Source organism: Nelumbo lutea, chromosome 7 (genome assembly GCF_056320005.1).
Source record: "Nelumbo lutea isolate HS-2025 chromosome 7, American lotus-T2T, whole genome shotgun sequence".
In the NCBI taxonomy this organism is placed as follows: Eukaryota; Viridiplantae; Streptophyta; class Magnoliopsida; order Proteales; family Nelumbonaceae; genus Nelumbo; species Nelumbo lutea.
The window spans coordinates 55934427-56178331 of NC_142690.1; the positions used below are offsets into that span (position 1 = coordinate 55934427).

The 243905-nt window shown below is 38.9% G+C and overlaps 4 protein-coding genes across 7 annotated transcripts; all 4 read left to right on the forward strand.

The window, feature by feature from the left end:
• The first annotated feature begins 2993 nt into the window (after positions 1 to 2993).
• On the forward strand, positions 2994 to 4638 carry LOC148846488 (scopoletin glucosyltransferase-like). Its single transcript, XM_088956197.1, has one exon. It carries the CDS (start codon positions 3047 to 3049, stop codon positions 4493 to 4495), a length of 1449 nt encoding a protein of 482 aa, XP_088812323.1. The 5' UTR covers positions 2994 to 3046; the 3' UTR covers positions 4496 to 4638.
• Positions 4639 to 5721: 1083 nt separating this feature from the next.
• On the forward strand, positions 5722 to 19486 carry LOC148846489 (chaperonin 60 subunit alpha 2, chloroplastic-like). 4 transcript variants are annotated; one of them, XM_088952851.1, is made up of 10 exons: positions 5759 to 5911; positions 6019 to 6193; positions 7631 to 7752; positions 8263 to 8470; positions 8563 to 8708; positions 9113 to 9419; positions 9909 to 10159; positions 11348 to 11548; positions 18338 to 18864; positions 19028 to 19486. In XM_088952851.1, exons 1-9 carry the CDS (start codon positions 5858 to 5860, stop codon positions 18623 to 18625), a joined length of 1752 nt encoding a protein of 583 aa, XP_088808977.1. In that variant the 5' UTR covers positions 5759 to 5857; the 3' UTR covers positions 18626 to 18864; positions 19028 to 19486. The 4 variants fall into 4 exon arrangements, with proteins under 4 accessions (XP_088808979.1, XP_088808977.1, XP_088808976.1 ...); XM_088952850.1 differs by having other exon boundaries at positions 19049 to 19486; XM_088952852.1 differs by having other exon boundaries at positions 6022 to 6193; positions 19049 to 19486.
• A 16442-nt stretch (positions 19487 to 35928) lies between these two features.
• GRL (transcription activator) lies at positions 35929 to 197468 on the forward strand. Its single transcript, XM_088954124.1, has 24 exons — positions 35929 to 36135; positions 36521 to 36948; positions 37038 to 37112; positions 41979 to 42059; positions 42147 to 42227; positions 42383 to 42465; positions 45283 to 45367; positions 48869 to 48994; positions 49152 to 49259; positions 56267 to 56311; positions 90498 to 90640; positions 112492 to 112624; positions 130131 to 130241; positions 130486 to 130564; positions 162439 to 162632; positions 167483 to 167628; positions 182074 to 182155; positions 182306 to 182416; positions 185188 to 185313; positions 185405 to 185544; positions 185637 to 185733; positions 192493 to 193484; positions 193868 to 194080; positions 196789 to 197468. The coding sequence occupies exons 2-24, from the start codon at positions 36541 to 36543 to the stop codon at positions 197279 to 197281; spliced, it is 4152 nt and encodes a 1383-aa protein (XP_088810250.1). The 5' UTR covers positions 35929 to 36135; positions 36521 to 36540; the 3' UTR covers positions 197282 to 197468.
• A 28929-nt stretch (positions 197469 to 226397) lies between these two features.
• On the forward strand, positions 226398 to 231790 carry SRX (sulfiredoxin). Its single transcript, XM_088954126.1, has 5 exons — positions 226398 to 226809; positions 227294 to 227448; positions 231194 to 231227; positions 231342 to 231435; positions 231528 to 231790. The coding sequence occupies exons 1-5, from the start codon at positions 226743 to 226745 to the stop codon at positions 231541 to 231543; spliced, it is 366 nt and encodes a 121-aa protein (XP_088810252.1). The 5' UTR covers positions 226398 to 226742; the 3' UTR covers positions 231544 to 231790.
• Positions 231791 to 243905: the final 12115 nt, after the last annotated feature.

The following is a 243905-nucleotide window of genomic DNA, read 5'->3' on the forward strand; positions in this document are numbered from 1 at the left end:
TCTCTTTTCCAGTCAATTCTTGTGTTCTCTTTCTCCCCAACCCTTTCTCCTTTATCCCCCTCCCTCTCTTCTTTTTCTTCTTGTTGCCTTACATTTTTGTTCTACTGTGATTGCCTTATTTACCATCATGAAATACATTCATCTCCCTATTGTTCCTAATTAGAGCTCACTCCTATATATGGCCAATTAAGCTTTGCCAAATAGGTGAATGATTCTCAGTAACATGAGCACTCTAATAGTTATTAACACCATTGTGAAGGTATTTGCTAGAAAGTAGTCTACACCAATGTTTACTTACTCAGCTCAAGTAGGAAGCCCCTAGATTCATGACATGAGCTTTGCTTTTAAGAGCCATATCTTGAAGCCCAAACCTCCCCAGTTTTTAGGAATCAAGAAAGAAGACCATGGCTTTATGTAAATATGTCGTCCTTCAGAGGTGAATCCCCACCAAAAGTCATGAACTTTAGTAGGTAGCTTTTTACACACTCCCATAAGAGAAGGTCATGTGTTAATTCCCCCATTAAATAAGCAGGTATTAATGCAATAGTGGACTTTGCACTTCGACTGCATGAGAAAGGCAAGCATGCTTCATCCCTTTCATTTGGATTGGATCTTCTCAAGCAAAAAACTCCACCCCTTACTGCTTTGGTAATCGACCAAAATGAATTTGCATCAATGCCCCACAGCATATCCCAATCATGTATTGGGAACATCTGTCAATGACAAGTACGGGAGATATTCCCAATGCATGCTGAGATGTGTATGTGGGGCACTTGTGGGCAGGCTGCGTTCTGTGGGGCGCCAATGTGAACTCGATTAAAATAGGGCTTCTATGATAGCATCCGACCTTGGTCATGACATATTCTCCTATTTGATGAGTTAAGAGATTTGGATGCATTCCATGATGAACATTCTTACTGAAGAAGATCAAAGACTAATCAGAATTGATTTTCTGTCCAAAGAGCATTCCAATAATGAGCAAGAGAGTCTTTAACTTGTTGTAGCTCGAAAGGATTGCATTTACCAAATAAGAGCATGTCATCAGTGAGCAATAAACGATTCAGTTTTGGTCCATGTCTTCCTAGCTGCACTCCTTTCAAAATTACATTTTGAAGCTTCTACTACAACAATTTAGCCAATATATCAGTACACAAAATAAAGAATTATGGAGAGAGGAGACATCCTGATCAGAACTCCCTCTTTGGCATGAACCTCTCTCCAAGGGGACCAGATCTATTAGGCACAACAAAATAAGCATGTTAAATGAGCACTTGATAAACATTTTGACAACTCAAAAGTGGGTATTAGTCTTTTTCAAGGCTAGGTTGGGGTTATTTTAAGGGACAGGTGTCAAAAAAAAAAAATCTAAGTGTCATTTAACATGCTTACTTTGTTGTGCCTATTAGATCTGGTCTGCTCTCCAAGATGGCTATTAATTAAGCAAAATGCGAAGTGAAGAGACATACAACTAAGAATCAAACTTACAAAACTAAGTAGAGAAATCCCTTTGGAAGACAGCCCATTAATGCACCCACTTCAACTTTAAATTAAACCTCCCTAAAAGCTTGTAAGTGAATAAATTATGGACACCCACTCTATACTTAGGGAGTCATGACACTTAGGTTATGTTTGGTTTGAAGGAAAAAGGTAAGAAAAGGAAGGGAAATGTAGGAAAACCAATACAAGGTTTGTAAAGGTTTTCTTACATTTCCCTTCCTTTTCCTACCTTTTTCCTTTAAACCAAACACAGCTTAGTACCCCCAAACTTTGTTTTGCAACAAATATCCTCTTGTTTTAAAACTTCAAACTGCCCCCTTCCATTTGACTGTCATGCATATGTATGGGTTTATGCATGTTTAAAACTTCAAACTATTTTTATCTTATTTTCTAAAACCATTTTGCCCCTCTGTCTTACGTTTTTTTTTTTTAATTAAAACCCTATCTTTTACATGTTTGTCTCAAGTTTCTGTCAATAAAGGCCACTAGCAATTCATGCCCTCCATGGAAATGTTGCTGAAGAAGCAGTTCATCCTCAACACCTTGAATGAGTGCTTGATCTTCCTATTTGAATTTACCCATAGGTAGTTCGACAACTTCTTTGGTGAGAGTTTTGTCTAAACCATTTGGAAAGACACCTAGGGGGTGTTGCATTTGCATTGTAGTTTTGGGTTGATCAATAAAAAGTTGTAAGAAATATGTGTTGCCACGCATCATATATAATTGTCATTTCAACTAGAAAAATGCATGTGAGAAACATCACAAATTTGACATTTTAAGTAGAAAGAGCAATTTGTATTGACCAACTCAAATCTTTCACACAAATTTGTATAAATCAATTCAAAACTCAATGACAACACAACACCACTGTACCAAACACCCCCTAGTTTGTTAAAGATATTGTTCTTTGAAATGGGCTTTTTTTTTTGTCATTGTTATTAACTTAGAGATCTCAAATGGAAATTTTTCTAATTTCACTTTTGCCATTAACCCCATTGATCAAGGACAAATTACTGGAATTCAGTAGTACTGCAGGGGGTATTTGTCACAAAACAAAGTTTGAAAGGTTAATTGTCATTACCCCAACTCAATCGCAGTTCATCACTCTCTCTCTCTCTCTGTTCAATCATGTCGACATTCAGTAAACGCGGATGTCGACATGGATCATGGAAGCTTGACCAACATAGGAAAGAATTAAGAAAGCGTACTTCCATTCTGAACATCTCTATATTATGGCAGCTCTCTCAGTCTGAGGAGTGACAAGTAATCTGTTTTGTAAATCTCTCTCCCTCCTTCAAAGAAGGAAGGTATAGGAGTGTAGAACCTTCGGCCTACGTTATCCATGACATAAGCTTCTGAAGGAGAAGGAACCAGGAAAGAAAATGATTTTTTTTTTCTAACACGAAGCAGAGAAAAGTCTGTTGAATGCGAAGTTAGCTAGATCTATAAAAGCCACCAGTCGACAAAGCTAATTAATCAATTTCGATCTAGTCCCAATTAAGCCTGGAAATCGTTGCTTCGTCGTCTCACTTTCTCTCTGTCACGCAGCATGGGCACAGATGATAAGCAACTTCATGTGTTCTTCTTTCCATTCATGGCACCAGGCCGCTTGCTTCCCATGGTGGACATGGCCAGACTCTTCGCTGCTCGTGGCGTGAAGGCAACCATAATCACAACTGCTCTTAACCTCTCCCGCTTCCAAGCCATCATCGACCGAGACATTCAATCCGGCCTCCAAATCCAAGTACACACAGTCAAACTTCCCTTCTCCGACGCCGGCATACCTGAAGGATGCGAGAACATCGACACCCTCCCTTCTCGGGATCTGCTCAACTTCAGCAAAGCAGCCGCGTTGCTTCAACCACAGTGTGAGAAGCTCGTCGAGCACCACCTTCCTGATGCCATCATCTCCGACATGAACTTCACATGGACAGCCAACATTGCCCACAAGCACCACATCCCACGTCTAGAGTTCAATGGCTTCTCTTGCTTCTCCCTCTGCGTAACAGATTCCATCAACCGCTATACGCCCCATATACATGCAGCTTCTGAGTCGGAACCCTTCCTGGTTCCTAGCCTGCCCGACCCTCTTTACCTGACCCAAGCACAGCTCGTGGAGCGATTTGTACCGGGTGCACGAGATTTCCTTCAGAAAATGCAAGCAGAAATCGATCGATACACCTCCGACGTTGTAATCAACAGCTTTTACGAGCTGGAGCCCGATTATGTCGAACACTATCAGAAGACAAGCGGGAAGAAGACATGGATGCTAGGGCCTGTCTCACTATGTAACAAAGATTCATTAAGCAAAGTCGAGAGAGGAAAGAAAGCTTCAATCAATCAGGAGTGGTGTCTCTCATGGCTCGACTCCAGAAAACCCAACTCAGTTCTCTATGTTAGCTTTGGTAGTGTATGTAAGTTCCCAAAGTCACAGCTGAAGGAGATCGGGTTGGGTCTCGAAGCTTCAAACCAGAATTTCATTTGGGTTATCAGAGATGTGGACGCAGGAGGATTGCCGGAGGGATTCGAAGAGAGGATACAGCGGAGAGGACTAATCATCAGGGGGTGGGCTCCGCAGGTTCTCATCCTAGAACACCCGGCAATCGTAGGGTTCATGACACACTGTGGATGGAACTCGACTCTGGAAGCGGTTAGCGCAGGTCAGCCATTGATAACGTGGCCGCTCTTTGCTGAGCAGTTTTACAACGAGAAGTTTGTGTTGCAGCGGTTGAAGATCGGGATCAGCATCGGCGTTGAAACTGGGCTCGTGTGGGGTGAAGAGGAGAGGACCGGCGCTTTGGTGAAGAGAGAGAAGGTGGAGGAGGTGGTGACCCGGCTGATGGGTGGTGGTGGGGAGGTGGAAGGGATGAGGAAACAAGCAAAGAAACTTGGGGAGATGGCCAAGCTGGCCGCCGGAGAGGGCGGGTCGTCCAATACCAACATAAGCCTTCTGATCGAGCATCTCAAGAACCAAAAACGTCTGAGAAAGATTGGCTAGAGCTTGGACACATGGAAATCATGGATTGTCTTGTGACCATATATAATAGTATTTGATTGATATGATGTATTGCTAATATATATCTTTGGATGCATTTTTTGTTTTTTGTTTTTTTGCTTTTTTGGTATTATATATACCACTACTTGATGGAGCGTAATTTGTTCCCCTTTCTCATTTTGCTTTGATTATGACAATTAATAAGGCATTTTGTTAATGGTGATATAGCTAGGGACTTCACATGTCTCAGTCAGTCTAGGTTTTGTTTGGAAGCTGAGGGCCCATGCTTTATTTTTGTCCAGGCTTGCACAAGAAATAAAATCCATTTCTTGCCCAAGTGCAACATGTCCAAAAGATCCCTTTGCACTTGGGCAACAAAGAATTTAATTCAACGTAGAAATAAGTGGAAAAAATACGTATAATAAAGGCAAATTTAAATAATGTATTGGCATATGCTTTGGATACATATAGATATGATGGAAATTTTATGATATATATCAATATGATAGGAAATTCAAATGAATAGCAAAGTATATATTAATCTCCCCTAAAGTTTTTGGTAGTTGTTGAAACCTCCTTTGGTAGTGGCAAATCATTTTCCTTAAACTTTATGATATACTTGTATGTAGATCAATCTTTTAAAAGGAGGCAAAATTGGACTTTGGATTTATGTTATCGGATTGGATTTTGATATACCCTGATTTTAATTCATTCCGATCCATTTTATCCCTAGTTATTAATTAGGAATGGCAATAATTAGGCTAGGTTTTTTTTTTACCCTAAATGATGATAGGGGGAATATTTTTTTTTCTCAAATTGGGGACGCGTTTTATATATAATTCCTTGAACCCACCCCAAACATGATCGTAATTTAGTAAAACATTCCTACGTTTAATATTAACTTTTAAAATATCTCTAAAATTTTCTTAAATTTTTAAAATCCTAAGATCCTATTATTTCATTTTTAAATTACCCCAAAAATATTATAATTCAATTACTAAAATATTTCTAAATTTTCATAATCTTATCTATAAATTATTCATAAAATAGATAATTTTTAGATAATTACCGTATAGGAAGGAAAATTGGAGATTCCCCATCCCCGATGGGGAATGGATGCGCCGCCCCGAACCCGCCCCGTTGCCATTTCTTTATTAATTCCCCGCCTCATAACCCACCCGCGGACCGATCATGAAAAACCGGGGTCGAACCAATCTAACTCGTACAGCCCTACGGCAGCTCGACGGGCAATGGGAGTATGGGACTCTGATATGTAGTAGTACTCTGCAGCTTCGACGCTCAGAAACGAGAAACAACCGAAACGTTTGAAAGCCGCAAGGAGAAAGCTCCCTGCAACCATCAGGAATGTCTTTGGTCTTCTTTTCTCCAGTTTTCTCCAATAGAAGAGTTTTCTTTCCAGTAAGTTAAGCCTTTCCTTTTCTTCACTTAATGGGGTTCTATTTTCGTCAAAGGCGTAATTTTGTTTTCTTGGATTGTACGCTTGTAAACGATACTCACTGCTGCAGCAGTTCAGTCGAACGAAGAGGGTTGCTAGGTTATCGAGAAATCTACAGTTGGGTAGAACTTTTACTGTAAGAGCTGGGCCAAAGAGGATATCTTTTGGTAAAGATTGCAGAGAAGCTCTACAAGCTGGGATTGATAAGCTAGCTGATGCTGTTTCTGTTACCTTAGGACCGAAAGGTATGCGAATTTTTTGTTGTGGACAAGTTATCTGGTACTAAACATCCCCTGTATACTAAGGAATATGTTTCTGGGTAAGCCTAAATGTTTCTAAACATCCACTGTCATTCGGCTAGCCTATCTCCCGCATTTGCATTGTATCAATGCTTGGTATGATGTGAGGTTCTTTCATCTTCCATCATTTGGACCTCCAAGATGAAGTAATCTGGAATGTTACAAAAGATGGCCTTCCTTACTAAATTCGACCGTGTATGTATCTTTTTCCTGGGCATAAGACATCAAAGAATCTAAAAATGGTGCTCTTTCTAGAGAAAACGCGTACATCTTCCTTTAAGATTTCCTTTGTCTGGAACTGTCTTGGCAGTTGGCACCTTTGGTTACTCGTCTTTCTGAGTGGAGGGCTGGGTTGGGATGGGAATGTCCACCAGATCTTCTTGATATTCATAGAATGAATTAGAAAGTATATTCTAACGAGCGTTTTTTTGTTTTTGTTTTTTTTTTTTGTTTTTTTTTTGTTTTTTTTTTTTTTTTGTGGTGATGCTTGTGCTGAATGTACTGATTGAGAAAAAAAATGTTTATTCTGCTTGTAGTTATACAATATGCAATTTTGAAGGCTATTGCTTGGTTCCGTTGATGGGTTTAGCCAAAGCAATGACTCTTTGTTTTCCTTGGTAATGTCAAGTTTTATTGAAAAATGAAAATGAATACCATGGGAGGTGAGACAGCAAAGAGAGGGAAAAGTGTCATTCATTGTGTTGTAGTATTAAACTAAAAATTAAATGTTATAGCTATACAAAATGTTTGCCCTGCTTGTAGTTATACAAAATGCAATTTTGAAGGCTATTGCCAGGTATGCTGGATGGTTTTAGCCAAAGCAATGAATCTTTTTTCCTTGGGAGGTGGAGCAGTTCATTGGGTTGGAGTATTAAACTACAAATTAAATGTTTTTAGTTTAATACAAATTATATCAAGTGTTGAAAATAAAAAAACCTACAAATTAAATGTATAGCCATACAAAATGTTTGTTCTGGTTCTAGTTATACAAAATGCAATTTTGAAGGCTATTGCCAGGTACTGTGGGTCGTTCTCACCAAAGCAATGAATCTTTCTTTTCCATGGTAATGTCAAATTTTGTTGAAAAATGAAAATGAATACCATGGAAGGTGAGGCAGAAAAGAGAGGGAAAATGTCATTTCATTGGGTTGTAGTATTAAACTACAAACCAAATGTATCTTTTCCTTGGCAATGAACATTTCTTTGCATGGTACTCCGCCTTATCATTTGCTGATCTTCAGAGCATGGTAAAAGAGATGCTCATTAAAGAGTTCATCTCAAAGGATATTTGTAAATGTATGATAATCATCAATGCCATTTCTCTGAGTGTTTGGCAGATAACCAGGGGCAATGAATAAATTGGTCTTTCATTGAACTGTGCAGGACTGAATGTTGTTCTTGATGAACCTGGAATGTTAAAAGTTGTTAATGATGGGGTGACAGTTGCTCAGGCCATTGAGCTTTCAGATCCGATCGAAAATGCAGGAGCTATGCTCATTCAAGAGGTTGTTTTTTCTTACCGTATTTCTTTTCTCTCTGCTTATACTACTTCAATTGGGATAGAAATAATTCCAGTTTTTGTAAATTTTAAAGAAAGAAGTTTTTCTAATCAGACCAAGTAGGAAGCTTCCCTACACAGCTTTTTCTATTTCTGCCATGTAGTTGGATGATGTGGTCAATCGCAACCATCCACCAAGTAGGGAACCTTCTGGATTGGCTACATATCTTATCTTCTAGTCCACATTGGCCCTATACCCCACCTTGTGTAGGTGGTTTTCCTAACTTGTCTTAGCTGTTCAAGATTTTAAATTTTCATAAAACTTTCCGAAAAAAAAGGGTTTATTTTGAGCATATGCTAAGGTCTTTTGGGCTGAAGTTCATCCCATGATTATAGAATGGGGATCAGTTGGACTTCAAACTCATTTTCCAGATGCATGATTCCCAGGCCATTTCGCAAACTTTCCTAAACGATTCAACTAGAAAAAATGTTCCCAATTTAAATGGCAGAATTACAGGTTGCATGTAAGACAAATGATTCAGCTGGTGATGGTACTACAACTGCAATAATTTTAGCTCGAGAAATGATCAAATCTGGATTGTTGGCTGTTGCTTCTGGGGCTAACCCGGTTTCTTTGAAGAGAGGAATGGACAAAACTGTGAAAGAACTAGTGAAGATCTTGAAGAATAAATGCATTCCAGTAAAGAAGAGGGAGGATATAAAAGGTTACCACTTCTAAATTGCTTCTTCTTCTTCTTCTCAGAGGAGCACCATTTGGATTATGGATATTCTGATCCTTATTTTTTTCTTTTACCAGCTGTGGCTTCAATTTCTTCTGGAAATGATGATTTCATTGGGAATTTAATTGCCGATGCTATAGACAAGATTGGACCTGATGGAGTGATATCCGTTGAATCATCTTCGTCATGTGAAACTACTCTTATAGTTGAAGAAGGAATGAAGGTAATCTAAAGGATTTTTGATGAGGTACTGCCTATACAGTTACTCCAAGAAACCATCTGATAAAAGCATTGCAATAGATATGGAAAACATGTATAGTTGTATGATAGATATGTCTGTAGGGATCAAGCTTGCCTCAACTGGTTGATCTTGACACTAACTTCTTTTGATTTCATTCAATATAGTTTTGGAACATCCAGAAGAATAGATTGAATAACATTACTACATATTCTCTTGGGATGAGGGGATATTGAATATTTGAACTGAGTCCCAGTGTTTGCATGTTGGGTATATATAACACAGCAATAAACCATCCTTAAGCTCTGCATGGCATACTCGGTTACCATAAATTAAGAATACTCTTTCTATTGATTCTTATACATTTTTTTAATGTCCTTTCTCTACAGATTGACAAGGGTTACATGTCACCCCTATTTATTACAAACCAAGATAAATCAATTGTGGAGTTTGAGAATGCTAAAGTCCTAGTAACTGATCAAAAGATCTCAACCATCAAAGAGCTTGTTCCTTTACTAGAAAAGATAACCCAGCTCAGTGTTCCACTATTAATTATTGCTGAGGATATCTCAAGGCAAGTTCTGGAAACACTAATTTTGAACAAGACACGAGGTATAATCAATGTCTCTGTCATCAAATGTCCTGGATTTGGAGAAGGAAAGAAAGCTCTTTTGCAAGATATTGCACTTTTGACAGGTGAATAAGCTTGCTGCACTTGGTAACCTGCTTCCAGAAATTCAGTTTTCCATAAAAAGCTCGATTTCAAGCATTGCATTAGATGTCCTTACTTTTGTATATCCACTTGCCTATTTGTGGATGGTTATACTAGTCTTGTGGTGCGTGCTCATGGGCTGAGATGCCCCCTGAATGAATTCCATCTGGTAGAAAACCATAACCTGAAATTCAACTTGATTGAGTGATCTCGGTTATCCATTTTTTTTCAGTTTTTCTTTAGAATAGTATTATTAATGCTTTAAAAAAATAAAAAACCCCAAAAATTTTATGACTTGAGCTATTCAATTGGGCCATAGGCATGAGAGGTTTTCCAGGTGAAGCCATAGGCATAACTATTGGTCAAATCCTCTTTGTGTACATTTGCATGTACTATCAAACTGAACATTGAGTTTGTTGGTACTGAGTATAACTTCTGGTCTTGTTTTCTGACATCAGTGGTAACAATTTCAGGGGCTGATTTTCTTGCTGGGGACTTGGGCCTGACACTTGAAGGTGCAACTTCTGATCAGCTTGGTATTGCACAAAAGGTTACTATAACTAGTAATTCAACAACTATTGTTGCCGATCCTACCACTAGAGCTGAAATTCAAGCAAGGATTGCACAGATGAAGAAAGATCTTGCTGAAACAGATAGCACGTATCAATCAAGGAAGCTCTCTGAAAGAATTGCAAAGCTCTCCAGTGGTGTGGCTGTAATCAAGGTGTGCAATGCAAGAGGTGCCATTAATAAATAATAATTAATTGATTATGGATAAGATTGCGGTTCCTTCCACTAGTATGCCATGATACATTTTGGTGGTTCTTGTGCAGATCTCTTATCTTTATCTTTTTTTTTTTTTGTACTTTAGATGTTTGTATATTAACAAAATCACTTGTAAACTATCTAATCATAAAAGAAGATTATAGTTCAATCTATACCAAGCAGGTCACATAATAGATTCAGATTGCGGATCACCAATACCTCAATCATGGAAAGAAGACCATGCACTGCAACAAACTGCAGAAACCACCTTCGAAGAGGACTGTCAATAGCTCACCCTTAGTTAATTGAGGGGTCAGTTGTCAGAGACTCAGAATAAAGTCCCAAAAACTGAGATAAAGATCATTTATCAAAAAAAAAAACTGAGATAAAGATGGGTGGTAAATATTAATGAGAAAAAATCCACTGAAAATCCAAACCTGCTCTAAAAAATATGGGGATTTGGCTGTCAACCCATAAACTTCATACAAACTGAAATCTGCTGATCCTATTCTCTATATCCTTATTATGAAAACGTACAAGTTACAAAACAGATAACCCAAACTTAAAATGAGTTCACATTTATCCCTAGATAAACCCTATAAATTATTCTTAACCTGAAGCCAAGGTTCTTACGATCAACATGTCAGCCAGTTATGTCAGCAGGGCTTTCTCAAGGTTGAGCTCCACAGAAGAAAAGTCAGGAGGGGAGTTGGAGCAAATGAAAGACCAGGGTCAATTGACCCTGTCCATATACAAAAAATCCAATCTTTTGCATCTCTCTTTTCTTTTTTATGATTTAATGTTTGTTTTCTGATAAAAAAACAAAAATTACAAAAATTATCCCATGTAATTCCTCCTTTATATTATTGAAGTTTAAACATTCCAATCGATGATACCCATCATCTTGTATTTCTGGACACCAGAACCATTAGATGATACCCTTCCTCCCAAACAGTGAGGGAGTGGGACAGTATTTTGCCTATACAACAAGATTTAAGTTATTTGAAGCCTAGCTTATACAAGGTATAATGAAATTCCTAGTTGTTATTTCCCCTTAAATCCAAAAATTTGGGACTGTATCTCACACCAGGTCATTTTACCCTGTTAAGCTGTTAATATGATTCTGAATAATTGCGCTGAAATTTAGGTAGGGGCACACACTGAGACAGAGCTTGAAGATCGGAAGCTTAGAATTGAGGATGCAAAGCATGCTACATTTGCTGCCATGGACGAAGGTATAGCACCTGGTGGTGGAGCTACTTATGTGCACCTCTCAAAGCAGATTCCCATCATTAAGGATTTGATGGAAGATCCAGAAGAGCAGATTGGTGCTGATATTATAGGAAAGGTACTCTGAGCTATTGTTCCTTTTTTTTTCCCCAAATACTAGATCCATGAATGCTACATCTGAATTTGGAAGATTTTGTTTTGGTTAATTCAAATTTAAGGTGCTATCCTAACTTCTAGCAGGTTGTACATGAAATGGCTTTCCCCTAGTTAGATACACCATACATACTAGACAGGAATGCTTATATTGGTATACGCACACACACACACACACACACATATATATATATATTTGAGTTATTTATTTTTTCCTTCTTAAGAGTGAGGGTACAAAAGATCCAATCAAATTCATAGGTTTAGGGGTGAATTTCACTTCTTGTTTAGTCAATACAAATCTAACATGGTTGCCTCATCACAGTTATATGATCTAATCCTAACTCATTGAGCATAACCCGGAAATATGGTTAGATGTGTACACAATGATACTATGCATCTCATTCATTTTATTACAATGCATAATATAAACTCCCCCACACTTCCTGCTCAAATATTTCTTATAATATGAAAGCCTACTTAAACATGATGCATGGCACTTCTTTAAGATCGATACTGGTGCCTATATTTATTTTTAATCCAAAACAACATTTTTACTTGGAAAGGCCTGTTTACCTTTCTGAATTTTAGAAATAGTTAATGGCCTTTCATTGTTTTTTTAGTTAGAAATCTGACTTCACTTCTTCTTCTGGGCACTCATTTATTTATTTATATTTTTAAACTTTTCTTGGGGTTGGGGGTAGATTGATTCACTGGTACGTATGTGGAAAGAGGTCCTGACACAATATGTGTTGTTAACAAGGTTCAAAGTATCGACACGTATCGACCCATATTGGCTAATATGTATCGTTCCGGCACCCCACCGGTACGCCCCTACAGTGGTTGTATCGGTAGTCTGACCTGCTCAAGGTGTGGCGAAGACCTAAACCGGCTCCCTTGAACCAGTTGGCAAAAAAAAAACCACCAAAAGAAGTATCGATTTGCCCGATACACCCATACCGGTGTATCGGGCGTATCGATATTTTGAACCTTGGTTGTTAATGACTGCAATAGTGATAAGGGCTGATACATTTTCCATTTGAAGACTCTAAGAAACAAAGACATGTTTTGGGGTAGATCTGCAGCAAAAGAAACACGTGCGACGTTCGAGCCATGTGTGGCCAGGACAAGCCTGATGTGTGTGTAAGGGCCATGTGCAGCCCAATGAATTGCTCCACCAAGGTCAGTGGCATTGGATCATAACCTCATTGTGCATGGCTGGGGCTATTTGTGGCTCTTGCTGCTCCATGGAAGGTGCCTCTTACATGCCAATGGGGGAAGGCCATGATGAGAGGCGACTGTGGTGCTGATGATGCGAGGCACATGTTGTGCCGATGATGTAAGTCAACCGCTGGGCTTGAGAACACATTCATGCGTTGTGGGAAACGGGGCAGCTCAATTAGCTTAGACGCGGGGCTGGTGTGGTGAAGGGTCATGCTTGGGCCAGATCCACATGCAAAGCCTCCCCTCAATATGCATGGTGCAGTATCGGTCCATGCATTGTCCCCATGAGTGTGTGTGTGTGTGCCCATGAGGAACCTCGGTAGCCATGCTAGCCATTAACCAGGGCCACCCCACAAGGGATGTTGGTCTAAGAGTGCCAAGGTTAGTCACCCAAGTAGGTCGACCACCCCTCCTCAAAAAGTATGTTAAGCTTTTGGAGGTCTACTAGTAAGAAACATCACTTTTCCGAAAAATCATACTAGCATATTTACAATATTGCCGCTCAATGTATTCCTGCCAAGCGTAGGCAAGGCTAAGCCTGTGTCAGGCCGTGACATAATGGCAGGAGGTAGAAAGTGTAGCTACCCCCAAATAGTGTTTTTTTTTTTTTTTTTTGTTTCCCCTTGAGGAAAAAGGTAATGTGTTGTATTAAGGGTGAGCATTGTTCAGTTAAAACCGAAAAACTGAGCCTACAGTTTCGGTTTTTCTGGTTCAGTTATTTTGGTTTTGGGCATTTCAATGATTGGTCTTGGTTTTTAGATTTGAAAATTCGGCTAACTGAATAATGAAATTTGGTTTTAATTGAAATAATTGAATAGGAATTTTGGTTCGGTTGTTTCAGTATTCCTTAATTTGGTTTTCATTTTGGTTTTCCCTTTTAAGAATTTGGCTAATTTGGCTCGTTTTTAGCCAAATAAACTGAATGGGCACCCCTAATTAAGATAATCCATGTATAAAAAGGCATGTATACTGAATTGCTATACAATTGATTCACTTAGACATATGAAGAAAGAGGTCCTGACACAGTATGTGTTGTTAACCAGTGAAGTGATAAGGGCTGATGCATTTGCAATTAGAAGACACTAAGAAACATCCATGTTTTGAGGTACTGAGCTGTCTGATGACTTTTATTTAAAGAGGAATGGCACGAGGGAAGAAGTGCAGCTGTCCCCAAATAGTTGTTTATTTTTTAATTTTAAGATAATTAAGATAATTCATGTGCAGTGAATTGCTACTTGATATACAATATATGCCTAATACATAAAATCATTAGGCTCAGTTATCTTTCTTATCAAAAACATTGTCACCAAATAAAAAAAAGCTTCATGGGGAATGTCTTTGAAGATCTCCAGCACTGATAACCAAGAGTATAGTTGCACCCTTTACTCTTCTGGTCAGCTCATCCATGGAGCTGGATTTGTTCTCAAAGATTCTGCAGTTTCTCTCTCCAAATACATAAGTTACTGCTACTGGTATTGTGATTTGTGACCCATAGTGTTCTGCCCCTTCTGCCCTTTATTTATTTATTTATTGATCAGCAAAGGTTACCTTTATTAATCATTATGAGAAAGATGAGCTTACAAATTTGTGGGTGGTTTACCCACACCCATAATGTAAATAGATACAACTAGAGATGTAATCCCCAAAATTCAGCCTTACAATATAGCCCAAAATAAGTATTGCCTGTTTGCCCCCTGTTTAGCTAATGCATCTGCCATACCATTTGCAGTACTTCTCTAATCCTTTGGCTGTATACCCAAGGGGTTTGGCAATGAAAATTTGTCCAGGAAATTACCACCTGAGAGTCCCCTTCCACTTAGTGAGCATGGTCAAGATTGAAGCCGATCTCTAATTTTCCTTTGAATTTCGTGAACCATAGGATACCTTTGTAGTCGTTAAAAAAATTCTGAAAAGTTTTCCAAAAATCTTCTTAAGAGGTTTTGTGAACCATGGATAGGAAGAGGTTTAAGCAAAAGAGGGAAAATTTTATGCCAATTTTCTGCTCATGCTATATTTTGGAGCATTTGGGAAGAGATAAATAATTAGGCGTTTAATAACAGAACAAAAAACTGTGAGGAGCTTATTTCTCTAATCTGTTATAGATGCTTCCTGTGGACTTCCAGCTCAAATTATTTCAGAGGTGTCACATTTGCTGACCTCCAAAGAAATGCCATAAATTTTCTTCACTCTAATCACATACACCTCAACACTTCTTGCAATTTTAGATTTGCTGAGGAAGGGGATGTTAGATAGTTATGCCCTTAGCTCCAATCAAATTGATGTATCTTTTGATATTTATTGTAAATGAATAAATTACATAATTGATTCATGTCATTGTGGTGCGTTTCTGTGTAATACCCTTAAATTGGACACTTATGAGACTCATGTTAGTTTAGAATTTTTACAGCCGTTGGATAGATCCGGGGAGATTTATCCTGGCAAGGTTGACACTGATGTACCGCCAAGTTGGTTGGGGTGGCTTGTTTCAACTGCCAGGGTGAAACCTGAGGTACATGTAGTGTTAGCTTTCTTAAAACCCTGAACGGACCAAAATTCCAGTATTGCCCTGGACCTTGGAAATAGATGGGAAAAACTGGAATGTTACACCTGATCCCTATACTCGATTATGATACTGCACTAGGTGTTGGATTGGACTGTCTTTGACACGCCAATCAGTGAGATCCTTGGAGAGGGTCAAAACCTAGGTATGTTGGGACAATCCGAAAATTCATCTGAGTGAGTGATCATAGTGACTTGATCAACCCCTTTGTCGGACAAAGTGAATGATCGGGGGTGCACTCTCTCTGATGGAAACCTAAACTGCCGGCAGTTGATTTCAACCGTTGAAATTTGTTTTTGCAAAATATATTTATATAGAGATATACATATATATTATTGTTTCAAAATGTTTGCAAAATGTTTTAATTCCCGGGATTCATGTGAGTAAAGAGTGCAACACTGTTCCTTGTAGCCGAGGGAGATGTCATCTCTTATCAGGCAATGTTTGATCATTATGGGTTGAGAGGTTAAATGTAAGACCATTGAGGGTAACACCTTATGGGCTAATCTTGCATCTGCCCGCGTCCTTGGGTTTTATAAGGTGGTTGGAGTCAATGACCATTTAGTGTAAATGTTGGGCCCATTAAGAGTCCATAGTGATGGACTCAGGGGTTCACTGTCTCCTACAGTGAATTCGGCAATGCCTTGTAACAAAGGTTGGGCTGAACTCATGTGGCTGATGTGTAGATCAATGTTTGGGTCCCACGCTATACAAAGAGAGCCAACTGGGCAGTAGATTAAGAGGTTAAGTGAGCACATAAGCTTAATGGGCCTAAAGTCCAATTTCAAACTTGGTTAATTAGATTAATTAAATAGGGGTGGATCTGGGTTTGGATCAGCAGATAAGGATAAGAGGATAAGTTTTATCCACTTAAAGAGTCCAGATTCAAATAAAGATTTGGATAAGGAAACTCTTAATTTGATTAGGATTAAGCTGATCTTGAACTGCAGATAAGATAAGGGATTATCCTTATCACTTAAAGAGTCCAGATCCAAATAAAGATTTGGATCAGGAAACTCCTAATCAAATTAGGATGTTGTCTTTTTAAGGCTATAAATAAAAGAGTAGGACGGACATAAAAAGACACCCGATACAAGACAACAATATGCGGAGTTCTTTCCTGTTCTTGCCGCCCTTACCCAGTTCGATCTCCACTTGTGGGAGTGATCAAGAATTATTCTTGATATTGCTTCTTGGTAGAGGAAGCAATCTGAAGTTGTACTCACCAGCCCTCTACTCCATTCTTGTTGAAGAATTCGGTTCTTGTTGAAGAGCCGTCCTGCTGATCCTGTTTCATTACACACTGTATCATCTTCAGTGGAAGTGGGTTTTGGTTATATCCTTGGGCGTGAACACCTTCATTGGGAGTTACTATTACTTCGTATCAAATGTATCCCTCTCCTCCCTTTTGGTTTCAGATCTGGTCCGGTTTGGTTCAAGATTGATCATTGAAAATGCAATTTTCCAAAATAGGAAATGCGATTCCTAGATGAGAGAGAGAAATTTTTGAATTTTCACCCAACCTTCCTGCAGGGTTCGGCCATCCATATGATAGATCTTTCATCCCTTAAGGGGAGACAACTTTGTACTTTGATGGGAGCGCTTTCGGAAACCCAGGTGCAATTGGTATTGGAGGTGTAATTCAAAGAAGAGATGGTACTATCAGTTGGGCTTTTAGTGGGCCGATTGGGATAGCTCCCTCAACAAAGGCTGAAGTCATGGCAGCATTAACCAGCAACTGGATTGCAAGAGACCTGGGCTTATTAAATATTACCATTAAAGGAGATTTAGCCAACACCATTAATTGGCTCACTAATCCTGACAGTGGGTCTTGGGCCTTAGCTCATTAGTTAGCTGAAACGAGAGACATCCTCTCCTCATTGAATGCTCACGTGGGCTGGGTTCCAAGGGAGCTAAATTCTGAAGCTGACAGTCTAGCTAAATCTGGCGTGTCCAGGGATTACTTATTTAGTGATAGCTTTCTGCCTGTGTAACTCTTTTGAGTGTCTGATTTCTGTGTACATCTCCTCATGTACCTTTCTATCTCGAATAAAGTTAACCTTTTCTTGAAAAAAAAAATCTTCCGAAGATTTGTTAATTAAAAAATGATACATCCAATAGCACAGAATTACTATTTTAAATTTTTTGTAAAACAAAGTTACTATGGTAAAGTTCAGTCTTACTATAAGTAGTAAAAACTCATAATGACTATGCATAATAAAAATAGACCTGATAACAGGAGCTCCAAGAAAAAGTAGATATTTAGAACAGGAAGATCAAACTATCAAGATGATAGAAATCTTGAAATGCCAAAAAATGGAAAAACTAAATGAAAGATTACTAGAACAGTAAACAAGAACTGTAGCAGGAAGGGAAAGGATGATCTAGACATAGAAAAAAGAATTCAGTTTACCGATTTGAAGATATCATCATCATCCTTGTAGTCTTCTTGCTCTGTTACCATCTTGTCGTGAATGATGAAAAGGAAAAGGGAGAAGACTTGATAGAAAGGGGGATAACATTTACAAGGATAAGGGTGATGTTGGGCCTAACAATAATGAATGCCAAATATGTTCCTCTCTAATGAGGGACTCTTTATGTAATATGAAAACTATCAAAAATCATAGAAAGCTTCTAATAGGTCTGATATTACATTTTTTTGTTATGTATATCTGATATTACATTAACATTCTCAATCATATATTTTCTTTTTAAAATAATCCTATCCCTTTATAAATGAGCCTGGGCTAGCTGAATGTGATGGCTGTGCTAGATGATTTGTAACCAATAATTGCATCCCATGTTAGCCATGCATGTGAAGTAAGCAATTGGGTGGTTATGAGGCATATACACTATTGGCTGAAGTGGGGAATCATTATGGATTACAAGCCCCTAAAACAGCCATCACATTCAACTAATCTGGACTCCATACAAACTGAGTATTTCAACAATAATTGATGATTTTTTTTTCAGGCACTTCTTGTTCCAGCATTTGCAATTGCAAATAATGCTGGAGTTGAGGGGTCGGTTGTTATTGAGAAGCTTCAGTTATGTGGTTGGCGAATTGGGTATAATGCTATGACAGACAAATACGAAGATCTTATTGATGCAGGTGTGGTTGATCCTTGTCGAGTTCATAGGTGTGCACTTCAAAATGCAGCCTCTGTTGCTGGGGTGGTCCTCCTGACCCAAGCTGTCCTGGTTGAGAAAATAAAGAAGCCTGAGCCACCTGTTCCTCTTGTTCCAGGAATAACTCCATAGCAATGACATTGAAATTGAATGAAAGCTGAGTATATATTTACTGATTCAGCTAGCTTCAACTAGTTGTTCCTTGTGATTTCCATTGGCCTAGCCTGGGAGACAAACAGATTAGATGGTTTAGACAATAGAGGACCATGAATAGTGAACACAAATGAAAACACAAGCTTGGGCAGTCTACAACAAATTGGGCATTGTAGCCGAGTCTTCAACGCATGATCATGAAATCTCATGTTTGAGTAGTAAGTAGTTCATTAATCTTGAACTAAAATTCTACTCATTACTCTATTCAATAATTAGCTGTATTTATAGATTGAATTTGTTTAGATTTTTTTTTATAATTAACTGAACTTTTTTTAAAACTTAAAAAGAGCATCAAGTACAATAGAGATTGAATTTGTTTAGATGTTTCTTTATTTTATGCAGAATCGGTGAAAATGTTCTATTCAAAAGGGGAAACCGTATTTATGATCTGTACCACCTAAAGATGAAGTGTGTTTCAACTTTCAACAAGAGCACACCATCTCATTTGCCATCTCAGGCTTAAAAGTTGTGTGGAACATGCTTCGGGCTGCATGCCTTTGCCTCTTTGGTCTTACAATGCTGTGAAACGTTACTGCATGTTTTGATCAAACCCATCCAAGCTCCATTGTCGAACAGAAGACCCTCAGCTCAGCGATACCTTTGAAGGCTACATCAAGAATTTCCATGTAGCATGCAAGAATTGACACATTTGAATTTATTTGAAGACTATTAATAGTTCTTTACCATGTAGGCCATTGAATTTTGCATCACCATAAGACTATTCATAGTTCTATATCATAGTATGGTCGAGGCATTTTATTGACCAGTTTAGTTATCAAATGCTCTATTAACTGAGTTTCCACTCTGTTGAATTAACCCAATTGTACTTAACGGTGTAAAAGTCCCAATGACCATTCAAACTAACTGGTTTACTGGGCTGAGTCAATTAACCCGATTGTACTTACATTGTAAAAGTCCCAAAAAGGCTTAAACCATTTGGAACTAACCGTTTTACTGCCTGAGTCACTTTGCTTGGCAAAATTAAGGCAAGAGTCTTATTACATTCTTAATTGGGTAAGACAAACTGTACCCACTGACCCAATTTAAAATAACAATTACCATCATACTCTACTATTGGAGATTTTTTATTATGGAATAACATTTTTATTTAATAAATTTATTGACTACTAATCCTGTGCACCGCACATGTCCGAACTCCGAACTGGTATTTTTTAAACATGATAAATGCAAAATTGAATTAACTTTAACCCTTGAGCCTATGAAATAATAACATTGGCAAAATAAGTAGTGAAGTCCTGTCAACCTGAGCCCAACTCGATCTTGACCTCAACCCAAGTACAACCTAACCTGGCCTGACTTTGCACACGTGTATAGCATGTGACCTTGTTGTTACAGTGTTGTTAGTTTAGGGTGCTGTGAGCATGTTCTTAGTAGGGTGTGCCACTTGGAGCAAAGATGTATTTTTTAATTTATTTCATGTTATTATAAATAAGAGGTTGGGCGCCGTCAGCAAGGACTTTTGGCTCTCAAAGATCTTTCTTCCCCTCTCTTTTCTAAAAGGAAAACATGGTATCATAGCAAGATTCCGGGCAATAGGAATTCTTTTTTCTCTCTGAATCACATTCACTTCACCCAGATTTCTAATTTCTTGGACAATGAAGACAAGAAACCCTAACCAGACTAGTCAAAACACTCTCTTACTATTTTTTTCTAGGTTCTTCCTTGGTCGTAACACCAAGGAAACCCTAGTTAGAGGTGACCGATGCAATGAAGGCTCTTTTTCTTGGGTTTGTACCTTCGTACAGGTACTGTATAGGGGTGTGTGATCCCCTTTGTTACAGGTATGTGCTGTGATTGTTTGGCATCTATAGTGTGTGGTCCATTGGTGATTAGAACTTAAGTTCCTAGATTGTTTAATTTCTGCAAGTGGACTTTCAGCAATGTTTTCCTCATTTCACAAGCATAATTGTTTGGTGTTTAGTGCCGTAATTGTGACTGAGTGGTAGTAGTTGAGTGGGGACAAGTCTTGTACACTTGTGGTTCCTGTTTTGTCCTATAGAACTTTTTCTTATTGGCAAATGATGATTTTGCTTCATCTGAGGTTTCATCAACATGTAGTACAGCTAGTATGGGAGTTGAAAATATGATGTTTCCTATGCTAATTACCCCTCTAGATGGCCTGAATTACCTGGAGTGAGATAAAGGTGTAAAACTTTATGTTACAACTAAGGGAAAATCCAGTAATATAAACTGAAGAGTAAAAGAACCTAAGAATATGATAGCTTAACATGATAGGTGGGACCAAGAAAACAATATGGTGATGTCCTAGCTTCTTACAGCCATGGAACCTGATGGGCAGAAAATGTTAGGACTTGTTCATTTGCTCTGAAGTTTGATATCTGAAAGTGCAATAATATTAAGAGGTATATTGGTATTGGTAAACTTTTATTTCCCCTGAACTCTAAATGTGGAGACTATTGTTTTAAATTTTGAATTCTAAAAATTATCAAATATCCATTTTGACCCTATATATGAGAGTTTTTATTTGTCTTTTTAGGAGCATCGTTGAAAAACAAAAAGTTGTATGATTGCACTTTAAGAAATAAGAGATAAGAGGAAACATACACCCATTTTTCTCTTAAAGTTAAAAGATTCATCTTAAGATATAAGAGTTAAGAGGAAATGAACATGCCCTTAGCGAAATGTGGGAACAAACCAAAACCACTTACTCTAAGCAAAGGCACTACACCAAGATTTACTAATTACAAGTTGAATCCCCAACTTGTAAATAGGGTAACCATAGTTTGTCGGCCTATTATTCAACCCTTACTTCAGTATAGAAGGCGTTGGACCACTATCAGGCTATAGAGTGGAAATATGATGATGATGCCAAAGCTTATAAGAGGTTGGTTTCTCAACAACGGTTTTTGATTTCTTGTTGGGACTAAACCCTATATATGAACCTCTTAGAGTTCATATTTTGGGAAGTAAAGAGTTGCCTTCAGTTTAATAAGTGTATGCTCTTGTCCAACTTGAAGAAGGTAGAAGAAGTATGATGGTTACAACTGAGGGAGAGCAATAGGTGGCATTAGCTGCAATGGATGGTAACAATATGGGAAAGAAGAGTAATTCCATGATGACAAGGACAAGTTGTTCTATACCCACTATTGGTGTTCAAGACATACACGTGACACATGTTGGGAGTTCTATGGGAGCCCAAAGTGTGTTGTAGATAACTAAGAACATGGTAAGGTGTAGGGTCAGAAGAAGTCTAATACATCAAATCATGTAACAAATATGGCAACTCAAGATACTTAGTCTGCTGGGGTGTCAATTGGTGCTAATTGGGAGCAATTCACTAGTTTTGACCTCAATGAGGATATCATTAAATCTTTTCATAGTCATTTGGAATCATATGATAGGGCCTTTCATCAGATGAAAGTTTAACTACTGGCACTCCTACTTCAGTTGCTTCTACATCAGAAAATGCAATCCCTACCTTCCATATCTCCACTGCCACTAAATCTCTGTAGATCATTGACTCAGGGGCCTCTAACTACATGACTGGTAAGCCAAATCTTTTTCAACATTTTGTTAGGGAGGGATAAGGTGAGGCGTTCAAATGGATCATTTTCTCCATTGTAGGCCAGGGATCAATATCCCTTTCCCATGGGTTTAACCTGAATAATGTGTTGCATGTACCTCAACTTCCCATCTATTTGCTTTCCATTGGTAGTATCACAAACTCTTTAAATTGTAGTGTAACCTTTTTTTCTTGGTTTATGTGTTTTTCAGGATCTAACTTTTGAGAGGAAGATTGGTAGAAAAAGCTTAGTAGATGGTCTCTACACTCTTGACAATAAGGCTAGTTGCTCGATGTCATTCTAAGAGTCGCAAAGTCAATCAAATTGTTTGTGGCAAAATCATTTAGGTCAAGTGTCTTTTGAAATAATAAAGTCTTTGTTTCCTATTTTTATTTAAGTCATGTTCAATTTTAAATTTCCAGTGCCAAAACACTGTCAATTGAGCAAGCAATGTAAAACAATATTTTATTCAAGTAATAAAATATCAAGTTTCCCCTTCCATATTATGTATTCTGATGTTTAGGGGCCTACTACTATAACTTCAAAGGGTGGGTATAAATATTTTAACACATTGATTGATGATTTTTCCCACTATACATATATATTTCCCATGCGTAGTAGAGACAAAGTTTCAAAGATTGTGATAGATTTCCAGAGGATGGTGTTTACATAATTATGTTGAAATCTAGATTTTTCAATCAAATAATGCAAAAAAACATCACAATAAAATGGTATTGTAAAAAGAAAGAGTAGTTGTACAAGACTACAGATTTGAACAAAAAATAAAGGAAAATTAGAAGAGAAGAAGAGGAGAGAAGAGAGATGGAGAAGAAGAACTCGTAGAAGGGTTTTAGGAGAAGAGAGTAGTTGGTTGTCTGAAACAACCGCCCCACCCTTTGAATTTATATGCATGCTTTCATAATTGTAATAGGACTTAATGTTTACATGGCAAGATAAGATAAGATAAGATTAAAAACTAATCTTACTAGGAAAGCTAATCCTAGTCAAGACTTAATTAAATCTATGCTATCCCACGAGTACATTAATGTGGAGTCCACAGTTTCCTATACTCCCCCTCAAGTTGAGATGTTTGTCATTCCCAACTTGTGCATAGATCTTCTTCTAACTTCTTCCTTGAAACAACCTTGGTGAGAAGGTTTGTAAGCTGCATGTTGGAAGTGATGTAGGGAATGCATACTTCTTGAGATGTAATCCTTTCTCTAATAAAGTGTCAGCCCACTTCAATATGCTTAGTTCTGTCATGTTGTACTAGATTATGAGCTATATTAATGGCAACCTGATTATCATAGTACAACATTAGGGGTTTCTCATAAACAATACCCAATTCCTCAAGTAATGATCTTAACCATAAAATCTCAGCCACACCATTTTCCATGGACCTATTTTCAGCTTCAGCACTGGAGCAAGAAACAACACTATGTTTTTTACTCTTCCAAGATACCAGATTACCTCCTACAAAGGCACAATATCTAAAGGTAGATCTTCGTTCATCAACACACCCAAACCAATCAGCATTTGTATAGACTTCTATCTTCATATGGTCATTATTCTTGAACAAAATACCTCTGCCTAGGGACCTCTTTAGATATGCTAATATCCTCTCAACTGCAAAGAGATGAATAGTTCTATGAGAGTGCATATACTGACTAACTACACTGACTGCATAACTGATATTGGGTCGTGTGAGGCAAAGGTAGAGAAATTTTCCAACTAACAGTTGGAACATAGCTTTATTTTCAAGAGGCTCTCCTCCTTCTGCACAGATCCTGTGGTTCTGTTTAATAGGTGTGTTTGTAGGCTTAACTCCCAACTATCCTATTTCTTCTAGCAGATCAATCATATATTTTTGTTGAGAGATAGAAATCCCATGCTTGGATCTAGCTACCTCAATGCCCAAGAAGTATCATAGTTCCCCCAAATCTTTTACCTCAAACTCTTGATGAAGGAGTTACTTAAGAGACTCAATTTCACTAGCATCACTTCTTGTTACTAAATATCGTCCACATAATACCAAGCAAAGTTACGAAAAAATCCACTCTTAAGAACTCAATTTCACTAGCATCACTTCCTATTACTAAAATACCATCCACACACACAATAAGCAAAGTTACGAAAGAAACCACTCTCTGAATAAACAAAGTGTAGTCTGATTGGGCCTGCACATATTCGAACCTTTCAAGGGCTCATCTAAATCTATCAAACCAAGCTCTAGGGGACTGTTTTAGTCCATACAAGGTTTTGTTCAATCGACAAACATTTTTTCCTATTTCCATACCATAAAATCCAAGAGGCAACTACATGTAAACTTCCTCCTGCAAGTCTTCATTGAGAAAGACATTTTTAACATCCATCTAATACAATGGCCAAGAGTAACTAGCTGCAAGAGGTAATAAGATTGATAGTGGTCATCTTTGCTATTAGTGCAAAAGTTTTTAAGTAGTCAATACCATATGTCTGAGTAAATCATTTTGTAACTAATTGGACCTTATACCTTTCAACAGAACCATCAACATTATATTTCACAATGAATACCCATCGACATCCAACCGGTTTCTTTCCTTTGGGCTGATCAACTATTTCGCAGGTATTGCTTCTGATGAGAGCATCCATTTATACTTTTATTGCATTTTTCCATTATGGTATTGCCAATGCTTCTTGTATTGTTCTGGGAATGGGAATATCCGCAATGGATGCAAGAAAAGACTTGTAGGAGGAAGACAAATGATCATATGACAAGAACTGAGAAATGCAGTGAGTTGTTGATGTGGTGCAACGACGCTTACCATTACGAATTGCTATGGGAAGGTCAAGATCATCTAATGAAGGTGAAGGCTCCATGGCGGCATGTCTCTCATTTGTAGTATTTGTGGTACCTGGATCTAGATCTGTAGAAGGAACTGGAACTACTATGGTACCGAGATCTAGATCTACAAAGGGGGTTTGAATTGGCCTGGACTGTTGATGTCCGAAATCAACCTGTCTCCATCATCTGTGATAAACTCTCACATCCCTGCACCTTTGACAACCTTCCCCACTGCACCCTTCTTCACTTAATGGGATTGGTAAAGGAACTTCTGATGTGCTAATCCCAGCCTCACTATTCTCCCCCTCAGGAGAAACCCGTGGATAATAGGGTTTATCCTCAAAAAAGGTGATATCAATTGAGACAAATCTTTTTCTAGAAATGGGTTCATAACAACAATATCTTTTTTGAGTTTGTGCAGAACTAAGGAAAATACATTTGGAAGCTTTATGATCAAATTTGGAATGATGAGGACTAAGGATTTGAACGAAGCAAGTGCAACTAAAGGTTTTAAGTGGAATGGTAAACAATTCTTTATCAGGGTATAGAAGGGTAAATGGAGATTTCATGTCAAGAACCCGCGAGAGAATCCGATTGATGAGATATACTGTTGTAAGAACAACATCCCTCCAGAAATGTATAGGCACATTTGAGGTAAATATAATGCCTCTGGCTACCTCTAATATGTGTCTATTCTTTTTTTCAACAACCCCATTTTGTTGTAGTGTATGTAGGCAAGTACTTTGATGGATAATCCCATGGTCAAGCAGGTAGGAGGTTAATGGGTTTGCAAAATATTCTTTTGCATTATCAGATCTAAAAATTTTAATTTTGACCCCAAAGTGGGTTAAAATCGTTTGATGAAAGATCCAGGTTAATGTTGGGACCTCATCTCGAGAACGCATAAGGTAAACCTAGAAAAACCGAGTATAATCATCAACAAATAACAGGAAATATTTGTACCCTCCATGGTAGTGGTATGATAGGGTCCCCAAACATCAGTATGCACAATTCCAAAAGGAATATTGCTCCTATTATTACTTAATGAATAAGTTGTCCTACAATGTTTTGCAAGATCACAACTCTCATATGTCAAACTAGACATCTGGACATATTCAAATAAACTAGAAAGCATACTTTTCAAGGCCTAAAAGGATAAATGACCCATCCATTTATGCCAAAGCATCACCTGATCAACAGATTGAGATATGAAGGATTTCTTACCTTCACTATCTTCCTGATGAGCACTTCCTCCAAGTAGGTAGATTCCATTCGTCTCACGGCCAATCCCAATCACCTTCATTGTCCCAAGATCCTAAAAAATACATCGATCAGGAAAAAATGTTATTGAGTAGTTTTGTTTTTCCGTAATGCTGTTAATTGAAAGCAAAATAGTATTAAGCTTAGGAACATGCAAGATGGAGGATAGGGAAATGGCATAAGACAACTTGATGTTTTCTTTGCTAGAAATAGGGACAAGGGATCCACCAGCAATGGACACTTTGTCTTTACCAGAAGATAAATGATAAGTAAAAAAAAAGTGATGGCAAGCCAGCCATATGATCGGATGCTCCTAAATCTGTTATCCTAGAATGTTCTGTATTACCTAGAACTGAAGCATGATAAGTTGAGGCCCGATTACCTGATTGAGCAAAAGATGAGGATGAAGGAGCTGATGGTGGATGAGGAGATGGTACTGAGTTATTAAGTTCACTTTCCAACTGTGTTAGAGCAGCTCGGACAATAGCTAGGATGTCTAGAGGAGTGCCTCTTGAGGTTGTTGAGGCTGCACTATCAGTGTTAATAGCCATATTGACGTTCTCCTTTTTGTTTCTGAGTTTTGCTGGAACTAGATGTGGATGTAACTTCCAACAAATGTCTTTAGTTTGTTTAGGTTTCTTACAATGTTCACACACTAGGTCCTTCTTAGCCTCTTTCTACATATCCCTTTCCTTATCTCCCCTAGACTTGGGTTTAACTACTACTAGGGCAGATTTGAAAGGTTGCTGCTGCAACATAACTTTTCTCCTAATCTCCTCACTATGCACTAGGGAATAGGCTTGAGGCAGAGTCACACCCTCTCTTGTCAACAATTATTATTTTATAATATCATACTCATAATTTAGACCAACTAGAAACTCAAATACTTTGTTAGTTTCAACTTGTCTTCCATAAGTCTATGCATCTCTCAGACTTTCTCATTCTATTGTCCCAAGATGGTTAATTTCATGCCACAGAGATTTTAGGGTTGAAAAATAAATAGAGACCTGTTTCTCTCCTTGTTTGAGATTTCTAACTTTCCATTTCATCTCATAAGCCCTAGCAACGTTAAGGTGCTGAGATTAGGTTTCTTTCACAACATCTCATATTTCTTTACCTAGTTTTGCCTATAAGTAATTTCGGGTGATGTGTAGCTGCATGGAGTTACACAGTCATGTGATCTCCAAATAATTTTCTTGAATCCACCTGGCATAATGGGGATCTTCTTTAGTTAGTTCATTCACATTCGCCAACAAATAGTTCAGCTTTCCTCTTCCCTCAATGGCCATCATGGCTGATCGGGCCCACTCTAAGTTGTTTGAATCATCAAACTTTACAGTTGTTATCTGGAAGGTGTTTTCAGACGTGCTACTTGAACTAGTCCTAAATGCACCCTCTCCTTGGCTTTCAAACTCCATTAATAATCAATAAAAAAGTTTCCTAATTAATGTACCAGTCGGCCTATTGGGTCTGCAAAAGGTAATAGCAGTAAAAAAAAGTAACAGTTATGTTGTAACAGTCCTACTGAAACAGCTCTACTGGATCTTCCCAGAGCAAAGAAATCGGGGGAGACAAGTCCTGAACCAATAAGAGCCCTAAAACTTGAGGGTTTTCTCTTAAACCCTAAAAAGGACTATAGAAATCTTTTGGAGTTTTTTACGTATCTCTTATATCAAGGTATTATTGTTGTCGATTTTAAGAAGGATTGAAAAACTTACCAAAAAATTCAAAACAACTTTGATTTTGATGAAAAACTTCTCAAATTTTGATTGTCTTCCTCAGTCTTGAAGAGAAAAAACTGATTTTAAACCAGAAATCTTCTGAAATTCTAATCACAACCTCTAGTACTGATTGAATAGTAATCTATCAGGAAGTTATAACCTCCCCTAATGCAGTATTTTGGAAAAAAGCCATAAAAAGTAAAATAAATTCTTTCATCACTAATCACACTTGGGAACTTGTAGATTTTCCACCTAGAACTAAGGCACTATGCTATAAGTTGATTTTTACGAAAAAGTTGAAACTAGATGGTACAATAGATAAATCCAAGGCTAGATTAGTTGCTAAAAGTTTCAAACAAAAGAAAGATGTAGATTTCTTTGATACTTATTCCCTGGTTGCAAGGTTAACTACAATTAGAGTCTTGTTTGATATAGCATCCTTTTACAAACCGGTAATTCATCAAATAGCTATAAAAATGGCTTTCTTAGACAAGGAATTAGAGGAAGAAATATATATTAAGCAACCTGAAAGCTTCATAATGACAAAACAAGAAAATAAAGTATGTAAGCTAATTAAGTCTCTATATGGCTTAAAACAAGCTCCCAAACAATGGCATCACAAATTTAATAATGTATTAGTAACAAATGGATATAACAGGAATGATTCTGATAGATGCGTCTATAGCAAATTTGTAAATGATAGGAGTCATGATCTGTTTGTATGTTGATGATATACTAATAATGGGAACAAGTCTAGAGGTAGTAAAATAAACAAAACAAATTCTAATGTTCAAATATGATACCAAAGACATGGGTGAGGTTGATGTAATCTTGAGGATTAAAATCCATAAACAAGAAAATTCTATTTTCTCCCAATCACACTGTAGAAAGTAGTTTTAAAAAGTTTGGACATTATGACTGTAAACCTGTTAAAACACCTTTTGACTTTACTATTCACTTAAGGAAACATGTAGGAGAACATGTTTCACAAAAAGAGTATGCAAGTATAATTGGATATATTTCTTACTCAATAAATTGCATAAGACCAGATATAGAAATAGCTATTGGAAAATTAAGTCATCATACTCAACCCTAGAAATAAACATCGAAAAGCTCTTGTGAGGTTATTAAAATATTTAAAAGGAAATATAAATTTTGGTTTACAACTTTACACTACTCAAGTTTCCTCCTGCTTTAGAGGGCTTTAGTAATGTGAATTGGATTTCATATTCAAATGATAGTACTTCCACCAATGGATATGTTTTTACCCTAGGTGGTGGAGCATTATTGTGAAAACTGGTAAAGCAATCCTATAATAGTAGTTCAACAATGGTGGTCAAATTCATTGCATTAGAATTGATAGGGTCTGAGGTAAAGTGACTATGGAAATTACTGGCAGATGTAATACTTTGGCCACAACCGGTTCAGTCTTTATCTCTCCATTGTGATAGCCAAGCAGTGATATGTAGAGCCAATAACAAAACTTACAACAGTAAAAGGAGGCACATCTGCCTAAGGCATAACCTAGTAAGGTAATACTTCAACGAAGGTACAATTACTTTGGATTTTATAAGATCTGAAAAAAAACCTTTGAGATTTGTTAACCAAACCACAAACTTCTAAGGTAGTTTATGAGGCATCAGTAAGAATGGGTTTGAAATCTATTACATAAGTCATTAGTGATGGACACCTAACCTATGTGAAAGGAGATCCCTCGAATTAAGTTAAATGGGTAAAAATGAATCTCTAGATGACTTGGGAAAGCATCATCAAATTGTGCTCCATTATAGATGCCGAAGTAAGATACTACTCACTACAATTTGAGGAGGTTGAGTGTAAGGCTCTTAATTAATTAAGAATAGTGTGTGTAGTGCACGTTAAAAAACTGGCCTAAGTGAGTGTAAAGTGTGGCCGCTTCTAAGAAAAGATTTAAGGGCTGACTCTCTAAAATACCCATGATTCCAAGAGGGAAAGAAGGTCGAAATGTTCCAAAACAAAAGAACCAATAAAGAACTGGTGAGTTGAGTTGGTCGGTAGGTTAGCTAGTTATGACAAAGATGAAAGGTTGAAGGAGTTTGACTCCACTTGTACTCTATAACATAGCCTGCCATACCTAAGTGTTGAATAAAGTCCAAAAGACATCTCCATGAATACTTTTCTCATCGCAATGCTCAGATTGTTCAATCTTCTTTTAATTTTGAATTTTGGGAGAGGGGTTGTTAGAGGGAAATTTAAAATTTCAAGAATCTCTCCTCCCTCCCTTGTGTTCTTTGTTTTTTGTCTTTTTCTCTTCCCTGCTTTGAATGCATGGGAAGACTCCTTCTCCCACATTGCTTGGGAAGGGAGTTGATATATCTATAGACTTGCTCTCTATATGGGTAGGAACCCATAAGAGGAAAGCACTATAAATGTTCACATGCATGTGAGGGAGTTGGGGGTGCTTTTCACGCGCATGTTGAGCTGAGTCGAGTCGGGATAGGACAGGATGAAGCATGGGAGCGTGTACATGTATGTGTATGCACGCACTACACCGAATTGTTTTGGTTTTAACCGGTTTAAACAATTTCGACTTTTTGAATTTCAAAGTTTATTTTAAATGTTCTTTTCTTCTCTGTCTCTATGAACATGTGCACTGTTCTGAAGAGACATCTCTCAGAAAGACACTTCTGTGTCTTTTCGGGTGACCAAGAGAACTCTATAAAGATAGTGTTGGTCGACCCAGAATCACATACTAGTGCACACAACACAGTTTGCTTTCTTTGTAGAGTATCTTCTTTTTGAGCATTTTGGTGGTTCATGGAGGTTTGGTAAGTGAGTATACGTCTACCAATGCCCTGTGGGCTGTTTTATCTTGGCAACTGATTTGCAATCACTCGATTGCACCGTACGGGGAAAATGTGGTTTTAAGGAGAGTGATCAAGTGGTACGATTCAACCCTCATTCTCTCTTCAATTTATCAGATTCACAATTCTACAACACTATAGTTTTGCAATTTCTCGGTTTGGAAAGCAATTATCAATAAGTTTCATTCTACCTTCTATTATTATTTTCCCACAAAATTGAATTCGACCAAAAGCAAGGATTTATTGGAGCATGGATCTATTGAACCCGACCAAATCATTAATCATTCAAATAAATAAGAAAATGGTAGTTTGGGAATTTTGAAAAATTTTAAATAGTTGAGTGAAACTCTTTTTCGAAGTTGACTAACGAAACTCTAACAAAGGAGGTATTTGTTGCTCACCCTGTAGTACATGGGGTCTTTATAATTTACCCTTTTTTTGTTCTTGCACCAACATAGCACTCAACTCCCATTCTCCTAGTGACCTCCCTCCACATCAAAATATCTCTACGAGAGTTAGAGAGACATTGAAGATATACATTGAGATCTATAGAAAAGGTTAGTCCATTGTGATTTTGTTTTTCCAGTTCTTTGAGAGTTTTATTTTTTAAATGAAAGAACAAACTGAAATTGTGTTTTGTTACCATGTTTTTCAAACCTTGTATAACTCCTCTTATGGGACTCACCAATTGAACTAGAATATCCTATAGATATCTAGAGTGGAATAGAAGGCAAGGAATAGGATTTATAAAAAAAAAAAAAAAATCTCTCAATATGCCCATTTGAATATTGAGGGAATACCATTGAACTTCTAACCTTTTTTTTCTCTTCCACCCTAAGAACTAATAGATCCAAATATATGTTGTGTGTGTATGTTTTCTTTTCCTCTTCAAGAAGTAACAGATCAAGACACAACTTAAAGCTTTTATTTTCTACAATGAGTTAAAGGCTTCTATTTTCTATTTTGGGAAGTATCAGATGGATAAAACAAATCTAGCCCTGGTTTGTGGTATGGTTATCCTTGGGAAGTATCAGTGTATGAGGAAGAATTAGCTAAATGTGATGAGACCAGCTTCAGTTAGTGCAAGTCCATGCTCACACCGTTCGAACAACCTCTTGCAACCTTGCATTAAGAATATCTCTCCATGAAATAAAGCACATAAGTACAGAGATATTCCCAATGCAAGGCTATAAAGTCTATTCGAATGGGCCTTGCACTGAATTGCGATGGTTGTTCATGCTCCACGCAAGTAATAAAATACATGGGACCCACACCTTTTCACAGTGGGGCTCATGAATTTATTACTGGTGTGGAACATTATCATTGGTTCCACAACCTACTAAACAACCATCTCATTTAGCTAATCCGAATTACAAATGAAGTAGAAAGGGAGGAGGAAAAGACTAAAAGAGAGATTGATCATATCAAAATGGATAAACATGAATTTATTACTGGTGTGGAGCATTATCATTATGCAAAATCTTCTTTAGCAGATGCAATTCAATTTTCAAGCAATGTTTGATTCCATATGAGCTAACGAATAGATGAATTGGAGCAGAGCATCCACAAGCTAAGAAATGAGATGGAAACAAAGGGCTCTACTTCCCCCTGGTCCTTTCCAAAACAAAGCCAAAAGAGGGCAAGCCATTAGATGGTTTATCATGATACTAGGATAGAGGTACAACTTAGGCGGGCCCAACCCGAGCCCAAACTGGCTCAATCCAGAATTTTATGCGAGGTGGGCTTGGATTTTCGGTCCTTGGGCCCAAGAAGTCAGTTTTTTATTTTTTGGGTTGGGTTTGGGCCTAGCCCTTAGGTAGCGGGAGTCCGGTCCAATTATATACATTTATACATATATATGTGTATATATGTAAATGTTGCATACGTATTTGTATATATAACATTTGTATAGATATTTTGCATACATATTTACATACATATATAATTATATGTATATATATTTGCATAAATACATTTATATATGTATAATTTTATAGTGGGTTCATTGACCAACCCCAGCCCGGTCTAAGCCCAAACCCAAACCAAGTGCATCAAATTATAGGGCGGGCCGGGCTTGGAAAAATCGAGCTTGACCTCGGGCTCGGGTCTTAAGCCCAAAATTTAGGGCCAGGCTTGGGTTGATCATAAACCCGGCCCAACCTGCTCGACTTGCACCCCTATACTAGGATTGTAGTTGTTGTGTTCCATGGAACGGGTATTTTGTTGATTAACAATAATTATTTTAACACTAATTAATAGTAAATATTCTTTGAATGGTAATTATGTTAATTTGTTATTTATAATTAACAATAATTATATTTTTTTGAAGCCAAAACAATAACTGTAGAAAATCAGCACTTAATAACAATAATATGGCTACTAAAAAATGAATATAAACCATATTATATTTATTTGATTTTACCCCTATTAATGAATAGTAGTTATTTTAACATTGATTAGTAGTAAATATTAATGAACAATAATTATGTTAACTTGTTATTTGTAATTAACAGTAATTACATGAAAACATTACTTAATACTAGTAATTTTTTAATCTGAATCACCAGCCAACAAAACATATTCTGACCCTCTACCAACATAATCTCACACCACACATCTTGTACATGGTGGGTCCTACTTTTATGTGCGGTTAGATCAAGTTGGTAGAGGGTTTGAATATAAACTCAATTGTGCTTACATTGTGTGTAAGGGACCCAAGAACAGTCTGAACCAACCACTTTTTTTGGGTCGAGTCATTTTATTGACCAGTTTAGTTATCTAAATGCTCTATTAAATGAAGTTTCCACTTTGTTCAATTAATCGAATTGTACTTATGGTGTAAAAGTCTCAAAGATCATTTGAACTAAATTGTGTACTGGGCTGAGTCAATTAATTTGGTCGTATTTACATTGTAAAAGTCCCAAAAACCATTTGGCTGTGTTTAGTTGCAATGCAAATAAATTTGCACTGATGCAAAACCATGGCAGTACAAATGATTTGAGTGTAAATCCTGTCCTATTTTTGTTTCAAATTTTAGCTTATTTTGCTTGATTGCAGTACAAATGAAGTAAATTAAGACATGAAGCAGAATAAAGTAAAACCCAAAAAAAATTAAATGAGAATTTGCATTTTTTTTTTCATTTGCACTCTCGTGCATTTACACTAGTGCAAATAAAATTACACTTCAACCAAACGCAGCTTAAGTCTGAGTTTGGAAAGAGCATAAATGCAAATATGTGAAGTGCAAATGCAAAATATAAGGTTTTGCACTCTACATATTTGCATTTGTACTGCTTCCAAACTGAGCCTAACCGTTTTATTGGCTGAGCCATTTTGTTTCGCATAATTAAGGCAAGAGTCTTATGGCGTTCTTAATTGGGCTAAGACAAACCCTATCCATTGATCCAAATTAAACCAACATTTATCATCATACTCTACTATTGGAGATTTGATTACGAAATAACATTTTTATTTAATAAATTTATTGACTACATTAATTCCCTACATCGATGACTAGTATTCTTTTAAACATGATAATGCTAAATTGAATTAACTTTAACCCTTGAGTCTAGGAAATAATAACATTTGGCAAAATAAGTATTGAAGTCTGGAACTAGAGCCCAACCCCATTCTGACCTAATCCAAAGTTTTACGGTTGTGTTAGGGTTAGGGCTGTTCATCACACTGATGAAACCGATCTACTTGACTTAGTACAATTTGAGTTGGTCGGTTTTCTAATTATTTTTGGTCGATTTCAGTTTAGTATTTATGCTAACCTCAGAGGTCAGGTTGATCATTTTGTAATCTGACCTAACCATAATATATATATATATATATTTTTTAAATTATATTTTTTCATATGGAAAAGCGAGAAAGTTCCCACATTTTCTACGTTAAAATATTTTATATTGTATTTATTTTTAAATTTACTTCTTAACAATACCATTACAATTCTTTAAATTTAAATTTACTTTCTAAATTTAATTTATTAAATTTAAAAATTGGAATTAGTCGACCAAATCGAAAATCGATCCAAACAGATACAACCCAAGCTGATCGATTTTCATCACTGGTCAATCGGTTTTGGGTGACTAACTTCCCAACCCAACTAGGTTAGTTGATTGGCCAAATAGCCTAAAAACGGAATAAATCAACCCGTGAACACCCTTAATTAGGGTTAAGGTTTTAACAGCTTGAGTTGAATTAGGATGGAACTCAACTCGACTTAACCTGACCCAACTTGTACATCTACTTATACCATTTTTATCTTTACTTTGCACAGGTGCAAAGCACGTGACCTTACAATAAAATAAAATAAAAAGAAAACTAAAATTTAGTAGTGTTCATACAAGTAATTTTTCCAAATCGTTAAAATATTCTTGCATCCAACCTCGTCTAGCCTGTTCTTGGCGGGATTACCTATGATACTATAAAATCTTCTGATCCTCTTAAAGAACATGGTGGGCAGAAACTTACAAGTTACAACCTTGCTTCCAATCATGCTGGCTTAATGTAGAAGCCAAGCTTGTCCTCCACTACCTCCCACTCTCTCTTTCTAATCTACGCACCTAATATACACTGTAGCCTCCCTACTACCAAAACAAATAAAAACAAAGTCAATGACCTTCCATACAGCTACCTCCCAAATCATATTGCGTATACCTCTCATTTACTTAATGTTTGATAAAAAAATCTACACCATCCAATTAGATGATCTACACCGTCTAATTTTGCCTCATAGAGCCTACTTTCATCTCACCTAGAAGCCTAATCCATGTATCTGATACCAATCCCCTGGTTAAGATTTCAGGGACCCACTATTTGACGATGGCCCAATCAGGTTGTTTCAGATCAGACGGGCAATTCTGGCTTAGGGAGTTGGGGTATTGATCATTAATCAATAACTATTCAGAGATTGATAGGAGTACAATATTATGATGGTGGTTGCTGTACAGTGTATTTTATGTATGTGTCGTTCTTGTGGTGTGGCTCATTGGGATTAAGGCGTAGGCCCTGCTCGCGTGTCAGAACTCATAAACCACGGAAAACGGTTGTGTCTTAAAGAGCCCAAAAATCTGTGTCTTAATACTGAAAAACCAGTTTGTTTACTGAACCAACCAACTCTGCTACCTCGGTCTCTTACTGTTATTGTTGGGGGATCCTCAGATCTGAAATCTGGATTAGGAAGTGTTTCTCTGATTGTAGAAGCTGAAGCTGCTATTAGTGTACGAAACAGGTGTAATTCTTTTTCTCGCTTCTTCATTTAAGTTTCTGTTCTTTTATCTCTCTTCTCCGCAAGAACACCGCCAATGCGCGTCGGAATTGCTCGAATCCAATCGGTTTTCTTCTTAATTATCAAAGCCCACTTCAGGGTTGTAGAGATCCGTTGGAATCATAGGTTGAAACGAGTCTAAAGAGCAAGATTGCGTTATTCTTTTATTTGCATATGGGTTTTTAGTTCTGTAGTGTAAATGTGTGAATTAGAAGGTCTTCAAAGAGAGAAATGCAGGTCGTGTTTTTCAGTTGAGAAGTATAGAATGTATACGAACTAATTTGTTAGAACTATTGTTTGTAAATTCTTAATTTTGGTGTCTTAAACCCTAAACCGAACTCATTTGCAGAGACTTTGACTGATTAATTCATGGAGAGGCCAAGGCATCATTCTTCTGCTCGAGATGCATCACCCACCCCTACAAGATCGAGGGAATGGGGTGGCCCATCTAGATGGTCTGAGTACTTGAGTTCTGAAATGTCTTCTCCAATGTCATCTACCAACTGGAAGCAAATGGGTTCAGAAGGTCCAACGCAGAATGCAGGATTATCTCAGAAGGGTTTGAATATGCAATTGGTTGTTCAGCTCACTGAAGTTGCAGAAGGTTTATCGGCTAAGATGTATAGATTGAATCAAATTCTGGATTATCCAGACTCGGTTTCGCATGTGTTTTCAGATGCTTTTTGGAAGGCAGGTGTATTTCCCAACCACCCCAGAATATGTATGCTGGTTTCAAAGAAATTTCCAGAGCATCCTAGCAAATTACAACTGGAACGAGTAAGATTTTGTTTGTTCATTGTTTGGTGGAATTTCTTTGGTGAAAACAGGAATTGTTCATTTTTATCCCATGGCAAATATACATACAGGTTGATAAGCTTGCTCTGGATGCTTTACAAGATAACGCAGAAGTGTACTTGCAAGGCTTGGAGCCTTGGATCCAGGTATGGAGTTGCACCTTAAAATTTCAATTGCCATTGTGGGGTTTGGCTAGAGATGTTCATCTCATATACCAAACATGATTTATAAGTTTTTTAGATTATTGATGTTGTTTGTCTTGCTATTTTTCTTAAAAAATTAATTATTATTATTACCAGTTTTACATGGAGACCTTAGTTTATGCTGGGATTTGCAAGTTGACAGATGACCATGAATTGACTCATAATGGCTCAGAAAAACCTGAATCTGATTTGGCATCCATATGAATTACGAATTTAGAATTATGCCTACTTGGTTGACACATATGAATGGTGAACACTAGCCTGACCACACTCTTTACATACACAGTAGAGGAGAGAGAGATTACATTTGCAGTTGAATGAATGAACAAATGTTGCCATTACCTTATAGATCACATGAGAGAGATCCTTGGACATTTTTATTTTTTCAATCAGTAACAAAACAAATTTTATTACAATTATTGAAAGTGCTTTTAAGTTACATAAGTGGATAGCTTCAGTTAGCCACATCATCAATGTGATACTTAGTGAGACCCATTACAAAAGCATACCCCAAAACAGATTTTCTCTTGTTGCCCCTTCTGTTGCCAACCCATCAGCTATTCTGTTTGCTGCTCGAGGAACCCAACTAAAGTTAGTATTCAGCTATCCCAATATGTTTTGTTATTTCCCTTACAATATGTCTATGGTGCCATGATCCATCCTAGTTGCTGTTCAACTAATTTGTGACAACCTTGGAATTGCCTTCAATGATGACATTTGACTTAGTCACTAGTTGCCACCTCCTACAGATATCATCAATGGAGAAAGGAGCAAGTAAATCCGATGTTTTGACCCAATGAGCTACCTTGATCGAGATACTATTAATGACCTCTGCAACATCTCTTTCCTTCTCCTTAAAAGTGCCTTGAATTTCTTTGCTCTCACACACACCACAAAGCTGCCACCCTTGTACATGTCCAAAAGATTTTATCCTCTTTCATGCGGGAGAGAAAAAGGATGAGTCAAATATATTCTTCGTCTGCCCTGGGAGATGCCACCTATAACCAAAACATGAAAAGAAGTAATCTCAAATATCAGTCACATAATTACAAGAGATTAGTAGATGGCTGGTGCTTTCACCATTAGCCTTATACGAAATACAGATATATGGGGAGAGACACAAGCTAGGTCTTCTTCTTTGCATTGTTTTACAAGAATTAATTTTATTATAGAAGACTTCCTAGCAGAAATTTCTTATCTTGGGTGGCACCGGACCCCTCCAAATTTCATTAACAGGTAAAGCTGCAGAGAGATTTGAGTCCAAGGAGGAAGTTCTGGTGGGGAAGGTAGTTGCAGATTGGGACATTGGGTATGGGTGTTACCAGACTTTGATCAAGTTAGCAGATCAGAATTGGGGGAGAATTTCTGGAACATGCTTGAGATTCAATTATTGTAACTTGTTTGGGTTTTATTCTGGGCTATGCCTTAGTCCAGTTTGTTTTGTTTTGTAAGCTAGGTGCCATCTTGTCACCTATTGCTGTATTGTTTTTTTTTTTATTTAATACAATTTTATTTTTGCTCTTCCAAAAAAAAAAAAAAACAGTCCAAGGAGACCATGGAGGTAAGAAGTACAAGATAAACTATTAGAGGAGTTAAGAGTCCAAATTTTGGAGTCAAATTTACTTGGATCAATAAAAACTCCTTCCAAAAGCTTAACAATAGACTATGAAGCTTAACAAGAGATGGAGGTCATCTTAGAAACTATAACTGTTAAAGTGGTTCAGTGGGTTAAGACCATGAAGCTCTTTGAGGGGTTTACAGCAGGAGATATTGTTAAGAATTGGAAATATGTGACCCACTGAACTCCTTTTAAAGCAGTCACTAATCCAATTTTGTCCCCTCCGGATGGTGGGTTCATCAAATTGAATTTTGATGGTAGCAGTGATGGAAACCCAGGGCCATCAGGTATTGGAGGAGTTTTCAGGGATGAGGGTGGAAGGATTATTGCCTTGTTTTTGGGCCCCATTGGAATTGGGGATTCCCTAAGAACTGAAATCTTGGCAGTTTTGGAAGGGGTAAAGAGAGAAAGAGAGTTGAATATAAAAATATTTGTTGGTGGAGAGTGACTCGATGTTGGTTATTGGCTGGTTGCAGAATGAAGAGTTGGGATTCTGGAAATTTTTAAATGAAAAAAAGAAATTTAAACAGCCGACTCAAGGCATGGAAATTAAGCTTCAATGGATTAAGAGAAGTGCAAACTCCTTTGCTGACTCACTTGCCAAACAAAGGGTGGGAAGAGATAGTCTTTTTTGGGCATTGTTGTAATATGAATTTCATTCTCAGGGAGGGTTAAGAGATTTTACCCCTCCTTCCTTTCTATTGCACTTTAAGCCATCTTTAATAAAACTCTATTTATCTAAAAAAAAATGCTTCATAAGAGAAGTGCAAACTCCTTTGCTGACTCACTTGCCAAACAAAGGGTGGGAAGAGATAGTCTTTTTTGGGCATTGTTGTAATATGAATTTCATTCTCAGGGAGGGTTAAGAGATTTTACCCCTCCTTCCTTTCTATTGCACTTTAAGCCATCTTTAATAAAACTCTATTTATCTAAAAAAAAATGCTTCATGATGTTGTCTGATTCGAGCTGGCTCGAATCGAGGACGCAATCAGATGATCCTACCAATTGGGTGAAGCCAAGGTGGAAGGATGAAGCCATACACCGAGGAGAGGGAGGTTGGTCAGGACTCTGACGCTCTGACGATATTCCCTGGGTAGGCACTCTGACGCTCAAGTTAGTGATGGAGAGGGAGGTTGGTCAGGACGAACTGAGGAGAGTAGGTTAGCCCGGACCGAGGTGAATGCATTGAGTGCTGAGGTGAGTTGAGAGTTAAAAGTCCTTTACCTTGAGTGCTGGGTGCCTATTTATAGCCTGACATCTGTGCCGTAGTTAGATTAGGCTTCTGGGTTGTCGGGATGAGGTTACCCGTTGAGGTCTTAGGGGAGTTTCCCTTTCCTCGGTGGAGTTCGTTTCCTTGTTAGTGTGAAACTCTTCTTCCTTGGTGCGCCATGCGGTTGTGGTTGTGGTGCTGACATGGAGACACGATCCGAGGTGCTAATATGCGACGGGGCATCTGCGATGGAGGCATCTGCGATGGGGGCATCTGCGATGGGGGCTAATATGTGGCATCCTTGACCAGCTCAGACACCACCCGAACACTTCACAAGAGACAAGGCTTCTGAAGATTCAGCTTCCTAGCCATTAGAATGAGCACCATAAATGCAAGGCTAAGGTAGTTCTTGCATTCACAGATTACATGCATTTTGGTGAGAGCATAGACACTACTATCTCTCCCCGCATACTACACTACTCCAAAGTTATCATAAGTTGGTTGATGAAGAATAGTAATGTTCTTTTGATATGCAGGAATGAGATTAAAAAGTTTATATGCCTCTCAAGGGTAGACCTGTTCATGGACCGGGCTCGGCTTGGCTTTTGCCAAAATTTGAATGGGGCCTGGTCCGAAGTCCAAGCCCAACACAGTGTAAGTCAGGCCCGACGCCCAGCCCGTGAACAGGTCTACTCAAGGGACATGCAATTAATTATACAATGGGTACCAATATAGGCAAACAGTCTGAATGATTGTTTAACAAAAGAAGGGGTAATTAGAAGGCAATATTTTTTGGCCCAGTTGTAAATAAAATGTAGTGGGGAGAGATAGCAGGGGTATCTCTGAAGTAAAAGAGTGTATCTTGAGAAGGGCAACCCTTTGGCTGAAAACCTCAGCACTTTTTGGGAATTATTCCCATGATGATCTCAGAAGAAACTGGGCAGCAGTGGCTTCCACATCTTCTCAAAAGATTAGAATACAAGCTAGCTGGCTACCCCCTCTGGAGGGTGTTGTATAATTGAACTTTGATGGGAATAGTCAAGGGAACGCAGGACCCTCGGGAATAGGAGGGGTTTTGAGAGATAAGGATAGCAATATTCTTTCCTTGGACCCAGGACCAGTGGGAGAGGGAGATTCTACAAGGGCAGAGATATCGGCAGCAGTACAAGGAATACAATTTGCCAATCAACTCGGAGTGGAGACTCAAAGGTGGTTGTGGGTTGGTTTGCAAACCCAGATACTGTTAATTGGGTTTATAGGGATCTTCTAAAAAGAGTTAAATGGTTTACAAGAAACATGGCAGTTAACTTTCAGTGGGTTAGCAGATCAGCAAATGTTTTGGCTGGTTCTCTTGCTAAAGAAGGGGTCTCAAAGGTTTCTTTGTTCTGGGCTACTTTGTAATCTGATTTCTTTATTAGTGTGAGTTTTTAGCTTTCATCCTTAAAGAGGAGGTCGCAACTCGTGCCTCTTCTTAGGCTGTTTGTAAGCTTACTGATTCTCTATTAATAACAACTTTATTCATTTATCAATTTTTTTTTTCTGCTATTCATCAAAAAAGTAAAGGGAAAAGTTGCTTGGAAGGTTGTGAAAATAGAGTTAAAGACGAAGAAAGAAAAGAAAGATGCAAAAGTTAGGGGCATCTCTCTCTGTTTGCTATGTAGCCATATATACTGCACGTAAAATACAGAGACAATAACCAAAATACCCCTGACCTTACAATAAGTAAATATATGCATAAAAAATGGATAAACAGTAACAAAAGAAATAATCTATAATATTTATCGACATTGTCCTTCTGTAAGACTTGGTTCCTTTTTCTTCAATTGGATAAATTTTGAACTGATAAGCATATTATTATTTTGTTTTCTAATCCTTGTTCCATTGAACCATACAAAGCTATTATTGTGGTAGCAATTTACAATTATGGTTTCACACCAACCACCTTGGTATTTACTTGGTTGTTACTTTTTGTATTCATTAGCTCCTTCTTGATCTCATGGCATTTAGAGAACAAGCGTTGCGACTTATATTGGATCTAAGCAGTACTGTCATTACTTTGCTGGTAAGTTGCTGGCTTATACCATAAAATATAAATTGTTATAGTTGATGTCATTACTTGATATATGCGAGAGGTGTGAATATTTTGCAGCCTCATCAGAATTCGTTGATTCTGCATGCCTTTATGGATCTCTTTTGTTCCTTTGTCCGTGTTAATCTCTTCTCTGAGAAGGTAGGTTACTTTACTCTGTGCTTCTTCACGGTTGAATATTATGTAGTAAAAAGTTCCTTTTTTATTTCTCTGTGTATTTTCTAGGACTACCACAAGTGCACAAAAGTAAAAAAAGAAAGAAAAAATTACACTAATAATTTACTTTTTAATGGCAGATACCCAGGAAGATGCTGCTGCAAATGTATAATCTTTTGCATTCAATGATAAGAAATGGCCGAGACTGTGAGTTTTATCATCGGTAGGAAAAAGATTTGTTGGTAGGATTTTATTTGCTGACCCTGTGAAAAGGGGCCAGATTACTGAATTTAAAGCCTTGGTATTCTAATTCTTTCAACTTCTTGATGCTTTTGACATAATATAGTAAAACATTACTTATTGTCATGCTATAGCTGAAGAAGACTAAACCAATTTTTATGTAATTGCTGGTAATTGTAAAAGGACACTGTTTTCATGAGTAATTTGCTAATTTTTCTTATAAAAAGAAACATCAATAGCAATGTTAGATGAAACAGTAAAATTACACAGGATTATGCTACAATTTTTAGCCCTTGCTTTCTTATAAATGTTGAAGTGTACAAATTTCTGCCAGAGTCTATTTTTTCTTCCATTGAGTTTCTATGGCCTATTTCATTAGGGTCTGTTTGGTTCATGGGCTTAGGGGTCTGGAATGGGAATCGGAATGGTCCATTCTGATTCCAACCTTTGGTTGGGTGGAATCAGAATCCGATTCCCATTCCCTCCCTCTCCCCTGGGAAGGAGAATCCATTCCAGCTGATTCTGATTCCGGTTCCAGATCCAATCTGAACCAAACAGGCGGGGGGAATAGACCATTCTGATTCCTGTTCCAATGAGTTTTGATTCCATTTTTGACTGTGAACCAAACAGACCGTTAGATTTGAGGCACCTATTTCTTTTGTTTTTGATAAAAACGAAAAAGAAAAGGGATATTGCATTGTTTTTTGTCCAATGGAGTAGGAAAGTGAATTATATGTTTTGTCTCTGATTTAGCAATGGGGTCGGGAACTGGGTATCCTTTAAGAAAGTGATAATTTCCTCTGCTGTTATTTCCGTTCCAAATTTCCAATATTTAGTTTAAGCTGACGTGAGAGTCCTTGGCCTAAAGGAGTGGGGATTCTGATTTGATTTCTGCCAGACCCCTAGTGGCCAAGCTCATGTTAAAAAATGGTGGTATGGTTCAATTAAACACGTTTCTCTTCTATCTGGGATTGGATGGTGAGCTATGGTTTTTAAAGACAAAGATAACTTGCAAAACGCAGTGATCTCCTCCAATCTCTTTTGGCATATGACCAAGGAAAGAAGTTGGGAGCCATGGGAGATGCATAGGTAAAAGCTTCTTCCAATGATTTGAGTCTTGGACTATGTTTAACCCCAATGAATTTGAATTGGATTGATGGATTGGTGAGGAAAAGGAATCTTTGTCCACATCCTTGTAGCATATCCTTGACAAGGTGCAGGAAGCAGAATAACATCAATTTGAAGGATACAAACCATAAGTAGGTATGGTGTGTTCCAGATTGAATGAATTGAACTTGTGATGCAGGCATGGTAGCATGGAAAGAATCCATGGAGAATGATATAAACCATCAATCAGTTCTTTCCCAACATATCATTCATCCTATCTTCACTCGTAACTTTTCGTTTTGATCATCAACAGGAATTACTTCATTAATTAAAATTAATATTTACATATGCTTGGAATTAGTCCAGCAGACATTAATTACATTGTGCCCATTACAATGCTGCTCAGAAGAGTTGTTCCCTATGAACCCCTTGCTTTTCTTATACATCAGCCAAACTATTTGTCATTTTTTTCACCCATCTGAAGGTAACTTCCACTTCTATAACTAGACTTTTCATCTCCCTCAATGTTTGCTTTAACATCCAAGCACCTGGGTTATTGCTGCACATCCACAAGATGACTAGTTTTGAGTCTCCTTCAACCTCTACCAACTTCAATCCAAGCTGCTTGGCTAGTTTCAGTCCTTGTAATAAACACAGAGCCTCATCTTTTAGTGAATCCCCATTCCTAATCAGTCCTGAGTAAGTGCTACCATCACACCCTCTTCATTTCTAGAATCCTCCAATTCCTGAAAGTCCAGGATTACCCAGGGAGCTTCCATCAAAATTTAGTTTCACATAGTTAGGTGAAGGGGGTTCCAACTCAGGCACCATTGTGTAACTTCTTTGAATTTAATCTATTGTGCAGTTTTGCATGGACACCTGCTTGATAAGGATTTGTGGCTCAACACGTGTCCATGAGTCAACTCATGCATGACTTGCCAAAATCTTCCTCAATGTGGGACCTTGAATGTCAACCTGCATGCCCAACTATTTGAACTTGCTTGTTCATTTCAACAAAATGGCTTACGACCTGACACCTCTTTCTCACTTTTAAGATAAAATAATATTTAGTTAACCTACCCCAAAAAGTTGCCTGACATAGCAATTATGACATCTGTTACAATGTATATGGATGTTAGACAGCTAAAGCTGTTTCACCTGGCCTGTTTTTTGATCTTAAAAAATTTGGCAAACAACCCATGTATATTACAACATAGATAATAGGAAAAATTTGTAGGAAAATTTGTCAAATCTCACTGATATTGCAAACCATGGATGGATTATAACTGTTGGCCTAAAATGTTAGGCCTTGGATATCCCCCCTCCCCCTCAAATTAGCCATGTGTTTCTCAATAATTTCTGTCTGCACAGATTTTTTTTTTTTTTTTTTTTTTGGGGGGGGGGAGGTGTTAATGTGAGGAGTTTTTGTAGTTCAAAATAAACAGAAATTGTCAATTCTACTCTCTCATATTAGTGGGCAGCAAATAATTAATACAGATAGATGCCCTATTGCTCAATGGTTAGAGAAACAATTCAAATTATTTTGATCATAATTTGGAGTGCATGATGTCAAATTTGACAGTGTCATATATGTACATATGTTGATTATTTGTTACATTTCCATCTTCATTTTGCAGAATTTTGTCAATGAGAAATATAACTATTGATATTTTGTTCATTTTCTTTCTGACAGCTTGCTTCAATTTATAGACTCGTATGATCCACCTTTGAAAGGGTTGCATGAGGACCTTAATTTTGTGAGCCCCCGTATTGGAGAGGTGATATGCTTTTCCATCTTGCAAAGGATAAACTAAAGATGTTTCCACGTAATTGACTAATATTTAGCATTTTAATTAGCTGACCTGCTTACCCATTTTACCTCAACTCTCATCCAAACAGGGGATTTCCAGGGAGGATCTTTTTTTGTGCTGCATTGTAACTTGTTATAGTATATTGGAAAGCTGTACTTAACTAGCTTGGAGAGATTGCATCTTGTGCCTCTTCTTGGGGACATTGTACTATTTACCATTGCTGATTATAAATTTCTTTCAATTATCAAAAAAAATATTTAGCATTTTAATGTTTAAATGTTATACTTGCATATATATGTGTGTGTGTGTGTGTGTGTGTGTGTGTGTGTGTGTGTGATCAGCAAGAATATACCTGCACTTTTTTATGCTACTTAAATTGTTGTACCACAGGGGGCCATTGCTTGGTACAGTGGTAAAAGCTTGGGCTGACTAGGAATGGCAATGGGGCAGGGTGGGGACGGGGAGGAACTCCCCATCCCCACGGGGATCCCCACTCCCTTCCATTTTCTCTTATGATGTCAAATTCATTTTGTTTTTTAAATTTCTATTCCATTCCATTTTTTTGAATAAATAGTTACAATTTAAAATCCTATCAAAATAGATCCAAATATATTCAAACATATTCAAATACATCCCATCTCTGCCCCATTCGGGGTAGATCCCCTTAGCAAATAATTAAGGGAGATACCTCTGAACTCCTCAGAAATCACAACCCAATGAGCAGCCCTTACTGTTGTGAGTTCACACACTTCCTCCACCTGCTTGTATCTCTTTTAAAAAATCCTCACATTTCTTTCACACCAGTCTCCATAACATAGTTCCATGCGCACACTGCCACAAGATATTTTGCTTCTGGATACAAAAACCTATCAAATATACTTTGGATAAGTCTACCACTTCATTGGGAGTCACCTAAGTTCTTTCAAACAATGATGAGAATAGATGCCACAGTCTAGAGGCATAGGAACACTGTAAGAAAAGATGGTTGGTGTTTTCTCCACACTTCAATCAGAGGATACACACACATGAGGAGAGAGAGATCAATGTTTCCACTTTGTTTGGAGCCTTTCATAGGTGTTAATAATTTGGTTGATAACTTCCAAACAAAGCCTTAGGGTCCATTTGGTCTGAAGTCAGAATCGGAATTGGAATTGGAATGGTCTATTCCCATAGTCTGTTTGGTTCAGATAGGAATGCGAGTGGGAATTGGAATCATCAGGAATGAGATTTCATTCCCAAGGGAGGGGGAGGGAATGGCCATTCCCTCAAATGGGGGAATGCCATTCCACCAGGAATGGGAATGATATTCCGATTCCGCCCAACCAAACAGTTGGAATCGTAATAACCCATTCCGATTCTGATTCCAGACCCCTATTCCTGTGAACGAAACAGGGCCTTAACTTTGCGGTAAGTTGCACTATACTACACCTTTCTCATGGGTAAAGGTTGGTTCTCCTTCTCCTTAAGGGAATAGGAGGCCTTCAAAAAGGAGGCGCAGACAAAGATATCTTTTGTATTTGTAACACAAATTCTCTCATCATTCCTTGAAGAGAACAAATTAACATCCTAAAGTAGGCTTGAAAGAGGAATGAGCTCATTTGTTTGATTATCTCTGAAAGGTCTTCTCAAACCCAAGTCCCATACCAGTCCATTCCTTTCCAAGGTTAACATTTCAACAATTGGTTTGTTTTTAAAGTTGGATAAATTGTAGATGCTAGGGAAGAATTGGAACAAAGGTTTTCTTTTATCCCCACCAAGTATCCTCCCAAAACTTCATCCCTTGTTCATAGACAGCATCATATCTTATATTTTGCATAAAGGTAGGAAATAAAGTTACAATTGTTCTCCAAGGGCTTCTCAAGGTTGCACCCTTAGTAGTTCCCAAGTTCCATCCATTTGGGTGCAACCTATAGATGCTCTTGATCACCAAGTGTCATAAAGCCTCTCTTTCTTTTGAGAACTTTCAAAGCCACCTATGCGCAAATCAAGTTATTTTTCTATTGATAAAAAAAAAATCCGAGTTCCTTTCTTGAATTCCTCCTATTTTTAACCCACCTATCTCTTTTGATTGGAAAACCTCCTCCAACTCCGCCCTTTCCAAACCAATTCCCCTCAAACTACATTTTCCTAAATTAATTTTCAACCCAAAACCTTATCCACTAATTCCAATATCCGTTTAAGGGCTCTGACATTGTGAATTCTTCTAAATTCACTCAACATCTAAGTGTCATCAACAAACTATAAATGATAAACTATTTAATTTTGTGTCCCCACTCTAAACTCTTGAAAAATGTTTCTATTATCAGCTCTTTTCAAGAGCATACTGAAGATCTTAACCACCAAAGTAAACAACATTGGTGACAATAGGTCACCCTGTTGTATGCCCCTCAATTCCCTAATGAAATCATTTGAGGAACCATTGGCGGGATTTGAAAAATGGATGGTCCTCAAACACCCAATCCACTTTATCCACCTCTGTCTATCCTACAAGTGTTAAAATATTGGACGTTACACCCTCATACATATCCTTGAATAGGTCCACATACTTATTTGATACTCTTTTCTGTTTCAAAACCCACCATATTATCCCTCTAAGGACTCTGTCATATACTTTCTTTGGATCAATTAATACCACATGAAGATCTCTCTTCTTCTCTCAACATTTTGATCAATAATCTAAACAGAATGATAACTTCTGTGGTTGATCTCCTTGGAACTTGGAATAAAGCCAAATTATTTTTTCTTGATATACTCGTTTCATGTTGTAATCTTTGTTTAATAACTCTCTCCCAAAGTTTTGTAATTGTGGTTCATGAGTTAGTCCCATGATAATTATTGCAAGTTTGTATGTTGCCGTTTTTTAAATAGAGACACCAAAGTATTCTTTCTCCATTCATTTCACATCCTTTTTGTTTTCATTATCTTATTAGATTTTTCGGTTAAGGTTAGCCATAATAAGTCTTCCTTTCCCGTAACTTTTCAAACCTCTATTGTAATACCATCAGGTCATAGTGCCTTCCCGTTCTTCATCTTAACACTTTCTTCACTTTCATCATCCTCACCTCATCCTCATCGTTTTTTGAAGAGTAAAAAAGAAAATTTTATTAAAAAGAAAACAAAAAGGATCTGAGTACAAGCAACAGCCAGGGTGATAAGATAGCACCCAGTCTTTTGCTGCTTCTTTATTATTTTTTGTTACCGAGAAAGAAAGGGTTTGGAAAGTAAGATGCACAATATAATCGCTAATAGTTGATTGTATCCTACAATCTGTAGTTTACTTTGACTATATACATGTATTAATAACCATAGTTTCTATTACATCAAGTATTTGAATTCTATATTCTTGTCAATCTTTGGCTGAACAAATGAATTTAATATACACTGTTAATTTCATTAATGTTCCTCATAGAATCTTAACAACCTTTCAGTGAAATGCTTTATTGTGGCTGAGGGACTCTTTGTTTTCAGGTTTTGGAGGCTGTTGGACCTATTATTTTTCTGTCTACTGATACCAGGAAGTTGAGAAATGAGGGGTTTCTAAGTCCATTTCATCCTCGGTATCCAGACATACTTACAAATTCAGCTCACCCAATGGTATGCATGATATTCTTGGATAACTTAGAAATTGTTAAATGTCATCGTATATGCTAGATTATCCATGCGCACATTCATGAACTCTTAAGCTTTCTAAACGAGAATGTATGTTCCGTTCTTGATTATTTGCATTATCACTTTATGTTTTTCCTTGCAGAGGGCTCAAGATTTAGCAAATGTCACTTCTTACCGGGAATGGGTTCTTCTTGGCTATCTTGTTTGTCCTGATGAGCTACTTCGTGTTACCAGCATTGACATTGCTATGGTATTCTCAGTGTGATGTTGGTTATTCTTCTCTTTTTAATGCCTCACATTATTTTCTTTATATTGAAGGGGCAAAGACAGAAGTTCAAAGTTTGAATATTAGTGGCAGATCTCTTTTTTATTTTTGATCAATAACCAGGAACTTAATTAATTAATGAAGAAGATACAAGAGAACACCCTGGAGAGAGATAAACTCTCTTAACTCTCTCTAAGATGACAATAGGGTACAGCAATTACAGAACAGCCCAGAAGAGTTGATCTCTATATCCTGAGTTAAAAACTTTAAAGTTCCTCATTAACAAATTTCTACCAGCCAGTCTCGTCTTTGCTAACTACCAGCTTTGAATCTCCTTCTATGATCAACTTTCTTCTATTCAGCTCCTTGGCTTTTTGGATCCCTTCCATCACAGCCAGAACTTCTGCCCTCAAGGAGTCTCCCACACCTATTGGTCCCGAGTAAAGGGCAATAACTCCTCCCTAGTCTCTCTCATTCCAAAAAACACCTCCAATACCTGAAGGGCCTGGATTCCCCTCACTACTACCATTGAAATTCAGTTTAAAAAACCCACTAGGAGGTGGGACCCAAACCGGCCTAATAACAGCTCTTGGAAGAGAAGAATTAGCCACCTCCTACTTTCTAAGCAAGTCATTTGTGGGAATGTCATCAAAGCTTCTGAAGGATTTAACCCAATGGATAACTCTGACAGTGATGGCTTCTATGATTGCTTCTCTGCTCCTTGTCAGAAAAATTCTTTGATTCCTTTCTTCCCATATTGTCCAGCATATTTCTACTCTTGTACACCTCCAAAGGGTTCTTCCCCTTCTCTTTCTCAAGTGAGCAAAGGAAGAAGTAAACAAGCCTTGAACATTTGGCGAGGGGTTCCATCTGCACCCAAGCAAAGAGAAAACCATTCCCAACAGAAAAACATGTGGTAGATCTCTTTTTTGTCTATCTTTTTGTTATCATAAAAGAAAAGTCTTCTTTTTGTTATCTTTCCTTACCCTTTCTCCTTTTTTTTTCTTTGCATTGCACCTGGGCATGCTGTACTTCTCTCCTCTCTTAATCATCATCATCATTGTCACTATCTAAGTCTTATCCCAACTATTTATCTAATCCCCAAAAATACTCCTTTTACCGTTGATTGAAAAAAAAAAAGACAATACTGCTTTTGGGGCTCAAAGAGCACATAGATATTATTGGAATAATGTTAGAATAACTTAGTTGCAGTTATTAGGGCCTGTTTGTCCAAATTAAAGTGTTTTTTATTTCGTTTTTTATTTCTGTTATGTCTGTTATTGTACTCAGGGGCACAAGGGTCTTTTCCCTTGTTATTTTCTGTCGCCCTATATATATTAAAAAAACACTGGCGCCGCCAGTACTGTTGCATTGCAAACCCTCTCTTTTCTCCTCTCTTCTCTTCTCTTCTCTCCTCTTTCACCTATCTCTGGCCGGCTACACTGTCAAGATGGTATCAGAGCAGGAATACTGATTAAAAGAGAGCAGACCGATCAACCCTACTGTCAAGAGAAGATCGATCAACCCAAAGAATAGGTCGAACAGACTAGCAGAAAGGAAATCTGATTCTGGACTACAGAATAGCTACGACTGGTGTAGTTCTCCCTCTAATTTTCTCCTCTTTACTCTCCTTGATCATGGGCCGAGTGAAAACCCTATGAATCTGGGGCGGCTGAATGCTATCGAACCTGTGTAACCCTAGTTGTCTTGGATCGTGTGATCCTATTGGTGTGTTAAGACACCTGTAGGTCAATGCTGACCTGTCTTCTCAATGGTTTGAGTTGACCATAAGCAAGAAGGATCTCTCCTATTGATTCGATAGGCAGGTCTGAAACTGCCGAATATTACCTCAGTTTTGTCCAGAATTTGGTACGGTTTGTGCACAATCTGGTTGGTAAACCCTAGTGTGTGGGTGTGAACTGAGTGGATCATTGCTTGTGGAGTAAGGAGGGGTCCTAAATCCGGTGTGTGGGATTGAGTAACTGCTTGACCATGTCGACTGAGAATTCTGCTACTTCAGAAATCTCAGGAAGCCACAATGGAGTGAGTGGGGGAATGGATATGAGCTTTCCCATGGCTGTCATTCCCTTTGATGGTCTGAATTACCTTGAGTGGTCTAGGGGAATAAAACACTACATCGCTGCTAGGGGGCGAATAGGATACATCAATGGGAGAGTAAAGGAACCGAAGTATGGAAGTGCTGAGCATGATAGGTGGGACCAAGAGAACAGTATGGTGATGTCTTGGCTCTTGGTTTCAATGCTGCCACAAGTAAGGAAGACCTTTATGTGGGCTGAAACTGCTTGTGAGATATGGGAACAAGCGAAGTCCACTTATTCAGAACAGAGACGCTATGCCAAGATATATCAACTACAAGTTGAATCTTCTACTTGCAAGCAGGGGGAGAGGAGTCTCTCGATGTACTATTCTGATTTGACATCAATATGGAAAGAACTTGATCACTATCAGAACGTGAATTGGAAGTGTGATGAAGATGCAAAAGCCTATAAGTCACTTGCATCACAGCAACGCGTGTTTGCCTTTCTCCTAGGGTTGAATCAGTCATATGAGTCCATCGGGGTACAGATCTTGGGTAGTAAAGACTTGCCATCAGTTCAGGAGGTGTATGCCTTGGTGCAGTCAGAAGAAAGCAGAAGAAGTGTGATGAATGGTGTAGAAGGGGAGTCAGTTGCCCTAGGAGTCCGGGAAATTCAGATACAAATGTCGGAGGTGGTTTTAAAAGGGGTGACACTCAGAAAAAAACAGAAGATAAAAGCAAGCTTTGGTGCACTCACTGCCAGAAGACACGACACACTAAAGATACATGCTGGGATCTCCATGGAAAACCTAAATGGGCACAGGATTTGGGCAAGAAGTCAACACCGGATCAGGGCAAGAAACCATGCCAGCAGAATCAAAGAAGGTATAACTCAGCTAATCTGGCATCGACAGAGACTAGTCCTTCCGTAACTCAGGAGAGACATCCTGGTTCTGACCCTAAGGAAGATATTATCAATTCCTTCCGTGAACATTTGGAATTGTATGGTAGGACTCTTCGCCAGGTGGATTCTGGGCCTACTCCTACCTCATTTGCGTCTACATCAGGTATTGCCACAGCCTTCCATGTGTCATCTCATATTATTGATTCACCTTGGATTATTGACTCCGGAGCCTCAAATCACATAACCGGTAAGACAAATTTGTTCCAGACATATAACCTTCTCTCTGGGAGAGATAAGGTAAGACTGACTGATGGTTCTTTTTCTACCATAGCTGGCCGAGGCACCATATCTCTCCCACTTGGCCTTACTCTTCCAAATGTCCTGCATGTTCCGAAATTACCTATTAATTTGTTGTCCATCAGTAGTATTACTCACTCTTTGAACTGCTCAGTCACCTTTTTTCCGTCTTCATGTGTGTTTCAGGATTTGACTTTGGGGAAGACGATTGGTAGAGGAAGCATGGTGGATGGTCTCTATGTGTTGGAGAATAATGCTGGTCTAGTGGCGACTGAGTCCACAAGTTCGTCGAGTGAGAGTCAGGCCTATTTATGGCATAGTCGTTTAGGTCATCTTTCTTTTGAGTCGTTAAAAGTTATGTTCCCAAAGTTGTTTGAGTCCTTGTCAATGAGTCAGTTACAGTGTCAAACTTGTCAGTTGAGTAAGCATTGTAGAAGCTCTTTACCTTTAAGAAATAAAAGATCTGAATTTCCCTTTCATATTGTTTATTCTGATGTTTGGGGCCCTGTTACTCTACCTACTGCGGCTGGCTATAAGTATTTTGTTACGCTGATTGATGATTATTCTCGATACACTTGGGTTTATCCTATGCGATCTCGAGATGAAGTGCCACAAATTGTGAAAGATTTCCAACGCATGGTGTTCACTCAGTTCCAAACGGAAATTCATATTTTCCAGTCGGACAATGCAAAGGAATATTTCCATAGTGATCTCACGAAGTTCTTTAATTCGAGTGGGTCACTTCAGCGAAGCTCTTGTGCCAGGACACCCCAACAAAATGGTGTGGCTGAACGAAAAAATCGTCATCTACTCGAAGTTGCTCGTGGCTTGCTGATTCATATGAATGTGCCAAAACAGTTCTGGATGGATGCAGTATTGTGTGCGACATATATCATCAATCGCATGCCCTCTCGGCTACTAGAGTATAAGGCCCCACATCAGCTCCTGTTCCCTACAGTCCCGCTGTCCACCATTCCGATGCACGTTTTTTGGGTGTCTTTTTGTCCACAACCGCTCACCTACTCGTGGTAAACTTGACCCTCGGGCTATTCCTTGTGTTTTTCTTGGTTACCCCTCATCTCAAAAGGGGTATTGTTGCTATGATCCCATTGCCCGCAAGTACTATGTTTCCATTGATGTCTCATTCTTTGAGAGTCAACCGTTCTTCTCGGTTTCTCCTCAGGGGGAGAGTAGGGTTAAGGAGAAACAGGCGACGACTCAGATTCAACTACCTCCTTTACCTGATCCTCCTCCGTTTTGGGTTTTCCATCGTCGTCGTAAGAGCCAGCAGAGTTCAAGAGCCGTGGAGCCGGACACTATGCAACCAACATCATCGAATTCACCCGAGGCAGATCCGTCTCATCAGCCAGGTACACTTGCTCCCATTGCTCTGTTGATTCACATGTCCCCAATGATCTTAATATTCCTATTGCTAAGAGAAAGGGTGTTAGATCTTGTACCACTAATCATCCTATCTCTAACTTTGTGTCCTATGAGCATGTTTCACCCTCGTACCGTGCCTTCCTCTCCTCTGTGGATAGTGTTCCCATCCCTAAGACCGTGGCAGAAGCTTTGTCAAAACCTGAATGGACAGATGCAATGAAGGAAGAAATTGATGCCTTACATAAAAATGGTACGTGGGAGTTGGTAGATCTTCCTGAAGGGAATGAACCAGTGGGGTGCAAGTGGGTGTTCACAGTGAAACACAAACCTGATGGAACTGTTGAAAGGTACAAGGCTAGACTGGTAGCAAGAGGCTTCACACAGGTATATGGAGTAGACTATGCAGAGACTTTTGCCCCTGTAGCGAAGATGAACTCCATCCGGATTCTCCTTTCCTTGGCAACAAATCTTGACCGGGATCTTCACCAATTGGACATCAAGAATGCCTTCCTGAATGGTGACTTGGAAGAGGAGGTGTACATGACCCAACCCCCAGGGTTCAGTGCTAGAGGCAGTGAACGAAAGGTGTGCAGGTTGAAAAAGTCCCTATATGGATTGAAACAATCACCTCGGGCTTGGTTTAGTAAGTTCCATATATCAGTCCAACAAATGGGGTTCAAACAATGCCAGTCAGATCATACCTTGTTTGTAAAAAGAGGTGAAGGTAAAATTGCAGCTCTTATTGTGTATGTGGATGACATAATGATCACAGGAGATTGGGAGGCTGAAATCCAGAGACTAAAAAAATTCTTAGCCACTAAATTTGAGGTGAAGGATCTAGGCCCCTTATGATACTTCCTTGGAATTGAAGTTGCCCGCTCTCACAAGGGCATCTTTATTTCCCAACGGAAGTATGTACTAGATCTACTAGAAGATACAGGCAAGTTGGGGGTAAAACCATCTGATTCACCTATTGAACCTAATCACCTTCTGGGAGACAGTCAGGGAGAGTTTTTGAAAGATGTAAAGATGTTCCAGAGACTCGTGGGGAGACTTCTGTATTTGTCTATGACCAGGCCTGATATTGCCTATGCAGTGGGTGTCCTTAGTCAATTCATGCACAGCCCGATGACAACTCACTTTGAGGCTGTAGAGAGGATCTTGAGATATCTCAAGAAGTTTCCTGGAGTTGGTTTGTTGTTCCAGAAACACAGTCACTTAAAAGTGGAAGTATATACTGATGCAGATTGGGCAGGAGCAGTCAATGACCGGAAGTCCACCAGTGGTTATTGTGCCTTTGTAGGAGGAAACCTTGTCACATGGAGAAGCAAAAAACAAAGTGTGGTGGCTAGATCCAGTGCTGAAGCAGAGTATAGAGCGATGGCTCATGGGGTTGCGGAAGTCATGTGGATAAGAAATCTGTTAGGTGAACTGGGTTTTGCTGTAAACAATCCTAGTTCACTCTACTGTGACAATGAAGCAGCCATCAATATTGCTGCTAATCCTGTTCTGCATGATAGGACGAAACACATTGAAGTGGACAAGCATTTTATCAGAGAGAAACTTGAAAGTGGAGAAGTGTGCACACCATATGTCAACTCGGAAGAGCAACTTGCAGATATCTTCACCAAAGGTCTTCATCATGTGCGGCACAAAGATTTGTGTGACAAGTTGGGCATGATTGACATCTATGCTCCAACTTGAGGGGGAGTGTTGGAATAATGTTAGAATAACTTAGTTGCAGTTGTTAGGGCCTGTTTGTCCAAATTAAAGTGTTTTTTATTTCGTTTTTTATTTCTGTTATGCCTGTTATTGTACTCTGGGGCACAAGGGTCTTTTCCCTTGTTATTTTCTGTCGCCCTATATATATTAAAAAAACACTAGCGCCGCCAGTACTGATGCATTGCAAACCCTCTCTTTTCTCCTCTCTTCTCTTCTCTTCTCTTCTCTTCTCTTCTCTTCTCTCCTCTTTCACCTATCTCTGGCCGGCTACACTGTCAAGAGATATCAAGTTTGGTAGTGTTATATAGAATGAAAAAATAATTGAATTACCAATCCTGCTTTATCCTTTTACGTATGAATCTTTTATGTACTTTCCATGTAAATTCTTCAATTCATGGGGTGGTGTTCTTCTATCTTCACCTTATTTGTTACCAAGACAAAAGGTTGAGATACTGGTAGAAATAGGGTAACTATATTTGTTGGGCAGGTTTGGCATAGTTTATTGTATTTCACCTATTTCCTTTGTTAGGTCACAGTTGGAGCTTGTTATTTAATTTGGTATTTTGTGGTTAATGGTTATTGCCACTTTACATGATGCTCTATTCTATTACTTACATCTGTTATTTTTGATACTTTTTCTTTTTCCAGGTTGTACTGAAAGAAAATTTAATTCTAACATTATTCAGGGATGAGGTAAATTTCTTTATTTTATTACATTGTGTTTAGTTTGGTAGAAAATTAGAGAGAAACAGAAAGTGGATGGTGAGTTCTTAAGGAATCTTTTTTGGTAATAAATATAAAAGAAAATTTCATTCAAATAAAAAAAGCCTGTCTAGCTCAGCCGGTAGAGTGCAAGGCTCTTAACCTTGTGGTTATTTTAAGCAATGAAAATTTTTTGTTACTGATAAAAAAGATTACAATCAGGAAGATTGATGAGTAATCACTCAAAAGAAAAAAGTATAATAAAACAGAAAATTACAACAATTTTAGTCACCACTGAACATTTTCCAGCTCTAAAATAAACCAAAAACCTGCCCCAAGAGACTCTTTAGACACTTTAAAATATGGTAAAATCAAAATCTATTCCAGCAGCTTGATACATCCTCGAATAAATCTTCTCCTCGCATCGTGCTTTCCCTTCAACGATCTTCTATTTCTTTCCTTCCACAATTCCCAACAAACTGCAAAAGGTATACAGCTCCAAACAACTTTTGCTTTCTTGCTTCCATGGAAGACATGCCAGCTAGCAAAAATATTGCTAGGGAAATGTGGATCCCAAGACACCAATTCAAAGAGCTGGAAGAAATAGCCCCAAATGCTGTTAGGAAAACAACATTCATGGCGTAAATGAAGCGGGTTTTTTAGGATATGGAGTGGAGAGCAGTGCAAGGAGTCGAAGGGTCTTTCTCCCCAATCACAAGATGGAGATCTCAACTAAAGATTGAAGCCAAGAAGGTGGACCTAATCTGATGTTTAGGGAGTTTTGGGGGGAAGAGAAAGCTAAAAAAATCAGCAAATGCAACATTTATCTTATACCAAAAGTAGTTGGGGCTGTTCAAGTCAAAGATTTCAGACCTATCATCTTGATTTGCAGCCCATATAAAATTCTGGCAAAGGTGCTGGCTGGGAGGTTAAAGATGGTGTTACATACTGTGGTGGGGCCCACCCAAATGGTGTTTCTGCAAGGAGGACAGATCCTGGACAGGGTTTTGATTGTTAATGTACGTGTTGACTCAAATATCAGAAATGGGGAGGTAGGGTTAATTTGTAAGGTTGACCTTGAGAAGGCATATGGGGAGGATGGGCTTCAGGGAAAGATGGAGAAGTTGGATCCTTGCTTGCATTTCATCAGTGTCCTTTTCTGTTGTTGTAAATGGAGTATCAACAGATTTTTTCAGTTCTTCAAGGGGTTTAAGGCAAGGGTGTGAAGAAGTGTTAAGTAAACTGATCATTAAAGGGTGTGAAGAAAGCTTAATTTCTGGGTTTAAGATCGGAAGGGAGGGCTTAATCATTTCACATTTGCAATATGCTGATGACACTTTAATCTTTTTGGGGGCGGATGTGGAGCAGGCTTGTTTTCTTAGAAGCATTCTGAACTGTTTTCGAATGCTGTCTGGTCTCAAGATTAACCTGGGAAAGAGTACCATGATTGGAGTGGGAGACATCCAAAATTCTGTTATTGAGGAGTGTGCAGGAGCCTTGGGCTGTCTGCTTGGCAACTTCCCTTTCTCTTATTTGGGGCTTCCAATTGGGTCTAAGGCTTCTGCTGTTTCTACCTGGCAACCTGTGCTAGACAGAATTGACCAAAGGTTGGTTGGTTGGAAAGGAAAATTCATTTCTTTTGCTGGGAAAATTTTATTGATAAAGAGTGTCCTTTCTAACTTGCCAACTTATTGTCTATCTTTATTAAAGGCTCCAAACACAGTGTTGGGGAGACAGAAAGAATTCCAAAGGGAGTTTTTGTGGAGTGTGAGGGTTGAAAGAAAGAAAGTACATTTAGTTAAGTGGGAGGTGGTGTGTGTTGGTTTGAAAATTTTAATAAATTCTCATGCAGCATAATTCACTCAATCAAGTGATTGAGTTTTTATTATTTTGGGTAAGGCCCATTCAGGGAATCATACAGATTGCTCCCTTAATTACATCTCCACAAGAAAGTAGAGAACACCTTTTGATTCTGACATGGAGAAATGAATACATGGAACAATAGGGTACTCAGAAGGAACTTTTCATTTGTGTTTCTTTTACATCAGTGCACAAGAATGAGAAGAAAGAAAAGAAAATACAATCAAGAAACTGTACAACAATACATTTCCTTCTCACTCCTTTCTTCCTGTAGTCAATCAGATAAAATTTTGACTGTAGACAGCCTTAATCATACAGAAAAGGAACTGTTGAAATAATTGATTTTATTTTGTTAGGGTCTGTTTGGATGATTAAAGCGTTTTTATTTTTATGTTATTATACTTTACTTATAGTAGGGGCACAAGGGTCATTTTCCTTCTTATTTTTTTCGCCCTATATATTATAATGAAGCTAGTGTCGTTGCTTTGTTCATAACTTGTTACCTAATCGGGGTAAACTTGACCCTCGTGCTATTCCTTGTGTTTTCCTTGGTTACTCTTTATCTCAAAAGGGGTACCGTTGCTATGATCTCACCTCTCACAAGTACTATGTCTCAATCGACGTATCCTTTTTTGAGAATCAACCTTTCTTCTCAGTTTCTCCTCAGGCGGAGAGTAGGGTTCAGGAGAAACAGGCTCAGACTCAACTACCTCCTCTACATAACCCTCCTCCATTCCGTGTCTTTCTTTGCCGCCACAAAAGCCTGTAGAGTTCAAGAGTCATGGAGCCTGGCACTATGCAACCAACATCATCGGCTTCACCGAAGGTTGCTCCTTCTCATTAGCCAGGTACACTTGCTCCTATTGATATGCTTGTTCCTCTCAATGTTGATTCCCTTGTCATTAATGATCTTGATGTTCCTATTGTTAAGAGAAAGGGTGTTATATCTTGTACCACTAATCATCCTATCTCTCACTTTGTGTCCTATGACCATATTTCATCTTCATATCGTGCATTCCTCTCCTCTGTTGACATTATCCCCATTCCTAAGAATGTGGCAGAAGCTTGATCCAAACCTGAATGGACAAATGCAATGAAGGAAGAGATTGATGAATTACACAAAAATGACACTTGGGAGTTGGTGGATCTTCTTGAAGGGAATGAACCAGTGGGTTGCAAGTGGGTGTTCACAGTGAAACACAAGGCTAATGGAACTGTTGAAAGGTATAAGGTCAAACTGGTGGCAAAAGGTTTTACACAAGTATACGGAGTGGACTATGCAGAGACTTTTGCTCCAGTAGCCAAGATGAACTCTATCAGGATTCTCCTTTCATTGGCAACAAATCTTGAGTGGGAACTTCACCAATTGGACGTAAAAAATGCTTTCTTGAATGGTGACTTAGAAGAGGAAGTGTACATGACACAACCTCCAGGATTTTGTGCCAAAGGCAGTGAACAGAAAGTGTGTAGGCTAAAAAAAATCTTTATATGGGTTGAAACAATCTCCTCGGGCCAGGTTTAGTAAGTTCCACTTAGAAGTTCAATAGATGGGGTTCAAACAATGCCAGTCAGACCACACTCTATTTGTGAAGAAAGGTGAAGGAAAAATTGCAACTCTAATTGTGTATGTGGATGACATAGTGACCACAAGAGATTGGGAGGCTGAAATACAGAGACAAAAAGTTCTTAGCCACTCAATTTGAGGTGAAAGATATAGGCCCCTTACATTATTTCCTTGGAATTGAAGTTGCCCGCTCTCACAAAAGCATCTTTATTTCCCAACGAAAATATGCACTGGATCTACTAGAAGATACAGACAAACTAGGGGCGAGACCAATTGACTCACCAATTGAACCTAACCATCAACTGGGAGACAGTCAGGGAGAGTTCTTGAAAGATGTGAAGAAGTTTCAGAGACTTGTAGGGAGACTCTTGTATTTGTCTATGACCAAGCCTGATATTGCTTATGCAGTGGGTGTCCTTAGTCAGTTCATGCACAATCCTACGACAACTTACCTTGAAGTTGTAGAGAGGATCCTTAGATACCTCAAGAAGTTTCTTGGAGCTGGTTTGCTGTTCTAGAAACATGGACATTTAAAGGTGGAAGTATATACTGATGCTGATTGGGCAGGGGTAGTTGATGACCGAAAGTCTACCAGTGGGTATTGTGCCTTTGTAGGGGGAAACCTAGTCACATGGAGAAGTAAAAAGCAAAGTGTGGTGGCTAGATCTAGTGCTGAAGCAGAATATAGAGTTATGTCTCATGGAGTTGCTGAAATCTATTAGGTCAACTGGGTTTTGCAGTTAACAACCTTATGTCACTCTATTGCGATAATAAAGCTGCTATCAACATTGCAGCTAATCCAGTCCTCCATGATAGGACGGAACACATTGAAGTAGACAAGCATTTTATTAGAGAGAAACTTGTGAATGGAGAAGTGTGCACCCCATATGTCAACTTAGAAGAACAACTTGCAGACATCTTCACCAAAGGTCTTCATCATGTGCGGCATAATGATTTGTGTTACAAGTTGGGCATGATTGACATTTATGCTCCAAATTGAGGGGGAGTGTTGAAATAATTGATTTTATTTTGTTAGGGTATGCTTGGCCGATTAAAGCGTTTTTATTTTTTCTGTTATTGTACTTATAGTAGGGGCACAAGTGTCATTTCCCTTCTTATTTTTCGCCCTATATATTATAATGAAGCTGGCGCCGCCAACATTGTTCCATTGCCTCTAATCCTTCTCCTTTCTTCTTCTCTTCTTCCTCCTCTTCTCTTATCTTTTCTTCTCTTCTCTTCTCTTGTTCTTTATTCTTCCATCGACTTTATTGTCAAGAGGAACCGTAGTCAATCAAACTGAATATATGATTGTAGACAGTTTCTATCCCTGTGTTCTTCATTTTCATTTAAAGGGAACCATAATCAGCCCTTGAGAATTAGACTGTAGATGGTTTAATCCCTAACTTTGTCTTGAAAGAGGCACCATAATCAACCAAGTAGAGGCACTTGGTTGTAGATGGTTTATTTCCCTCTATTTCCTTTCTCAAAAGTGAAAATAAAAGAGAGAGAAAGAAGGATACATAGCAGAAGACATATATAGGAAGTATTCATGAAGAGGATTTTCCTTTTCCTACCTGTATTAGTGAAACTTCTTTTCCTTCCCTGCCTTCCCTTGAGCACTTCTCTTTTCTTCTCTCTTTATCTTTACTTTTCTTAAAAATCTCTTGAGATAATTTTCCCTGAAGAGTGTTTCCATTCCTTTCTAGCTTCCCCTTAAGGAGCTTAAATAGGGAGTGGGGTAGTTATGTAACTACCTCCTCCTCCTAAGTGAAGGACACCTGTCCCTCCCACTTAAAGAGAGGGAACTCCCATACGGGATACTTTTTTATAGTTTTGATAGTTTGGCTAGCAGACTGGCCAACCCACTTATTTGGGTTATTAAATTATTAAATATTATTTTGATTAAAAAAATGCCTTCAACAGTGTGCAAGCCTAAAAAGAAGGGGGTCTTGGAGTGCAAAGAATGGGGGTCTTTAACAAAGCCTTGTTGGGAAAGTGGGTGTGGAGGTTTGGTAGAGAGAGGGAGGCTTTGTGGAGGAGAGTTGTGGCTGGGAACTATGGGGTTGTGAATCTTGGGTGGGATTCAAAGGAAGTAAGACACTCTTCTGGGGTATGTGTGTGGAAGGAGACAACGAGCTTCAATTCTTTAATTGTTCCTCACTATTCTTGTAGAGCAGGGAATGGGTCCAGCATTAGATTCTGGGAGGACAACTGGTCTGGTTTAGGGAGGTGTGAAATCTGTCCAAGGTTGTACAGATTGGGTCGGAAGGGTGTACCTATTTCGGATTGTTACGAAGTCTCAAATGGTTCTGTGGTATGGAGCTGCTGTCCAAATTGCAGTTAGTGGAGATCAATCCATCAGTTGATGATAGCAGGTGGTTGAAGGATTGCAAGGATGGGAAATTTATAGTCAAGTCAATGTACCCAATTTTGATCGGAAACATGGTGGAAGCTGATCCAGTCCAGGGAGTTTGGGGGAAACCTGTGCCCCCAAGAGTGGAAGCCTTTGCTTGGCTGCTAGCCAAGAGGTGTATTCTGACTTAGGACAATATTAAGAGCTGAGGCTTTCAATTCCCAAGCAGATGTATCCTTTGATTATCTGGAGAAGAAAACATATTGCATTTGTTCTACAGGTGCAGCTTCATTTCCTAAATTTGGTCCTATTTTTTCAAGCTGTTTAAGAGGGACTAGTGGTCAATTTCAGACCAGGCTGAAACTTTTGGATGTTGGCCAAGAGTTCAGGGTGGTTCTAAGGTCAAGATTTTGTGGACCTGTATTCCTTTTGCAGTGTGCTGGGAATTTTGTAAAGAAAGAAATAAAAGAATCTTTGATAACAAGGAAAAAAGTTGGGAAGAGGTGGTGGCTCGAATCAGTTCTTCAGTCATAGGTTGGGTGTTAATCCTGCCAGATTTTCAAGGACTATAGAAAGAAGATTTTGGGGCAGACTTTTGGAGCTCCTTGAATGCTTAATTTCTGGTTTTCTGATGTATTTTGTTTGTAAGTCTGTTCTGTTTTGTCTGACTGTTTCTTGTGGGTGACCTCTTGCCACCTATGAGCTGTAAACTCTTTTAGTAATAAATTTTTTTTCTTTATTTATCTTCAAAAAGATTTAAGCCAAGAAGGTGCTGCTAGAAGAGGATTAGAGCAAAGGAAAAATTATGTTAAAGATCAAAGACGAAGGAAAAGCAACAACTTTTTTGATTGGAGAAGTTACACAGTGGTTGAAAGGTTTCATCAATGGGGCACTATTCTCCATCAAGAAAGTGTGGTGGAAGAGTTCTTTGGAGGTGTCAAGAAGAAGGTACCAAGTAGAGCTTAAGTGGATCCAGAAAGGTTGGTTTGTGGTGGTGCCTGAATTCTTTGGATACAAGAAAAAACAACTTGTTTGTATCCCAGAAGGAAAACAAGGTTTAGTTTGGAAGCTGATGATGCAAAACTTACATGGCTCTCTGTTGAAAAAAGAGGTGGAAGCGACCAAAAATCCCGAGTCTGGGGATTAAGAAAAAAAAACTAAACACTTGGAGCCCTCCTTGGAATTGAGCGGGACAGGCGAGAATAGGGGAGAAGCAAAAGATGTTTCACAATCTGAGAATCAACAGTGCGTTACAGTAAGTAATTCCATTAAATTACAAAAGTTGTTGTTGGACAGTGACAGAGAAGGTTGGGAGGAGAGGTGGATTGTTAAGACTGCAAAGAAGGTGATAGATTGGGAGAGTATATTGGAAGAAACCAAATCTAAACTTGAAGATCTTTCTGAAGTCTCTATCTTGCCATGATGAAAGAAGAGCCTTACTGGACATTGGGGATAGGGGCGATTGGTTTTTACACTGTATAGGCTGGTTTGAGGCTAGTGTTGATTGAAAATTGGTCCCTTCTTGTAATAGCCAGGACTTGGATGTTGGAGCTTTTGAAATTAATCTGTCTGGTCTTCCATTCAACTTTGAAAGGCATCCTGTTTCGAGAAGATAGCAAAGTCGTTGGGTGGTGTTCTGCAAGAAACTGAGACTGATAATCTTCGAGTGGTGAAGATTAAGGTAGAATATGTGAAGCCAGACCACGTTCCTTGCTAGATTGAAGTTTCTTTTGATGTGTCTTGGTACAAGGTGTGGATAGGATGGAACCTGAAGCGTCGTTGTGGAGATTGAGGCGAGAGGTTGAAGATGATGTTGAGTTGGCAAGTGGGGAGCCTACATGGAGGTAAAAGAGTGGTTGGTGAGAAATCCCTGACAGGAGATGCATTTGTAGAAGGCAAACAGTTGGGAGGAGGGAATAAGTTCAAGGTTTACTTGGGAAAGGAAGATAATTTAAATAAATTTGAATTCAGCAGGAAAAGGGTGGGAAATCCCTCATGTTGAAGTCATAAAGATGGGGGCCATATCAGACTCAATAATGGGTTGTATTCAATTGGGGGGGGGGGGGTTAAGGGCTCGGGTAAAGTGGGAGCTTCCTCCAAACCAGTTGGGAGGAGCCTGGCCTTTTTTTTAGCAACTTGCTCAAGATTCCCAATGAGCTGGCTAGAAGGTGGTTTCACGTGACTTGACTGGTAATCACATGAAGATTGTTTTTCTTAATCAATAACAGAACTTTCAATAAATAAATAAGTAGAAATTACAAAGGACATAGTGGGGAGAGATAAAATATCTTAACTCTCCCCAAGAAGAGCAAGAACATAAATTACAATACAGCCCTAAACATTTGATCCCTTCTCACCCCTTGTTTTTCTAGAATTTCCACAAATGCATCTATACTTCTTTTCACCTGTATTGTAACTAATGTTCTTGCTCTTCTTGGGGAGAGTCTTCTCACCCCTTGTTTTGCTCAAATGCATTTTATACTTCTTTTCACCTGTTGAATCTGAATTTCTAAACCCCTGGTTAACCATTTGAACTCCCTTCCCTCATTAGAGTAGAAGATCAAGACTGTAATCTGTCTTGAATCCTAAAAGGTTTTAGGTTTGAAAACAGAAAAGAAGATGAGAGAAAAGGGAGAGAATAGAAGAGAAGCAAGAGAACACAAGTTACTGAAAGGAGGGACAGATTCTAACAGATCTGCTGCCGCCACTCTCTTAATATTTATAGGTTTATGTTTAGTACATGATGAAAGGACACATCTGCCCTTGGTACTTACATAATAAAGAAACTAAATAAAACTGAAATAAATAACAGCTGAATTAGCAAACTGATTCAAACTGACACTACTATAACTAAAACAAATACTGCTGTCCTACGAACACAGTGGGGACCACTGCAGTGGGGCCCACATCAGTGTTCTCTACACTCCCCCTCAAGTTGGGAGTAGATATCTATCATGCCCAACTTGGATAGGTCTGTCTCTAACTTCTTCCTCGGTACAGCCTTGGTGAGGATATCCGCGAGCTGCATATTGGATGTGATGTACGGAAGACACACTTCTTGTGATATAACTCTTTATCGCACAAAATGTCGATCAACTTCGATATGTTTAGTTCTGTCATGCTGCACTGGGTTGTGGGCTATATTAATAGCTGCCTGATTATCACAATACAACATTAAGGGCTTTTCATAGTCAATACCCAACTCTTCAAGTAGTGACCTCAGCCATAAGATTTCAGCCACTCCATTAGCCATTGGCCTGTATTCCGCTTCAGCACTGGAGCGGGAAACAACACTCTACTTCTTACTCCTCCAAGAGACAAGGTTACCTCCCACAAGGGCACAATATCCAGAGGTAGACCTTCTGTCATCACCACTTCCAGCCCAATCGGCATCTATATAGACTTCCACCCTCATGTGATTATTGTTCTTGAGTAATATACCTCTACCCGGGCATCTCTTCAAGTATGCTAATATTCGTTCTGCCGCAAGAAGATGAGAAGTTCTAGGGGAGTGCATGTACTGACTGACAACACTAACTGCATAGTTGATATCCGGCCGAGTGAGACAGAGATATAGAAGCTTTCCAACCAACCGTTGGAACATAACTTTGTCCTCAAGAGGGTCCCCACCCTCTGCACTAATCTTGTGATTTTGTTCGATGGGTGTATCGGCCGGCTTAACACCCAACTTTCTAGTTTCCGCCAACAAATCTAGAACATATTTTCTCTGAGAGATAAAAATCCCCTGCTTGGATTTAGCAACCTCAATATCCAAAAAATATCATAGTGCACCAAGATCTTTTACCTCAAACTCTTGATGAAGGAGCTGCTTGAGAGACTCAATCTCATGACTGTCATTTCCTGTCACCACAATATCATCTACATATACTCCTAGTAGTGTTAGAGAGGACTCCATGTTTTTGATGAATAGTGTATGATCTGACTGGGCCTGTACATAACCAAACCTTCCAAGGGCTAATCTGAACCTATCAAACCAGGCTCTAGGTGACTGTTTCAAACCATACAATGCCTTGTTCAGTCGGCAAACCTTCTTACCTGTCTCTGTATCATAGAATCCAGGAGGCAACTGCATGTAAACCTCTTCTTGTAAGTCTCCATTCAGAAAGGCATTTTTAACATCCATCTGAAACAGGGGCCAAGAATGATTTGCTGCAAGGGATAACAAAACTCGAATGGTGGTCATCTTGGCTACTGGGGCAAAGGTCTCCAAGTAGTCTATACCATAAGTCTGAGTGAATTCCTTTGCAACCAGCCGGGCTTTGTATCTTTCAATAGAGCCATCAACATTATGCTTCACAGTGAATACCCATCTGCATCCCACCGGTTTCTTTCCTTTTGGTGGGTCAACCAGTGTCCAGGTATTATTCTTCAACAGGGCATCCATTTCGACTTGCATTGCATCTTTCCATTCTGGAACCGATAAGGCTTCTTGCACTGTTCTTGGAATAGGGACATCGGCAATGGAAGTGAGATAGGACCGGTAAGATGGTGATAGACGATCATAGGATAGGAGCTGTGAGATGCTGTGAGCTATAGAAGTGGTGCAATGTCGTTTCCCTTTGCGAATGGCAATAGGGAGATCAAGGTCATCCACAGGAGGGGAAGTGGCAACAGCGAGAGGTATCTCAGTAGGCTCTAGATCTGGAGCCACAGAAGGAACTGGATCTGGCCGGGACTGCGAAAGACTAGGATCAACCTGCCTGCATCGCCTGTGATAGACTCTCAACTCTGGCTCCCTCTGACCACCCTTACCACTACAACCTTCATTACCTAGTGGAATAGGTAAAGGAACAACCCCACTTCCACTCTCACTGCTGAAAACAGCCCCACTTCCACTCTTACTGCTCTCCCCCTGAGGAGAAACCCTAGGATAGTAGGGTGTCTCCTCAAAGAAGGTGACATCCATAGAGACAAACCGTTTCCCTGAAACCGGATCATAGCAGCAATAACCCTTTTGAGTTTGTGCATAACCAAGGAAAATGCATTTGGAGGCCTTAGGTTCAAACTTGGAATGATGAGGCCTGAGAAGCTGGACGAAACAGGTACAACCAAAGGTTTTAAGGGGAACAATGAACAACTCCTTGTCTGGGTAAAGAAGGGAAAAGGGGGTTCTCATATCAAGGACCTGGGAAGGAACTCGATTAATGAGATAAACTGCCGTGAGGATAGCATGACCCCAGAAGTGAATAGGTACATTGGAGGTAAACATAATGCTTATAGCCACCTCCAAGATATGCATATTCTTCCTTTCGGCAACGCCGTTCTGCTGTGGTGTATAAGGGCAAGTGCTCTGGTGAATAACTCCATGGCTACGAAGGTAGGAGGTCAATGGTTGAGCAAAGTATTCCTTTGCATTATCAGATCTGAGGACTTTGATTTTAGTTCTAAACTGAGTGAGAATCATCTGATGGAAGTTTTGGGTCAGAGCAGAAACCTCATCCCGAGAACGCATAAGATATACCCAAGAAAACCGGGTATGGTCATCAACAAACAGTAGAAAATATCTGTACCCACCCATAGAAGAGATATGATATGGCCCCCAAACATCAATATGCACAATATCAAAAGGGAAATTACTCATTTTATTACTTAAAGAATAAGAGGTTCTACAATGTTTGGCAAGCTCACAACTACTCTCATTACTTAAAGAATAAGAGGAAACAGACTTTTCAAAGACTTAAAAGACAAATGACCTAATCGGTTATGCCAAAGCATAACCGAACTCACAAACTGGGAAACAAAAGACTTCTTATCCACTGACTCCTCCCGTCGGGTACTCTCCCCAAGCAGATAGGTCCCGTTCGTCTCACGGCCAGTTCCAATCACCTTCCTTGTCTCCAAATCCTGAAAAACACATCGGTCAGGGAAAAAGGTTACTGAACAGTTCATGTGTTTGGTAATACTACTAACTGAAAGGAGGTTGGTATCAAGCTTAGGAACTTGCAAAACAGAAGATAAAGAGATAGTGTCCGATAACTTGATGTCCCCCTTGCCCGAAATGGGAACAAGAGAGCCATCAACAATTAATACTCTATCTCGGCCAGAGGACAAGTGATAAGAAGTAAACAAAGATGGCAAGCTAGTCATATGGTCAGATGCACTTGAATCTATTACCTAGTAGTGATCAGTATTACCTGGAGCTGAAGGATGGTAAGCTAAGGCTCGAGTACCTGAATGTGCAAATGCAGATGTAGCAGGAGTTGATGGGGACTGGGATGGCTGAGCTGAACTTCCAACATCCTTTTCCAACTGTATGAGGGCAGCCCGAGCAGCAGCTAAAGTCTCCAGGGATGTACCTGATGAGGATGTTGAATCAGTGTTCACTGCCATATGAGCATTACCCTTCTTATTTCCCAGTTTTGCTGTGACCAAGTGAGGATGTAGCTTCCAACAAGTATCTTTTGTGTGCTTGGGTTTCTTGCAATGTTCACATACCAGATCCCGTTTATCTTCCTTCTTCCGGTCCCTTTCTGAGTCACCCCCTGGCTTGGGTTTAATAGCTGTCAAGGCTGGGAAAGAAGGCTGAGGTTGCATCATAACTTTCCTCCTGGTCTCTTCACTATGCACCAAGGAATATGCTTGAGAAAGGGTCACACTATCTCTTGTGAATATCTGTTGTCGCACAAGGTCATATTCTGAATTCAAACCAGCCAGAAACTCAAATACCCTATTCGTCTCAACTTGTTTTCTGTGAGTTTGTGCATTTTTGGGACTCTCCCACTCAAGGGTCTCCAGATGATCAATCTCATGCCACAAGGATTTCAAGGTAGAGAAGTAGACAAAAACTGGCTTCTTTCCTTGTTTAAGGCTGTTCACCTCACACTTCAGTTCATAGGCTCTGGCAACATTGAGGGGTTGGGAATATGTTTCTTTCACAACATCCCATATTTCTTTGGCTGTCTTTGCCCACAAGTAATTTCGGCTGATATGTGGCTGCATGGAATTACACAGCCATGCCATAACTAAATATTTCTCTTGAACCCACTTGGTGTATATTGGGTCCTCCTTGGAAGGTTCTTTCACATCTCCCAAGAGGTAACCCAGTTTTCCCCTTCCTCCAATAGCCATCATGGCTGATTGTGCCCACTCCAAATAATTCGACCCATCAAATCTCATAGTTGTAATCTGAAACCCGGTTTCAGATACATTACCATGAATGTGGTTTCCAAAACTACTATCTCCCTGACCCTTGAACTCCATCTTTGATCAAGATTCAGTGGCTACAAACTGTTAGAGCAATTATACCAGAAAACAGAGTCAAGGAAGTAAGTCTGAAAGCTGATCCGAAACTGATCTGATCTGAAACTGATCTGATCCGATCAGAAATACCAACACAAAACCGATCTGAAACTGGTCTGATCCGATCAGGAATACCAACACAAAACTGATCTGAAATCAATCGCCTATCAATCTGAGATGCTGTTCTCTGAAACCACTACTGTGAGAGCAAAAATAGGGTTTCAACTGTAGGTTTGAAGAAAATTAGTGATCTGAAATCACTAAAGTGCTCAGCTGCACTCTCCAAGCAGTCCGCACCAGTAGGACTTGTCGTCGGGCACTGTGAAACCCTAAAAACTAATCCCCTTTGAAGAGGAGGGTTCGACCCAACAATCAAACCCTAGACACAAACTTAATCACAGTTCGGCAAGCCAAACCCTAGAGCAAACTTCTCCTGGTAATCTCCAAGATTCAGCCGTCGAAAAACTTTTTCAAGGCTTCCAGCCCTAGCTAGTTCTCATGTGATCGGCTGGACTAGATACACTGGAGAAGCCCTGGATAGGCTCTGATACCAAGTAGAAGGTCAAGACTGTAATCTGTTTTAAATCCTAAAAGGTTTTAAGTTTGTAAAACAGAAAAGAAGATGAGAGAAAAGGGAGAGAATAGAAGAGAAGCAAGAGAACACAAGTTGCTGAAAGGAGGGACAGATTCTAACAGATCTGCCGCCGCCACTCTCTTAATATTTATAGGTTTATGTTTAGTACATGATGAAAGGACACATCTGCCCTTGGTACTTACATAATAAAGAAACTAAATAAAACTGAAATAAATAACAGCTGAATTAGCAAACTGACTCAAACTGACACTACTATAACTGAAACAAATACTGCTGTCCTACGAACACAGTGGGGACCACTGCAGTGGGGCCCACATCAGTGTTCTCTACAATTAGCAAACTTCCGAAGCCCGCTGTGTTTCTTCTGCAACCAGCCTATAACCAACTTCGAATCTCCTTCATTAACTTAGTACTTACCTTTGAATATTCAGCTCCTTTGTCTTCTTTGAGCCTTCCATTAATGCCACAGTCTCAGCTCTAAGAGAATTACCTATCCCCATGGGACCATAATACATTGAAATTACTTTCCCATCCTTATCCCTGAATGATCCACCTATTCCTGAAGGCCCCAAATTACCTTCACTGCTTCCGTCAAAGTTTAACTTAATAACCCCAGAAGCCGGTGCAGACCAAATAGAACTAGCAGTTGATTGGACTGGTTCCGAATTAGCCACTTCCTTCCCATTGTTAATCAGCATATCCGTAGTGACATCAACAAACAGCTCCTAAGACTTTGCCTATTGCACAGATCTAAGAGTTGCTTCAATGATGGCTTCTTAATTCCTTTACTTTTTAGAAAAAATTCGTTGCATTCCTTTCTTCCCATATTGCCCATCCCTTTTTTTTGACTACCTAATGAAAGAAGTAGCGAAAAAGCCTTATATATTTGGCGGAGGGGTCCATTTGCAACCTAACGAAGAAAGAAACCAATGACAAATATCAGAAACAAAAGGTAGGAGATTAATAAGTGGTAGCAACTTCTCTCCATTAGCCTTGCATAGGATGCATTGGTTATGGGATAAGCACCAATTAGGCCTTTTCCTTTGGAGTAATTCACAAGTGTTGCATCTTTCCAAGAAAGCTTTCCAACAAAATGATCTAATCTTGGGAAGGATTGATTTACCCCACACTTCCACTATTTGGAAAGGTTTGGACATTACTGTTAGAGGATTGCACCAAGGTTTTGAAAAAGGAAGTACACGAGAATTCACTGGAGGAAGTCCCAAACTCTACTTTCCCCCTTTGAGGGATCCAACACCACCCCATTTAGAATCTAGAGCCAGTCCATTACATTACCAACTTCTGAATCCCTAAGGCCTCTTCTAAGACCTAAATCCCAATCAAACCCAAAGTATGACTCATGAAGAAAACTAAAGAGAAGAGAATTGAGGGTTCGACAATGAGGGTCTGAGAAGAGGATTTTCGAACTCTACCTCTCTCAGCCCCCTAACACTGTTTTATTAGAAATATTTGAATAATTACAAGGGGGCCCTTAGTTGGGCAGGAATTTACACAGAACTTAATATTGACAGGATGGACCCAGAATAAGGCCTATTACAGAAAAGAAACATAAATAACAAGAAAAGAATAAGCAACCTATGGGCCATTCGGCCCATCTTCTCTACACTCCCCCTCAAGCTAAGCATAGATGTCAATCATGCCAAGCTTGCTGGTATCATGCTGAAGTTTTGCCTTGGGAATGCCTTTGGTGAGAAAATCTGCCAACTGTCCTTCAGATGTGATGAAAGGAAGACACACTTCACCCGAAGAGACCCTTTCCCTAATGAAGTGTTGATCAACTTCAATATGCCTGGTTCTATCATGTTGCATTGGGTTGTGAGCAATGTTGATGGCAGCCTGATTATCACAGTACAACATCATTGGCTTGTCATATTTAACTCCAAGTTCTTCCATCAAAGATTTTAGCCATAATAATTCAGAAACCCCATGTGCCATGGCCTTATATTCTGCTTCAGCAGAAGACCGAGCAACAACCGATTGTTTCTTGCTTCTCCAAGAAACAACATTACCAGCTACCAAGCTGCAATACCCAGAGGTAGATCTTTTGTCATCAATGTTCTCAGCCCAGTCATCATCGGTGTAGGGTTCAAGTTTCATATGACCATGCTTGGCAAACATAATACCCTTTCCTGGGGAGCCTTTCAAATAACATAGGATTCTCTCTGCAGCTGCCATATGAGTGTCTCAGGGAGCATGCATGAATTGGCTAATGCAATTGACTGCATATGCAATATCTAGCCAAGTCATGCATAGGTACAAAAGTTTCCCAAGAAGTCTCTGAAAGATCCTTTGTCTTCTAACAATGTCCCTTCTGAGGCTGAGAGTTTATGACTCATATCAATAGGAGTAGCAACTGGTCTAGCACCCATCTTTCCAGTTTCAGAGAGTAAGTCAAGAACATACTTCTTTTGGGAGATAAGAATCCCGTCCTTGGATCGAGCCACTTCTATGCCAAGAAAGTATCTCAATTCCCCCAAATCTTTAATCTCGAACTCTGTATGTAAAAAAGATTTTAGATCATGAATTCCTGAGTCATCATTACCAGTCACTACAATATCATCTACATACACAATGAGGTATGTTTGCTGAAATAGGGCTGTCGAATGAGAGAAGAAGAGGAGAAGAAGAAGAAGATATGAGATGGGCGGCAGAATAATCCTCAGCCAGCCCTAATCTACTATATATAAGGACATTACATAATGTTACATGAATAGACAAGAATGCCCCTGATTAGTGATGGGACACCTAGTCAAAATAAACACTAAATAAGATTAGGCCCAATAACTAAGGCCCAATAACTAATGACTTAAGACCCAACAAAGATAAACATACAAATTAAGACAGCTGAACCAATACTCCCCCTCAAGCTAAGCATGGATGTAGCTAGCCCTTTAGTCAGAACATCTGCAATCTGCATCTCGGCGGGAGTATAAGGAATGAAGAGTTCTCCTGAGACAATTCTTTCTCTAACAAAGTGACGGTCTATCTCAATATGTTTCGTTCTATCATGTTGCACTGGGTTATTTGCAATGTTGATGGCAGCCTTGTTGTCACAGTACAACCTGAGAGGACACTCAATCTTTATTCCAAGTTCACCAAGAAGGATCTTAAGCCATAAAAGTTCAGCAACACCATGAGCCATGGCTCGGTATTCGGCCTCTGCACTAGATCTAGCAACCACATTCTGTTTTTTACTCCTCCATGTAACTAAATTTCTTCCAACAAAGGTGCAGTACCCAGAAGTAGACTTCCTGTCCCCAACAGAACTAGCCCAATCTGCATCAGTATATCCTTCAACTTCAATTTTGCTGTTTTTCCTGAACAGAATCCCTTACCCCGGGCAAGACTTCAAATATCTGAGGATCCTTTCCACAACTTTCATGTGAGGAATTTTAGGAGTGTGCATGAACTGATTGACAACATGTACAGCATAAGCAATGTCAGGGCGAGTGTGGGACAGGTAAATCAACTTCCCCACCAGCTTTTGGTATCTTTCCTTATGAAGGTAGTCCTCTCCTACTGACTCCTGTAGACCATGATTTTGTTCTATTGGAGTATCTGCTGGCCTACACCCCATCATGCCTGTCTCTTGAAGAAAATCAAGGATGTATTTCCGCTGACATATATAGATGCCCTCTTTGGACCTTGCAACTTCAATCCCAAGAAAGTATCTCAGTTGGCCTAGGTCTTTGATCTCAAATTCAGCAACCAAAAACTCCTTTAGTCTTTTAATCTCTTCCTGATCATCCCCTGTAATTACCATATCATCCACATAGACAAAAGTGCTGTAAGTTTGCCATTTCCCTTCCTTATGAATAGGGTATGATCTGCCCCACTTTGAGTGTAACCCCCTTTCTTCATGACCCCACATAGCTTCACGTCCAACTGATGTAGCTCCCATGATAAATTTGCAGCTAATGATAATTGAACTTGGATTGTGTTGAGTTTTGCCACCAGAGCAAAAGTTTCTTTGTAGTCAATTCCTTCTTTTTGAGTAAACCCTTTTGCTACCAGTCTAGTCGTGTACCTCTCAATGGACCCGTCCTCCCTATGCTTCACAGTGAACACCGACTTGCATCCAACAGTGCCTTTCCCTTCTGGTAGATCCACTAATTCCCAAGTCCTTGCTTTCATTAAGGCCTTCAGTTCTTCGTCCATAGCCTCTTTCCATTTTGGGTCAGATATTGCCTCAGAATACCTGGTAGAAACATGCACAGAAGAGAGAGCTGACACAAAAGAACAATAGCGAGGACACAAATGTGACTAAGACACAAAATCAGCAATGGGGTGTCTGATAGTACAAGAACGAGTAGACTTATGAAGGGCAATAGGAAGATCCAAGTCAGAGGAACTGATAGGATTACCTTGAGTTTCTGAGACAGGTTGATCCGAGTCCAATTGGTTGCTGTCATGAGTTAGAGGACCCTTCTTCCTTCTGTTGTAGGTGATTCTGATATCTCTTTGCAGCTTGCTGGAGTCTTCAGTAATATTTGCAACATCACTAGTAGTAGCTGATACAATGGGTGCCTCACTAGATTCACCCGGGATACCACAACTAGGTGGATCAGGAGGAGAAGATGGAAGGCCTGAGGTCGAGAGAGGTACAAAGAATAGGGAAACAAAAGAATCCTCTTCCATCTCACTAGTCTCCCCCTGAAGAGGATTCTGGGAAGAATGAAAATAGGATTGAGACTCAAAGAATACCACATCCTTTATGACATTTTTTCTTGGTGACTGGATCATAACACTTGTATCCCTTATGAGTAGGAGAGTACCCCAAAAAGATTCCCTTTGTAGCCCTAGGATCCAATTTGGTCTTCTTCGCATCCTTGACATGTATAAAGCATACACAACCAAAGACTCTCGGTGGAAGAGAAAAGTCATAAAGATGAGGGCAAAGAACAGAGAAAGGAGTTTTCATCCCCAATACCTTGGATGGCATTCGATTTATCGGATATGATGCAGTAAGGATTGTTTGAGACCAATAGGTTTTTGGAACTTTGTGCTGAAATAGTAAGGCTCGAGCAGTCTCCAATAGGTGCCTATTCTTGCGCTCAGCAACCCCATTCTGTTGGGGGGTACTAGCACAAGATGACTGATGAATCATTCCAACATCCTCCATAAACAGATTCAAGGACCTTTCAAAGTATTCTGCAGCATTATCTGACCTGAATTGTTTGACCTTCATACCAAATTGTGTTTCAATCATTTTGCAAATTGTCATGGTTACCCGCGACACTTCTTCTCGTGCTTTTAATAAGTAGATCCATGTACATCGAGAATAGTGATCAATAAAACTGATAAAGTATCGAAAGCCATCAACAGAAATAATAGGAGAGGGGCCCCAAACATCAGAGTGGACTAAGTCAAAAGAAGCTCGAATTTCATTACTCGAAGTTGAATAAACAGTTCTACATTGCTTTGATAGTTGACAGACTTCACAAACTAACTCTTGACTTGAAACACCTTTGAATAATTCAGGAAACAAAACTTCCAAAGATGAAAAAGGTAAATGACCTAGCCTAGCATGCCACAGATATAACCTAGCTATTGACTCCACATTGGACTGACTACAAGTAGCAGATGTTTGCAAGGCCGAACTGATGTCTGCATCAAGGTAGTAGAGACCTCCACACTCATGACCGCTCCCAATCGTTCTCCTTGTCAATCTGTCTTGAAAGACACAATGAGTAGGGAAAAAGGTTATGCTACAATTCAAATTTTTGGTAAGCTTTGAAACAGATAAGAGATTTGAAGAAAGATTGGGAACATGCAAGACAGATTTGAGTGAGAGGTCCTTGCTTAGGTCAACCACTCCTTTCCCAGAGATGGTAGATAGAGAACCATCAGCAGCCCTCATTTTATCTTGACCAGACATTAAATGATAGGAAGAAAATAGAGAAGACATGTGTGTCATGTGGTCAGTTGCACCAGAATCAATAATCCAAGAGGCAGGATCAATAGTACTAGTTGCACTAAAGGCAGAGACAATACCTGATCTGGCAAGGGAAGAGGATGGAAGAGAGTTGGTCCTTAGATGGGCTAGGGCCCCGCTAAGTACCTCTACCTCATCGGCAGTAAAACCCAAGGACCCGATTCGGGGGGAATTAGTAGTCTGTCCCATGGAAGAGGAAGTAACTGTAGATGAGTGTTTTGAACCATCATCACTTTGACCCGTAGCCAGATTCACACTTGCAGATTGACCCTTCAGATGCTTCTTATCTTTCCTCAATGCAACTGGCTTCAGATGCGGATGGAGAACCCAACAGGTCTCTTTCACATGCCTTTCCCCTCCACAGTGGGTGCACTTCAGATGTGTCTTGTCAGAGTGCCTGTTTCCCCTTTGATTTGTAGAGATTAGGGCCGAATGCTCCACAGACTGTTCATCTAGTTTCGTTTGAGTATCAACCTGCATCTCTTTTCTTCTCACCTCTTCATTCCTCACAAGGTAGTAAACATGATGTAAGTCTGGCATTTCACCCCTTCCCAGAATTTGGGACCTTATGCTCTCATATATAGGATCTAAGCCAGCCAGAAACTTAAATGCTCTACTCTCTTCAATTTGTTTGTCATGCTTTTCCTTGTCTCCGGCACTCTCCCAATCAATAATAAGGTGGTGATCTAACTCTTCCCATAGTCCTTCTAGTGTAGCAAAATATGTTGCAATACTCATATCTCCCTGCCTCAAGGCAGCAATGTCTTGATTCAGTCTGTAAATTCTGGCATTATTCTTTTTTGCCCATAGGTTTTAGAAACTTTTTCCCATATCTTGGCAGCCGTGGAGAAATGTTGAACAGTCCTAGTTACTCTTAGAGTCATTGAGGCAAGTAGCCAGGACATAACTGTAGCATTCTCCTTGCGCCAAGCTGCATATTCAGCACTCCCCACTTCTGGTTCCTTCTTCTGCTCGTCCAAGTAACCAGTGAGTTCCCGGGATGTGATGGAAAGCAAGGCTGAGACCGACCATTCCCTGAAGTTGTACTCATCCAACAACACACTTGTGATCTGTAGACTGTGTAGATTTGGATTCTCCAGATTAGGAGACCTCCCACAAGCCCTCATCTCTAGAAGACACTTCCTCGGATATGGAAGACATCTTCACTTACTCGTAAATGTCAAAACAGTAAACGCAATATATAGTGAACTGTTTCACACTTACGGAACTTGCTGCACTGTAAACTCAGTCCTGAGAACCCGACGCAGAGCTGAAACACCGAGTACTACACTGCACACTGTGCCCTAATCACTGCTGTCACAGATTATACTCTGTTGTTCTACCTTCTGTTGTGTTCTAATCACTGCTGCCGCAACCTGCAACTTGCTGTGTTGGCTTCTACTGAGTGGTAAGCACTGCTATTGCAGGTTATAACCTCACCCACGAACAGTTCTAGGACTGCTAAGATTAGTCCTTCCGCCTAGATCTGTTCTACATAGATCTATCTTAGCCGAATGGCTACAGTCTGCTGTACTGCGTCTATTAGGGCATCAGCCTCTGGGTCTACCTCCCCTTGGGCCCTACAACCAAGGGAAACCCTAGATGTATGTCTAGCTGTGTTCTACGACCAACCCTAGGGTTTCTTTGTAGCAACCAAAAAAAAAAGAAAGATGAGAGAGTTAACTACGAGTAGAGGAAGAGGCGGCTGCTGTAACTAGTCGAAAGATTAGTGCTCTGATACCATGTTTGTTGAAATAGGGCTGTCAAATGAGAGAAGAAGAGGAGAAGAAGAAGAAGATATGAGATGGGCGGCAGAATAATCCTCAGCCAGCCCTAATCTACTATATATAAGGACATTACATAATGTTACATGAATAGACAAGAATGCCCCTAATTTGTGATGGGACACCTAGTCAAAATAAACACTAACTAAAATTAGGCCTAGTAACTAAGGCCCAATAACTAATGACTTAAGACCCAACAAAGATAAACATACAAATTAAGACAGCCGAACCAACAAGGTATACTGCCAGAGGTCCACTCCTCTTCACAAAAAGAGTATGATCGGACTGTGTTTGCACATAACCAAAGTTAACAAGTGCTGTTCTAAATCTCTCAAACCATGCTCCAGGGGACTGTTTTAGTCCATAAAGAGATTTTTTCAGCCTGCATACCTTCCCTTTCATATCAGTTCCATACATCCCTGGAGGAAGAGACATGCAAATCTCCTCATGTAACTCACCATTCAGAAATGCATTCTTCACATCCAATTGTTAAAGGGGCCAGTCAAAGTGAGCAGATAAAGATAGAAGAACCCTCACAGATGTCATCCTAGCAATAGGTGCAAAAGTCACTAAATAATCAATCCCATATGTCTGTGTATAGCCTTTTGCAACCAGCCTGACCTTGTACCTTTCAATGGTGCCATCAGCTCTGTATTTGATAGTAAAGACCCATTTGAAACCAACGGGATCCTTCCCTTTAGGCAAATCCACCACTTCCCATGTGTCATTCTTGTGTAGGGCATCGATTTCAGATCTCATAGCATCCCTCCATTTTGAAATCTTAAGTGCTTCTGACACAGACTTGGGAATAGGATGAGAAGCAACAGAAGAGAGATAGGCAAAGTATGAAGGTGAAAGCAAACTGTAAGAAAGGTGCTTGGAAATGCAGTGTGCAATGCACTTCCGTTTTCCTTTTCTTACAGCAATGGGAATATCAAGGTCAGGAAAGGATGAATCCAAAGGTGCTAAAACAATATCTGTTGTCTCTTCTGTGACTGGAAGTGTATGAGGCTCATGTGTTGTAGGAGAAACTACCTGCACATTTCTGGATCTTTGCCTGTGATACACCTTGGGATTGAGGATAGGACGAGGGGGTAGAGAACTGGGACAAGGAGAATGGAGCGACTGATCCACCCTTGATTCATTTGAAGGAGAGGTAGACACATCAAGAGACTCAACAGGGACAGAAAGTGGAAGAGCAAACACCTGTGTCAAATTCTCCCCCTGTGGTCTGGAGATGAACCATAAAAGGGGGAAAGCTCATCAAAGGTGACATCCATTGAGACATACCGATTGCCAGACTTTGGATCAAAACAACAATAACCCTTCTGTGTGGGGGAATAACCAAGGAAGATACACTTTTGTGCTTTGGGTTCAAATTTATGCCTTTGGACACTTGGAACATGTACATAACAGGTGCAGCCAAAGACACGAATAGGAATAGGAAAAAGATCCTTGTCCGGATGAAGAAGAGTGAAGGGAGACTTAAACCCCAAAACCCTGGATGGCATGCGGTTTATAAGGTAGGTAGCAGTAAGTACAACATCACCCCAAAACCTGGTAGGAACATGTGAGGCAAATAAGATACTTCTTGCAACTTCAACAATATGCCTGTTTTTCCTTCAGCAACCCCATTCTGTTCTGGGGTCCTAGCACATGAGCTTTGATGAATAACCCCCATGTCAGAAAGATAGCAGGATAGGTTTTTCTCGAAGTATTCTTTTGAATTGTCCGATCTGAAGATCTTAATCTTGGTATCAAATTGGGTTAGAACAAATTCATGGAATTGTTTTACAAGTCTTAGAACTTCATCACGGAATTTCATCAGGAATATCCAAGTGACCCATGAAAAGTCATTAATAAACAGGATAAAATATTTGTAGCCACCCATGGAGGGTAAGTGGTAAGGTCCCCACACATTAGAATGCACAATATTAAAAGGAACATAAGATCTTTTATTGCCCAAAGGATAATTGCTTCTACAATGCTTTGACAATTCACAAGACTCACAATGTAGACTGGACAGACTAATTCCCTTAAACAGTTCAGGGAATAGATGACTCAAGGCAGAAAAAGACAGATGACCAAAACGATATTGACACAACATAATCCGACTAACAGACTCTGAAGAGATAGATCCAAGAGCAACATTCCCAAGATGATCAGTGCATTGTTCCGGAGTATTAAGCAGGTATATTCCGTTCGCCTCATGGCCACTCCCAATCACCTTCTGAGACTCCAGATCCTGAAAATCATAGTAGGAAGGAAAAAAAAGTTACACAACAGTTAAGTGACTTGGTTAAACTCTTCACAAACAACTGATTTGTATTTAGTTTAGGTACATGAAGGGCAGAAGGTAGGTACAAGGAATTCGTAGCCTTGATGGTTCCTTTACCAGAGATAGGGGCAAGTGAACCATCAACTAAAGTGATTTTATCATGTCCAGGAAGTAAGTCATATGAAACAAACAAGGTAGACAGATTGGTCATATGGTCAGAAACACCTGAGTCAATAATCCAAGGAATCTTGAGATTACCTGAAGAGGTAGCATGATTGACAGAAGCCCTTATACCTGATTGAGCAAATGCTGAAGTAGTAGAATTTCCTGAAGGGTTGGAAGGAGAGGTCACATCACTCAGCTGACTGATCATCTTCCCAAACTTTTCATATTTTGCTCTCATGGCTGCCAACTATGCAGAAGTAGACATCTCTTCACTATCTGGCCCGACAGCTACATTTGCATTTCTTGATCTTTTACTATCATGTTTTTTCTGAAACCGAATGGGAACAAGATTAGGATGTAACTTCCAACACTTGTCTTTGGTGTGCTTCGGCTTTTTGCAGTATTCACATATAACTTCTTTCTTTCCTGCGCCACTAGAAGTTCCAGCATTACCCTTAGGTTTGATCCCCATATTGGCAAAGTGATCATTAATATCAGCCCCTTGAACCTGAACAACCCTTCTGCTCTCTTCACTACTCACCAATGCATAAACTTGTGACAAAGAGACACACTCCTTGGAAAGAATATTCTGTTTTGTGATATCATATTCCGGGTTTAGTCTAGTTAAGAACTCAAAAACCCTGTTCCTTTCAACCAATTTTCTGTAGGTCTTTGCATCATTGGTGGTGTCCCAAGTTACAGCTTCTATTAGGTCAATATCTTGCCATAGGGACTTAAGGGTTGAGAAATATACAGCAAGAGGTTTCTCTCATTGCCTTAAATTCTTTACATCACTTCTCAATTTATATGCCCGGGCCACATTGAGTTTTGGGAATAGGTTTCTGCAACACTGTCCCAAATTTCCTTTGCGGAATTCATCCATAGGTAGTGTTGACTGATTTGTGGCTGCATTGAGTTCACAAGCCACCCAATGACAGTGTAATTTTCTTGCATCCACTTCTCGTAGGATGGATCATCTTCTGGGGGAGCCTTCTTACTCCCGGAAATGAACCCCCACTTTCCTCTACTACATACATGAATCTTTACTGATTGTGACCATGCCTGATAATTAGTTCTATCTAGTTTAACTATGGTCACAGTCAATAAGGAGTCACTTGGAGTCCCCTGAACCAGTCCATATTCAGCACTACTTTTGTTTTGAAACTCTGAGGTGTACATCATGTAAACACTCCAAATATGATTTCAGATGACTTCTACAAGTATACTGAATAAGGACAAGCAAGAAAAGAGTTCAGCCGACCACAAGAAGGCAATACACTGAGTTCAGCATGTAAACACTCCAAATATGATTTCAGATGACTTCTACAAGTATACTGAATAAGGACAAGCAAGAACAGAGTTCAGCCGACCACAAGAAGGCAATACACTGAGTTCAGCCTTCAAGAAGTAAAACAGAAACTTCTAGATACTCAACCAAAGTACCCTTTTCAAACACAGTGTGGGCAATAGAGACAACCCCACTGTCAAGAGAAGAAAAGCGTCAAGAACAGTTCGTACAGCGCCCCCAAAACAGCCAGATATAAGCAACAATCCACAGCCTTGTTACAGGGATGTTTCGGCTGTTTGACAGTCCAATAAGGAGTGAAAAACAGCCCAGAAATTTCTGGGTTAAACCAAATTCAATGGCAGCCGAAGGTAGTACAGAACAACCAAAGCTTTCGGACAGTTCAACAGTCCAAACACGGTCGAAAGCAATATAGAACAATCGAAAGAAAACTGAACACAAAAATCTGAGTACAACTTGCAGTTTTGAACCATAAATCTGAGTACAACTTACAGTTTCGAACCAGAAGAAAACTGAACCCAGAAATCTGAGTACAACAGAACCGAACTGTTCCTCTTCCCCTTTTTCTTTTCTCTGATTCTTCCTGGCCACCGAACCACTTCTCCAAGAGATTCAAGTCTTGGGCACTTCCAATGAGCTCAAAGAATCAGGCAACACGAGTCAAGCTTCTAGCCCTAGGATACTGAAGTTCAGGTATGCTTTGATACCATGAAGAAAACTGAAGAGAAGAGAATTGAGGGTTTGGCAATGAGGGTCCAAGAAGAGGATTTTCTAACTCTACCTCTCTCAGCTCCCTAACACTGTTTTATTAGAAAATTTTGAATAATTACAAGGAGGCCCTTAGTTGGGCAAGAATTTACATAGAACTTAATATTGATAGGATGGACCCAGAATAAGGCCCATTACAGAAAAGAAACATAAATAACAAGAAAGAATTAGCAACCTATGGGCCATTCGGCCCATCTTCTCTACAACTCAAAAGGGGCCAGAAAGGAAATTGTTCTTTCAAAGGCAATTCTCCCACCCAAAGTTGTTCCCAAAACTTCACCAGGTTCCCAGAGCAAAGATCATACCTGATAAATGACAAAAAGGAAGGAAGAATGGCGTGAATGGATCTCCATGGCGATGCTCTTGTAGCCCTTGCAAAAATCCCAACATCCTAGCAATCATTCGCTTGTTCATGAATACTCAAGATCACCTAAGCCCGCAACTTATCCCTATCCCCTGCTAGTCTCCATAACTATTTCTCCAACAAAACCTCATTTATCTTTTGAATATTTCCGATGCCCAATCCTTCCTCAACTCTATTGTTAGAGACTATTCCTAACTATATGATCTCTTCTCTCCACCCTTGGTTCCCACAAAAATCACTCATAAGTTTTTCCAAAGTTCTACTCACTCTCTCTGGGATCCTAAAGACAGATAAGAAATATACTGGTAGGTTGGATAGTGTGGACTTTATTAATGTGATTCTTCCACCCAAGGATAAATAAATTTTCTTCCCAGAGACTAACTTTTTAGTGAACCTATCAACTATTGTTATTTCTTGGATTTTCCCCTAAAGGCATCCCCAAATAATTTGGAGGCATTGCGACACCACACATCCCATAATTTGAGTCCTTTTTGTCATCTCCCCCTCATCCATATTAATTCCCACTATACAACTCTTGTCAAAACTAACCTTCAGATTTGACATTTTATCAAATACTTGAACCACTTCAAGTTTCTAACCCACCTAACATCATCACCTTCACAAAAAAGAAGTGTATCTTCTCCAAACTATAGATGAGTGACTGGTGCCCCATCCCTTCCAACCCTCCAAACCCTCGCCAAGTTTCTAAAATCTGTCTTCTCTATTAGCCTACCCAACACTTCTACAATTAGAGTGAAAAGGAATGGAGAAAGGGGGTCCCCTTGCCTAATCCTTCTGACTACTTCAAAGTGATCTACTATTGCTCCATTCATCAAAATTGTATAATGGCATGCCTCAATACACCTCAGAATCGATTTACATTTCTCCCCAAAGCCAAAACATTCCATCACTTGTATTAAAAAAGACAAATCCACCATATCATAAGCTTTCTCCAAGTCCAGTTTACATACAACACCCTTCTTCCTAGCTCTATTTAAATCCTCCACACTCTCATTTGCAATTAATATTTGATCAGTAATCTGTCTATTTCCCATAAATGCACCTTGATTCTATTAAATTAAAGTTGGAAGCGCCACTCTAATTCTCCTAGATAGGACCTTAGCAATAATTTTGTATATTCATCAAATTGATAGGTCTGAACTCTCTTGGATGATTTTCTCCACTTTTCTCTAAAATCAAAGCAATAAAAGTTGAGTTTATCCCCGTATTTATCACCACCCTCCAAAGAATTCATTGAACACTTTTTGGATGTCCTGCTTCAATATATCCCAACAATTCTGATAAAATTCAATTGTAAACCCATTTGGTCTTGGCGCATTGGATCTATCCATTGAGAATATTGCTTCCCTTATTTCCTCTCCACCTCAAACTTCCTTGCAAGCCAAATCTTAAGGTCCTTAGATAATCTGGGTCAGTGCAAACCCTCTATCTAAATTCTCTCATTTATGGGTATCTGTAAATATAGTTAAAGTGTTCCATAAAAGCCCCTGCAATCTCTACCTGTAAAGAGACAATGTTTTTCCTTCTATCATTAGCCATAGTGTGAAAGAATTTATTATTCCTATCCCCCTCTTTCACCCATCTGTGCCTAGATTTTTGCCTCTAGCTGATTTCTTCTCTATATTATAAGTCTATATGCTTCCTAAGGGCCTACTTATCCTGCTTGTCCCTCTCAAAGGTTCCTCCACCTTCCTTTGCATCTATTCCTCAATTTGACTAATTACCTCCTATTTTCTCCCTTCAATCCCGCTAAATTGATGGATTTCCATTCTTTAATCTTTCCTTTTAAATCCTTCAACTTCTAGTGAAATTTCATACCCTCCCAGTTAGCCCTTGGATGACTCTCATTCCACCAATTCTTAACCATCTCAACAAACCCAGGGTGACAACCACATATTCTCAAACCTGAAAGGGGCTGGTCCTCTACTACCCAACTCCTCCTTAGCGAAAGTGATAGGCCAATGATTCGAGGCTACCCTAGCAAGGCCTAGAGGTTACTGCTCCCCAATGTTCCTCCCAGTCTGTCGTAAACAAAAATCCATCCAATTTAGAGCAAATGTCGATTGCTTGTAATCACATGAAGATGGTTAAGCGGAACTCGACTGAGGACCATAATATTGGTCTATTGTCATTTCAACTTGACACTAATGACAAGTCAAAACTGATTAGCGTCTCAAAGATTGGTATGCAATGGATCCTAGACCAGAAGCATTGGAAGTGAGTTCTGTCTAGTCGGTGAATGATTGCCCAACCCTAGGTGTTCAAGGTGTAGGTTGGAGGATGCTGATGATGGAGGATGAAGATGATGACTTAGAACCATAAGTTGATTCATTTGGTGGCAATGAAGGGATGGGAAAGATTTGCTAGAGAAAGTTGAGGATTTGGTAAGCATAGATATCCTATTCACAATTGAAGACAACTTAAGGTGATCTCATCTTTGGTTCTAGCAGCGGAAAGCAGGGGTGCCAACATAATGGAGTAGTAAGAAGATATCGAGGTAGGAATCTGAAGCCTAATCAAAAGGGTACTAGAACCAAAGTCTTTGTTTTAGGTAGGGTGTTTGTAAGGGATTAGTTGAGGATCACTAGAGATAGAACAAAGGGTCGAGGGAGGGATAGGCGAGTAGTGGTAGTAAACAAAGAATTAAATCACTGACGAAAGATTTCCTAGTAGAAACTCCAAATAGGGTGATTGGTGAGCCCCAAATTCCTGAATAGGAAAAGATAAAAAATCCATTTAGTGTGATTGTGTCTTCACCTCACCAGGATCTAGGTAATCTTGTCAATACAGTTTTAAATATGTCCTGCTCCGTGCCTATAATTGTTGTTCCAGGTTCCAAGGTAGCCTCTAAGCCACAGGCTGAAAGTAGGGAAGAAGAAGGTGGTTTATATGTTGAGAGAGAATTAGAAGAGGAAGATAGGGGAAGAAGAATATGGGAGATGATTGAGATGTTTTTTGAGGATTTTAAGAGAAAGGAATTGGAGAAGGGCAGCTATTTTGAAGAGGGAGATTTTTGGAATGAATCTGATAGATCTGTTACAAAATCTGGGGTAGATTTTGAGGTAAGAGAAGATGGGTCTTGGTCGAGTGATTCAGTTGCTAAGTTTGTGGAAAAATCAGATTGTAAAATACAAGATCCAAATGGCTTGGAAGTGTATTTAAGAAAAATAAGGAGGTAGGCAAGGTCCAAATGGCATCATGGAAGAGTAGTTATTTGTCCCTACGAGGAAGGATCACCCTAATTAAATTTACACTAGCCAACTTGCCTATTTATTTTTGTCAATCTTTAGGATTCCAGATGGGCTAAGTAGAAGACTAGAGGAGTTGATGAGGGACTTTTTATGGGAGACAAGGGAGGAGAAGAAGGATCATATAGTAAATTGGGAAGTAGTGTGTAGAAACAATTGATAGAAATAAGTTGTGGGCAAAAGGTGATCGTTAGCATTCATAGGCTTGTAGCTGATGGATGGGATACTAGCGTCTTGGCTAGGGCTTCAAGTGTTTCTCCTTGGAAGTCCATTCGTGATATCCTACCTTTAATCTTACCATACATCAGATATAACTCTGGTTCTGGAACTCTTGTCGAAATTTAGGATCATGTTTGGGTGGACAACTTATCATTAAAAGCACAATTCTCTTCTCTTTATGCCATCTCCGGCCGTAGGGAGGAGTCTCTTTCCTATTTCATGGTCCCATCTAATTCAAGAATTGGTTTTGACTGGGATTTGGGGTTCAAAAGAGGGCTGCATGAGTGTGAAATTGTCGGTGTTATGAGCATACTTTTTTTATTGGAAAGGGTAACTTCATTAATACAATTTAATAATAACTTTCCAGAGTTAAGTACAGCTGTCAACCCCTAAACAGGTGTTGAGCCTCGGTAATCTTTCTTACATAACTGCATGGAACATTCTCTCCCTCACAGTCCCTTGTTTAGCCAACGTGTCAGCTAAACCTTTAGCTGATCTCCTTGTCCATTTGAAGCATGCACCAATCTCCCTTGTTGTGGTGAGGATTTCCCTTACGGGCTTTCTATAAATCCAGGCTCCCAATTTCTAGATCGCAGCCACTCAATCAACAATTTAGAGTCTCCCTCTATCTCAATTTGGTGTAACCCCAATTGTTTGGCATATCTTACACCTTGAAGCAAGGCCATCACCTCCACTCTCAATGAGTCCCCCACTCCTATTGGTCCTAAAAACATAGCCACAATTCTTCCATTTTCATCTCTGAATACTCCTATACCTGAAGGGCCCGGGTTACATCTATAATTTCCGTCGAAGTTCAATTTTACTATTTGTTGTGTTGGTGGGGACCACAATTCCTGCACAATAGGTTTTATGGAAGTTGTAGATGCCACCACTTCCCAATTCCTGTAAATGTCTTCAGTTGAGAAGTCTTTAAAAAAATCCAAAGTTTTCAACCATTGAATAGTCGTAATGATTATCCTTTCTACAACTGCCTCCTTGGATTTCTCCACTCTTGTGTTTCTTCACATTAATCTTCCATGTCTCTTCGGTTGCCTGAAAAAGCTTGGGTTAAAAAGGTTTGCCACATCTGGGGGGGGGGGGTGGGGGTGTCCACCTGAACCTAAGATGGAAGAGAACCAGGCCCAAATAAAGCACACAAACGGACAAGAAATTAATAGGTGTCCGATCGTCTCACCAGAGCCCAAACAGATGCTGCAAAAAGGGATAAGAGGATTTGGACTCCCTCATGCTCTGGTTCCTTCACATGTGCCTCCTTTTTTCTCATCCCTTATTCAGCTGAGTGATAGTCCTGGATTGGCATTTCCAGTAAAGGGAGGTTTGGATTTAACCTATTCTGTCTAGGGTCGGTGGTTTTTGTTGGGAAGTGTATTTGAAAAGAATTAATACCAATGACTTATTGCAGACAAAAAGACCTAATTGGTGTTTTCCCCCAATGGTGTTCTCTATGCCAGGTCAATGGTGAGAATTGCTATCACTTATTAATTTCCTACCATTTTTCTTCTTCAATTTGGGAGTGGTTTCTCTCTTTGTTTGGGTGCAGTTGGAACCCTCCACCTAATGTACAAAGTCTATTTGCTCCTATTTTTGTAAGTTGGCCAAAGAAAAGGGGAAAGATGTTATAGAGGTGCACAAGGGCAGCAGTTTGTTGGACAATTTGGGAAGAGAGGAGCTGGAAAATGTTTCTTGATAAAGATAGAAACAGAGATGTTATTGTTGAAGTCATCACCATTAGAGTGGTCCATTGGATGAAGTATTTGGATCTTATTAAGGACATTCCTGGGGGTGAATTGATGAGGAAATGGAGGGAGGTAGCTGATTCTTCTCCTTTAAAGGAGGCTGTTAGGCCATTTTGGTCTCCACCTTCTGGAGGATTTATTAAGCTCAATTTTGATGGCCACAATGAAGGTAATCTGGATCCGTATGGCATTGTAGGAGTCTTTAGAAATGAGGAAGGAAAAGTCTTTGCATTCTATCAGGCCCAATTGGAGTAGGTGATTCATTGAGGGCTGAAATCCTAGCTGTTTTGGAAGGAATTCAAAAGGCTAAGGAGTTGAATATCCAAAAGTTCTCAATTAAAGGAAAATCAAAGCTTGTAATAAATTGGCTTTTAAAGGACGAGGAGGCTGGATGGTGATGCTACATCTATGAGGAAAGGAAAATACATATCCTAGGTAGTTCCCTAAGTTCCCTAACCATCTTTCCTTAATAACTATCCATAATTTTCATAAGAAAATTATAAACTTCATGTTTATGTCTAGAAAATCAACATATTTATGAGAAGAAAAAGAAGGAAAGAAAATAAAGTTCAAAAAATATGGGGACTGAACCCCTATTTTTGTTAATGGAAAAGAAGAAGAAGAAGAAGAAGAAGAAGAAGAAGAAGAAGAAGAAGAAGATGTGGAGGAAGAAATGTGCTGATTAGACAAAACTTTAAGTTTTTCCCTTACTTATTGGTTCAAATTCTGTAATTTTTGAGGGTTCAATATAGCAGTTAGCAATGTTTTTGTTGATTAAACCCTAACAAATAAGAAAATAATAAAAGGAAATTAGTTTATAAACACAAAAAATGAATATTTTTGTTTAATAATGTCTATTTTATAATTATAATCTCCAAAAAGTAACAATATAAAAGTATTTTAGAAGACAATATACAAAACTGCTAGGCGACTGGGCGAGGCGAGCCTCCAAGGATGCCTTGTCACCTAGGCGTAACGTTGACAACTATGGTTATGAGGTTATTACAGGGTGGAGGTGATATTTTATTGGGTCAGAAGGAAACCAATGCTTTTGCTGACACACTTGCTAAACAAGGGGTGGGAAGGAACAATTTGTTTTGGGTTATGTTGTAATTTGAAATTTTTGGGGAGGGCTAATAGAGTTTATCCCTCCCCTTCTTCTCGTATGTCCTTAATTGTTCTTTATTAATGAATTTGCTTCTGTTATTGATAAAAAAATCCCCACTGATTCACAAAACATGCACCTACTGGCCTTCAATAAAAAAAACATGCACCACTAACCATTTGAAAATCTTTCCTTCTTAAATTGTCTTGCGTCAGAATCTATTCATGGATACCAACCAAGCAAAATCTTCCACCCTTGGAGGAATAGGGTTTCCCCAAACACCCGTGACAGCAATTCTTTAAACCTGATTCCTAGCCAAATCTTTACAAAATGACTTCACCTAAAATCTCCCATTCTTACACTCCTTCCACCATCTTGTATTTCTTGAACAGTTGAACTACCAATCCAATAAGGGTCTTCTAATTTATTTTGATAAATAATAAATCACATTTCCTTGGAATCAAGAGGAGATTACAGACCCTTGGGGAGGTGCGAGTTGCCGCCTCTCCAAGACATGGAATCCACAAAAATGAACCCAAAAAAACTAAAACAAAGAACACATGCTTGCTACTATAAGATTACAATTTAGCCCAAAACCCTGTATCCTTAACTGTCCCTTGTTTTGCCAAAGTATCCGCAAGGGCATTCACTTATCTCCCCACCCACTGTACTATAACATTTATATTTCTTGTCAGCCATTTAAATCTCTTGAGCTTGTTCTTGTAGATCCAAATGACCTCCTCTGAACTATTTACCCACCCCACTACTATCTTAGAATCCCCTTCAATCAGCAATTGCTCCACTCCCAAATCTTTTGCAAGAAGAACTCCTTGTATGACAGCTAACAATTCTGCTCTAACAGAATTCCCAACTCCCAAAGGGCCAGTGTAGAGAAGAATGACCTTTCCATTCTCATTTCTCAGAACTCCCAAACCAGAGGGCCCTGGGTTGCCCTGGCTGTTCCCATCAAAGTTCAGTTTCAAAAAACCTTGTGGAGGGGTGGCCCAGTTTGTGAAAGTCCTATCCGTTAAGGATGAGCAGCTTGCTACTGCTGTCCAATTCCTCCATAAATCATTAAAGGAGAAAGGTTGAAACAGTTCCATACACTTTAACCAGTGTATTGCTCTATTCGTGATGCAATCCTTCAAGGCCTGGTTGTTCCTTTCTTTCTCGTGGAATATTCTATTATTCCTTTCTTCCCAAATTGTCCAAATCAAAGCTGCTCTTGCACACCTCCACATACTTTTTCCTCTTTTTTGGGGCCAAGAGAAACTAGATGGGTTGAACAACTAGTTTATTTCTGATGGCGTTTCCCACCTGCACCCAAATAAGGAGAAAAGTCAAACCTTTCTAAATTTAGGGCACTGCACCACCACTCCCTGTCTAACTTGAAAGCATTAAGAAATTGTTGTATTCTTTTCACTTAGATTGTACAACCTTGGGCACACCTCCCAAAGCCATCCACCCCCATCCAATCATCCTCCCAATAATCCTTATGAACTTTTCTTCAATTTTATGTTTTTCTCTTATTTCCTAATCATGTCAGTTGATCATTATGTAACCTTGAAATGCAGTATATACTTTTGCACGAAGACTATCAATTATATGTTCTACCACGGATATTAGAATCAAAGAAAATGGCAAAATCTGGACGGACAAAACAAAAAGAAGCAGATTTGGAGTATAGTGTTGCAAAGCAGGTTGAGAAAATGATAAGGTATGTAATTGATTCTTTTTCTTTTTTAAAATTTTCAGAAAGAGAAAGGAGGAAAAACATTCTTGTAGGTTATGTTGAGCAATTAGGATTCATGTAGCTGATCATATAGTTGGGGCAAGATTTAGTTGGATTGGGTGATAAGAAAAACCAAAGAACGATGACTTTGCAATGCTTCCTGGTCATATTGTTACTTAATTCTGGTAGACTTTCTTATCTCCAAATTCGCTTGCATTGCCTTGGGAGTTAGGGAGGGTGTCTAGTGGTTGCTATTGCATGACACAAGTTTAGCAGTTACTGCCATTACTGATTGGTTAACTAGAAAACTTTTCCAAAAGTAATTGTTGAAAATGCTGGTGAGGGCACTACCTCAGAAGTCATATCATATGATAATAATATAACTCCACTCTGGGACAATGATTTGGTGATAATATTTATAACCTTCTGTGCTTCTTAGTGCATGGTTTAAAAAAAATATCATTGCCTGGCATTTTCTAGGTGCCATTTTTATCTCTTAGTATAGGGGCTATTACTTGGTGTAGTTGTAAAATCTTGGGCTGGCAAGTATCAGAATGCAGGTTCGAGTCTCAATGTAGCTACTTTGTGTCAAAAAAATGCCAAAGGTTAGGACCATACCTAGTCCTACTCCTCCTAAAGGAAGACCGAAGTAACTCATAGACCATTGGATGATAGAACAACCTAGGGCATCTAAATCACCCTCGTATACATTTATTTTGGCCATGGAGATTTTAGCGTTTATCTTATTTTAAGGTTGGACATCTTCTCAAAGAGTTCTACCACCGCCCTCAGATTTCTCATTTGAAGAATATCCACATCCCCACAAAAGATTATGATGTCATCAACAAACTAGAGGTGCATGACTACCACTCTCTCCCTCCCCACCCTCTTATGAGTTGTGAGCTATCATTTTTAGATAATTAACCTACTAAGCGCATCCACTATAAGGGTAAAGAGAAGGGTTGAAAGTGGGTTCCCTTGCTTAATTCTTTTGATTGTAGGGGAAAAAAAATCCTTTGCAACTCTATTGACTAAAACTGAGTAATGACAAGTTTGCAAGAACTCACGAAAAAATCCTTTATGATATGTTTATCAAAGCATCATAAATCATGTTATTTACTATTAAACAACAAAAATAAAAGTTCTTTTGGTTTCACGCACAATTTTCTGGAGTAAAAAGAATCACATAGATAAGATGAATATGGAAGGTGGGCTAGGTGGCTTGCCTCCTTCATCATTTGACACTCATTTCACCAAGTTGTTTGGCCATGGCCATGGCTGAGGTGAGGATTTGAACATTTCGTTGCTGGAGCTCTAACTTGGCCCAAGGCTTTAGCCCGTCCATGAAGTTGAACAATAAGTCTGTCTGACATGTTGGTGACCTCCAGTGTAAGAGCTGAAAACTCTTTGACATACTCATGGAGCGAGTCATCGAGTTTGAGTGCTTTCAACTTGTGACAAGCAAGATACTCCACGTTTTTTTTTTTTCGATCAATAACAGAAACTTTTATTAATTAAAGGGATATGGAAAAGATACAACAAGAAGGGGGGTAAAATCTCTTATCCCACCCTAAAAGCATCACATTACAATACAGCCCAAAAGAAACTAGTTCTTCCCATCCCTTGTTTAGCAAGATAATCTGCAAAAGAATTGGCGCTCCTCTTGGACCATTGAAACTGAATTTGCATGTCTTGAGTGAGCTGGTAAATTTTCTTTTTTTCATTCGAGAACTTCCATAAACTAGCCTCTTCCTTCTGCAGCCAGTTAATAGCCAGTTTAGAATCACCCTCCACCAGCAGCTTCCTAATATTCAGCTGTTTGGCTCTTTTAACTCCTTCTAATACTGCTGAAATTTCAGCTCTCAGAGAATCCCCCCAACCTATAGGCCCTGAAAACATAGCCATAATTCGACCTTCTTCATCCCTGAACACTCCTCCAATACCTGAAGGGCCTGGGTTCCCTTCGCTGCTGCCATCAAAATTCAATTTAGTGAACCCCATAGTTGGAGGAGACCAAGTTGGAACAGGAGCATTAAACAGCTGAGCAGACCAGGCAACTTCTTTCCAATTTCTAATGATATCTCCTGTTGAGAAACCTTCAAAAAGCTCCAGACTTGACCTAATGAACCACCCTAATGTAGATTAAATCAGTGATGGCTTCTTTGTTCCTTTCTTTTTCCTGGAAAGTTCGTTGATTTCTTTCCTCCGACACTGACCAACATACAGCTGCTCTTACACATCTCCACAAGATCTTACCTCTCTTTTTTAAACCCCTCATTGGAACAGAGTTAAACAAGCTTAGTACACTTGGGGGAGTGGGCCACCTGCAACCAAAAAGAGAGAAAAACCAACACCAGATTTCTGAAACAAAAGGACGGGAAACAAATAAGTGATAACAGCCCTCACCATTCCTCTTACATAAGATACACCAATGGGATAAACACCATCTTGGCCTTTTCTTTTGAAGTAAGTCACAAGTGTTACACTTTCTTAGGATAGCTTCCCAGCATAAAGCACCTACTCTAGGAGGAATTGTCTACCCCAAACTTCCAGAGCTGGGAAAGGAGGATCAAGGGCCGAAAGGGAATGGGTTAATTCCTTGAAGAAAGAAGAGCATGAAAAAATACCCGAAGGAGTAGGAGCCCAAATCCTATTGTCCAATCTAGCCGGATCAACAACTACCTCCTCCAAAATCTTAATCAAATTATATATGGAATCCAATTCAAAGTTTCTAAGAGGCCTTCGGAAGCCCAAGTTTTGGACATGGTCAGAAGTAGAATCGATTAGGAAAGTAGCAACAAGCTCATTTTGAAACCTTGAGAGAGAAAACAAAGAAGGAAACTACTTTTTCAAAGGCTAGTTAGCCACCCAGATGTGTTCCCAAAATCTTACAGAATTACCAGAGCAAATGTCATACCTGATTAAAAGGAAGGATGGAAGAATAGTATGAATAGACTTCTAGGGGGAAACTCTTGTAACCCTAGATGAAACACCCGTGTCCCAATTGTCTGCCTCTTGCCAATGAATACTTAGGACTATTTTAGTCCACAGATTATCCTTTTCCTTTGCCAGTCTCCATAACCATTTCCCTAACAAGGCTTCATTCTTTTTCTGCAAGTTACCCAAGCCAAGACCACCATCCTTTTTAGCTCTATTTACCAAATCCCACCTAACTCTATGATCCCTTTTCTCCTCCCTAGGTTCCCATAGGAAATCTCTCATGAATTTCTCCAACACCCTACACATTCCCTCAGGAATCTTAAACACAGACAAAAAATATATCGGGAGGTTCGCCAAGGTTGCTTTAATCAATGTTATCCTACCACCCAAAGATGGATAGTTTTTCTTCCATGAAGCTAGCCTTTTTGTGAATTTCTCAATCACCGGATTCCAAAAGTCCCTTCTACTAAGATTATCCCCTAAGGGAAGTCCCAGATATTTTAGTGGCCACTTTGCAATCTTGCATCCCAATATTTAGGCCCTTTTTTCCACCTCTCCATGCCTCATATTAACACCAATCACACAACTCTTATCAAAGTTGACTTTGAGGTTGGTCACATGTTCAAAGACATTAATCACCCGTTTTAAGTTTCTAACCCACCTAATCTCCTCCCCTCCACAAAATAGAATCGTGTTATCTGCAAACTGTAAATGAGTGATCTGAACTCCATCCCTCCCAACTTTCCAACCACTTACCAGACCCCTAGAATCTGCCCTCTCTATAATCCTCCCCAAAACTTCAGCAATCAGGGTAAAAAGAAAGGGGGATAGGGGTCCCCTTGCCTAATAACCCTAGTAGCTGGGAAATGGTCCACTACCCTACCATTCACCAAAATGGAAGAGTGATAGGTCCTAGTGCACCCTTTTATCCACTTACACCACCTTTGCCCAGAAGCAAAGGACCCAAGCACTTCCAACAACACAGACCAATCAACCAAGTCATTAGCCTTTTCTATATCCAATTTACATACCAACCCTTTCTTCCCATTTCTTTTGAAATCTTCCACACTCTCGTTTTCTATTAGTATTTGATCCACAATTTGCCTATTCTTCACAAACGCACCTTGGTTAGGGGAGATAATTGTGGGGAGAACCTCTAGTTCTGCATGAGAGAACCTTGGCAATGATTTTGTATAGGCTATTAACCAAACTGATGGGTCTGAACTCCTTAGGGTGGCAAGCTCCCTCCTTTTTTGGGACTAATGCAATGAAAGTAGAGTTCAGACCAGGGTTAATCACCCCTCTTTCAAAGAATTTTGAGAACATATTCTGGATGTCATCCTTAATAATCTCCCAACAGTCTTGATAAAAGGCCATTGTAAAACCATTGGGTCATGGGGCTTTAGCTCTATCCATAGAGAAGATGGCATCCCTTATTTCCTCCACCTCAAACTCTCTTTCCAACCAATCAATCTACTCATCAAGGAGCCTGGGCCAATCCAAACCTTCAATCCTTAATCTCTCATTTAAGGTTCTCCTAAAAATAGATTTGAAATGATTCACAAAAGCCCCTTCAATCTCATTTTGTTGGGTTAAAGTTATACCATCAATCTCCAATTTAGAAATGCAATTATTCTTCCTTCTACCATTAGCTATAGCATGGAAGAATTTTTTGTTCCTGTCTCCCTCCTTCACCCATTTGTGTCTGGATTTTTGCTTCCAATTGATATCTTCTTTTAAAAGCAGATCCTCCAGATTTTTCCTCAATTCCCATCTCAACTCTTTATCTCTTTCCCCAAAGCAGCCTTGCTCTTCCTTTGCATCTAGCTCCTCTAACTGGTTAATCAACTGTAGCTTCTTTTCTTCTAATCTCCCAAAGTGAAGAATGTTCCACTCTTTAATTTTACCTTTAAGCTCTTTTAACTTCCAGTGGAATCTCATACCTGCCCAATTCACCTCCGGATTACCTGCGTTCCATCATTTTTTCACATTCTCTTTAAAATCTGGATGGAGCAACCACATACTCTCAAATCTGAATGGGGAAGGTCCTCTATTTCTAAATTTAGACTTGAAGAGTGAGATTGGCCAATGATCAGAAGTTACTCTTGGAAGGGCCCTTGACACCATGTCTCCCCAATGCTCCACCCAATCTGTAGTGAAAAGGAATCTTTCTAATTTGGAACAAATTGGATCAGCTTGGAGATTTGGCCATGTGAATCTGTTATGTTGGAGTTCAAGTTCCTTGAGTTCAAAAACATTTATAAACTCATTGAATTTCCTCATACTGATAGTACTCCTTTGTCGTACCTTACTGCACTCTTCACTGAATCTAATCACATTGAAATCCCCTCCTAGCCACCAAGGCCCATCCCATAATCCTTTGATATCTTCCAATTCTTCCCACACTTCCTTCCTTTGTCTGTATCCAGTGGGGCCATAAACATTAGTTAAGACCCATTCAAACCCATCTCCCACTTGTTTGAATTTAACAGACATTGAGAATCTTCCAACTAATTCTTCAACTCCCTCTATCATTTCATTCTTCCACATAGTGACTAATCCTCCTGATGAGCCCCAAGAAGGGTTCATAGCCTAGCTTAGACCGTTTGCCCTCCACACACTTCTAGCCCAACTCTTGTCAAAAGTCATGAGTTTAGATTCCTGGATTAAAAAAATATTTGGGTTTTCTTTCCTTAGAACCTCCTTTATTAGTGTTTTCTTACTTGCTTTCCCCAATCCTCTCAATTCCAACTCACAATCTTCATTGTACCGGAAAAAATCCACTCCACCCCTAAACTTTTCCCTTAATCTTCTCCTTCCCTTCCCCTACCCTTCCTCTCACTAAATTCCTTCTCCCCTTCTACATCCTTTTTCAGCCTCTCAACCTCACTTAACCTTCTTTTTCTCACTTTCCTTCCTCTTTCTTATTCTTCAAATGCACTTTCAGCTCATTCAGATTTTTAATCTTGCAGCCTAGCTTTCCTACAAATTCGGATAAGGAATCCTCTCTTTCAATTCCTTTTTCAACCCCTTTATTTTCGTCCTCTCTATGCCTCCCGTACACCCTCTCCTGTTCCATTCCTCTATCTTTTTTAGACCCACCAACCTCACCCTCATTCATCTTCTCCCTTTCTAATTTCACCCTATTTGTTTTCCCAAGTTCTTCCAAGACTAAATTGCATACCACCTCCTCCTCACCCTTCTTCTGTATCTCCCCACCCCCACACCTCTGTTAGGTTCAAGTCCATGAGTAATTGGTAGTGAGGCAGGCCTGGAATCTGGGAGACAACCTAAGAGCAGAGCAAGGATTAGTTTAAAAACCCAAAACCACAAATATACCTGTGTCTGAAAGAAGAGGTTATTCAACAATAACCTGGGTTTCACAATTCGGTGGCAGAGTATGCTTATGATGGTCACACCCTAGGCATGATTCACCCTTGCTGGTACTTCTGGGGCTCTGTCGTTCATCCCCTCATGATATCTCAAAGTATGAATTCTGGTGTTTAGTCATTACCATCTCATTTATTCCCAGCTCCCTGTTCATTATCTTGTTTGATTGTTTCCTTCCCAAGGTTCGGTTATCCCCCCCAACCTCCAAGTAGCACGCAACATCATTTGTCGGCTCACCATCAGCAGGGATTCTCAGCATGGAGGAACTTGAAAGAAGAAGAAGAAGAAGTGTTTATTGTATTACAGGTTTGAAGAGAAGAAAAGAGAGAAATAGAGAGAGAGAGAGAGGAGAAAAGAAAGAAGGGGTTCAGTGGTGAATGATCTGCTGCCCCATACACTCCTTTATTTATAGCTTTTAGGATCCTTACAAGAATAGGAAATAAACAAAAAATATAAACAATAAGACCGGCCAGCCCAACTTAAAAGAAATTAGAAACTACTAATAAAAGAAATTAGAAACAACTAGGTGTGGGTATGAAACCACACACACTAGAGCCTGAGTGTGGGTATGGAACCCCACACTCGTGGCTAACCAACTATTTCTTCACTCCTCAAGTTGGGAGTAGATATTTGTCATTCCCAACTTGCGTAGATCTATCTCCAATTTGCCTTTTGTGACTGCTTTGGTGAAGAGATCAGCTAACTGCATGCCTAAGACAATGTAAGGAAGGCATACTTCTTGAGATGCGACTCGCTCTTGGATGAAATGTCTGTCAAACTTGATATACTTAGTCCTGTCATGCTATATTGGGTTGTGGGCAATATTAATTGCAGCTTGATTATCACAATACAACATCAGAGGCTTTTCATAATCAACCTCCAATTCATTAAGCAAGGATCTCAGCCATAACGCTTCTGCAACACCATTGGCCATGGATCTGTATTCCACTTCTGCAATGGAGTGAGCAACAACATTTTATTTCATGATTCTCCAGGAAACATGATTTTCCCCCACAAATGCACAATATCCAGAGGCGGACCTCCTATAATAAACACTTCCAGCCCAATCCACATCTGTATACACTTCTATTTTCATATGCCCATCATTCTTGAAGAGTAAACTTCTCCTTGGACATCTCTTTAAGTAGGCAAGGATCCTTTCTACTGCAAGGAGATGGGTGGTCCTAGGAGAATGCTTGTATTCACTGACAACACTGACGGCATAAGAAATATCTGGTTGGGTTAGACAGAGATAAAGAAGTTTCCCAACCAGCCTTTAGTACATAGCCCTGTCCTCAAGGAGTTCACTTTCTGCACCTATTTATGGTTAGGCTCAATGGGACTATCAACAGGTTTCACTCCTAACTTGCCAGTTTCTTCCAATAAGTCCAAAACATACTTCCTTTGGGAGATGAAAATGCCATGCTTGGATTGAGCTACCTCAAATCCTAGGAAATAGTGTAACTTTCCTAGTTCTTTCACTTCAAATTCCTTGTGAAGTTGCTGTTTTAGGGTTTCAATTTCACTACTGTCACTTCCTGTTATCACAATGTCATCTACATAAACTGCTAGTAGAGTCAGGGAATGACCTGTCTTCTTAAAGAAGAGGGTGTGATCTGACTGAGCCTGTATGAATTTGAATTTGTCCAAAGCCAGTCTAAACCTATCAAACCAAGCTCTCAGGGATTGATTCAGCCTGTACAAGCCCTTTTTCAAAAGGCAAACTTTCTTTCCTGCTTCTGTACTATAAAATCAAGGGGTAACTCCATGTATATTTCCTCTTGCAAGTCTCCATTGAGGAAGGCATTCTTAACATCTAGCTGAAATATTTGCCATGAGAAGTTTGCGGCAATGGATAAAAGAACTCTGATAGTGTTCATTTTTGCAATAATGCAAAGTTTGCAATAAGTGCAAAGCTGAAATAGTGGCCATTGAGGAAGGCATTCTTAACATCTAGCTGAAACTTATGCCATAAGTTTGTGTGAATCCCTCTGTAACCAATTTGGCCTTATACCTCTCTATAGTACCATCAACATTATATTTCACAGTAAACACCCATTTGCATCCAACAACTTTCTTCCCTTAAGGCTGGTTAACTAGTTCCCATGTGTTGTTCTTGACAAGAGCATCCATCTCTATTTGCATTGCTTTCTTCCATTTAGGTATCAAAAGAGTTTTTTGCACTTTTTTGGGTATAGGAATAGAAGAAATAGATGCCAAGTAAGATTTGTAGGATTCTGAGAGACAATTATAGGAAAGGAAGTTGGAGATGCAATGGGCAGTGGATGAGGTGCAACGGCTCTTCCCTTTACGAATCGCAATTGGAAGATCAAGGTCATATGTCGGTGAAGGATGAACCTCTGTAACAGTGGGAGCAGTAGTAGTGTCTGGATCTGGAGCTGTAGAAGATGTTGGATCTGGCCTGGATTGCTGTTGAGTACGAGAATCAACCTGCTTCCACCACTTACTGTGATACACCCTCAACTCCTTGCATTTTTGACAACCTTCTTCGCAACCCCCCCACAGTAACCGAGATAGGTAAAGGAACTCTTGGAGCTGAAACTGAAATCCCTTCCTCACTATTCTCCCCCTGAGGAGAAGCCTTATGATAGTAGGGCATATCCTCAAAGAAGGTGACATCCATGGACACAAAGTGCTTCCTTGAAACTGGCTCATAACAACAATATCCCTTTTGATTTTGTGCATACCCAAGGAAAATACACTTAGTGGCTTGGGATCAAACTTGGAGCGACGAGGTCCAAGGATTTGAACAAAAAAAGTACACCCAAAAGTTTTGAGGGGAATAGTGAATAGGTCCTCTTCTAGATATAGAAGACTGAACGAGGTTTGCATGTTTAGGACCCATGAAGGAACCCTGTTAATGAGGTATATGGCTGTACGGATTGCATCTCCCTAGAAGCGTATGGGAACATTGGAGTTGAGCATGATGCTTCTAGCTACTTCTAAAATATGTCTGCTTTTTCTCTTAGCAACCCCATTTTGCTGAGGTGTGTGAGGACAGGTGCTCTGATGAATGATCCCATGATTAAGGAGATAGGATGCCAAGGGTTTTACAAAGTATTCCTTAGCATTATCAGATCTAAGAATCTTGATCTTGGTTTCAAATTGAATTAGGATCATCTGATGGAAAGCTTGGGTCAGAGTGGGGACCTCATATCGAGAGTGCATAAGATAGACCCATGAAAAACATGTATAGTCATCAACAAATAATAAGAAATATTTGTACCCCCCCATGGTGGGAGTATGGTAGGGCCCCCAAACATTGGTATGCATAACCTCAAAAGGAAGATTGCTTCTTTTATCACTTAAAGGATAAGATGATCTACTATGTTTTGTAAGTTCACAATTTCACATTTTAACCCAAACAGTTCTACTGACTCAAATAAGTTTGGAAAAAGACTTTAAAGATCCAAAAGATAAATGACCTACGCAGTTGTGCCAAAGCATAATCTTACTACAAGACTGAGAAACAAACAATTTCCTTGTTTCACTATGCTCCCCTTTTGAATGTTCCATCAAGTAGACTCCATTCATCTCACGTCAAATTCCAATCACCTTCGTTTCCAGATCCTAAAAAATACACTGATTAGGGAAAAAAGTTACCAAACAATTTTGATTTTTAGTAATACTACTAACTGAAAGTAAGTTAGCACTAAGCTTGGGAACATGCAAAGCTGAGGATAGGGTGATGGCATCTGATAGTCTGATGTCTCCCTTGCCAGAAATTGGTACAAGAGAGCCATCAACAATAGAAACTTTGTCTCTCCCAGAGGATAAACAATAGGTGCTAAATAGAGTAGATATGCTGGTCATATGATCTGAAGCACTTGAATCTATTACTCAGGAAGGTCTAGTATTACCTGGGACAGAAGCATGACAAGCAGTAGCTCTTGTACCTGTATGAGCAAGGGCTGAAGTAGGCTGTTGAGCTGATGTAGGCTGAGCTGAATTACTAAATTCATTCTCTAGCTGAGTCAGAGCAACTCGGGCTGCTGCTAGGGTATCTAGAGGAGTGCCTCTTGTGCTTGATGAAGTTGTACTATCAGTGTTGACAGCCATATTAGCATTCCCTTTCTTATTTCTGAGTTTTGCTGGAACTAGATGAGGGTGCAACTTCCAATAGGTGTCCTTAGTATGTTTAGGTTTCTTGCAGTGTTCACATACTAAGTCCTTCTTAGCTTCCTTCTTCTCCTTATCCCCCCCAGATTTAGGTCTAACTGCTACCAAGGCTGATTCGGAGGGTTGTTGCCACAACATAACCTTTCTCCTCATTTCTTCACCATGCACTAGGGAATAGGCTTGTGATAAAGTCACACTATCTCTTGTCAACAACTGTTGTCTCACAATGTCATATTCAGAGTTCAAACCAACTAGGAACTCAAAAACTTTGTTAGGTTCAACCTGCTTTCTATATGTTTGTGCATCTTTCTGACTCTCCCACTCAATTGTTTCAAGATGATCAATTTCATGCCACAAGGATTTTAAGGTTGAAAAGTTAACAGAGACCTGCTTCTCTCCTTGCCTCAGATTTTTAACGTCACATTTTTAGCTCATAAGCCTTAGCAACATTAAGAGGTTCTGAGTAAGTTTCCTTCATGACATCCCATATTTCCTTACCTGTTTTGGCCCACAAGTAGTTTCGGCTGGTGTGTGGATGCATAGAGTTGCACTGCCATGTCATCACCAAAAATTTTCTTGGACCCACCTAGCATAAGTAGGGTCCTCCTTGGAGGGTTCCTTCACATCCCCTAGCAAGAAGTTCAATTTTCCTCTACTCCCAATAGCCATCATGGCTGATTGGGCCCATTCCAAGTAGTTTGATCCATCAAACATAACAGTTGTAATCTAAAAGGTGTTTTCAGTCATGTTACCTGAACCACCAGTCCTAAAAGCACATTCCCCTTGGTTCTTGTACTCCATTCTAAGTCAAGAAGAGGCTTTAAACTACTGTGACAAGAAAAAACTGTATTTCAAGGCTGATAACAACCGACCTAGGACGATGATTTTGCAGTTAGATAATAGTCAACTACTGTCCTAGGATTGATATCAATCCTGGACTGATTGGTATCAGTCCTGAGATTTTCTATTCGTACCTTTCTGAATGAATAACAAAGTCCTTTTGAGTATCAATCTCAAGAAAAAGGTACTTACTTTATGAAGAAAAAAGCTCAGAAAGCTGATTGCTACCTTCAGTCTTCAAAATTGATCAATCGATTACTGTCAGCACGTTGAATCTTGATCAAAGAACCAAGAAAAAGAACTGATCGGCACCTCCAAACTTGATCAAGAATCGATCTTGATCACTCAATACCTGCTCGATTCTTCCTGATTACAAGAAGCTCTCTCCAATCCTAGGACAGCTGCTAAAGCCTTCTTGCAACCTCCAAGAATCAGCCAAAATATGGATCTTTATGAACTTTCAGCCCTAAACAATTCTCATGTGGTCGGCTGAATTAAATCCACATGAGAAACCCTAGATCTAAGGCTCTGATATCAACTTGAAAGAAGAAGAAGAAGAAGAAGAAGAAGAAGAAGAAGAAAAACTGTTTATTGTATTACAGGTTTGAAGAGAAGAAAAGAGAGAGAGAGAGAGAGAGAAAAAAAGTGAAGAGAGGAGAAAAGAAAGAAGGGGTTCAGTGGTGAATGATCTGCTGCCCCATACACTCCTTTATTTATAGCTTTTAGGATCCTTACAGTAATATGAAATAAGCAAAAGTTAGAAACAATAAGACCAGCCAGCCCAACTTAACAGAAATTAGAAACTACTAATAAAAGAAATTAGAAACAACTAGGTGTGGGTCAGAGCGGGTTAATTTAACTCCAAACCTGGCTTTACTTGAACCCCTCCCTATATCTGACTGTGTTCCCCTTTTAATTAGACCTGCATAGGACAAACCGGCTATTAACCTTTTTTTTTTTAATTTCAAAATTACTTGAGAACTTTTCATTAATTGCTGCTGTATTTTCTGCGCAAGACTTTTCAGTTCCCAAAACAATCTTTGCCTTTTCTCTAGAAGTAACTTCTTCTCTCCTATTGCTGATGTGGCTAAGCAACTTATCTTTGTTCCCGCCAAGTGTTATCCATCTTGCCAACTCATCATCATCCTCAAGCTTCGGCCTCCCACACCACTGCAACGCTTCAACTTCTTAAGCGACCCAAACCTCGTACCAGTATCCATCTGCACAGATGTTGATCGTTCTCGGCACAGCATCAGCCATTAAACCAGCGATCTTTAAGTGAACTGCTCTCAGGTCTGAAGAAGGTACTCCATGTTCTCTGTATAGAATTGCTTCTTCAACTCCCGCCTAAAGTCGGCCCATGTGTTTATGGCACACATACCCTGTTCTGTGTCAACACATTTGTGCCACCACAACATAGTGGTGCTAGTCAAATACATAGTAGCCGTATGTACCTGAGTTCTTTCATCATTCATATTGGTTGCAACAAGATATTGTTTCATTTGCCACAAGAAGTTATCAAGCTCCCGCGCATCGCGAGTGCTCGAATAGGGAGTTGTCACTTGAGTCTTGATGCAGGAGGGAGTGAGCATGGCCAAGGTTCTGGTTGGGTTGGCTATTTCTCTTTTCGTGATGGCAAATTCTCCCTTGATTTCATCCAGTTGAGCTTGGAAGCTGGAGGGGGTGTTTAGGGAAAACTTCAGGGATGCCCATTCGACTTTCATCTCATTTAATTTGGCCTGGATGACCAATGATGCGGAGATGGTTTTTCTTCATGTTGCCCACTCTCTCTTCATCTCGTCGAGTTTGGCTTGGAAGTTGTCAAGTGTGCCTTGTATGGTAGAGTGGGATGAGCTGTTTTCTTGTTGGCTTAAGTGTTGCAAACTTCCTTGAGGATCCGATTCAAGACATCATGGACCTCGTCTATGACCCCACTTAGGTTCCGTTCCAACTCTACCACCATGGTCTCGATCATTTCCATATTTTGTTGGAGTTCATCCACTCAGTCACATGTCTCGCCTACAGTAACTTCACAACGTAGCAGGTGTGTGTTGAAGGTTGTGAGCTTGTCTGTGGACTTATCATGTTTGTTGGCTTTTGATGTTCAGGACTTTGGTGCTTTGTTTTTGATGGTGTCATTAGTGGGTGCATCGTTGATGTCATGTGACCGGGAGAGCCCATACTTGATCTCCTCCACAATGCCCCTGTTGTGCTTCATGGTGTTGCTTGCGTCGTGGGTCAAATGGCTAGTGATGAGCCCTTGCCCTGAAACCAACTGTCACGGGACTAGTCAACAATGCCCCGTGTGGCACTTGATTGGGTCGAGTAGGCCTACGAAACAAGGCAACAAGCAAGACAAAGGCAACAACGATGGCACACAATTAGTAAAGAGACAACTTGTATTGCATTAATATGGCAAACATAGGTACATAGTACAGTGTTAGGGGTCCCCCATACAAAATACATGTATTGCCCCAACCAAGATACATAAGATGGAACATGGTTGGCAATCTGGTGACATGATCAATGAAGTTGCTTGTGACAATCTGCTATGTGAACCGAGAATGGGGTAGTGGACTGCTAGGCCCAATTTTTTGGCCAGTCCAGATGTGATAAAATTTAAAGTTCTCCCATTGTCAATTAGTATGGAAATTTTCTAGCCCATAATGAAGCTCACAACCTGCATTGTTTGGGGTGAAGGAAGCCCTGTTAGAGATTGTAGGTAAATTTCATAGTACCTCAATTCTTTGTCCTCTAGTGGTCTGTCTATGTCCTCAGGGGTGGGATGGATCACCTTTGTTTTTGGGTCCTCCACTTGCAAGAGATAAGCTTGCTGGGCCTTGCACTAGTGACCCAATGCAAATTTCTCATCACAACTATAACATAGGCCCTTCTCTTGTTGGGCCTGCATTTCAGTCGAAGAGAGTCGCTTAAAGGGAAGTGCTCCAGGTCCGGTCCCTTTCATTGGAATCAGTCCCGGTTTGTTTGGTGGGTTCTTAATTATAGGCCCCTGGGGCTTATTTAATTTCTGAATCTGATACGACCATCCATGGGCCCTGAGCAAGTTTATCAAACTCTATTTGATATTCCCTCACTGAACTAGTTTGCTTCAATTGAGTGAGGGCTTCATCAAAATTGATGAATCCAGTTGGTCCAAATCTAACACAAATAGCTTTGGTGAAGTCTAACCAGGTTAACTGGGGGTGACTCTTTTGGTACCATTGGAACCAAAGACTAGCCTCTCCATCCAGATGGATTGAGACTACAGAGTCTCATTGGAAAGCCAGAGACTCGTGGAATTCAAAGTATCTTTGTGCTTGGCAAATCCAAGGGGTAGGATCCTCACCTGTAAGGACTGGAAAATCCAGTTTCCCAACGGGGCCATCTGAGTGTTCTTTTTTGATCCATTGCACTCTGATAAAGTTCAGATCTGTGTAGCCTTTAGAAATAATAAAGGAAAAGAAATAATGGTGACAGAGTAGAAGAAAGAGAAGAGAAGAGAAGAGGAGAAGAAGAGAAAATAAGGTCTGGTTCGAACAAGAGAGAGATCTCTCTCTAGTCGGTCAGTTTTATTTATAGCTTTCTAAAACAAATGCACAAAGACTATTATGCCCTCACTTAAGTGTAGGACACATCACTTAACTTAGGATCTACTTGTAACTACATCAAGCATATAATGCCCCTTTACAGCTGATTCTAACACACTTGAACTCTTTGATTCATCATCCTTGCTCACCGCTGGAGTAGCTGGTCAAATCTGGACATCACCGCCGGTAGAGCTTCCTTGATAAGATTAACTCTTGTGAAACATTGCAAAGGAGACCAAGCTGGTATCTCACCCACATGTGTGCCTGTTTGGTGTAAAGCTAACGGTTGAAAACACCTTACATCTGCTAATCTCCTACAAGATTGCAGTTGTTATTTGGGATTAATTTTTTTCATGTTTTAGTTGCAGGTGGCACCCTCCAGCGGAGTTGAATTTTATTTGTACAGTTCTTCTCTCCTATTAGTAAGGGGAGAAAAATCCTTTGGAGATGTGCATGGGCAGCAGTTGTGGTATATTTGGGACGAAAGGAAGTCAAGGCTTTTAAAGGACAAGGAAAGAAGAGTTGAGGAGATCATTGATGATATTACTATCAAGATGGCACACTGGGTTAAAAAAGGCTGGATTTGTTTGCTCTCCAGTCTCCTCTATGTTGATAACACTAGTACAAATTGGAAAATAGTGGCTGATTCTGCTAGTGGGAAGAAACAAATAGCTTCTGTATGGCAATCACCACCTATGTCTTTAGTTAAGTTGGACTTTGATGGCTGCAGTGTAGGCAACCCATGCTTGTTAGGTGTTGGGGGAGTGATAAGGAATAGTGAGGGAAACATAATTATTATATTTTCAGGTTCGGTTGGGGTAGGTGATCCTAGAGGAGCAGAGCTCTTTAGAGGCATTAACAGGTCCTATGAAGATAAGATCAGTAAACTATACTAATGTCATTGTTGAAGGAGATTACTGTTTACTAGGTAGTCACAAGGTGATTGGAGACTAATCAGGAAGGTTTGTAGACTTATAAACATTTGTTCAGGGAAATTAGAAGTCTGATGAGGCATTTGAGCAGAAAAATCAGTTGGCTACCTCATTCTGCAAAAAGTATAGCAGATGGATTGGCTAAACAGGAGGCTACAAGGGATAATTAATCTAAAGGTGTTCCTTTATGTTGTAACTTCTGAAGTGGCTAGCTGAGGCTATCCACCTTTAGTCCATGATGTACACATCCTTTTGATATTAATAAATTATTTTGTTTGTTGATGATAAAAAACACAATTTTGTTGTACATTTTCTTTTTATACAGGTTTTATCACATATCAAACTATTTAGTTCCTTTAGTGATTGTTTCGACTGTTGCTACAGTAGTCCGAACAGGAAGAGAAGAAGAAGAAGAAGAAGAAGAAGAAGAAGAAGAAGAAGAAGAAGAAGAAGAAGAAGGGTCTGTCGAAAATCTGATGGATTACCCATTCAGTCGACCCCCTTAATCTTTTTAGGTTCTAATCATAGTTACAAAGACAGAAATGACCTTACTTAAGTGTGGGGCAGAGTAACTCTAATAACACTGCCACATAAGCAAGTTACTTAATAAATAGAAGAAGACTAAACTACCCCTATTCGGCACATCTTAACACTCCCCCTCAAGCTAGAGAATATATGTCATATAATCCCAACTTGTTACATAGATAGTTCACTTTCCCTGAGCTTAGAGCTTTTGTAAACAAATCTGCCCACTGGTCATTGGAGCCCACATGTTCTGTATTTATCTCTCTGGCAAGAACCTTCTCTCTCACAAAGTGGCAATCAATCTCTATGTGCTTTGTTCTCTCATGAAAGATAGGATTGGATGAGATATGTAGTGCAGCTTGGTTGTCATAGTACAATTTCATAGGTTTATCCATGTGAAACCCAATTTCTTGTAGGAGATTCCTCAGCCACACTAATTCACAGGTAGTGTGAGCCATGGCCCTATACTCGGCTTCAACACTGCTTCTGGCTACAATCGTCTGTTTTTTACTCTTTTATGTCACAAGATTTCCTCCCAGAAATGTGCAATAGCCTGTAGTAGATCTTTTGTCACTCACTGAGCCTGCCCAATCTGCATCTGTATACCCAACTACTTCAAGTTTTCCTCCTGGTTTATACAATAGCCCACGGCATGGAGCACCTTTCAGATACCTCACAATTCTAAGGACTGCATTCCAGTGAGGTATACGAGGGTTCTGCATGAATTGGCTCACCACACTGACTGCAAAGGAGATGTCGGGTCTCGTGATAGTCAGATAGTTCAGCTTTCCCACTAGTTGTCTATACCTTCCAGGATCTTCAAATATTTCTCCTGTATCACTGCTCAACTTAACATTTGGTTCCATAGGGGTCTCAGCCGGTTTTGCACCTAACAATCCTGTTTCTTCCAATAGATCAAGGACATATTTCCTTTGGCACAGATTCACACCTTGTTTTGACCTGGCAACCTCTATTCCCAAGAAATACTTTAATGTTCCAAGGTCCTTTGTTTGAAAATGATTTTGCAGAAATACCTTTAGTTTGCCAATCCCCAATTTATCACTACCAGTGATGACAATATCATCCACATAGACCACTAATAAAATCTTCCCAGCTTCTGAGTCATAACTGAACACTGAGTGATCAACCTGGCATTGCTTCATTCTAAAACTCTTCACCACTTCGCTGAACTTCCCAAACCAAGCACGTGGAGATTGCTTCAACCCATAAATTGCTTTCTTCAGCCTGCACACCTTACCACCCTCCCCCTGAGCAACAAACCCAGGTGGTTGCACATATATACCTCCTCCACTAGATCACCATGGAGGAAGGCATTCTTTATGTCAAGTTGAAGGAGTGGCCAATCATACATAACTGCCAAGGAAATTAGGACACGAACGGAACCAATTTTAGCCACCAGTGAGAATGTCTCCATATAGTCCACACCATACACCTGTGAGTAACCTTTAGCAACAAGTCTGGCCTTCAGACGCTCCACACTACCATCTGGCAAGTATTTCACAGTATACACCCATTTACAGCCCACAGCATGCTTCCCAGGTGGAAGAGTAGTAAGTTCCCACGTTTGAGTATGTTAAAGAGCAGAAAGATCCTCCTCCATTTCCCGCCGCCATCCAGGTGAACTAAGAGCTTTTGAACATTGTTAAGTATGGAAATAGAAGACAAAAGTGAAACAAACTGGCGATGTGATGCAGAAAGACGAGATAATGAAACAAAATTGGAAATGGGATGGAGTGTGGAACTACGTTTACCTTTCCGTAAGGCAATGGGTAGGTCAAGATCTGAAGGTTCAGCAATAGGAGCCATGAGAGGATCCGCAAATGAGGTAGAAGCAGGAGGAGGGGCCGGTGTCGTTCGACGTGTATACATTTGTCGGATTGGTGGTCGTTCAGTGGTAACCTGCACTAGATGAGGAGATGAGTCTACTCCAACAACAGCCTCTAGAATTGAATCACTGACCAGAAGAGGAAGATTAGGTAAGGGTGAGGACAAGGGTGCTTCATGACTGGAGAAGAAGGGGACAAACTCAAAAAATGTGACATCAGGGCAGACATAGCACTTTCGGGCAATAGGATTGTAACACTTGTACCCTTTTTGAGTCCGAGAGTATCCAAAGAAGACACATTTAATTCAGTGTGCATCTAGCTTGTCTATTCCAGGACTCAGATTATGAACAAAGCACACACAACCAAAGACACGAGGAGTTAATGGAAACGGAGATAAAGTGGGAAACAAGATGGAGAAGGGAGACCGACCATGAAGAATAAAAGAGGGCATCCGATTAATGAGAAAACATGCAGTGAATACAGCATCACTCCAAAACGGTTTAGGAGCATGCATGTGGTGAAGCATAGACCGAGCAATTTCAAGAAGATGACGATTCTTCCGTTCAGCCACCCCATTTTGTTGAGGGTGAAAGCACACGAGGTCTGATTAATAATGCCATGTTGTTTTAAATACTGTTGAAATGCAGTAAGAAAGTATTCACGACCATTATTTGAACGGAGAACTTTGATTGGAACACCAAATCATGTGCGTATTTCAGCATGGAATTTTTGAAAAATGGAAAAAAATTCACTTCTTTCTTTCATTAAGTCCATGTCATTCTTGAACAATCATAAATAAAGGAGACAAAATACTTAGTACCCATTATAAGACTCTATTTTGATCGGACCCCTAACATCTGAGTGAACCAAAGAAAAAGGACTCAACATACAACTCTCAACTCTTGGACTGAAGGACACACGACGGTGTTTACCAAACTGGCATGACTCACAATGTAAAACTGACAACTGACTCAATGATGGAACCAACATCTTGAGGACCTTGAGATATGAATGTCCTAGTCGGCAATGCCATTGTAGAGGAGTAAGGGAAGTCTGAAGTGCAACTGAAGATCCACCGCCGTCAAGGTAATACAATCGACTAGCTTCATGCCCCCCACCAATCATCTTCCCCGTCTTGAGATCCTGAAAAACACAAGTGGAAGGAAAGAAGGTAACAGAACAGTTAAGAGCTTTGGTTATTTTACTATCAGACATAAGATTGAATGGAAACTTAGGTACGTATAAAACAGATGATAAAGGGACAGAAGCCAAGTCAACATTACCAACACCACAGATGGGAGATGAGGACCCATTGGCAAGTGTAACAGTTTGTGGTGTGGAGGTTTCAGCAAGAGAAGAGAACACACCTGGAGTCCTGGTCATATGATCTGAGGCTCCTGAGTCAATAATCCATGAAGGAGTTTTAGATGACATGCAAGCAATACCTGATTGGGCATATGTGGCAGTGGTATGCTGTGAAGTAGTTCGAAGGAACCGTTCATACTCATCACGCGGAACACTCACCATATCCCTCACAGAAGTAGATGTAGATGTGGAAGGAGTTAGGTCTGCCAGTTTACTGTCACTAATAGCAACCTCGCCTGCTACAACATGATTAGCCCATTTAGAGGGAGGGCCATGTAGATCATAACAGAAATTCACCGTGTGTCCATCCCTACCACAATGAGTACACTTCCTTGTAGAGTTATTTTTTCCTCTGCCACGGCCTGCCCCTGAGTCACGGCCACCCCTACCAATCATGGAATTGCCACGACCCCCTCTGGAATGACCTCCCCCTCTTGTACTATGTCCACGACCTCTAGCTATCACAAGTGCTGAGCTATCATACTGTGTGGGGTTCTCTGTCTGGCCCAAAGAGATTCTATGAAGTTTTGTGAATAATTCCTCAAGTGCAGGAAGAGTAGAGCCCCCCAATATTTGAGCTCTAACTGGTTCATATTCCGACTTCAGCCCCACTAAAAATCTTGTAACATCTATTTGCTCCATTTGTTGTTGTTGAACTTGAATATCTGAAGTAAGGGGATGATAGACATTGAGTTCATTCCTTATATTCTTCATGCAGGCATGGTACTCTTCTAGTGTTTTGGTTCCTTGTTGCAAATCGAAGTACTCCTGATACAGCTGATATACTCTTGTTGTGTTATCTTGTCTAGAATATAGCTTCTTAGCATGCTCTCATATATCCTTAGCCGTATCAAGGAAATTGAAGTTGGCACTGATTTTGGGTTCCATACTATTCCACAACCAAGTCATGATTTGAGCATTTTCTTGTTCCCAATCATCAAATCCTGGAGAGTCAACTCGTGGCTTCTCATCTCTAACATGCTTTGCTTTTTTTCTTTGCCTTGAGAAAAACTACCACGGATTTAGCCCATGGAACATAGTTCTCCCCATTTAGCTTAATTGAGGTCATTTGTACTCCTAGGTAGTCGGAAGAAATTACTACACTAGGTTTCTGATCATTGTAGCCATCTCCTATTGCTGCCATTGTACCTTTTTCACAGTTGTCTCTAACTTTACTTCTCAGCTACAAGCTAATTGATGTTGTTCATAGTTTGATATTTCAGCCCCTATTGCAGCCTCTAAATACCATTGCTGACTTCACACACTTGTTCTCATTCACACTACTGCTGAGTTCACACACTTATGTCCCACATAAGCATCAGTTTACCATTCACTAATCACAAGTAGAAGCCCTCTTACAACCACTCAAGCACCACAACACAGCCAAATCTGCTGCACCTAGTTCAGACTTATTTAACACACTTAAGAGGGCATTACACAACCACAAGGAGTTCGGCAAGGTCACTGCATTCTACCTTATACCGTATCAAGAGGGCATTACACAACAACTTACAGCAACCCTACACATTCGGCTATTACACAACAAGTTACAGTAGCCCTACACATTCGGCTACTGCACACACAGCCCTTCCTAGGGCAACAATGAACCTAATTCTCTAGGTTCTACTCGGTACAACAGCTTGTTGTAGGGTTTCTACCCAGAAATATAAGTAACACTAGAAGAAGAAAGAACCGACTTTCCTTTGAGAATATCAATCAACCATTCACTACTGAAGTCACTTTCCTTGTTGAAGAAGGTTATGCACAGCAGAGAGACAAGTTGTACTGTTTCTGACCTAGGGCAAACCAGTTCTCTCCATCGACTGATCAGAAACGAAGGTGAAGAGTCACAAACAATGCTGAGGTGCTTTATCAACTGACTTAGGTCAGGAGCATAGCTCTGATACCATGTTTCGACTGTTGCTACAGTAGTCCGAACAGGAAAAGGGGTAGAAGAAGAAGAAGAAGAAGAAGAAGAAGAAGAAGAAGGGTCTGTTGAAAATCTGATGGATTACCCATTCAGTCGACCCCCTTAATCTATATTAGGTTCTAATCATAGTTACAAAGACAGAAATGACCTTACTTAAGTGTGGGGCAGAGTAACTCTAATAACACTGCCACATAAGCAAGTTACTTAATAAACAGAAGAAGACTAAACTACCCCTATTCGGCACATCTTAACAGTGATCATTTATCTCTTTGGGTGATCGGTGCTATTCTGGAACACCCCGGATTTTTGTGTTTATGTGATTTATTGGTTGATATTGCAGTGAAGTGCATGAGCAAGCATTGATATCTTGTGATGCCATACACCGCGACCGGAGAATATTACTGAAGCAGGAGATTGGAAGGATGGTTCTTTTTTTCATTGATCAACCTAGCTTATTGGCTCCCAACATTCAGGTAGTTTTCAAATATCCCATTCTCTTTTTTCTTTGTGGTAAATCTAGTTCTAGCCATAATTTCAAATTATAGGATGAAAAATGTTTCTTTTTTGTCTTTTATTTTCAAGTTGAGTTGACTTTTTAGAAACTGGATCTGCTCCCAGAACATGCTCCCAACAACCCTCCCAATAAGACACCACAGCCACACATCAGGAACATATCCCCATGAATGACAAGGGAAGAGTTCCTGGTGTGCAGCTATAGTAGCTTGTTGGGAGCAGATCCAAACTTGACCTTTTATAGGTAGTTGCTGTCTTTCTTCTCATTTACTGATTCTATAAGAAAAAAATCTTTTTTTAATGTTTTCTGGTATGTAAATTGGCTGAATCCATGCCTTGTAATTTTTGAGTAAACTACAAGGACATCCCTATACTAGGGGGGTGTGACACTTAGCCCCCTATACTATTTTTTGTGACATTTGGCTCCCTGTTCTTTCTCCTTTGTTAGGTTTGTTCTAGTTTGGAGATTTGGGTGGGATTTGGAGCTTTTTCTTTCTTCTCTTGGGTTATCTTTGGTTACCTTCCTTGTAATCTTTTTTTTTTATTCTTTTAATAAATTTTATTTTATTACCCAAAATACCCATTTGAACAATATGTGCATTGTTAGATATTCTAAAACCTAAAATTCCCGTCTTACTTTGAAAGACAACTTACTCTTTACCCATTTAATATTACTAGATGCGATGTTTCTATTCATGATTCTCTAACTAAAGATCTGAGACATTTAACTCATGCCTCAAGATCAGTTGATTAATCTTGAAAAGCCACGTAATGCGCAATGGTTTCAAGTAATCTTGGCCAGCCATGTAAGTGGTTAATAACTGATGTACCAAACTAACCCAAAAATCTAAGCCATCAAATGATCACTTAGATTGGTGCATTAACCATAACCATCCAGTGATGTACCTATGATTCAATAAATCCAGACAATCGGGAAGAAAAGAACAACATAAAAAATATAAACTATAAAAATGGTCTCTGTAGGGCAAAGAATTCTCTTGGCCATTCAGGCAATGTACCAAGATTTCAACTACTCTCAGCTGTGCTATTCAAGTAAGGCGCCAAATTTTCTAAAAAATCTAATCCAAATAGTGATGGATCATACAACACCTAAAATCTAGGCCATCAAAATAGCACCATAAGATCAGTCAACTAATTCCAACTATACAAATTGTGTATCAAGATTTCATCTAATCTAACTTGTCCAAATGATCTATGAAATTAACCCAAAGATATGGGCCTTCCTAATGGTCTTATGGTCCATGCATAATCTCAACCATCCCAATGATGTACCTAGGTTCAACAAATCCAGGCTATCCAAAAAATGTACCAAATAAATGCAAAAAATGTTCACTATCAAAATGGTCTGCTATGAGTAAAGAATTAATCTTGGCCATCCAAGAAAATATATCAAGGTTTCAATTAATCTCATCCATTCAAATAAAGCACCAAATTTTATAAAAATCTAAGATAAATAAAGTGACATTACCAAAGGACACCCAAAATCTGGGCCATTGAAATGGCATCTTAAGATCAGTCAACTAATGACAACCATCGAATGTATCAAGATTTCTTCCAATCTAACCCATCCAAATATTGTATCTAATCCACCCAAAATCTAGGTCATCGAAGTGGTCTCTTTAGAGCATTGGACTAATCTCAAGACTCAACCATCAAATTGATGTACCAAATTTTAAACTAGTCAGGGCCATCCAAACAATGTACCAAATCAACAAAAGAATATAAGCAATCAAAATAATCTCCTAAAAGTAAAGAATTAAACTTGGCCATTCAACTAAAGCACCAAATTCTCTAAAACATTCTGATCTAACTAGAAGTAGCTAAACCAGCAGCAATTCTTCAATCAATTTGATTAGCTAAATGTTGAGAATAACTAGAAAATCAGATCAGAAGAAAGAGGGGATGGAGGAATAGAATGTAGGGGAGAATGATCCAGTTGTGGGACTCAAGTGTAGTTCCATTATGTTTCATATTAACTGATAATAACTTGGGTCAAAATTATAGAACTGCCCCTGGTTAGGCAGCAGCATCAAGTATAACAACAATGTCAGCTCAACGAAAGAAAAAAGAGGGTCATATTTAAATACTCCCCCTCAAGTTGACCATAGATGTCAATCATCTCTAGCTTGCATGATAGTTATCAGCTTAGACTTTGCCAGTCTTCTAGTAAATGCATTTGCCAACTGTTGATTTGTTGTCCATATGGAGGACGTGCTTCTCCTAACAAAACTCTCTACCTGATGAAATGACAATTCATCTTAATGTGTTTAGTTCTCTCATTCTGAATAGGATTGTGGGTATGTTAATAGCAGCTTGATTTCACACCACAGAATAATTGGATTATCAATCTGATTGTGCAACTCACAAAGAAACAATTTCAGCCATAATATTTTTGACACTCCACGTGCCATAGCTCTATACTCGGTTTCAGCATTAGACCAATCAACTACTGTCTACTTCTTACTCCTTTAAGATACGAAATTACCTCCTACAAAGTTACAAAAGCCTAAAGTGGAATGTCTATCTTCCAAGCATTTAGCAGTCTGCATCAATATATACCTTAGCTCTCATATGATCATGTGTAGAATATTGAATGCCTCTCCTTAGATTTCATTTTGGATAGGCAAGAATACTTTCTGCTGTTGTAAGATGAGTACTCTGGTTAATGAGCATATTGACTGATCACACTGAAATATGCAATAACTAATGGAGCCATACACACATAAAGTAATGTGCCCATTAGACTCTAATACATAGTGTGATCCTCAAGAAACTCCCCTTCTGAAGCATTTCATTATATGATTAGAACTATAGAAGTATTTTCTGGTTTCACTCCCAGCTTCCCAATGCATGGTGTTTGTGCCATTGCAGTTATCTGATTGATCTAACAATTTCTCTTTGAGGATTCTAAGGTCCTAAACAACTCATTCAATTGAATTACTAAAGTTCTCTTTGTAGAGAAGATGGGCCGAATGGCCCATAGGCTGTTTGTCTTATTTTATCTTTTTATGTTCTTTGCTGTAATGGGCCTCAATTTGGGGCTTTATTTCTCTTATGTTATTTTTTTAATTATCTGCTCAACCAGGGGCCTCTCTGTAAATTACTAAAGTTTAAGTTAATGAAATAGGATTAGGTGTGTAAGAGGAGATTAAGTTCAAAATCTCTCTCTGAACCCTTATTTCCATTGATGTCTCATTCTTTGAGAATCAACCTTTTTTCTCGGTTTCTCCTCAGGGGGAGAGTAGAGTTGAGGAGAAACAAGCGACAACTCAAATTCAACTACCTCCTTTACCCGATCCTCCTCCATTCCGGGTTTTTCATCGTCGCCATAAGAGCCAGCAGAGTTCAAGAGCTGTGGAACCTGACACTATCCAACCGACATTATCGGATTCACCCGAGGCAGATCTGTCTCATCAGCCAGGTACACTTGCTGAACTTGGGCGGAACAGAAATCTGAACCTGGACTGAAAAAACAACTCTACAACTGGTACAGTTCTCCCGTTTTCTCTTCTTTACCCTCCTTGGTCATGTTCCGAGTGAAAACAATATGAATTTGGGCGGCTGAATGCTGTCGAATCTGTATTCCCCTGTTTTTCTTGGGTCGTGTGATCCTATTCATATGTTAAGACAACTGTAGGTCAAGGATGACCTGTCATCTCAATGATTCGATTGGATTATAAGTGATAAGGATCTCTCCTGCCGATTAATGGCTGTTAGACATTCTGGAATTCTGGTAGGTTGGGACTGTTAAAACTGTACAGGTCTGAAATCTGCCGAATACTACCTTTGTTTTGTCCTGGATTTGGTACTGTTTGTGCTCAACCTGGTTTTTTAAAGCCAAGTGTGTGGGTGTATACTGAGTGGAGCATTGTTTTGTGGAGTAAGGAGGGGTCCTAAGTCCGGTGTTTGGAACTGAGGTAGGATACATCAATGGGAGAGTGAAGGAGCTGAATTACGGAAGTGCTGAATATGATAGGTGGAACCAAGAGAATAGTATGGTGATGTCATGGCTCTTGGTTTCCATGCTGCCACAGGTAAGGGAGACTTTTATGTGGGCTGAAACTGCTTGTGAGATATGGGGACAAGCAAAGTCCACCTATTCAGAGCAGAGACACTATGCCAAGATATATCAACTGCAAGCTGAATCCTCTACTTGCAAGCAGGGGGAGAGGAGTCTCTTGATATACTATTCTGATTTGACATCAATATGGAAAGAACTTGATCACTATCAGAATGTGAATTGGAAGTGTGATGAAGATGCAAAGGCCTATAAGTCACTTGTATCTCAACAACGAGTTTTTGCCTTCCTCCTAGGGCTGAATCCTTCGTATGAGTCCATCAGGGTGTAGATCTTGGGTAGTAAAGACTTGCCATCGATTCAGGAGGTGTATGCCTTGGTGCAATCAGAAGAAAGCAGAAGAAGTGTGATGAATAGTGTAGAAAGGGAGTCGGTTGTCGTAACTGTCCGCGGAAATTCAGATACAAATGTCGGAGGTGGTTTTAAAAAGGGTGACACTAAAAAAAAAACAGATGATAAGAGCAAACTTTGGTGCATTCACTGCTAGAAGACACGACACACGAAAGATACATGTTCTGATAGGCACCGGATTTGGGTAAGAAGTCAACACCTGATCAGGGCAAGAAACCAGGCCAACTCTGTTACATTGCAAAACCCTTCTCTGTTCTCTCCTCTTCTTCTCCTCTTTTCTTCTCTTCTCTTTCTCTTATTTCTGGCTGGCCATACCGTCAAGATGGTATTAGAGAGGGAACACTGATTAAAGAGAGCAGATCGAACAACCTTACTGAGAGAAAAGATCAAACAGACCCTAACATCAACAACTAAATTATTTTAGCAATATCCAAGGATAGTGTTTCACTGTCTCAAGCCTATACCTTGGTAAGTAGTGAAGAAAAGTTCAGGGGGCTGGTCTAGATGATCACTTTGCTAATATGGGAGTGAAACCTAAGGGAGTTACAAGAAATCCAGTTAGCTCAGGGAAGAAAGAAATTATTTGTGAGTACTGTAAGAAACCAAAACACACAAAAGACAAGTGTTGGAAATTGCATCCGGAGCTTCTTCTCCTTTGTTTTCAAAAGAAGTCTGATAATATGAAGGCAGGGAGTGCCAGTATTGCTGCTGGTCTAGATAGTGACAGATGTCTAACTGAAGAGAAGACTGCTAGTGAACAGTTAGCAACTATGAAGGCAGAGTATGAGAAGTTTGGGAGGATGATCAGTCACCTAGAAGGTGTGGCCTCTTCTTCAAATCTCCAGGAAATTCAACCTCTTCTGCATTTGCTCATTCATGCAACCATCTTAGGTAATCATAGGATCCCTTGGATTATTGATTCCGGTGCTTCTGATCATATGACCAGGCACCAACCTTTCCACTTTATTTGTTTCTTATGATTTACTCTTTGGCCGTGACAAAATCACCCTAGATGATGGCTCTCTTGCCCCTATCTTTGGCAAGGGAACCATCAAGGCTACAGACTCTTTGGTACTTCCTTCTGCTTTTGATGTATCCAAACTAAATACAAATTTGTTATCCGTAAGCAGCTTAACCAAGTCTTTGAACTGTTGTGTAACTTTTTTTCCTTCCTATTATGTTTTTTAGGATCTAGAGTCTCAGAAAGTGATTGGGAGTGGCCATGAGGCGAATGGAATATATCTGCTGGACACTCCTGGACAGGGCCATGGACAACCTGGAAAAGGTTCTTTTGGATCTACATCTTCAGAGTCTGTCAGTCGTGTCATGTTATGTCATTTTCGTTTGGGTCATCTTTCTTTTTACTTATTAAGTCATTTATTCCCAGAACTATCTAAGGGAATTAATTTGTCCAGCCTTCATTGTGAGTCTTGTGAGTTGTCAAAACATTGTAGAAGCAGTTATCCTTTTAGTAATAAAAGATCTTCTCCTTTCCATATTGTGCACTCTGATGTGTGGGGGCCTTGTCACTTATCTTCTATGGGTGGCTACAAATATTTTATCTTGTTCATTGATGATTTTTCACGATTCACTTGGATATTTTTTATGAAGTCCTATGATGAAGTTTCTAGACTTGTGAGGCAATTCCATGAATTTGTTCTAAGCCAGTTTGATACCAGAATTAAAATTTTCAGATTCGATAATGCAAAAGAATATTTTGAGAAAAACCTAACCCGTTATCTCACTACTTTGGGGGTTATTCACCAAAGCTCGTGTGTTAGGACCCTAGAACATAATGGAGTTGCTAAAAGAAAAAATCGGCATATTGTTGAATTTGCAACAAGTATCTTGTTTGCCTCACATGTCCCTACAAAGTTTTGGGGTGATGCTATTCTCACTGCAACTTACCTAATCAATTGTATGCCATCCAGGGTATTGGGGTTTAAGTCTCCCTTTAGTCTTCTTCATCCGGGCAAGGACCTTTTTCCTATTCCACTCTGTGTCTTTGGCTGCACTTGTTATGTATATATTGGAAGTGTCCAGAGACATAAATTTGAACCCAAAGCCCACAAGTGTATTTTCCTTGGTTATTTCCCCACACAAAAGGGTTATTGTTGTTTTGATCCGAAAACTGGACACGGTATGTCTCAACGTATGTCACCTTTGATGAGCTTTCTTCCTTTTATGATTCTTCTCAGGAGAGGCATTGCCCAAAGGGGGAGAATTTGTCATAGTTGTTTGCTCTTCCCCTTCCTATCCCAGTTGAGTCTTCTTCTAAACCTCTTCCTCCTTCAAATGAGCCAAGGGAGGATCAATCATCTCTGTTAAGATGTGCCGAATAGGGGTAGTTTAGTCTTCTTCTGTTTATTAAGTAACTTGCTTATGTGGCAGTGTTATTAGAGTTACTCTGCCCCACACTTAAGTAAGGTCATTTCTGTCTTTGTAACTATGATTAGAACCTAATATAGATTAAGGGGGTCGACTGAATGGGTAACCCATCAGATTTTCGACAGACCCTTCTTCTTCTTCTCCTCTTCCTGTTCGGACTACTGTAGCAACAGTCGAAACATGGTATCAGAGCTATGCTCCTGACCTAAGTCAGTTGGTAAAGCACCTCAGCACTGTTCGTGACTCTTCACCTTCGTTTCTGATCAGTCGATGGAGAGAACTGGTTCGCCCTAGGTCAGAAACAGTACAACTTGTCTCTCTGCTGCGCATAACCTTCTTCAACAAGGAAAGTGACTTCAGTAGTGAACGGTTGATTGATATTCCCAAAGGAAGGTCGGTTCTTTCTTCTTCTAGTGTTACTTATATTTCTGGGTAGAAACCCTACAACAAGCTGTTGTACCGAGTAGAACCTAGAGAATTAGGTTCATTGTTGCCCTAGGAAGGGTTGTGTGTGCAGTAGCCGAATGTGTAGGGCTACTGTAACTTGTTGTGTAATAGCCGAATGTGTAGGGTTGCTGTAAGTTGTTGTGTAATGCCCTCTTGATACGGTATAAGGTAGAATGCAGTGACCTTGCCGAACTCCTTGTGGTTGTGTAATGCCCTCTTAAGTGTGTTAAATAAGTCTGAACTAGGTGCAGCAGATTTGGCTGTGTTGTGGTGCTTGAGTGGTTGTAAGAGGGCTTCTACTTGTGATTAGTGAATGGTAAACTGATGCTTATGTGGGACATAAGTGTGTGAAGTCAGCAGTAGTGTGAATGAGAACAAGTGTGTGAAGTCAGCAGTGGTATTTAGAGGCTGCAATAGGGGCTGAAATATCAAACTGTGAACAACATCAATCAGCTTGTAGCTGAGAAGTAAAGTTAGAGACAACTGTGAAAAAGGTACAATGGCAGCAATAGGAGATGGCTACAATGATCAGAAACCTAGTGTAGTAATTTCTTCCGACTACCTAAGAGTACAAATGACCTCAATTAAGCTAAATGGGGAGAACTATGTTCCATGGGCTAAATCCGTGGAAGTTTTTCTCAAGGCAAAGAAGAAAGCAAAGCATGTTAGAGATGAGAAGCCACTGGTTGACTCTCCAGTGTTTGATGATTGGGAACAAGAAAATGCACAAATCATGACTTGGCTGTGGAATAGTATGGAACCCAAAATCAGTGCCAACTTCATGTTCCTTGATAAGACTAAGGATATATGGGAGCATGCTAAGCACCTATATTCTGGACAAGATAACACAACAAGAGTATATCAGCTGTATCAGGAGTACTTTGATTTGCAACAAGGAACCAAAACACTAGAAGAGTACCATGCCTGCATGAAGAATATAAGGAATGAACTCAATGTCTATCATCCCCTTACTCCAGATATTCAATTTCAACAACAACAAAGGGAGCAACTAGATGTTACAAGATTTTTAGTGGGGATGAAGTCGGAATATGAACCAGTTAGAGCTCAAATATTGGGGGGCTCTACTCCTCCTGCACTTGAGGAAGTATTCTCAAGATTTCGTAGAATCTCTTTGGGCTAGACAGAGAACCCCACATAGTATGATAGATCAGCACTTGTGACAGATAGAGGTGGTGGACATAGTACAAGAGGGGGAGGTCATTCCAGAGGGGGTCGTGACAATTCCATGATTGGTAGGGGTGGCCGTGACTAAGGGGCAGGCCATGGCAGAGGAAAAAATAACTCTACAAGGAAGTGTACTCATTGTGGTAGGGATGGACACACGGTGAATTTCTGTTATGATCTACATGGCCCTCCCTCTAAATGGGCTAATCATGTTGTAGCAGGTGAGGTTGCTATTAGTGACAGTAAACTGGCAGACCTAACTCCTTCCACATCTACATCTACTTCTGTGAGGGAGATGGTGAGTGTTTCGCGTGATGCGTATGAACGGTTCCTTCGAACTACTTCACAGCATACCACTGCCACATATGCCCAATCAGGTATTGCTTGCATGTCATCTAAAACTCCTTCATGGATTATTGACTCTAGAGCCTCAGATCATATGACCAGGACTCTAGGTGTGTTCTCTTCTATTGCTGAAACCTCCACACCACAAACTGTTACACTTGCCAATGGGTCCTCATCTCCCATCTGTGGTGTTGGTAATGTTGATTTGGCTTCTGTCCCTTTATCATCTGTTTTATACGTACCTAAGTTTCCATTCAATCTTATGTCTGATAGTAAAATAACCAAAGCTCTTAACTGTTCTGTTACCTTCTTTCCTTCCACTTGTGTTTTTCAGGATCTCAAGACGGGGAAGATGATTGGTGGGGGGCATGAAGCTAGTCGATTGTATTACCTTAACGGCGGTGGATATTCAGTTGCACTTCAGACTTCCCTTACTCCTCTACAATGGCATTGCCGACTAGGACATTCATCTCTCAAGGTCCTCAAGATGTTGGTTCCATCATTGAGTCAGTTGTCAGTTTTACATTGTGAGTCATGCCAGTTTGGTAAACACCGTCGTGTGTCCTTCAGTCCAAGAGTTGAGAGTTGTATGTTGAGTCCTTTTTCTTTGGTTCACTCAGATGTTTGGGGTCCGATCAAAATAGAGTCTTATAATGGGTACTAAGTATTTTGTCTCCTTTATTGATGATTGTTCAAGAATGACATGTATTTACTTAATGAAAGAAAGAAGTGAATTTTTTTCCATTTTTCAAAAATTCCATGCTGAAATACGCACACGATTTGGTGTTCCAATCAAAATTCTCCGTTCAGATAATGGTCGTGAATACTTTCTTATTGCATTTCAACAGTATTTAGAACAGCATGGCATTATTAATCAGACCTCGTGTGCTTTCACCCTCAACAAAATGGGGTGGCTGAACGGAAGAATCGTCATCTTCTTGAAATTGCTCGGTCTATGCTTCACCACATGCATGATCCTAAACGGTTTTGGAGTGATGCTGTATTCACTGCATGTTTTCTCATTAATCGGATGCCCTCTTTTATTCTTCATGGTCGGTCTCCCTTCTCCATCTTGTTTCCCACTTTATCTCCGTTTCCATTAACTCCTCGTGTCTTTGGTTGTGTGTGCTTTGTTCATAATCTGAGTCCTGGAATAGACAAGCTAGATGCACACTGAATTAAATGTGTCTTCTTTGGATACTCTCGGACTCAAAAAGGGTACAAGTGTTACAATCCTATTGCCCGAAAGTGCTATGTCTGCCCTGATGTCACATTTTTTGAGTTTGTCCCCTTCTTCTCCAGTCATGAATCACCTTTGTCCTCACCCTTACCTCCTCTTCCTCTTCCTATCAGTGATTCAGTTCCAGAGGTTGTTGTTGGAGTAGACTCATCTCCTCATCCAGTGCAGGTCACCACTGAACGACCACCAATCCGACAAATATATACACGTTGAACGACACCGGCCCCTCCTCCTGCTTCTACCTCATCTTCGGATCCTCTCATGGCTCCTATTGCTGAACCTTCAGATCTTGACCTACCCATTGCCTTACGGAAAGGTAAACGTAGTTTCACACTCCATCCCATTTCCAATTTTGTTTCATTATCTCGTCTTTCTGCATCACATCGCCAATTTGTTTCACTTTTGTATTCTATTTCCCTATTTAACAATGTTCAAGAAGCTCTTAGTTCACCTGGATGGCGGCGGGCAATGGAGGAGGAACTTTCTGCTCTTCAACATACTCAAACGTGGGAACTCAATACTTTTCCACCTAGGAAGCATGCTGTGGGCTGTAAATGGGTGTATACTGTGAAATACTTGCCAGATGGTAGTGTGGAGCGTCTGAAGGCCAGACTTGTTGCTAAAGGTTACTCACAGGTGTATGGTGTGGACTAAATGGAGACATTCTCACTGGTGGCTAAAATTGGTTCCTTTCGTGTCGTAATTTCCTTGGCAGTTATGTATGATTGGCCACTCCTTCAACTTGACATAAAGAATGCCTTCCTCCATGGTGATCTAGTGGAGGAGGTATATATGGTGTAACCACCTGGGTTTGTTGCTCAGGGGGAGGGTGGTAAGGTGTGTAGGCTGAAGAAAGCAATTTATGGGTTGAAGCAATCTCCACGTGCTTGGTTTGGGAAGTTCAGCGAAGTGGTGAAGAGTTTTAGAATGAAGCAATGCCAGGTTGATCACTCAGTGTTCAGTTATGACTCAGAAGCTGGGAAGATTTTATTAGTGGTCTATGTGGATGATATTGTCATCACTGGTAGTGATAAATTGGGGATTGGCAAACTAAAGGTATTTCTGCAAAATCATTTTCAAACAAAGGACTTTGGAACATTAAAGTATTTCTTGGGAATAGAGGTTGCCAGGTCAAAACAAGGTGTGAATCTGTGCCAAAGGAAATATGTCTTTGATCCATTGGAAGAAACAGGACTGTTAGGTGCAAAACCGGCTGAGACCCCTATGGAACCAAATGTTAAGTTGAGCAGTGATACAGGAGAAATATTTGAAGATCTTGGAAAGTATAGACAACTAGTGGGAAAGCTGAACTATCTGACTATCACGAGACCCGACATCTCCTTTGCAGTTAGTGTGGTGAGCCAATTCATGCAGAACCCTCGTATACCTCACTGGGATGCAGTCCTTAGAATTGTGAGGTATTTGAAAGGTGCTCTAGGACGTGGGCTATTGTATAAACCAGGAGGAAAATTTGAAGTAGTTGGGTATACAGATGCAGACTGGGCAGGCTCAGTGAGTGACAAAAGATCTACTACAGACTATTGCACATTTCTGGGAGGAAATCTTGTGACATGGAAGAGTAAAAAATAGACGGTTGTAGCCAGAAGCAGTGCTGAAGCCAAATATAGGGCCATGGCTCACACTACCTATGAATTAGTGTGGCTGAGGAATCTCCTACAAGAAATTGGGTTTCACATGGATAAACCTATGAAATTGTACTATGACAACCAAGCTGCACTACATATCTCATCCAATCCTATCTTTCATGAGAGAACAAAGCACATAGAGGTTGATTGCCACTTTGTGAGAGAGAAGGTTCATGCCAGAGAGGTAAATACAGAACATGTGGGCTCCAATGACCAGTGGGCAGATTTGTTTACAAAAGCTCTAAGCTCAGGGAAAGTGAACTATCTATGTAACAAGCTGGGATTATATGACATATATTCTCCAGCTTGAGGGGGAGTTTTTAGATGTGCCGAATAGGGGTAGTTTAGTCTTCTTCTGTTTATTAAGTAACTTGCTTATGTGGCAGTGTTATTAGAGTTACTCTGCCCCACACTTAATTAAGGTCATTTCTGTCTTTGTAACTATGATTAGAACCTAATATAGATTAAGAGGGTCGACTGAATGGGTAACCCATCAGATTTTCGACAGACCCTTCTTCTTCTTCTCTTCTTCTTCTTCTTCTTCTTCTTCTTCTTCTTCTTCTTCTTCTTCTCTTCCTGTTCGGACTACTGTAGCAACTGTCGAAACAATCTCGTTCTCATTCTAGTGTTCCTATCCCTCCTCCATTACCTCTTCGTCCTCTTTTTAATCCTAGGTTGTACCAACGACATAGAAATAGAAGTGAGCAGATAGTTTCTCCTAAACAATATGAGCCTAGAGACAACAGGTACTGATAGAGCCCCTTTGGAGCCATCCTTCCTAGACCTTGATATCCCTATTGCTAATAGGAAAGGAAAAACGAAGTGTACTGCACATTGCATTTCCAAACACCTTTCTTATAGTTTGCTCTTTCCTTCATCTTTTGGCTGTTTTTCTTCTGTTGCTTTTAACCCAATACTCAGGTCTGTGTCAGAAGCTCTTACTATTCTAGAATGGAGGGATGCTATGAGAATAGAAATTGATGCCCTACACAAGAATGACCGTTGGGAAGTGGTTGATTTACCTGAAGGGAAGGAACCAATAGGCTGTAAGTGGGTTTTTTCCATCAAATATCATGCTGATGGCACCATTGAAATTTACAAGGCTAGGATGGTTGCAAAAGGTTATACACATACATATGGGATTGACTATTTGGAGACCTTTGCTCCTGTTGCAAAGATGATTTTTGTGAGAGTTTTGCTATCTTTGGCTGCATACTCAGACTGGCCACTTTACCAGCTAGATGTAAAGAATGCATTTCTGAATGGAGAGTTACATGAGGCGATTTATATGTCTCTTCCTCTAGGGATGTATGAAACAGATATGAAAGGGAAAGTCTGCAAGCTGAAGAAATCTCTTTATGGACTTAAACAGCCCTTAGGGCATGGTTTGAAAGGTTTAGTGCTGCCCTTGTTAACTTTAGCTATGTACAGACTCAGTTTGATCATACCCTCTTTATGAAGAGGAGAAGATTTTTGGCAGTATATCTGATTGTGTATGTTGATGATATTGTTGTGACGGCAATGATGTATCAGGGATTAATGATCTTAAATCTTTCTTTCATATAGAGTTTGAGATCAAAGATCTGGGGGAATTGAGATACTTTCTTGGCATAGAAGTTGTGCGATAGAAGAAGGATGGGATTTTTATCTCTCAGCGAAAATATGTACTTGATTTGCTCTATGAAACATGGAAGATGGGTGTTAGACCAGTTGCTACTACTATTGATATGAGTCATAAACTCTCTGCCTCAGATGGAGTATTGTTGAAAGATAAGGGAGTCTTCCAGAGGCTACTTGGGAAACTACTCTATCTATGCATGACACAGCCAAACATTGCATATGCTGTCAGTTGCATTAGTCAGTTCATGCATGCTCCCAGGGACACTCACATGGTAGCAGCAGAACGGATTCTGTGTTATTTGAAGAGTTATCCTAGAAAGGGAATTCTATTTGCTAAGCATGGTCATATGAAACTTGAAGCCTACACAGATGCTGATTGGGCCAAAAATATCGATGACAGAAGATCTACCTCTGGATACTGTAGCTTAGTGGTAGGTAATATTGTTTCTTGGAGAAGCAGGAAACAATCAGTTGTTGCCAAATCTTTAGCTGAAGCTAAATACAACACCATGGCTCATGGAGTTTTAGAACTGCTATGGCTTCGATCCTTGATGGAGGAACTAGGTATTGAGCATGATAAGTCATTGATGTTATAATGTGATAATCAGGCTGCCTTCAACATTGCTCACAATCCAGTGCAACATGACATAACCAAACATATTGAAGTTGACAAACACATTATTCGAGAAAGAGTGGCTTCTGGAGAAGTTTGTCTACCTTTCATCACTTCTGAAGGACAGTTGGCCGATTTCCTCACCAAGGGCATTCCCAAGGCTAAATTTCAGCATGATACTGGCAAGCTTGGCATGATTGACATCTATGCTCAACTTGAGGAGGAGTGTAGAGAAGATGGGCCGAATGGCCCATAGGCTGTTTGTCTTATTTTATCTTTTTATGTTCTTTGCTTTAATGGGCCTCAATTCGGGCCTTTATTTCTCTTATGTTTTTAATTATCTACCCAACCAGGGGCCTCTCTATAAATTGCTAAAGTTTAAGTTAATGAAATAGGATTAGGGGTGTAAGAGGAGATTAAATTCAAAATCTCTCTTTGAACCCTTATTTCCGCCACCTTCTTCTTCATCTTCTCTCTTCTTGAGCTCTGATTTCTACCTCTCTCAATCGATTCTCTGCAATATTTTGAACAGTCCTTTCATTTCATAAGGCTGTTTTTCTTCTAAATCCTATTGCCACTTGGGTTGGAGGGGTTTATGGGTGTACGAGGGATGGGTTAGACCCCATTGTGTAGCCTCATGAGGCTATCAGAAGGAAGTACTCATTCACTTCAATTGAGCTTCTAGTCCTGGTTTGCAATTGAAAGAATGGTAGGATCCATCTAATGGACGCCAAGAAGGGTGCGGAATGGAGGGCGAATTTCAAAAAAAATTTCCTTCATTCTTCCAACTGGGAATCATATTCCCTAAATTTAGAATACATTATTCAAGGATTCTACTTGAACCATAAACAAACCAGATCTGAAGCAAAAGGAAACATGAAGGATTATACCTGATCCGGAGAAATAATATCTCCCAAAGTTGGTGTTCACGCCCAAAGAAGTAACCAAGATCCGCTCCTGCTGAAGATGACACATCTGTGGATGGAACGGAACCAGCAAGGTGTGTCCTACACACTGGATTCTTCATAAGAAACCTCTGGAAACCTTCAACACCGAATCCTTTTGTCTTTCTTGCAAGACTGTTGTCAAGAACTGTTTTCTTGACTTCCTGTTGCTGCAAAGATCCTATCTTCCAACAGGGAGTGGCGGCGGCTGAAGGAGGAGAAGTCCAGGGACGAAGATGGCAGAATTGTCTCTTCTCTCTGGAGTCTGTGAGAGATCAAATCTCAGATTGCAGGATGTGTTTCTTGCTTGCTCAAAACCCCTAGTTTGAAATCTGATATTTCTGCTAGGGTTTTCTCCTCTTTCTTCTTGATTAATAAACCTCTCAATATTTTGGGAGTTATCCCAATCCAAATCAGTATTTGGATAGAGGTTAATCTTAATCATATCTACAGATTAAGTTAGTTAACTCCTGATCTGATCAGGAGGTTACCAGATTCAAATCTAATTTGAATTTGGTCTCTTGGAGTGGATAAGGTCAAAGACCCAATCCTTTTACTAACATTAATCTCAGATTTGCCCCATGAACTGGTGATCATATCAGCCCAGTTGAGTTTCTTTGTATGAAGTGGGACCCAAGCATTGATCTACACACCAGCCACATGGGTTTGGCCCAACCTTTATTACAAGGCCCAGCCGAATTCACTGAAAGACTCAGTGACCCCCTTGAGCCCATCACATGGACCCTATGGGCCCAACACTTACATTAAGTGGTCCCTGGGCCAAGCCATCTTATAAAAACCCAGGGACTGTGGGCAGGTGCAAGATTAGCCTATCAGGTATTATCCTAAATGGTCTTAGACTTAAGCTCTCAGCCCTTAATGATCAAGCACTGCCCGACAAGAGAAGACCTCTCTCTCGGTTGCAAGGAACAGTGCCACACTCTCTACTCACATGGATCCCAGGAATTAAAACCTTTTGCAAATCTTTTGAAACCGTACATATACAAATATATATATATATATATATATATATATATTAATTTTGCAAAACAAAATTCCAACGATTGAAATCAACTGCCAGCAGTTTGGTTTCCATCAGAGAGAGTGCATTCCCGATCATTACCATTGTCCGACAAAGGGGCTGATCCTGTCACTATGACCACTCACTTAGATGAATTCTCAGACTGCCCCAACATGTCCAGGTTTTGACCCCCACTAAGGATCTTACTGATTGACACATCAAAGATAGCTCGATCCGACACCTAGTGATGTGTCATAATCGAGTGTAGGGGTCAGGTGTAACTTTCCAGTTTTGCCCATCTGTCTCCAAGGTCTAGGGCAATATTGGAAATCTGGTCCGGTTCAAAGGTTCAAGCAATCCCATACTGCATGTGCCTTGGGTCTTACCCTGATGGCCGAAACAAGCCATCCCAACACTTGGTGGCACATCAGTATCAGCCTTGGTAGGATAAATCTCCCCAGACTTATCCAATGGCTGTGAACATTTAAAACCAACACAAGTTTCTATAAGTGTCCAGTTTTAGGGTCTTACACAGAATTATACCAAACAATATGAATCAAACATGCACTTTAATTTATTTCCACTAAATAACAAAAGTACCTCAAATCCGATTGAAGCTAAGGGCATACAAGACTGTCTAACAGCAATGTTGGTGATATGCATTTTTCTAGGGAAGCATGCAATTATCCAAAAATCTTTTATTCCTAATTTTTCTATAAATAATGAAATTTTATTAAAGACAAGATATAGTATTACATTAAAAGTAACTCAACAGAGGTGTGAGGTGCAACCCCCATTACAGAATCGGGATTACAACAGAGCCAAAAAAAGTGCAGACTTATGCACCCCTAGTTTTGCAAAATAATCAGTCATCCTATATATTGTCGATATGTAGGCTGTATTTTGGATTTTATTGATAGACTGTACACTTAATGTTTAAAATGTTAGAATAATATTAAGAACTTATTAGTATTTCATTAAATGAACTTAGTTTTTTTAAAAACTTTTCTTAAAAAATCAAATGAGGATTCAATGTTTGAATGATTGGTTTACTATTTTGATACGATTCACTAATTATAATTCAAAAGAAAAAGAAGGAACACAACTACAAAAGAGGACTCTCAATGTAACCAAAATGTTGAGTGACAAAAAAGACGGTCAAAATGGAAGGTAAATGACATATGATAAAGAAAAGATAGATAAAAGACTGAAAGGGAGATAGAGAGAAAGATACCTATTGCCATTTCTTTATTTTCTCTTTTTGATTCATATGGTGGTTTGCTATGGTATTTTTAGCCTTAAATGTGTAATTATAATTCTTCTCACATTTCCTTTAAGGTTGATTAACAAATTCCATGTTTTTTTCTTGAAAATTTCCTTGACTTTTTAGATTTTCCAAATATCTCAGTGAAATTAGGTAAATTGCCTCGAAGTATGTATTGCAGCACATGTTTTTGTTAAATATAGTTAAGTGTATGAAGTACAGTAATTTGCAGGTATATCTCTAGTGGTTATCTTGTCATTAAGCTGATGAATAGTTTTATTTGTTAACTTGAGAATTCTACAGATGGTATTTTCCGCATTAGCTTTAGCTCAATACGAGGTCATTTGGTACTTTCAGCATGTTGGAATTGGATCCCCAAAATCTAAATCAATCAAGATGGTGCCAGTTGACATAGTAAGCATCTTGTTGTTACAAATTGGTTAAAAGTAAAATGCCATTATGATTTATGCAAAGCTGGTCTCAACAATCCAGGATGTTGAGAGAGGTAGACTGGATATGGGCTTAAGCTCTTTTATTAGTACAAAATGATCGGTTATATCCAATGGTGATATAAAATATTTTGTGAGTTTGTCTTCATCCTTAGTATTTAGATCCACTGATCAATTACTTCATTGTAACTGGTATTATTTCAATGCAGGATCCAAATGATCCTACTATAGGGTTCCTGTTGGACGGGATGGACCGTCTTTGCTGTTTGGTGCGCAAATATTTTGCAGGTCAGATTGAGTATGCTGTCAATAAATTTCTTTAATCATAAATTCATAACTAGTAAAATGTGAATCTTACTCGTTTGATATAAAATCGATGAGAAGTATGGATTTCATCACATGAGCAAGTATTCTTTATAAAACAAGGAATTTGAACTTCTGTGGTAAAATATTATCAAGTCTATTATTTCAGCTTCATCCGCCTATGCCCATGATTGGCTTTCTTTGACTAGTCAAAAAGTGGAAACTTGGTAGAAGTTGTAACAAAACTAGGAACTCCAGAAAGGCTTTCTATTTCGAAATGAAATGCAAACTCCCAAGTGCCTAAAGACAATACAAAACTATTCTTGGGACAGCTGAGGTTATTATTTCAGCTTCATCCACACATGACACACTAGACAATATTCTTCTAGGATTGTCATGCCATAAAGAACCCTTGGATCATGTAGAGAACACTGATGTGGGCCCCACTGCCGTGGTCTCCACTGTGTTCGTAGGACAACAATATTTGTTCCAGTTATAGTAGTGTCAGTTTGAGTCAGTTTGCTAATTCAGCTGTTATTTATTTCAGTTTTATTTACTTTCTTTATTATGTAAGTACCAAGGGCAGATGTGTCCTTTCATCATGTACTAAACATAAACCTATAAATATTAAGAGAGTGGCGGCGGCAGATCTGTTAGAATCTGTCCCTCCTTTCAGCAACTTGTGTTCTCTTGCTTCTCTTCTATTCTCTCCCTTTTCTCTCATCTTCTTTTATGTTTTGCAAACCTAAAACCTTTTAGGATTCAAGACTGATTATACCCGGTTTTCTTGGGTATATCTTATGCGTTCTCGGGATGAGGTTCTTGTTCTGACTCAAAACTTCCATCAGATGATTCTCACTCAGTTTGGAACTAAAATCAAAGTCATAAGATTTGATAATGCAAAGGAATACTTTGCTCAACCATTGACCTCCTACCTTCGTAGCCATGGAGTTATTCACCAGAGCACTTGCCCTTATACACCACAGCGGAACGGCGTTGCCGAAAGGAAGAATATGCATATCTTGGAGGTGGCTAGAAGCATTATGTTTACCTCCAATGTACCTATTCGCTTCTGGGGTGAAGCTATCCTCACGGAAATTTATCTCATTAATCGAGTTCCTTTCTGGGTCCTTGATATGAGAACCCCTTTTTCCCTTCTTTACCCAGACAAGGAGTTGTTCATTGTTCCCCTTAAAACCTTTGGTTGTATCTATTTCGTCCATCTTCTCGGGCCTCATCATTCCAAGTTTGACCCTAAGGCCTCCAAATGCATTTTCCTTGGTTATGCACAAACTCAAAAGGGTTATTGTTGCTATGATCCGGTTTAGGGAAACGGTTTATCTCTATGGATGTCACATTCTTTGAGGAGACACACTAATATCTTAGGGTTTCTCCTCATGGGGAGAGCAGTGAGAGTGGAAGTGGGGCTGTTTTGAGCAGTGATAGTGGAAGTGGGGCTGTTCCTTTACCTATTCCACTGGGTAATGAAGGTTGTAGTGGTGAGGGTGGTCAGAGGGAGCCGGAGTTGAGAGTCTATCATAGGCGATGCAGGTAGGTTGATCCTAGTCTTCGGCAGTCCCGGCCAGATCCTGTTCCTTCTGCGGCTCCAAATCCAGAGCCTACTGAGATACCTCTCGCTGTTGCCACTCCCCTCCTGTGGATGACCTTGATCTCCCTATTGCCATTCGCAAAGGGAAACGACATTGCACCACTTCTACAGCTCACAACATCTCACAATTCCTATCCTATGATCGTCTATCACCATCTTACCGGTCCTATCTCACTTCCATTGCCGATGTCCCTATTCCAAGAACAGTGCAAGAAGCCTTATCGGTTCCAGAATGGAAAGATGCAATGCAAGTCGAAATGGATGCCCTGTTGAAGAATAATACTTGGACACTGGTTGACCCACCAAAAGGAAAGAAACCGGTGGGATGCAGATGGGTATTCACTGTGACGCATAATGCTGATGGCTCTATTGAAAGATACAAAGCCCGGCTGGTTGCAAAGGAATTCACTCAGACTTATGGTATAGACTACTTGGAGACCTTTGCCCCATTAGCCAAGATGACCAACATTCGAGTTTTGTTATCCCTTGCAGCAAATCATTCTTGGCCCCTGTTTGAAATGGATGTTAAAAATGCCTTTCTAAATGGAGATTTACAAGAAGAGGTTTACATGCAGTTGCCTCCTCGATTCTATGATACAGAGACAGGTAAGAAGGTTTGCCGACTGAACAAGGCATTGTATGGTTTGAAACAGTCACCTAGAGCCTGGTTTGATAGGTTCAGATTAGCCCTTGGAAGGTTTGGTTATGTACAGGCCCAGTCAGATCATACACTATTCATCAAAAGGATGGAGTCCTCTCTGACACTACTAGGAGTATATGTAGATGATATTGTGGTGACAGGAAATGACAGTCATGAGATTGAGTCTCTCAAGCAGCTCCTTCATCAAGAGTTTGAGGTAAAAGATCTTGGTGCACTACGGTATTTTTTTGGTATTGAGGTTGCTAGATCCAAGCAGGGGATTTTTATCTCTCAGAGAAAATATGTTCTAGATCTGTTGGCGGAAACTGGAAAGCTGGTTGTTAAGTCGGCCGGTACACCCATCGAACAAAATCACAAGATTAGTGCAGAGGGTGGGGACCCTCTTGAGGACAATGTTATGTTCCAATGGTTGGTTGAAAAGCTTCTATATCTCTGTCTCACTCGGCTGGATATCAGTTATGCAGTTAGTGTTGTCAGCCAATACATGCACTCCCCTAGAACTTCTCATCTTCTTGCGGCAGAACGAATATTAGCATACTTGAAGAGATGCCCAGGTAGAGGTATATTACTCAAGAACAATAATCACATGAGGGTGGAAGTCTATACAGATGCCGATTGGGCTGGAAGTGGTGATGACAGAAGGTCTACCTCTGGATATTGTGCCCTTGTGGGAGGTAACCTTGTCTCTTGGAGGAGTAAGAAGTAGAGTGTTGTTTCCCGCTCCAGTGCTGAAGCGGAATACAGGTCAATGGCTAATGGAGTGGCTGAAATCTTATGGCTGAGGTCACTATTTTAAGAGTTGGGTATTGACTATGAAAAGCCCTTAATGTTGTATTGTGTTAATCAGGCAGCTATTAATATAGCCCACAACCCAGTGCAGCATGACAGAACTAAACATATCGAAGTTGATCGACATTTTGTGCGTGAAAGAGTTATATCACAAGAAGTGTGTCTTCCGTACATCACATCCAATATGCAGCTTGCGGATATCCTCACCAAGGCTGTATCGAGGAAGAAGTTAGAGACAGACCTATCCAAGTTGGGCATGATAGATATCTACTCTCAACTTGAGGGGGAGTGTAGAGACACTGATGTGGGCCCCACTGTGTTCGTAGGACAGCAGTATTTGTTTCAGTTATAGTAGTGTCAGTTTGAGTCAGTTTGATAATTCAGCTGTTATTTATTTCAGTTTTATTTACTTTCTTTATTATGTAAGTACTAAGGGCAGATGTGTCATTTCATCATGTACCAAACATAAACCTATAAATATTAAGAGAGTGGCAGCGGCAGATCTGTTAGAATCTGTCCCTCCTTTCAGCAACTTGTGTTCTTTTGCTTCTCTTCTATTCTCTCCCTTTTCTCTCATCTTCTTTTCTGTTTTACAACCTAAAACCTTTTAGGAATCAAGACTAATTACAGTCGTGATGTTCTTCTGATCAAAGTCAAACATGTCACAGTAAGGATATAGCCTCTTTTTTTTGTCCTCTAGCTATATACAACACAATGTTTGTAAATTATCATTGACCTGGCCAGTTGGACCTGATCTATCACCTAGAGAAGAAAATGGGTTCATTTTACCTCAAACTTGGTTATCTTCTTAAAACTGTTAAATTTGGTCAAAACCCGTCAACCTTACAGTCAAATTGGTGGACCCATCCAATCCATTCATGGGTGGCGATTCAAAGTAACTAAAAAATGATTTAATTTATTACATTAGAAAATAGAGGCTTAATAGAAAACTGAGAAGGAAGAGGGAAGAAGTGATCCAACTGACAGCATGGGGGGAGAGAGAGAATCTTGTTGGCCAACAGCATGGGAGTGATGAAGTGCTGAACTGCTAATGGCAACATCGGACAGTGGTGGAGGAAGGAACTACCTCTAAATGCTCCACGATTCTGACCAGTGATTTAATAATTGCACCTAAGGTACGCCTAGGCACACAGGCAATGCTCATTTCAAGGCATGCACCTCACCTAGGCCCACACACAGCCCCTAAAGGCATGCACCTGGCTGAGGCACAAGGGCAACTTGTATAATTAAGAATAATTCTAAAACCAATATTTTAGAATGTTAATATGATTCATTATAAAACTAATATTTTTGCTCCGACAAGCCTCTTTTATGTTAATATGATTCATTCATCTTTTAGTACAATAAAATTTTCAAAAGATAAGGAACTATTACAAAACCAAGGTTCCAAGTATTGCTACACACTTAATACGCTGGATGGGGTGAATTGGGTGTTTTGACCCCCCACACACCCTTTTTTATTTTTTGCTTTTTCTTAAAACCTGTTCAGAGGGGTCAGTTTAAGGCTTTTCTACCCCCCTGAAACAGGTCATAGCACAAAAGCTTATATATTTGGTGTATCGGTGACCCACTGATATATACGTATCGGCTGATATGGGCCAATACGTGATGATTTTTTTTTGATAAGTGATGCGTGATGAAATTTTGAACCTTGGAAAAAAACATTATTTTATTTTATTTTATATTATTTGATAAATCAAAAGCAATACCAAAACCAAAATTTTATGTACTGATTAAGAATTTAAGATGATAACATGAAGTCATGAACTTGCTTGAGGTTGCCTCAAGGGGCTTGGTACAATGGCAGCTTGCAGAATTAAGAATTCATTAGCCATTTAAAGTAATGTGATTAAAGTGATTGAAAGTTTCACATGTGAATTTGCTTTATATGTCATGTTTGAATATGTTTATGTATTTTGACTTGAGCCAATAGAATTTTTTGAAACATTTGGTTTAAAACTTTTGTGTACATTTTTCTAAATTAATACTATTTTAATATTTTTTATTTATTTTGAATTTTTTATATTTTTGATTTTTTTTTTTAATTTTGCACTTTACTTAAAAGAGCATGTGCCTTGCTTTGTACATTGCACCACAGGCACAATGCCCCTTGTGCTTTTTCTGTGCTTTGTGCTTTTTAAAACACTGATTTTGTCGACTTATGCCCCTAGAAACAGAAAGGGATGATTTATTCACTATTGGGCATATATGCTCCCAATAATCTACCTGTTTGGAACCAAGGAAACATTACCTCTATGTGTGTCTGTTCTGGACTGCCCAAAATATGTGATCAGACTGGGTTATATTCTGACTTAATGCCATATAAGAACTTGGCTACGTAAATGTCTCTCCCTTATTGTTGCATATCATAATATCTTATGTAATAGGTTGATAGATATTTAATACTTAATCTTAGTTTTCAAGGCGCCAAGGTGAGGCTAAGCAACAGGGGGCACCTTGTCCCCTAGTTGCTTGGGTGATGGATTTTTCAAGTAAAAAACATGTATCCTAGGGTAGTTCCCTTGGTTCCATAACCACATTTCCTTAATAATTATCCATAATTTTCATAAGAAAAGAATAAGCTTCATGTTAAAGTATAGGAAATCAACATATTTGTGAGAAGAAAAAGAAGAAAGAAAAGAAAATTAAAAAAATATAGGATCTGAACCCTTTTTTTTTTGTTATAGGAAAAAGAAAAGGTGGAAGGAGAAGAAGAAAATGTATTGATTAGACAAAATTTTAAGTTCTTCCTTATCGGTTCAGGTTTTAAAGTCTTTTGAGGGGTCTTTGAGTTCAACATAGCATTTAGCATGTCTTTGTTGATCAAACCCTAACAAATGAGAAAATAATAAAAAGAAATCAGTATATAAATACACAAATTGAATATTTTAGTTTAATAATGTCTCTTTTATACTGATAAAAAATAATGTCTATTTTATAATTATAATCTCAATAACTTAAGAATATAAAGTATTTTATAACACAATGTACAAAATTGCTTGGCAATTAGGAGAGGCGAGCCTCCAAGTATGCCTTGTTGCCTTGACAACTATGCTCTTAACTCTCATCATCATCCAAGCCTTATCCCCAATTATATGGGGTTATCTACATGCATCCTGTTTCACCATTCCGTTCTTTAATGCCATATCCTTTGTTAAAGGATTGGTGCTTAAATCATTTCTTACTACTTCTACCAATGTCCTTTTCGGTCTCCCCCTTGCCCTTCTATCCTCTTCAACTTGTAAAAAGTCACTTCTTACGGGTGCTGTTGATGGTCTTCTATGCAGATGGGCAAACCCTCTTAGTTTCTCTCATTTGATCACCTATTGGAGCTACTCCTATGTTCCTGTGAATGACTTCATTTTTAATCCTATCCTTTCTAGTTTTTCCACTCTTCCACCTCAGCATATGCATTTCTGCCACATTAAGTTTGTGGACATGTTCTTTCTTGATTTCCCAATACACTGCTCCATACAACATAGCTGGCCCTACAAATATTTAATTTGTAATAAAGACTCATTATACATGTGTTATACTTATATTGTTACTTCCTGAATCCTGTATGGTATTCACAGAGTTCCATAAGCACGTCTTAATTTGACTAAATCTTCTATCCACTCAGAATAGTTAGGGATCACTAATTCTGGTTTTCTGCATGTAAATACTGTAGAGATAGCTGATAGACCATTAGTGTGTGTGGGGTTCCAGCTCCACACTTTATCTTTGCTGTTTATTTATTTAATTTTCAGTTAGAGTAGTTGGGCTGGTTGGGCCTTCTTTGTTTTGTTTTTTTTTTTAAAGTGAGGGTATTAAGGTAACTTTAGTCATTGTAATAGATTACAATACAAATAAGATGTAATGGGCGGCTAGAGGCATAAGTCTGCCGAACACCTTCTTTTCTTCTTCTTCTCTTCCTCTCTCTTCTCTCTTCTATTCGTGACCCTTCTTTTTCTCTTCTTTTACTGACTTAAATCAGAAAAAAACATCTATTTTCTGGTTTAATTCTTTCAAGTTTGTATCAGAACCAAAACTAGGGCAGTTTAGGGCTCTCATGTGAGCCTAATCCTGTCGGCAGCATGAGAAGTTACTGAATCTGAAGTTTTGCATCTTTGTCTAATTCTTGGAGGATCACTGGAGTTTCAAATTGTGCCCAAGGGGTTACACGACCTTTGGAGAGTGCCTGGTGACCAGGAAGGATCAGAGAAGTCAGGTAAGTCAAAGATTAGGGCTTAATCTGAGAAAGAACTCACCTTTATTGAGATTGACCTTAAAAGGAGCAGTTTTTAACCTTCTGGAGCAGTTTTTTTGACAGTTTCTGATTTAATTCAGCAGTTTTCTGATATTTTTGTTAGTTTCTCTGAGGCTTTTTGAAATCCCATGGGCAATTTTTGCTCCCACATTTTTTCTGTGACTGGTTGGTTCTTGGAAAACTACAGTAATCTGATTTTGATTTCTGGGTGTTTCTTGTCAACTGAGGAGTGTTTCTTGGAAGTTATTAATAATCTGAAATTGATTTCTGGGTAATACTTCTTGACTGAGGAGTGTTTCCTTGTGGTGATTCTCAGCTGTGAGTGTTTTTTCTGATTCAGCAGAGACTTCTTTTACATAAAAGAAGTTTCTTTGATCAAAGTAGTGACTGTTAACATCTTCTTTAAAATGGAGAAGGTTGGAAGTGAATTCTAGACTCAAGGGGAAGGTATTTTAGGGGCTGGAAGCATGACTGAAAGTTCTTTTTAGATTACAACTGTTAGGTTTGGTGGAACAAATTACCTGGAGTGGGCACAATCAGCCATGATGGTTATTGGAGGTAGAGGTAAATTAGGCTATGTGACTAGGGATATAAAGAAACCAGCCAAAGAAGACACGTCACTTGCCAAATGGGTTCAAGAGAACTATTTGGTGATGACATGGCTGTGCAATCCAAAGCAGCATTGTAGCCCCACATTAGCCGAAATTGTTTATGGGCAAAAGCGGCTAAGGAAATCTGGGATAATATGAAAGAGACCTATTCCCAACCCCTTAATGTTGCTAGGGCCTATGAACTGAAGCAAGGTTTAAAATGTCGATGTCAATGGAAATGTCGCTTACCAAAATATAGGACATATGTTGGAAATGTCGAGGGGATATATTGTAAAAAATAGAGACATTGTGGAAATATTATGAAATATGCAATGATATTTTGTAAAATGATAAAAGAAGCATTAATACATATTTCTAGACTATTATCTTATTCCCAACCATTATATAAAGCTAAGAAACTAAAATCAATAACAAATTAGTAAATGACGATTTACTGATTTATTATGCATTTTGATGTTTTTACAAGGTTATCTGATATTTTCTTTTCTTATTTTTAATTCTGATTTATTATAAATTCTAATATATTTATTTCACAATAGTAAATAGGAATACATTTATTCTGATTTTTTAAATATTAAACTTATAATACATTATGTTTTATTATAAATTTAATAAACTGATTCTCCTTTTTGTAGTATTAAGATTATGATAAATTCTGATTTCTTGTAAAACTTAATGAATTTCTTATGATTTTTAATACTAAACTTATAATAAATTATGATTTAGTATAAAACTTAATAAGCTTATTCTGATTTTTTATATTAAATGTAGAATATGATTTATTATAAAATTTAATAAACATTTTCTGATTTTAATAAATAATTTAAAAATTCTAACTCGTTAATATTTTATTACTTGAAAAATATTTTATGTTTTATATTATAAAGTAATTAATTTATTCTTTTGTTTTTATATTTTGTTAATTATTTTTTATAAATATTTCATTTGAAATATTAAACAGAAATTATTAATGGAATAGTTTATATTAATATACTGTATTATAATAATATAATATATTAATATATTATATTATTAATGTACATTAGTCGACATCCTGTCGACATATAGGAAAAAACATCTTTTTTTGGTTATTTGGACCGATTTGGTCGACATTTTTGACATATTGGAAATGTTGACTGAAATAATGTAATTTTTATATTACCATCCATTTTCATGTTGGTGAGCCTCGACATCGATATATGTTGGGCGACATTAGCGACATTTTGCGACATTTGAAACTATGAACTGAAGTGTGAAGTGAATAATCTCAAGCAGGGGGAGAAGCCAATCTCCGTTTACTTTGCTACTTTGAAATCTCTGTGGCATGAGATCAACCATTTGGAAACCGTTGAATGGGAGAGTTCAGAGAAATGCAACTACCTATAGCAAGCTGATTGAAACAAATAGAGTTTTTGAATTCCTAGCAGGTCTGAATTTAGAATTTGGCATAGTAAGACAGCAAATACTTACTAGGGATAGTGTGACCTTTTCTCAGGCTTATTCACTAGTGCACAGTGAAGAGAGTAGGAGAAAAGTGATGTTACAGGTTCAGCCCATGGAATCAGCCCTAGCAGCAATAGAATAGAAAATTGGGAGAGATCAGGAAAAGGAAATAAAGAAGGAAGATAAAAAGGAAATATTTTGTGATCATTGTAAGAAGTCCAAGCATACTAGGGACACTTGTTGGAAGTTGCATTCTCATATTGTTCCAGCTAGACTCCGAAATAAGAAAGGAAGTGCTAATATGGCAGTCAACACTGACAATGCATCATCTTCCAATACAAGAACCACATCTCTAGATGCCTTAGCTGCTGTTTGGGCCGCCTTGACACAATTAGAGAATGAAACTGGTATTTCTGGGCCATCATCTCAGTCTTCAGTTGCCACTCCTGCCAATCCTACTTCAGCTTTTGCTTCCTCAGGTACAAGAGCTACAACATATCACACTTCAGCCCCAGGTAGCACTAGATCCTTCTGGGTAATAGATTCAAGTGCTTCTGACCATATGACTAGTTTATCCACCTTGTTTACCACCTACTATATACCCTCTGGTAGAGACAAAGTGTCTATTGCTGATGGCTCTCCTGTTCTTATTTTTGGCAAGGGAGACATCAGACTATCTGATGTCATCTCCTTGTCCTCAGTTTTGCATGTCCCTAAGCTTAGTTCTAACTTGCTTTCAGTTAGTAGTATTAGTGTATTACTAAGAATCAAAACTGCTCAGTGACTTTATTTCCTGATTGTTGTGTTTTTTAGGATTTGGAAACGATGAAGGTGATTGGGATTGGCCGTGAGACGAATGGAGTATACTCGCTTGAGCATCCACAAGGGAAGGAGAGTGAAGTTGGGAGATTGTTTGTTTCTTAGTCTTTGGGTTAGATTATGTTTTGGCATAACATATTAGGTCATTTGTCTTTTGGGTCTTTGAAGAGTCTGTTTCCAAGTTTGTTTGAGTCAATCCAAGTGTCTAGTTTGAGGTGTGAAAGCTATGAACTTGCAAAACATTGTAGGTTAACTTATTCTTTGAGCAATAAAAAAAGCAATCTTCCCTTTGAAATTGTGCATACTAATGTTTGGGGGCCTTATCATACTCTTGCTATGGGGGGGGGGGGTATAGATACTTCTTGTTATTTGTTGATGATTATACCCAATTTTCGTGGATTTAACTTATGCACTCTCGAGATGAGGTTCCTTTACTGACCCAAGCTTTCCATTAGATGGTATTGACCCAATTTGAAATCAAGATCAAATTTTCATATCTGATAATGCCAAGGAGTACCTTGCAAAACCCTTGGCGTCATATCTTCTAGACCATGGAGTTATTCATCAGAGCACTTGTCCCCGTACACCTTAGCAGAATGGGGTTGCTGAGAGAAAAAGCAAATATATTTTGGAAGTAGCCAGAAGCATTATGCTCAACTCTAATGTTCCCATACGCTTCTAAGGGGATGCAATCCGTATTGTTTACTTTATTAACTGAATTACTTCATGGGTTTTAGACATGAAAACACCCTTCAACCTTCTGTATTCAAACAAGGACTTGTTCACTATTCCTCTTAAAACCTTTGGGTGTACTTGCTTTGTTCAAATCCTAGGAGCTCATCGCTCCAAATTTGATCCCAAAGTTGCTAAATGTATTTTCCTTGGGTATGCACAAAATCAAAAGGGGTATTGCTGTTATGAGCCTGTTTCGGGAAGGCATTTTGTGTCTACGGATGTTACCTTTTTTGAGGATATGCCCTATTATCATAGGGCTTCTCCTTAGGGGGAGAGTCGTGAGGAAGGGATTTCAGCCTTGAAAGTTCCATTACCTATCGCAGTTGTTGAGGGGGGGTGCCGTGAAGAGGGTTTTTGGAAGTGTAGGGAGTTGAGAGTGTATCACAGACAGTGGTGGAGGCAGGTTGATTCTCGTTCACAGCAGTCCATGCCAATCCCAACACCTCCTACAACTTCAGATCCAAGCATTACACCCATTGTTGAGCCCACTATTGAAGATACTTTGCCTAAAACTGTTGAGCCTCAGCCTCTTCCTTCAGATGACTTTGATCTCCCAATTGCAATTCGTAAAGGGAAGCATCGTTGTACTTCATCTACTGTTCATTGTATCTCTTAGTTTCTCTTTTATGGTCGTTTCTCAGAATCATACAGATCATTACTGGCATCTATTGCTACTATTCCTATACCCAGAATAGTGCAAGAAGCTCTTCTGATACTTGAATGGAAGGAAGCAATGAAATAGAGATGGATGCACTTGTTAAGAACAACACTTGGGAACTAGTTGACCAATCTGAGAGGAAGAAACCTGTTGGATGCAGATGGGTGTTTATAGTGAAATATAATGTTGATGGCTCCTTAGAGAGATATAAGGCTAGATTGGGTGCAAAGGGCTTCACACAAACTTACGACATAGACTATATGGAAATCTTTGCACCAGTTGCCAAGATGAACACAATTGGAGTCCTACTATCTATGGCTGCAAACTTCTCTTGACCACAATTTCAGATGGATGTCAAGAGTGCTTTTCTAAACGGAGATTTGCAGGAGGAGGTGTACATGGAGTTACCTCCTTGCTTTTATAGTACAGAAGCCGGAAAGAAAGATTGTCGACTAAAGAAGGCTTTATATGGGTTGAGACAATCTCCGAGAGCTTGGTTTGATAGGTTTAGACTGGCATTGGAAAAGTTCGGTTACATGTAGGCTCAATCAGATCACACTCTCTTCTTTAAGAAGACAGACTCCTCTTTGACCTTACTTGCTGTTTATGTGGATGATATTGTCGTGACCGGAAGTGATATTAGTGAGATAGAGGCTCTTAAGCAGAATCTTCACAAAGAATTTGAAGTAAAGGACTTGGGAGAACTGCGCTATTTCCTGGGAATTGAGGTAGCTCGATCTAAGCATGGCATTTTCATCTCTCAAAGAAAGTATGCCCTTGACTTATTGGAAGAAATTGGAAAGTTAGGAGTAAAGCTTACTGACACACCCATTGAGTTGAACCATAAAATAAGTGCAGAAAGTTGAGAACCTCTTGAGGACAGGGCTATGTATCAAAGATTGGTTGGGAAACTTCTTTATCTCTGCCTAACACAACCAGATATTTCAGATGCTATCAGTGTTGTCAATCAGTACATGCATTCTCCTTGGACCACTCACTTTCTTGCGGTGGAAAGGATACTTGCTTACTTGAAGAGATGCCCAGGGAGAGGCATACTTTTCAATAACAGTGGACACATGAAGATAGAGGTGTATACAGATGCTGATTGGGCTGGGTCCATTGATGACAGAAGATCTATCTCTGGGTATTGTGCATTTGTAGGGGGGAACCTTGTTTCTTGGAGAAGCAAGAAACAAAATTTTGTTGCTCGCTCTAGTGCTGAAGCTGAATACAAGTCCATGGCCAATGGTGCTGTAGAAGTGTTATGGCTGAAATCTTTGCTGGATGAACTTGGAATTGACTATGAGAAACCTCTGATGCTCTATTGTGATAACGAAGTAGCAATTAACATTGCTCATATCCCAATACAACATGACAGGGCTAAACATATTGAGGTGGACAGACATTTTATCCGAGAGCGAGTTGCATCTCAAGAAGTGTGTCTTCCCTATGTTACCTCCGACATGCAGCTAGTTGATCTCTTTACCAAAGCAGTCACAAGAATCAGGTTGGAGACAGAATTACACAAGTGGGGTATGACAAATATCTACTCCCAACTTGAGGGGGAGTGTAGAGATAGCTGATAGACCATTAGTGTGTTCTGAGTTTGTTGAAATAATTTAATTATTTGTGTTAGGGTCTGTTTGGCTAGTTAAAGCGTTTTTTATTTCTATTTTTTTTATTTTTGTTGTGTCTGTTATTGTACTCACAACAGGGGCACAAGGGTCTTTTCCCTTCTTATTTCTGCCGCCCTATATAATATAATAAAAGCTGGCGCCGCCAGCACTGTTCTATTGCTCCAAACTTTTTATTTCTTCCTTTATTGTCAAGATGGTATTAGAGCAAGGCTGTTGAATTTGGGCGACCAAGTTTTCTCTCTTCAAGTTGCTGAATCTGGGCGGAACAGAGGACTGAATCTGGGCTGATCAAATCAGATCTGCAACTGGTACAACCCTAAAGTTTTCTTTCTTCCTTTATTTCTTTCCTTCGTCGTGTACCAAGTGGAGAGCGAATGAATCCAAACCACTGAGTGTCAGCAGACTTTTGTGAGGGTTATATTTTTTATTTGTTGGATCGTGTGATCCTGTAAATGTCGGCAGACTTTTGTGAGGGTTATATCTATTATTTGTTGGATCGTGTGATCCTGTACCTATGAAAAGGTGAATGTAGGTCGTAGATGACCTGTTTTCTCTGCTCGTTAGTCTGATTTCATGTGTGTTAGGATCTCTCTTATTGATTAATGCTGTAGTTGAACTTACACGTTATTGATTAATGTTGTGGTGAAAATCAGTCTCGTCATAGTTATTCTTTGGAAGTTGGTGCTGTTTGTTTTTTGTGCTCAGATTTAGTCCAGAACTGAATTGTTCTGTGTGGAGTTTTTTGTCGATATAAGGAGGGATCCTAAGTTGAGAGTTTAGATAAAAAAAACTTGTGCTTACAATGTCGTCTGAGAATTCTGCTACTTCAGAGATTCCAGGGAGCCACAATGGAGTGAGTGGGGGAATGGATATGAGTTTCCCCATGGCTGTTATTCCCTTTGATGGTCTAAACTACCTTGAGTGGTCTAGGGGAATAAAACTCTACATCATTGCTAGGGGGAAAATAGGATACATCAATGGGAGAATGAAGGAACCGAAGTACGGAAGTGCTGAATATGATAGATGGAACCAAGAGAATAGTATGGTGATATCATGGCTCTTGGTTTCCATGTTGCCACAGGTAAGGAAGACTTTTATGTGGGCTGAAACTGCTTGTGAGATATCGGAACAAGCAAAGTCCACCTATTCAGAGCAAAGACACTATGCCAAGATTTATCAACTGCAAGCTGAATCCTCTACTTGCAAGCAGGGGGAGAGGAGTCTCTCGATGTACTATTCTGATTTGACATCAATATGGAAAGAACTTGATCACTATCAGAATGTGAATTGGAAGTGTGATGAAGATGCAAAGGTGTATAAGTCACTTGTATCTCAGCAACGGGTCTTTGCCTTTCTCCTAGGGCTGAATCCTTCATATGAGTCCATCAGGGTGCAGATCTTGGGTAGTAAAGACGTGCTATCAGTTCAGGAGGTGTATGCCTTAGTGCAGTCAGAAGAGTGTAGAAGGAGTGTGATTAATTGTGTAGAGGGGGTGTCAGTTGCCCTAGCTATCCGGGGAAATTCAGATTCAAATGTCGGAGGTGCTTTTAAGAAAGGTGACTCTTAGAAAAGAACAGATGATAAGAGTAAACTTTGGTGCACTCACTGCCAGAAGACACGACACACGAGAGATACATGTTGGGATCTCCATGGAAAACCTAAATGGGCACAAGATTTAGGTAAGAAGTCAACACCTGATCAGGGCAAGAAACCAAGCCAGCAGAATTAAAAAAAGTATAACTCAGCTAATATGGTGTCGACAGAGACTAGTCCATTGGTAACTCAGGAGAGGCATCCCAGTTCTGACCCTAAGGAAGAAATTAACAACTCCTTTCGTGACCATTTGGAATTGTATGGTAGGACTCTCCGCCAGATGGATTCTGGTCCTCCCTATACCTCTTTCGCGTCTACATCAGGTTACGCTGCCACTACCTTCCATGTGTCATCTCATACCACTGATTCTCCTTGGGCTATTGACTCTGGAGCCTCAAACCACATGACTGGTAAGTCAAATTTATTTCAGACATATAACCTTCTCTCTTGGAGAGATAACGTGAGACTAGCTGATGGTTCTTTCTCTACCATAGCTGGCCAAGGTACCATACCTCTCCCACTCGGCCTTACCCTTTCTAATGTACTGCATGTTCCGAAATTACCTTTTAATTTGCTGTCCATTAGTAGTATAACTCACTCCTTGAACTGTTCAGTCACTTTTTTTCCTTCTTCATGTGTGTTTCAGGATTTGGCCTCGGGGAAGACGATTGGTAGAGGAAGCATGGTGGATGGTCTCTATGTGTTGGAGAATAAAGTTGGTATTGTGGCTACAGAGTCCATGAGTTTGTCAAGTGAGAGTCGAGCCTATTTATGGCATATTCGTCTAGGTCATTTTTCTTTTGAGTCATTAAAAGTTATGTTCCCAAAGTTGTTTGAGTCCTCATCAGTGAGTCAGTTACAGTGTCAGACATGTCAATTGAGTAAACATTGTAGAAGTTCTTTACCTTTGAGAAATAAAATATATGAATTTCCATTTCATATTGTTTATTCTGATGTTTGGGGCCCTGTTACTCTACCCACTGAGGCTGGATATAAGTACTTCATTACCTTGATTAATGATTATTCTAGATACACTTGGGTTTACCCTATGCGATCTCGAGATGAAGTGCCAAAAATTGCGAAAGACTTTCAACGCATGGTGTTCACTCAGTTCCTAGCTGAATTCCATATCTTCCAGTCGGAAAATGCGAAGGAATACTTCCATAGTGATCTCACGGAGTTTTTTTGCTTCGAGTGGGTCACTTCAGCGAAGCTCTTGTGCCACGACACCCCAACAAAATGGTGTTGCTGAATGAAAGAACCGTCACCTTCTCGAAGTATCTTGTGGCTTATTTGTTCATATGAATGTGCCAAAAAGTTTTTGGATGGATGCAGTTTTGTGTGCTACATACGTCATCGACCGTATGCCATCTCGGTTACTAGAGTATAAGGCCCCGCATCAGCTTCTGTTTCTTACAACTCTATTGTCCACCATTTCGATGCGTGTTTTTGGGTGTCGTTGCTTTGTCCATAACCTGTCCCCTACTCGAGGTAAGCTTGATCCTCGGGCTATTCCTTGTGTTTTCCTTGGTTACCCTTTATCTCAAAAGGGGTATTGCTGCTATGATCCTACCTCTCGCAAGTACTATGTCTCCATTGATGTATCCTTCTTTGAGAATCAACCTTTCTTCTCGGTTTCTCCTCAGGGGGAGAGTAGGGTCGAGGAGAAACTGGTGACTCAAACTCAACTACCTCCTTTAGCCGATCCTCCTCCATTCTTGGTTTTTCATCGTCACCATAAAAGCCTGTAGAGTTCAAGAGTCGTGGAACCTAACACTATGCAACCAATATCATCGGATTCACTAAAGGCAGATCCATCTCATCAGTCAAGTACACTTGCTCCTATTGATATGCCTATTCCTCTAAATGTTGATTCACTTGTCATCAATGATCTTGATATTCCTATTGCTAAGAGAAAGGGTGTTAAATCTTGTACCACTAATCATCCAATCTCTTATTTTGTGTCCTATGATCACGTTTCACCTTCATTCTGTGCATTCCTCTCTTCTGTGGACAATGTCCCCGTTCCTAAGAATGTGGTAGAAGCTTTATCTAAACTTAAATGAACAGATGCAATGCAGGAAGAAATTGATGCATTACACAAAAATGGCACTTGGGAGTTGGTGGACCTTCCTGAAGGGAAGGAACCAATGGGTTGCAAGTGGGTGTTTATAGTGAAACACAAGGCTGATGGAATTGTTGAAAGGTACAAGGCTAGACTGGTAGCAAGAGGTTTTACACAGGTATATGGAGTGGACTATGCAGAGACTTTTGCTCCAGTAGCCAAGATGAACTCTATCAGGATCCTTCTTTCATTGGCAAAAAATCTTGACTGGGAATTTCACCAATTGGACATAAAAAATGCTTTCTTGAATGGTGACCTGGAAGAGGAAGTATACATGACCCAACCTCCAAGTTTATGTGCCAAAGGCAGTGAACAAAAGCTGTGCAGGTTAAAAAAATCTTTGTTTGGGTTGAAACAATCACCTCGGGCTTGGTTTAGTAAGTTCCATTTAGCAGTTCAATAGATGCGGTTCAAACAATGCCAGTCAGATCACACTCTATTTGTGAAAAGAGGTGAACGGAAAATTGCAGCTCTTATTGTGTATGTGGATGACATAGTGATCACAGGAGATTGGGAGTCTGAAATACGGAGACTAAAAAAATTCTTAGCCACTCAATTTGAGGTGAAAGATCTAGGCCCCTTATGTTATTTCCTTGGAATTGAAGTTGCCCGATTTCACAAGGGCATCTTTTTTTCCCAATGGAAATATGTACTAGATCTACTAGAAGATACAAGCAAGTTGGGGGTAAAACCAATTGACTCACCAATTGAATCTAATCATCATCTAGGAGACAGTCAGGGAGAGTTTTTGAAAGATGTGAAGAAGTTCTAGAGACTCGTAGGGAGACTCTTGTATTTGTCTATGACCAGGCCTGATATTGCTTATGCAGTGGGTGTCCTTAGTCAGTTCATGCACAATCCTAGGACAACTCACTTTGAAGCTGCAAAGAGGATCCTTAGATATCTCAAGAAGTTTCCCGGAGCTGGTTTGCTTTTCTAGGAACATGGTCACTTAAAGGTGGAAGTATATACTGATGTTGATTGGGCAGTAGTCGATGACCGAAAGTCTACCAGTGGGTATTGTGCCTTTGTAGGAGGAAACCTGGTCACATGGAGAAGTAAAACACAAAGTGTGGTGGCTAGATCTAGTGCTGAAGCAGAATATAGAGCGATGTCTCATGGGGTTACTGAAATCATGTGGATAAGAAATCTGTTCGGTGAACTGGGTTTTGCAGTGAGCAATCCTATGTCACTCTACTGTGATAATAAAGCTGCCATCAATATTGCTGCTAATCCAGTCCTGCATGATAGGACGAAACACATTGAAGTGGACAAGCATTTTATTAGAGAGAAACTTGTAAATGGAGAAGTGTGTACTCCATATGTCAACTCAGAAGAGCAACTTGTAGATAGCTTAACCAAAGGTGTTCATCATGTCCGGCACAATGATTTGTGTGACAAGTTGGGCATGATTGACATCTATGCTCCAACATGAGGGGGTGTATTGAAATAATTTAGTTATTTGTGTTAGGGTTTGTTTGGCTAGTTAAAGCGTTTTTTATTTCTGTTTTTTATTTCTGTTATGTCTGTTATTGTACTCACTTACAGCAGGGGCACAAGGGTCTTTTCCCTTCTTTTTTCTGCCACCCTATATAATATAATAAAAGTTGGCGCCGCCAGCACTGTTCTATTGCTCCAACCTTTTTCTTCTTCCTTTCTTCTCCTTTCTCTCTTCTTTCCTTATCTTCTCTACTTACTCATATTTCAATCAGATTTATTGTCAACAGAGTTCCAGCCCCACACTTGATCTTTGCTGTTTATTTATTTAATTTTTAGTTAGAGTAGTTGGGCCAGTTGGGCCTTGTTTGTTTTCTTTGTTTTTTTAAAGTGAGGGTATTAAGGTAATGAAGAGAAAACTGATGTGGGCCCCACGGCTGTGGTCCCCACCCCGTTCGTAGGACAGCATGTGCAACTATTATTAGTCATGTCAGTGTTAGTTGGTAGTCAGCTTGTTATTTCAGCGTGTTATTTATTTCAGTCTTTTATTTGTTTTTCTTGCCATGTAAGTATTAAGGGCAGTCCTGTCCTTTCCCCTATGTGCTGAACATAACCTATAAATATTAAGGGAGTGGTGGCGGCAGATTGATTGAATTTGTTCCTCCTTTCAAACCTTTGTGTACTTCTGGTTTTTCTCCTCTTTTTCTTCCTACTTTTCTTCTACCTTTCCTAAATGTAAAATCTGTTAGGATTCAAGGCTGATTGTAGTCTTGATCGACTACTTGGTATCATAGCCAAGATTAGGGCTTCTCATGTGAGTTTGATCCAACCGACCACATGAGAATCGCCTAGGGCTGGAAGAATAGAGAAGAAGCTCTCTTCGGCTGATTTTTGGAGGTTATCTACAACAGCAGTCCAAAGATTGGATCGAATCTTTGATAACCACGAAGGATCAGAGGAAGAGAAAAGGATCAAGATCAGTCCTTGATCAGTACTGTTGACAGTTGTTTTGTGTACTCAGGTTTAGTACCACAAGGGTATTGTTGTAATTTCTCTCTTGTTTATATTGTATGACTGGGCCAGTATAAAGAAAAACTCTTACACTCGCCCCCAGCATTCTGGAGGGTTTTGAGTGCACTTGACTCTCCTCTCTTCTCTCTTCTCCTCTCCTCTCTTCTCTTGCTCTTGCTCAACATGGTATCAGAGCAAGTCGTCCAGGCCTGAAGGGTGGTGCCAAGCAAACCTGCTGTTCAATGTCGTGCAGATGGTCTCTCCATCTCCCAGAGCTGCATCCCTCGAAATGCTAAGCTGTTGCATCTAGTTCGACCCAGAAGTTATAGTGACCTTTCATCTCCCAGAGCTGTCTCCATCGAACTCCTAATCTGGTGTACTCAATTCGACCCAGAAGTTACAAAGTCTTTTCATCTTCCAACCCAGAAGTTGTACCTCTTGTCTGCTCGACTGTAGAGAGGCTATCGTTTGAGGTTCGTAGAGGGAGTTCTGGTTTACAGAGAGACTATCATCTGAAATTAAAAGAGGTACTGGTCATCTTCTGTTTGGCTGCCCTACTGATTGTCTGTTCAGCCGATTGATGGACTGTTGATTGACTGTATTCCTTAACAAAGTAACTGTATTCAGCTGTTTTCTTTTGGTATTATGGACTATTGATGCCCTAAAGCTGATATTGTATTAATCTTATTGATTGACTGTTCGGCTACCCTGTTGATCTCATTGACTAGTTGGCTATCAGGCCTACTGATTTGGTGTGTGGTAAACTTCACCCTTTTTTTGTCACTCTGTTGGGAGGTCATATGACTTCTGTTCAATTGTAGGTCATTCAGATCTAGTTATGTACTACTGCAACTGTAGTGTTTCTTTTTGATTCCTACAAAATCGTAGGTCATACAGACTTGTTCTTGTACTGCAATAGCAATGTTCAGACTTTGTTCTCAGTGAAACCGTAGGTCAGAAGGACCTGTTTCAGTACTGCAACAGCAGTGTTCAGATTTTTGTTCTCAGTGAAACAGTAGGTCAGAAGGACCTGTTTCTGCAATAGCCTTGTACGGTTGTACTCATTTGGTTGCTGTTTCATTTTTATTCTGGTATCATTGGCTGTGAAGATTCAGCCACATGTGGAGTTTCCTCAATGCAGAATGGAATGGGTGGGGGTGACCTATCCTTTCCTATGGTTGTTGTCCCTCTTGATGGTTTAAATTACCTAGAGTGGTCAAGAGGATATGATAGATGGAATCAGGAGAACAGTATTGTTATGTCTTGGCTCTTGGTTTCCATGCAACCTCAAATAAGGAAGAATTTCATGTGGGCTGAAACTGCAAATGAAATTTGAGAACAAGCAAAATCTACATATTCAGAATTGCGACACTATGCCAAAAATTATCAACTGCAAGCAGCATCATCTACTTGTAGACAGGGGGAGAGGTGTTTATCAGTTTATTACTCTAACTTGACCTCTGTCTGGAAGGAGTTGGATCACTACCAGAGTGTGGATTGGAAGTGTGATGAGGATGCCAAAAAGTACAAGCAACTTGTCTTCCAGCAAAGGGTGTTTGCATTCTTACATGGTCTGAATCCTATGTATGAATCTATCAGGGTTCAGATTCTCAGCTCTAAGGATCTCTCATCCGTTCAAGAAGTCTATGCTCTTGTACAATCTAAAGAAAGCAGAAAAATTTGATGAACAGCCCTGGTGGGGATGTTGTTGTGTTGGTAGCAAAAGGGGGTGTCTCTACTGGTGTGGGATTTTCTTCCAAGAAAGGAGATCTCCAGAAAAAAACAAAAGATAAGGACAAATTGTGGTGCACTCATTGCCAGAAACCCCGACACACCAAAGATACCTGTTGGGATCTTCATGGGAAACCAAAATGGGCTCAAGATCTGACTAAGAAGCAAGGTTCAGAGGTGAATAAGAGGTCTAGACAGCAAGTTACAAAGAAACATCACATGGCCAACATGGCTACTCGGGAGAATCAACCCCCCCATTTCTACTGTGACTCAGACACATCTCACTGGACCTGACCCGATGGAGGATATTATGAATTCCTTCCGTGACCATTTAGAGCTCTATGGTAGAGCAATTCATTAGATGGAGTAACCCTGCCACTGCTTTCCATGTTGCTTCTCACACCCCTGGCTCTCCATGGATCATTGATTTTGGAGTGTCAAAACACATGACCGGTACGTCCTCTTACTTTCAAACCTATCACCCTCTTTCTGGAATAGACAAGGTGAGACTAGTCGATGGATCATACACTTCCATAGCTGTTCAAGGAACTCTCTCTTCCTCTTGGTCTTACCCTTTCTGATGTTCGTCATGTTCCAAAATTTCCCATTAATTTGTTCTTTGTTAGTAGTGTTACTAATTCCTTGAATTGCTTAGTGACTTTTTTCCCTTCTCATTGTGTCATTCAAGATCTGGCCTCGGGGAGGACGATTGGTAGGGGACGTATGGCTGATGGACTTTACATTCTGGAGAATAAAGCTGGTCTTCATGTTATAGAGTCTATGAGTCAGTCCTGTAAGAAGAAAGTCTATTTATGGCATTGTCATCTTGGTCATTTGTCTTTTGAGTCTTTGAAAGTTGTATTCCCAGAACTGTTTAAGTCAATGTTTGTTTCTGATTTTTTCTTGTCAAACGTGTCAGTTAAGTAAACATTGTAGAACTCATTTTCTTCAAAGAAATAGTAAATTTGAATCTCCTTTTCACATTGTTCATTCTGATGTATGGGGCCCTATTACTTTACCATCTGAGAGTGGCTACAAGTATTTCATTACCCTCATTGATGATTATTCTAGATATACTTGGGTATACTCGATGCGAACCACGGAAGAAGTACCAAAAATCATTCAATATTTCCAGTGGATGGTCTTCACTCAATTTCAAACTGAAATTCAAAATTTTCAATCAAACAATGCAAAAGAATTTTTTCATAGTGACCTCATGGAGTTTTTTGCTTCGCGTGGTTTCCTTCATCGTAGCTTTTGTGCCCGCACGCCACAACAAAATGGTGTGGCCGAACGGAAGAACCGACATCTCCTTGAAGTGGCTTGGGGTTTACTACTTCATATGAATGTTCCCAAACATTTTTGACTTGAAGCTGTTCTTTGTTCCACTTACCTTATAAATCGTATGCCCTCTCGTCGGTTAGAGTACAAAGCCCCACATCAACTTTTCTTTCCTAAGGCTCCTCTTCTTTCTATTCCTCCTCGTGTGTTTGGTTGTCGGTGTTTTGTCCAAAATCTGTCTCCCACCCGTGGGAAATTGGATTCTCGTGCTATCTCTTGCATATTTCTTGGTTACTCCTTCACTCAAAAGGGATATCGTTGTTTTGGTCCTGTTTCTTGGAAATTCTATGTCTCCATGGATGTTTCTTTCTTTGAGGATGACCCTTTCTTTCTTGTTTCTCCTCAGGGGGAGTGTAGGCATGAGGAGAAATTGGTTCAGCTTCCCTTTCTCCCTGACCTTCCGCCTTTTCGTGTTTTTTCTCATCGTCACAAAGGCCAACCAAATTCAAGAGCTGTGGAGAATCCGAAAGCTGTACCTCTAGTGCCACTTGACTCCTCGGGGGAGGATCATACTCACTCAGGTATTTTGGCTCCCAATGATGTCCTTGAATCTATTGAAAATGATTCCTCTACTGCTAATGATCTTGACCGTCCTATTGCTCACAGGAAGGGTGTTAGATTGTGCACCACTAAACATCCCATTTCCAACTGTCTCCTATGAGAACATTTCATCCTCATTCAATGCTTTCCTTACCTCTATTGACAGTGTCCCTATCCCTAAGAATGTGACAGAAGCTCTTTCGGTTCCTGAATGGATAAATGCCATGAAGGAAGAAATTAATGCCCTTCACAAAAATGGCACATGGGAACTTGTTGTTCTTCCTAAGGGAAAGGTTCCAGTTGGATGTAAATGGGTGTTCACAGTCAAGCATAAGGCTGATGGAACAGAGGAAAGGTATAAAGCTCGCTTAGTGGCAAAGGGATTTACTCAAGTGTATGGAGTTGATTATGCAGAAACTTTTGCCCTCTGTTGCCAAGATGAACTCCCTTAGAGTCCTTTTCTCTCTTGCGGCAAATCTGGATTGGGATTGACACCAGCTTGACATCAAGAATGCATTCTTGAATGGTGGCCTTGAAGAGGAAGTTTACATGATTCAACCTCCTGGTTTTCTGGCTCAAGGCAATGAACAGAAAGTGTGCAAGTTGAAGAAGTCCTTATATGGGCTAAAACAATCACCAAAAGCTTGGTTCAACTGATTCCATGTGGCAATTCAGCAGAAAGGATACAGGCAATGTCAATCAGATCACACATTGTTTGTGAAAAGAGGAGAAAGTAAAATTGCTGCTCTAATTGTATATGTGGATGACATAATTGTTACTGGTGACTGGGAGGATGAAATTCAGAGGTTGAAGTTTTTTTTTGCCACTCAGTTTGAAGTGAAGGATCTAGGACTTGCCAGGTACTTCCTTGGAATTGAAGTCGCCCGATCAAAGAAGGGAATCTTCATTTCTCAAAGGAAATATGTCCTAGATTTACTTCAGGACACTGGGAAGATGGGGGTGAAGCCAGTTGACTCTCCCATTGACCCCAACCATAAATTAGGTGACAGTCGTGGTGAACCTCTCAAGGATGTGAAACAGTTTCAGAGGCTTGTAGGGAGATTGTTATACCTTTCTATGACTCGCCCAGACATTGCATATGTTGTTGGTGTCCTCAGTCAGTTCATGCATGCTCCTAGGTCCTCTCATCTTGAAGCAGCAGAGAGAATCCTTCGATATCTAAAGAAGTATCTGGGTACTGACTTGTTATTTCAAAAGCACGGACATTTGAAAGTTGAAGTTTATATAGATCTAGATTGGGCTGGATCCCAAAGTGACAGAAAGTCTACCAGTGGCTACTGCACCTTTGTAGGAGGGAACCTTGTTACATGGAGGAGTAAAAAGCAACATGTGGTGGCTAGATCCAGTGCTGAAGCTGAATATCGTGCTATGGCCCACGGGGTTGTTGAAGGCATGTGGATAAAGAATTTGTTGGATGAGTTGGGTTTCCTAGTGGCCAAACCTATAACTCTATTCTGTGATAACAAAGCAACTATAAGCATTGCTGCCAATCCGGTGCTACATGATAGAACAAAACACATCGAAGTTGACAAGCATTTTATCAGAGAGAAAGTTATCACAGGCGAAGTGTGTACTCCCTATGTCACTTCTGAGAACCAACTTGTAGACATCTTTACAAAGGGTTTAAACCTTTCCAGACATCATGATCTTTGTGACAAGTTGAGCATGATTGATATCTATGCTCCAACTTGAGGGGGAGTGTTGACGGTTGTTTTGTGTACTCAGGTTTAATACCACAAGGGTACTGTTGTAATTTCTCTCTTGTTTATATTGTATGACTGGGCTAGTATAAATAATAACTCTTACACTCGCCCCCAGCATTCTGGAGGGTTTTCAGTCCACTCGACTCTCCTCTCTTCTCTTGCTCTTGCTCAACAAGTGCCAAGGCGACGATCAGAATTTCAGAGGATTTCTGTTCAAGATCAGTTTATTTCAGGCAACGTTGGAAGGTGGCGATCAGAATTCTTTGGGTAAGTCTTAATTTTTGTTTCTCTTGAGATTGCTATCAGTCAAGATAGGTTGGACCTATCTAGGAGGAGCGGTCGAACTCTCCTATTTTCTTCGAAAGTGTTCGTTTTAGGGTTTTCTCTCAGAGGTGATATGTTTTTAGGGTTTGACATTAACCCTACGGCAAGACCTAACTGTTGGGCCGAACTCTCCTATTTTCTTGGAAAGTGCTCGTTTTAGGGTTTGCTCTCAAAACCCTAATTCTGTTTCAGCAGTACAGATTGCTCTCTAAGTTGGTTTCAGACCTGTTTCTTGGCTTCGAGTTTTTTTTGGGGGGTGAGAACTTGTACGGACTACATATACTGTGATTGCCGATTGGTTTCAAATCAGACCTGCACTGGTTTCATACTGATTTCTGATTGTGATCGACTGTTCAAGTGCTGTTTTCTATTGTAATAACTCTAATCGTTCTTAACTACTGATTCTTGACCAAGAATGGAGTTTAAAAATCAGGGAGAAGGTGTTTTTGGGAACAACGGTCATGGTAGTACATCTGAGACTGGGTTTCAGATTACAACTATGAGATTTGACGGTTCCAATTACTTGGAATGGGCTCAATCCGCCATGATGGCTGTTGGGGGAAGGGGAAAACTTAGCTACCTCTTGGGAGATGTGAAGGAACCTTCCAAGGAGGATCCCATGTATACCAAGTGGGTTCAAGAGAACTACTTGGTTATGACATGGCTGTGCAACTCTATGCAGCCACATATCAGCCGAAATTACTTGTGGGCAAAGATAGCCAAGGAGATATGGGAGGTCATGAAAGAGACCTATTCCCAACCCCTTAACGTTGCCAGAGCCTATGAACTGAAGTGTGAAGTGAATAGTCTTAAGCAAGGAGAGAAACCAATCTCTGTCTACTTCTCTACCTTGAAATCCCTGTGGCATGAAATTGACTATCTAGAAACTCTTGAGTGGGAAAGTCCCAAAGATGCACAAACTTATAGAAAGAAAGTCGAGACCAATAGGGTGTTTCAATTTTTGGCTGGCCTGAATACAGATTATGACATTGTGAGGCAACAGATACTGACTAGAGATAGTGTGACCATCTCTCAAGCATACTCCCTGATGCATAGTGAAGAGACCAGGAGGAAAGTTATGATGCAACACCAGCCTTTTTCCCCAACCCTGGTAGTTGTTAAACCTAAGTCAGGAGGTGATACAGAAAGGGACAAGAAGAAGGAAGATAAACAGGATCTGGTATGTGAACATTGCAAGAAACCCAAGCATGCGAAAGATACTTGTTGGAAGTTGCACCCTCATTTAGTCCCAGCAAAACTGAGAAATAAGAAGGGTAATGCTCATGTGGCTGTGAATACTGATTTTACATCCTCATCAGGCACAAAAAGCACACCCCTAGAGACCTTAGCCGTTGTTCGGGCTGCCCTTATCCATTTGGAAAAGGAAGTTGGGAGTTCAGCTCAGTCATCTCAGTCACCATCAGCCCCTGCCACATCCGCATTTGCTCATTCAAGTACTCGAGCTTCAGCTTACCATGGTTCAGCTCCAGGTAATACTGAACACTATTGGGTAATAGACTCAAGTGCATCCAACCATATGACTAGCTTGCCATCGTTGTTCACTACATTTCACTTATCCTCTGGTAGAGATAAAGTATCCATTGTTGATGGCTCTCTTATTCCCATTTTTGGCAAGGGTGACATCAAGTTATCTGATACTATCTCTTTATCCTCATTTTTGCATGTTCCTAAACTTGATACTAATCTGCTTTCAGTCAGTAGTATTACCAAACATATGAACTGTTCAGTAACTTTTTTCCCTGACTGATGTGTTTTTTAGGACTTGGAGACGAGGAAAGTGATTGGGACTGGCCGTGAGACGAATGGGATCTATCTGCTCGGAGAGAGTTCTCATTGGAAAGAGCCAGTGGATAAGAAGTCTTTTGTTTCTCAGTTTGTGAGTCCGGTTATGCTCTGGAATAATCGATTAGGTCATTTATTTTTCCGGTCTTTGAAGAGTTTGTTTCCTACTTTATTTGAGTCTGTTGAGATGTCAAAGTTGAGTTGTGAGAGTTGTGAGGTTGCCAAACATTGTAGAACATCTTATTCTTTGAGTAATAAAAGAAGTAATAATTCTTTTGATATTGTGCATACTGATGTTTGCGGGCCATATCACATCCCTTCTATGGGTGGGTACATATATTTTCTGTTGTTTGTTAATGACCACACCCGTTTTTTTTGGGTTTATCTTATGTGTTCTTGGGTCTATCTTAGTGGGGATTTGGGTCTTTTTCCTCAGGGGGAGCGTAGTGAGAGTGGGGTTAACACATCTGAGGTTGTTCCTTTACCCATTCCATTGAGTGATGAAGGCTGTAATGGTGAGGGTGGTCAGAGGGATCAGGAGTTGAAAGTCTATCATAGGCGCTGCAGGTAGGTTGATCCCGGTCATCAGTAGTCTAGGCCCGCTCCAGTTCCTTCTGCGGCTCCAGATCCAGGTATTACAGTCCCAGGGCCCACTGAGATACCTTCCACTGTTGCTACTTCCCTTCCTACGGATGACCTTGACCTCCCTATTGTAGTCCGTAAAGGGAAACGGCATTGCATCACATCTACAGCTCACTGCATTTCCCAGTTTCTATCCTATAATCGCTTATCTCCCTCTTGCAGATCCTATCTCACTTCCATTGCCGATATCCCTATCCCCAGAACAGTGCAAGAAGCCTTATCAGTTTTAGAGTGGAAAGATGTAATGAAAGTTGAAATGGATGCTTTGTTGAAAAATAACACTTGGCAGCTAGTTGATCTACCCAAAGGAAAGAAACCAGTTGGATGTAGATGAGTATTTACTGTGAAGCATAATGCTGATGGCTCCATTAAAAGGTACAAAGCCCGATTGGTTGCAAAGGGGTTCACTCAGACTTATGGTATAGACTACTTGGAGACCTTTGCCCCAGTAGCCAAGATGACCACCATTCGAGTTCTATTAGCCCTTGCAGCAAGTTATTCTTGGCCCTTGTTCCAGATGGATGTTAAAAATGCTTTTCTGAATAGAGACTTACAGGAAGAGGTCTACATTCAGTTGCCTCCTGGATTCTAAGATACAGAGACAGGTAAGAAGGTTTGCCGACTGAATAAGGCATTGTATGGATTAAAGCAGTCCCCTAGAGCTTGGTTTGATAGATTTAGACTAGCCCTTGGAAAATTTGGTTAGGTACAGGCCCAATCAGATCATACACTGTTCATTAAAAGGGTGGACTCTTCTTTGACCCCGTTTGTTGTATATGTGGATGATATTGTAGTGACAGGGAATGATAGTAGTGAGATTGCGTCCCTCAAACAGCTCCTTCATCAAGAGTTTGAGGAGAAAGATCTTGGTGCACTGCGGTACTTTTTGGGTATTGAGGTTGCTAGATTTAAACAGGGAATCTTTATCTCTCAGAGAAAATATGTTCTAGATTTGTTGGCGGAAACTAGAAAGTTAGGTGTCAAGCCTGCCGATACACCCATTGAACATAATCACAAGATCAGTGCAGAGGGTGGGGAGCCTCTTGAAGACAAAGTTATGTTCCAATGGTTGGTTGGAAAGCTCCTATATCTCTGCCTCACTCGGCCAGATATCAGTTATGCAGTCAGTGTTGTCAGCCAGTACATGCATTCCCCTAGAACTACTCATCTTCTTGCAGCAAAGAGAATATTGGCATACGTGAAGAGATGCCCAGGTAGAGGTATACTGTTCAAGAACAATAATCACATGAAGGTGGAGGTCTATACAGATGTTGATTGGGCTGGGAGTGCTGATGGCAGGAGGTCTACCTCTGGATATTGTGCCCTTGTGGGAGGTTACCTTGTCTCTTGGAGGAGCAAGAAACAAAGTGTTGTTTCCCTCTCTAGTGCCAAAGCTGAATACAGGTCAATGGCTAAGGGAGTGGCTAAAATCCTATGGCTGAAATCACTACTTGAAGAGTTGGGTGTTGATTGTGAGATGCCCTTGATGCTGTATTGTGATAACCAGGCGGCTATTGATATTGCCCACAATCCGGTGCAGCATGACAGAACTAAGCATATCGAAGTTGACCGACATTTTGTTCGATAGAGGGTCTCATCACAGGAAGTGTGTCTCCCGTATATCACCTCCAACATGCAGCTCGCAGATCTCCTCACCAAGGCTGTACCAAGGAAGAAGTTAGAGGCAGACCTATTCAAGTTGGGAATGACAAATATCTATTCCCAACTTGAGGGGGAGTGTAGAGAAAACTGATGTGGGCCCCACGGCTGTGGTCCCCACCCCGTTCGTAGGACAGCATGTGCAACTATTGTTAGTCTTGTCAGTGTTAGTTGGTAGTCAGCTTGTTATTTCAGTGTGTTATTTATTTCAGTCTTTTATTTGTTTTTCTTGCCATGTAAGTATTAAGGGCAGTCCTGTCCTTTCCCCTATGTACTGAACATAACCTATAAATATTAAGAGAGTGGTGGTGGCAGATTGATTGAATCTGTTCCTCCTTTCAAAACTTTGTGTACTTCTGGTTCTTCTCCTCTTTTTCTTCCTTCTCCTACTTTTCTTCTACCTTTCCTAAATCTGAAATCTGTTTAGGATTCAAGGCTGATTGTAGTCTTGATCGACTACTGGTAACTTTAGTCATTGTAATAGATTACAATATAAATAAGATGTAATGGGCAGCTAGAGACATAATTCTGCTGAACCCCTTCTTTTCTTCTTCTTCTTCTCTTCCTCTCTCTTCCCTCTTCTATTCGTGACCCTTCTTTCTCTCTTCTTTTCTACTGACTTAAATCAGAAAAACATCTATTTTCTGGTTTGATTCTTTCAAGTAATACTTTACCTTTCACTTACCTGTCAGAAAAACTTGGACTAATTTGGTCCAAAGTGCATAGTTACTTCAGTTCAGTTTAATGAAAGTCATCTGAATAGGCATAAATTCAGTAAGCAGTATCATTTGGGACTTAGACTCCATTTATCTCGATCACAAGAACTCAGAATTTCACAAAGAAAACAATACAAAGCAGAATTATAAACCTCAGATTGTCAAAGTTAGAATTCACCCAGAAAGTTATTATGGCTGCATGGCCTTTATAAACCTCAGATTGTCACTTTCTTCCTCAAACGTGTCTTCTCACTCTAAAAAAGTGACAGCAGTTAACTCCACTCCTAGAAAAAGTGCTAACTTTGGACACATGGATATCCATAAATTTTCTTTGGTAATAAATAAAAAAGAAAATTTATTAATAGAAAAGAGAATACATCTGATAGTGATGAGAGTACAAGAAGAGCTAGAAAAGCCAATAACATGAAAAACTTTTAAACCAACTCAAGAATGTTCCAAAATTCAGAAACAAGGTCTTCTTTTATGACTCCTTTAAACTCTGGGAGAATGAGAACCCAGTTCATTATCATTTTACCACAAAGTAGGGTGAGAAGGTTCCTTGCTCGAGCCTTCTCTCCAAGTACTCTCCTATTTCTCTCCTTCCAGAGTTCCCAACAAACAGAAAAAGGAATGCAGCTCCAAGCGATCTTTGCCTTGACATTTCCCCTTACACTTGGTCACTAGGAGAAAAACTCCACTACTGTACTGGATACCTCCAGTTAGTCCTCAAAATAGGTGGGCCTTGACCATTCGACCAAGTGTAGCCTGATCCCAATCTACTACAATCAATCAGCCCATTACAAACTCCCTGAAACTCCTCACAGCCCTGGAAACCCTATTATCCCTTCTCCCTTTCCTCTCACTCAGTTTCAGACAAGCATTAAAATCACCCCCAACAGCCAAGGAAAAGCCCCCCACTTTGAGATCCCTCCAGTTCATCCCACAACTCCTCCTTACCCCCTTCCCCTGTTGATCCTTAAACATTTGAAGCCAACACCCCACAATTCAATGCTAAATGGTCCGGGACCACTGAAACAGAATGTACACCCTTGAAAAAACCCACCTTAGCCCACACTTCAGAATCCCAAATCACCACTAAACCCCCAGATAATCCCTCAGCTTCACATTCAGCCCACCCAAAATTTGGAGCCCCCCATAATTCCAAAATAAGGATCCTACCTATAAAAATGTTTCCACTCCAAAGAATGTGTGGCCCATATTAATCTTTGAATTCAATTTCATAATTCAAATAAAAGTCATTATGAAGACTTTTAATTTAAATAAAAAAAATAAAATAGATATAATTACCAGATAAATAGTGAATCTCAAATAAAATAATATTATTACAAAAACCAAAATGATACATAGGTGCAGTTCCCAGTACTTAGCATGGGGTCATTCACTAAACAAGGAATTGGATTCACACATGTGCTGACTGCTCACATAGGCTGCATGACTATCTAGCAAACTGGATTTTTCTCACATTCACCATCACTTTTTAGTCCCTCTTTATCTGGAACAAATAGGGGGATGTAAATGACCTCACAGTTAACTCACTCATAATAAAGAGGTGCAGCATTACACCTAACTCTGTCCTATATGAAAAGTATACAACCATCATCCATCATCATCATCCTTATTTTCTATATGTTCTATGTAAATTAAGATGGAAATTGAAGTCGGCAACATGATGGGATTATGAGAATCCATGTACTAGTGTCCAGTTATCATAGGTTGTGCTTAGCAGTAAAAATGCGCCAGCCATGATTTTCGGTTGAGACCTGAGTGTTATCTGGTAACCTTGGTGGTCATTAAAAATTGGATTTAGGTATTTAGGTTAATTTAGTGGGACGGTTTGCCTTCACCTTCTTGACAAAACAGCAATTCAGTTTCTTCTAGATGTTGTGCAGATTATTTTAATAATAGAAGACATATTTTTCTATGAACTAATTTGTTATTGAATGCTTATTTCTGTCTGCAGCAATTAGAGGTTATGCATTATCTTATTTATCATCATGTGCTGGTAGAATCCGGTTTTTACTGGGTACACCAGGCATGGTGGCTCTTGACCTAGATGCAACATTGAAAGGACTTTTTCAGCAAATTGTTCAGTGCCTTGAAAGCATACCCAAGCCACAGGGTGAAAATATCTCTGCCATTACATGTGATCTATCTGTAAGACATCTAAGCTAAACACTCATCACTAGCATCATATATATTTTCTGTTATCATTTTTTTTCATTACCATTGTTGTCATTATCATAATGAAAAATTATTTTGACTAGCCACTGTTGTTGAACCAAAATATTTATGCATTTTACTTCAAATCCTTTAGAACATTATCCCCAGCCCAACAAGATCCAACCATTGGCACATTTTTTCCCTTCAAGATCATTTAGAAACTAAAAGCTAATGCAAGAAAAAGCCCTTTGGTTTACTGGATATGTTTCTCTGAAAGGCTAATAATAATATAGTTATACAATGTGCCATACCATTATGGCCATCAATGGGTCGGATCTACCTGACAGAATTGAACCAACTGATCTGATTATATGGGTTCTGGTTCAATGGTTTTGTCCTGATTAATAATTGGGTAGGGACCAGTTCTTGCCATTCTGAACCAATTATATAGTTAATAATATATAAAGATCTCCTGTTTTCTTATTTTGTAATTTTTGTCATATTTTATGTCAGTAGAAAGTGCAAAACTGCAATCTGATTTGAAACTTGTGATAGAAAATAAAGAGAAGAAGTTTTTGCAGAGAAGAAAATAAGAGAGAAATTGAAAAGAATGGGAGAAAGCCCAAATCAGATCTGGCCTTCTCCTTCATTATCTTATATACTCATTAAAAAAAAAAAAAAACTGAATACAACAAGTATACCCTTAGTAAGTCAGCTACTACTAAAGAACATAAGAAACACTCTTAACAAAACATAAAGTAATGGGCCTTGGGCCCAATAACTCTAACTGAACTTTATAAACAATAAACAAGTGTTATCAGCCCAATCTCAACTGTCCCCCTCAAGTTGGGAATAGATGTCACACATTCCCAACTTGCGTAGATCATGCTCAAGCTTGTTTCTTGCAACACCTTTTGTGAGAACATCAGCTAGCTGTAAGTCAGATGCAATATATGGTAGGTGTACTTCTTTGGGTGTCACCCTTTCCCTTATAAAATGTCTATCCACTTCTATATGCTTCGTCCTATCATGCTAAACTGGGTTGTGGGCAATGTTAATTGCTGCTTGATTTTCACAGTATAGAATAATAAGTTCTTCTGCCTCAATTCTAATCTCTTCTAACATGGACTAGACCTTGAGGAACTCTGAAACACCATGTGCCATAGCTTTATTCAGCTTCCACACTTGACCTTGCTACAACTTAGAGGTGTAAATCGGGCTGTGTCGGGTTGACAAGGCATGGACCGCGGACGGCCTGTGCTGTGTTGGCCTGTGGGTCGAGTTTGGCTGTGCTTGCTATCTCTAAGATACTTTAAAGGTTTGGCTCAGCACGGCCCATGGCACAAGCCTAGGTGGGCCCAGGCCGTGCCATGCCGTTCCATGGGTCGGGCCAAGCCATGAGAGTTATATATATATTTTAAATTTGAAATACTAATGAAAAAATTAAAATAAATTAACAAAATAGACAACGTTGAAAAAAAGTTAAAATTTTATTTTATATGAATTTTGATGTATACTATTGTTTATATATGAAATAATAAAATGAAAAAAAAAACAATACAATTGGAATAAAATAGTATAATAAAACTGAAAATAAAAATTTATATTTATATATATTAATATAGCATATTATATATATTATTATATGATTATTATATATAATATGTATATAACTATGTATGTTAATATATGGGCTGGGTTGTGAAGGAAACAAAGAGAACATAGGTGTCCAAACCCCCAAAAATTACACAAATGCCCAGAACATTGACTATCTTTATACCCCTTGTTTAGCTAAGTTGTTTGCCAAGCTGTTAGTTGATCTTCTAAGCCAAATTAATTTGAACCAGCATATCCCTGGAGAGCCTTTTGAATTTCCTAAGGCCCTTTTCTTAGCCAGTCCACAACTGTTTTGGAGTCACCTTCAGTAATCAGCCTTTCCCAGCCTAGTTCCTTGCCCTTCTGTAGCCCAAAAACAGCAGCTAACAAACATGCCAAATGTGCTTATGAAACAATAATGTACTTATATTATTCATAAATGTTTGTTTACATCAATCTGATTGGAGTTAAGGGCATACGTTGTCTAACAACTATGGACCCCACTTTCTTTGAATCCACACCCTTTTTCTCGGGAAATTCTTCTCAAGGGGAGTGTTTTGGCTACACTCAAACTCAATTTGGTCATACTCTATTTCTGAAGAGAAGGGGAGATTCTAATTTTGTAGTGGGCTGGTTAAAGAAAGACAAAAATGATCTATGGCATTACAACAATGAAAAGAGAATTTAAATGGCTGACTAAGGATATTGATGTAAAATAGTCTTGGGTGAGGAGAAGTGCAAATTCCTTTGCTAGTGGGCCAGCTAGATGAGGGGTAAATAGGGATTCTGCTTTTTGGGCTCAGTTGTAACTGTAAGCTTTCCTTTTGGGTTATGGATATAGGTATGGAGCACCCATTCTTCTAATGGGATAGAGCTTATCCATTAGGATAAACCCTAATCCAAATCTGATTTTAGTTCAACTCCTAGTAGGACTAGGAGAGTGCTCTATGTAAGGGAAGAGAGGGATGGACAAATCATTTCCATCCTAAGCTCTCTCCAGCTCTCTCTTGCCTCCCTTGCTCCCATAAAACCCTAGTTCATTTCAGCCTTAGTAGGGGCGTTTTTCCTTCAGTTCCTAACTGTGGTGTTGAAGAAAACATCAATCCTAAGAAAGCTCACACTGCTGGATCGATCCCAAAAGGATTGGCGGTTTGAAGTGCAAAAACTGCATTGCTGAAGTGGTTTCACTTCATTGCTGTGCCATCTTCAGCGGGAGGCCGGTTCGGGTCTGACATTAGGTGTGAACTACCACTTTGGGAGCTGCATTTGTGGACTCCGTATCAGGTATGGTCAGAAATCAACTTGGGTTTCAAATTTGGTCCAGTTTAGTGCGAGATTGATCCCGAAATTCTGGATTTCAAAATCACTAGAAAACCAGTTCCTGGAATGGGTTAATAAAATCTGACTTCTACCCTTTTTTTGATCAATAACAGAATTCAATTTTACTAAGCGAAATCAAGAATACATTCAATATTTCAGAGATAGATAAAATGACTTAACTCTCCCCCATAACAACAAGAAAATTACAGAATTCCCCAAAACAATTGACCCCTACCCACCCCTGTTTTGCCAAGTTATCAGCAAAGGCATTTGCAATTCTTTTCACCCAGTTAACCTGGATTTCCACTCCCCTCAGCAGCCACTTAACCTCTCTTCTCTCATTAGCATGGACCCAAAAACCATTACCCTTCCGGCATCAATTTTTGGATGTTCAGCTCCTTTGCTTTCCTTAGCCCTACTAACACAGCAAACAGTTCAGCTCTAAGAGAATCACCCGACCCAATGGGACCTAAGTATAATGCAACCACCTTCCCACTCTCATCTCTAATTACACCTCCAACACCTGATGGTCACAGGTTGCCTTCACTACTCCCATCGATGTTTAACTTCAAATATTCTAGTTTGATGTCTATTTTATAATTATAATGTCAAAAAATAAAAAATATAAAAGTATTTTATAACCCAGTGCACAAAACTTCTTGGCGATTGGGCGAGGTGAGCCTCCAAGGTCGCCTTGTTGCCTAGGCGTAGCCTTGACAATTATGGTTAAAAACAAGAAATAATCAAGTAGAAAGCTTCCAAAAACAGATCGACCTCACACACAAGGGTGGAAGGACTTTCTGGAGGAAGAAAAACCTACCCGGAGAGAAATCTCTCTCCTACCCAGAGAGAAAAGTGAATTGATCTCTCCAGAGGGATTTGAAATTGCTAGAAACTGAACACCACCTAGAGGAGTCCAGAAAAGTCTGATCGCCCAGTATCGGTTCCAAAATGAAGAGTCCAACACTCCAACTTAACCAGGACTCTTGCACTTCAGTTCCTGATTTTGATGCCAAAATACAGATGGCCCTTTTGATGACTGAAACCCACCAAAAACTGGGCGCTTTGAAGTAGATTGATCAGCCCTTCATCTCCTCATGCAGTCGGCCAATCTAGGACTTCAAGGAGGGACTCCAAGAAACCCTAGTCTTGCTCTGATACCAAGTAGGAAGTGTAAAACTGCAACAGTGCAATCTGATTTGAAGCTGTGATAGAAAAGAAAAAGAAAAGAAGTTTTTGGAGAGAAGAGAAGAAGATAGATTGAAAAGAATGGGAGAAAGCCAAAATCAGATCTAGCCACCCCTTTCATTACCTTATATACTCGTAAAAAACCTCAATACAATGACAAGTATACCCTTAGTAAGTCAGCTACTACTAAAGAACATAAGAAAACACTCTTAACAAAACATAAACTAATGGGCCTTGGGCCCAATAACTCTAACTGAACTTTATAAACAAAAAAACAAGTGTTATCAGCCCAATCTCAACAATGTCTAAAAGGATAAGTTTCACATAGAGTATATAAGATAATTATGATTAAAAACGCATATTTTATCAAAATAAAAAAGTTTTCTACTTTACTGTTACTTTTATTAAAATGGAATTCTAAATTATCTTTATCACGGATAATTATAGTTCTGGGTATAAAATATTGTCCTAATTATTAATTGGAACATAACTGGTACATGCTGTCCTGAACCAGACCCAATCCATTGACAGCTGGATGTAGTGTCATGAAATTTTGGCTGTATTATTATTTTTGGTGTGTGTGTGTCTGTAAGGTTTCACACTGATATACCACATATACAGAAGAGTGGATTTTGGTGGTGTTGGTGTTTCAATCTAGCTATCACAATATATTTTTTTCCCAAATGACTATGATATTTCCATACACAAAAGAAAACACTATTATGGGGTCATTGTTCCAGGCTCTGCGTAAAGATTGGTTACAGATTTTAATGATTGTAACATCTTCCCGGTCATCTATAAACATTAGACACTTGGAGAAAGCTACTGTCTCCACTGGGAAAGAAGGCTTACTATCAGAAGGAAATGCTGCTTTCAATTGGTCAAGGTACATTTGATTTCACGAATGTAGCTTACTGAACATTTTATTTTACATAGGAATAGTTTATTTATATTGTACTTTTCTTTCCAATGGTAAAAGAACTGCTGGAGGGAGCACAAACTTAAAGCGTGAAAAAGCAGAAAAAGGTGAAATAATTTAATTTTAGGGAAAACTTGGCATATTTTAATGGCCACTTATTAAACCATGTATGAAAATCCAAATAATCAGACCATATACATAAGATCCATAAGCCTGTCAAGGATTCAAACTTTAAATTACTTATTTATCCATTATTTTAATGACCACTAACCTCAAAAACTCATGGCATGGGGTCATGCCCATAAATAATTAAAAATAATAAAACAACAAAACTAAAGAAAAACATCAGAAGTGGAAGTATTGTCTCTATTAACTTGCACCTTTTCATGTCATAATAAGCAAAGTGTTGAACTTTTACCATGGTTGTCAAGGTGATGCCTAGACAATAAGGCACCCTTGGAGGGTCATTCTTATCATTCTTATACTAGTTACCATTTTTATAGTAAATGAAAAGAAAATTTTATTAAGAAAAAGAAAGTTACAACTGATTTGGTGATGAGTGATCACCACAAAAAAGAATAACCAACTCAGATAACTTGCACAAAAGGGGAGTAAAAGACAAAAATGTAGAAGCGAGGCCTCCAATCCAAATCAAGATCCCAAAATCCATCACCAAGATTTTCCCTCGGAACCCCTTCAAACTCTGGAAGAATGATAACCTAATCCATTATGCTTTTTCCTGCAAATGAGAGTGATTTGATCTCTTCTATGAAAGAATGGTAGGATCCATCTAATGGACGCCAAAAAGGTTGCGGAATGGGTGGGCGAATTTCAAAAATTTTCCTACCTTCTTCCAATTGGGAATCGTATTCCCTAAAATAGAATACAATATTCAAGAATCCTACTTGAACCATAATCGAACCAGATCTGAACCAAAAAGAAATAGAGGAATTATACCTGATCCAGAGAAGCAGTATCTCCCAAAGTTGGTATTCACGCCCAAAGAGGACACCAAGATCTGCTCCTACTGAAGATGACACAGCTGTATGTGGAACGGAACCAGCAGAGTGCGTCCTACACACTGGATCATTCGCAAGAATCCTCTGGAAACCCTGAGCACCGAATCTTTTTCAGTCTTTTCTGCAAGACTGATGTCAAGAATTGATTTCTTGATTTCTTTCATCTGCAAAGATCAAATCTTGCCAGAAGGAATGGCGACGACTGGAGGAGAACTCCTGAGACGAAGATGGCTGAATTGCTTCTCTTCTCTCTGGAGTGTGAATGAGATCTAATCTCAATTCGCATGATGCTTTCTTGCTTACAACCCTTGGTTCGAAATCTGATATTTTTCTCTTAGGGTTTCTCCTCTTTTCTTCTTGATTAAGAAACTTCCTAATTAGGAGTTATCTCAATCCAAATCAGTATTTGGATAGGGGATGATCTTAATTCTATCTACAGATTAAGTTAGCTTACTCCTAATCTTATCAGGAGTTTATCAGATTCAAATATGATTTGAATTTGGTCTCCTAGAGTGGATAAGGTTAAAGGCCCAATCCTTTTGCTAACATTAATCTCAGATCCGCCCCATAGATGGGTGATCATATCAGCCCAGCTCGAAATGCGCTTTTAGCCCATTAAGTATTCAGTGCTTAACTAGTCTCCAATCTGCTGCCCAATTGGGCTTCTTTGTATGGCGTGGGACCCAAGCATTGATCTACACACCAGCCACATGGGTTTGGCCCAGCCTTTATTACAAGACCCAGCTGAATTCACTGAAAAAGCTCAGTGAACCCCTGAGCCCCTCACATGGACCCTATGGGCCCAACACTTACATTAAGTGGTCCCTGGGCCAAACCATCTTATAAAAACCCAGGGACTGTGGGCAACATGTACTATCCTAAATGGTCTTACACTTAACCTTTCAGCCCTTAATGATCAAGCACTGCTCGACAAGAGAGGACCTCTCCCTCGGCTGCAAGGAACAGTGCCGCAATCTCTACTCACATGGATCCCAGGAATTAAAACCTTTTGCAAACACTTTGAAATCGTACGTATATAATTATATAACATATATAAATTTTGCAAAACAAAATTCCAGCGATTGAAATCAACTGCCAGCAGTTTGGTTTCCATCAGAGAGAGTGCATTCCTAATCATTACCTTTGTCCGACAAAGGGGCTGATCCTGTCACTATGATCACCCACTCAGATGAATTCTCAAACTGCCCCAACATGCCCAGGTTTTGACCCCCGCTAAGGATCTCACTGGTTGGCATATCAAAGACAGCCCGATCCGACACCTAGTGAAGTGTCATAATCGAGTCTAGGGGTTAGGTGTAACTTTCTAGTTTTGCCCATCTGTCTCCACGGTTCAGGGCAATACTGGAAATCTGGTCCGGTTCAAGGATTCAAGTAATCCTCTACTGCATGTGCCTTGGGTCTTACCCTGGTGGTCGAGACAAGCCATCCCAACACTTGGTGGCACACCAGTATCAGCCTTGGGTCTTACCCTGGTGGCTGTGAACATTTAAAGCTAACACGAGTCTCTATAAGTGTCCAGTTTTAGGGTCTTACACAGAATTATACCAAACAACATGAATCAAATATGCACTTTATTTATTTACACTAAATGTCAAAAGTACATCAAATCTGATTGAAGCTAAGGGCATACAAAACTGTCTAACAGCTCCCACTTGCACTTAGGTCCAATCTGGTACAAGCCAGAGTCCCATACTTTCCACGTGTTTCTCAAACACCTTCTGTGTTAGTGGCTTAGTCAATGGGTCTGCCACATTATCCGTTGATGCTACATTTTGAATTAGGACGTCCCCTCTACCAACGATCTCCCGCAGTACATGGTACTTCCTCTCGTTGTGCTTTGACTTCAAGTGGGCCCGAGGCTCTTTAGCCTGGGCGATCGCTCCATTGTTGTCGCACAACAACGGGATGGGTGATGTGTTGGACGGAACCACTCCCAATTCGTGTGTGAATTTCTTCATCCACACGGCTTCCTTGGTAGCTTCACTTGCGGCAATGTACTCGGCCTCTGTTGTGAATCTGCAGTGGACCCCTGTTTGCTGCTTTTCCAGCAAACAGCACATGATCCTATCGTGAAAACACACCCAGATGTAGACTTTCTATCATCTGGATCTGACTGGAAATCGGCATCGGTATACCCTAGAACTTGTACTGAACTACCATCGAATACCAGACAAAACTCTTCTGTCCTTCGAAGGTATTTAGGTATGTTCTTCACAGCAGTCCAATGCTCCTGCCCTGGGTTGGTTTGGAATCTGTTTACCACACTCACCGCCTGAGCAATGTCCAGGCGAGTGCACAGCATGGCATACATAATGCTCCCTACGACCGAGGCATAGGGAACGTCTCTCATGCTCTCAATCTCCCCAGAAGTCTTAGGAGACATCTTCTTGGAGAGAGTGACTCCGTGCCTGAAAGGAACGTTTCCTTTCTTGGAGTTCTCCATGCTATCTTTTGACAATTTTGTCAATGTAAGCAGCTTGGGATAATCCAATTATCCGCTTCGATCTATCTCTATAGAGTCAAAGACCCAGAATATATGAAGCTTCTCGAAGATCTTTCATGGAGAACTGCTGTGATAGCCATACCTTGACCAAAGTCAACATTCCTACATCATTCCCAATGAGTAGGATATCGTCCACGTACAATACCAAAAAGGTGATCTTATCCCCATTGGACTTCCTGTAAACACAGGGCTCATTCGGATTCTGCTCAAAGTCAAACGTTTTGACGGCAGAATCAAAACGGATGTTCCAACTCCTAGAAGCCTGCTTAAGTCCATATATGGATCTATTAAGTTTACATACCATGTGTTCCTGACCAGCAGCAATGAAGCCTTGCGGCTGCTGCATGTAGATATCTTCACTAAGATTTCCATTCAGGAACGCGGTTTTGACATCCATCTGCCAAATCTCGTAGTCATAATACGCTGCTACAACTAGCAGGATCCTAATGGATTTAAGCATGGCCACGGGCGAAAAAGTTTCCTCATAATCGATGCCTTCTTTCTGAGTATACCCTTTCGCCACCAAACGAGCTTTGAAGGTCTCAATCCTACCATCGGGGCCCTTCTTCCTCTTGTAGATCCATTTGTAACCAATTGCTTTTACCCCAGAGGGCGGATCTACTAGAGTCCATACCCCATTGGTCTCTATCGAGTCCATCTCAGCTTTCATGGCCTCCACCCACTTCTGGGAATCTGTCTAACATAGCTTCCGCTTAAGTTATGGGATCCTCCTCACTAGTCAAGGCTTCCACTACGTAGCTATCATGGTCATAACCATATCGGACCAGTGGCCTGGATACCTGAGCGGATCTTCTAGGTTGGTCACTACCTGGAACTTGTTGGACATCTCCCATTGCTCCTGAGCTCTCCTCATCAACAACTATTTCCTGACGGTGGGTGTCCAGGATGTATTCGGTTTCTAAGAATTGGGCGTTTCGACTGCAGAACACTTTCTGCTCACTTGGGTCATAGAATAGATAATGGTCATCATCTAAAGACAATGGTCATGAACTTTCTGCCATTTGGACATTTGTGCGGTAATGAACAGTTTCAGGACCTTCTGTCAAGTAGAACGGTTATGCTCTTCATACATTGTCTTTAGACTGTCCAATATGTCATTGGCTAGTTCGATCTGATCGAACTGCCTCTGTATTGAGTTGTCCAGTGAGGCATTGACAAAGCAGCGGGCTAGGGAGTTCTTATCCTCCCAATCTTGGTAGTCCCTCCTACGGGCCTCAGAAGCCCTATCACCCGGATGCTCCGGGGCAGGATTTTTCACCACCTTATATAACTTTTCGAAAGTTAGGACCAGCATAAGATTTCTGTACCAGTCGGCATAGTTTGGACCGTTAAGCTTGTTATCGTCTAGAAGCTTTGCGAATTGACCGTTTGGCATTTCCTGATAAAACAGCAAAGACGTTAGTCCACAACCTTAGTTTGATTCATGTTTCCTACATAGATATGGTTTTTAATCTATGTTCCATTCCCATTTGTTCATCTATGAGATTTCCCTCTTTTCTCAGTGACGGAGACGACGAAAATGTCTCTGGAAATGTGGGAAATCACATGGGGTACGTGAAGCCAACTGTTTCAGCTGCATCACCCCACCACCTTTCTGTGACTGATCATATCCACTCATCAAATGAGTTTCCCTTTAGCCTCTGTCAGACAAGGTTCAGAGCCGTTTTCAGGTAAACCTTTCTGTCCAGTGAGTGCACACCCATCATAGTCAGGTTACGCCAAGGTACCGTGAGAGAGTTCCCATTTTCTGGTGAAGCCCCTCTCACATCGGTCTATGACGCCCCTATCATCTTATGAAACACTCTAACAGATCCAACAACAAATGGATAGCCCAATTTTATGGTGTGTTTCCTCACTACTGAAGGACCCATCATTGTGCTAATGACGGAAGGCCTTTAGAGAGTCCATCATATGGATCTCCCTATCACATGCACTCATATTTGCTGGAGGGAACTAAATTACGCCCTAGTTCTAATTTTAGGTCAAAACAAAGTGGCTCCCACCGACTTTCATAAAATCAGATTTCTAGTGGGCCTTAATCGGTTAGGGGTTCCGTATGCATCCCTTTTCAGGGTTGCCGGGCCCACCATGAAAGGAGGGGTCATCCAGTGACCTTAAGGGACACCATGGCAATGATGTGCATTCAGCCATGGTGTGCGCAAGAGCCCATGGTCGCAGCACATCAAACATCCATTCATCACATGTAATGGAAGAATTGATCCAATCACTTAACTGCTGTAAAGCCCATTGAACAGCCCATTTGAAATCCATAACATTAACAATTAATGTCAACTAGGTGTATGGGCTGAATCGCAGTTAACAGTTCGGACCATACAGCTTTTCTCACAAGAGTGGGTTTTTGCAGTTTTAACCATTTAAAACTGGGCTTTACAGGTGGGCTGAATTAATCCCTGTAATTGAACATCAGATTTGGAACAGAAAGTGTGAGAAAAATGGATTGAAAACAGTCCCCTTCAAACCCTAGATTCGGTCCAAACAGTTTTGGTCCAATCTAGTCCGAAATGGTCCGAAATTGATTTTCAATTCAAGAATTAATTCATGAAAGATCTGAAATTAATAATTTTGATTTTAAGCAATCACAAATCTACTATGGATTGTTCGCACCACCTGCAAAACAGAGGTTAATCACTAGGGTTGCAGTTTCACAAACTGCAAATCGCAGAAAGTGATTTCTCCATCTGCAAATCTCCAGCGCCGCCTTCTTCTTCCTTCTTTTTCAATCAAGAAAATAAAAAACAGAAATCCTATTTCTATTAATTTATTACATTCTTGATCAAATCCTATACATTCAGTCTAGAAAAATAATAAAAAAAAATTATTTACAGACCGAATTGAATAAAATAAATTAATAAAAAGGAAAAAGGGTGCGCAGACCATCTGCACCAAATCTGCACTACGATCTCCAGGTTTGAATAGTCCATTAAATCAAAACAAATAAAGAACAGTTCTAAATAAATTTTGGATTTAACAAAAATTAATTTCAGATCAATCGCCCTTAACAAGAAACAATTTGTTGAAAAAAAAAGAAAACAAGCTGCGCAAATCTTGGCAGAACATCTTCTGTCCATCTGCGCGGGTTCAGATCTGATTTTCTATTGGTTCAAGATTCGAACCTGGCTCTGATACCACTGAAAGAATGGTAGGATTCATCTAATGGACGCCAAAAAGGTTGTGGAATGGGTGGGCGAATTTAAAAAATTTTCCTACCTTCTTCCAATTGGGAATCGTATTCCCTAAAATAGAATACAATATTCAAGGATTCTATTTGAACCATAATCGAACAGATCTGAACCAAAAAGAAATGGAGGAATTATACCTGATCCAGAGAAGCAGTATCTCCCAAAGTTGGTATTCACACCCAAAGAGGACACCAAGATCCGCTCCTGTTGAAGATGACACAGTTGTATGTGGAACGGAACCAGCAGAGTGCGTCCTACACACTGGATCCTTCGCAAGATTCCTCTGGAAACTCTGAGCACCGAATCTTTTTCAGTCTTTTCTACAAGACTGATGTCAAGAATTGATTTCTTGATTTATTTCTTCTGCAAAGATCAAATCTTGCCAGAAGGAATGGCGACGACTGGAGGAGCACTCTTGGGACGAAGATGGCTGAATTGCTTCTCTTCTCTCTGGAGTGTGAATGAGATCTAATCTTAATTCGCAGGATGCTTTCTTGCTTACAACCCTTGGTTCGAAATCTGATATTTTTCTCTTAGGGTTTCTCCTCTTTTCTTCTTGATTAAGAAACCTCCTAATTAGGAGTTATCCCAATCCAAATCAGTATTGGATAGGGGATGATCTTAATCCTATCTGCAGATTAAGTTAGCTTACTCCTAATCTTATCAGGAGTTTATCAGATTCAAATATGATTTGAATTTGGTCTCCTAGAGTGGATAAGGTTAAAGGCCCAATCCTTTTGCTAACATTAATCTCAAATCCGCCCCATAGATGGGTGATCATATCAGCCCAACTCGAAATGCGCTTTTAGCCCATTAAGTATTCAGTGCTTAACTAGTCTCCAATTTGTTGCCCAGTTGGGCTTCTTTGTATGGCGTGGGACCCAAGCATTGATCTACACACCAGCCACATGGGTTCGGCCCAGCCTTTATTACAAGGCCTAGCCGAATTCACTGAAAAAGCTCAATGAACCCCTGAGACCATCACATGGACCCTATGGGCCCAACACTTACATTAAGTGGTCCCTGGGCCAAGCCATCTTATAAAAACCCAGGGACTGTGGGCAGGTGCAAGATTAGCCCATCAAGTACTATCCTAAATGGTCTTACACTTAACCTCTCAGCCCTTAATGATCAAGCACTGCCCGACAAGAGAGGACCTCTCCCTCGGTTGCAAGGAACAGTCACACTCTCTACTCACATGGATCCTGGGAATTAAAACATTTTGCAAACACTTTGAAACCGTACGTATATAATTATATATCATATATAAATTTTGCAAAACAAAATTCCAACGATTGAAATCAACTGCTAGCAGTTTGGTTTTCATTAGAGAGGGTGGATTCCCGATCATTACCTTTGTCCGACAAAGGGGCTGATCCTGTCACTATGATCACCCACTCAGATGAATTCTCAGACTGCCCCAACATGCCCAGGTTTTGACCCCCGCTAAGGATCTCACTGATTGGCATATCAAAGATAGCCCGATCCGACACCTAGTGAAGTGTCATAATCAAGTCTAGGGGTTAGGTGTAACTTTCCAGTTTTGCCCATCTGTCTCCACGGTCCAGGGCAATACTGGAAATCTGGTCCGGTTCAAGGATTCAAGTAATCCCATACTGCATGTGCCTTGAGTCTTACCCTGGTGACCGAGACAGGCCATCCCAACACTTGGTGGCACACCAGTATCAGCCTTGGCAGGATAAATCTCCCCAGACTTATCCAATGGCTGTGAACATTTAAAGCTAACACGAGTCTCTATAAGTGTCCAGTTTTAGGGTCTTACACAGAATTATAACAAACAACATGAATCAAACATGCACTTTATTTATTTACACTAAATGTCAAAAGTACATCAAACCTAATTGAAGCTAAGGGCATACAAAACTGTCTAACATTCTACAGGTCTTGTTCTCAAAAATTCTTCTATTTCTTTCCTTCCACACTTCCCAAAAAACAACAAAAGGGATGCTGCTCCACATAATCTTTCCCTTGGCATTTCATCTCATAGCTCGCCAACAAGCAAAATTGACTCTTGAAGATCTTGGTTCCATTCAACTAGCTTTAAAAAGACTGAAGAAGAAACCCCAAACAAATCTCATGTAGGGGCAGCGAACAAACAGGTGGTCATTCTCCTCTGCATTCTCACACAAGTAGCATCTTTGGGATAAGTGAATACCTCTACTCTGTGTATGATCCAAAGTCAGGCTAGATACTGTCCAAAGCCACTAACCAAGCAAAAGCTTCCACCCTTGGAGGGACAGGGTTACCGTCTCTTAGAAGTTAAGTGGTTACAAGAATCGGTTAGAAGTTGTTACAAGTGGCCGTCCATTTGTCCAGCTGTCCATCTAGTTCTTTTATGGCATGGACACATGTATAAATATTTAACACCAAAGTAAATGTGAAGCAATTTCTCATTTTTCACTCAATCTCGACATTCTTTCCATTTCTCATCGCACGGCCACCTATTGCGATAAACCTTTGCTTTTGCGATAAACCTTTACACCGTCCTAGCAAAAGCTTCCACACAAGTAGCGTCTTATAGTAGTTAATTATTGTTTGGGTTCAATTAACACACAAATTGGTGATGCAGTCTTTTTTCTGATAAATAACGATTCAATTTCATTAATTCACCATCTTCATCTTGATCATCCAAACCCTATCCGAATTCCCAACTCAATGGGGTCGGCAACATGAATCCTATTCGTCATTCCGTTGTTTAATGCCATACCCTCCCTTCTGAGAGATAGCTTCTACTATTATCTCCTCTTTCTTTTTAATTACAATTCTACCCAAAACATTTGAGTTCTCACCGCTCCCTGCTCATGCTATTGGCAGCCCTTTGCACCCAAGTCATTCTCACTTCAATGTCTCGGGTCAGCCACCTGAATGTTTTTATTCATTTCTTTATTGCCATAAGGCTGCCTCTATGCTGCGACCATCCCGCCACTAGGCTTGAGTCACCTTCAATAATTATTTTCTTCAAATTCGTATTTCTTTCCATTGTCTCCTTCCATTAATGTTATGAATTCAGCCCTTAGTGAATCTCCTACCCCACCAGGCCTGAGAACAGAAGTATAGAACTATTACATGCCCATTCCCAATTTTGCATACACCTATACCTGATGGCCCTGGATTCCACCTACTACTTCCATTGAAGCTCAGATTTATGAACCCTTTCTCTGGTGGAATCCATTCACTTCAACAAGTGATGTTTTCAAAGGATGTTATTGTCACTTCTGTTTCTTCATGTTATCACATGTTGAGAATGCTGAGAAAATCTCTAAGGACTTCAGCTGATGAGCCACCCTAGTAGTTATATATTTAATGATTCCCTCTTTGCTTCTCTCCTATTTCTTGATATTTTTGATAAGTAGAGATAAATTTTATTAATCCTATTTCTTGAAAATTCTTGATTTCCTTTCTTCCTATGTTGTCCAAATAAATGCATCCCTAGTACTTCTCCATAGAATCAACTTGTCATGCTATTGGGAGGAGTCCACTTGCACCCACATAACGAGAGAAACCATTCTCAAATGCATGCAAAAAAAAAAGGATGAGACAAGCAACAATTTGGTCACCTTTCTTGAAGCATGTTACACATGTTAATTTTCTCATGAAATACCTCCCAACTAAAAGCTCCAACTTTTGGTGGGATGGGCCTACACCACCTCTTTAGCAAGAAAAGGCTGTTGAAGAACTGGAGATTAGGCTAAGCATTAAAAAAAAATACATGAGAAAGATCCTGAAGGAGTCCAAATATGGCTATCTGACTCAAGTGGAGGCTGAGTACACTGTGAAGTTCAGAATCCCTTATACACCTTCTAAAACCCAAGTTCCAATCAAAACCATTATTTGATGGGGAAAGGAGAACAAACCTCTTTTTTTTTTTTTTATCAACAACACGATGAAAATTTTCATTCATTAATTTAAAGAGGTGCAATAATAGGATGTGAGAACATACAACCTTAATTTTCCCATCCACCCATACATTTTTACATCACGTCACCGATGCCTAAAAAAGTTATTGTCTATTAACTCCCTGCTTAGCTTGGCAATTAGCCAAGCCATTTGCATATCTTTGAACTCATTTAATTTCTATCTGCATATCCCTAGAGAACCATTTTAATCATCTTATTTCAAGCAGCTTCTTCCTTCAAAAGCCAGCTAATAACAACTCTGGAATCACCTTCAACAATCAACCTTTGGGCTCCTAATTTCTTAGCTTTCTGTACCCCTATGCCTGCTGCCATCATTTTAGCCCTTACTAAGTCCCCTTCCCCTATCACTCATGAGTACATTGCCAGTATTCCTTCAAAAGCCATCTAATATCAGAAATGAGTACATTGCCAGTATTCTTCAATTTTCATCCCTTATTACTCCAAGGCTAGAAGGCCCAGGGTTACTTGTGCTACTGCCATCAAAATTTAGTTTACCACCCTCTAGCTGGGGGAACTCACTCCTTCGATATTCTTAGAAAGGACAACAAACTTTGACACCAGTTCCTTTTTGAGGGAAGACAAAGCAAAAAGGTTTGGGAATTGATCTTTTAGAGGAGATTGCCCCCGCCCATACATGTTCCCAAAACAAAGTATTATTACCTGAACAAACATCATACTTGATGTAGGGGAGAAAAGAGAGAGCTAAGTATGAATTTCCACCCAAGGAGAAGCACTCATAGCCCTTGCAAATAAGTCAACATCACATTTGTTGTTTGAGATCCTACAAATACTTACCACCACCTTATGACACAACTTGTCCTTGTCTACAAGTTATGTCTACAACCATTTCTGGAGTAATGACTGTGAATGTTTATCTTGTCCTTATCTACCTATGACAAGCCAGACCAAAGACCAGGCTTTAATGGAAACAGTGATGGTGTGCAATGGAATGTTAGAATTTGAGATGGTACCATGGTTTGCATTTTTTATATTGATAGACATTATGCCGTGCAGAGACGAGGAAATTTTGTTGAGATATTTGGAAAATCTAAAAAATCAAAGAATTTTTCTAAGAACATGGAATTAGTTAATAAATCTTCAATAAATCATTAGTTAAGGGGTGGAAAAGTGACTAGCTTCATGGAAAACTAAATATCTTCCATTGTAGTTTCTATGTTTTTTTCTCTCGAAGTGTCCCAGCTATGTGTTCCATCCACAGAAAATGAGGGATTTTCTGTAGAAAGTTTGGAAGGAAGAGCAGAAATATCACCTGGTTAATTGGGGAAAGGTATCTAGGCCTAATAAGTGGGGAGGTTTGAGAAAGGAGAGTGACAGATATGGATGTTGCACTCTTCGGCAAGTGGTTTTGGAGGTTTGGGGAGCAGCAAGGAAGTCTATGGAGGAGGAAGATCCAAGCTAAGTATGGAACAGCGAAAAGGCTTATAGTCATTTCAGAAAGCGATTGAGATTTGATGTAGTAAATGGTCAAAAAGTGAAGTTTTGGAAGGATTTCTGGTACAGAAATAGATCCTTAATGGATGCTTTTCCATCTCTTTTTCACCTGGCTGCAGATGAGGTTGAGTGTGGTAGACTGTATTCAAATACAAGATGGAAGCATTATGTGGGTACCCCAATCCACTGAAATCTTAATGATTGAGAACTTGGACCCATGTTGGATCTGCTGCAGAGGTTTTACAGCTTGCAGATTGACTCTAATAAAGAGGATAAAGGGATCTGGACATGGGATAAATCAGACCAGTTCTCTGTCAGATCTTTTTATAACCATTTGGCCATCATGAGTGATTAAGATTTTTGAGTAATCAAAGTTTGGTGCAAGAGCATATAACTGAAGTGGTCTTTTTTTATTTAGAATGCATGCTTGCATAAAATTGTCACAAGAGACTACCTGCTGAAGAGAGGGATGACTGGATGGTGCCTGAATGTGTTATATATGACAGCTGTACGAAATCTGTAGATCATTTACTGCTCCATTGTTGCTTTTCATATTCTATTTGTATCAAGATTCTGAACCTGTTTGCATTTAAGGGTGTTCTCCAGCTTTAGTGATGGACTTTAGAAGAGGTTGGATGTTGGATGGCCTGAGCAAAAGAGGAAGGATTGCTTGACATGATGCCTGCAGTTGTGTTTTGGGTGGTGTGTCAGGAAAGAAATACCAGATCTTCCAGAACAAGATTAGCTCAAATGACTCAGTCTTTCAGAAAATAATGGGAAAAAGTTGTCCATTCACGAGCTGTTTAAAGATAGGAGCTATAGTTTTTTTTTTTTTTGTACATGATAATCTTTCTGTAAACCATCAAGGGTTTTCTATAGGGTAACATGGGCAGTTTTTTGTTTGTATTTTTCCACTGTACAGCCTCTAGTTGTACAGGGGTGGCTTTTTTTAATTAAATATTAATGAAATGCTATACTTTACCCTTTTCTCAAAAAAACAACAAGAAAAATGAAATGCCTTATGATTTACAACTTTGGGGCTATAAGCATACAAATCTCCCCATAGTTATCCTTTGATGAGTTACACTGGGTTGTCTTATTATATATATAAATATATATATATATTGACATATCCTTCAGTGTGCCAATCGGATAGCATACTCCTTGACCATGTACCTTTCTCTTGGAATGTTTTGGTTGGTTGTGAATAGCATCACCTATATACTTTCCTGTTCATTTATAAATCTCCTCTTGCCAAGAAGATATTTGAAATTTTGAATAAATGACTGGCAGAAGATTGGTTAGATAATGCCATTTTACTACTACATTACAACTAATGAATTATTAAGTACATTAGAATTGCAGCTGTGCTGCTATCCCACTATTTTCTGCCATTTATAATGGTTTAATAGTATTTTAGTTCTTTCAATGAGATACCAAGTACAATATTTTGGTTAAAAATTGTTGTAAAAGTTGCAACATCTTGATGGTTTTGCCACATTAATGGTATATAATGGTCAAGGTCTCCTACTGCTGCAACCACTGCCTTCATCATTTTAAATGTTGATCAGCAAGTCCATATTTATTGTTTTCTTTCTTAGGGTAGGTAAAAACTGAAGGAAATTCAAATGTAAGACAGTTATCCTAGAAGTTCATCTAATGAAAATTTAATTAAGGAATTCCAGAAAGAAACCAAACTAAGTAAACATGTAGGCCATTTTTAGTTATTTTCAGAAACATACATTATGAGGCCCTATCCTTCTTAATAGGATGTGACTTCTGTAAATCTACTAATTAGACCCTATCTAACAAGCAGTACTGAAAAATTCATCACTTTGACGAAGCCCCAATCCATTTCTTATACAGTTCACATATCCAAAAAATTAATAAGGGCATCTGAGTTACCATTACCATGCATCTACTGGTGGGTCTCATAACAGCCTGTAGTTCTAGAAAGTAGAAACTGATTATTAAACTTGCTTCCAGAACACAATATGTAAGTGCATCAGTTTTATTGAGCTCAGTTGTAAAAGGAATGTTAGGGGAGGGATAGTTGTGTCTATGATCTTTGGGATTATGTAACTGATGCTAGCCTAATCGCTGCAATCTATGTAATTACTACTGTTTATATTTTTTTTCATTAATGATTACATTTGACTATTACCAATAAAAAAATGCAATATACAAGTGCAATGATACATTAATAACATCAACTTTAATTGCGTGCATGCCTTTCTAAAACAACAGTGACATTGCAGGTGTGTTGATGAACTTGAATCTCAGCTATCAAAGCATGGCAGTCTTAAAAAATTGTATTTCTACCATCATCATCTTACAGCAGTAAGTTATCCCCTTTCTGTTTCTCTGGGTGGACAATTGGTTTCACTGCCTCTGGCTGTTGTAGTTCCCCCTTCTAAAACTTTTCAAAAACTTGTTTCATTTTTCCATAAAAGCTGCTTCTATGTAGTTTAATGTGAATTGTTAAATCAGGTCTTCAGGAATACCATGTTTGGGCCAGAAGGGCGTCCACAGCACTGTTGTGCATGGCTTGGTGTTGCCAGTAGTTTTCCAGAATGTGCGTCTATGATTGTTCCAGAAGAGGTATGTATTTGTTTTTTTGCATATATTATTTCTATTGTTTTGCCAGCTACATATGGAAGAATTCACAAGATACAATATGGTTTATGTAATTTTGCTGTAAATGGTTGTGTGATAAATCCACCAAATAAACTAATGAATCTTATGAAGGAAATGAAAAAACTTCTTCTTGTACATGGTGAACTTTAACTTGCTAAAGATAAAAAGGGAAAAGAAACTTAAGTTTTTTTTGTAGATTTTAAATGCCAAATATTCTTATACTGTTTTGATATTCTATCCATGATCTCCTAACAAGCCTAAGAAAGTAGACTAAACTATCCTTGTGGAATTAAAAGACACTAAACACTGTATTATTGATGTCAACTGGTATTTTACCCCTGTATTGGTATTAAAGATACTCAAATCAATAAAGTTGGCTGCAGTGTTATCAATGGGGTGATTGGTTAGGCCATGACTAGTCATTTTGACCTTTCTAGTCAATGTGATGACTATGCGCCAATTCATCATCATCATCTTAGCCTTGTCTCAATTATATGTGATTGGCTACAAATAGACAAACTAGGATCCTTTTTTTTTTGATAAGTAACTGATGAAATTATATTATGAATCAAACAGTAACAATGAAAGAACAGTACAAAATGCCAACTACAAAGCCTCTCCAGCCAAAGGAGCTTCAGACAAGAAAGAAAGTAGAAAACCATTCAAATACTAATTACACATTACAACCCGGCTTTGGACATCCCCATTCCAACCGGTCCTTTAAAACACTTGTTATAGCTAAGCATCTGCCATCATATTAACACTTCTAGGACTTTAATTAAATGATGTATTCACAGACGCCCCTAGAGCAAGTGCCTGCCTTACTTTTGCCCTAAACCTCCAAGGCAGTTCACCATGGTTATTCAACCAGAAAATAATCATTTGACAGTTCCCTTCTACCTCTGCATCTCTTATACCCTTGGTTCTTCAATCAGGACCCATGACCATGAGAGTTTGGCAAAAGTTTTAGTTTTAACTGCCAACAGCCAACCTGACCCAACCCTCATTTATCCCATCTTGGGAAGGGTGGTGTAAGATAAGCTCACACTGACAATTATCAAAAGAAAAAAAAGGGTGACTATGTGATTAAAGAATGTAAGCTCTATCAAAACTGTTTCTTTGTCCAAGCATACTTCATATCTTAGAACAGCAGGACTGACCTGCTCACATCACATGTGCATCATACCCTCTTTGAATGCCTTCAAATAGAGGGTTCACTCCATATATGACTGTATCTTTAGAACAGCAGGACTACAAGGATAGACTAGCAGGTTAATCTGATCTACTGCTTTCGTACCCTGTTCTTGTGCAATCTGACCTGCAAAACAGCAAGAAAACAAGATAAGAGAGGGAGAAGAGAGAACAGAAGTTGGAAAGGAAGGGGAGATTGTGGGAGAGAAGAATTTTATCTCCCCCACAACCCCCAATCTTTTTATAAATAATATATCACACTACATGGTGTAACAACATGGCCTCGTGGAAGGCCATAGTAACAAGTTCTGCAGTAATGAGTTTGAAAATTCTGAAAACAGAGACGATTCTGATAATGTACTTAGCCATTTTCAGAAGAAATCAGGTTTAAGAGAATAATAGGACAAAAGAATCTTGAGCATGTGTAACCACAGGAAAGGGAAACTGGGTACATGAATAGAGTATGGCATGGCTCATGAAAAGAGATTTGCTATAATAAACTCAGAGTGTGTGATCCCATAATTGTTAATGATATGGAAAAAGACAAAAGACAGAAAAGACGAAAGTTAACAAAGTGACAAGCAGACAAGGGAATTTCCAGAAAGTTCTACTTTTCTACAAATACCCTGACAGAGAGGGGGAGGGGCAGAAAAATGAGAGAAAAACGAGGTGACAGACAACTGACTTCCCCTCTCATCCACTTTCCAAATCAGTCACTTCTACTCCAGTTTAGATCCCAGATTCAGGGGAAACTCTTGTGGTTTGCCTGCTTGCCATTCCAACTTTTAATTTTTAAACAGTCAGACCAGCTCATCCTATCCCACCACATATGGACTTGTCATGTTTAATAAAAGAAAATTACAACCTTCCCCCTTTTTAGTAATCATCTTAATAGAAGTCAAAACTATCCACTTAACTTCAAATATGTGCCTAAACAATTAGTAAACCAAAAATTCAAAATTTTGACGAAGGAAAATATTAAGGTCAGTACCCAATGTTGGGTCCAGATATCTGAGATCTTGGGAGGTGTGGATTGGATATGGACCTAACCTTTGGCACTATTTTCATAAAGTGGCCTCTATCAGACTCAAACCCACATTCTCACACTCATAAACCAAGATTTTAACATCTCACATTCTCATACTTGTCAGACCAAGATTTTTCATAAAGTGGCTGCTCTTAGACTCAAACCCACATTCTCACACTTATCAGACCAAGACTTTAACATAACACCAATGGATGGCCCTTGATTACAGAAAATATGCAACCAAATTTTCCCTCAAAGCATTTTATCATCATTTAGATGTTGTTTTGCAATTTCAGTCAATGTATTGTGGAATAGTTAGTGTGAAGACGTCCACAAATGTGATACTCCACCTACTCTCCCATGTTTACATTGATGAACCAAGTCTATGAAAAATTTTGCAGTTACAATCCTTGATTGGATCTATTGTCATGTAGAATAAGGACAAGACTGTAAACTGCACAACCAAGATATCTGCAAGTCATTTAATGATAGTTTCTTTTATTCATGTCTGATGCAGTTAACAAAAATTGGCCGAGATGCAGTTTTATATGTTGAGTCTCTCATTGAATCCATAATGGGTGGATTGGAAGGACTAATAAATATTCTTGATTCTGAAGGAGGATTTGGCTCCTTGGAGATGCAGGTGATTACTTTTTTGTTTATGTTGGACAAGTGTTGAAGGGATAAATGAATACACAATGATATTCCAAGTCAAATTTTATATACATTTTCAGCTTCTTCCAGAGCAAGCAGCCATGTACATGAATCATGCAACAAAAGTCTCAACCCCTTTGGCAAAATCTCCAAAAGGAACTACTGGTTTGCTGTTGCCAGGTTACGAGAGTTACCCTGAAAACAGTAATTCTATTAAAATGTAAGTTGTAGCAATTTATCAGGACTTTTTAGGAGGTTTTGTGATGGAATAAGAGAATGGTCTTTACTCTTTAAGATTTCTGTATTTTACAGGTTAGAGGCTGCCATGCAGAGGTTGACAAATCTGTGTTCAGTTTTAAATGATATGGAACCTATATGTGTTCTAAACCATGTTTTTGTTCTAAGGGAGGTGAGACACTTTTTTTTCTCAGAATTAATATGCTATTACTCTTTTAATCAAGTTTAATTCAACTCTGCCTGAATCCCAACTATTACTCTTTAACTCAATCATATGAATTTACTATTAAACCATGTATTCTGGTTATGTACCTGAGGACAAAATGTTTGGATTGAGGTCAACTCAGTGCAACCTGAGTTGTTGAATTCTCAACATGAATCCAACTCAATGTGGTTTTAGAACCCTAAACCAATTTGTTAAGGGTGAGTAACAATAAATTAATGACAAATCTCTATATACAAATGTAAGTTTTTTTTTGAGAGAGAGAGAGAAGGTAAAATATATTGTATAGGAAGGGAAACCCCATTACAAAGAATAGCTGTGCATGCTAGGGGAATGCACAATATCCATATACAGCTTAATTACAAAAAGAGAGTGCCAGTTGAAAGATTTGAAGCTTTTGCCGAAAAAATAATTTTGCTGTCATTTGTGTATCATCTATACGAGAGGTTTCTGCCTTCAAATTGTCTACTCTTCCTTTCACTCTGTATAGACCAAAAAGCAGCCACAGGGATCATGCCTCAAATGATCTTATCATTGCTTCAAGGCCTTCAATATACTAGCTCCTTAAGAAATCAATGATGGTGCCTGACAATACCCAGTTCAAGTGCAGATTGGCCATCTGGTAATTCCCAATTTGCCTGCTCATTGAACTATGCACAAAATGGTGATTTTCTGTTTCTTGGGCTGAATTACAAAGGGGACAGTTGGAGGAGGTAACTGAAATACCTCTGCTGCTTAGCTTGTCTTCGGTGAGAGATTTGCCCAAGGCTGCAGTCCAGACTAAATGGCACTTTTCTTGCCCAAACAACCTTATAGGGAAAGGAAGAATGGCCCAAACAGAGGTGCTGCATCATTGATTTGATGGAGAAAATTCCATCTCCAAATTCTGCTGTCTTCTGAAACTTTTGGCTGGTACTGTTGTAAATCGAGTGACATTTCTTCAAGCCTACTGATTTCCCAATCAAAGAGATTCCTCCTGAAAATGGGGGTCAGGATCCATTTGATCCAGAATGATTAAATATTTCAGCTACTGTCACTTCTTTGTTTGTGTTAACATTGAAAAGACTAGGAAAGGAGTCGGCCAAAGTTCTACCGTCACACCAAATGGACTGCAAATTAGTGGGATCTGATCCAATTCGAATCTGAATTTGCTGGTAAAAGCTGGATTCGAATATCCCTTCTGATTTAGGACAGGTTAGGGTCCTACTAATTTAGGATATGGTGGTGGACTTTGTGGGGTGAATGAGGTTCTGGGGGTGTGATTAGTGATGAAGAATGTGGAGGAAAAAGCAAATGGGGTTCTTGTTGTGCACCAAAGAATGAACAAGAAATTAGAAGAGAGGTGAACTCTTGCTGTAGAGAGAACAGCAAAAAGATAGATCACTTTGAAGAAGAAATAAAAAGAGGGGAAAAAGCAGCAAACCTTCTGGCAACAACCAGAATTCACTAAACCAATCTTTATTTCTTCTAATTACTCCTTTGAACTCCAATTACAATGACTCTGTTTATAGACTTAATTTACTACTCGAAGGCCCCTTTTTAGACTCCAGTTTGGACTAGGAAATTGACTCAACACAATTCCTAATTACTTTAAAACTAAGCCAAATTCATAACTAATCCATTAGGACATTTATTAAGGACTCCAACTCTTAAACAACTCTAATAACACTTTCTTAATCCAACTAAAACTACTTAAATTGAAAAACATCAGAAATTACTAAAAGTAGTAAACCGCGAGTTTACTAAAAATAGCAATTACGATAGTTACTATAGATAATAAGTCCGAGAATTACTATAAATAGTAATTTCAAAATAACAAAAACTAAGGAGACCCCTCTTTTAGTTTTCACCAATTCTTCTGTAAATTTCCTTAATGATGAGAATGAGGCCAAAAGCATTTTTCATACCATTTCTTCCTTTTCTTCAAATCTGTTAGCTTCTTTTTGGGTTTCCAAAGAGACTAAAACTGATTTAACCAAATGCATGCTGCTGCTTCAATTCTCCCCCTCTGAGAAAAACTTGAGCCCGTTGAGTTGGAAAGAGAGACAAGTATTCTATCATTAGGCAAACATATTAGCAAAAAATTACCAGCAGTCTTCTCAAGCTTAGGTATTAACAAATTATGTCCAGGCATCAATGAGATACACTTATTGTCTGACAAGAAGGAATATGTATTTCCCTTACCATTATGCTGTACATTACAATCATATAACCATGGATGTCCTAGCAAAATATGGTACATTTTGATAGGCAAAACATCACAATGCATTGTACCTTTGAAGTTTCCAATGGAATATTGCACCAAGTATCACCGCTCTACTTTTTAGGTTTATGTTGTTAACCCATGTGACCTTGTATGGGTCAGGGTGTAGTTCCACTTTAAGACCCATTTCTTCACAGCATCCTCAGAGATTATGTTACTACAGCTGCAACTATCAATCATCATGAGACAAAGTTGTCCTTGGTATCGTACACATGTCTGGAAAATACTACACCACTTCCAGTCTTCGTTCTCAAGAACTGGATGAGTTGTATATAAAGGTCATAATAGTAGACATGGATCTTCATCATCTTCATAAATAATCTCCTCTGTTGAATCTGATTCAGTTCCTATGACTTCATTTTTGATAGTATTCTCTAGATGACTAATAAGAGCTACTACTTTGTTTGGGCAATGAGAAGAAAAGTGACTAAATCATTTGCAATAAAGGCATTGTATATCCTTCCTAGAGTTATCTACAGCTGTGTACTGCTTTAATTAATTGTAGAAGTAAATGACTTGGACAGGTTGAGATAGGAGTAGAACTTGTAGAAGCACAAATGTTCATTTGAGAGTGGCTACGATGCTGTTCAAAAGTAAAGGAATGATTTGAATGGAAGGTGGATCTTCTATGGAGATCCTCTTCAATTTGATAGGAATCTGAATGGCATCGGACATTGAATATAGTCTGTTAGTAGACCATCCAGATGCAATCTGTGGCTTCAAACCTTTCCGGAACATTGATATCAATATGTCATCAGTCTATTGCATTTCAGACTCATAGCTAAATGGTAGAACTTGTTAGCATACTCTTCAACTGTCATAGATCCTTGTTGTAACTGCATAAGTTGAAGATGCATGCACTGTTTGTGGATCTTCTCATAGCTTGTCTAATTCATCAAACACATGTTGTTCCATTCATCTTTACTTTGGCAAAGAATGCCTTCTTGTCTTCTGTCATGTCATACCACTGGAAATATGATTCTAAACTACGTATCCAGTCTTCGAAAAGATCGGGAGATCCATCACCATAGAAATCAGTAACATCTAATTTAACTCATCTATCAAGTTCATAACAAGGAAGATATAGTGGTGGTTGCTGAGTTGTGGCCCTAGGAGGAATATCAATAGCTGTTTCATGTTGAAGTTGTTGCTACATAGTAAGTGCAATAGGGGGCAGTGGAGGAATAATGGGCTGAGAAATTGGTGCTAAGGAAACAGACTGATAAACTCCCTCATTATATGTGGTAGTTGAAGAACTCTCACCAACATCAGTGTCTTTCCCTAACCCTATGACTAGAGCTTCAATCTTGGCATTCAAAGTGTCAAATTTGTGATTCATTGCAGCAACTTTCTGCTCCAAAGAAGTGACTTTAGATGTAAAATAGTCAATTCGATCATGGAGTCAATCCTTCTCTTCCTCATAGCTATGAATCAAATCATCAACCTTCGCATTGACTTCTTTAACTGTGGGGTTCATCATGTTTACCTCTAGATATGGATATGATACCTCTTGATTTGACTCTGATATGGCTCTGATACCAAACTGATGTAGGACGGGTTAGGGTTCTACTAATTTACGATATGGTGGTGGACTTTGTGGGGTGAACAAGGCTGTGGGGGTGTTTAGAGATGAAAAATATGGAGGAAAAAGCAAGTAGGGTTCTTGTTGTGCACCAAAGAATAATCAAGAAATTTGAAGAGAGAGGTGAACTTGCTGTAGAGAGAACAGAAAAAATATAGATCAATTAGGAAAAGAAATAAAAGAGGGGAAAAAAAGAGAAATGTTGTGGAACATAAAGAGGTGGGCTTGGGCCTTTAATTCTCCATCATGTTTTTTCTTCTGTTAAGTGTATGGGCATGGGTTTATTATGTATTGGTTATCTTTACGTGCGGCCACCTAAGCAGGGGCAGTTTTGTCTCTTTTTGTAATATTCTTTTTTTTATCAATAACAGGAAGCATTTCATTAATAAGAGATTAAGATACAAAGGAGGGGTGATAAAATATCTTAGCTCCCCTAGGGATCAGAAGATAAAAAACAGTTATAAATGAGCCCAGAAAATAGAATCCCTATGCACCCCTTGCCTAGCTGCACTGTCAGCGAAGGAGTTGGCACTTCTCTTTATCCAAATACATTTTACATCAATGTCCATAGTCAACCACTTAAACTTCCTCTTCTCATTGTTGTAGTTCCAAAGCCCAATCTTGTCTTCCTTTAACCAGCCCACTACTATCTCGGAATCACCTTCAATGACCAGCTTATTGATATTCAAGTCACTTGCTCTTTTTACCCCTTCCATGACTCCCATTACCTCAGCCCTAAGGGAGTAGTTGCCCATGTGCAGACTCTGTAATTTGATGTATCTTATTAGTATAGTCCATGTTGTATATTACTTATACATCTTCTTTTCTCTTTCAGCCCTATATGGGCATTCTTGTAATTGTACATATCTTTTAATATATAAGAGACTCTTTGAGGTGGGGGTCATTAATTCTTGACATCTCTAAGATTATTCTTGTTCTTTTCTCTATTCAGTCTAGATTGTTGACATGGTATCAGAGAAGGTTGCTCTCTGATCTATTTTCTCTCTCTCTTGGACCTCACTAGAAGCAGTAATCCTATTGTATTAGGGCTGTTTTGATCAACCCTTTTCTGTTCAGTCTTCTTTGCGCAACCAGCAGGAGAGATTTCATTAGATCTCTCTTGGGAGACATTGGTTTGAGGCCAAACGTCAGATCTGGTGTCACCTAGACCTGATCTAACAGCATCTGATTTGGTGAAGTTTTCAGAGTTCTGATCTTCTTGGGGCGGCAACACTGTTCAATTTCCTTTTTTTTAGACTGCAACGTTTTTGGACTTCAGGCCTTCTACATCAGCCTGCGATTTGAGTTTTTCTCTCCAGATCGAAGGGTTCTCTCAACCTCTTGTTAACCCTACACTTAGTTTCTGGTTTGGAGATTTCTAAGGACTGTTTTGATCAGCACAAGATACCTCATTGTTCTTGAAAAAGACGCCTATTGTGTTGGTAAATCACAGTTTTCTCTCAATCAACTGACTCAATCAACCTATAACCCTAGATCTGGTGTCATCCTAGGGTTTTCTTGCTTCCCGTTTATTTGATTCAAACTTCAAATTCATATTTGAAAGGTTTATTGGACTGTCATCTTGAGTTCTTGATTGCTGAATTTGGTTCTCTAATATCCTTGTGCCTGGACTTCTGTTTTCTTGCTAAAATGGCCTCTAATAAAGACAATATTATTCCTATAAAACTAGAAGGGTCAACCTATGGAATTGACATTGCTACTGTAGCACATGGGAGTAAGAAATCTACTATTGGTGGTGATTCTTTTGTTAAAGGTGATTCTGTGGCATCTATGGTTGTGGAAAACATTCGACAAATGGTAACATCTGCTATTTCTTCTGCTCTTTCTGCTATTGTCTTACCTAGTAAGTTTGCCGAATATTGTGCTTCTCCTTCTCATATTTGGATCATTGACTTTGGAGCTACCAACCACATGGCAGGATCCTACCGTAACCAACCAAGTAACCTTACTGAAACCCATCACAAACATATTGTTACTACTAATGGTGAAAAGTTAAACATCATTGGTAGTAGCGATCTATCTCTTAAGCTTTCACCCATTGCATCTTTCCCTCTTACCAAGACCCTTCTTGTTCCTAATCTCACTACATATTTGATTTTTGTTGGCCAATTAATTGATGAAGGTAACATTCTCATCTTCTCTCAAGATGGATGTTTGAAAGGGTAGGGGCACAGGTAGGGTCGTCTGTTTGCATTGGAGTTCAAGAAGTCTCAACAACAGCATCATCAGCTTATTTCAGTTCCTCCACTTCTAGTTCCTTTCTGAATCATAGAAATAATGTTTGGGACTTATGGCATAAACGTTTGGGTCACTTACCTGCTAAAAAATTAAATTTTTTGTTTGATTCAGGCCTTATTAACTAAAAATAAAAGGCTCAAAGAAAAAATCAAACTTTAATGTATCAAAAAACTTTCATTTTATTGTTTTATTTTCATTTGAAACATCATAATATGATGAACCAATATTTTGTTACTTGTTGGAATGTTATTTTTGTGATCTTATAACTTTCTTTGGAAATAAGAGTTTTATGTTATTGTATTACTAGGGATTAGTGAAAGGGAGTCTATATATAGAAGTACTATTATGAAATAGTCAATTTGGCATCAATTTTTCATGATTCTATCTTCTATGTTTCCTCTTATTCAATCATTATATGGCTCCAAATTCAGTTATTTATCAGTTTTTGTAGTTTATATCATATGGAGTAAATGTTCAATGGTTTTCCGGTTAGGTTTTCTTTGGAATAAGGTTTATCCTTCTAAATATTTTGCTGATGTGTTTTAGAATAGTCACATCAAGCTGATGCTATTTTGATCATGACATACCTATTGTCCCTATTCAGTACATGAGGGAATGCATCCTTGGAAACTTTAGGAGGAGACTGCTTGCAGTACTGAAAACTGATAGTGATCTTCAGCGCCCATCTATTCTGGAATCATTGATCCGGAGACACATTAGCATAGTCCATTTAGCAGAACAGCATATTAGCATGGACCTCACTCAGGGAATCAGGGAAGTTTTACTAACAGAAGCCTTTTCTGGGCCTGTTTCCTCACTGCACTTGTTTGAAAAAATGGCAGATCAACATACTGGTTCTGCTATTGAAGCTGTATGCAACTGGTATATTGAAAACATTGTCAAGGATGCATCAGGTGCAGGAATTCTGTTTGCACCAATCCGCAAGTGCTTCAAGAGCACAAAGCCTGTTGGTGGATATTTTGCAGAGTCAGTTACAGATCTTAGGGAATTGAAGGCCTTTGTTCGTATATTTGGTGGCTATGGGGTTGACAGATTGGACAGAATGATGAAGGAACACACTGCTGCATTATTGAATTGCATTGACACATCATTGCGGTCAAACCGTGAGGCACTTGATGCAGTTGCTGGAAGTATGCATTCCGGTGATCGTATAGAAAGGGAGGTGAATTTGAAGCAGATTGTGGACATGGACACAGTACTTGGGTTCTGCATTCAAGCAGGGCAAGCACTAGCTTTTGATGGGCTTTTAGCAGAGGCTTCTGGGGCAGTACTGGAAGAGGGTGCACCTCTGATTTTTTCTTTGCTGGCTGGGATTTCTAAGCATTTACCTGATGAAGTACCAGAAAAGGACGAAATTAGGAGGTTGAGGGGAGTTGGAAATAGTGTTGGAGTAGGTAGTGATCATGATTCAGAGTGGATAAAATCAATTTTGGAAGAGGTAGGGGGTGCCAATGATGGTTCATGGAACCTGCTGCCATATTTGTTTGCTGCATTCATGACATCCAATATCTGGAACACAACTGCCTTCAATGTCAATAATGGGGGCTTCAACAACAACATGCACTGCTTGGCAAGGTGGTCATGCTTTCCATAATAACAATAAAGTAATCATGTTGTATCAAGTAACTGCATGCTAAGAAATATGATAGTTCCTCCTGACATGGGGATGCATATATCATCCGGTTTATGGGCATATCTGAATCCCCTGCATCATCTCGGTTGAATTACTTAACCCCTTTTTTCACTTAATTTTAAATGAGCTAGATAAGGGGGTCCCAGAACCCTGATGAAGGCGGGATTTGTCCTAGGTCTCCACTACAACGAGGAGACTTTACCACTGCCAGATGGCATGTTCACCTGACCACCTTATTCATTCACAGTGAAAGATTGGAACTATCTGTTATGCTTCATAAAATAATACAGCCTCAACCATTAATTACAGAAATTTGATGGTGCAGGTGCATCAATGCTGTAATGGCAGGGAGTGAATTTGTGAGAGTAGAAAGAAAACAGCAACAAGAGCAGTCCCTCTCAAATGGACATGCTGCCGAGGTTTCAGAACCTGAAATACAAAACCGTTTGTCTGTTGAAGCTAGCGTAAAGTCTTTGATGCAGCTATTTATTAAATGTTCTGCGGGGATTATACTCGATTCATGGAGTGAGAATAACAGGTATGGTCATGCTCATATAATGTTATAATACTCTTATCTCTTCTTTGAAATTGGTTTAATTTGTCATAGATCAACCTTAAGATATATAAATTTAGTTATAGGTTTTCAGCAATTTCAAAAAGTTGATAAAATTTATTATGCCCTCTGAGGACCATCCAAATTCAGAAGCTCAGTGATATTCTTGCACATAAAGATCAAAATCTGGACCTTTTGATTTTTACCTTATCATTAAGCATTTACTTTTAGATTTACTGCAACCGAAGGAATTTTTTTTGAAAATTGAATTCTCGTATCTGTTTGAGTCATATTTGGAGTTCCTTGGAAGTTCTGCATTGATGAGAGAGTTGTCAACGCATAAATTCTTGACATATTTTGTACACAGATCCACTACTTGATGGGTCAATTGGGAGCTAGGTGACCACTAGTCCACCTACTCTAAAAATTAGTATAATCATATGATCAACAATGAAAAAAAAATAGTGAACAGTGACGAAGATAATGATGGGATGGGAGATCCATCATATGGATGGCCGAACCCTGCAGGAAGGTTGGGCGAAATTTCAAAAATTTCTTTACTCCCATCCGGTAATCCTATTCCCAATTTAGAAAACTACATTTTCAAGGTTCGTTCTTGTAACCAAACCTGACCAAATCTGAAACCAAAATAAGAAAGGGATATACCTGATACGGAATCCACGCAAAAATGCTCCTCCCGACATAACACCAAATCTGAAACCAAAATAAGAGAGGGATATACCTGATACGGAATCCACGCAAAAATGCTCCTCCCAATGTAGGTGTTCACGCCCAAAGAGAGTACCAAATCCTCCCTCCACTGAAGATGACACAGCTTAGGGTGAAGCAGGATCAGCAGGTATTTCTTCACCAAGAACTAGTGATTCTTCAGCAAGAATCGAATGGGATAGTGAGCACAGCTTCTAAATTGTTTCTTCTCGCAAGAAACAATATCAAGATCAAAACTTGATCCAATCCAAGAACTGGAGATCGAACAGGGTAGGGCGGCAATGTTGTCTTCTCTCTGTATTCGGTGAGTGTGTTTTGAAAGTTCGCCCTGCTCTCTTATTTATAGCCTTAAAGAGACAATTTCCTAATCTCATTAGGAGTTTCCTAATCCAAATCTTTTATTTGGATCTGGACTCTTTAAGTGATAAGGACAATCCCTTATCTTATCTGTAGATAAAGATCAGCCTTCCTAATCAAATTAGGAGTTCTTTTGATCTAAATCTTTATTTGGATCTGGACTCTTTAAGTGGATAGGAGTAATCCCTTATCTTATCTGCTGATCCAAATCCTAGATCCGCCCCTATTTAATTAATCTAATTAACCCAATTCGAAATGGGCTTTTAGGCCCATTAAGCTTTTAGGCTCACTTCCCCTTAAATGTTGGCTAGCTTGGCTCTCTTTGTATGGTGTGGGACCCTATCATTGATCTACAAATCAGCCACATGGGTTCAGCATAGCCTCTGTTACAAGGCCTAGCCGAATTCACTGTTGAATACAATGAACCCCCGAGTCCAAAACTATGGGCTCTTAATGGGCCGAACATTTACACTAAATGGTCATTGGGTCTAGCCATCTTATGAAGGCCTAAGGACTATGGGCAGATGCAAGATTAGCCCATTAGGTATAACCCTCAATGGTCTTACACTTAACTTCTCAGCCCATAATGATCAAACACTCCCCGACAAGAGAGGACCTCTCTCTCGGCTGCAAGGTGCAGTGCTGTACTTTCTACTCACATGGATCCCGGGAATTAAAACCTTTTGCAAACATTTTGAAGTCATAATATTATATATTTATATCTCCATATGAATATATTTTGCAAATACAAATTTCAACGGTTGAAATCAAATGCCGGCAGTTTAGGTTTCAATCAGAGAAAGTGCATCCTTGATCATTCACTTTGTCTGACAAAAGGGTTGATCTTGTCACTATGATCACCCACTCAGATGAATTCTCGGACTGCCCCATATACCCAGGTTTTGACCCCTCTAAGGATCTCACTGATTGGCATATCAAAGATAGCCCAATCTGACACCTAGTGCAGTATCATAATCGAGTCTAGGGGTCAGGTGTAACATTCCAGTTTTGCCCATTTATCTCAAAGGTCCAGGGCAATACTGAAATTTTGGTCCGGTTTAGGGTTTCAAGAAAACCCACACTGCATGCACCTTAGGTTTCACCCTGGCAGCTGAGACAAGCCACCCCAACCAACTTGGTGGTACATCAGTGTCAGCCTTGACAAGATAAATCTCCGCAAATCTATGCAATGACTGTGAAGATTCTAAACTAACACGAGTCTCATATGTGTCCAGTTTAAGGGTATTACACAGAAACACACCATAATAACATGAATCAAATATGTATTTTATTCATTTACACTAAATGTCATAATGTACATCATGCTGATTGGAGCTAAGGGCATACACTGTCTAACAGATAACATTTAAAATGGACTCATTCAGTGGTTAGTCCTAATCCTATGAGACACTCAAAAGGCTCTGCAAGACACCTGCCAAAATATTTTGGGGTTTAAAACTTTATCAACTGTGTTTGTGATGCTATTACAAACATTTTAGGAATAAGATTTTATCTCTATTAGAATATTTGGTTTTGGTTATTCTTCCCATTTTTCTGTCATTCTTAATTGCTCCTGTATTTGCAACTAAATTCTGCCTCTTCCACAGGTCTTATCTTGTAGCAAAGCTAATCTTCCTAGACCAGCTTTGCGAGCTCTCTCCGTACCTCCCAAGGAGCACTCTTGAATCCCATATTCCTTATGCCATTCTCCGTTCAATATATAGCCAGTACTATGCAAATTCTCCATCCATCCCTCTGGCATTGCTAAGCCCATCACCCCGACAATCACCTTATGTCTCTACAACACATGCATCTCCTGCAATCCGCCAAAATCGGAATGATTCTGCAGTTCAGACAAGTTCAAATGATTCAGGTTTTTTCAAGGCATCATCTCATAGTCAGGAGCAGTTCTATGATACTGATAGTGGAAGTCTACACAGTACTGACAACAACAAACATCGGAATGTTCGTCGTTCTGGACCCCTGGAGTATAGTTCAAGCCGAAAAGTGAAGTTTGAAGGCTCTACTTCAGGTACCACTGGTCCAAGTCCATTGCCAAGGTTTGCAGTGTCAAGGTCGGGTCCTTTATCATACAAGTAGAATGTGGCATAAAACTAAGGAAATGGGAGAGTTGTAAATTATCTGTTTCTCTTCTTGGATAATGAGCTAATTATTTGTGCACAATTACTTGATAGTCAGATAGGAAGTTCCAGGGAACACAAACAATGTTAAGAGAATGTAGCCAAGTCATTGAAAGTAGAGCCAATCTGCATACCAGTTTTAGTCATTGTCAATAGTTGGTGACTTGGTTGAGATATCAGGAGCCTGCGGTTGCACAGTAATTCACTCCCAATAATAATACTCTTGCTAGTCCCTGACACAACAAAGATACACCAATATAAAGGAGCAAAAGCACTTGTTGGGCACTTTAGTAATGCACCAAAGAGCTAAAAAATGACCAAAAATGGCTTGATTCCCAAGGACTGACAGCTGTTGTATATATTGATCTCAATGAGAAGCCCTATTTATCGGTGCGGGCTCTCTTTAATGTTAAGAAAAAATTACGGTTGGGAGAGTCCCATATGTTACGTGTCAGCTTGGATTTAGCATCAGTTGGACCTGTTCTGCCTGTTGGATCAATCACTAGTATCCACTAGATAGGATTAAGTGCCCAGAAGTATTTCAACAACCTAGCAACCCATTGACCTTGCCAAGCAGGTTATGCTGGCATGGCAATAGTTTGTTCAGCAGCAAAGAACAAGCAATTACTATTAATAATAAGAATAATTCTGCATTATGCATAAAAACACTTTACCCATTGGTGTAGGCTATGCGCCTATGCCATCTGCCGAAGGATTTATCCTTGCATCTAGGTTATTCCAATTGAGGGCATCTGACCATTTGCATCATTTGGCCATTTAGGCCCGAGATGTCAGTAGCCTTTCAGACCCAGTTTATATATGTGACTTTTAAAATTTTCACCTGTTATACGCTTAGTAAATGAGTCAACTAGTATATTTCTTGTAGGTACATAATCTACCCGGATTTCTTTCCTATGGTAGATGTCAAGTAAATATCTGCACTAAAGTTCTCTGTCTTCCCTTTGGGTCGATTTTGTCATTTTTTATTGTCTGAATTGTATCTTCATTGTCATTATACATTTGAGTTGGACCTCCTTGTAATTCTCTTATCTTGAAGTCTTCTATAAACCTTGTTACATTTGTGCCTTGAATCCTTTGTGGTGACCCGTTTTATGAATCTGCCTCGAAATCAAGGTTTTAAATACCGACACGCCTGATACGCCGATAGGAGTGTATCAGGCAGTATCGGTACTGCTTTTTCTTACTTTTTTTTAATTTTTTTTTTCAAAACTGGTTCAAGGGGGTGGTTTAAGGCTCCTCCACCCCCTGAACCAGTCAAAACCCTGATACACCCTCTATAGGTGCGTATCAGGGTGCTCCCGATACGATACTTTGAACCTTGCCCGAAATAATTTGAGAAAACCTGAAAGCAAAATTCCATAGTGGTTTGTGGTGGAAGAGTGTAGGCTAGCTCGCCACAAATTTCAGTGCCATTGGTACCTATCAACGTTTTATTTTTTCAACACATTTTTCAAATTTAAATTTGTCTCTTAACCTCGCACATTACTTACCATCTCTTTGACTACTATTATTTAAAGCAAGTATTCAAATTCAATTCCAGCTGTGATGCGTTTCAAATATTTGTTGCATATTACATCAAATTTACAAGGTGTTTACCATTAATGACTTTAACATTATTAAAGGTTCAACTGTGATGTGTTAATTTTTTGCTTCACCTTGTGACTTACATATAACAGATTTTGCCTGTCTAATTGATTTCCAGGCCATTAGATTCCCCTAATTACTATAACCTTTACTTTTGTCTAAAAACTACTGATAAGAAAGATTTGATCCTAAGTATTTAAGCGAAAAGGTAATCCATCACTATATAGGTTTTGATTTTTGAACCATAACTTTTAGACATTTTCTTATTCGATGTTTGTTAATAGATGCTTAAACATTGATACTAAAATCTTTATATTTATAAATATTAAAATAAATTATATTTTTTCTAAGAATTATAATATGCTCATATACATAGCGGTTTCAATTGACCGTTTTGGTTTGGATCCAATCCGATCCAAACCTTATCAAATCAGATTTTGACTGTCCATTATAATTATTGGATTGGATCAATCCAAAGTAAATTGGTCCATATTTTTATTGATTTGAATTGGACTTAAACCAAATTTCCAATAATCTAATCATGAGGCCAAACCCTTGTTCAATTTGAAATCAATCAAAACTGAAGGCAGCATAAAATGATTTTTATGAAAGCACTTTTGAAGTAGTTTTATAAAAGCACTTTTATAAAAGTATTTTTGGGAAATCACTTTTACAAAAAAAATTACGGAAGTACTTTTATAAAAGTACTTGTACAAAAACACTTTTATGAAAGCACTTTTATAAAAGCACTTTTGTGAAAGCACTTTTATCAAAATACTTCTACGAAAGTACTTTTTTAAAAGCACTTTTACAAAAGCACTTTTATGGGAGTACTTTATAAAAGTACTTTTATAAAAATACTTTTACAAAAGCACTTCTACAAAAGTGCTTTTATAAAAGTCTATGGAAGAACTTTTCTAAAAGTGCTTTTACAAAAGCACTTTTGCGAAGTACTTTCAATAAAGTGCTTTTGTAAAAGCACTTTTAAGAAAATACTTTATCAAAGTACTTTTACAAAAGTGCATTTTCAATGCCAAAAGTGCTTTTATATAATTTTTTATATTTCATTTGGTTTGGATTGGATCCAATCCAATCCATTTACATTTTAATGGATTGGGTTGGATTGGATTTGGTTTGTACTAGATTTGGACTGGGTCCAGTCCATTTCTAAGTGGATTCACAATGGATTGGATTGGGTTGGACCAAATTCAGTCTAATTGACACCTCTACGTATACATTTTAATTCTTCTATCGTTTCTCAAAGAGTCAAAGTTAACCAAGTGTGTTCCCAATTATCCACATTCCATATAAACATAATTTAAGTATGTGTTTCTTATATGTATACAACTTATACATAGTCTTCTAAAACTTACATTTAGTTTTTTTATACTTCTTTTGGGATTTATTTGACTTTTCTTGGCATATCCATGCATATATTATTTTTTCCATTATATCCAAGGTTCTAAATATTGATAATGGTGTATTGGTTTATATCATTGAGCACTTCTATTTTTTTATTTTTTTTCTCAAACCTGTTCAAGAGGGTCGATATAAGGCCTATATATCTACCCCTTGAAACCAAGCTTAAAGTGGCGTATAACCAATATGATATGTTTTTGTATACGAGTTGATATGTTGCAAAATTTTGATCCTTGATTGCGTCCAGGCATATCCAAAGCATATAATCTCTTAAAATTACCTTGCTATTGTGTTTCTAATGAATTCGGATTAGCTGAATGCTTTAATTGTTCAGTGGGTTGTGGAACCATTTATGAGGTTCCATGCCAGTAATAAATTCATAGGCCCCATTATAAAAAATGCAGGCCCCATGTACTTAATATTGGCGTGGAACCTTGTCATTGGTTCCACATCCCTCTGAACAGCTGAAGCTAAACCTTGCTCACTTCTAATACTTTGAACCCTAATGCAGACATTATTTTCAAAACAGACAATCATACAAGAGTATTGTCAGAGGAAGAGGGGATGATCTAAGAAAGTTTTTTCTTTTTTTTTTATTTTAAAAGAATTAATTCATACTAGTTACCACGCGAGAGAACATTCACACAACTTAGGGTGTTGGAATCCTATTGGGTTTACCACCACAAGTTTTACAACATCTAAGTTTACAACAATGTTTTTAAAGCTGACCTGGAAATGAAACCACTTTTCAATCCGAGTGGTGGTGGTTCAATGGTTCAACTGAATGAGTAAAACAGACCAACATGTGATTAAATAAATTAAACAATAAAAGTATAAAACACAAAAAATATATATAAAAATAAAGAAAAAATGTAGAAAATTGGGCATGTCTCTAAAATTATATATATTCTTCATATTAAATGAAAGTGCGATAAATAAGAATTATTGTCATCAATGAGAGAAATTGGTAAAAATGAAGACGTTGGCTCTAATGCTAGAAGAAAAAGGAAGGAGAGAAAAGAAGATGAAAAAAAATTGTATCTCACCTCTCTTATTAACCCTAAACCGATATTTATAAAGAAATTAAAATAAAATACATGAAGGGACAAGTTTGCCCCTCATAAGTGGACAATAAGACAAATTAAAATTACAATGTAGGCCCAAACCCATTTAGCCCAAAGAGAAAATAAAACAAAAAAGAAAACATAAATAGTAAAGGGCCAAGCCCACAATATTATGTCTCACAACACTTCCCTCAAGCTTAGGATGGATATCTATCATGCTCAACTTGCATGATAATTCATCAAGTTTGGCTTTAGAAATACCTTTGGTAAAAATATCAACTTTTGTAGAAGGCATATATGGAACACAAAGCTCCCCACAAATAATCCTTTCTCTTACAATTTAGTCTTATTACATTGATTTGGATTATTTGTGATGTGGATGGATGATTGGTTGTCAAAATAGAGTCTCAAAGGACTAGTCACTGCAATTCCCCAACTCCTTTAAGAGAATCTGAAGCCAAAGAAGCTTAGCCACACCATGAGACATTGCTTTATACTCTACCTTACATTACGAATGACAATTTATTTCTTACTCCTCTATGTCATTAGATTACCACCTATAAAGGTACAACACTTAGTAGTAAACCTGCTATCTCTTGTAGATCTAGCCTAATCAACATCAATATATAGGGGTGAGCAAATGAGTAGGTTCTACCCAAAACCAAATAGAACCGACTTTGAACTGACTTTGAACTGACCTTGAACCGACCCTACCCAACCTGTTATAGGGTAGGGTCTAGTTCCAAATTCTTGGAACCGATCCCCACCTAGGCCGGTTCCAGGGCCTAGGGGTTTACTCTACTCGAACTGACCCGATGAACTGGCCTTGGTTGGCCTTGTTGGAACCAAACTTGCCTTGAAATAAACCCCAAAATATTGTTAGGATGTGAAGATTTGAACCCAAGAACTCATGGTTACAAAGGCATGGTCTTAATTGACCATTGACTTAAGTGATTTGATCATTTGTTTTCATGTTAATATTTGAATGTGTATAATAGTTAATATAAAATGTGATATTTGAAAATTTTAAATTTAAATTATAAGTTTTGAGTCATATAATGATAATCTACATATTAGCTTACTAAATTTAACCAATAAAGATAATATAAGTTTTTAAACTATATATTATATTTATTGAAAATCAAGTTTTTAAAACATGCTTTTTTATAAGGAGGAGAGTAAACAAATGATAGGTTCTATGGGTATACCCTAGAACCAACCTTGGAACCACCAAGGCCAGAACCGACCTTTATGAGGTAGGTTTTGGTTCCAAAAACCTACAACCAATCCCTATAGGGTAGGTTCCAAGTTCTGCTATGGAACCAAACCGAATCGACCCATGCTCACCCCTATCAATATATGCTTCTAAATCAGCTTATCATGCTTCTTAAACAATTCCTTTCCCAAGCATGGATTTAGATACCTCAATATTCTCTTAACTGCCTTCATGAGGGAAATATGCAGAGCATGCATAAATTCATTACCCATACAGACTATGTATGTAATCTCAAGCCTACTAGCAAACAAATAGAGTAACTTACCTACTAGCATTTGATATCTTTCTTTGTATGGGTATAGACCATCATCGCCTTCTTGAGAGCCATGTTTGTTCTATATAGGTGTAACATCAAGTTTAATTTACTTCAAATTTCTCAATCTCCTTTATTAAGTTCAAGGCATATTTTCTCTAACAACTGAATATTCTTTCATTGGATCTTACTACTTTTATTCCTAGAAGTATCTTCGAGGTCCTAAATCTTTTATCTCAAATTTTGAGGTCAAGAAACATTTTAACTTCCAAATTTCCATTGTGTCATTTCCAATAACCACCATATCATCAACATACCCAATTAATGTTGTCAATTTCTCCCCATTCCCTTTATAGAATAGTGTGCGGTCAGCATTGCTTTGTTAATGTCCTACAATCTTCATTGCCTTGCATGATTCGAATCTCCATTGTCATTTCCAATAACCACCATACCATCAACATGCACAATTAATATTATCAGTTTCTCCCCATTCCTTTTATAGAATAGTGTGTGAGTAGCATTGCTTTGTTAATGTCCTACAATCTTCATTGTCTTGCATGGCTTCTCATACCAAGCAATAAGGGATTGTTTAAGCTTGTATAATGCCATGTTCAGTTTATATACTTTCCCTTTCATATCATGCCTTGAAGAACGGTCCATGGAAACTTCTTCCTCAAGGTTTCTATTCAAGAAGGCAATTTTACCATCCAACTGATGCAATTCTTAGCTAGAGTTTGTTGCTAAAAAATGTAATACTTGTATAGTATTGAACTTAGCTACCAGAGCAAAGGTTTCTTTATAATCTATATCTTTTTTAGCAAACTCCTTTGCAACTAGCCTAGCTTTATATCTCTTAACAAATCCATCTACCTAGTGTACACCCATTTGCAAACAATTATGTTATTTTCCTTTGATAGATCCACCAACTCCCAAGTATTTTCTTTCAACAAAACACTCATTTTTTCATTTATTACTTCTCTCCATTTAGGATTAGCAACAATGTCAAAGTACTTGGAAGGAATGGAGACAGAAGAAAGGCAAAAACAAAGGAATAATAGGTTAAAGACAAATAAGCATAAGAAACAAACTTATTTATAGGATTACATGAATGAATAGGTTTTTTTAAAGCAACAAGAAGATCTAAATTAAAATATGGAGAAGGAGAAGAAATAATACCTTGGACTGCATTAGAAACATCCAACTGGTTAAAGTCATTTACTTAGGGGCCCTTCTTCTTTCTTAAATAAATTATCATCTCTCTCTCTCTCTCTCTCTCTCTCTCGATTGATCGATTGATCGATTGATCGATTGATTGATCGATCGATCGATCGAATTGACAATAGGAGTAGGATTGGTATCACTTGAACACAAAAGAGTAGGAGTAGGAGGGGAGGAAGAGATAATAGGAGTATAGAGAATATGATTAACCTTAGAAGAATTCTCTTCCACACCCTACAAGGCTCCCCACGATGAGGATTTAAAGGAAGATCAAAGAGAAAATGGGAGTCACAAAAGATGACATTTTTGGTAACAAACTCCCATCTTATGTATGAATCAAAGCATTTATACCCCTTTTGTGTAGGAGAGTAACCCCATAAAAACTCCCCAAATAACACTTGGATACAACTTTTTCCTTTTAGGATCATTGACATGTATGAAACAAATGCAACCAAAAACTTTTGGTGATATGGAGAACTTAGGATCATTTGGACAAGGAATTAAGATATGGGTTCCCATCCCAAGTATCCTAGATGTCATCCTATTTATGGTGTTGTAAGTACTACATGAGACCAATACTTTTGAACCTTGTGTTGGAATAAGAGAGCATGAGTTGTCTCAAATAAATGTTTATTCTTTCTATCTGCAACTTCATTTTGTTGCAGAGTGTGGCTACATGAGGATTGATGTATTGTCCCTTCCACCTAAAGAAACATGTTAAGAGTGCTCTTAAAATTCAACAACATTATTTGATTAAAATTGTTTTATTTTCTTTCCAAAGTGGGTATCCACCATCTTGCAAAAAAAAAAACATTAGTAATTATAGGAACTTCATGATTCTCTTTCATAAGATAGATCCAAGTGCACCAAGAGATAATGATCAATGAAACTAATAAAATAGCAATAGGCATCAATAGAAACAATAGATCAAGGATCCTATACATCAAAATGAATCAAGTCAAAAGGAGCATTAACATTACTAATTGAACTGGGATAAATTTCTTTACAATGTTTAGACAATTGACAAATGTCACAAAAAAAAAAGCTCTCAAGAGACACCTTTAAAAAACTCAAGTAACAAAGCTTTCAACAACGAAAAAGATGAATGGCCTAATCTAGCATGCCAAAGATAGATAATTGTGTCAGGTTCTTTGTTGTCACTGTTAACCCTTGTAGTAAGCCTTTACAGCTAAGTTAAGAACTTCATCAAAATAGTAAAGGTCTCTAGCTTCATGAACACTCACAATTGTTTTCCTTGTCAATCAACCCTAAAAAATATTATGAGTTGGAAAAGATGTCATTACACAATCTAGGGTTTAGGTAATTTTTGAAATAGAAAGTAAATTAGTAGTAAAGTCCGGAAAATGTAAGACTAACTTAATAAGAAGTTTATTCCCAAGTTGAATGTCTCCCCTCCCAGAGATTTTTGAAAGGAAACCATTAGCAATTTTCATATTATCTTTCCCAGAAGTGTGATTATAGGATGTAAACAATGAATGTATTTATCATATGTTTAGAAGCTCTTAAGTCAATGACCCAAGAGCATGAAGGAATTACTAAATGCAAAACCAATACCTATCTTTGCAAATGAGGAGGAAGCAATGGCTCAGTTTAAAATGTCTACATCTTGAGTTGTAAACTCTGGGAAACTACTAGTGGAGATGATGATTTGTCCAAAGTGAGGAGAGCTAATGGGAGTGTTCTTGGGAACATTATCTACAACATTTGAATTTTCCTTGTATCCTAAACTAGTGTTAGAACCCCTAGTTGTAGTGGCGGAGCCAGGAATTTTCTCTTAGAGGGGCCAAGATACACAGGAAGATAAGATAAGGAGTAGAAGAAGTAGGAAATGGGATGAGAAGGTTTGGGGCTATCATATATTTTTTTAAAAATAAAAAATAAACACAAATTTTTAATTTTGGGAGTTGGAGGAACATTAGAGAGTGATCCTACATTTTAGTTCAAATTGGGGGGGGCAAAGATCTCCTACCAATATACTTGGCTCCGCCCCTGCCTAGTTGGCTTCTTGTCCTTCCCCAAGGCAATTGGTTTCAAGTGTGCATAAAAAATCTAGCAACCGTTCTTTGTATGTCTTTCTTCTCCACAATGAGAATACTTCAAGTTCTCCTTGCCTACATTTTCCCCCTTGAGAATAGAAAAAAACCAAGGCAAATTGTTCAATAGGTTGAGTATGGATATCAGTTTTCATTTCCTTCTTCCTTATTTCTGCATTCCTAAGCAAATAAAACACATGTTGCAAAGTAGGCAATTCATCCCTCCTAAAGATTTGGGATCAAATGCCTTCATATGAGTAGTCAAGACCAGCTAGAAACTTGAATAATAGCCCCTCTTCAATCTATTTATCACGTTGCTCTGTCTCATGTATAAAGCTAGTCAATGATTTGTGAATGACCCAATTCCTCCTAAAGTCCTTCCAAGGTAGCAAAGTAGGTTGCCACTGACATGTCTCTTTGAGTAAGGGCAGCAATGTCTTGGGTAAGTCTATACAGCCTTGCGTTATTCTTCGTCTACCCATAGGTATTATAAAGTTTTTTTCCTATATCTTAAAGGTTGTAGAATAGTGTTGAACAATTCTAAATATCTTGGAAGTCATGGAAGAAAGTTTGAGTTTCCAACCAAAGAACTCCCCCCATCAAAATAAGTTCCCTAGAACTTGAAGACATGTTGAACCACTATTCACTTGAGACTTGATAAAAGACAATAGTGTTTTTTGTGTAAACACTAGGAGAACACTAGTGAAACAACTGAATTCGGATCTCCTGCCCACTAGAACTCTACCCACAACACACTACCTCCCATTCATAATAATATGTAGGAGGATGAGATGTTCCCCATGTGTAGCTGTGATGTTATGTGAGTAGATGTCAGCAGAGTTCTTATGGGCAAGAGATCCAGACTCGAAACAACTCAGCAAACACCTAGGCTACAACCTCTGATCAAAACTTGAATGAAGATCAATACCCCTCCTGTCACTTGCTAGACACTTAGACAACAGCTCTCTTTCTGTCCAACACCAAAGAACCACCTGAACAACAATGTTAACACACTTGCTAGTCACTTGGGCTTCAAGACTTCCAAGAAGAACAGGTAGATCTCTCTAGTTGTTGATTGACTACTCACTACAGAAACTGCCCTAAAAGGCCATAACAAGAAAGCTTAGTGTCTTTGGCCTTAAATGCCAAGGAAGAACCTTAAAAGATGAGAACAATCTGGAAAGTGCTAACCATAATTATGAAGAGAAAAGTAAAAAAGGTGAAACGAGGGAGCTCTAATGCAGCTTTAGTTGCTCTAATACCATGAAGATGTTAGTTTATGTTAAAAGGAGAGAAAAGAAGTTGAAAAGAAGTGGGCAGGTCACTTCTCTTATTGGCCCTAAATTGATATTTATAGAAAGATTAAAATAAAACACATGAAGGGATAAATTTACCCCTCATATGTAAGGCATTAAGTAGGGGTGGATTTTAATCGAGCCGAGCTGAGTCAAATATCCAACTATTTTGCCAATAAACTATGAGGCTCGATCTCAATTCAAGTTAGAGACTTGAGCTCGAATTCGGCTCGAGTCAAAAGCTCAGAATTTCGAGCTCAGCTCGACTCAAGCTCCACTATGAGCCAAACATTTTATGAAAATATAAAATTATACATATAAAAATATTTTTATTTTACATATAAAAATTAATAATTATAAAAACTACTTTTATATATATAACCTTTTTTATATGTATGGATGTATGTATTTATGTATATATGTATATGTGTGCATGAATGTATGTATATATGTAAAAGCTCGAGCTCAACTCGACTAGAAAACAAGCCTATATATTGGGCTTGAGCTTGACTCGAAGCAAGGTTTGCATTGAGCTGAACCGAGCTTTTGATCATGAGCCGAACTCAAATAACTCATGAAAAGCTCGGCTTGTGGCCACCCCTGACAGTAAGACAGATTTAAAATTACAACATAGGCTGAAGCCCATTTATCCCAAAGGAAAAATAAAACCAAGAACATAAATAGTAAAGGCCTAGTCCACAATATTATGTCTCACAACCAAAAAATACAACAAAAAAAAGAGAAAAATGAATGAATGTCTAACCATGACCCAATGACCATGTCAAACATTTCAATAGTTCAACCTACCAGGTCATTGATTGTTGATCAAGTCAAAGGTTTTTACAAGTCAACAAATTGGGAATGAAGTTGGCGTGGATCTGATTGCGTGAAGGGTCAATTGATTGACTCCACTGTGGGTTGAAAACTTTGGTTCAAATAATTGATTTGACCACAATATTAAAAACCAATATTCAAACAATATATTGGAATTGCATTTCTTCTTGGTAAATAAGTAGTTTTTATTATCTCTTAAATTAAATAATAAAAATAAAAATATAGAATTTTTTACAAATTTTATAAAAAAAATTGAACATGCATTAATATTATATACCCCTTATATTAAACAAAAATATGTTTGAAAAATAAGAATTAATGTTAGTAAAGATAGAAATAGCTAAGATACAAATAAAAAAATGAATTAATGTCTTAATCATAGTCCATTTTCTAGGTTAAATAGGTTAATGATTCAACCAATAAGGTCATTTGGTTATTGACTATTATCATCATCATCATTTGATATTGCCAGGTGCAATGCGTGTGCACTTTTACTAGTTAAGAAAAATAAGATTAAACTAACCTTATTCTAAATTTGATTAATACTAAGCAATAACAATTTTAAGAGAGAAATGAAAGAAATATTAATTAATAAACTCCTTGTCTCCACCACTTACCCATTTCCCATAAATACTAAAACCACCCGTCTCTTTTCAAAAATGACTATGACTTCCTTTTTCACAGTCTAATGGAGTAATCAAAGAGTCATTTTTACCCTTATTAATACTCCAAATTTTCAAAATAAGAGAATCTTCATCAGAAAATTCAACATGGCAACTCCCTGGAACATGATTGCTACAAAATGATATATTCTTTAATTCTTTAGTTTTCAGCAATGTTTTTGAACTGTCATTGACCCAAACGGTTGGACCGTTTGACTCAAAAACTATCCAAGCAACCAATTATATTTCACCTTTAACCCATTCCGACTTCCTGGGTCAAAAACCGTTGACTCGTTCGATCAAACCATCGACTCGTTTGATCTGGACAATGGTTCATGGTTTAAGAAAGTTGTAGAGGATAGAGAGAGGAGAAACTAAGACACAAACTCATATATGAGATCTAACAAAGAGAGAGAGAGAGAGAGAATAAGAAGAAAGAAGATTCCAGAGGTTGGAGAGAAATCGATATTGAGATCTCATATTTGATATTTGCTTTTGTTGTCATCGTCATCGTTGGTGAGCATCGAATCCTCCTCATCCTCTTCCTTCTTCTTCCCTAGTCCTTCCCTCCTTCCTTTCCTTTCTCTCCTTTTCTTTTTTTCCCTTCTCTCCTTCATTTCTTTTTTTTTTTCTTTCCTTCTTTCCTTCTTTTTGTTTTTCTTCCTCAGCCAACAACCACGGTTTCTTCTCCTTTCTCATATAAAACTTTTATATGAAAAAAATTTGCCCTAATAATACAAACCATTTGAATCGCTCGACCCAGAAACCGGTAACTAGAATGGTTCTGTTTCCAGGTCAGTTTTTAAAACCTTGGTTTTCAGTAGTCACTCTCTTCATCCACTTAAACAATATTTTCGAATGGCCATTGACCTAGACAGTCGAACCATTTAGCCACCATCTAAGCAACCGGTTCCATTTTACCCCAAACTCGGTCACTAACCAAAAACCGTTGAATTGGCCAATGACCCATTAACCCGGGTGATTGAGCCATCGACCTGTTCAATGGCTTTGGGTTGTTTTTTATTATAAATGATAAGGGAAACTTTTGGGTTTTATTATCAATAAAAATAATCCTTTTAACATAATTTCTAAATAGGATAACTTTTTTTTTTAAATATGAAAAAAAGGTAGAAATGTGTTCATCTCCTTCCTCCTTCAAACCACTGAACTCAACCCAAAAGCAATTTCTGAAATGGAATTTGGGAAATCTCAACTCCCAAGAATGTTACGCAACTCTCAATCATCTCTCACTCTATTTTGAAATCCCACAAGACCGCGTCTCTACCCAAATTCCACGTTTCAACTCGTTGGGCGTCAATCATCAGAACACACTGGAAACTAGGCCTTGGCGTCGTGGAAAACAGGAAACATACCCCCTCACCCAAATCTACACTTGTAATCTGAAATAAAACCATCCCTTTTGTCTTTGTCGTCTTCTTCCTCTTGCTGGGTATATAAAAAATACCGCGGTTTATGTAGCTTTTATCATCACCAGTCTTTGAGCTGTTGTTTTGAGAATCCCTAAATTCCATTTTAGAATCGAAAAAACAAGTGAGGTGAGGTGGTGCACTATCCATTTAAGTTTTGAGGGTTTAAGGTTTAAGCTACTATTGCGTCAAGCACAAGGGTCAACAGTAGTGAAGAAGATCCCAGGGTTATTTATTAATCTTGAGAGAGATTTGTCCAGTGGTTTGAAGGAGGAAGAATAAAAAGGTGTTTTTGCCTTTATTTGATATATTTTTTAAAAATTAACCTATTTTAGAAATTATATTAAAATGATTATTTTTATTGATATTAGGACCCAAAAGTTTACCTTATTAGCTATAACCCCTAATTATATATATATATATTTTTTTTTTTTTTTTAATTTTAATTTTTTTCATCAAAACAGGCCACCCGTTCAAATTGGATGATCAAAACGTTGACCTGGAAACCAGTGGCTAGAACGGTTCCGGTTCCTAGTCAATTTTTAAAACATTATGCTTAAAGGGAGTTCAAATCTGCACCCCATTCAGTTTTTCCCCACAAACACCCCACACGCTCACCATCTGCCATATGTCCCTTCACACGAGAGACGCTAAATAGCATGTGCGGGTCTATTAGCCCCTTCTGTTACCCCCCAAAAGTCCCATTTATGAGTTCAAACCCTTCATTCGACACCTCCAGGTTAGGGCATCTCCAAAACCCTCTTCTCCCTCTTCTCCTGCACCGGCACCTACAACGACAACCGGCGGTACTCTCCAGCCCATCTTTTCACATCATTTTTTAATTTTTCTTTTTTTTCTGATATTTTCGTTTTCTAGATATCAGAGAAACTGGTGGTAGAGTCATCTTCTCCTTCTCTGACACCTGCACCTACAATGACAACTGGTAGAGTCATCTTTTTTCTGATTTTTTTGTTTTCCAAATATTAGAGAAACCGGTCTCCTTCTCTAGCACCGGCACCTTTCTTTATTCCATTCTCAAAAAGCTTTAAATTAGGTTTCAGTGAGTAGGGCTGACCTAACTACTGAGGCTGACCCATATACATGTGAGTTGTATTGAAATTAGTGGTGTAAGCCTGTAAATGTTTTAGTACTAAGGCATAATGCAAATTCCTCTCTTGATAGTTGGTGGTTTAAACCTTCAACTTTGGCTCCTTGTTGGAGTTGCAGCGGCGCTGCTCCTTTTTTTTCCCCTAACCAGTAATTGTGCACAACCAAAACTCTATCAAACATTTGGAGTTGAAGAGGGAATGCATGCCTTTGATAGAATTTGGTGTCTGAAAAAAACAAAAATTTCTCGTTAAGTGATAACATCAAAATGTGGTGATGAATGGGTACCTTAAAGGGGGTTGGTTTCGTACTGGAAATCTTGGTGCCGGTGTCGGAGAAGGAGACCAGTTTCTCTGATATCTGGAAAACAAAAATATTAGAAAAAAGAAGAAAAAATATACAATGAGGTGAAAGGTGGGATGGAGAGTACCACCAGTCGTCATTGTAGGTGTTGGAGAAGGAGAAGATGACTCTGCCACCGGTTTCTCTAATATCTGAAAAATGAAAATATCATAAAAAAATAAAAAAATAAAAAATGAGGTGAAAAGATGGGATGGAGAGTACTGCTAGTTGCCATTGTAGGTGCCGGTGCTAGAGAAGGAGAAGATGCTCTAGTGAGGGAGAAACAGTCACGGTCAGGCACTCGAGAGGGAGGAGAGGGAGAAGAGGGTTTTGGAGATGCCCTTGTTAGACAGCTTTGTGTGCCCTTAACTTCAATCTGATTTGATGTACTTTTGATATTTAGTGTAAATAAATAAAGTGCATGTTTGATTCATGTTTGGTATAATTCTGTGTAATACCCTAAAACTGGACACTTAATGAGAAACGTATTAGTTTTAAATGTTCACAGCCATTGGATAAGTCTGGGGAGATTTATCTTGCCAAGGCTGATATTAGTGTGCCACCAAGTGTTGGGATGGCATGTCTCGGCCACCAGGGTAAGACCCAAGGCACATGCAGTATGGGATTACTCAAATCCTTGAACCGGACCAGATTTCCAGTATCGCCCTGGACCTTGGAGACAGATGGGCAAAATTGAAAAATTACACCTGACCCCTAGACTCGATTATGATACGTCACTAGGTATCGGATCGAGCTATCTTTGATATGCCAACCAATGAAATCCTTAGCGGGGGTCAAAACCTATGCATGTTGGGGCAATCTGAGAAGTCATCTGAGTGGGTGATCATAGTGACAGGATCAGCCCCTTTGTCGGACAAAGGTAATGATCAGGAATGCACTCTCTCTGATTGAAATCAACTATCACTATGATCACCCACTCAGATGAATTCTCAGACTACCCCAACATGCCTAGGTTTTGACCCCCGCTAAGGATCTCACTGATTGGCATATCAAAGACAGCCCGATCCGACACTTAGTGAAGTATCATAATCGAGTATAGGGTCAGGTGTAACTTTCTAATTTTGCCCATCTGTCTCCAAAGTCTAGGGCAATACTGGAAATATGGTCCAGTTCAAGGATTCGATTAATTCCATACTACATGTGCCTTGGGTCTTACCCCAGTGGTCGAAACATGCCATCCCAACACTTGGTGGCACACCAGTATCAGCCTTGGCAGGATAAATCTCCCCAGACTTATCCAATGGCTGTGAACATTTAAAACTAACACGAGTCTCTATAAGTGTCCAGTTTTAGGGTCTTACACAGAATTATACCAAACAACATGAATCAAACATGAACTTTATTTATTTACACTAAATATCAAAAGTACATCAAATCGAATTGAAGCTAAGGGCATACAAAACTGTCTAACAGCTCCCACTTGCACTTAGGTCCAATCTGGTATAAGCCGGAGTCCCAAACGTTCCACGTGTTTCTCAAACACCTTCTGTGTCAGTGGCTTAGTCAATGGATCTACCACATTATCCGTTGATGCTACCTTCTAAATTATGACGTCCCCTCTACCAATGATCTCTCGTAGTACGCAGTACTCCCTCTCGATGTGCTTTGACTTCGAGTGGGCCCGGGGCTCTTTAGCTTGGGTGATCACTCCATTGTTGTCACACAACAATGGGATGGGTGATGTGCTAGATGGAATCACTCCCAATACGTGTATGAATTTCTTCATCCACACGGCTTCCTTGGCAGCTTCACTTGCGGCAAATACTCAGCCTTGGTTGTGGATTCTGTAGTGGACCCCTGTTTGCTGCTTTTCCAACAAACAGCACACGATCCTATCGTGAAAATAAACCCAGATGTAGACTTTCTATCATCTGGATCCGACTGAAAATCGACATCAGTATACCCTATAACTTATAGTGAACTACCATCAGTCCAATGCTCCTACCCTGGGTTGGCCTGGAATCTGTTTACCACACTCACCGCCTGAGCAATGTTCGGGTGAGTGCACAGCATGGCATGCATGATGCTCCCTACGGCTGACGCATAGGGAACGTCTCTTATGCCCTCAATCTCCTCAGAAGTCTTGGGAGACATCTTCTTGGAGAGAGTGACTCCGCGCTTGAAATGAACGTTTCCTTTCTTGGAGTTCTCCATGTTGTATCTTTTGACAATTTTGCCAATGTAAGCAGTCGGGGATAATCTGATTATCCGCTTCGATCTATCTCTATAGAGTCGAAGACCCAGTATATATGAAGCTTCTCTAAGATCTTTCATGGAGAACAGCTGTGATAGCCATACCTTGACCGAAGTCAACATTCCTACATCATTCCCAATGAGTAGGATATCGTCCACGTACAACACCAAAAAGGTGATCTTATCCCCATTGGACTTCTTATAAAAACAGGGCTCATCTGGATTCTACTCAAAGTCAAACATTTTGACTGCAGAATCAAAACGAATGTTCCAACTCCTAGAATCCTGCTTAAGTCCATATATGGATCTATTAAGTTTATATACCATGTGTTCCTGACGAGCAGCAATGAAGTCTTGCGGCTGCTGCATGTAGATATCTTCAATAAAATCTTCATTCAAGAACGTAGTTTTGACATCCATCTGCCAAATCTTGTAGTCATGGTATGTTGCTACAGCTAGCAGGATCCTAATGGATTTAAGCATGGCCACGGGAGAAAAAGTTTTGATGCCTTTTTTCTAAATATACCCTTTCACCACCAAACGAGCTTTGTAGGTCTCAATCCTACCATCAGGGCCCTTCTTCCTCTTGTAGATCCATTTGCAACCAATTTCTTTTACCCCAGAGGGCAGATCTACCTGAGTCCAGACTCCATTGGTCACCATCGAGTCCATCTCAGCTCTCATGGCATCCACCCACTTCTGGGAATCTGTGTCTAACATAGCTTCTGCGTAACTTACAGGATCCTCCTCACTAGTCAAGGCTTCCACCAGGTAATTATCCTAGTCATAACCATATCGGATTGGTGGCCCGGATACTTGAGTGGATCTTCTAGGTTGGTCACTACCTAGAACTTGTGAGACATCTCCCACTGCTCCTGAGCTCTCCTCATCAAGAACTATTTCCTGACGATGGGTGTCCAGGATGTATTCGATTTCTAAGAATTGGGCATTTCAATTGCATAACACTTTCTGCTCACTTGGGTCATAGAATAGTTAACCCACCAAATCTTTTAGGTAGCATATAAATAGGCAACGACTGGTTTTGGATTCCAACTTGTCCGCACTTGTTCTTTTAACGTGTGTAAGACAACCCCAAATCTTCAAGTGTCTTAAACTTGGCTTCCTTCCGGTCCATAATTCAGATGGAGTTTTCGGAACCGATTTGGTTGGAACCCGATTCAGCACGTTGATAACAGTCTCTAATGCGTATCCCCAAAAGGATGTGGGTAATTCTGAGCGTACGAGAAGTGACCGAACCATGTCCAACAAGGTCCTAATCCTCCTCTCTGAAACACCATTGAGTTGAGGTGTAGCAGAATGAGCTAATTGTGACACTATCCCGTTGACCTTTAAGTAGTCCCTGAATTCATCAAAGAGATACTCGCCACCTCGATCCGATCAAAGGGCCTTAATTTTTCTCCCTAACTGTTTCTCGACTTCCTGTTTGAACTCTTTGAACTTTTCAAAAGATTCAGACTTGTGTCTCATTAGGTACACGTAACCATATCGTGAAAAATCATCTGTAAAAGTGATGAAATACATGTGTTCATTCCATGTCCTAACACTCATGGGACCACATACATCAGTATGTATTAGGTCAAGTGTGCTTGTAGATCTTTCAGGCTTACCGTCAAATGGCCGCTTAGTCATCTTACTTTGGAGGCAAGGCTCACAAGTGGGAAGATTTTCTATGGTTAGAAAATCCAAAGGACCATCCTTTACTAGCCTTGTGATTCGGTCAACACCGATATGGCCAAATCAGCAATGCCAGAGGCACATGGGATTTACTGTATTATGAGTCCTTTTCTTGGGATTTTTTACCGATATAGTTTCGGTTAAGTTAGTTTCTATAGAATGATGTAGAACACAGAGACCGTTCTCCAGTTCCCCGCATGCAATGAATTTGTTATTCTGTTTAACAGTAATCATATTACTAAAATAAACAGTATATCCATCAGCACACAGTTTAGAAACAGAAATTAAATTTCTTCTCAAGTTCTATACATAAAGACAATCTTTAAGTACAAGCACTCATTCTCTAAAGACTAATTCTACGGCTCCTATAGCCGCAGCTGCAACACTTGCAGTCGTTCCCAAGAATAGTGTCACTTCGCCTTCACTCAATCTTCTACTAACTCTGAACCCCTGCATTGAATTACACGCATGAGTTGAAGCCCCGGAGTCAACACACCAGGACAAAAGTAACTAACATATTACTTTCTATGACACAAGTTTCGACGTTACCTTTCTTAGATTCCAGGTAGGCAGGACAGTTCATCTTCCAGTGGTCGGTCTGCTTGCAGAAGTGACAGACATCAGATGCCTTGTTCTTCTTCTGCTTCTTGGGCTTGGCAGCTTTCTTATGGGACTTCTTTGCCTTTCTCTTTTTCTTGTCTGATTTTTTAGCTTCAGCAAGCATAACCATAGGCTCATCCTTCTTGAGTAGATCCTTGGCCCTCTGCAACATGTTGTTGAGTTCCTGTACGCTGACATTCAGCTTGTTCATGTTGTAGTTCATTGTGAACGCATTGAAGAAAGAGGGCAAAGAATTCAGGATGGCATCCACTTGCGTGCCAAGATCTAGCCTAGATTCAAGGGCTTCAAGTTCGTTAATGTAGCCCATCATCCGAAAATAATGGTCATGAACTTTTTGCCCTTTGGAAATCTGCGCGGTCATGAACAGTTTCAGGACCTTCTGTCAAATAGAACGATTCTGCTCTTTATACATTGTCTTTAGACTATCCAATATGTCCTTGGCTAGTTCGATCTGATCGAACTACCTCTGTATTGAGTTGTCCAGTGAGGCAATGACAAAGCAGCGGGCTAGGGAGTTCTTATCCTCCCAATCATGGTAGTCCCTTCTACGGGCCTCAGAAGCACTATCTCCTGGATGCTCTAGGGTAGGATTTTTGAAAGTTAGGACCAGCATAAGATTTATGTACCAATCGGCATAGTTTGGGCTCTTAAGCTTGTTATCGTCAAGAAGCTTTGTAAATTGACAGATTGCCTTTTTCTGATAAAACAACAAAGACGTTAGTCTACAACCTTAATTTGATTCATGTTACCTACATAGATATGGTTTTTAATCTATGTTCCATTTCCATTTGTTTATCTATGAGATTTCCCTCCTTTCTCAGTGATGGAGACGGTGAAATGTCTCTAGAAATGTGGGAAATCACATTGGGTGTGTGGGGCCAACTATTTCAGTTGCAAAACCCCACCACCTATTTGTGACGGATCATATCCACTCATCATATGAGTTTTTTCCTTTGGCCTCTGTCAGACAATGTTTAGAGTCGTTTTCAAGTAAACCTTTATGTCTAGTGAGAGCTTACCCATCATATTCAGGTTACGCCAAGGTACCGTGAGAGAATTCCCATTTTCTGGTGAAGCCCCTCCCACATCGGTCTATGACGTCTCTATCATCTTATGAAACACTCTAACCGATCCAACAGCAAATGGATAGCCCAATTTTATGGTGCATTTCCTCATTACTGAAGGACCCATCATTGTGCTAATGATGGAAGGCCTTTAGAGAGTCCATCATATGGATCTCCCTATCACATGCACTCATATTAGCTGAAGGGAACAAAATTACGCCCTAGTTCTAATTTTAGGTCAAACCAAAGTGGCTCCCACTGACTTTCATAAAGTCAGATTTCTGGTAGGCCTTAATCGGCTAGGGTTTCCGTACGCATCCCTTTTAAGGGTTGTGGGGCCCACCATGTAAGGAGGGGTCATCTAGTGACCTTAAGGGACACCATGGAAATGATGTGCATTCAGTCATAGTGTGCACAAGAGCCACTATCAAATCATCATGGGCCAAGGGCTTATGGCCCATGGTCGCAGCACATCAAACATCCAAACATCACATGTAAAGGAAGAATTGATCCAATCAATTAACTACTGTAAAGCCCATTGAACAGCCCATTTAAAATCCATGACATTAACAATTAATGTCAACTAGGTATATGGGCTGAATTGTAGTTAGCAGTTCGGCCCATACAGCTTTTCTCACAAGAGTGGGCTTTAGCAATTTTAACTTTTTAAAACTGGGCTTTACAGGTGGGCCGAATTTATCCCTGTAATTGAACATCAGATTTGGAACATCAAGTGTGAGAAAAATTGGACTGAAAACAGTCCCCTTCGAACCCTAGATTAAGTCCAAACAGTTTTGGTCCAATCTAGTCCGAAATTGTCGAAAACTGATTTTCAATTCAAAAGTTAATTCATGAAAGATCTGAAATTAATAATTTCGAATTTAGACATTCACAAATCAAATATGGACTATTCGAACCACCTGTAAAATAGAGATTAAACACTAGGGTTGCAGTTTCACAAACTACAAATCGCAGAAAGCAATTTCTCCATCTGCAAATCTCTAGCACCGCCTTCTTCTTCCATCTTCTTCAATCAAGAAAAATAAATAAATAGAAATCCTATTTCTATTAATTAATTACATTCTTGATCAAATCCTATACATTCAGTCTAGAAAATAAAAAATATATTTACAGACCGAGTTGAATGAATAATAAAAAAAGGGTGCGCAGACCATCTGCGCCAAATCTGCACTGCAATCTCCATGTTCGAATAGTCCATTAAATCAAAATAAAAAAAAGAACAGTTCTAAATAAATTTTGGATTTAACAAAAATTAATTTCAGATCAATCGCACTTAACAAGAAAAAGTTTCTTGAAATAAAGAAAATAATATGCGCAAATCTTGGCATAACAACTTCTATCCATCTGCGCAGGTTCAGATCTGATTTTCTTTTGACTCAAGATTCTAACCTGTGGCTCTGATACCACTGAAAGAATGGTAGGATCCATCGTATGGACGCCAAAAGGGTTGCGGAATGGGTGGGCGAATTTCAAAAATTTTCCTACCTTCTCTCAACTGGGAATCATATTCCCTAAATATAGAATACAATATTCAAGGATCATACTTGAACCATAATCGAACCAGATCAGAACCAAAAGGAAAGGAACAAGAGATGCATGCTAACCTCTCTACAAACAACCCTAATCCCACACAACCAACAATATTATATCATAATTTCACACAGATCCCTCTTCCTACTCACAATAGAATATCCTCTCTCACTCAACCCTAATCTCACACAACCAATGGCTTAAATAAGTAACAAGCCACATTATATCATAATTTCACACATTCCCTCTTCCTCCCATAATACATACAAGTCCCCAAATTTTATCAACATTACAAATATACCCTATAACCTCCAAAAACCCAAATACAACCAAATCCAATATATTTCTCTACACCCTCTCTCAAACTCAAGGTGGGGAAACCGGTTTGGTTTTGCAAGGATGTTGAAGCAACCTCCATGAAAACAAGTGTACTATTGAAGCAGCAATCATGAAAATTGAGATGTTGAAGGGGCCTCTTAGAAACCAAAGTTGAATGTTAGAAACCTGAATGATCATGTTGAAGTTGGCCAATAGAAAGCCAACACACACCATGCTAAAGAATCGAAGTTAGCCATCAAAAGGCCGAACATGACGACTGGACTGAGGAACCAACCATGTCAAACAACTAGATAATTAAATATGCCAACAAAATTGCCAAAACACAATTGGCTAATGGAAAGTCAACTATGGTGAACTTCATAAACCAAGCCAAAGAATCAGAGTTGGCCAATGGAAAGCCTTTGGTACAAGACTTGGGGCTGTTCTGCTATAGGAAGGCAGACCTGTGGCCTATTTTAGCAAAGCTATTCCTTTTTTTTTTATATATAATTGAAATGATTTTATAAAACAACAATAGACAATGGTACAAAGACCTCAAGGAAAGGTATGAGTTGCAACCTCTCCGGGCTAGTTAAATATAGATTTCCAAATTGATAACAACTTACATAGAAGCACAAAAAAGATCTTCCCTAGAAACCCCCTGTTTGGCTAAAGCATCAGCCAAAGAATTAGTAGACCTACTAACCCATTTTACCTCAACTCTCATATTACTGGTTAACCATTTTACTTTTTTTATGAGATCTTTGTAGCCCCAAATGGTGGTATCCAAGTTTAGGAGCCACCTGGTTACCACCTGAGAGTCTCCTTCAATTAGAAGATGCTCCACCCCAAGCTGGTTGGCGATCTGAATTCCTTGTACTGCAACAAGAATTTCTGCCCTTGTGGAATCCCCCACTCCCACCAGTCCTGAGAATAGGGAAATTATGTTGCTGTCCTTATTTCTCAGGATACCCCCTATACCTGAAAGCCCGGGGTTGCCTTGGCTACTTCCATCAAAGTGGCTACTTCCATCAAAGTTCAGCTTGATGACACCTTCCAAAGGTGGAATCCATTCTGACAGAATTCTATCTTTCTTTGTTGAAGTGTTAGCTATTACTAGCCAATTTCTCCACAAATCATCAAAGGAGAACTCATCAAAGATATCCACAGCTTTCAGCCAATGGATTGCTCTTGTTAGGATACAATCATTCATTTCATCTAACCCTCTTTCCTTCTCTAAGAAAATTCTTGCATTCCTTTCCTCCCGAAGAGTCCACAAAGTGGCTGCCCTGACACATTTCCACATGACCTTACCTCTTCTAGTGTGCCAAACAAAGACAGATGGGTTGAATAACAAACTTAAATCAGAAGGCAAAGACCACCTACCTCCAAATAAGCAAAGGCTCCACATCCATATAGTTGTAGCAAAGGAACAAGAGATAAGAAAATGGACACGGTCCTCATTCTCGGCCTTACACAAGGAACACCAATTTGGGGAAAGACAAAGCGAGGGTCTCTTTTTCTGTAAGTTTTCCAAAGTATTGATCTTCCCATAGATGACTTCCTAGCAGAATACAACAATTTTTGGGGGAACAGGTCGTGCCCAGACTTTGATAGGGAATCCTTGGGAAAAGGGGTTAGAACTGAGGGATTTTAGAAAAGAAGAGCAAGTAAAAGTACCTTTTGGAAGAGGAGTTCTAACCCTTTGATTAGAAGAAGTGGGGTCCAAGCAAATGGATTCTGGTAAATGAATTAGCTCAATAACACAATTTGACTCACCATCCCTTAACCCTCTACAAAATCCAAAGTCCCAGTTTAAAGATAAGGGATTTAACGGGCTCGGGAGAAAAGCTGCAATTGGCTCATGTTTGTGAAGGGAAATGGATTAGAGCGAGGGAAAACAATCTTTGAGGGGTTGAGTACCCACCCAAATATCCTCCCAAAACAGAATAACATTACCAGAACAAGCATCATACCTGATGAATCTGAGGAAGCGAGGGAGAATACCATGTATAGCCTTCTAAGGTGTAGTAAGGGTAGCTCGACGAGATATCCCGAAATCCCAACCATTTTCTGCACAACCATGAATCTTGCCACCACCTCATGCCATAATCTCTCTCTCTCTCTCTCAGGGCCATCTCCATAGCCACTTCCCAAGAAGGGTTGCATTCTTCAGCACTATGTTCCCTATCCCTAAACCCCCTTCTTCTTTTGGTTTGTTAGCTATCTCCCATCTGATCAAGTGATCCTTTTTCACCTCTCCCGGTTCCCATAGAAAGTCCCTCATTCTCTTCTCCTGTTTCTTAGCCTCCCTTGGAGGAATCCTGAACACAGAAAGGAAGTAGGTTGGAAGGTTGGCAAGTGTAGCCTTAATTAAAGTCAGCTTACCCCCTATTGAAATGTAATTCTTTTTCCAAGCCGCCAAGGGTATCCCTAAGTATGTCAAAGGCCTAGAAACTACTTTCTTTAGGGTTGGCTCCTAAGGGTAGCCCTAAGTCTGTCAAAGGCCAAGAAGAAATATTGCAACTTAAGCATTCTGCAATGGATTCAATCTCCCTATTCTGCAAAGCTATTCCTTCTCAGGCCCAAAAGTACTCTACCTATGAAAAAACTCATGGTCATTGTGCTGGCCATTTAGAAATGGCTTGGTTACTTGTTGGGTCTGTCAATCTTCTAGGTTGATAGAACACCAAGAGTTTCAGGGGTGTCAAACTGAATTGTCGACCCCCACTCCCAAAGAGCCTATATATCTTATTAGTTATATGTATTTACAAAGAGATCCTTGAAGGGCTAAAGGTAAAAAAGAATAATTATAACAGGGATCATAGAACAACATTACGTCAAGTATCTCTATAGGGTCGCCATTTAACTATTCATTCTAATCACAAGAATCTGAGATACTTGGTGGAGCAACTTGTACTCAATGAAATTCAACAAAAGTGTCTATGTAAGTTGATAGGTTTTGACTATACTATCGAGTACAAGGGTGGGCCTTCAAATATTGTGGCTGATGCCTTGTCAAGACAACATGAGTTGGCCCAACTCACAACTTCAAGGTCGTCTTATCCTCTTACAGTGCAGCTGAGGGTAGAAACCGTACAAGATGACACTCTTGTTCAGCTTAAATCCCAGATTATGGCCGGTTTGGCCTATCAACTAGGCTATACTATCAGTCATGGTTCTCTTAAGTTCAAGGGTCGAATGGTGATTCCACAAAAATCTGCCCACATAGAAGCCTCACTGGAGTTGTTCCATGCATTGGCTCTTGGGGGGCATGTGTGAAATTATGATATAATGCGGCTTGTTACTTATTTAAGCCATTGGTTGTGTGGATTAGGGTTGAGTGAGAGAGGATATTCTATTGTGAGTAGGAAGAGGGATCTGTGTGAAATTCTGATATAATATTGTTGGCTGTGTGGGATTAGGGTTGAGTGAGAGTGGATATTTTGTTGTGAGTCTATAAAGAGGTTAGCATGCATCTCTTGTTCTCATAGTAGCATTTTTCCCACCTATTCAAGGATCCTATTTGAACCATATTCAAGGATCCTACCTAATCCAGAGAAGCAGTATCTCTCAAAGTTGGTGTTCACGCCCAAAAAGGACACTAAGATCTGCTCCTGCTGAAAATGACACAGCTGTATGTGGAACGGAACCATCAGAGTGCGTCCTACACACTAGATCTTTTGCAAGAATCCTCTGGAAACTCTGAGCACCAAATCTTTTTCAGTCTTTTCTGCAAAACTAATGTCAAGAACTAATTTATTGATTTCTTTCTTCTTCAAAGACCGAATCTTGTCAGAAAGAATGGCGGTGGCTGGAGGAGAACTCCTGAGACGAAGATGGCTGAATTGCTTCTCTTCTCTCTGGAGTGTGTATGAGATCCTATCTCAATTCGCAGGATGATTTCTTGCCCACAACCCTAGGTTCGAAATCTGATTATTATCTCTTAGGGTTTCTCCTCTTTTCTTCTTGATTAAGAAAACTTCCTAATTAGAAGTTATCCCAATCCAAATCAGTATTTGGATAGGGGATGATCTTAATCCTATCTACATATTAGGTTAGCTTACTCCTGATCTTATCAGGAGGTTACCAGATTCAAATCTAATTTGATTTTGGTCTCCCAGAGTGGATAAGGTTAAAGGCCCAATCCTTTTGCTAACATTAATCTCAGATCCGCCCCATAGATGGGTGATCATATCAGCCTAGATCAAAATGGGCTTTTGGCCCATTAAGTGTTCAGTGCTTAACTAGTTTCCAATCTGCTACCCAGTTGGGCTTCTTTGTATGGTGTGGAACCCAAGCATTGATCTACACACCAATCACATGGGTTCGGCCCAACCTTTATCACAAGGCCTAGTCGAATTCATTGAAAAACTCAGTGAACCCTGAGCCCATCACATAGACCCTATGGGCCCAACACTTACATTAAGTGGTCCCTAGGCCAAACCATCTTATAAAAAACCAGGGACTGTGGGCAGGTGCAAGATTAGCCCATCAGGTATTATCCTAAATGGCCTTACACTTAACCTCTCAGCTCATAATGATCAAGCACTACCCGACAAGAGAGGACCTCTCCCTCGGCTGCAAGGAGCAGTGTTGCACTCTCCACTCACATGGATCCCTGGAATAAAAACCATTTGCAAACATTTCTTCAAACCGGTTGAGGTGTCAGTTCGACCTTCCTTAACCTGTCGGAGCTCGGCTTTGACAGCTCCGATCTCGGCTTGGAGTTCGGCAGACATGGGGTCGGGCATGGCATACGCGCCATCCCAATCTTCACGAGCATGGTGGTGCTCAACACAGACTCCGGTGTGCTCGGAGTTAGATCGCATGCTTCGCACTTAGCGCGGCAGTCATTCGGGACGTCCCGAAGGTCCGAGACATGAGGGGAAGAGGCTCGACGTCGGCCCTCGGCCGTGGAATGGGCGCTGGGGTGATTGCGGTGTCCGCCTTCGTCCCTCGGATTGGCCCTTCAGTGTCGGTGATGCTGCTCAGAGGGCTATTAGCTATCCTCCAATCGTTCTGGCTCCTCCTCCCTTTGGCTAGGAGGTCTGGTGGTTTGGGAGAGTGGGTCAGCTGGACGACTACTACCACACTTTGAGGGCTCAGTCTGTTGTGTGTGGTTAAGGTTGGGGACCAATTGGCTGGTGGACCCATGTCAACTCAACTGCGTTGACTCCCCGGCTGGGCGGCCACCCTGGGGGCAACCTCTTGCCTGTGGGTAGTTCTACTCGACTCGCTATGTCAAGTATTCCAGGCAGTCGAGCACGGCCAGGAACTGTTCATTGGTGACAAGATTTTATGTATTTTTTGTTCTTCGTACCATGTTGGTTGGTTGGAGCTTGGGGTTTGTTAGCTTGTTAAAGTTCTTTTAGGAAACATCCTAGCGACGCTTCCACAAACGGCGCCAATTGTTTATGCTCGGGATGGCCGAGGACAATGAAGTAAGTTCACCTCTAGACTCCGAAGGCTTCGAGGGTTCGGATAGCTTGTTGCCTAGGCCGAGGTATGTAGGTCGAGGCGGAGAGGGCTCCGAATACTATAGAAGCCAAAGGCCGGTGGCCGAGGTGCTGCAAGGCAGAATACATTAGAGATTCTGGGTGAGGACCCGAGGCAGAGTCTCTGACAGTCAAGTTAGTACGGGCTACAAAGAGGGGAATTAGAATACAGCTTTTGAGATCAATTCCAGGTCCAAATGTTGATTGTATTCGATCCTCCCCTTACCTGGAGGGGGGCACCCCTATTTATACTTGAGCTATTTGTAGGTAGGTGGAGGTGAACGCCTGAGATGGGTGTCATATGATGGCAGTCAGAGAGCTCTGTGGGGACGCATGGGCGTTTTGCGATTGGCTCCATATGAGGGGAGCAGAGTAACTCTTGCTATAGCATAGCGGATCTCGTTCCTAGGTCTGGCACTCGTGGGCTGGGCCTCCCAGCCTCGAATGGGCTGGGTTGGGTCACCCCACATCACCACCCATTTTGGAAAGTTTCTTAATCCTTTAACATTGCGAATGGTGGATTTTGGAACGTTTCCCAATCCATCATGTTTGTGACTTGTGTGTTGGTAGGGATTTGTTAGATAGATAAATAATGGAAAGTGAGAGTGAAAACTATGTCAGGTGGCCTGAGAGGAGTTCAAATCAGCCCCACACAACATCCCACATCACATCCCCATCGTGTATTGGAAACATCTCCCGATAATAATACCCAAAATGATGATGTCATCATCGGAAGATGTTCCCAATACATGGTAGGGATGTATTGTGGGACGCTGTGGGGGGCTGATTCGGTCTCCCTAGGGAGAGCTCTAGAAAGGAGGGGTTGGGATTGGGTTTGAAGGATTTTAGGCTGCATTTGGCATTCCTTATTTTAAGGATTTATTTCCTTTTTGCAATTAAAATGCCCTCATAGGCACAAGTCATCACCTTTCAACAAAAAATAACTCCAACAACCTACCAACACGATCTCACACTACATATTTCATACATGGCAAGTCCCACTTTTATGCTGGGTCACGGTCTCATGGTGAGATTGGTAGAGGGTTCGAACGTGATTTGTTGGCAGAAGATCTCAACTCAACATTAGTCTGAATCACCTGCCAACAAAATAAATTCCAACAACTTACTGATATAATCTCACACCAAACATCTCATATATGGCAGGTCCCACTTTTATGATAGGTCCCAGTCTCATGGTGAGATCTGCGGTGTTATATTAAATTGACAGAGGGTTGGAACGTGTTTTGTTGGCAGACACAACTTCATGAACACTGAGCTTTGAGATGAGTCATAAGGAATGCTATAGGCTAAGGTTAGAATTTTGGGTTGGATTAGGGTTAAGGTCGGGGTTTAAAACTTCAGAATGGATTAGGACTGGTCAAGCCTTATGGACCGGACTCCAGCCAGGTTTCCGGCCTGCAAAGTACAAACTTAGGCCCAAGCCCAAAAGTTATGAGCTGGACTGAGCCGCACTAGGAATTATCTCCCTAGGTGAGACCCAAGCCCAATATGTTCAAACCATTTACTATTTCAGAGAATGCTGAGAGCCATGAGATGCATGCTTCTTTGTCGTCTTCTTCGTTTGAACACGTCTCTCTTCACATCCACAGCCACAGGCCAAGCAGTCAAACTCAAACAAACCGAGGCCGAAAAGCAAAGCTCCCTCCCCATTTGCCTTTTTTGATTTGTTTACACTTCTGTTCCAAGGACGGGTATCGAGCGATCTGATCTGATCACTGACAGTTATTAATTCCAATCTGACGGATGCAGTTTGGAGAGAACAGCCAGCGGTGATCTCTCAAGGCGTATGCTGTCATGAATCCTTTTCTCATATGTCATTGGGCGACGTTGTGGCGACTGGCGAGAGAGAACAGATTCAAGAGAATCAGAGACAGAGAGAGAGATGGCAAATCTTCCCCTGCATATCCCAAACAATTTCAGAAACTTCTCTGTAATGGCTTCATCTAATGGTAAGTTCCTTTTTTTATCATTCTCTCTAAAACCCAAATTTGTTAAGTGGTATAGTTCACCAAAACAAACAATTTATTGTAGTTTTATATCAGTGGAGAAATTTCTATTCTTGCTCTTTTTCTCTAAATCCATGTTTCTATTTGTTTGAGAAAGATATGATAACTGAAAAACAATTGACCAATAACACAATCTTAAACGTGGTTTTAGGAACATGCTGTGATTTATCAAAATTCATGGGTGGGTTTTGATTGGTCAAAACTCTTTCCATACCATATCTTTTCCATATGATAGATTTTCCCTTCTTTGAGGAGTTCATTTCATTTAGCAAATATCAGTTGATGGGCTTGCAGCTTTTTATCCCAATATTCAATTTTTTTTTTTTAATTTCATGATTGGATTGAGAAAAAACGAAAAATCAGTTGATGGGTTTTGACTTTGAAGGTTCTTATTTTCTGTAATTTGATGGGACCCTGTCGGTTTCAGGGGTTCCTTTCAGTGCACCCAAATCAGGTGGGCCGATGATTCTTGAGCTTCCGCTCGATAAGATACGGAGACCTCTCATGCGTACAAGAGCTAACGACCCGGAGAAGGTGAAGGACCTCATGGAGAGCATTCGAGTAATTGGGCTCCAAGAACCAGTAAGACAATTCACGCGTAATAATCTAAGAGATACATAGAGAGACAGATTTTTCTTAGTCTGATTGTAGTATAGTAACGTAATACAAGACAGGTCCATGTTCTATAAGAGCTTAGCAATTGAATTACAATAAGGCAAAAACGTCACTAATTTGAGGGAAATATTTCTAAACAGGTTTTTGTTATTAATGAGATCAAAAGGTTTCATAAAGAAGAAAAAATATTAAAAAAGAAATAAGGTACAACTTCTTAGGTGACAATTGGATTCCAATAAAAGAAAAGCATACAGATCTACAAAAACTAAAAGTCAAGCATTCAAAATACACTAAAAATCTGCTCCAAAGTCTTCTTTCCTCAGGCCTTCAAATTCTGGAAGAATTAAAACCCAACCAATTATCTTCGAACTGATTGTCGCCCTCTAATTTTTCATTGCTTTTCATCTTCCCTTTGAAAATTCTTTTGTTTCTTTCCTTTCCAAACCTTCCAGCAAACAACAAAGGAGATACAACTCCAAATGATTTTGGACTTAGAATTTCCTTGAACTCCCAGCATCCAAAGATCTCAACCTTCAGAATAAGGGAAGTGTAAGTTGCATTCACTAACTTTTCTAGCTTTTTTCTCCACCCACAACTCCCTAAACATTTCCATCAAATCTTTTTTGACAATGTTCCAACACACCTTGAAGAAAGCAATGTTGAAATGATCCAGCCCAGGAGCCTTCTCCCCCTTCATGAGAGCATAGCAAATAATACAGGAAACTTCCTACACCAACATGAGAAGAAGAATCATATGACAGGGTTCGACTATGATACTGGAAAGATATAATATCTAAAAAACTTGTGACTAATCAATGGGTATCATAAATGTGTTAACCAATCAGATGATATGTATGAAAATTCACGGATGGATTTTGATTGGTTAAAACTCTTCCAATACCATGTATTTTTAGCGTCATAGATTTTCCCCATATGACAAGCAGAAACAGCGACAATAGATGATCCCTATATGCATCTACTTTACAAGTATTACTTTATCACCCCGACAATCCCATTCCCCAGTACAGTTTTCTTTCTCATTACACTAATCCATTTGCTAGGGAGTATGCTGATCTCTGTATCCAGATGAATGAGATGTTCATTTTGTCTGAAAATGATCTAAGCTGCCTCACAAGTGTCATAGAGAGCCCAAGGGCCTTTGGATGGTGATGTCATCCAACTTATGATCACTAAAGAATCCCCCTCCACTTCTAGTATTTCTGAGCCAATAGAGAATCCAATCCTCACATCCTCAGACCCTGCAAAATTGACATGATATTAGATTTTATGTATGTGGCCTCCTCAATCTTTCTAAGCAGGAATTATTCATGCTTCATCTAGGAACTGTCAAATATAGGAATCTTAGCTTTAGATGGGCTCACAGATAACTTTTGTAAATGTATTAGGAGAGAAGATCCCTTTGGGTTTCACATCTTTATCATTTGAGAAGTTTTGTAGATTCTAGGAATTGATTTATGGACAACTTAATAAAATCTTGAAAGGGTTAATATGCCTGGAGGATATGAACATGTGGTTGTGGAGGACATTAAAATGAATGGCAGGTGAAAAAGTGGATGTGCCTAGAGGAAATTTCAGTACCTCTATTACCAAAGGATGTGGTAACAGAAACCAGGTTTTGTGCCCTAATGTGAAGGTGAATAATTCACAATGTTTTTTTTTTTTTTACATTTCCTAGATTCTGAATTAATGTTTAGAAGGAAATGCTCCTCCGAAGGGCAAGTAGAAAGGTTTTGTTGGGGATTTTTGGTGCTTAGCAACATTAGCCTGCAAACCTTTGGTAAGAAAATAATATTATCTAGCCTACAACTTTTGGGATCCCAAAAGGGTCTTTACTACTTTTGGGGTGCTAACTTGTGCCTAGGCACTTCGATTTACATTGCCACTCATCATAATGATGAAAAATAAAAATGTGAATTGCCATTCAGTATAATATTCACATGATGCCCAACTTTTAGTTTTTATGGTATGATTAGAGACATGAGTCATGAGCTGCATGAACATATTTGACCCTTCTTTTCTATTGTTTACATTGAAATTGAAGGCACGTGCTCAGAATTTAGATGCATCATGCAAGGAAATTTTGAAAAGTTTACATGGTCTTCACCACTTACTTTTTTTATTGGATAGGCTCTTGACTGATTCTTTTGGTGTACAAGCAATGTGATTATTTTCAAGGTTACCACCATTAGGAACTGTGTCTTAATCTTCCGTAGCACACCATGTGTGTAATATTTTGTTCTATGTATTTCCTAGGCACTCTTTTCAGTTCTTCTGATAACCACATATTATAAAATTATTAATTTCTGAAGTAATACACAATATAAATATGTTTAGGTTCTTATCCTTGTCCTCCTGGAAAAATAAAAACAAATATATTACACTGTTCAACCAGATTATAAAATAAAATTCAAGATACATAGTAATAGAACTTTATCTCATTTGTTCTTGTTTTACTCAATGCCAGGAAAAACAAATACTATGGTGATTTCTCTGATTTAGAGTTTCTAAAGAAAAGGGAGAAAAGAAAATAAAAATAACTAAAGCTTACAAGAACATGTGAATTTATTCATGGAGGTATGTTCGTTACCTTGGCATTTTTATTAGCAACAATAAGCTAATGATTTTATTGATATATGTAAGAAAAATGATATAAATCTATGATATGCCCAAGCAATCCTTGTTGGCAGCTAGCCTTGGCTAATCACCACTAATAGTTATACATCCCCTCGTGAGGGATTAAGCCCATTAAGCCCCAATACATCAGAGTTGTGTTCCACAATAAAAGAAAATGAGAGCCAGAAGGAAGCTAGTATACCTAAAGGAAGCACAAGTAAGAATAGCTGACAATGAGAAGAGTTGGAGATAAAAGAGGATAGATGGAAAATATGACCCATGTGGCATGAAAGAAATAGAAGAAATTTTGAAGATAGGCTTTCTTCCAAGAAGGATCCTATTAATAGCCTGTAGTTCTGTTATCTTCTTGTACTCTACCTTCCATGATAGTGTGTGGAAAGATCTTTCTTATTTTTAACCTTTGAGAATTCCTTTCCTGCAGAATGCTGCCTCCAAGAGATAATGCCATAAATCTTAATTTTGATGGATATTCCTTGGGAATTGGAAGATTTTAGGGGACAGCTTCTGGAGTATTGTTTTTGTGTTCTTAGACCCTATTGAGAAAGCTGATTTGAATTTGGTAGAAGCTTACCTATTTTGCAAGGATTGAGACTTCCTAAGGCCCTCCTTTCACTTTTAATTAATGGAGATTACTCGCAGATATCTATATGGTGGGGGAAGGGTAGTAATGTATGGACATCCAGGATTCTATATATCACAGGAGAAATTAAGGCTGTAACAATTTTCTTGAACATTTTATTCTGGTGCATTCTGAGGGAGGTAACTGCTTTAGTGGATAGCCTTGGAAATTTTGGGGTTGAAAGGGAGTTTTGTGTAATGGGATATCCATATAACTATAATTGATTGGTCTATTTTCCCTTGGTAGTGCTTGAATATTTTGTAGCCTCTCTCTTCCCTTCTTTCCTTTTTCTGAATGTAAATGTTCGCAGATAATGAAAAAAATAATAATAAGACAATGATTTTAAGCTGTGAGCCCTTAGACTGCATTTTCTTCTACACTCTTTATTTATGTGTTATAACTAATTCTAATTTATTCCCTCATCTGATAATTGTGCAGATTGATGTTCTTGAGGTTGATGGAGTTTACTATGGTATGTTTCTACTTGAACTGCACATGGACTACACTGCTTATTTGTTTTCCATATCATAGGATTTCTGATATCCTCCGCAAATGAATTTCTTAATTGTTTCCTGTATTTTAATAGGTTTCTCTGGTTGTCACCGGTATGAAGCTCACCAGCGCCTTGGACTTCCTACAATTCGTTGTAAAATTCGACGTGGAACAAAAGAAACTCTGAGGTCTGTTGCATCTCCATTAGAAATGTCCTTTTCTTGCTCTTAGTCTAGACGTTAGACATTAAGAAATTTTCTTGTTCATTTGAATCTTGCAGGCATCACCTTCGCTGAGTTAATAGAACAACTTCTGGAGTTATAATCTGATTGATATTTTCTGGCCTCATGATTAATTCTAAATGAGGGGTTTGTATTTATGTAGATGGTTGTATACATATACTCTAAATACTGATATTATTGCCGTAAGGTGCTGTTACAATCATGAAGATACACTATTGTTTATTACACATTGCAATTGCATGTCTAATGTAACACATGTTAACACTTTGATGCATACTGGATATCTTTCTCATTTGTTAAAGGGCAATTTTCTTTTGTCCCTAAATGGGATCAACACAATGAAACAATATAGGGTATATATTAGAGAATAAATATGTAAATCTTGCCCAGGAAGAAAGGTGTTTTAGTTGGAGAGCCAAGAAAGGGAATTGAACATATTCTTTTCCCAGTTGGTGGATGGAGAAAGAGAAGTCAGATCCTCCTGGTCATATAAGCATGCACCGTAGAAAACAGAAGTTTCAACTTTTGTAGGATTTTTTGAAGGGGTAATAGCATATAAGGGCAACTTTTGTGGTTTAATATCAATAAAAGTAATATAATTAAAAAAAATTCAAAAATAGGTTAACTTTTTAAAAATAATATCAATAAAGGACAAAAATACTGTTCATCTTCTTCTTCTTGCCCTTTGTTCTTTAGAGCCGCCGCCTGCCACCACCCGCCACCGTCGTCCGCCTCTGCCTCCAGCAACGTTGCCGGAGGTGCCGCCACCAACTCTACCTCCACCCATCTCCGGCAACGTTGCTGGAGGCGGAGACGGAGGTGGGTGGAGGTGGCAGCGTTGGACAGAGAAACCACCAGCACCGCCGCTGCCACCTCTGCCTCCGGCCACCTCTGGCAACATTGTCGGAGGCAGGCAAAGGCAGCGGTGGCAGGTGGTGGCGGGCAGCAGCTCTGATGAACAAAGGACAAGAAGAAGAAGATGAACAGTATTTTTGCCCTTTATTGATATTATTTTTTAAAAGTTAACCTATTTTTGAAATTTTTTTAATTATATTACTTTTATTGATATTAAACCAAAAAAGTTGCTCTTATATGATAGAAACCCTTTTTTGAATTGAAATTCAGACATTGTTTCTGCAACTAGAGGAATTATTTGGCGTATTGCATGGCCAATTTGAGCTTTACAGAGACACCCATTGGGGAAGACAATTAAAGAATACAAATGCTCATTATTTTCTTTCATTTCTGTATTAACTTTTTAAATGGGCTAACTAAGTTGTTCAAGATATTCGCTCTAACAATTGAGGGTTGTAATGATCTTAATTCCATTGTCAAGCACGATATACGGGAAAATCCAAAGATTGATTAATTTTGTCAACTGATAATGAATACAAAATTAAGTAATTTATGAAAGAGTTAATTTATTGGTAATTTAGTGACAAAAAATTTGTCCTTTAAAATTAGAAATTAATGAACAGTAAAAGATGGGTATGTTGAAACTTCCCATTCTTATGTAAATTTAGGAGGAAAAAAAAAGCAATCCATTCCTGTGGTTGGAACGAAGGAGACCATTTGTTGTTAGAGGCCCTGGCCAGCCTACATAAGTAAATAAATTAATTAAAAATAGCTAGGTTTTTATGTGACGATTTTGGGTCCAGCTCAAACTCAAAAAAAACTCCAGAAAATTTTGTGGGTTATTATATGCTCAAATGGGTCATCTAGGCTAAAGCTCAAGAAAGTTCTCTACAAGGTTTTTAAAACTGATTCAAACAATGAACTGGTCAGGGGTCCAGTTCTTGGGTCGAATGGTCTGATCATTTGAATCAAATGGACGTCCTAACAAAAATAAAAATAAAAAACAGCCAAAACCATTGAACGATTTAAACGGCTCAACTGCTCGTGTTAGCGGTTTGTTGACTAAATCAACATTTTTTTGAAAAAATCCAGTTTTAGAAAAAACCCATAAACTGGTCACCTCCGGTCCTCAGGTCCAGTTTGGTCTGGTTTTGAAAACCATGGTTCTCTATATTAATTTATCCTTCGCACAATTATCAACCCATTCAAATGCCAAGAAGCTCTCTCTCTCTCTCTAGAGTGGGTCTTAGTGATTAAATCGAAGATCACTCGAGTGGGAGTTAGAGAATGCAAGCAACCAATCTACTAATATCACTAATATTATAAGGATCTCTTAATCGGGTCAAGTAGGAAAGCTTGTTACATGACTCCACCTGTTTTTTTCATGTGAATGAGTGCTATAGCTCACCCATATCATCTAATAAGGGCACTAACCTTGGGATTTGATCGCATCTTCACTCTCAACCTCCCTTGGCCCAATATACAAAATTTTAATACTTTCAATGGAAGCCCCTAAGCTAAGTGATACTTACATTGGCATATAGCACAAAGTTGAAAGTTAATATATATATATATATATATATATATATACTGCATTATTATTTCAATCTTCAACCCAAATATCTTGGTTGTGACAGAGGGCTTCATAATTCCTCCAAATCACCTATGTACTATTTGTGAGGCATGCACATTCAGCCCAATAAGTCCAATAGACATCCTTTGAGAGAGATGCAAAATTCATTGGTAGGTCGATAAAAGCTTTCCTTACATAATTACATTTGATTAATATTTCATATAAAATATAAATAAATGAAAAAGTAAATATTATTAAAATAGTGGAAGTAGATTAATTAATTTATAGGTATTAAAGTTTTTTATTAGTCATTTATGGCATTTTTATTATAAATACATTTTCAGTAATTTTGTATTTTTGCTATAAATTTTCAATAATTATTGGATACTAAACTATTGTTATTTGTTAGATGTTAGACTATTAATTTAGCTGAAATTAGGAGTGTTTACTAGGCAATTCAGTTCGGTTGGAGATTGTTTGGCTAGCCAAACTGATCTGGTCGGGTTAGGGAGTTGGTCACTCAAAACTAACCAATCATTAGTGGAAACTAACCATTGGTCAATTAATAAATGCTCAAATTTTTAATATTTAGCTTAATTTACATTAATCATTGTAATTTAATAAATTTTCTTATTTTTACAATTATTATTTATTCATAAAAGATATTACTAGCTGATGTAATTTACTAATTTCTATAAAATCAATAATTATAGTTAACAATTATCAAATAATTCAGGGAAACTCTTTAACTAATAATCCATAATTTTTTAAATAAATAATAATTAAAAAATTATGAAATTAATCTATGAAAAAAATTCTCTAAAACTACTTAAATAATAATCCATTATTATTATTCAACTAATTAATTATTAAAAAATTTAGGAAAAATAAATAAGGAAAATAATCTATCAGAAATTATTTCATATTTATTTAAATAATAATCTATTATTATTAATTTAATAAATAATTATGAAATATTTTAAGAAAATTATTAAATTTATCCACACTGGTCTAGACCACTTGGTTGATTTAAACCATACTTGGTTTTACATTAGTTAACAATAAATTATTTGATTTTAATTAAAATTAATGTAATTTACCATAATTACATTAATTTACTATAATTACATCACCTTGATTAATAGTAAGTAATTTAGGCTTAAAAAGTAAATAATTTACATTAATTCACGTTAATTTATTGTTATTGTAAATAACTAATTTACTATACATTTTTGCTAATCAACAACAATTTCAATAATTTTTGAAAATTATCATAAAATATTGTAATTTATTATTATTTAATTTACTTTTAGTTAATTAGTTATAGAAAATTATTATAATTGTAGGGATGACAATTTTCCCTATAAAACTAGGGCCTTACCTGGCTACCCTACCCCATGCAAGTTGTAATTTGAACCAAGAATTACAGAAATGTTTAAGATAAGTTAGTATAATATTGGAAAAAGGAAATTATTGATTAGATTATATTAGAAAATATGAGATAAATTAGTGTAATTTTATAAGTAAATCATTTAAAAAGAAAATAAATTATTTAATAACAATTTAAAAATAAATTTGAATAAATTTTCAAAATTACACAAATGTAATAAATTCTCCAAAATTTTCATAAAATTACATTTATGAAAATTAAAGACAATTTAGTGTACTTATAGAAATTTACCATGTGGTTGATACTTGGTATATCATTTTTGTTATCAAATTGAATATTGAGGATCCCCCATCCTTGATTAGGAGTGGGTGCCTTGCCCAGAACTCACCCAACATTCAGGACGAGGCGGGGAAATCAAGTATTCCCCATCCTTCATAGGGAGTGGGTGCCTTGCCCTGAACTCGCCTAACACTAGGGGACGGGTGGAGATGGGGTAGAGTGTCTTGACTACGGGGCGGGGATAGGGATCGGGTGCCCTGCCCCGAACCCACATCGTTGCTATTCTTATATAATTGTTAATTGTAAGTGAAATTAATACAAATGTTAGCTTTTGTAATTATTTTTCTTTATTTAAAGTCAATCAAATTTTATTTAAAAATAATGGAAATAATAACAATTATTAAAATTACTACAAATGATTAATAAAATTAAATTTATTAAAACAACATTTGTTCATATTAAATTAACAATAATTATTGTCTCTAAATCAACATTAAATGAAAAATACAATTATTAAAATTTTAAATATTAACAATAATTTAGAATACTTTTAGTTAATTAATAGCAATTTTTTATTATTCATTTTTAATTAATTCATGGTAAATAAAATTATTCAATCTTTCAAATTTACCTGTGCACCGCACGAGTCCCCACTAGTATACAATAGTTTAACAATAATTCGATTATTAATGTTAATTCATTTTTGGTAATATTTTGGATAACTTTTTGGTAATTGTGACAATTCTTGTTAATTATTAGTAATTTTATGCTATTTCCATTAATTTTTTGAAATTATCATATTTTTAGAAATATTCCTAATTATTTATTAATGGTGAAGGGGACCATAAATTATTCAAAATAATAATTAAAAATTATTATTAAGATTATAATAATTAAAAAAAACTATAAATTATTAAGATAATCGTGGGTAATTATTTATTTTAAAAAATAATTATTTATTTTAAATAACAATGTAATTATTTTATTTTTTAAAATATAAAAAACCTAAAAACCAAACCATGTGTAATTATTTATTTTAAATAACAATGTAATTATTTATATTTTTAAATATAAAATACCTAAAAACTGAACTGTGTGTAATTATTTATTTATTTGTTTTTAAATAATTATTTTAGAAAAATAATTATTGCATGGGCCCCCTCCATCTTCAATTTAGGTAGTCGTGTGTAATTACTTATTTTAAATAATAAAACTATAAATTATTTAAAATAATAATTAAAAACAAATAATAAAATTATTATTATTAGGTAACTGTGTGTAACATGGTAAATCTAACAACTGTGTATAACGGTAATTAAAACAAATCGGTCGGAAACGGGTTGACACCGACCCATAATCGTCGTAAAAAATGGGTCACATTGACCCATTTATCTTCGCCTTCTTTGCCCAATTAGTAAAAATGGGCTTTTTTATTACATAAGATTTTCTCGTTTAATGGGTTTTCTTTTTTAAGTTTTTTTTTCCTATTAATCACACCTATAGTGTTCACACCATAGATTCAATTTGAAAACATGGAAATAAAAAAAGAATTAGGAGCAAAACGTACTGATCATGCCTAGTCTCCTTCTGCCCCTGTTTTTAGTCTAAAACAATGTCTCTTTTTAGTCCAAAATGGCATCTTCCCACACCTGTTTTTAGTCAAACAAACAATGAATTTTAAACTGGGTTCGAAATAGAGGAAGAATGGAGACGGAGAAGGAGTTTTACCTATTTGGGCGATGAATCAGAGTAGTTCAACCCTGTTATTTTGTTCAAAATAGAGTAATTTTCGTCCAAAATAGCGCCTTCCCACCCCTTGATTTTAGTGAGAAAAACAACAAAATTTAAACTAGGTTCAGAATAGAAAATGAAGAAAGGAGATGGTGAAACGATTTACCTGGTTGGTGTCCTTCCACCTCTGTTTTTCTCTCTCAAAATAGAATTACTTCCACTACTGTGAAAGGTCTGACATGAAGAAAAACAGAACAAAAGTAAGAAATATAAGTGTTGATCATGAGAAGAGAACAAAGAAAAAGAATGGAAAAAAAAACTAACTTGAAAAGTAGAAGAAAAACAAAGTTTTTGTGTTTGAGTTGGACACAATCTAGGAGTGGTTTCCGACGTGATAAACCCTCCTAGAATCGTTATGAAACATGGCTCTTTTAAAGCAATCTGACGTGGCCAAATATGGTTCAAGTGTAAGAATTTAATTGGTTAAATTCATAAAAACATGGAATAAAAAAATAAAAATAAATAAAGAAAAGAGAAAATTTCTTCACTTCTTTGTTTTAATGAGAGAGAGAGATGATTATATAGGGTAGGCTACATGAATCCTATTGGCTATTCTGTACCATTGAAAGCAAGGTTTTTAAAAACCGGATTGGACACGAATCAAATGGTCTCACAATTTGGTTCAAATGGATGGTCCGTTATGATTTAAAAATAAAATAAAAAACGGCCAAAATCCATTGTCCGAATTAATGGGTCAACAGTTTGACCACTTAGGTCAATAGGTCATTAACCAAACCAATGGTATATGGTCCAAGAGCAGTTTTAAGATGAAACAAAACTGATTGCCTGACCAGTTTCAAGGTCAACCAGTTCAACTGTCTGGTCTGGTTTGATTTTCAAAACATGAAAAAAGAAGGTTGTTTTAGATCGGCAGCTGATATTAAAACTTTTGCCAAACTTTTTGGAGAACGAAAGAATTTTAGGGTGTAAAAATGGGAATGGAAACGTCTGAAAAATTGGGAGTGGAGTACCTTTTAGGGGATCCTATAAAGCTATTGAGTAAATACTTATATAACATATCTTTCATTATTGTATTTTATATTTAATAAAAATATTCTGTATATATACTAATATAATCTTTTTGTATTCTATATTTTGTTACATATGCATAGAAAATGTTTTATTTTCAAACTTAGATAATTATAATAGCATACTTTTAAGTTCAAATTATTTATACTAATTTGCTAGTGTGAGAGCAAGAGAAGTGAAGATGGGGTCATAGGAAGGAAAACAATTAATTAATAGACTAAAATTTTGGGGTGGCTGTTAGTTTGATATAGAGGTGTAAAGTGGGCCCGTGGGCAGCCTGCACTTTGTGCGGGCTGTGTTGTGCCGGCCTACGGGCCATGCCGCCCTCCTCGGTGAAAATTTTGGGGGTCGGCCCGGCATGGCCCATGGCCCAAGCTCATGTAGGCCTGTGCTGTGCCATGGGCCGAACCTTGGGCCATGTCGGGTCGTGCATTGGGCCAAAGCAATTTATTCAAAAAATTGGCAGAAAACTTAAAATTTTAATTTTATATGAATTTTGTGTATATAATTGCTTATATATACAATAATTAAATAAATAAATATAATAAAATTAAAAAAATTACTTATTTTATTAATATATTATATAAATATATATAATATAAACATATATAAATATATATAAAAAATATATAAATAATATATATGGGTCGTATTGCAGTCCACAGGTTGGCACGACCCCCTTGGTCGTGTCGTGCTGGCCCGTGGACCTAAAACCCCAGACTCAGCATGGCACAAACCATCATGTTGGGCCTAGCATGGCCCGTGGGCTATCGTATAGTGTCGTGCTGGGCTAGTCCAAATTTGTGTTGGGCCACAAGCGGCACAACTGGATTTACACGTCTAGTTTGATATGTACACACATGAAAAGGGGAGGAATGACAATAATTTAATTACTAATGGGGCGATTGTAATTATTAATAGTATTGTAATTATAAATAATTAATACTGTTAATAGAAACCGCCCCATCAGTATTGTTATTATAAATAATTAATAATTATTGTTAATAAATATATATTTACTTTAATTTTACGTTAAATTAAAATTATAAACATTGTTATTAATAAATTAATAATTATTGTTATATTAAAAATAATTAAAAGTATTGTTATTGATTATTTAATAAAATATTATAATTATTGACTATTACTGATAAATACTGTTAATTTAATTTAATTTTGGTAATTAAAATATCATTACTGATTATTTAATAAAATATTATAATTACTTACTATTATTTATAAATGTTGTTTAATAATTAAACATTTAATAAATAATGTGAACAAGAATAATCAAAAATAATGTTTGTCCTTTTGCTTATTGAATTTCTTTGGTGTAAAGTTTTGGGTTTTGTGCTTTGAAGATTGTTATATAACGTTAGTTAAAAATTCTATTTGCATTTAGCTTAATGAATTGCTTCAAGGTTCTAAATATCGACATGGGCTTATATGCCTTGTGTTGGTGCTTTTTTTTAGGTTTTACTTATTTTTTTTCAAAATCGGTTCAGAGAGGCTGGTTTAAGGCTTGGCTACCCTCTAAACCAATGGCTGACCCGATACAACCCCTGTAGGGGCATATCGGGAAGCCACCGACACGATATGTATCAGCCGATACGTGTTGATACTTTGAACCTTGAATTGTTTTGGTTTACATTTATAAATTTTGTGCTTTGAAGATTTTTACATATTGTAAGTTAAAAAAATTGCTATTTGAATTTTTTTTTTTGAAATTTGATAACAGTTATACCTAAAATTGTCAAATAATGTAACAATAACAATTGTCAAATAATTATAAAAATTATCAAATATAAATTAAAGAAATTACCATTATTAGACATAAATTATCAATATTTATAAAAATTACTAAAAATAAATCAAAAGAAATTCTCACAAATTAGTGGACTTTAGGATGATAATTACTTGAAATTATCTGATAATATAATCCTAAATACAATAAAATAATTTGCCAAAAATTATCATAAATTAGTAGAAAATGTCCAAAAATAGCCACTAAATTCCATAAAATCGATAAATTACTAGAATTTACCAATAAACTATCATATAATAAATATAATACATTAGTATATATTTACCAAGAAATTAATATATAATAGAAATTACCAGAAATTAGTAGAAATTATATAATAGAACTAATTTCCACTAATTGACCAATAAACTATCATATAATAAGTATAAAAAATAAGTATATATTGACCAATAATTCTCATAAATTAGTATAATAGAAATAACCAGAAATTAGTAGAAATTAGCCAAAAATAACCACTAATTTCCATAAAATATTATATTTACCAAGAATTATCATAAATTATTATATAATAGAAATAACCAGAAATGAGTAGAACTTAGGGAAAAATAACCACTAATTTCCATAAAATATGATAAAATATATGAAATTAATATAACTTTGTAAAAATAACCATTAAATTCCAAAAATTAGTAGAACTTAGGATGATAATTACTTCAAATTATCAAATAATATGAAAATAAATAAATTTCAATAATTTGTTAAAATTTGCATTTCGCTTTCCATGCATCGCACGGGTCCCTGCTAGTATATATATTAAAGGGAAAGGGGTGGTCTCCCCTTTTGCCAAATGGTAGTAGATTTCCCTTTAATTTATATATATATATATATATATATAAGATTATTCATTAAAAATTCTCACAAACATAAGGAATCTTATTTATCTTATCTGCCACCAGTTGTTGGGTCGATGATTCAACCGCCTGGTTTGAACAGGATGGCCTGTTTTGACAACAAAAATTACAGGCAAAAAATTGAGTGTGTAAGGTCCATTAAGCAGTATCATACGTGTTATGTCAATCGAGCCAGTGTGTCTCATATGGCCCGTTCTTACAACAAAAACTTTAAAAATAAAAAATGGCCAAAAACTATAGAACGGTTGGCAGTTAGGCTGCTTGGGTTAATGGGTCGTTGACTGATTCAATGGTTTTTGGCCAGGGACCGGGATTGGGGTAAAACGGAATCGGTTACTTGGATAGTTCCCAATTACAAAAAAAAAAAAAAAAACAACAGTTTGACTGTTCGATTCAAACGGATGACCCGTTCTAACAACAAAAATTACAGGAAAAAAATTGAGTGTGTCAGGTCCATTAAGCAATACCATACGTGTTATGTCATTCAAGCATGTGACTCAAACAACTCAAAAATGGAACTGTTTTGGCCACTGGTTTTTGGGTTGGCGGTTTGACGACCTGGTTTGAACAGACAGCCTGTTTTGACAACATAAATTTAAAAAGAAATAAAAAAATGGCCAAAACCATTGAATGGGTCAATGGTTCGACCGCTTGTGTCAATGGGTCGTTGACCCATTCAACGGTTTTTGGCTAGGGACCAGGATTGAGATAAAATGGAACCGGTTGCTTGGATAGTTCTCATTTAAAAAATAAAAAAAACAACCAAAAACCATTGAATGGGTCAACGGGTCAACGGTTCGACCGCTTGGGTCAATGGGTCGTTGACCGATTCAATGGTTTTTGGCTAGGGACCGAGATTGGGATAAAACAGAACCAATTGCTTGGACGGTTCCCAATTCAAAGAAATAAAAAAATGGCGGTTCGACCGTTCAATTTGAATGTACTACCTATTCTGACAACAAAAATTATAGACAAAAAATTGAAAATTTTATGATAATGTAACACCTGATCCCATATGGGGTGATTAAAGTAGTCAACAACGGCGTCCATCCAACTCAATAATCTAAAATTCCATCTCCTCTGGCTTGCATCAGGCTGCTCATATGCAGCCTCTAGGAAACATAGAACTAAATGTCTCTATTGCTTTTGTGAGATCATTGTAAGTGATTGCAGCAGTAGGGTAAGAGTCTACAGCCTAGAAATCAACTCAAGCTGAATGGCAAGCTCTCATTTTGAGACTCTTTAGGAAGCAAAGAGCAGAAATATCAAGCAGCTGAATGCCTTTTGTGGTGGATTGTCAATAGTTAACTTTTTGAATATGCAAATAGACTAGGGGTGAGCATTATTTGGTTAAAACCGAAATATGGAATCAAAAGTTTTAGTTCATTTTTTTTTTGTTCGATTTTTGGATAATTCGGTTCAGTTATTTTGGTTTTTAGGAATTTTGGTTTTTAATTTTCAGAATTAGAAATTTGGTTAACCGAAAAAATCGAATTAACTGAAATTCATTATATAATATGTAATATATAATATACAATATATAAGATTTAATATATAATATGCTATATATTTATATATTAATATATTACATATAATGAATTATAATGAAATCCAATTTCATAATATATATATATATATTATAGGTTATAATATATAGTATTTTATATATATTAAATAAATTCAGTTTTTAACTGAAATAACTGAAAACCGAACCAAAAATTTTGATATTGGTTTTCTTGTAATTCGGTTTCAGTTCTGTTTCATTTTTTTATTTCAGTTTTTAAATTTTTGATTTATTCGATTCGGTTGTTAATTGAATAAACCGAATGCTCACCCCTAAAATAGACAATATAACAATAATTCATGATGTAGTTTACTCCTTGAAATCTTTGCCTCAACTTTCTATATTCTCGTGGGTATAGGTGGGGTTCTGTAGCCAATCTCTTTATTTGTTTTAAAATCCTTTCTTCATATAATGTACAAATAAATGATAAACATTTCAAAAGAGATTATAGACATTGGATTGATCCAAATAATAATAACAAAAAAAAACCTAAAAGTATAAATTGGCATTTTGTAGAAGTTTGAGAGATCAAATCAGCCCCCCATAATGTCTCACAGCACATCCCTGCCATGTATTAGGAATATCTCCCGATGATATTACCAGAAATGATGATATCATCATCGGGAGATGTTCTCAATACACGGAGATGTGCTGTGGAATGTTGTAGGGGCAATCTTGTGGGGGCGGTTTATTTGAACTCAAAGTTTGAGTTGGCCGGGGCCCAACTGATGTCCAAATAACGAGCTTAGATTGGGCTTGGTGTATTGGACTAAGATGGGGCCAGGGCTCCGCTGGATCACAAATCTTGACTGGTTGTCTTGTTGGGCTTTGGTGTGGGCTGACCTAGGTAGACAAACGTTGAAGAGTTGCATTTGTCCATAGGAGAGAACCCCCCCACCACACCACCAACTATAAATGATTAATTATAGTTGGTTCAAAGCTTGGGAACTTAATTATTAAAAATGATTAATTATATTTATAAATTATAATTCTTAAGTTTTAATGTTTTATGGGATGGGAAAAACCTAACTCTCTTATCCAATCATAAAATATGCATTGGCACAATTTCTATGTCAAAATGTAATTTATAATTATTTATTATATATTTCCAAAATTTGTAAAAAATAAATAAAATATATTTATACTATATTCAAAAAAATAGTTATTAAAGAAAAATTTTTAATTACTTTGTGGATATGATAGATCAACCACAGAATTATAGTATATTCAATCATTGTGATCAAATGATAAAATTTATT

Coding starts and splice junctions, on each gene's coding strand:
- LOC148846488 (XM_088956197.1), top strand. CDS start 3,047: ATGGGCACAGATGATAAGCAACTTCATGTGTTCTTCTTTCCATTCATG.
- LOC148846489 (XM_088952851.1), top strand. CDS start 5,858: ATGTCTTTGGTCTTCTTTTCTCCAGTTTTCTCCAATAGAAGAGTTTTC. Junction 6,194..7,630: donor TGTTACCTTAGGACCGAAAG/GTATGCGAATTT, acceptor TGAACTGTGCAG/GACTGAATGTTGTTCTTGAT. Junction 8,471..8,562: donor GAAGAGGGAGGATATAAAAG/GTTACCACTTCT, acceptor TTCTTTTACCAG/CTGTGGCTTCAATTTCTTCT.
- GRL (XM_088954124.1), top strand. CDS start 36,541: ATGGAGAGGCCAAGGCATCATTCTTCTGCTCGAGATGCATCACCCACC. Junction 42,228..42,382: donor TTAATCTCTTCTCTGAGAAG/GTAGGTTACTTT, acceptor TTTTAATGGCAG/ATACCCAGGAAGATGCTGCT. Junction 185,314..185,404: donor TTGGCTCCTTGGAGATGCAG/GTGATTACTTTT, acceptor ATACATTTTCAG/CTTCTTCCAGAGCAAGCAGC.
- SRX (XM_088954126.1), top strand. CDS start 226,743: ATGGCAAATCTTCCCCTGCATATCCCAAACAATTTCAGAAACTTCTCT. Junction 227,449..231,193: donor TAATTGGGCTCCAAGAACCA/GTAAGACAATTC, acceptor ATAATTGTGCAG/ATTGATGTTCTTGAGGTTGA. Junction 231,228..231,341: donor GGTTGATGGAGTTTACTATG/GTATGTTTCTAC, acceptor GTATTTTAATAG/GTTTCTCTGGTTGTCACCGG.